The 272,362-nt window shown below is 45.6% G+C and overlaps 6 protein-coding genes across 8 annotated transcripts; 3 read left to right on the plus strand and 3 right to left on the minus strand.

Annotated features, from left to right (window-relative positions):
- Window positions 1–13,881: 13,881 nt before the first annotated feature.
- On the minus strand, window positions 13,882–15,462 carry LOC142591218 (uncharacterized). Its single transcript, XM_075703580.1, has 3 exons — window positions 15,357–15,462; window positions 14,926–15,090; window positions 13,882–14,133 (listed from the first exon to the last, which is right to left on the minus strand). The coding sequence occupies exons 1-3, from the start codon at window positions 15,421–15,423 to the stop codon at window positions 13,949–13,951; spliced, it is 417 nt and encodes a 138-aa protein (XP_075559695.1). The 5' UTR covers window positions 15,424–15,462; the 3' UTR covers window positions 13,882–13,948.
- A 24,297-nt stretch (window positions 15,463–39,759) lies between these two features.
- LOC142591521 (uncharacterized) lies at window positions 39,760–84,240 on the plus strand. Its single transcript, XM_075703845.1, has 2 exons — window positions 39,760–39,837; window positions 83,614–84,240. Exons 1-2 carry the CDS (start codon window positions 39,760–39,762, stop codon window positions 84,238–84,240), a joined length of 705 nt encoding a protein of 234 aa, XP_075559960.1.
- Window positions 84,241–91,257: 7,017 nt separating this feature from the next.
- Window positions 91,258–125,510, minus strand: Rac1 (ras-related protein Rac1). The gene is made up of 5 exons (XM_075702727.1): window positions 125,181–125,510; window positions 103,785–103,856; window positions 102,417–102,534; window positions 98,197–98,259; window positions 91,258–95,183 (listed from the first exon to the last, which is right to left on the minus strand). The coding sequence occupies exons 1-5, from the start codon at window positions 125,213–125,215 to the stop codon at window positions 94,893–94,895; spliced, it is 579 nt and encodes a 192-aa protein (XP_075558842.1). The 5' UTR covers window positions 125,216–125,510; the 3' UTR covers window positions 91,258–94,892.
- A 517-nt stretch (window positions 125,511–126,027) lies between these two features.
- LOC142590536 (WD repeat-containing protein 13-like) lies at window positions 126,028–173,349 on the plus strand. Of its 2 annotated transcripts, none has more exons than XM_075702729.1 (14): window positions 126,028–126,252; window positions 126,880–126,935; window positions 130,064–130,146; window positions 134,270–134,324; window positions 139,930–140,054; window positions 143,471–143,553; window positions 147,148–147,282; window positions 149,195–149,361; window positions 155,416–155,475; window positions 157,847–157,930; window positions 161,464–161,522; window positions 162,214–162,336; window positions 164,763–164,884; window positions 170,703–173,349. In XM_075702729.1, the coding sequence occupies exons 1-14, from the start codon at window positions 126,174–126,176 to the stop codon at window positions 170,882–170,884; spliced, it is 1,413 nt and encodes a 470-aa protein (XP_075558844.1). In that variant the 5' UTR covers window positions 126,028–126,173; the 3' UTR covers window positions 170,885–173,349. The 2 variants fall into 2 exon arrangements, with proteins under 2 accessions (XP_075558844.1, XP_075558845.1); XM_075702730.1 differs by lacking the exon at window positions 126,028–126,252 and adding an exon at window positions 126,311–126,429.
- An 8,887-nt stretch (window positions 173,350–182,236) lies between these two features.
- On the minus strand, window positions 182,237–216,247 carry Adsl (adenylosuccinate lyase). The gene is made up of 10 exons (XM_075702728.1): window positions 215,637–216,247; window positions 212,092–212,295; window positions 207,130–207,174; window positions 206,027–206,106; window positions 202,953–203,171; window positions 199,277–199,367; window positions 193,720–193,937; window positions 190,022–190,202; window positions 186,241–186,417; window positions 182,237–182,454 (listed from the first exon to the last, which is right to left on the minus strand). Exons 1-10 carry the CDS (start codon window positions 215,769–215,771, stop codon window positions 182,368–182,370), a joined length of 1,437 nt encoding a protein of 478 aa, XP_075558843.1. The 5' UTR covers window positions 215,772–216,247; the 3' UTR covers window positions 182,237–182,367.
- Window positions 216,248–216,569: 322 nt separating this feature from the next.
- Window positions 216,570–232,515, plus strand: LOC142590538 (uncharacterized). 2 transcript variants are annotated; one of them, XM_075702733.1, is made up of 4 exons: window positions 216,570–216,729; window positions 219,090–219,170; window positions 221,091–221,121; window positions 228,190–232,515. In XM_075702733.1, the coding sequence occupies exons 1-4, from the start codon at window positions 216,710–216,712 to the stop codon at window positions 228,382–228,384; spliced, it is 327 nt and encodes a 108-aa protein (XP_075558848.1). In that variant the 5' UTR covers window positions 216,570–216,709; the 3' UTR covers window positions 228,385–232,515. The 2 variants fall into 2 exon arrangements, with proteins under 2 accessions (XP_075558848.1, XP_075558849.1); XM_075702734.1 differs by lacking the exon at window positions 216,570–216,729 and adding an exon at window positions 216,823–217,119.
- Window positions 232,516–272,362: the final 39,847 nt, after the last annotated feature.

Consider the following 272,362-nt stretch of genomic DNA (forward strand, 5'->3'; position numbering starts at 1 on the left):
ACTTTTACCAAAAACGTGGAGTAATATGTAACGTGGTTCAGTTAGGCTTTTTTTTTTTCATTGAAGAAGCTGCAGGCAGAGTGACGGTCAGGCTCAGACAATGAAATTGGTGAAGTAGGGAATAATGCAAGTTACAAAACTTCCAGTACGAGGAGGGCTGTGCTTCATTTACTGAAAAATGCCTTCAGCGTCAAACAGAAAATGATACTCCACTGCACTATGTTATCCGTGTTAAAAATGTGTACCACCATAAGTTGTGGGCAGCGAAGCCGTCCTTTACTTAGACTGGAAGGGCGAATAAAGCGACAACACATCAAGGTTCTGTTTCAGATTCTGGCGTGCTTTCATCTGCACTTCTGGCGAGCGGCGGCATCCACTGATGAATAAGTACATGAACAGGAGTAAGAGACGAAGTTACCATGCAAGCTACGTGATTCTTTTGACATAATGTATCTCTAAAGTTTTTCGTTGTCATAGCTGATAGAATTTTCTTTGTGCAAGTTGGTTGATAACATTGGGGTAACAACACAAGGAGCGAGGACAGAATAGTAGGAGAAAACACAACAAGAAGGCAGACTGAGAAGACAAGGTAGACGAGAGAGAAATGCTTTAATGAAATTGAAGAGGCCATTTCTGCTATTCACAGGATTTGGTGCTTTTAATAAGACGAGTTAAAGAATTTGTCAAAGAAAACATAGCTGAAACACACAGGAACAAAGGCAAATACAAAATGAAAGGACATAAGTAACGATGAACACAAACATGTGCAGAAGCAGGCATATTGACACACATGCACACACACGCCATCGCTAAAAATGAGAAAATTTCAAATATAAGAAAACGGGGGAAATAAAAGATATACCGAAGCGTGCAATGAAACACGCACACTTATTTACACTTAGACGCTGGTAAAGGTATTCGGAGTCATTTCACAAGCTGCTGTGCCTATATTGTACATTTTTTTATCTTTTTGGCACCGTTGCCTTTACACTGTCGTAGAAACTTTTTGTAGCAACGTATCACGAGAATCAAAATGCAACGCAGAGCTGCGTAGTGGGAAAGCATTTTGTGCGCTGGCAGCACAGCTTTTACGTGGTTGTTCCAGAGCAGGCACTCAAGTGCTGGCGCGTGTAGTGAACAAAGCGACGCGACCTAATGCCAAGCTCCCTTGTAAGGGCACCAATTTAACAGCCATAATTTTATACAACTTTGTACTGTGGCTCATATTAAGGAAACAAATGCTGCGACGAAACATCTGGCCGTTATTATTTTAATGATATTGGCTTGAACAGCGCGTCCGAGTCACTGATTGCTAGTTTTGGCGGAGGGCAATCAATCGATGGTGCTAAACAACGCTCGAACGACGCCACCAGATGCTGGAATATCTTAAATCACTGGTGCCAACGTTCGTTTCATACTGAGCTTGCAGCAACGAATCTTTGCATTGCATGTTGCTTTCGCAAGTTTTTTTCTGTTGAGAAACTCGTAGGTTTGTCTTTGCTCCTTCATTTCACCACGCCCGACGAAAACCACAGCGACACAGTACGAACACCCCTCCCTCTCCTCTCGCAGTAGGTACCTTACGTTTGGACACTTTCTTTGTCGTAACTTCAATTTGGAGCAGAAGGAAGCACCATGGAACAAACACGCCGGACGTTTGATTGCAACGGTGTTTCTCCAGAGGATCCAGTTTTCAGATGAAGCGTAGCGCAGCGTCGCCGATGCTCGGTGCAATATTTCTTGGCCGGATCACGGCTCAGAACAAACGCACACGGCACTAGTGATGCGTCGTAAACTCGCTATAATGTTTCCGGCACGTTAGACCACCACAAACAGTTTGGGAATTCACTCTGACGAAGGGGCAGACGCAGGCGACTGACGCGGCTCGGCCCATTTCGAAGCGCGGACGGCCGTGTTCGCTGTGGGCGGGGCCACCGGCCGTCCGGCTCGTGACGCGAGTCTAGAGGGCTGGGCCCATTAGTGGAGGCTCGTGTGCGTCCGCCTTTGAGGGGCAGATGTTGTTGCCTTCTAAACTCGTACCCGACTATAGCTATATATTTGCTATGTGCACCGCCATGCCATATCACATGGGGTATTTGCAGGTTATATTGCCCCACCACTCTATCACTAAAGTTGCTCATACCAAGTGTTATATTCTTGAGAAAAGTTTTTCTCAGAATTTCGACAATGGCAGTGCCATAGCAATTGCCATGAAACAAAACATCGACAGCACCTGCCTTTTGCCTTAAATCGTGAAGGACCTAATATGACAAGTGCGGAACAATAACAGAGCTCAAACCTTATAATGATGCAATTTTATTGGCGCAACTGTACACTACTTCAGGGATCGCCCGAGGAAAGAAGTTTGAAACATACCTGATACGGAAAAGTGGTGGTAAAGTCGCTAAGAAAGACGTTGCATGGCTTTCAATAATAAACACTCATGCTAAAGAAGTCAGTGCACAATACTAAGCCTGTGGCATTCTCGTAACGCGCACGCAGATTTTTTTAAAGCTTGTCATCAGTTAGTTGAAACAGCCGGTTATTTACGTATACTGAAACGCTACTGACATAATTCATCGTTTTCATATCTCATACGCAGGGGATGTCTTGGCCATGTGCCGCTGTGCGAACCCTAGCATGGTGGAAGCCGAACGCGGTCGACACATCTTAAAAGACATTGGCTCTGACGCATTCAACGCCTTAATCGTGTAAAATCCGGCTTCCGTGCAAGACATCACTTCGTGTCAGCGCCTAGACGAGCTGCCGCCGCGAAACAACTTAAGAGTGTCGCGTGTGGTTGGGCGTCGCATGTACAAATGCCTATTCATTCCTAATAGGAATGACCAACAGTGCGGCCTGCAATTTGTGCGGGTGCGATGAGACTCTAAAGCACCTTCTGCGTCACTGCTCATCCATTGACGCTCAACTACGTACTCTACAAGCTAAACTCAGACTTCTAGATACTAGAATGCTCTCGAGGAAAAGATCCCGGGACCATGGCCTATGCATTCTTCCATGCGAAAGGGAACAAAAGCCCTTCTGTACTCCTTGATAGCTACTGGGCTGTACGAGCGCTTGCCACAGTGGACATTCCTCTGCGACTCACTCTGCCAATGACTGACTCTTTATTATTTTTCTTCGCCCTCCGTCTTATCTATTCTTCCCCTTTTCCCTGCCCAAGTGTAGGGAAGCCAACCGGGCATGTCCTTGGTTAAGCTCCCTACGTTTACCTTTCTATCTCTCTCTTTCATCGATGTTACGTGCCATAACCTGTCAAGTTGCAGACAGTGGGACTTATATAGGGGAATTTGCCCCTGTGACCTTGAGTTACAGGCTTGAAGTGCGGCTCTCTCAAGAGGATGGGTGCGCTGGCTTCTCTTTCAAATGTCTGCTGATTTTGCGACGTGCAGCCGTTTGAAAGTTTGAAGACGCGATAACCACCGGGTGATCCATGCACCACGCTTGCTTATTTCCAACACGGAAACCTAGTGAGACGCCCTTTAAGGGTATATATAAAGAAAGGAAAACACTAAATGATATTTTGATATATGTTACGTTTCTAATAGGCAGATTATGAGACAGAAGGTTCCTAGGATGACGCATGGAGAGGTCATTCGACAATGCAGAGTTAAAGAGACTTGCCGTAAGTGTGGCCATGAAGCAATATACCTAGCCCTTAAGTTTAGCACACAGAAATTCGAAATTATAGTATCTTTTGAAGAGACGAGTTATGACGTGATGTCACTTCAACATCAAGATCCATAACTACAGATAAACAATACAAATGCCTAGGTGTATGCATAAACGAAGGTGAGACCTGCTTAAACACACAATAAGATATTGTTACGAAGTCGGAGAACCTCAATGCAGGTTTATTGTGATAGCAATCATATGGACACTCCAGGCGCATTTCTGCCGCCGGCGTCGCCGTGAGCTTCCGTATAAATACCAAGGTTCATAAAATCATCGCCGCGCGCCGCATGCTCTATGTGCAAGTTAAATCGTACGAGGGTGGGTTGGCGATCACGACTCAATCTGGCTCGCCCGGAAGAAGAAAGCTGACACCAAACGCGTCTTGCGTCGCGCGAAAAGGCCGTGGGGTATATGAGGGAGGGAGGGGGGCGGTTTTGTGCTCCGGCAGCAACTGCGCATTTCGCGAGCGGGTGCAAGGGAAACTCTCGATCACGGCCTAACTTCGCGCGCCATATATTTATGAAAGGGGTGAGGCAGCGTGGGAGGGAGGGGGGCAGCCTCAACTCCGCCAACAAGTGCGTTATGTGCACGGCCACGCGCGGTCGCGCGCTCCTTTGTGATAATATATGATACGCGGAAGTGGGAAACAGAGATATGAAGGCAGTGCGCCGTGCGGTGGCGAAGAGGGCACCGACTCTTGGCAAATACCCGTCAGTGGGTATGTCCGAAAGGGCCCTCATCATCATCATCGACACCAATTTGTGGGCGTCGACAGTGGCGCCTCGAAAAGCGTGGTGCGAGGGCAAAGAGCTTCGTCGCTGGGCATCCGGCTCATAGGAGCTATCGCCGCCCGCCTCACTACGTCTGCACCCGAATCAACACTGTCACCAGCTGAGAGCCTACCTCGCACAGTTCTTCCGCTGCGCAACTGGTCCAGGAGGGCCGGCGGTCCTGAGCCTGGCTGAACGAGCGTACAGGTGAGTGGCCACATGGCTTCCCCGCCAGCTGTGGACGTGACCCGGTAGCTGTTGCTGTGTGCTCCCGAGCGAGAACCCCGCCGGCGGGAAACATGGCCCGCCGAGGTTCCGATACATTGACTGTGGCGCAGGGCCACCTGAGCTCCACGAGACGGTCTGACCCTGCAGTTCGACCCTGCTCTCCGACCCTGCTGTCCGACCCTGCTGCCCGACACTGCTGTCCAACACTGCTGTCTGACACCGGTTCCACGACGTCTCCGAAATGGCGACACCTGCTTCCGCATGAAGTTTAGGCAGATTACGTTTGACTAACCCATCTATATCGCTGCATGTCTTCTAGAATGTATTTTGGGGAACTGTCGCGTGTGTGGGCCGTTTGAATGTGTTATGTACGTCCAATACAAGTCTGATGTGTGTTTGTGCTTTTGCGTGCTGCTTCCGTTTCTTTCTGGAGTGATCCTGCGCCCAATAACATCGCAGCCGTATCTTGGAAGCGATCTGGAGGCGGATCACACCTGTGTGAGCGCTGCGTTCTCTCCGTTCTTGCGTTCAAGCCGATAGACAACTCGAAGGTCACTTCGCTCGCTGCTTCTGCCGCGCTTACTCACACCAGCGTTTCGGCAGCGAGTGTCCGCGCTCATCGAGTGTGATGCGTTCAGGTTTGCTTATGTGCGCTGACACCACGCTTGTTAATTCAGTTAGTAAGCGAATATTTCCAAGTTTATACGGCCGATAAAACCACTATGCTTACTTCGTATAGCTCGCTACGAATTCGGTATTGCAATCGATGGTTCGCCTTTCAGACGAAACTGCGACTTTTGAAACGTAGATCACTTTGGAGCTACAGTAAACCTGAGGTGCTGCAACGAATTCGTAAATGAACAATTTTGCAAGCGCTAACACTCGCAAGCATTATTCCATCTACGTAATGTCAGAGATCTTGACGAGGTTGAAAGATTGCGAAAGGTCAGTGGGTCGATTGCCATTAGGGGCCAGCGGTAAAACCGAAGAGTCCGGGCAGGCGGACATGGGTTGGGATTTTTAAAGAAGAACTGTTCTTGGGTTTTACGAGCTTAACCACAATATGACCATGAGGCATGCTGTAGTGGGAGGCTACGGATTAATTTTGACCACCTGAGGTTTGTTAGCATGCATGAAATACATGGCACACGCGAACGTTGAGGCATTTCGCCCCCACTGAAATGTGGCCGTCGTGACCAAGATTTGACACGCACCTTCGGGCACAACAGCCGGAACGTCAAAAGCATTACACAATCATGGCAGGTCCTAGGGCATCTTTCAAGTCAGAGAAGCGTGGAGCGAAATTAGTTTTTTGCAGAAAGAATCAAGAATATGGATGATATCAAAGGCGGCGGGGGGGAGAGGGAGGGGTTAAATGCTCGAATGCGAGGGTTGCTCTATAAAGGGTGAGACTGGCGCTCCGAAACTTTTATCTTTGCAAATTATTAATCGGCACTTTTATCCCTTTCTTTATGATCCACAGTGAGTGAAATGCACGTTTCCCGCCGTTTCTACACATCTTAGATGACGTGAGTCAAGCCATCTTTGAACACCTGCTTCAAGATCGCCTCCAATATTTCAACTATACCTCGTTTTAGGAGACAGCAATGTCCCTTTGTACCGTGAGGAACATAACGAAGTTCGAGAATACCACATCTGGACTGTAAAACGAGTAAGTGGGTTGGTGCGGTGCTTTGGTGAACGGTAAAAAAACAAGAAAAAATATTGCTTTGAAGTGGAACGTGACATGAATCAGGCGTAGAAATGCAGTCGATGCGATTTTTAAGAATGCGTCAAAAGATATCTTGACCTGTGTCATGTTGGCGTGGTAGAAACGGTGAGACGGGTGCATTTCATTTACTGGTGAGCATAAAAAATAGGATAGATGGGCCGAATAATCATTCTCAGAGACATAATTTCAAACCCTGCAGTCTCAGTCTTTATTGAACAACCCTCGTATCTGTACCTCAATAGAGTGGGCGCAGAATGGAAGACGTGGTCACGGAAGTTGGTAACCAACTATAAAGTAACTTATAGTGCGAATATATAAGGCGGAATTACTAAACGACAGTGGCAGAAATGTAGACGGTAAATTCGATGGAAAATATGGAAATAAAAATGTTCATCAAAGTTGGAAATACGACAAGAAGGAAAGCAATATAAAGCATCTATCTGTGTGATAATTCAAAATACAGTCAGTGCCTTGCCATTTGATGCCCGAACTCGCTGCCTTAGCCCAAGAAAGATGCCGTGACAAATATTCTCAACAGGATGGGCCATGTGTCTGCTGTAGCGAAATTCAGGAGACAAAGCACATCACAATGGAATATGAAGATATTCACGAAGCAAGAATCGTGGTGAGCGTCCATGTTACAGAAGCGCTGCAACTTCAAAGCTGACGAAAGAAATAACGTTTGTAAAATTGGCGCAAAAAACAGGGCAGAAATAAATAGAGCTGGGATCATTAGAGGCATATGTAACTGTACAATATAGATCATTATGTTTTAAGGAAGAGAAGAAATATCAAGGAGAGACACGGGGAGTGTTAGACTGCAACGGAAGTTTTAAATCTTTCTTTGTTCAAGAAGGCTAGGTGATAATTCGTCGCCGCCCTGTTTTGCAAACACAGATCAATAAAAATCGTCATAAAGAAATGTTCCTTTACGTTTTTTTTCCAAGACGTTAAAGGTCTTCACGGGAGGCGTAACGGAACAATCCGCGTCGCTTAATGTCGGGTTACGTCCCGCAGTGGCGTATTACGCCACTTAAGGCGCCAAATATTACTCCAGAAGTGTCGCTTGAACCATCAAGGTGGCTTCATTTCTTTAACTAGCTGAACGCATGTTATTAATTGCATATGTTAAAATATTTGCTTAGTAAGAGTAATAGGAAATAATCAGATACATATTCCATAATTAGACAGATCATGAAAAGCACCAAAGGCGTGTCAATTAATTTAGAAGAGAGACGAAAGTGTCAGCACTGACTGTTTCAGTTGCACGTGTCGATTTCCACCGCTTCTTGTATTACGCGTGAGCACAGATGCATCTACAGCGCTCGGCGGGAGAGCCAACAGTTCTTATGAAGATTTTATGTCATATTTGCTTGATCAATTTTTTTTTTCGCTTCCACGGCCATTGTAGGTCCACGCATGTTTAAAAAAAGCAAAACCTCAGACACACTGGAATTTCAGAGTAGTCATGGCGTCGTTTGAGAATTTCGCATAGACCACTGGAGCCAGATATTGATCTCGTTAGCATCAGAAGACTATGCGTAGCGCTGAATAGGCGCCAAAGATGCGTAAGTTTATCAAATACAATGTGCCCACTAGTGACAGCATGGGTTAGCCGAATAATATCAACACTAACAGCCGATGTGCTAAGTAAGAATTATTGGTTGTGTCATACTATGCCGGAAGTCAAAAACGAAAGTCTCACATTTGTAGTTGAATCCTTGAAAAGCCTAATTTTACCGCGAAGCTGTTAAAGGCTACTTCCCCACAATCGTGTCCGCGCGTAAAAAAAAAAAAAAATCCCGAAGATAGCGCAATACCGGGCCGACCCACGGCGTAAGTGAAGCAGGCGTTAAGCACTCCCCATACGTGGGTCGATCCCTAAGATCCGGGCTGACCGGACGGAGGTGCAGTTCACGATTAAGGGGCCCACATACACAGCTTCGCTGGTCATCCTTCTTCACACAGTGGAAGGGCACTGAGTTTTTTTCTGCATATTCTTTACCCTAACAAATTCTGCAGCTTTGATTGATAGATTCAGGTTACTCTGATTTGTGATTTAAAAGCTAAAGGAGATCATGTACCGCTTCTTGAAAATAGGCTGATAACTATTTATGGTAACCATTCATTTATGTTTCGCAGTCTAAAATCAGTTGCACCCTTTGGGGTGTATATTTGCCGCACAACGATAATCGTCCTCTGTCCCGACCACATTTCTTTTCTTTAACACTGCGTGCCCGGTACTTCCAAGTCACGAAAGACATGCTTGTTATCAGCATGACAGAACATTAAAATTAAATTATGGGGTTTTACGTGCCAAAACCACTTCTGATTATGAGACACGACGCAGTAGAGGACTCCGGAAATGTCGACCACCTGGGGTTCTTTAATGTGCACCTAAATCTAAGTATACGGGTGTTTTCGCATTTCTACCCCATGGAAATGCGGCCGCCTTGGCGGGGATTCGATCCCGTGACCTCGTGCTCAGCAGCCTAACACCATAGCCACTGCGCAACCTCGGCGGGTCATGACAGAACATTCTCGACAGGAAAGTAACGAGGGCAGCGTTTTAAAGAAAGGAAACGTTGTGAAATAGTTGTGAAACCCTGCCCTTCATCGTGAGTTAGGTATGCATGTCGGTAGTATACGTGCTCGAGGATCACCGATGTCATTGGCAAATTTTAAAGAAAGGCACCATGTGCCGATACTTGTCGACAAGTTAAGATGACTATGAAATGAAAGATTTGAAGATAGCCGCAGCTCTTTCAATCCCAACTTCTTCGTTCAGGCTCGCTTTGTCGAAGTGCCTATCGCCACCCTCACATCTCGACGAACGCAGTCCTTCATTCTTGCCCTCATAGACTTTGCGATGCTGATTGTCACGTCACGCTGACCTCATTCTTTGGGGGTGAAAGTTTATAGGTGAAGGACGACCTCGTCAGTGCAAACCCTCACTCAACTTCTTGCAGACCATGCTGAGCCTCAGATACGTGCCGCGTAGCTGTAGCTCCTATAGAAAATACTTTGATGAAAAAATGATACTTATTTTAAGCACAAGCACTTTTCCCTGATTATCATAAAGACACTCGTTGCATGATAGAGTTAACAGATTTCATAAAATTTTAGTTTATTGTTCATATGCCTTGCGTAAAATCCTATATTTTTGCCAATGTATATATATATATATATATATATATATATATATATATATATATATATATATATATATATATATATATATATATATATATATATATATATATATATACCGTATTTTCGCGCTTCTAAGCACCCCCCCCCCTCTATTTCTCGAAAAAATTTAGTAAAAGTTTTGTATGCGAATGTAAGCACCCCCCTATTCGTTAGGAAGAGCGCGTCTCCAAGGCAGCCAAGCGTGCTTGCGCACTCTGTCATCGAGCCGGAGCCGTCGCAGTCCCGAGGTGGCACGGCGTCCGCGGCGCGAGTACTCCGTACAGCGTCCGCACAGCTTTCTGCAGAAAGCGTCCCCATCAACCATCGCAAAGTGGATTTCGGACGCTTGGAAGCCGGTCCAAGTGGACGTTGTGGTCAAATCTTTTAAAAAGTGCTCGATCACAAGCCACTTCGACGGAACGGAAGACGACCTGCTGTGTGATACCGAGAGCGCCGGTTCCCGCAGTGCGACGAACTCGAGTGGCAGTGATAGTACCTGAGCATCCGACACAATCGGTGGGTTCACCGTCTGCACCGATTTTTTTTTAATGTTTGCAAAATAAAATGTTATTTTTCGCACCCGTCTCGTCGCGATGTCGTAGCGAAAAGAGGCCGGGGGGGGGGGGGGGTCATTCTAGATTTTTCGAATCTAAGCACCCCCCTCACTTTGGGCATCGCGATCGCGACAAAAATGGATGCTCATAATCGAGTAAATACGGTATATGTGGCGAACCCCACAAGGACGCTACGGTCAAATAGTGGTGAAAGAGCAAGACGAAGAATGAAGGCAGTGTTCGGGCGGCCATGTTTATTTACGCCCGCAACCTTCTGCTCACGTGCACGTCATACATGTCGACAGGATAAAGACCTGGCATCCAGCTCACCAGCCACACATCAACATGGAATTCCTCCAGGCCACGCTGTGAAGCCAAAGCAGAACGCTTCACCACCGACACAGGCCAGCAGTATCACCGCCTCACTGTAAACCGTGAGCGTCCCCAAGTACAGCAGATCTGCAGACGATGGGCCCGTGGTGAAATGGTTTCACTTTTTATACCTTTATGAAACTGCTGCATCATGGTCGGAGCGGGAGATCATCGCCAACTTCAATGAATCCGTGACCGATGAGGCATTTGGCTTCTACCTCACGCACATATTTGAAAACGACGAATAACGGAACGAAATCAATGACGAACTGACCAGCCAATTCAAAGTTTACGACCATTGCATTATGCACCAACTGGAGACATTTTAACTGGGTTTGCGCATTCACACGCAGTTTCCACGTAGTGATCATCATCAGTGCGAAACAAAGTCCCATATTAGTAGATCGTCGGTGACTTTTCATTGTCGTGAGTTCAGCACGAAAAACGACAAGCAGTCGCACGCTTAGCATGAACGTGACATTCCCAATAAAAGAAAAACCACTGCGTACTAACCGATCCGCACGCCTATACGCTCCTTCGAAACGCAACATTTAACCATGTTTGATCCCAGCATATCAGTCAACATTATGTATGTCTTCAACACGTTACAGCGCTGATGTCGTCGTTGCAGCTTCTCACGCATTCTATAGCTCGTCTCGAATGGGCGGTCCGCTACCCACTTTCAACTCACGCGATTCTTCTATGAACATTAGACCGCAGTGTGTACTTTACATGATTGAGTACGGCGCCATGACATCGCGGACAGGCGACCTTTCTTTGGAATAATGTGGTCGAGCCATATCCGCTGCGGCACCATCCAGCATTCAAACACCAGTAGTTCCAAACTGCATTAACACAAACATGGGTATCAGCAAAAACAATCGAGGAACTACCACAACAATCAGTTCTGATGAAATGAAACGAACTTGCCTTCTGCCTAGACAAAATCAGAATACAAGTACCAGCACCAACGCACGGAATTTTCAAGAAGACAATTTGGAGCTTATTACGTCAGAAGAGCAATCTGATTTGCGATTATCAAGCCTTCTTCTACGTATTAACCCTCAACAATCAATATTCACTACAGCGGCGTCACACGCACCAAGCAACATCACACACTGTCAAATTACAGAAGTACATGACCATTCTGAATGACGTCGCCGAAGCCTAAGAAGAGGTTTCTGAGAAAACTGGCATGCTTCCCTCGCCACCAGACAAGTCTCACAAAAAACGGCAGTCTACCAGCTACCAATTGATTCCAACTTTAATGTGCGAAAGAAATCAAAGGCACATTTCGCTAGAAATGCCACCACAACAAATGTCGCAACAACATCATCAACATAAGCAACTCCAAGAACAACGGCAGCAGCCACAACGACTTCGAAACAGATGGTGATGAAGACGGTCACCAAAATTTCTACATATGCGACAAGAAGAAAGACCTCAGCGCCCAAGACCACTTTATCTGAGACGAATTAACGAATAAGGTGTTTTCCCAGAAAAGAACGTTGCCGAGGACATCTTGTGCAATAATCAAGACTGAGCCTATGCCGAAGACTTCAACGGCGATGGAAATACAGTGGAAATAATACTGGCCATGTTCCAGTGAGATCATCCAGCAAACATTCAAGCAAGCGGCAGCACATGTCTATGAGCTGCGACAAGTGGACCGAAGTCAATAGAACATGAAAAACCACGTCATGGAACAAGTATAGGCCACACCATGTACCATTCGGTCCCTAAAGACGTCATCAATAAGCCCATTGGCCGAGGCTTTATAGTGCCCAAACTTTATTTATTTGCGACCAGGGCGAGAGCTGTGACACTAGCAGTATTAATGTGCTGGGCTCTCATATGCCGCCCTGGACGCTACAGCCAGCCTTGCCTACCAGAACTATGTTAGAGGTCATCGAACAGCTCGACTTTTCTATGAAGCCGATGAGGTTACAGAACTATCGTGGCACATTGGGCTAACACCCCATCTTTATTTTTCATTTATCAGCATCTCTTGGCTCCCTCGTATGTTGCATCTTGTTCGCACTCTCTCGGGTGGAGGGGGAAGCGTGATGAACCGCAGAAAGGAGCAATAGTGGTGCAAGAGGAAGACGAAGAATAAATGCAGTGTTCGGGCAGCCATGTTTATTCATGCCCGTAACCTTCTCCTTGCGTCACAGAGAGAGAGAGTGAGACGTATATAAAGTAGAGGGGAGCAGCCGGTCTTCGACACTCCTCTCGAGTTGTATGCACTGTTTCGCCATGAAATAGTGTAAATCCGGCGAGGTTTGGATTCCTATAAACTGAAAGATGGGCACACTGCTTTGGGGAACCGGTAAAGATATTCTTTTTCTAAGGACATGTGTGCATCGGGGGACAGAAACTGTCAGTATTTCTGCACTTATAAAAGTATGATTTCTGAAACCTAAGTAAGATACATTGTAACAAATGATGGCACAAGAACATGTGAGGCCACAAGCGTGAAGGTTAGATGAACTCACGTAGGACACATTCCTACCATGGTATCTGAACTATAGCATCGGCAGTTCTTTCTGGTAATTTTTGTACGAAACTCAATCGGAGCTTCCGCGGTGCCGTAGTTTCCGGCCTATTATGAACCCAGAAGTTTGCGCGATTTCTGGTCATAAACAGCTTCTGCAATAATATGCGGCATTTTCGTATTAAAAATGAAATCGATGAAATTTATTACTTAATATGACAATTACATCCCGACATCTGTAGCGATTGCAGCATAGAAAGGTTTCAGAATGATTTTAACTAAGCCGTCGTTGCCGCAAAGCATAGCGGTAATAATAAGCCTTAGCTGGCAGGGAGGTGAATATTGTGAGAAATGTTTCGTTTCCGCGTCCCCAAAGACGCTGTGCCCGCTACATGAGAAGGCAGGGAAAGGATAAATACAATTCACTAGTATAGCAGGGCTAAGAAGACGCCGCCCCCCGCTTTCCCCTGCAAATATCGTGCACCACTGACATCCTTCTCGGCAGTTCCTTGAACATTGCCTTCAACTGAAAACGCAGCGGGAAAGCAGGAAGTACTCCTGGTCGTTGTGGCACCGGCAGAGCATGGGCTCTGCACGAAGTTAAATGGGTCTATTGCTAGCTGTCAGTTCTCAAAGCAAGCCTTCTAAGTATGGGACTCCTGTTATTGGTCTTCTCTAAGTCTCCAAATAAGCAAACAGTTCTTTTACACAGTCCTGCAGTTTGCAGGAATGGATTTCTGGACAAAGACTGCGTGAAAGGGTCATGGGTGGGCTCAATAAATTTTGCCTTATTATGTGGTCGCAACTGTTATAGAACAAGCAAGAAAATCAGAGAAGCCACTATTTCAAAAAGAAAACGATGAGGCCGGCTTTATTCGAATTTATGGTGTCCATCTAATTTTCGATCTAATCAAACCCTGCCTCTAGGGTATGGAATGGGCCAGGGGTTGGGCTCGGGAATCGGGAATGGATGAGGCCAAGGCTGTGGCCAGGGCTGTGGCCAAGGCTGGGGCCAGGGTCGAGGCCAGGGAATAGTGGCTCGGCGCTGCCTCGTCTTGGCTTGCGCATCGGTGGAAATCTCCGCTTCCGGCAGGTCTGCATCAAAAGATGATCGATCTGTACGCTTTACTTGATGTTTCTCAGAGTAAGGTACACACAAATTGTTGCACTTTGAGCTTCATTGAATTCACGCAGCAGGTGGATCGAACATGAATCCGTAATTCTTGTATTAATTTACCAGCATATAAGTATATACCTGCAAGACTCGGAGAACATTAAACAGGCGTTTGATTGAAAATCTGTTTAAGAAAGGACAAACCCAAATGGAATGAAATATTTTGTAGCTACCTAAAGCGTAATGTATGAACCAACCAAGTGGACGACGACATTTTTTGGTACGAAAGTTCATCTACTTTCGAGGCTTCCTAAGAAGTGATTGGCAAAATTCGTCATTACTCCAGAAAGTAGTCCTCGATTGCTGAGCTAAAAAACTTTTTGCAATACACTGAAACCCTGGAGAAGATGAGGTGACTACACCCTTTGCTTGTCCTTGGCAGAAATGAATGTGCAGCCATCCCAAATGAAAGGCTGGGTTTGGTTTGGTTGTTCAACCAAAAATGACAAATACTAGGTTTGTATGATGAATTCATGTACAACTGCTTGGTTATGAACGATAACAGGCAAAAATCCAAAGAATACTGAAAGGTTTAAAATCAACTACACCAACTTACGCGCACAGCCATGTATGTAAGACAAAACTGACGGGTTGGTTCTCAAAGAATTCGTATCCAACCCCTTTCACGAAGTTGGATCTCACTAGCCTTTCATGGCCCGAGAATTCAGTGGGGATAACATGACCAAATTTACACTGCAGCGGCTTCGACTTACCTTTTAGCATGGACACCCTTGGTTCCGGCAAAAGCCAGGGCTGAGGCCAAGGCTGTGGCCATGGCCGAGGAAATGGATAAGGCCTGGGGTAGGGCCACGGTCGTGGAAGCCAAGGTTTCGGGTAGAGTGCACGAAGTTGGCTGACGTTTTCCACGGGCTCGACTTCTGCGTCAAGGCAACAAACGATTCGTACATTTAGAAGGTGCCTAAATGTGAATAAGGTGGGTCAGAATGCGCTTATTGAAAGTCGATTATCATTCATTGAGGCTGCGCAGTAGGTAATGAGGTAGCGTCATATAAATGTTTCTAAAAAGCAAACATTCTTTTATGCCAGCCACTGACATATTAGAGGCGCACGTTGATGCAATAACTCCTTTATTTGTTAGCTTCCGTTGTATAGTGAGACAGTCTGATATAAAGTACACACTCACCCTGTTCGGCAAAGCTGCACTGGACAGCCAGCGCCAGAGTGATGGCGATGACGAAGAAGGCCTTCATGGTCGCTCCGTTCGGTCCTGTGTCTGCTAAAACGAGCTGTTCACTCGATCTTTAAGTACTCAGTGCCTTCTTATCTAATCGCACTGACGAGATAACACTTGCACAGCGGGCGACAGATAGAGTAGGTGTGTTCAGTCTGGGAATACCTGATATGGCTCTGGCATGCGCTGAGATGGCTCGGATACTCGGGCTGCCGATAATAGGCATTGTCTCGTTCATTCAATTATGTCTAGCAATCTTGGTGGTATGGTGGTATGGGTGGTATGGGTGGTAAGCTGGTGGTATGGGGCTCCTGTCATCTTTCGGAAGAATCCTTCGAAATCTTTTTATTGCACTATGGGAACGTTCACGGAGTGTCGCTGCCTGCAACATGCGGTTGAAAAGGACTTTGTGCTTGCTATTTCCTCTTTGCTGCGGGATGTCTGTATTTTAATGACAGACAAAAGACTAAGGTGTGTGGAGGCCAGATAGTCGACAAACATTTTGATCACAGATATGTTTTCAATCAGCATTGAAGCTAATACTCACTGAATCATCAAAGATCATCAACGTGTGCTATCCCCACAAAACCTGCGTGAGTTGCACACCCACAAAGGCTTGGTCACCCAGAAACTTCCATGTGTTTGGAGACATGCCCTTGCGCATTTTACATGAAAAACAGCTTCCTCGAGAAAAATACATTCAAAATGAAGCAGAAAGCGATATTAGAATCGTGTTATTGTAGCGGCGCAACTGACGCCTCCAAAGCAGGCGTAGAAGATGGGCTCACGTGATGGTAGCGCGTATGACCTGAGTGGCCGTGGTGTCGGCCATTCTCAAGATCACCCTACATCATGGCTGGCTGGCCTAAATAAGCCGTGACTACGACGACTACCTCTTCGAGCCGCCTCCCGCGAATTGGTGACACCGCACGACCACGCCCAGCCATACCGGCGTCAGTGAGTCGACTCTATCAAGGCGGGAGAGTCGTGGTTTCACAAAGTCCGGCAGACGTCCCGTGGTTTTAAGGTGTCCGGGAATGACATGCCGGACATCCGATTCATTCATCTGGACAGCCACTTCCTTCTCAACAAGGCTTCAGGCTCCAGCTGCGTTCCAGGCTTTGAGAAGCTACAACATTGAGAAGTTGTACTATGCAAGTATTTTATAACTTCGATTTTCGATATCTGCGACTCTTCATGAAGACAACGGTCATCGCGTCCTGGGTCGTTTCTATGTTATGCAAGTCGACCAACCTTGTCGTTCTTTTCGCCTTTAAGCTTTGCTTTTTTCCGCCATTGATGCACTGCTTATATTGGCGTATGCGAGTAAGTGAACAAGAAGTAAACATCAGTTGACAAGTAGTTCAAGTGTCTCTCCGAAGACTTCGGGCCGGGGAAGTCCTTGAAGTTTCCTGTCACTTGACCTTCAGTCTCGGAAGACCACGTTCAATGGCTGAGTCCGGATATTGAGGGGTCTGCAGAGTATTAACATGATCTATTTTGAGGATGACCTGGGACGGGCACATTCGGTGAAAAATCCGCCAAGAGCTCTTGCGCAACTCTTTAGTTGCGAGGCCCAGTCAGGGGTCTATCGCTTCGTATTCCTTGGTAGAGAAATTTCTTGTTGTGTATTGCATATTGCTGTCTACAAATGTACTTCGGAACATTAAGAAATATACATCCTGCATAAATAAATGAAATCTGCGATGTGACGACTACCAGCATTGACTGCTGTATGCAAAAGAACACTTAGAAAGTCACTCCTGCACATTCTGCGTGAAAAGGCATTCAGTGCTTTTTACTAGTTTCATTTTCTCCTTACGCCAGCTAGAAATTTATTTTAAATTGAAGATAAGATAGGTTCATACTTAGATATAAAATGCTACGACCGACAGGAACGAAAAAAATGACCATTACAAGAACGAGCGCTGACTTTCTAGAAACGGTATACGTTTACGCGTAAAAAACAAGTGTGCGTATCGAGAACAGCATTAGAAACCAAGATTCCTTATAATATCATAATTTAGTTGTTTTGTTCAATGTATACCTGTGTGTTCCGACACACTATATTTAGATGAATGTCTGCTTTTGCTTTTTGGCTGTTCTGGGGCTGTTCTTCGAGGAATGAATGTTCACCAACTAGCCCAAGCACTTTTGTATTTGCTACGAAATGTGCCTCTATTGAATTGAATGTCGCGAGATAATTTCCATCCCTAAATATTTCTCAAATAAATATTGTATTCTGGGACCTTGCATGCAGAAACCGCATTGCTATTGCGAGGCGCACCGCAACGAGGACTCCCGAATCACGTCACCACCGGGTGTTCCCTGATATGCGCACAATGCACGGTACACGAGCATTTTCGTCTACCTCTCTCATCGGAAGGCCTCTATAGCGGTAGGGGTCAAATCCGTGAACTCGTGCTCAGCACAACATAATCATTTAGCTTCTGCGAGGTTTAAATTTCATAGTGTTGCTATTTTTAACACCTGTGTTCAGAAATCGGACCATGTATAAGATTATTTTGCCACTGGCACCTACTGCCTGCTCTGGCGACCTGACCTGTAGAGGACGTGCCATAGTGATATCCCAAATATTTAGTATGTCGCTATGATACGCGATGTATGTCCATACAATAGGGTTTTATGCGTATCATTTCTAGCTAGACAAAGCACATTGAATAGATTAGCGAGGGCGTTGTGCTGAGGGCATCTGCATAAGGGACGAATATCTCGACGCACATCAAAGCAGAGCAAACTCGCGCGGATAGAGTCGGGTGTGTTTTTTCCTAGCCACTCAAAGTATTCGCTTGAAGAGAAACTAAAGCGAAACACTAAACCTGTTTAGACTGCTAAAGTTGAGATTGAAACATTATTTTCATTATTTGCATAATTTTCGACAATATGTTAAATATTACTGCAATAAATAAAGGAAAGACTATCTTTTTTTCAAGGTAGTTTGCAGCGTCAAGAACTGCCGCGTAGCTGCACCATTTCTGCGTCAAAAGTTTCACGAAATTTTCTCCTGTCTGGGCAATTCCAGTACAGCAAAAGTTATAGAAACATGGCATATGAAGTAGTTGGTTCCTTGAGATTGCAGTGTCGTGTTTTCTGGAGAAACAAAGTTGACGTAAAGCCTTTGTAGCGATTTTGATAATCCGCTACGCCATGGCAAAGTGGCAAAATGTCAACGCATGAGGGCCACCTGTCTTTCGCTTCTACGTGGCTTCTGTCATCCCAAGCGTGTTCTCACACTAAGAGATGACCGTGTTAGCATGGAAGAAGCTTTATACGGTGCCTTTTGGAAACAGTATGTATTTTGTAAACAGATATTTTGAAGCAGACCACCTGTGTCCGTCTCATTATTGCTTTAAAAGGCGCCTTTCTTCGTACACAATGTGAAACATCATCGCATGAAGTATGTGGGGCTCTCGTACCGTGCGCTTGGGACAAGGTAACGACAACACAGTAGTCCACACAATCACAAGGGCATTTATTGCACCTTCCATAGACTAATGCCTGCCTAGCCGAGTTGCTATCCACCAAACATGCCGATGGGCGCCCGACAAATCGCGGAAGTGCGACGACCGGGTAGCGAGCGACTATGTTCGCCCATGCTGGACACCAACACCTGGTCGTTCGCGCATACGCGGTCACGCGAACGGTGGCGCGTTCTAACGAGGCCTCGCGAGACGGTCTCGCAGAAGCGTGGATCGCCGCACGCGCGGAACGTCCACGCCGCTTGTCGATTCCGAGTCAAAGAAGAAGAGCCTTCTCCTTTCTGCGCCCGAGTAACCCAGCTGTTAGGTGGCGTTAGCATAGCCACACTCGCGCCACCTCTCGCAATGCGCTTCAACCAGACCGACTGCCGCTGGCACCAAGCCCCGCGGAGAAGCCGGATTACAGGAGACGGGAGCTATGCAGGAAAACAACATATCAGGGGACGCGTGAGAGTCGCGCATCCCCACAAGTTTTGTTAGAAAACGCCAGAGGCAATTTGTGTTAGAAAGGGACTACAGGTAGTTAAAAAATTATGGATGCTTCCTCATGAAACCGCCATTTCTCATTGTGGCTGTTTTGAATAGTACGTCATGCACTTTATCCGAGGTTTACACGCGTCGACTTTTTGTGTCCTCCATACTCAACCTGGAACTTAGCGGAGAACACAGCAGCAAATGATATCCAGATACGTGTCACGGCACAACTCAGGTTTTTTTCCACTGAATGACTTCAAACCCATTCTTGTAGACACTGTGCACCAAGAAAAGCATTGACTATAAGGGAGATGGTATCCTGTAGAGACTTCGACATCACAGGCGTCGTTACCAGCCCTGGAACATTATTATGAAACCTCGTAGATCAGTACATTACACAGCACTAAGTGCGTGACAGTTACGCTCTTCAGCAATTCAGTTTCACTTTTCGGGGTAATTCTCTTGAATTCTTTAGAATGCAGAGCTTATCAGCGTGCGCTTTTTTACAGTGGCGAATATGTTATGAATTCCTGCAATGATGGGCTTGCTTTTTGAAACATTGGGATCAATAATCCTCTCTTTCGAATGAAGAACTTTTCAGGATTGTATTTATGTTTATTTGTCTAAATATTGCTTCGGGGTAACTTCAACAGGCATGCCTCGGTCGTAAAATCAATTCAGAGGAAGCCGCTTCATTGTTGAATCTTCACAATACTTTAAAGAAATTTCTAATGCACCTTCTGAATATAGTAGTAGTTTGTAGTAGTGATTATCAGCGTGCGAACAAAGAAATTGCACTTGAGCCAACGTTTCCACAAGGGGACTTGTGTTTGCCAGGGCAGCCTTTCTAGGCTACTCTTAATCCCATAATGTTGTTGCTGTTGCCTCAAAACATGGTTCGTACCCTAGAACGGGGATTGGCCACACTAGATAGATTGAAATGAACACCCAACAACATACCAAATGGGCGAACATTTAGAACGAATCATTTGGCAATTAATTGATAACACCGATTTTGTGAATACCTAGGCATCAACTAAATAAATAAAAATTAAATTAAATTGAGAAGTTCAATAAGCATAATAGGGAGATTTAGAATAGGGGCCCCAATAGCTTGGGGTCCCAAAGAGCTTTGCGGGTATTAGCGTTGGGGCACGCAAGAGTGAATAGTTTTAGAATAGGGCTTTGCGTTTGCTGATAGCGTCTTACGCTGACAGCACCACTACGGCGTCAAAGAAAAGCTATTAGAAATAATTAAATAAAATATACCATTTTATGAAAAGAATCGTAATTTTGACTTTAGTGTATTCGTGTTTCATTAAAATTTAGAGGTTATTCTGTAAGCAGCAAACAATTAGCTGCGCTTAGTTTTGAGTAACGAACTTTACGTGCCTTCACCAGCCAAGCTAAGTCGTGTTAAACCTAGGAGCCATAATATTGACATTTGCATTCGGAATCAACGCCGTCTAATGAATCAATCTTCATAACACACGCTAGTTGAGAGAAAGCGACAACCGTAGTCACTTCTCCTAGCTTGCGAACTTCACGCGTTACCATGAATCGAACTCAGTTTGGGGCTGGGTTAGAGCCGTCGCTTCGATGGGTGCCGCCATGTTTGTTTACGCAAATCTTTCGGGGCAACTTCTGGGGCTCTTGCTAGATCAGTGAAATAGCACGCCTGGCGCAAAACCTAAACGCAAGTTGCGTCTCGCGCATGTGCAGTGGCTTCGACGCTATTTCTTTAGGGCCCCAAAACGGTTGGGGCCCCTATTCTAAAACTTTCTAATAACAATAACAAGTTCGCTGCAGTAGCTTTACTGAAAGCAGGCTCCTATAAATACTTAGGTCTAACATTAACAAGCGACTTATCATGGAACTCGCACATACCCCTTTCCAGAAACTATGCCTTCTGCACCCCAAACTCAAGACTGCGCCGTCTAGTGTTAAACTACTCTCTTACTTTTCTTGCAAAACTTGAGTATGCAAAACTTGAGTATGCTCCCATAGTTGGGGACCCGCACACAAAAATTAACCTTAAGAACCTAGAACTAATTCACAGAATAACAGTACGATTTATTTACAGTAAATCTAAGGCTACTGATTCCCCCACTGCATTACTAACCGCAAACGGCACTGAACTATTGCAAACTCGAAGTAAGAAAAGTCGGCTAGAATTTCTTTCAACCTAATTAATCATATGCTAGCCTTAGAGACCGCAAGATACGCATCCTTTTTGATAAGTGGACCCACTTGGCACCAATACCCTCATCCTCTAACACCAATTTTCGCAAGGAGTGACACTTTTCGGTACTCTTTTTTTCCACAAACAATAGCTGACTGGAATAAACTAACTGAAACATATCCCCAGCGCCCGTGAGCTGTATACTATTTGTGTAAATAATGTTATTTCGTGTATTTAGTTGTATTGTAATCAAGTTTAAAATTTTCTTAATCGTCTAGCTTAATTATGCCAAGGAATTTGTGTGAAAAACGTGTTACTTGTTTCATCTTGTTCTGTGTATATGATCTTTTGTACCCTAGTAGCGTAACCTTCCAGATGCTTCAATGAACTTGTGCAGAGCACTAATCATCGAACCATGGTTTGTGCCAAATTGACAGACCCCAAAAGACAAAATTTTTGGTGTTGTAAGTGCTAAACCTAGTTTTATAGTTTGAAATTTGAGGAAGATTCTGCGAAAGGATGCCTACAATTTCCTGTGAACTTCGTTCTCGAGTTCGATCGTGGAGAGAAATTGCACGAGGCGTTCTAATGGATTGCTTTGGATTAGACAACATTAGCACAAGGCACAAGGTGGCTTTCTGTCAACTTCGGTTACCTTTACACTTTCACAACAGTACGAGAAACTAAAGGTCTTAGCAGGACGGGCAGCGCATAGTACTGCAAATTGATTGTACTTATCGTTCGTGCATACGACGCAGAATGCCATTCTAAGAAAAAGTGTCCGACGATTACGATACTCCCTAACGCGACATTTGAGCGCAGCTCGATTGGTGTTTTCATTTCGTAATATGTTGAGGCAAAGAATATAATATATCTGAGACTGAAAGCTCCAGGCCGATGAGCAGTGGGCCAGTGCCGTCACAGCCCTCGCAGAATGAGGGACAGTATGGGAACGCTGGCATGGCGAGTCAAATCGGAGCCAGCTGCGGAAGACGACGACGACGACGACGAAGGCGGAGAAGTGACACGAGCGCGTTCGCACGGTTACGCCAAGGGACGCCGACGCTCAACCCAGCAACGGGCACCTGAAAGTTGCGATATAAAAAGCATGCAGATCCAATGGACATCTTGTAATCTACGTGAAGCGAAGGTTTCATGAAGCGGCTAATCAAATGTTATAAATTTGCCCGTTTCATTGCTGCTTTTTCGACATAAACGAAAGTGGCCTCCACGCATCTACTGTATCGCATCCATACTACGCAATGTAACGCATGCGGCGATGATCTGGAAAGAAAACCCGCCTCCATTCCGCCTTGAGAAAATAGATGTACAGCACAGATGTACATTAGGCAAGTACCATAACCCTAACTGACGTTAGACGACGTTAGGCTAGCATCACCACCACACACGACGTACGGTACGCACGCACGCACGTGTGCGAAACTGCAGCATATATCCTCATTCCGCTAGGCCCTCCTCCAAGTGCAAGTGCTTTATTGAACTAATTGAATTCTTAAACTAAATAACATCACAAAATTCTTAATGTACGACTTGCGCACAAGGCGCGGACATAATAGCTTCGGACTGTAATTCGAATATACGGTACAACAAACTTATGTTACGTGGAAAATGAAAAACAAAGCCCTTTTCCAGCTGCCGTTTGAGGTCTGTCTGAGTGGCCGTGGCCACTAGGTGGCGGTACAGTTTTTTGGTGAGCACGAGCCCACGAAAAATTCTTACCAACTAGGGGCTAGCAGCTTCGCTGTAAAAGCAACTTGGTGTTGGCACATTAAAACTATATGTGTGACTGTGGATTAATCGTAAAAGCATCGTGCTGCTATGAGGAGCTTGTATCGCAACAGCAATTAAGAAATTGAAAATTTTCGAAGCTCGAGCTATTCGGCAAGACAGCAGCAGCGCCTGCCAAGAATCCGGGCAGCGCCAGCCACCACGGTCATAGAAATCCTGCAGGGTTCGCAAAGATAATTTCGACTGAAAGAAATTCGTTTTGAATGCTAGATTCGAAGGCCATCTGCGGGAACATTTGTTACGAAGGTTTCATTTCATGGATGCTGCATGTTTACCCGACAGCGCTAAGGGACCCCTGAGTCGCAGAAGATCCGGCGTCGGCGTCCCGCATCAACCGTCTTTTCGCGAAACATTATTCGGAAACGGGCATACCCAACCACTCTTCTATATACCACCAAAGTTGCTCATACATCGTCTTTCACTCTCCACAAATTCATTCCTCGGAATTTTGAGAATGGCAGCCCACAAACAAATTTCATGAAAAAAAAGAAACGACAGCACATACATTTTATGCTAGATCTTCTCAGCCTGAAATATTATAAGTGCGAAACAGTAACGGCAGATAGGCCCACGTATAAGGGGCTGCGTTTCTACCAGAAAGCTCGCCTTCGTGCATAGTGTTCGCCGCCAGCGTTTCCCTGTAAACATTACGGTTACATAAGCTGCAGTTGTCGGAAAGTGGGAAAAGCAGTGAGGAATATTTGAATGCTGTCGCGTTCCACTTTTAAAGACAAAGCTTAAGCGTCCTCCAAATTTTTTTTCTGTCACGGCCAATCTAAACTGCTATGTAGCCACAACGTCCTTTGAGAAGTTTAAGCTCCTGGCGCCATGTTTCTGTCTAGTTAGTATCAAAAGAAAAATATATGGCCTGCAGTGTTCTCCAATCGTGCATTGCCAACCAAATGCAAAAGAGTCGCTGGTATTATGCTACATACTACCGTTTACGGGAACCACAGGCTCAGACGTGACGTTCGGGGATGCGAATATTTTGACATTACAATTGATTATGTTCTGTGAGGCTGCTCATATAAACACGTACATTGGCCGCAATAGAATATCACTGAATAAATCCACGTATCGCAAAAGCTTTTGATTCATTGTTTGATTCACAATATGTCCAGGCCTGCGCTTACGATCACACCAGTATCATGCATGCGATGATGCATATATGGACGTGAAGACACTTAAATGGATGGATGGATGGATGAATGGATGGATGGATGGATGGATGGATGGATGGATGGATGGATGGATGGACGGATGGACGGATGGATGGATGGATGGATGGATGGATGGATGGATGGATGGATGGATGGATGGATGGATGGATGGATGGATGGATGGATGTCATGAGCGTCCCCTTTGGAAGGTGGCGGTGGGTGCGCCACCAGGCTCTCGCTATTGTACTGCCTAAAGTCCTACCTAGGTGAAAGAAGAAAAAAAACACGAACTCCCACAACCAAATTTTCTGACCCCCTATTGTGAAATTTGTTTTTGTACGTCTCCCTTTTTTTCGTTTCCCTACTTTCATCCACCAATCTTCCAATCGCTTCTTACTAATCTCTATTGCGGATATGTTTGCTATTCCCCTGCTCTCGCTGAACCCAAGGGCTTCAAGGAGGCCAATCGTGCCTAAATCGACCGCTGGGCAGATGTCTTCACATTCGAATAAAACATGCTCCATCATTTCCCTAGCATTACCACAGCAAGCAAATGCTTCTTATTCCTTCTTATGTCTCGCTTTATAGGTGCATGTTCTAAGGCATCCTGATCTCACTTCGAAAAGTAATGAGCTTCCCTTTGAGTTATCATAAATTATTCCTTTCCTGATTTCGTTTTTTCCTCTTACGTAGTTACTCATGGCAGGTTTCTTTTCCATTGGCGCCACCCATGAGCTAATGTCAGCCTTTGTGACTTTCCGCTTGACGTTCTTTGTTGCTGTGTTACTCACCCTACAGGCCGAATACTTGCTGTTAAGCTTCCTAGTTCTTTTTCTCCACTGTGAATCAATGTTTTTTCTGTACAGATACCACAACACTCTCCCAGCCCCTTCAGTTTCTTCCATATTCCTCAGTCGTGAGGCACCGTCAAAAGAGCGACATCTATTATGAAAAAAAGAAGCAGGAAGCTTAAGATATAGCCATACATAGATAGCCTATGATGAAGACGAGGGACATTTTATAGGTTTATAGGTTACAAAGGAAGAAACTGAGGCAAAAGGCAGTACACAACCTGACCAAGCCCTGCCTTTCATGTAGGAGAAAGCAATTTATTGCCACTAGGTGTCACAATGGGGAAAAAGTGGAGACCGAGGATGCAGGTTTTTAGAGCATTTACGCCATCTTGTCTATCTGTCTCTCTTGCCGACGCTCCGTACATCCTCAAATGTCATTTCGTGACAATATGGAAATATGTCAGATGAACACCTTTCAGCAAAAACTCGTGCTACAACTTCAAAATTACAGCTTAGTACAATGTCCTACACGAAACCAATACAAAGCAAATAGATCATCTATGTATTTCCATACGTAGAATGCCTGAAATTAAACACGAACATAGGAAGAAAGGAAAGAGAGATTGAAAGTCAAAATTAGAAAATATCACTTAAATACACTGTCATGAGCACACTTCCTAAAATGTTGTGGAATATGATCTAGACGTGAGAGTGCCAGAAGAGGTGAGTGACTGTTTAAGGATATTTACCATTCGATACATTTGTCAAACCAAACCAAATGTGACCGTGCCCTCAGAAATCTCTATCAAGCTGCTGGAAGGGGCATTACTATCAAGATAGTTGTACAAAACGCAAGCATGTCTGAATAACTGCAATGGCCAATGCAATAACATACAATAGCATACAATAGCACTACCTTATATATAGACTTATGCAGCAGCAAACAATAGCGTACACAAATAGTATAACAACAGCTCGATGATCTCAGTTCTCTGATATATGAAAAAAAAGTTAGTTTTCAGTTTCATTATGAATGATTCATAGCTTTTTACACTAATGTTTTGATAGAGCAAGTTCCAGTCGATACAGTACTATGCGATTGCAATATAATAGAAGTGGATGTACCATAGCGGGAGTGAAAAACACAAACACTCGACGGCGGTGTGACAAGGCAATAGGCGGTGAGATAAGTTTCGACTACAAACAATAGAAGAAACACTGAAACTAAAAAACAACTGTTCCCTTCGTTTTCTTTATCTAAGGAACGGGAATGCCAGGGACATAATGTTCAGGTTGTACTTGGCACAAAACGATCTTCGTGCTTAATTCGGACTCCAATAAGGGACGGATAGGTAAATGTAGGAGGTACCTAGTGAAAATTACGTTTGCCATTTCACGTGCATAATTTTCTCACAGATTAGGTAATCATTTTGAAGCGCTCGTGACTTCTCAAATGCTGTTTGCATAATCGCATGCTCCTAGTCTTTGCACTGCGATCTTGCTTTATGTAGCAACAGAACTGCTTGTTCGCCTAGTTGGTGCTTGCTAAAAGACATGTTTCTTGCCGCAAGCTAAAACACACGCAAAAGGAAGACACTTAGAGACACATTGTGTTCTGCCCTCAGGTAATCTTGTACACACACGATGCAGGCCTTGTTAGATAATCAGATCAAGCGACTTAAAGCAGCACGGTTCCCTGAGGGGTTGGTGACATCAGTCACCGTAACCCTTTTACGGAACGTTAAAGGTGCCAGCGCCACAAGGGAGGAAGAACGTGCCAGAGCCGTAAGACCTGCAGTCTCCCATAACCTCAAGAAGGTGGCAGGTGGGTATGGCGTACCAATTGCCTTTTCTGCTTCCGCCAAACTGGTTCGACTCTGCTCGAGAACCACTCGCGAGTAGACCGGTTGGCAAGGCTGTGGCAAGAAACATGGCGCTTCTTACGGGAAATGCGCCACGGGGGTGGTGTACGAAATTCCCCTTGGATGCGACAGGTCCTACATCGGACAGACTGGACGCTTCATAAATGAACGAGCCAGGTAACACGACCTAAATATAATGAAAGATCTCGTGGCACATTTGCCGGCGCTCTGCAAGGCCTGCATGGGCAAACCACATTTCCATGATATTAGAATTCTTGGTAGAAGCAGAAATCAGACAGCACGGGAGCTAACGGAAGCTTATTATATAAAAAGAAAGGTTCTAGATACATTAACGATACATTTGTCTTGTTCTGTAAACCGGAAACGGGATTGTTCGACCGCTGAATAACATAGGTTCGAGAACAGCCTGCGAATGCGCGTATGTGCATATATATTCCTGGGTTACCGCCAAAACTAAATCAGTTGGCAGTGCCGCCGGTGTTGTCTTCTATGTGTCTTCCTTTTGTGTGTGTTTTAACTTGCGGCAAAAAACATGTATTTTTACTTTATGTACTGTGACTTTATTTCACCAAATATGTAGGCGACAACATGTACCAATTCAATTCGTCGCGCTGTGTTTACTGATATATTTTGTAATATTTTTCGAGTACTTTCCATGCTGCTAATTTTACTTTTGCAATTCTGGCATTTGGTTTGAACTGAACAGTTGTTAACTGTTTGACGATATCTACACTCACTTTCATTCCAAGTAAGGAGAACCCGTGTGGCCGAATGTTCGTTGTCAAATCAAGGTGCATTTATGAAAAAGGGGCCGAGACCCCCTCAGGCATTGCCCACCTATCGTATCGACTTGCGGCTGGAATGCGTGAGTAAATAAATAAACAAGTGAATAAATAATTAAATGAGTAGATACATAAGTTGCAACATTTTTTACGTATTCATGATTACATACTCCAATATTACATTTTCATAAAAGTTAGTATAAAGAAAACAGCTGAATGCTAATAATGTACAGCTGACATTTTATTAGCCGAATCAGAACGTGAGGACAAGAGGAAGCGTTACATATCGTGGGAACTAAGACCCGTACTTATCTGTCTTGGAGTGTACTAGAGACCATTCTGATAAAATGAGAATGCATTCGCGTATTTGCTCACGATTTTCGCATAATTTTCTAATAAAATATGCATATTTGATGAGGACTCTTTTATATTTTCGCACGAACCTTACCACAACCATATGGAGATATATGGGTCTTTTATGCCAGGGAACTCCTCTAAATTATGTTGCGCTCTTAACGCTGAAATGACCTGCATAATGTTGTGACATTCCCTCAGCTTTGGCCATGTTTAGCTCAGTGCGTCTCTATACCATCTACCATGAGTATTCGTTAGCTATGCTTTGCAGAGGTCTCGAGTTTAGCTTCGTTTTGTAGAAAGTGTCAAAATAAGACAGAAAACAGCAGTGCAGTGGAGATATGGCTTTCTTTCGGCAATAGCTCCACTGGACACGGCATACGTGGTTGACTGATAAAGAAACAATAAGAATTTGGCATTTTGGTTACGTAACTAGTTTACGCGAGTTCCAGAATTGAAACTGGTCTGTTCGTGAGGCATGTCCACCTAAACTCGACAGTAAAACTACTTTGAAGACATTTATCAGCGATGGCCGACGGTGTCATTCTCTTATCGACAGTGACATTGCGCGCATGTTTGTCCAACTCTTTTTTGTCCTTCGTGTAAACAGTATACAGCGCAGCAAGAAGAACGATGTTGAAGAAGTTATTTGATGTGGTTAAATGTGAGAGTCTGTGGCGAAGTGATCGAGTGTGACCGTAGTCGTTCTGCCCGTGTAGTGTTTAGTGGACTTCGCCTACCACCAATGCTGATCGGTGTTGCCCAATAGTTTTGTCGAAGGGGAAGCGGTTTGTGTGGATGTCGTCGCCGCTTTTGCCAGTTCCTGGGTGACGCCTGTGCCAGTGATTGATAGCGTTGCTCAGTAGCTTTGTGGAAATCGATGTAACTTACGTGGATGTCGTCACCTCTTATGACAGTGCTTTAATTATGGGTGGTCACGCTGCCTTTAGAAGCGCGTACGAGCGCGAGAAACTTCACCGGTTTATGTGTAAGGAACGTGCAGGTGCCGAAATGTTCGCTAGAAAATCAACCAGCATCAAGTAAAGTCTGCGTTTTGCGGTTGTGCGAGCTTATACTCGTGCGAGCAGCAAAACTACAAAAAATCCGTTATAATGTCAGTTCCATAAAGTTAGCTTTCCCGTTATATACTACCGTTAAACGGTGAAGCACATGCAATCTATTGCAGTGAAGTGTATGATAGCGTGGATAGGGGCCACTGCGTTACTGTGGAGATTTTCTTGTTTTCGGGTCATAACCATGCGCTTTTAGAAGGCGTAATCAAACAGGAATTACGGTCGAAGCGCATGGCACGAACCCTGCCGATGCATCACTTGTCAAAAAAAACTAAACAAATTGGAGAGGGTTACGCCGAAAGCCTTGACTTTTGTGTGACCAAAGCAGTTCCAAGGATATTCTAGCATTGTCAGAGCTGCTGCCTTATTTATGATTATTTAAGCAAATGCATGTATTGTGCACCAACCTTAGCGCTAATTCTGATGTACTTTAATCATATAGCTGTAATGACACGTGGAAAATATATAATTTGTGTCATGCGGTGTTGTTTATAAGCTTTATGAAACATCGTTCCAGCGCACAATTGAACAAGGTCGAGAAGAGAAAGACAACACGAACGCCGGTGTTGTTTCTCTTCTCGTCCTTGTTCAATTGTGCGCTGGAACGATGTTTCATAATGCTAATCATAACCAACTAGCCCAGCTATCCATACTTAGTGTTCGTAAGCTGCCACTTTCACATAGTAATGTGTACACTGGCCGGAACAGTTGATGCATCCTCCTTATGGAACATGGTAACTCCTCGAAAGGTGAACCACCTGTCAAGCCATTCTCGTCCTTGAGGTTCTGCGCAAGATTTCACAAACATGGGGATGGTTATGATACACAAAGAGTATCTGAGCCGTAACATATCCAGATGCATGCACAGGAGGGCGGGAATCCGCCATCTACCTCTTTAACTCAGGTTGAATGTGTCTACTTGAATAATATGTAACACACGTTGGGTTTTCGGTTTTTTTTATTGTTAGTTTAGTTAGTTTGTTCCCCATTTTTAGGTTTTGGTGTGTGTTGCTGTGTATGTGTTGCGAGACAGCTGTTGAGCCTCAACGGTTTATTTCGCAGCTCACGCGCTGAAGATGACGCTCGCCATGATGATGAATACATACAGATGAAGAAGATGAAAGGGTAATATAATGCTCACACAATTTCCCCCGCGTGTGGAAGCGGCGAACCTGGCCGCTAGTTATGGCGGGAAACGCCGTATGAAAGGCTTTAAACGCGAAACATGCACAATCTTTGTGGCACGGCAGCGGCCCTCCAAAGGCGGAACAACTGGAGTGACACGATAGTTCACTGGCGAAGTCTGTTCCCGAACAATGTAGGACCCGATAAGACGGGACGGAAATTTCTCGCACATTCCAGGAGCGCCAACTGGGGTCCACAGTAACACTTCGTCTCCAGGGTGGAAGGAAACGACACGGTGAGATGCATCATAGCGAATTTTTCGGTCTTGTTGACTGGCGTTGTTGTTGAGGCGGGCACGTTCGCGACAGCGGGCAATGCGCGAAACGAACTGCTCACACACTGATGTGGACGAAGGCACGGGGACACCGAAGAAAGAAACGTCGAGGATATTGAGCGGTTGGCGACCATACACAAGGAAAAAGGGCGAGTACCCCGTAGTGCGTTGGATGGCCGTGTTGTATGCGAAAGTGACGAATGGTAGAATGACATCCCAATTGGTGTGGCCATGGTTGATGTACATAGATATCATGTCGGACAGCGTGCGATGAAAGCGCTCTGTGAGACCATTAGTTTGAGGGTGGTATCTAGAAGTCGTTTTATGGATGGTATTGCACGCACGGAGAACATCGTCGAGAAGTTTAGAGAGAAAGTCCTGCCGCGGTCACTGAAAAGGACACGTGGGGCTCCGTGCCGTAAAAAGATGGCTTCCAAGAAAAAGGCTGCAACCTCCGCTGCGGATCCCGAAGACAGTGCGGCTGTTTCAGCGTACCGTGTCAAGTGGTCTACAGCGGTGACGATCCATCGTTTACCGCCAGTGGTTAAGGGTAGCGGTCCATAGAGGTCGATACCAACGACTGCGAAAGAAGCTTCAGGACATGGAACAGGTTGGAGCAGTCCAGCCAGAGGTGAGGTCAGTCGTTTGCGGTGTTCGCAGAGCGAACAGGAAGCCACGTATTTCGCTGCGCTGGTTGCAAGTCCAGGCCAAGAGAAGAGGCTGCAAATTCGCTCATAGGTTTAATGGAAACCAAAGTGACCGGCAGTGGGATCGTCATGAAAGGTCTCCAATATCTGGGCCCGAAGTGATCGGGGAACGACAGGAACCCAACGGTGTCCTTTGGGATGTAACACGTACCGGTATAATATCGAATTTTCGATCATAAAGTTGTTCAACTGCCGACGGATCCGAGCGTTCGGTGTGCGAGATAATCCTCGAATACGTTCCATAACGGAGCGGCAGTAGGAGTCATTACGTTGGCTAGAGGCAAACGTATGAGAATGGCTGGATGGGAGCCGGTCGAGAGCAACGAGCCAAGGGAATGCAGGCGACACGCCCTGCGGTTTGCTCACGAAAGGCGGTAAGCAAGCAGCGTTTGAAGACGGTGGTAGGGGACAACGAGAAAGAGCATCGGCATCCTGGTGTTTCTTTGCAGACTTGCAGGTGACGTCGAAGTCGTATTCTTGTAAACGAAGTTTCCAACGGCCGAGACGCCCCGTTAAATTCTTTAGCGTCACCAACCAGCACAAGGCGTGGTGGTCAGTAACGGCCGTGCAGATAAGGCCGAAATTTTTGGACGGACAAACCAACGGCGAGACACTCTTGCTCGGTAATCGTAAAATTTTTCTCTGCAGCTGTTAGCATGCGACTTGCGTATGCAACCACACGTTCTTCAGAATTTTGCGGACGTTGCAGAAGAACAGCGCCGATACCGTGTCCGCTGGCGTCAGTACGTAGAAAAGGAGGTGCGGTGTTGTCGAAATGACAAAGCACAGGTTCGGACGTGAGGGCACGCTTGAGGGCGTCGAAAGCAGTTTGGCATTCGTCCGACCATACGTAGGGAGCTCCAGAAGGAAGGAGTTGATGGGGCGGCGCCACAATGGTGGCAAAGTTACGTATGAAGCGCCGGAAATACGAAGCCAGGCCAAGGAAGCTACGCAAGTCTTTGGCGCGTTGAGGCCTGGGGAAGCGGAGGACAGCGGTAATCTTGTCGGGGTCGGGTCGATGGCCCTCCTTGCTGACAAGGTGTCCGAGCGCTTTAATGGTTTTGCTGGCGAAGCGGCACTTCTTTGTATTCAGCTGAAGGCCAGCAGCTGAGAGGCATGTCAACACTTCGTCGAGGCGCTGCAAGTGCTGATGGAAGGTCGACAAAAATATGATGTCGTCAAGGTAGCATAAGCAAGTCTTCCAATTTAGGCCCCGCAGTACGGTGTCAATCATCCGCTAAAATGTGGCGGGAGCATTACACAGGCCGAACGGCATTACATTAAATTCATAAAGTCCATCGGGTGTGGCAAAGGCGGTTTTCTCCTTGTCTGCTTCGTGCATGGGTATCTGCCAGTATCCGGAGCGTAGATCAAGGCTGGAGAAATACTCCGCGCCTTGTAATGAATCTAACGCATCATAGATTCGGGGCAGTGTGTATACATCTTTGCGGGTTATTTTGTTCAAGGCGCGGTAGTCTACGCAAAAACGCACTGAGCCGTCTTTCTTACGCACCAAAACGACAGGTGACGATCAAGGGCTTGATGATGGGTGGATTATGCTACGTTTCAGCATGTCGGTACCGTGGGTATCGATGATCTGGCGTTCAGCGGAAGAAACGCGATATGGCCGCCGGCGCACGATGGAAGTTCCATCTGTGTGTATGCGATGAACCGTCGCAGAAGTCTGTTCCAGAAGAGGAGGGTGTACGTCGGAGTCTTTATGCTTGGATAACAACGCCAGTAACTCCCCCGTCTGCTGTGGCGTTAAATCGGAGCTGATGGTACTAGCGAGAACAGAAGCAGGGACCGGATCCATAGCTCTGGGCGGCTGTGAATTAGCAGTAGTCGAGGTAAGCACAGAGACAGGCTGTGTGTCCAAGACGCACATGAGAGCGACGCCTTTAGAAAGCAGAACTGGCTCATTGGTTGTGTTGAGTACAGCCAAAGTGGCCGTGCCGTTGGTAAAGCGAACAAGTCTGGGTGCCAAAGCAATCCCTCTGGATAAGCAACGGGCTGACGGTACAACTAAAACGTCACCATCGGCGATGTCAGAGTTAACTACAAGGAGCTCGTACAAAAAAAAGTATTGAGAGGTTATTGAAGTATCGTTGGTCAATGTTGAGTTTTTTATTGAGGAATTATTGAGTTTGTTGGAGGATCGTTGGGTTGAGTGTTGAGGGCTCTTGAATATTGGCCACTGAAATTTAATTGAAACACCATTGGGTATCTCAATGTTGAATAATAGTTAAGTTACCATTGAAAGTCCATTGTACTTAGACGGCCCGTTGTGTTTGTTTTGTTGAATGGTTGTTGGGTTACCATTGATTCTGTGTTGAACTGGCGTGGTAGTTCTGTTGACTTGTTGCTTAGTTATTATTGCCACAGCACTGAAAAGTACGTTGTGGTCCAGTTGAGATGGCATTGAGATTTCAGAAGTCGCCATTGAAATATGATTGACGTTTCGTTAGCCTAGTGGATTTTTATTCATAGATTGAAATTGATTTGCTGTTCACACTTGCATGCCCCGGTGCCTGCTCATAACTTTCCCAAACACAAAAAAAGCAAAGGAGACTGATCAATTTGGAGTACCTTTATTTACACTAAAGATGCGTGCACATGAAACATTGTTACAGTACATAAGACACCACTACATCGAACCTGGAGACATAGGCTAGTACCTACAGCACTCTAGCAGTGTAAATACATCTGAAAAAACCTATACATATGAATTCGATCAAAACGATCATTGTGGTCTTCACTTTCGACTTAAGTTTATGACTAGAAGGCAAAGCGACTCAAAAGGCAGGGCTTAAGCATACCGTTGTAACAACCAACTTTGAACACATGAACACTCGAAGCTGCTTGCGCGTGAATACACAAAATACATCTGAATATGTTACATTAAAATGTTTCGCACACTAACACATCACCGGAAGAGCTACGGCTGACTGCGAGAAGGCAAAATAACAGATTTCAAACAATGACTTCACGTAAATATATACAAGCTTTAGCACACGTCTTTCACCGCGATTAAAACTTAATGAAGTACTAAAGTAGACTTGCCCGAGCTTGTCGTCTTCGAGCTGTATATATTTTCATGTTTGCCAATTATATTATAAAATAACATCACTCAACTTAGCTATTAATTGACGAGACATCGTTTAGAAAGTTGTTGGGCATGGTGAACATCTGAATCATATATTTCTGACGAGCCAGGTTTGCTTTCTTCAGAAGTAAACTTGTAAAACTTTTGTGTAATGAAAGCAGCTTACCTCCCTGGTACAAGTTAAGAACAAACAGTACATCATTTGATTATGTTAATTTGGGGTACATGAGGGTTTGTTGGTGGCATTTCCTCAATTTAGTGAGCTCATTTTCAGGTAATTATTCTGGACTTGCAGAGCTAATTAGAGCACTTTTTGGGGCCTTTTTCCCTATACCCAGTAACTAAGTGGTACCTCAGTCAATAAAGAGATAAGGCAAGGCTAATACCTTGAACGATAAGAGAAAAAAATAATTATTTAGCACAGAAAATTGGTAGTAAGACACAGCTAACAAGACCAAACAGCCAAATAAATGGTCACTAGCACTTGCAGTATCAAGTACTCCAGAAATAGTCATAAAGGATGAGAAAAGGTTCCAATGTCTGGACAGCCAGATTGGAGAGACAGTGAAAAACGCAAATAAATGCGTATACGAAACACCAATGACCTCAATTGCGCAGGTAAAATGCTATTAAAATGCTACCAAAATTTTATTGCATAAAATACATAAAAGTTGCATAAAAATTGGGACAAAGCAGTAACAAAGACGGAGGGAGATACATCACCCGTGTTGAAAAAGAATTACAAGTGAAATACATGCATATTTAAGCTCACAACAATTTTTCTCTAACATATACAAGAACACATGCACTTACCGCATAAAAAAGGTTCCTGCGCCTGGAGAATGCAGCACAATACAAAGCAGCGTCATGAAAACTGAAAAGTAGAGCTTAGTATGTTTAAAAACTACGAATGCTTGCATACCTACAAACAGGCATGTGACATGTCATGCCTTGAATGGATGAAATTCATAAATCTTACACACAAAGAAAGTTACGATCACTCTTATTGGCTTCATCAGGGAACTCCTTGAAGTTGAACGAGAAAAATGTACATCAGTGTTAAAAACAAAGAGAAGATAATACCCTATAGCGTTCTTCCTGAAATAAACAGCGCAAATAACTTCATGTATCAATTCTATGGACACTTCGCCAATTCGGTGTACATTTATTTTTGACAACCATCCAAACAGAGACGAGAAGGATGAATTAAGATTGGAACACACATGAAAGCTGACTCAACTAGACGTTTATTCGTGAAGACGAAGATTTTAAGCACACTGGCCAACTTCACAAAGAAAAGGCCATGGATGTGCAGCAGAAACAGCCCGGCACAACAAAAAGGACCGAAAGACGTCCTGTAGAATAAACATGTGCGTCAAAAACTAACAAAAACACGAAAACTGAGAGGTTTGTCCTGTACGTGACATTAACGAGAAGTTAATCCCTCCACTTATCACTTCGCACTACAATCCAAGATCATGTTAACGAGAAGTACTGCAGGAACTCTTTCCCACTAAGGGTCACAGTAATCTTGCTTATGAATTTTTCTTCGTGATCAATAAATAATGTTTCCATAAGTCCTCTTGTGTTCTGGTCCTTGTGATGAAACAATCATTCTTTCTGCTCTATACCGCAACACTAGAGGAGTTCCAGAAGCAATATTTATTAATCACAAACTAAACAAGTGCATAACCAAGTTATCTGTTGCCCTTAGTGGGAAAAAGTTGCAGTTCTCAAAAGAGTATTTGTCGTTGGGTAGTACCACTTATCGGAAGAATCTTTCGGTTTTTCGAAACATTTGTCCGATAGTTCTCGTTTTTCACGCACGTTTATTCTACATGACACGGCTTCTTCATATTTATTTTGTCGCACGTGGCTGTTTCTGCCACGCATGCACGGCTTTTTACCTTTGTCAAGTTGACGAGTGTCTTTAATACCTCTGTCATCAAAAGTAAACGTTTAGTTGAGCTTGCGCTCGTGTGTGCTCCTACCTATTTCGTCGTCCGTCGTCCGACTCTGTTCGTGCTGCTGTTTACAGTACGCACGTATCACTTGGTTAGGCTGATAAACATTCTCACAAACAAAACTAAATGCCTCCCCTCAAAAGGTAGCCCATCCTTTACTACTAAAGGCCAGAGCAAATCGAAAGTAAGCCTTCACAGCGTCCATGCGGCAGCTAGTACACCACACAGCAGCACAAAAAATAGTTAACATTCCCACTTGATGGAGAGTGGCAACAGAGATGCGAGCTTGCGAGATAATCAGCCCTATATCAACGGGTGTCTCTTGCACGACGCCAAGCTGCTCTTGACGTAGAACACTTTAGCATCTGGGCATTTGCTGAATGTGTAACCTACGAGAAGGGAATGCGGACAGAAAATGAGATTACGTGGATTAAGAATCTGCCACACACTGCACGTAACTACGCACGAAATAGAAGTACACACTATACTGGCAAGTAAAAATTTGCAACTCCTTACGATTGCCGTCGAGAAAAGGAAGAAATGGGTTGCTACGGTAAATGTTGGCTAAAACACGCACAGGGATATTTCACTGCAGGGGAAAATATTCCCGGCTCTCTCGCAAACCAAAGACCACGCGACAGTGCATAGCCGATACCAAGCAGATATCGAACCTTTGGGTAGAAGTCCAGCAGAAGGAATGACCTAAAGATACGCCGAGAGCGATGCGAGCGTGAGCGTGCCTGTATGAGTAAAAACATGTACCGCTTCTTTGAAGCTAGCCGCTCCGGCGTGGCTCCGATCACCGCACGCGATTTGTGTGCAGAAAGTCGCGTACACGCCCTTCGGCGTTTTGCGCGGTAGCGTCTGCGCAGTGAGCTAGCTTCATGCAGCGTCATCGCCGCACAAACGGTGCTCGAGGGCGACGCTTAACTCCAGGCGACAATGCGCCGATTGGCGCTCCTTTCGCTTCTGCAAGCAACACACATTCCGATCGGTTCAACTCAAAGAGGCAGCAGAGAACGGTGGCATGTTTCGGTTATCGCCTATTGTAGAGTACGCCTTCAACGGCAACCCGCCGCGCTAGATGAAGATGCTTACTGCGGTAGCTTTGGCGGTGATAGGCGATAAGGTGAGCCCGTTGGCAGCTGTGTTATTTGCCGACGTCGTCACCACATCTCTGTTCATTTTCGCTGTGTATCCATGTGCCCGAACGCTACCTTGACGTCTGTAGCGCCATCTAGAAATAAAAATTACTACTAATTTGGCTATTTTTACAAAAGTAACGCTTCCAAAATACCTTGTAGCGCCTTTGCAGATGACGAGGTGACAAGTAAGGCATGATAACAGTCCGCTACCTGTATTTCTTTCATTTCCCTTTGGTGTGCTTCTCTTGGACTGAACATACGAGACCTGCAGGCTTGGGAGATGACAGGACGACAGTTCGGCGGGGCTCAGATAAATCTCGTGCTTCTTGCAAAGCGAGAGTCGGCAGCAGCCGCAGATACAGCGATTGGCTGTGGTAATGTTTCGGCTGTTGCTGATTCCGAAGCTATTTGAAGTCAATGGTTATAGTGGCTGCGCTCTGCGATCTCAAAGCGCGTTCGTTCTTTGATCTCTATAGTACCACGGACATTGGACAAAAAAACTATAGTTGCTTTACGGACAGAGGGTACGTGGCAGGAAATTCGAAGACCTCACACGTGTATGTTTGTAGCGTGTGCGTGCTCGCATCCTACGGTTCCCACAGCGCGTCCGATGCTCGAAGGTAGCGTAGTCGCGTGTCGGCGCCTGTCTTATCGCCGGCCGCGCTGCCGCCGTGTCCACTTTTGGGGAACTCCACATGCGCGTAGTCACCGTGTTTGCAAGTGAATTTCGCATTCTTCTGCTCCCCGAAACGCGCTCATTTTGGATCGTACCAATGGCTATGTCATCTAGTGTATGTTAAAACGACGATGGCATCTGTACACCGGCGAAGAAATAAATCGTTATGAACTTGGGCGGTCATGAATCTAGTCTAACGTTGCAGTTTTTACGTAGCGAAAGCGGCTACGAAAGTGGGGCGGTCCCGGAGATAGGCGCTTCAAAGCGCCAGCTGTAGCGACAGCACGAAGAAGTGCCACGCGGCGCACGCGCCAAGCATATCAGAGCTTACTGGCTTTCGTATGAGGAGTATGCGCGCTCGTGGCCTATTGGTTAGAGTACCGGGCTCGATGGCCGACGTTCGATTCCACCCCATCGGTCACACATTATTTTCTTTTAATGAAAGCGAGGCGAAAGGAGAACCTACCTGCCGCAAAGTGATCGGAATGAGGTTGGAACGCTTCGCAATAAATTTTTGGAATGTCTTCATATGCGAGTCCTAATTATTGTATACTGGACTCAACTGCTACACAACAAAAGAACAACTAGAAAAGTCAACACAAATTACCCAATAAATTGTTTATTGAGAACACTCAACGGTAATATTGTTGTGCAAGGGTTGAGTGAACTCAATCGCTCTTGAAAATTTGTTGAAGTCCGTTGTTTCAACAATTGCCCAACAATATATCAATGGTTAATCAACAGTCATTCTTGTACGGGAGTTCGCCACCAGGGGGTACCATACAATCGTCAGCAGATCGTAAGCGAAGGCGTAGTTCGTGCACGTCGTCGTAATGGTCGGTCTCTGTCAAGTTAACGACGCGTTGACGGCACGAGATGAAAGCAGACGCCGAAGAGAGAACGTCCCACCCTAGTATAAGCATGTGAGCACAGGAAGTCAACACTGCGAACTGGATATGGTGGCGTATCCCGTCGATCGAAACTCTAACGGTGCATTGCGCCGATGGCCGAATCACAACATTATTTGCACCACGAAGAGGAGCTCCACTGTAAGGTGTAGTAACTTTGTGTAGACGAGCACACAAGCCAGCGTGAATAATGGAAATAGCTGCTCTCGAATCAAGCAATGCTAGGACTGGTACACCTTCTACACAAACGAATAAAGTATTGGCCGGGCACGCTGGAAGAATTGTAGTCTGGGCGAGCCATGCAGCCTTCCCTCCAAAAACTGCACCATCTAGTTTTCCGAACGGTAGTCAGGAGTGCGGGTGGCCATTTGCAGGAGTGATGTCGAGCGTCGGAGAAGGGAGGGCGAGCGGCGGCGACCTGGATGGTAGTTGCGAGGCGCCTCGGGAGGTGGAGAAAGTGAGCGTGGGGAGAGCCGGCACTGGTAGGGACTCGGAGGAAGCAACGGATGTCTATCATAAATATCATAGCCACGGCGTTCGTCTTCTTGTCGTCTTCGGCAAAAACGCGATATGTGCCCCCAAATACCGCAATAATAACAAATGGGGCGAGGCGTAGGCCGGGTAGTGTGAAATCCTGTGGCAGGCGGATGGGGTGGTAGAGTCGCCAGATGTTTGGGGCCAGTAGCAGGAGCAGGAGGCGCTGTCCGAACGAACGCTGGTTGCATAGCCGCAACCTGAGCATACGAGGTGGATGGCGAAGGAGGGCCACAGCTCGCAGCGCAGGTCATGGAGGACAGCTCCTCTTTGATGATGTCGCGCAGGCCAGGAACCGAAGGCTGAGGCTGGAGAACGGGAGGACTCAGCAGGCCACACGCTTGGAGCTCTTCGCGTGTGAGAGTCCGAATCAGCAGACGCAGGACGGTATCCGACGAAGGCCGCTCGTCACCGGCGACAGGTTGTAAACGGATGGCCTGTAGTGCGTCCAGGTGTTGGCAAGTCGCGATCACATCATTAATGGTATTTGGATTCTTGATCGCCAGTGCGTTGAACGCGACCTGGGCAACGCCCTTTAGGATATGACGGACACGATCAGATTCCGTCATGGTGGCGTCAACACGGCGACAAAGGGCGAGGACGTCCTCGATATAAGAGGTGTATGTTTCCCCGGGAAGTTGCATGCGTCCATCAAGCTTTTTCTTGGCGACCTCAGAGCGAATGTTGGGAGCGCAAAAAATCTGCCGAAACTGGTGTTTGAATGCCGCCCAGTCAGGCAAGGTGCTCTCGTGGTTGAGAAACCAAGTCCTGGCAGCGTCAGCGAGGTAGAATACGTTGCGAAGCTTGTGCATGTTATCCCACCGGTTAGACTCACTCACGCTGTCATAGTTGTCCAGCCAGTCACCAACGTCGTCACTACGAAGGCCAGCAAACATGGTTGGATCGCGCTGCCGTGTGCTCACGGTCCATGAAGGAACGGCCGGTGGGGCACAGACGGTGACGCCGGAGGCTCCTGGATGATCGTCTTGGGGCATGCTGGCGGAAAGGCGGAGCAAGCGGCGGCCTAAACGAAGCTCCGGGGAATCTCGAAGGCATAGAGAACCAAGGGATCGAAAGCAGCCTCCACCACTTGCGCTAGACAGCTGCTGAGCCTCAACGGTTTATTTGGCAGCTCGCACGCTGAAGAAGGTAGCGCTGGCCATGATGATGAATATATACAGATGAAGAAGATGAAGGGGTAATATAATGCTCACAGTATATAATTGCGTCCAGAGTGGCTTTCTTTTCGCTAATAAATTTAGAGAAGGCAGCGTTCTTCATTTTGTGCATCTGACAGCGAGTGAGCGTGCTTCAACGGATGTTGGATTTTGTTGCCATAAGCAACAAAAAGGCATAAGTATATAGACTGCATGCTGGAGGTATTCTTTATAGCATGAAGGGCATTATCATGCTCATAGCTCTCTGCACAATAATTATGAAGATAAAATGATGTATGGCATGTCTTCTTGCCACCATGAAACGTCAGATGCATAACGTGGGACAGACACCATAGATCTTGGCCAGCCATCCTCAATTGTGGTCTTGACCTTCTACCACTCAGCAAACTGACCCAAGTGACAAAACATGCAACTTTTACCTCATTAAATTTAGTGTATGTTGCACAAAATGAAGAGTCCATGTCAGCTGTTATTGTTGACATAGATACATATCTGTGAGCCTCATAAACTAATGTCAAAAGAAAGAGAATATTCAATGAAATACAATGTTGATATGATGGCAAGACCAGTCTCTCTCAGCGTTAAATAACAACCATGAGGCAGCATCATGATATCAAGCTGAACAATAATTTACTCATGTTCAGTTTGCCTTCATACAATGGTAACACCCGAGAATCCAAGAATACTTTTCTTCGTACAATGTTGCTCTGATAGTCTTGACGTACAATACCCATTGCTAACAGAAGGCCTTCCAAATTAGCATGACATGATGGCATATTTTTGGCAAGAAAGAAAGCGGAGTTATGGAAGATGCGAATGCAGCTCTGCATACGTTAGTAAAACGAACCAAACGAAATGGTTTAAAAGCAAGTGGTTTAGAGACAAAAGTCGTTTTATTCCATGCCAAAAAAGCAAGCAGAGGTTGAAAATGTTTCAAACACACATACCTTCAAGGTATGTGTACGTGGTGACAAACAAGATTTTTAGATTGAATTGTTGGGAACCTGGATGGAGGCGAGGGACATGTACAGTTAAAAAGATGTACAAGATCAAAAATTAATACTTTCCTCTAGACAAATTGGTCAGTGGTGTCTGGCTTGTCTTGTTCCCTTGTTGGTGAATGCAAGCTATATATATATATATATATATATATATATATATATATATATATATATATATATATATATATATATATATATATATATTTGTAAAATACCTTACAAGGTCCCTATATGGGGATTGAGTAAGGGGGGCATAGAATCAAGTACATACGATCTAGTAACAATAATACTAATTTTAAAAAACACCAGTCAAGTGCACAGCATAGGAGTCAGAGAAACATATTAGCTGCGTAAAGCTGCATATGAGTACAATAAAAAGGAACTCTATAAGTTTGTAACACACGTATAACAGTGCAAGAAAAATGTAGAAAAAATAACACAGAACAGTGAGTGTGATAATAATGGTTAACAAGGGCTCAGCGAGTTGAGTGCTTAAATTTTTTCCGGTGAGTGAAACAAATATATATATATATATATATATATATATATATATATATATATATATATATATATATATATATATGTATATATATATATATATATATGTATATATATATATATAAAAGATGTTGTGTCGGCAGCGGCAGGCAAGCGGGGGCCCCGACCGGGCGAACGCGCGGCTAGCGCCGGCGCAGGAAGGAGACACGGAGCAAACTGCTCCCGATGAAAACCGGAACGAAGACTCAGCCGACCCGCGGCCGTTTATTACTAATAAAGGCTTCACACGCCAGATCACACCTCCAGATTGGCCCAAGCTCGTCACATGACAGAAGGGGGGTGCGCCATCTAGCTAAACAACTACAAAACATACATGTACGATGACACCGAGATCTGACAGGGGGCGACACTATACTACATCATCCCCTCCTGGAAACAAAGTAAACATACAGTGAAACGCGCACACAAGATGCGCACTTAAGTCCAAAGGCGATTTCAGTTCTTTCCCCCCCACGTTCACACACGCGCGCCAGTCGCACACAAAGCACGCACTTAAAGGCTGTTTCACATGCTGCGACTGCAACGACGAAAATCGGTGCTGTCGCACGCGTCGCAATGCGATTTTTAGAGGGCTCATTTCACATGATTGCGATTTCAACAATGCGACTGGTGCGACGCCCAGGGTTGCTTACTGCCAGGTTTCGTGGCACACGCTGCATAATTCTTTTATTGTAGTGAATAAAACGTTTACACTATAATATTATTGACTTCTCTTGATTAAAAGCAAATAATATGTACATTTACTAATTTATAAACGTTAGTTAAGATTTGTCTTGGGGTGCGCGACGGCGGTTTCTGTAGTTCAGTGCGACATCGCGCACGTAAACAGCTGTTCGCAGGTGGTTCAGCGCTGTGTGTTGTCTTATCTACCTTCTATGACCGTTTCGTTCTGCCTGCGCTACAACAATCTACAAGATGACCCATCGACAAGTTCATATAGCTACCCTCACCGTATATGCAGTATTCGGAATTCGGCTGCCACGAAGTTGTCGTGTCAGCCCAACAAGATCCTCGCGCTACCCGTGCTCGGCGTCAGCTTCTGGAGAAATGATGCGTGTATATTGCCCGTCATTGCGCATATGTGGTGCCTGCTCCTAGCCATATTCTTACGCCGAACGCAACAAGAAGCACCGACCCGAACACCCGCGTGTGTCCCTGAACGAAGCCTCAAACGATCTGTGTGATTACGACGTGGAATGAAAATTGTGTCGTGAAATTCAACCTTAGCGCTAGCCTGGTTCGTCCATCGCCGTGCTTGCGCTGCGAATATATATATGGGAGCCCCCTCTAAATACCTCTAAAGGCGCAAAAGCCGACGCATCAAATGTTTCGAGCAGTTACCGTCACTTTTGTAGAAGCCTGTACGTTGTAACATAGCATTCTAAAAGACACGCTTCTCGTCCACTTTGTTCTCCCGTGTCTCGCGCTGGTAGTATACTCGGAACTTCTAACGAGAAGACTATATCAATACGCGCTATTCATAGTGCAGGATCGTAGGCCCACGGCAGGCGCACTTGCCGCAGAATTTTTCAGCTTTCTGCTCAGCCTCGCACGCCTCTCACGGTTAGCCTGTTTTGTGGAAATAAATATTATTATGATATTATTAATGTTATTAGATATTATAGTTTCTTCACTGTAATTTATAGCAATCATCCAGATTTCTTAAGCTAGTCATGCATTTAACCTGTATTAGATCAACATTGTTACGACATGCTTATGAGAGTCATTTCAAGCTAGATTGCTCAGCCAGAGAAAGTACAAATGCAAGCCTCAATGTTTATTCCAATTTGGTATTCCTGAACAGATTATATTGGCAGAATTTTATGCCTGCTTGCATTTCCTGCAATTCAATGTTCAGAGCTGGAAAAACTGATTCCTTTTCTTGCTGTCGAAAGGCTGCTTCAATGTCGATAGCAAGCTATAATTGTTCGTTTCGAAAGTGTTAAGCAATGACTATATGTCTAAGCTTATCAATGCGTTTCTGTTCCACGAACAAAATGAATGAATGACGTGCTTATATACTAAATTTATATACCTCGCAGGCTACAAGGTTGGAGTATTATGCAAAGGGGAATAAAAAAGTTGTTACAAAAGGAAGAAGGGCACAACATTAATAAAAAAACCAGCAAAAAAAGCAGTACCAATACATTGCATCAACTAGCCCGTGTTTTACTGGCACAACATTATACAATACTTAACAAACAATAACAGAAAAAGGTACTGTCCATGCACCCTGTACAGACGGTAAACCAGCGAAGCTGAAATGTGCAGCCCCGGTGTTTATCACTGGGTTAATTCCAATGGTTTATTCAAGTCTTTCTATATTATTGGTTATGTCTGTGTTTCTTAATGAGGTTATGCACATGTTTGGCTTGGGTTTATCACATTGTTTATTTGGAATGCCACACATTGCACTTTGCAAGATCACCATCATGTAAAGTGAAATGAGTGGTTCATTGTGTTAATGCAGCGGGTCCATCAAAGTCTTTCTGAATTATGTTACGCACTTGTGTTTTGTAATGCGTTAATCATAATGTTTACGACTCAGTTATGCACTGTAGTTACGAAGTGACACACCGGGGCTGCACATTTCATTTAATTAAATACAGGGACACATTTTCAAACCTATTGGGAAGTCTGAGAGAGACTGCTGCACGCGCGCACTGCTGCTAGAGAGAAACGACGTCACTATCGGTCTAGCCACTGGCCCACCACACCTTTGCTGTGAGATAATAATGACATCGTGATCTTGTCTTAACCGCATCCCCTTTTGTGTCCCTTCCCTGCAATAATACGCAGATAAATGTATGTTTGAAATGCATAAGCATTTCTATGTCTACCCAACAAGAAATGTCTCCGCCCATCATGCAAGACGAATGCAATGGCTCACACCCCCTTAAACAATGGCTCATACCCCTACACTAGGGTTTTTGGGATCGGACCATGAGTGTTTCGCCTAGGCATATACAGCTTCACTGTAAAAAGAATGAACACCTTTCTGCTAGAGACCAAGACAATCATGAGGTGTATTAACAAATGAAAGTTTATTGAACATGCCGAGTAAATGCTGTTCGACAAGCAATAAATCGAATTTACACAAAAAGCAGAAGCAAGATATGATGTGTGTCCATACAGATCCCAACAGGAAACGCATCCATCTCTGAAAGTGTAACAGCGGCCATGCTGACACAAGATTCTCCCAGTGTATTTGCATCTACAGCATCCATAATTTCTCTAGGCAGCCGATCTCCACAGAATGCTAGCTTCTTCCTCTGCAATGCACTCTCCACATCTGAGCGTGCATTGTAGAGGAAGAAGCTAGCATTCTGTGCAGATCGGCTGCCTAGAGAAATTACGGAAGCTGTAGATCTAAAAATGCTGGGAGAATCTTGTCGGCACAGCCTCCGTTAGAAATGGATGCATTTCCTGTCAGGAAACGCACATGAATTTTTGCTTCTCCTTTTTGTGTATGTTCAGTTTATTGCTTGTCAGCGAGCATTTACTCAGTGTGTACATTAAACTTTTGATTGTTAGATCATCTCGGTTTTCTTGTTTGTCCTATGTGTTCTCTGGTGCCATTTGCAACCAGGCTATTCGTTTTTTTTTTAGACTGCAACAAGTCACTTTAATGGCCCTCATGATACCTTATAGAATCCTTTATTTGGCCAATGTAGCAAGAATGTATAGTGTGAAGCAGTAAGAACACGGTACGCTAACTCCTAGTTAAAAGGTTTATTGTGAAAATGCAGTGATCTATAAAGGTTACCAGAAAGTAGTACAGCAATAAAACCTGATAAAGACTAGCGCTTGATGAAACCAAACATAAAAGCGGGAAAGGCAGAAAATACATATATATATATACAAGTCCAGGGAAAAAAAAAACATTGCGATCACCAAGTGAGCATGTGGCTGCATTCCAGGAAACTCATTTTTTTCCAATGGCATGGAACTGGAAGAATGTGCTTGCATAAACAAGCTGTCAGTCTGTCTACTGCAATAACAACAGTGTTTCTTGAAAGGTGCTGGCATGCAGGATTGGCAATTGTAATGATTCTTTTCCTGCACTTGGTATTTTTCTGTATTTTCTCTCTGTAGCATTTTTATTTATGTTTGGCTGCATCAAGCACCAATTTTTATCTATCCTTCAAAGATGACTTTCTTTTTCTGGGGAAAACACAGCGAAGGCGGAAGATGGAAATTCAAGACGATGAGCAACACAAGAACAAGGTGAAAGTAGGAGCCAACGTTTCCACACGTGGACCTTGAAGAAGACAAGTCCACTTGTCGAAATGTTGGCTCCTGCTTTCACCTTGTTCTCGTTTTGCTCATTGTCCTTTTTTTTCTGGTAATTTATATAACTCGCCACATTTTTACAAATGAACCTCAGTTGAAAGTTCGTCCTCATCCATATCTAGTGTCATCCTGTTGATACTGCTTCATGCTATGCACTCTTGCAACATTTGTGTGTGTGTGTGTGTGTGTGTGTGTGCGTGTGCGTGTGTGTGTGTGTGTGTGTGTGTGTGTGTGTGTGTGTGTGTGTGTGTGTGTGTGTGTGTGTGTGTGTGTGTGTGTGTGTGTGTGTGTGTGTGTGTGTGTGTGTGCACGCGTGGATTTGGATGTGAGATTGGGCCCTTGGGCAGAGGTATCATTCTTCTTCTGTGCAGCCTTATGAATTCATTAACTATAGTGCAACAGAAATGCAATGGACAGGAGCGAAGTGAACACACAGAGCGCTTCGTTCTTGTCTGTTGTGTATCTGTTGCACTTTAGTTAATAATGAATACACACAAACTCATCTAGTTTTCAGTTATTATGTCGGGCTTATAAGCCTGCTTGTGTCCTGAAATATCTGCATGGCTATGTATCCTGTAATTTAATTTCCCGCCATGTGCTTACAAGCCGCGTGTCAGTCTCCTGATTTTCCTGACAATCTTGTGTGACGTGCAGGCCCAGACATTTTCTGGTGAATCCATGCAGGGTGTTGTGCAGGGTGTAATCTGCACTACAAGTGCTGCTTTGATTGCTTTCAGTTCAGCTTTTCTAGGTGTAGGATGACCTGGAATTGTACTCACTTATATGGGGTTTAGTTTTATGTAGTGTCATACTACTGTTACACTGCTATTGCCAGATCAGTGTACTATATGTGCCTTATGTTTGCTTGCATCTTCATGATTAGCAACCTCCTCTGTGTGTTTGGCAGTTGCATATAGTCTCCTGGCCTAATTGTTTGCCCCCATATTGCACAGTATGGGCCTGTTGTGTTTCAAGTTCAGGTACTCCCGAGGTTGTGTTTCTGAAGGGAGGGGTAGTAGTCTTTGCATCTCATATGCTAGCTGGCATAGTATCTTGGGACGAGGTTCTGAGCTCTTGAGACAAAGAATTTGTGCTGCAGGCTGCAACTCTACTCTGTCTAGGTACTTGTTCGTTAGCTCTTTCTCATAGAGGTCTTCAAGCATGGTACAGTGGAAAGACCTGTTATTACTACCCGATGCCTGTATTCGATGAGTTGTCTTTTTTGTGTGCTGCTGGTAATTCACACCATACCATACCTTGGACACAAGCACAGCATCTGCGATTTTCTATAGTATCCACTCGTCCACCCCCATTATTTCGAGATTATTCTTTTCACCAGGTGTGGAAGTTGCGTCCAGGCATTGCATAATTGTTTCACCCATGTGCTGGCTCTGCCGTAATGGGCTTACACTAGCTGAGGATTTGTGGATGTTGACTTGCGGGCATATTTGTCCAGCTATGTGGATCACAATGTGCAATCTGGGGTAGTTCTTGATTCTAGTCTTTCTTTTTTTTTCGACGTAGATATGAGCTGACTTATCAGAAAGCGAGAGGCCAGACTGGCCAAGAAAGTCTGCAGTGTTGTCGAAGGCTTGTTGCATCATTCTTGATTTCTGTATAACATAGCTTTCCCATAGACTGTAATACACCATAGGCTGTAGTGTTTCTTGTAGTATGCCCGTGTTGTTGGTGTGTGTGGGCCAAATGTACCTCCAACTCTCACCTGGAATTTTCTGTCTTTCAGAAAGTTACTGTTTAAGTGCTCTACCAGAAATGTTTTTGCTCATCGTTCCTCTTATTAGAGCAGCATGAGGTACTGCTGTTAAAAGCCTCTTCACTCTCTTCATTCTTTCATAAGTGGTATTACACAATGTCCTGCAATAAAGTTTCTGCTGCTTATGGCCCACTCATATCTGCCAGAAGGGACAACTCTTGAAAAAGGTTTTCTTTGTGCTATGTGTGCGACGTAGTATGAGCATTCATGCCTTTTATACATCTGTAGAGCCAGCTTCCTGACAGAGTACTTGTTATACCTGATCATGCTTATTTGTGCAGTGCTGTTGAACAATACATATTGATGCAATGAATATTTACACACTCGAATTATCACGAAAGAAAGTTGTTTTACAATTCTGCCCTTTGCCTTCTTTTTGCGTTAGATTTTGCATAAGCATGCCCCTCTATGCAATAGTATTTTGAAGTGTAAGAGTTCAATAAAAGGTGATGAACTAAATCTAAGTGCAAGAGCTTTTTTTCTCACCTATGACTCCCATCGAAATGCGACTTCCATGGCTGGCAAATCAACCCCTCGCCTTGTGTTAGCAGCAGAATGCTATAGCCACAGTGGCAGGTGAACAAACTGAAGAACAATATTTCTGTCTATATTTTTTTTCTTGCCTGTACGTAAGTAAAGTTTGGAATAAGTCTGTCATTGCAAAAAAGCCCAGTGTGTGGTCTTTTATTGAATAAACCACATATTGTGTATAGTTGAAATGCAGAAATTTGTTCTAAAATCCTCGGGTGATATATGTTCTTGCAAGTAGCATGGTATTTCATTACTTATAAAGATAATAATCGCAGCGGATATCGTTATATGAGTTTACACACTAATATATGTGATCACAAACTTATTAGAAACTTACTAGAAACATGTAAGGCATGAATGTTTCTGCACACTTGATCCGCTGTAAACGTGCAAGAACTGCTTGCACTGGCTGACTTCACTGCACAGTTTCGATTTACTTTTCTTCAGCGTGTCGTTTTATAGTTTTATCCCCACAAGAACAGGCCGTTTGCCTGCTTTTCGCATTGTTGCACGAGTTCTACATAATTGTGCACGAGGGTACGTTGTCACTTTGCCACTATAGCAAGCAATTTACTTAATCTACTAGCTCTTGAGTTAATTACCTTCCAAAGCAAGTGTTAATACAGATGCAGTAAGGATACAAAGTCCGCAACATAGGCAATGTTTATTGGTTTCTGTGCAAGAAAAAAAAATTCTCCAGAGAAGAGGTGCAACTTAACGTGCATGTAATATTTTATTCAAGCCACGGATTTAATGCTATCGTAGCAAATTCATTACGATAGCCTACACTTTTGCTGTCAAATTTAATAAGAGGCAAGATAAGCTTTCAAGATGCATCGGGAAATTCATGCTTGAAAACCGACAAGAAAATGCAACTGAACGGTACCGCGTTCAGCGCAACGTTGAAACTTCGGGTACTTTGCTGTCTTGTCATTTGCCCTTGCCGAGGTTGAAATAATTCAAGCTGCTCTGTAAGCGCGATTTTTGCATGCTACTCAACAAAAGAAAATTGTGACGACCTCGTCGTCTGCTGGGGATCGAACACCTCCTAGCACTGACAACTCGCAAAGGCGCACGAAGCAAACGTGAAAATGCACTTCATTTGCTGTGTAGCGTGTCAACAAACGCATAGCAATCGGAGAATGCAATCTGTACAAGTTTTTTATTCTCCCTTCGCCTACGTACCGAATTCGACGATCCACGTCTCCGCGATTGCACTTGTCGTGCGAGACGCCATTTTCCAAAACAAACCGGCGAAATAGCTCCGTTGACAGCTCTCCGCGCAATTTCGACGGAAAATCGCAGCGATCGGTGCGACGGTGCGACTGTGCGACCAACCGGTTGGTCGCAGCCGAAAATCGGGGGGACGGCACTGCGACTGCGATTTTCATCGCAAACGACGGAAATCGCACTTCCGGTGCGACGAAAATCGCATCATGTGAAACAGGCTTAAGTCCACAACAAATTCAATCCGTCCCCGCCCAAGTTCACATACACGCGCACCAGTCTTGGGCACCAAAAAACAGGCAGTCACTCAAACAAAGTCTGACAAGGAACACGGCACAAAACTCACTGCACCGCAACAAGGAGCACTTTATACCTGTGTTAATGAAACATGTGGACTGTCTCCTAAATGTCACAGCGAGGCCCCTAGCCGTGGCATTTCGAAGACGGCAATACGCTCTACACTACAGAAACAAAATCATCGAGCCACGGAGGCCGTTTTCTGTCACGATGAGGACGCGTGCGTACCTCAGAAGAACTTTGGGGGTTGCGACGCGTATCGGTCGACTTTAAAGAACCAGTCGTCCCACTATTTCCCTCCCCCTGGTTGGACAATTGAATGTGGTTGTCGCTCAAAGCTGGAGAGGGTTGCCCAGGAAGCTCCTCTCGACGTCCCAACAAGTCCTGGGAGGCTACCGATTCTCCTACGGAATCAGAGACGACTGCTGACTGTGTAAACTCGGAAGTGATACAGTCAGACGGACTACTCAACTGAAGCTTATGACTGAGAAGACGCTGTCGCTACAGACGAGTCATCGGAATGACTATCCAAGTTTGAATATGAGTACGAAAAGTTTCTATCACTTGTACACAATGTACTACCTGCTGGATCCTTCATCACTAGGGTTAACTTAGACACATGCCACGTCTTCCCATCACTGAGTAGAAAAGTAGATGGTCCAACCTGGGCCTTGACTTTACGAGGTTTACTGTACTTACTACTGTTACTTACTGTTTACTGTACTGTACTATATTGTTGTCTACAATCAAGTACTGCGTTCTACCTGTGCTAACATATGAGGCAGAAACTTGGAGGTTTCTTGGAGACAAAGAAGGAGATTTTGTCATGTAAGAAGGCACTTTTCTAGAGAAGGGTGTGTCGGCCATTGGCCGAGATGTTAAGTTTATGCCAATCCAGCTAACATAAAATCTTGAGCTGTCATGAAGTTTAATAAGTTTGGTTTGACAATGGTCTCAAATTCTGTTAAGGCAGAAAAAGGTGTTCTTTTACGCACTTTATTTAGTGTAAAAATACACAAGCTAAGGGATGCGTTTAAGAACCATTGTGCCGGAATATAAATCGTGGCTTCATGTTATTTCAGAATTGCAGACACACCTTCACAGGCTGAGAATCAAGGACCCATTCCTTGCTCCCAGCTCTCCGAGTGCTGTACACTTGGTGCAGCAGTATAGTCTGGGGAAACGCACAGGCTTTAGTATAGACGAAGATCTATACTATTTTTTACCGCAGATGTGTCTCCTGCAGTTTGTTAAGGACTGCATACACAGTCAAATGAATGAACTGGAATTTGCTAAAAGGTGCGAAATTCCTTTTGCAAGTTTTCTTGAGCTTCTTGATTTCTATTTAAAGTCAATTTTGGTCTGGTGGGAAAGTAAAATATTTGTCCAGAAAGCTGACACGTGCACAAGTTCCTGTGTTGCGCCTGTGCTCAGTAATATCGTTTCTAGTTATATTGACCAGCAAATTAATCAAAACCTGAATGGGCTTGCGCATGAGATTTTCAGATGCGTGTGTTATTATTTGATTTCCGTGGACAAACAGAACTTTCGCAGAGCTGCCATCGATGTACTGAAGCTATTTAGAGAACAAGAACAAGCTTTCAACTTCGCTTTAAGAGGCCCAGAAAAAGATATGCTGCAACTTCTTGATATCAGGCTTACTTTTACGAGGGATCGCCTGTGCTGGGGATATCAATCAAGAACTTCTAAGTGTCTTCTTGATTATAGGCCTAGTCATGAAAAACTTATCAAGTACAGTATTGCCCCTCACGCAATTAGAGATGCCCCAACCAAGAGCTGTCCTCACCTTATGCTTCAAAGTGTGAGGAATCTGGCGAGAATGTTTAATGAGGCAGGTTACCCAGTTTCAGGGTTTCCTTTATCTTGCGACGAGTAAAGCAGGTTAAAGCACAACCAGGGTGCAAGAAGCCTAAGGAGTAAGAGCGGAACAAAGTTGCCATCATCCCCTTCATTCATTCTCGCACAGGCTGAGAAAGGTGGATTCTAAGTTCCGTGTCATGGTTGGGTTTTCACGCAAAAATAAGCTGAAGCGAATATGTGAGGCAATAAACAAGCACATTCTTCACAACGGGTGTCTGACCAGGAGGGACTGCATATTAAAACATGGCATGAAGTTTGTTCCTTGCACACAAAATGCTGTTTATTCGATTACTTTTTCTTGTGGCCTACAAGATATTATACCGGTGAGACTGGAAGATGTTTGAACATTCGACTAAGGGAGTAGTGTAGTTCTTTGAAGGGTTCTTGTGCATTCGCACCTTTCTATGCATTGTCGCGACTGCGGGTGTCATCTAGTTTGTGAAACTATTATTGTGCTGTTAAGACATTGCGAAAAGCTCTCATATTAATTAATGGAGGCTTATCACATGAGAAAGAAATGCTCACTATGTGTTAGAAAGCCGCCCATCTCGCTGCACGATAGCGAGGTTGCCATGTTAGATCTTGGGTAAAGCCACTGAGTTGCTTTGTACCTTAGTAATTTGTTTTTTATGTTAATTAATCAGCCGTGACTTGTGTCATTATTGAAACATGCGCATTCTGTGATATGACAGTTTTGATAATCTATCTGCGTATAATGAGGGGGGTCATGTGATGCGTGTTATATATTGGTTATTTTCTTCTATTATATATATATATATATATATATATATATATATATATATATATATATATACAAATGCACAAGGTATTTAATAAGAACAGAGTGTTTAATTTTGTAGGCAAAAACAGACCGCGCGCCGGCTTGCGAGAGCGAGGATGACGTGGCGTCGTGGCGATGCATGCCCTCTCCCCTCACGCAACACCTGGCGTGCTAAGGCAACAGCCAGGCTGGTGTGCCCTTTCACTCGCTCTGCTCCGTCGAGATGCCCTCGTGATGGGGCGTCGCAGCCGATCGGATATTAGGGGCCATTTCGTTGGAACGACAGACGCTGATTGGCCATTTGATGCTTTCGCATCAGTACCCACTGCAGAATAACAACGACGACGATTTTATGGTGAGCTCACGTTCGCGCTTCGTCTGCACGGTCCATCCGACCCGTGCACTTTCGGTACCGGCTCCAATTCTGTACCGTGCAAGTAGGCAACCATTGAGCACCCGCATAGATCAGGCGATGAGAAAAAAAGCTGCGTTTTTAGCATGCACCCGTAGGGTGCCCCAATATCGCAACCAGCTGATCCGCGCACAGCGAAGCATCCGCACGGCCGCGCTTACCACGTGGCTTCCGAATGCATATAACCACCACAAACCCGCGGCACTTTTATGCACCGCTTTGAATGAACGCGCGCGGTACCGCGGTTCCCGAAGATTTTTTTTTCTTGCCCAATGCACGTGGCGCGTACTTGCGCAGCAGCGCTCGGCGTGTTTTTAATAAAGCAATGTCATTTCTATTTTGCTCGCCACACGCGGCGGCTGTAGCTGCTTTGGCTATGCAGTACTTTGGTCATAAAGTACAGTAAGTCTAGTTAGCAAATTTTATTCAGATCTGAGGTACGTTCTATAATTTTGTTAAACTGAGAGCTTCGTTAAATCGAAACCACCTGATTAGATCCCGTAACATACCATACAATTTATGCAAGAGCCAAATATATATGTCATTTTTGCCTTATTGTAGCAGTTAAGCATGTACTTTGCCTTCACGGGAGAAACGATTAAACATTCTTAAAAGTTATGCATCAATGATACTAAAATCACCAGAACTAAATTAGACCTACAAAACCCACATTTTGCTTTTTAATTATGGTAGATTAGGCAAGAAGTTAGTTGATTCTAGGTTTTTAGTGCTCATAGATGTGACACCTAGAGTATCGAATGGCATGTAGTGTGGCGCAGTGAAAACAAGGACACAACAAGAAAGGGAACACAGACATAATTAGGCGCTTCTATGTGTGTTTCGTTTCTTCGTGTGTCCTTGTTTTTGCTGTACGTGCCATTCCATGATGATCAACCAAGAAGCCCGCGCTGCCACTCTTGCAGACAACCGAAAATTATATTACATCGAGATTTGAATGTGGATACGTTGTTGTGCAGCTCCTTGAGTAGCAGTACCCACATCGTTCATGGGTGCAAATTCTTTTTCCCAATTTTGTCCACTATTGCGGCAAGAAAGAGAACCACAGAAACTGAGCTCGGGTCAATTGGTGCTACTTACACAATGTTACTCCAGTTCATGATGATGATGATGTTTGAGGTTTAATGGCGCAAGGGCCAGGTATGGCCAAAGAGCGCCATGCTAGTGGTAATGAATATGTCGTGGTTTGATGGGTTCTGTGAATTTAATGTGAGGTGGCTGTAAAGCAGCCTAAAAGAGTTGGTGTAAATTGCATAAAAACTACACGAAATAAAATTATGGCAATGATCAATGACGTGTACTGTGATCACTAAAATGCATTAAGAAAGAATGATGCATTATATAAGATATGCGAGATGCTAAAATTGTCTAAGAGCACTACTGCCTCGCCAGAGCCCTTGAAACGCAAGGGCCGAGAGGCATGCGCTATACTAAACAGCTATCACAGCGGCATCCTCTGAAGAGAGGAGACGCTACGAACGTATTGCACTAATTACATGTAACACAACATCTTTCAGGAAGTCTAGGACTGCATTAGTGTTAAAGAGCGGTTCTGGACCAAGAAACATTGCCGGATGAAGAGGAATGTGCTGCCAGTATGCTAAAGGAAAAAATGCCTCTTTCTCTCAGATTCGGTTTCCCGACACTCCAGGAGGACGTGGAGTAAGGTCAACCTCTTTCCGCATCTACCACAAGTTGGTGGCTCTCATCCAGTAAGTTGAAAATTATGTGTGCCAAATGTGTGTCCTATTCTGAGACGACAGAATAGGACATCTGTTCGGCGCGATTTTGTTGTAGAGGACCAGAGTCCTAACTGTGGCTTTATTAGGTGGAGCTTATTATCCGTTTCCGCGTCCCACATGCGTTGCCAGTGGGCCCGCAGCCTCCTTCGCAAGAAAGGCCTCAGATCTGTGACAGGCACCTCAGCGGTAGGGTTAACGGCTTGCGATGCTATAGACGTGGCCATCTCGTCCGCCAGAACGTTGCCCTCGATGCTCCTATGGCCAGGCACCCAGCATATACTGATATGCTGGTTAGTTATGTACGCTTTGCACAAGACGGTGTACAGTTCATTAAGTACTGGATTTTTGTGTCTATAGAGTGACATCAAGGCCTTCACGACGCTTAGGGAGTCTGTATATGTCGCTGATTTTTGAAGTTTTGATTTTCTTATATGATTTGCAGAAGACAATACTGCGTAGGCCTCGGCCGTGAAGGTACTTGTTTCCGGATGTAGTACACCAGATTCTGAGAAGGATGGGCCGAAGGCAGCATAAGACACACCGGCATTTGACTTCGAAGCGTCTGTGTAGACCTCTGCGCAGGAGTGCTTGTGCTGGAGTTCTAGAAAATGCATTCGGATTTCTATCTCTGGTGCGTGTTTTGTTACTTCTAAAAAGGACATGTCACATTCTATCAGCTGCCACTCCCAAGGTGGTAACAGCTTGGCTGGATGCATTAGGCGAAGCTCGAGGAGTGGGACATGCATTTCATCACTAAGCTCCCTCACACGCAGCGAGAGAGGCTGTCTTACGGAGGGACGATTACGAAACAGTGTAGCATATGTCATATCGTTAACGGTGTTAAAACACGGATGTTCAGGATTAGAGTGCACTTTTCGAAAATATGTTTGGCTGATGTATGTTCTCTGCAGATGAAGTGACCACTCATTTGATTCTGCATATAAACTTTGTATGGGACTTGTTCTGAAAGCGCCAGTGGCCAGTCGGATTCCTAGACGGTGGACTGGGTCTAGCATCTTTAGTGCGCTCGGGGCGGCAGAGTGATAAATCACGGCACCATAGTCTAATCGTGATCGAATGAGGCTTTTATAGAGTTTCAATAAACACTTCCTGTCACTACCCCACGTAGTTTGGGATAGAAGTTTCATTATGTTCATTTTTTAGACATTTTTCTTTAAGATGTTTAATGTGGGGTACGAAAGTGAGTCTGCAGTCCAGTATAACACCTAAAAATTGGTGCTCTTTGTTTACAGGTATTTGTTGTCCACCCAGTTCTAAGCAAGGATCTGGGATCATTCCTCTCTTTCTTGTAAAAAGAACGCAAGAGCTTTTGTTAGGATTGATCTTAAATCCATTCTTGTCTGCCCACATCGACACTTTGTTCAGGCCATGCTGTACCTGTCTCTTGCACACTGCGAGGTTACAGGATTTGAAAGCTATTTGTATGTCGTCCACGTAGACAGAATAAAAGATTGCCGGTGGTAATGAAGCGCGAAGCGTGTTCATCGTCACGATGAAAAGTGTGCAGCTGAGCACGCCTCCTTGGGGTACTCCCGTTTCTTGCGTAAAATGACGCGAAAGTGCATTACCGACTTTTACCCGGAAGGTACGACTGGACAGATAGCTTTCTATTAGGTTTAGCATATTACCATGGATGCCCATTTCTAACAAGTCTCTTAGGATCCCGTAACGCCACGTTGTATAATACGCCTTTTCCATATCGAGAAATATCGATAGGAAGAACTGTTTATGTACAACTGCGTCCCGGATATTTCCTTCAAGACGTACGAGATGATCGGTTGTGGAGCGCCCTTCTCGGAAGCCGCACTGATAAGGATCAAGCATATTGCTCATTTCAAGGAAATGGATCAGTCGCCGATTAATCATTTTTTCAAATACCTTACAAAGGTAACTTGTGAGAGCGATCGGGCGGTAACTTGCCACTGAGGAAGGATCTTTGCCTTGTTTCAAAACAGGAACCACAATGGCTTCTTTCCATGCAGTTGGAAGGTATCCTACAGCCCAAATGGTGTTGAAAATTGTGAGTAGTGTAACTTGGGTGTCATTGTGTAGGTTTTTGATCATTTCATACATGATTCTGTCAGATCCCGGTGCAGACCTCTTGCATGAGCTCAAGGCAGCTCTCAACTCGGCAATACTGAAAGGGCAGTTGTACGATTCATTCTGTAGACATTTTCTTTTGAGTGCCTTACATTCTTCTATTTGTTTAAATTTCAGAAAGGATTTCGAATAATGTTTTGAACTTGGCACGCTCTCAAAGTGCTCCCCAAGTGAGTCTGCCTGATCTTGCAGCGTATCACCCTGTGTGTTTACCAGAGGGAGTGAATATGTTTGTCGCCCTCTAATTCTATGTACGCGGTTCCAGACTTTCGCCTCATCTGTAGACGAGTTAATACTCGATAAAAACTTCTGCCAACTTTCCCTTCTGGCTTGTCGGCGGGTTCTCCTGCCTTGCGACTTTACTTTTTTGAAGTTGACAAGATTCTCTGCAGTGGGCGAAGCGCGTAGCAACCCCCACGCTTTGTTCTGATTCCTACGTGCGATTCTACATTCGTCGTTCCGCCACGGGACATGCCGTTTGTATGCCTAGCCACTTACTTCACGTATGCATCTAGATGCGGCATCTATTATTAAGGCTGTAAAATACTCCACAGCCGCATCAATACATAGCGAGGACATGTCATCCCATGATATACTAGTTATGGTTCGGAATTTTTCCCAATCGGCTGTGTCAATCTGCCACCTAGGAGCCTGTGGTAGATATTCGTTTTCTTTAAGTGTTCTTAATAGTATGGGGAAGTAGTCGCTTCCGTAAGGGTTGTTCGCAACTTCCCACTCGAGTTCAGGCAGTATAGACGGGGAAACTATGCTGAGATCAATTGAAGAAAAAGTTTTGTTTGCAAGACAGTAATATGTGGGTTTCTTCTTATTCAGAAGGCACGCACCAGAAGAAAAAAGGAACTGTTCAACAAGACGTCCTCGCGCATCTATACGAGGGTCGCCCCACAGGTAGTTATGTGCATTGAAATCGCCAAGAACAACATAGGGTTCTGGCAATTCATCTATAAAGCACTGAAATTCATGTTTGCTTAGTTTGCAATGGGGGGGGGGGGTATATAAATCGAGCAAATAGTTATAAGTTTGTTTAGCAGAACAACTCGAACCGCCACTGCCTCAAGGGCCGTTCGTAGCTGTAAACGTTGACACGCTATGCTTTTTTGAATTACAATTGCAATACAACACCGCCCGATGATGCGACAGTATCATCGCGATCTTTGCGAAAGGTAACATACTGTCGAAGAAAGTTTGTGTATTTTGATTTTAAGTGTGTTTCCTGTAAACACAGCACTTTTGGATTGCGTTTATGGATGAGTTCTTGCACATCATCAAGATTCCTGAGAAGACCTCTGACATTCTATTGAATGATTTGTGTATCCATATTTAAAGAAAATTGGTGCTGTGTTTACGGAAACGAGCCCTGCAACGGGGGTTCTGCCCTTTCTGGAGCGTTCGAGGGAGCCTCGCCGCTCCTTAGGCGCTTGGCGCGCCCTGTGGATAGGTGTAGTGTCCATTGCCTCTTGTGAGGCGCCGGACACGTGCTTTTGCGAGCGAAATGTTGTCAGGGAGGGTCCCGCCTTGGAGCGCAAGACCCCTGCGCCCACCAGCCCGAAGTTCGATGGGGCTCCCTGGGAGATTTGGCTGCGCCGGCCATTTCCAGCGCTGGAAGGGACCTGGGAAGTTGAGGCAGCCTCGGCTGCGCCCACCTTCGGGGTCGATGGTCCCCTCTCCTCGGTTGACGGAGCAGGGCTAGCTGCAACCGCCGCGGGGGCAGGTGGCGTGACTGCCGACTCATGGCTTGTGGGTCGGACAGCCGCCGGAGGCCGCTGTGACGCTGCCCCCTGACGCGCCACTTCGGCAAAGCTTTTCTTTGGCAGGTATGCTACCCGCCTGCGTACCTCCTTGAAACTTATGTTTTCCTTGACTTTGATGTAACAATTTCCTTTTCCTTTTTCCAGGATGGGCACGACCGCGAGTACGTGGCGTGCTCCCCATCACAGTTTGCACAGTGGAGAGCGTTTGCACAAGCTTCAGTGGTGTGTTCGTGGGCACTGCATTTCGCACATGTTTGGCGGCCCCGGCAGCTCTGCGAACTGTGGCCGAAGCGCTGGCATTTGAAACATCAGAGTGGATTGGGCACGTAAGGCCTAACACGGAGCTTTATGTACCTGGCCTCGATTGACTCGGGTAGGACACATGAATTGAAGGTGAGTATTATGTGTTTGGGTGAGGTGAGTATGGATTGGGTGAGGGAACAAACGCGAGTTAATGACATCTTAGTTGAAATCAAGAAAAAGAAATGGGCATGGGCAGGACATGTAATGAGGAGGGAAGATAACCGATGGTCATTAAGGGTTACGGACTGGATCCCAAGGGAAGGGAAGCGTAGCAGGGGGCGGCAGAAAGTTAGGTGGGCGGATGAGATTAAGAAGTTTGCAGGGACGGCATGGCCACAATTAGTACATGACCGGGGTTGTTGGAGAAGTATGGGAGAGGCCTTTGCCCTGCAGTGGGCGTAACCAGGCTGATGATGATGATGATGATGATGATTATGTGTTTGGTCGCAATCTCTTTACCATCCCGCCTCATCTTTATTCTTTTCACATTGACAACATTTTGCTCACTAAAGCCCTCCAAGAGCTCTGCGTCTGTCAGCTGAAGCAAATCATCGTCTGAGACAACGCCGCGGGTAGTGTTCATAGTGCGGTGCGGAGTCACTGTCACTTGAACGTCCCCAAATGAAACGAGACTGGGTAACTTTTCAAATTGTTTCAGATTCTGGAGCTCCAAGAGGAGATCTCCACTTGCCATCCTTGTTGCCTTGTAACCTTGACCAAGAGCCTCAGTTAAAGACTTTGAAACTGGAAATGAGAAGATTGTGCGTACTTGTGTGTCTGACTTTTCCGAGTGAATCACATGAAATCGTGGGAAGTTGGGTCTTTCACGACCAAAGAACTTGAATACATCTTCGGTGCGCCCTCTTTTCTGAGGGCGATCAAGGAGGGGTGGGAAGGACTTTGCCATAGGAGAACTTAATTTTCGGCAATAACGCCAGCCACCCACCGTGGAGCCCTACAGGGGGACGCTACAGGTACTGTAAAAAACAGGTCCTGTAAACGCCAGCTGCACGTTATCACTATAACCAAATATGAGATAACCTAGGTTGGCTATTCACACAAGGTTAACCCTCGCTGCCTGGAAAAATTGGAAGTAAGCGAAAGCTAGGAGTGGACAGGAAAGATGAAAAGTGAGAGAAAGACGAAGGCTGGAGGGAGAGAGAGACAGGAAAAGGCAACTACCGATTTCCCCCGGGTGGGTCAGTCCTGGGGTGCCGTCTACGTGAAGCAGAGGCCAAATAGGTGTGTTGCCTCCGCCGGGGGGCCTTAAAGGTCCGAAGACCTGGCATCGGCTCAACCCCCAGGATCCCCCTTTCCCCGGACACGGCTAAGCCGCGCACGGTTAAACGCGGGAGGGTCCAACCCTCGTGTGCTCGGGTACGTGGTGCCGCAACACACCAAACGCCTACTTGCGCAGACGCCCCTGCGGGGCACTCCAGTTCATTCAATGAAACTGCAGAGTACTGCTACACATGACAGCTTTACTAAAGGGACCATGCAAAAGCAATTTTCGGCACATGTTCAATGCTGTGTTCCGTCAGCAATAGTGAAGTAGTTGTTTCTTTTAATCATCGTTACGCCTCCAGCTAGTAATTCAGGTCGTATGGTTTCGGCCGGTGATTTAAACCTTTTTATTTAAAAAAACGTGGCATTATACTTGCTGTACATCAAGTCAGAACTTAATTACTCTGTATTAACAAGGACTAACTAAACAATGTCCAAAGGATATTTCTGCCATCTCTGCATCCTTTCACGAGGGTCTCCAGCTCCTTGGAGTAAAATTATCTGACTTCAACACATTTATTGCCAGTGCTCCGTAATTCACATGCAAAGGTACCGTGTACATACTGAGTGAGATTTCAACATTTCAGTCACATAATACTGCCAGCATTTTGCCACAATAGTAAATGTAAATAAAGTCGTTGTCGACAAGTCCGACAACAAATCATTCATATTGCTACGGAACAATATGTGCGATCACGAAAAGGCGAGCAGTGTGAAGACGACGACGACGATTAGAAGCTAGCGCGGGCTGTTGCTTCTTGGCCAAGCGCAGCGTATTTTCTTGTAAATATACTTGTACATAGTTTTTTCGTCTGCGTCTTCCTACGTAACATATCTGGCGGATGTGGACTTTCCCTGTACCTCGTCACGGAGCTTCGCAGTGGACGGTACGTCGACCCTTCCTTCATGGCTCCCGGCTCCGACACCTGCTGCCACTTCGATGACCTACAACACTCTCCCCGCTCCCCATGATCCTGGCGTATTCTCGGGCAAAGATGGGGAAGATGTCGATGACTGGATCAGCCTGTATGAACACGTCAGCCGCAGTAACCGGTGGGACCCTACTATTATGCTCGCTAACGTAGTCTTTTACATCGGTGGCGCACCTCGAGTTTGGTATCGCACGCACGAAGATGACCTCACCAGTTGGGATTCACTTAAGACACAGCTTCGAGACTTGTTCGGCAACCCCTACGGTCACCAACTTGCCGCGCAGAATGCGCTTTCCGGCCTTGTGCAGACGTCAACAGAGCCCTATGTCACGTACATTCAGGACGTCTTTGCTCTGTGCCGCAAAGTTGACACCCACATGACTGAGTCAGACAAGGTTGCCCACATCCTCAAAGGCATTGCCGATGACGCCTTCAATTTGCTCGTTTGCAACAACGTCGCGACGGTCGATGCTGTTATATAAGCGTGCCGCCGCCTGGAACTCGCTAAAAGCCGACGTATTGACCAGCAGTTTGCCCGTCTGCCCAACACTCCAGCGACATCTTCCTGTGCCGGCACTCCTCGTCCCAACAAAACTGCCGATGTTACCAGGATCGTCCAGCGTGAGATCGAGGCCGCCTATCCGGCTGCCTTCGACTTCAGTCCCACCAACACATTTGCAGTCACGGTCTCACTGATCCAGGCAATTGCCAGCCAAGAGTTCGAAAACATGGGTCTTCACATCATCTGCTCGGCCCATCGTCCTGATACCCGCCCGGCTTCGATTCCACCCCGTCCCGCATCTTCTTACCCACCACGTTTCCGCAACCCATCTGAATGGTGCACTGGTGACGACAAGCCCATTTGTTTCCACTTCCATCGAATCGGGTACATTTCTCGGCACTGTCGCAGTCGCTGGAGTTCCCCGACCCGGTCTACTTATACTGTCTACTCTCGCCTCCCAGGTGGCCCTTCTCGTCCCTATGCCGCACGCTCCGATAACGCCGCCGCTGATTCTCCTGCACCGAACCGCTCCTATTCTCGTTCGCCTTCGCCCCAACGACGACAATCCCGCTCTCCCCAGCCCTGTCGCTCCTATTCGCCGACTCCCTTCGGACGCCGCTCTCAGCCGGAAAACTAGACGATGCAGCGCCTCGAGGTGACGCTCCATTGCTCCCTACGCCGCCAAATCCTCTACTGACGTTGCCCACTCATCTGAACCTTCTTGACGTGCAAGTCGACAGTGTTTCTGTGTCTGCACTCATAGACACTGGGGCGCATTTGTCCGTAATGAGCGCTGACCTTCGTAACCGGCTCAAGAAAATTATCACGCCCGCCACGACGCCTGTTTTCCGTGTCGCCGATGGCGGAACAGCCCCCGCAATCGGTATGTGCGCCACCCGCGTCTCCTTCGCCGATCGCTCCACTATCGCGCTATTCACAGTCATTGTCCACTGTCACAACGACATCATCCTCGGCTTAGACTTCCTCTCCGCACATTCTGCCCTCATCGATTGTTCCGCCAGTACTCTCTGCCTTGACCTTCCTGTTCTGGATCCCGTTGAACCACACCCCAGTCGCCTCAGTTCCGTCGACTTCGTTCGCTTGAAACCTTCGGCACTGACCTACGTTGACCTAGCATCATCCCCACCAGTCCCCGACGGTCACTACATCGCGGCTCCTATGCAAGACGTCCTCCTTACACACGGGATCACAGTACCTCCTACACTTTTATCTATTACGGCGAATTGAGTCTGCCTGCCAGTGGTCAACTTTGGCTTGACGACACAAGTGCTGCCACGCGGGATGTCTCTGGCCCAGCTTTGCTCATTCGAGGATCACTCAGTAGCATCCATTGCAGTCGACGACACTTCATCCGACACTCCTCTACCATCGCAGTCGGCAAATTGTACCATCGCTGACTTACAGAAAATGATTGCGCCCGACTTGCCGTCCGAGCACGCTCGTGAACTCTACCGCGTTCTGTTTTCCTACCACGATATTTTTTTACTTTAGCGATCGTCCTTTGGCCCAAACTACAGTTGTCAAACATCGCATTAATACCGGCGATGCCCCTCCTATTCATCGCCGCCCGTGTCACCAGCTGAGCGTCAAGTTATTCACGCAGAAGTTCGCAAAATGCTCGCCAAGAACATTATTGAACCATCATATAGTCCATGGGCGTCACCTGTTGTACTGGTCAAAAAGAAAGATGGCTCATGGCGCTTTTGCGTGGACTATCGGCACCTTAACAGGGTTACCAAAAAGGACGTGTATCCCCTACCTCGGATTGATGACGCCCTTGACTGCCTCCACGGTGCTCGCTATTTCTCCTCTATTGGCCTTCGCTCCGGCTACTGGCAGATTGCCGTGGACGATCTCGACCGCGAGAAGACTGCCTTTGTAATACCCGACGGTCTTTATCAATTCAAAATGGTGCCGTTCGGCCTATGTAACGCCCCTGCCACTTTTGAACGCATGATGGACTCCCATCTTCACGGTTTCAAATGGTCCACGTGCCTGTGCTACTTGGACGACGTTATCGTATTCTCCCCAACGTTCGCTACGCACCTCGAGCACCTCCCAGCAGTCCTGGACGTTTTTCGTCGAGCCGGTCTGCAACTCAACGCATCGAAGTGTCAATTCGGCCGTCGCCAGATTACCGTCCTTGGACATCTCGTTGACGCGAACGGAGTGCAACCGGACCCAGGCAAGATCCATGCTGTTGCGTACTTCCCTGTTCCGAAGTATGTCGAGGATGTGCGCAGCTTCATCGGCCTTTGCTCGTACTTCCGCCGTTTCGTGGAAAATTTCGCCGCCATAGCACGACCACTAACCGAGCTTTTGAAAAAAGACGCCCCTTTCCAGTGGGGCGATAACGAGGCCTCTGCATTCTCGCTTCTAATCGACCTTCTCACAACGCCTACCATTCTGGCCCATTTCGATCCTTCTGCGCCTACCGAAGTCCGTACTGATGCAAGCGGTCACGGAATTGGCGCAGTACTGGCACAACGCCAGCGTGGCCACGACCGTGTTATCGCTTACGCCAGCAGGCTCCTCTCACCCGCGGAGCGCAACTATTCCATCACTGAGTGTGAGTGTCTGGCCCTAGTTGGGGCGGTTGCGAAATTCCGCCCATACTTATATGGCCGACCCTTTTCCGTTGTCACAGACCATCACGCGCTTTGCTGGTTATGCTCACTGAAAGATCCTACAGGAAGACTTGGTCGCTGGGCCTTACGCCTCCAAGAATATTCGTATACTGTCACCTATAAATCTGGCCGACTACACAAGGACGCTGACTGCCTGTCTCGCTACCCGGTCGACGAGCCTGACGACGTCGACAGTAGTAGCGCCAACGGCCTTTTCTCTGTGTCTGCCTTCGCTAACATCGCCGATGAGCAGTACCGAGACCTATCGCTGCGAGCACTTATCGAGCGTCTGCGTTCTACACCTACCGACGCATCCGTTCGCCGATATGTCCTCCAGGGCGGCATTCTGTATCGAAGGAACTTCCTCCCTGACGGCTCTGATCTTCTTGTCGTGCCAAAACAGCTACGACAGACTGTGCTCTTTGAGATGCATGACGCACCCACTGCAGGACATCTTGGGGTAACCCGCACGTACGACCGCGTCCGCCGCCGCTTCTATTGGCCTGGTCTCGCTCGCTCCGTTCGACGCCATGTTGCTGCCTGTGATCCCTGCCAGCGTCGGAAAACACCTCAGGTGCTACCTGCCGGTCATCTCCAGCCGATCACCGTCCCTGTGGAACCGTTCTTTCGTGTTGGATTAGACCTGCTCGGTCCCTTTCCCACGTCATCCTCTGGGAACAAATGGGTAGCCTTCGCGACTGATTACGCCACCCGATACGCTATCACTCGGGCTCTCCCTACCAGTTGCGCCACTGACGTCGCGGACTTTCTCTTGCGTGACATTATCTTGCTTCATGGCGCCCCGCGACAGCTGCTTACTGACCGTGGTCGAAACTCCCTCTCGAAAGTTATCGCTGACATTGTGCGTTCCTGATCCATTCAACACAATCTGACTACCTCATACCATCCTCAAACCAATGGCCTGACAGAGCGGTTAAACCGTACTCTTACCGATATGCTGTCCAAGTACGTTTCCAAAGACCACCATGACTGGGACATTGCCCTTCCTTACGTGACATTTGCGTACAATTCTTCCCGACACAACACCGCCGGATTTTCTCCATTTTATCTACTGTACGGTCGCGAACCTACCTTGCCCCTAGACACGGCACTTCCTCCTGCTGCGATCTCAACAAGCGAGTATGCGCGCGACGCCATCGCCCTCGCCGACCCTGCACGCCAGCTTGCCCGTGCTCGACTGACGGCCTCAGAAACCACTCAGCAGTGTCAGTACAACGCCCGCCATCGTGACGTACAGTTTTCGCCTGGTGCGCTCGTGCTCCTGTGGTCGCCCTCCCGTCACGTCGGACTTTCAGAGAAGCTCCTTTCGAGATACACAGGGCCCTACCGCGTGCTGCGCTAGGTGACTCCTGTGACTTACGAAATTGCTCCTGTCGGTTCAACCTCGTCGTCTCCTCTGGCATCTAGTGATGTCGTGCATGTCAGTAGGCTCAAGGCCTACTACACTGCTTCCGAGTCCGATCTTTAGTCGCTCCGGGACGGCGCTTTTGCAGCCGAGGGTAGTGCTACGGAACAATATGTGCGATCACGAAAAGGCGAGCAGTGTGAAGACGACGACGATGATTAGAAGCTAGCGCGGGCTGTTGCCTCTTGGCCAAGCGCAGCGTATTTTCTTGTAAATACACTTGTACATAGCTTTTCGTCTGCGTCTTCCTATGTAAGAATATAAACAATTGCAGTACGTAGGTTTGAGTGAAGCATTTAAGTGACCTATTTAATTAAGAACAATTAAGTTACTGCGTAATGCTATTTTGGAAATATCAACGCATTAATTTGTGTCCAAAAAAGACTTTGTTACTATTATAAGCAGCAAATAGCTATACTACCATATTTTGATTGTTGACTTAGTTGTGCAGATTTACCTTCTATCTGCCAGTTGGCAACTGCTATATTAAAGCAACATTGGCTTAAGTTTAAAAGCAAACACAGTATGAAAACGATACAGTACTTTATGCCTATCACCGAAATTATACACACCATTTTGTTTATGATCGGACTGGCTCGAAGACTCGGCAAGATTGATGGCATCCAGCATGCAATATATGCTGACGACATCACGGTCTGGGTCAATCGAAGTCAATCGAGGACAGAAGCAAGAAAAGCTCCAGGAAGCGGCCAAGTGCGTGGAAGAATATGTCAGAGAAAGGGGCATGACCGTGCTCCACCGAAAAATCAGAAATCCCGAGAGTGGGAAGAAACCCCACCAATGAAGAACTAATAGTAAAACTACAAGGACAAAACATACCTGGAAGGAGCATGATACGCATCCTAGGCATGTGGATTCAAGGAAGCAAGGAATGCAGCCACACAATCAGCTTACTCAAAAAATCGACAGAACAAGTAAGCCGAATGATAACGAGGGTATCTAAGAGAAGAAGCGGAATGAGAGAAGGAGACACAATCAAGCTGGTCAGAAGCCTGGTGGTCAGCAGAGTCACGTACTCAATCCCGTACCACAACATGACCAAGCACGAAAAAGAACAGACGGAAACGCTACTAAGGAAAGCGTATAAGACGGCGCTACATCTGCCAAGAAACACGCCCAACGATAAACTGTTACAGATGGGCCTAAGCAACATCTTCGAAGAACTCGCGGAAGCGCAGCTCAATCGCCAGACTCCAGCAGAGTGGCACCGGCCGCAAGCTCCTAAAAAGAATATGGCATAACACAGACGGAATAGAGGATCGGGCAGCTAGCATCCCAGACAGCGTTCGCCAGACAGTGGAGATTAGCCCCCTACCGAGAAACATGGACCCGAATCTCCACGCCGCCAGAAGGCAGGCACGAGCATATTACGTGGAACGAAACCTAGCCACACTAGAAAACACAGTATACACAGACGCGGCCGTACACTCATGGGACCGCAACACTAGAATGTTTAGAGTCGCGGCAGCAGTGGTAAACCACACGGGAGAACCAATTAGCTGCGCGACCCTGAGAAACTGCACGGTAACGGAGGGGGAAGAAGTCGCCGTAGCTCTAGCGGTGGCTGAAGGTTACCGCAGGAACAAATCTCTGATAATTCTAACAGACTCCAAAGCAACATGCAGGAACTACATAGAAGGCGGAGTTAGTAAGGAAGCGCTGAGAATTCTTCTCGAAACAGAGCCTCCTAAGAAAAAAAAATTACCGACGATTACGTTACTTCCTAATGCGAAATTTGAGCGCAGCAAATAAGCTGTTTCACCTTTTCGATAGATTGAGGCAAAGAAATCGAGCAACACATGTATGCGCTATCACAGAATTTTTTTTTATTTTTCACACGTATTCCTTTAACAAAGACTCCACTAGGTAAGCTTCTGCTTCGGCGGCACGCAACTCTGGATTCTGACGGCGACGGCGCTGGGCCTCTGCTCTGGCAGCTCGTTTAGCAGCAGCAGCAGCAGCAGCAGACGGAGGACTTCCATCGGTCGTCTCGCTCATGGCTCAGAAAGAACTGGCAGATAATTTCGCAGTGGCGAACGGCAGCGGCAATTTCGGCTCGGGCGGTGCACATATACAGATCCGCCGCCACCGATCTGGCTCTCTGATTGCCACCGCACAGGGCGAACGGCAGCGGCAATTTCGGCTCGGGCGGTGCACATATACAGATCCGCCGCCACCGATCTGGCTCTCTGATTGCCACCGCACAGGGGTTGCATTGGAGGAGGAGCGAAGAAAGGAATTAAGTTCGAGCCGGCGCTTTGACAACCGGAGACTCGCAGGAAGAGGGGGGAGGGGGGCGGCGTGTACACCCAGCGGCAAACGATGGGGGCAGAAGCGCGCGCAGCAAGCGGACAACACGATAAAGGGAGGAGGGAAGAGATAGCAGCGACTGACTGATGCCGCTGACGCCGATAGTGAGTCAACCCCAGCTGCGGAGTTGGTTTCAGGGACAACGCCGCCGATGCCGACACAAACAATATGATACCCTCGCTTCCGCAGCGCTAAGAACCAGGTCTAGCCGTGGGAAGGTGGTCACGTATTCGTCGACGTGCCGGGGCCTACGTGAAATAACCGGCGCGTCGGCAACTGAAGAGCACCCTATCCGCCACACAAGAACAGGGGGGGGGGGGACCCTTTCCTCCTCTTTCTGCATGGCGGCGACGGTGTTCTATGCAGTCACGTTATCTTGACTCTCTAGCGGCGTCAGCGGCATCCAGCGGTATCAGTCGGTCGCTGCTAGCGCTGGGGGGATGAAAGGGGGGCGGAGCTGGTTACGAGGCCGACGACAACGCCGACGACGACGTGAAACCCAGGAACGGACGCCAAAGAGCTGCGCTCTAAAACATAAAACATAGGATCTTCTGGATACCGGCACACACCGGGATAGAGGGCAACTCAACTCAAGGGTGGACAGCCTAGTTCGCGAACTCACGCACCGAGCAGGGCAGTCGTAAACCCCAGAGGCCCCCTTAACGGTGCAGCCGACGTATGCAGAAATACTTAAACACTACAGAGGAAGGAGACTTAAATACCCCCAACTCCACACATCGCTCACACAACACGAGGCAGTCAGCTGGCGAAGACTGCAAGCAGGTACAGTCACGTGCAATATGACCTGCAACACCGTTGCTGCCCGTGGTCGAAGGGGCTCCAAGACTACGGCTGCACAGACACAGGGTAAGTTCAAGACCTAAACAAAGCTTTAATTAGTTGTATTCATTAAACCGCTATTTCGCAAGTCAAAGCCACCGCGCAGACTTGGAGCCCCTTAGACCACGACCAAGGGTGTTGAAAGTCATATTGCATGCGACTGTACGTTCAACCTGCACACACTACTCAAAATGTTCCCTACCCAGTACAGGGATACATGTCCGTGGTGCGGGGCAACCCCCACGTTATACCACATCACGTGGGAATGCAAGCGTAATTTCGCATTCCATAAAGTAAATAACCCAAGTGAGGAACAATGGGAGGGTCTGCTCACCTGCAGCGAGCTCGCAGCCCAACGGGCAATTGTGCAGCACGCCTGCGAGGCAGCAAGACTCAGCGGTGCCCTGGAATATAGGGGTGCCGACCTTGTGAAGCGGCCAGGACTCAATACATGAAGACACCGGCCCATCGCCAATCTCTTGAGATACAGAGCAATAAAGTTTTCCCATTCCATTCCATTACACCATTGGCAGATTCATGTGGAGGGCCCTGGAATTTTGTCTCTTCCCCAGAGACATCTTGGCATAATTCTGACTCATATGACTCTGTATCTGTTGTGTAGAAAATATGCCCCCTCCATACCTCACATACAAAGGGACCGTGTACATACTGAGTGAGATTTCAACATTTCAGTCACGTAATACTATAATAGTAAATGTAAATAAAGTCGTTGTCGACAAATTCGAAAACAAATCATTCACATAAACAATTGCAGTATGGTAGATTCGAGTGAAGCATTTAAGTGACCTATTTAATTAAGCACAATTAAGTTACTGCGTAATGCTCTTTTGCAAATATCAATGCATTAATTTGTGTCCAAAAAAGACCATGTTACTAATTATAAGCAGCAAATAGCTATATTACCATACTTTGGTAGTAGACTTAGTTGTGCAGATTTACCTTCTATCTGCCAGTAGGCAACTGCTATATTAAAACAACATTGGCTTAAGTTTAAAAGCAAACACAGTATGAAAATGATACAGTACTTTATGCCTTTCACACCGAAATTATACACACCATTTTGTTTACACCATTGGCAGATTCAGATAGAGGGCCCTGGAATTTTATCTCTTCCCCAGAGACATCTTGGCCTAATACTGACTCATATGACTCTGTATCTGTTGTGTAGAAAATCTCTCTCGCCCTGCCCCCTCCCTTCCACCTTTTGGAGGAGGCCCCCTCTTGATGATGTCCTTGATCTACTCTTAGCCCACATTTCAAAATCGAGGCATCTAAGGCCACAGTTCTTTATGCGATGCAGTTCTGACATCATGCATATCATATCTAATATACATGATGCGTGAGCCTGAGCCCACGCATCATGCATATCATATCTAATATGCATGATGCGTGAGCCTGAGCCCACGCTTAACCATTCTTCCGATCAACTGTTAATTCTTAGGCTAATGTGCTTTCCACTTGCATGACAGTTATCTCTGCTGTATTGCTGCTGCTCTTACATGTACCTATACCAATAAATTATCTTAGTCAATTTCTTCTTGAACATTCAGTCCAATCTTTGCCACCTTAAGTGTATCGGATGTCATTCTTTAAGATCTATCTTCACAGTCTGCCTCCACCTTATCATCCTCAATTCAGTCACTTCTCTTGCCTGACTTCTAGATTATTTTATTAAAATTGTTTAGGTTCCATACGGTATTACTGGTCACGTATTGTTTTATAAGTTTATTACATAGTGAAAAGCTTTCAACTTGACCTGTGTAACAAATACCATGATGCATCTTTTCAGTTATGCCAATCTATGTAAATTCCGCTGATTCTGTGGGCTGTCCAATTTTTTTCATGTTGGCGTTTTCAGTTATCATTGAACCAAGGTATCCGTCTTCTCTATGGCTTGCCTTCCATGGCTTCCCTTTCATCTACTCTGAGAATTTGGCAAGTCTATACCAGACGTGAACAGCTTGCCTCACAACACAAGCACCTGCTTTTGTGCTAGGTGTAAATCAGCATGGGCAAAGCAGCGAGAGCAGGGAATTATGAAATTAAGGCAGAGGTTCAAGCAATTAAGGGACAGCAAATTTATTTCATCCCATGTTTGAAATTTTCAGTTGCAATATGTTCTTCTGAAGTGCTGCCACATTCAATACCAGAAGTTTGAGAACCTATATTTCTTATTCACTTGGGGCCATGCGCACGCGATAAACGAATTCCTGATCACTTAGGAGCTCAGAGTTAATACCTACAAGCAGCATGCTTCTTATTTTACGTCATCTATTGAATGCAATGCCCAGAGATGTTCTCAGTCTGCTTCAGTGGGAGTTAGTTACTAACACAGTGAATGGTCATGAATCGTGTGTATTTTTAGAGGGTGTCCATGTTATGCAGCTGTAAGTTAAAGTCTGGACGGACTGACCACATGTACAATATAAGAGAATATCAGGCCAGGACGAACCTGTATGCAAATTCTTTTTTGTAAGAACTTTCACTCAATGGAATCGTCTGACGTCTGATCAAGTGTGCAGTATGAATGAAGATATATTTTTTTCAAGCTAGTACCCCCCCTGCTGTAGTGCCTTCTGGCAAAGCGGGCACATATATGAGTAAAGAATACAGGAAAGGTTAAGGGATGCTTTGGAAAGCATGTTACATGGGTTACGGGAGATTCATTTTATGCTAGTAAGCACACAAATATTTGTGTTTATTTATGGAGATGCTGGCTTGTTCTTTCTTTGCATTAGGAAATTACATTAATCACATAATAGCACACTTTACATAATTGAGCACACTAAAAGTCACTTGGCGAGCAAAACTTGTATTTGTCGTTTTGAATATCTCAGTTTGTTTTGGGTGTGTGCAGTTCGGACACGATTCTTGAGAAGACTTACATGACTGTTACAAGTATGTGACGTATAATTGCTCAGCACAGCAAGCAGGTCCAAGCTGTTGCAGACTGGTACTTACCACACAGTGCAAATTTAATCATGCCTCAGTATTTTTGTTTTTTTACGCTTGGTTTGCCACGCGGTATAACTTCAGTGTGACTCAGGATTGTAGAGATGGCTGCCGAGTATAGATAGGGGGGGGAAGGGGGGGGCTTTGGCATGAACGTTGGTAAAGGAGGTATTACTTGTAGGGGTGGATGAATATTCGAAGTTTTGAATATGAATCGAATGTTACGCACTAACTGTTCATATTCTAAAATAATTAAGTATATTGCATCTTTGATTACGTAAAACTAGCCAAATATATTGCAATATTTGAGTGTTAAAGTTGTTTCTGTTGTCTGTCTGCTAACAAAGTATCACAAATTATCAGAAGTGAAACAACATAAGTTGTTGAACCAATGCAGAAACAAAGGGTAATGCAAGCTTTGTTTTGGGTTTCATAGAGGAAGGTTACATAACAGCCCCTGATTTTTGCTCCTCTATCATTTAATGTTATTTGCAGTCTAGTCATGTAACTTTTTTACAACTAGTAATTTTTTCGTGTATTATGTCCTTTTACGACAGCTTTTGTTTTCCGTTTTCTCCACTTCTGATATATTTTTTGGCAACCTCATATCTATTTAGGAGTTTTTTTACAAACAGTCATACAGCAGCTATTAATTCTTAAAAATCTTGTTTGCCACCAGGCTCTAAAGATTTTGTGAGGCTGTTTGTGCAGTTTTTGAATGACAAATAGTAAATTTGTGTTTAAAAATAATCCTAATCTTCCCTGATAGTTCGCAGACTTTTTTTACTAATCAATACAAGCATGGTGCTTAATCCCAAGGTAAACAGGCCTGCTGTAAATGTATGCATCTGTGTTCGACTATTCGATGCTTGCTATTCATATTAGAAGAATGTGATATTTGCCAACCTCTAATTGTTTGCATTGAAATAGTGAAGAGTTTGATGGCAGCCCGTCTGGTCTGGTCGAAAAAGGCATGACAAGTAGTCTACAACTTGATGCCAACAACAAAAATGAAAACTAAGAGGTGATTCAACTGGAGCTTCCTTCACAATCGTTGTGAACAAGACTCTCATGCGGGAGCCGAAACATATATATTCTTTTTATTTTTGTAGTTTCCGTCCAATTTTTAACAGCTTAATATTATTATTTGCACTTATCTAGTCCTAAAGAGGTGCAATATATGTGAAGTGCAACTCTTTGCATTTTCTTTCCATTGCCAAGTCTTTTATTTAATGTAACTTCATGCACCGCACAAGTTCAACTCATACAATTTTATTCTTTCAAGGACGTCACCACTAGCATAGGGTATTCCTCTGCACTAACATAATTATGAGCTTTCCAGTAAACATGCAGTCCTCAAAAACAGTACTTAAAGAATTTTAGCCTATGCGGTTATTCATCAACCATGTACACTTCATCAGCTTCTGACAAGACTCAGTCTTGGAAAACTTGTGAGCTGACAAGTTTGAGCATGCAGTCCTTTTCCATATTTGTTTCGATGAAGGCTTGCCCTTTGGTGCTACTCTGGATCCACCCCCGTTTGCTGCGATTACCACTACGGGCTTCAAGGCACACACCCTCAGGAAAACTTTTCATGCAGAAACCTGCTTATTTCACACTTTTTCACTGTCAAGAAATTTGGTATCGTAAGGTTAGCTTCGCCACAGTACAAATATGTTATGCGGTTAGACATACAGAAGGTTTTGCGGTGCAGCATAGCAAAGTTGCCTGGCCCTTGATGCACAGCAGCTTCTCAAGAGACACCATGATCTCACGGCTAGTTATGCAGTTCTACGTTTGCGAGCACCCCGCATTTGGTGGTCTCCCAGTGACATACAATATGAAATTGATTGACTGTGTTATAAATGGGTGACGGTACTACTGGTGCAAAAGCGTCGCTTTACTTTTGATGACTGCGCCCGGCTAAAAAGAACACCTTGACTTCCATATGACCAAAGCAGTTGGACAGAAAACTACGAAATTACGTAGCTATTACTGAAGGAAGAGACCAACGATGCAGAAAAATATGACCGTGTAAACATTGGCTTACGAGGTCGACAAAACAACGGTTCAAAGCGTCACAGCCACTTCCGAAATAGCTCTGAAGGCCGGCCAGTGCACTTATTAGGCGCCTCGGCGCGTGTAACGTAACTGGAGGCGGTGGTTGCCCGCGTACATCATTAAGGAACACATATTATATATGTCCTGTGACAGTTGCCTCTGCATTTTTGACATGCTTCCCTGCAATACTGTTGGGTATGCTTCATCGCGTAGCACAAGTTTACTGCGGCGAAGCTGACTTCAGGACGCCGACTTATTCGATCTATCTTACGAGGTAGGTCCGCTTATCACGCTTGGCAACGTTTCACCACACTTACTGCATTAATTTTTTTATTATTTTCTTATCATAGCGCCCTTGCATCACGCAGTAGCAGGGCTGATGGCGCGTCTTAATCGTTTTAACTGCGTCAGGAAAGCGTATAGGTAAGCTTGTATGCAGCAGGCAGGGCGGCTCTGGCTGTTGGGAAACTTAAGAGACGCTCTTCCGCGCAGTGATGCCATTTGTCTGATTAAAAAGAATGCAAGGTGATGATTAAATTAGCGGCAGCAAGGCTGTAAAAAAAGCAGCAGCAAAGCTGTTCTAAGATCATCTCGCTCGAGCAAGATGGTCTTGGAAAAAAAGCGCGATATAACACGACCTGACGGAACAGCTCGCCATGCCAATGTTTTCTTACATCCTCATTCTTTCGCGCATCCTTCCCTGCACCAGACAACTCAATAGTTCTGTGCACGCACTGACGATCCTCACGAAATGCCACTCACATTAGCAGCTCTATATGGGGTGCCACGGCCCATTTCACAGGCCGGCTGTATTTGACGCGGCCAGCAGGGCGAAATGTGCGCGCAAGATACCTAACGGTAACGCATCAAACTTCACTACAATACACAGCGTGTTTTGCAGTGAATGGTCACGTAGGGCTGTCACCTGTATCAAACAGCTGACAGCCCGAACATTTTATTACACGCATATAGAGTGGAAATATGAAATACTCACGCTGTAAGTGGGCACAGAATAGGGACCGCTTCGTAGCACAACCGGTCCCGAAAGACAGATGCAAATGGCCGTATGTTGCATCATGGGTTATAGCGGACGTGGCGTCATAGGTGAGCGTAGCACCTTTTGTAAAGAGACGTTCATTTGAAGGATCGCCATCCGTTTGTGCGCAGGCGCGAGTAAGAGCGGGCGTGAGAGAGTAAATCTGGGGGCTTTTGCTCCTTGAATATATGGCTCTGCCTAGGCACTACGGAGGTTTTTTAGCGCGTGTTGTATGCGTTTGTCCCCTAGACATGCCAGCATTGCGGAGTAGGGCCGAGTTAACGCACCGCCGCTGGCTGCCCGGGCGTTGAGACAGCGGGCACGGACGCCCCATATGGTGATCGCTGTGTCTGAAGGGGCAATGTTCTGACTGGTGCATAAATCGTGGGTCGTTTTTTTCGTCGCGACGATAGACTGGATTTTTTACAAGCACTGCTCCAGGAGGGCACATGTAACCGGCAAACGGAGGCATCTGAGCACCTGAGGTTATATTGAAGCAGGCGGCGCAGGATCTCCGGGGCACCCAAGGGGTCGCGGAGGGATCAAACTTGAAAGCAGGGCTGCCCGTGGGTTAGGGCAGTGGAGGCCGAAGCGTGCCAGGGGGTGTTCGCTTAAGAATTGGCTGTCCGTGATAACAGACAACCGATCTTATACACCCCTGGCACGCGCAGGCCTCGGCGAGCCCCAAGGTGTCCCCGTTCCGCTTTGGTATCCTGGAGGCGCCGCTAATAATGCGAAATAATGACACGTTGTTACAGTTAGTAAAAAAACACGATTGAATAAATATAGTTACGTCCAGGTGCCAACTTGTGACGCTAAGTTCAGCACTACTGCGCCTCGCGGCTTCTGCAACACCATGCAGTCGAACTTTGCCTCTGAAGGCACGTCGGATAGACTTTGCACGAGCGCCGCAGGTACGAGACAGTCTGTCCGACACACCGGTCGCCAAATCGGGCGTCAATGCTCGCTGCTTCACCTATCTTACCGCGCCGGCAGCCAGCATCAGAGCGTTAACAAGCTCGACCCCCCTTCGCAATGCCGGCACGCCTAGGGACAAACGCCTATGGGCTCCCTGCAATGGTCAGGCAGAGCAGCGATCGGCTTGAGGGATTTTAGATCGCCTCAGCCGTCAGCGCCACCGTATCAGCTGCGCGAAACGCCGTGGCGGCCACCACTACGGAGGCATACTTTTGCAGCGCTCATTTGAAACCTGTCGGACGTCCTAAATTCCGGTTTTAAGGCAATCGAAAACATCGAGGCCCATTTTGGACAACCGAGGCTTGAGAAAGGACGTCAAATTTACGACTACAGCCATGTATATCGTGCCACAGAAGTAAACAGCACGGACATCACAGCGAGGTGCTTAAGTTAAATTATGATGTTTTAGGTGCCAAAACCACTATCTGATTGGGAGGCACGCTGTGGTGGGGGAATAATTTGGACCACCTGGGGTTCTTTAACGTGGACTTAAACATAATTACACGGGTGTTTTCGTATTTCGACCCAATCGAAATTCGGCCGCTGTGGCCGGAATTTGATCCCGCGACCTCGTGCTTAGCAGCCACACACCATAGCCACTAAGCAACCACCGCAGGTTGCGAAGTATTTGTCACAAAAAAGCAAGCATGCTTACGACGTCGAACTCAAAGTGAGTTTAAAAATCATTAATTTATGAAGTGAGCAAATACGGCCGTGGACGTCCTTGAACTGTCATTTGTCGCTTCATTACTTGTAGCGTGCCTTGCACCTCACAATTGTAGAGGTTTTGGCGAATTGGAAGGTAAATGTTTTTTTCTCCGTTGACAAAGTGCCTAGAGCATATTCTGGTATTGCCGTTCGGGCTCGAATGTGAAAGGGCATTACCGCTGAAGCATCATAGAGAGCAATCAGCTGAGACTAAACAACGTGAAGACAACAAATATGCGCTAGCGTGCGCGAGAGAAGTGCTAATTTTTGAATATATAATCGACGTGTGCTGCAGTGTACTCCAACCTTAGTTCTGCTGTTCTAAGCGCAATAAAACATCGGCACGAATGAGCTCGGTTCAAGCATTCGCGTCTTGATTTTGGCGCAGGAAGAAACACAGTGCGTACAAAGCTCCAGTACGGAGCGTTTACGAAGATAGATTTGACACGTAACAACCATCACTGCGCGTTTGTTTTGGAGCAAGACGAGCTGAACAACCATATAAACTGATTTACAACAGCGGGAATCAGTTCACGCATTTTTATGCAGTTGACGCTTTATTGTGTTTTTACGGATGCCACTGCTGGTTCTTTTTTATTTCTTTTTTCTTATTTTTGCATTTACGTCTTAGTTCGTTTAACAGAAATTCGCAAGACCGACACGAACTACGACGATCCACTTCAGCCGCCGGGTTCCTTCCCCCGGTTTCGAACTGAGGGAAGCGGTACAATTTGATGCCGACATCCCCTTCGCGGTTGTGACAATCTTTAACACAGCAGTATCTGCACTTGTTTTTGTTCGCACTTCTCACGAAGGAGCTGCCAAGAGGCCGCGGTAAACCCATTGGAAAATTGGAAAAGCAGGCTTTCAGGCAGTCCTGAGCGCACCACGGACAATGGTGAAACGACGGTGAGGGCCAGTGAGTTGCTCACCGCCGCTGCTAGGTGGCGCGACATGTACAGGAAAACTAGAGTTACTGTATATGCTACCGTAGGTAGCAGAGTTGCGCGTAGGTCCGCCATCTTGCCTGAGAAGCAACCAAGTCTATGCGGCGAAGCCGCACTCCGTTTTTGCAGGCGACATGCCTAGCGTATCGTCGATCGACCGTGGGCGCTTTTGCATCGCTGTGCACCGCTTTTCCGCCTAATCGCAAACAAAGCGCATCGAAACAGCTGACTGGATTAGATTGTGAAGAAAAAGGCGCTGCCCTTTTTTAGCGCGCGGCGTAAGATGCAGCGCGTATATTAGTTGTTTTTTGGACTTGCATTCCCATGTGCACTTTCTCCGCCCTAATAACGCATGGGCACTCGCGTATCTAGAATAGATTCTGTATTCTATATACGCCGATCAGATGCAGCATTCGTGAACCGCGACGGTAACGATTAGATCGCACCGAATATACTTAGGGAATATGGTGATGTTATTTTATAGATTCCGGAAATGCTACAAAAAGTTTTGTGCGAAAAAGCTACTTCACAAAGTAGTATAAGGTTCGAAATAACATAGCGTATTAAAAACTGGACAAACGTTAGTAATTGAGGTGAACAATCAGATACGTTAATAACTTTCATTCGCTTGAATACTGCTTGGCACTCAGGTTTTGTTTCAACAGAGATAAATACGCTACTAAGAGCAGTTCAGTGCTCTTTTAGCATGCAAACAGTAACAAAAAGCACCGAGCCGCAACTGCCTCTTTTTTTGGCAATAAAATCACAATGCGAATTTCAGAGAAAAAAACAAAAACACTAGTGTATGTGCGTGCAAATATTTTTATGTAGTGAGCTTTATCAAGTGGTGCTCTTTCACAAAGGGAACTGTACTAAATATAATGAGGCCCATACTTGCTTATGTGCCATAGCTCTCGACATGTAGCCAGTCTAAAGTATTACAGGTCAATCAATGACCAACCATTGATATTTCAACTCTGGTACCCCATTAGATCTTGTGTAGGAACATATCCATCTACCAGCAAGCAATGCATATCAGCTACACCTGCAAGTGTGATTTCATTATGTGCCTTTCCACTGCAGGGATTCCAAAAGTAGCCTTCTGTGGGAGTGTAGCGAAAGTTTTTCTCACAGGATTGACATAGCTACATTATAAGGAATAATTCAAAACACAGTTAGGCCCTTACCGTATGTTAAATGACGACATTCATTCCTCTTGCATCCTGCTTCACATAAGCTGTAGTAGATTAAATATATTTACTTAGTAGTAACCTCTTTCATATTCAGAAACAACCCAAGCAGTGCATAATCATGAAAATGTGAGCTGGCTTTTTTACGACACTTCGGTGAAAGCAGTGTGGTGCATCACATGCAGAAAACTGGTAATTCCAGCTAAATCTCCTGTATGACAGTTTAAACAATTACTGCTCAGCGATATCTTCCGCCAAAGATAAATATTACTCTCAAGACCTACCATCGCTGCTAACTTCCAATCCTAAAAAATTTTGGCAAACCATATCTCCGACAAGAGATACTAACACTATAACTTTGCACGGAACAGAAAACATACCTATTTCTAGCGCCGATTGCCCCACCGTATTCAACACGTTTTTTTCATCTGTTTTCACTCAGGAGGACCTTTCCAATGTTCCAACTTTTCCTGAACTTGATGCCGCATACATGGAACCAATCGACGTCACTGTTGAAGGCGTTAAATTACTCATTAGTAACCTCAAAATATCTACTTCCGCCGGTATTGACAACATTAATTCTAGGATTTTAAAGAACACCATCGCTGCCTCAAGCAAGATCTTATGTCATATTTTTCAACAATCTCTAGCATCTGGAAAGTTACCCACCGATTGGTTAATAGGAAAAATAATACCAATTCACAAATCTGGAGATGTTCATACACCTGACAACTATCGGCCCATATCTTTAACCTGCATATGTTGCAAAATGCTCGAGCACATAATCACTTCCCACGCCTACAGCCACCTAGAAGCTCACAATTTCTTTTTTTCTAATCAGCATGGTTTTAGGAAGGGATTTTCTTGTGACATGCAATTGTTCGAACTAACGACTGACTTGCACTTTAACATGGACTGCAACCTTCAAAGTGACTGTATCTTTCTTGACTTTTCTAAAGCTTTTGACCGAGTGCCCCACTGTCGCCTAATTTCTAAATTATCTGCCCTACGACTTGACTCTTTAACATTATCCTGGATTCGTAATTTTCTTTCTTTTCGAGAACAGTTTACTGTTGTTAACAATTTCTCTTCCCCGCCTTCTTCTGCTAGCTCTGGTGTGCCACAAGGCAGCGTCCTCGGCTTCTTACTCTTCTTAATCTACATTAACGACTTGCCCACCCAGATTACTTCCTGCATGCGCCTTTTTGCCGATGACTGCATAATCTACCGTCCTATTCACACGACTGACGATCACTTGAAACTTCAAGCAGATCTTAACCTTATCGCTAACTGGTGTAACAAATGGCTCATGACACTAAACTTTACAAAGTGCGAGGTGATGTGCTTCAGCCGAAAATGCGTGAATTCTAAATTTTCGTATCATCTTAATAACGCTATGCTTTCCCACACTTCATCATATAAGTACCTTGGAGTTGTTCTTACAGAGAATCTTTCATGGGCCCCACACATCACTTCTACATGCGCCAAAGCATCACGTTCTCTTGACTATCTACGACGGAATTTGCGAAATGCCCCGCCAAACATTCGAAAACTCGCTTTCCAAACATTCATTTTGCCACAGTTAGAATTCGCCTCCCCAATTTGGTCCCCTCATCAAAATTACCTAATAAATATGACGGAAATGATACAAAACAGAGCAGCCCGTTTCATATCCCGTAACTACAGTATAAACTCGAGCATTACACAAATTAAACTAGACCTACTGTTGCCGCCATTAGATATCCGCCGCAACATCGCTCTTCTGTGCTTATTCCACAAATATATTTACACTAATAAACGAGCCCGGTTGCAACTACAAATACCCCACTCTTTTTCACGCAGATTACATAATCAGTTCAGTTTCATGCGCATATACGGTAAAACAAATGCATTTAATTCATCGGCACTACCACGTGCCATCCGTCTCTGGAACGACCTCCCTGATAACATAGCCTCCATATCTAATCCCGACACGTTCCGCTCTCAGTTACTCATGCTTTTCCCATTTAATACCGTTCACGAGTGACCAATCTAGTGTATGTTATCGTGCATTCTTGCCATGTTGTATATCATTTTCATAAACGGTATTCCTTGCTCTGTTAACAGTAACAAGTGTTCGTGTGCCTTCATATATTGCTTTGTATTCCTAGTGCCTTCAATATTGAGTAAGACGGTAATTTTCTTATAGCACTGTTCCTGTTGGCAATTTGTACTTTTTATACATTTTACTGTTTAATATGCCCCCCTTACTTTATGCCCTGCCATAGGGCCTGTAAGGTGCTTTTGAATAAATAAATAAATAAATAAATAAATATTCAGAAACAACCCAAGCAGTGCATAATCATGAAAATGTGAGCTGGCTTTTTTACGACACTTCGGTGAAAGCAGTGTGGTGCATCACATGCAGAAAACTGGTAATTCCAGCTAAATCTCCTGTATAACTCTACGTGCTTCCATTACTTTAAAAAAAATCCGGACTTGCAGTAGCTTTTAATATTCCAGCTGTGAATTTTTTAGCAGAGCCCAAGAAAGCACGTAGCTGTTAGTCAAGCAATTTCATCTCATACACACTTGACGCAATAGGCAGTTGACTGAAAATTTGTTTGTTCAGGTGTCTTTACCTGAACACCCTTCACAATAGTTTTACAAAGGAAGAAAAACAATTACTGCAGTAAGGTGTAACGAGGCAGGCCGACGAAACAAACGTGAGATGCGCTGCGCACGTTGCGTTGTTGCTACGCAGCTAGCACGCACGTGAACAGCGAACGGCAAGATCGGCCGGATTGGATTTGAATTTGACTGGCGATAACTTGTGTGAATCCAGTTCGCTGCAGCGGCGGCATCGGGAAATACAAAAATTGGCCCGAACATCTGCTTCTCCGCAATGCACGGTTGCTTGGCTACCACGTGATGACGTTCTGCCAATAGAGGCGCTAGCGGCGTGACAAAACAGACGCGCAACTCTGCTACCTGCGGTAGCACATACAGTAACTCTAAGGAAAACTTGTGCTGCGGTGCTCGTTACGGCGGCTCACGGACGCTCCTGTGGTCGAGGCTTCAGCGACTTCGTTCGTAGCTAAGTATTCTTTTATCTTTATTAGCTAGTGTTTCGAAGCGTTTTCTTTTGCATGGAGTAGGGGCCCAAATTTTGAATTCTTGGTAAGAGTAGCAAACGTACCGGCTTTGTCTAGGTCTGGCGGCTCCCTCATTAGGCCTAGTTGGTAGGAGGGACCTATTAATAGGCTTAGTTAATTCTTTCAGCTAGCTCCTTGGATTCTTACATGGGGTAGGGAGTGATAATTCTTTATTTTAGTTTGGGATAGCGGTCGAGGTCGGCTTTGCTTGAGTGATTTGGCGAACTTCCTCGTTGGGCCCAGGGACGTAGGCCTAGCGATGAAATCGAATAACGTGAAGGCCGCGGGGGACGGGGAGCAAGTGCAGTGCGACGAGTGCCTGCGATGGTGCTTCTTCGACGAAAGTAAGTTCCAGAATTTAGCAGACGCGGAGGGGTCTAGCTTCACGTGCAGGTCGCGCGAGAGCGTCAGGGAAGCCGTCCAAAAACTGGAAGGGAATTGGGCGGCTAAGTTCGACGAGCTTAAGGCAGAGCTGAGGGAGGAACATGAGAAGCGGGTAGCACTGCAGGCGAAAGTTGACGATTTCGTCAAGGTGGAGGCGGCCCAGGCCGCGCAGTTAGTAAGGACCGTGGCCGAGCTTGAGGCAGAAAAAGAAAGGAGCGCCGAACTGGAAAGGCGGCTCGACGCGCTGGAGACGCGGGCAGCGGAGAAGGTCGGGTCAGGACATCAAAGTGTTGGCAAAAACTCAGAAAGTAGGGTAGACCCTACAGGCGAAGTGGGAGGCAGGGAGCCAGAGCAAGCCATCGTTAGCTCGCCGCCGGTGAAAAGGCGTAGTTATAGTGAAGCTGCACAACGCGCCCCGAGTGAGGCGACGCTGCAGCCACAGGGGCGCCAGCGGGCGCAAAGGGAGGGGCAGCGGACACAGGCTGCAGGCGAACGGTTTGCACGCAGAAGGGTCTTGGTGATTGGGGACTCCAATGTGGGGAGGGCCGAACAGGGCGTGATGGCGAGAGTGAAGGCGGACGGGCGAGTACAGGTGGAGGCGCTAGCGGGCAAGGGCATGGCGGAAGCAATGACTAAGGCGCGGGAAGTAGTTGGGGTCAGCACGGAGAGCGACGGCTTGGTCATTATGCATTCTGGGCTCAATGACGTGCTTAAGGGGAGAAGCCAGGACCTTGAGAGGCACATTGAGACTGGGCTGAGTAAGCTTAGAGAGGCCTCCGGGAGGGTGCATGTGGCCATATGCACTATCCCAGAGGTCCAGGGCCAGGCTCACCAGGTAGAAAGGAGGGTGGTTGAGGCCAATCGGGTCATTAGGAGTCTGAGCGGACGACTCGGGTACAGCGTGATGGAGGTCAACAGGGACGTGTACGGAACCGGCTTCCGGCCTTTTGTGCAGGATGGCATTCACTACAGTGGTGCCACTGGCAAAAGGATAGGGGGCAGGATGGGTCGCCAGGCAACAGCTTTTTTAGGGGGACCCAGAGCGCTGAAAGAAGCAGTGTAGGTGCGGACGATTCGAGGCAGGAGCCACAAACACGCAAACATCGGTAAGGAGAGGTGACAGGAATAAGCGCAAGAGCCAAATTAAGTCAGACATAGGGTTCATTAACATGCAAGGTGGCTGAAATAGTCTAAAATGGGAGGAAATCGAAGAACAACTAAGGCAGGAGAACTTAATGGTTTATGGGTTTGTAGAGACACATCTTAGGGACATGGAACAACCGCCCTGTAACCCTGATTATGCATGGGAATACTGCAACAGAGTGCAGGGTAGCAGAAAGGGTGGGGTAATTGGAGCACTCATTCATAAAAATACAAATTGGTAAAGGGTCAAACAGGAATGCAAGGAGCATTTATGGCTAAAAGGAAAAGTAGCAGGGGCGAAAACACTTCTAGGCTTTGTATACCTTTGGACAGGATCAAATGCTAAAGAGGAAAACAAAAAAATGTTGGAGTGTATAGCAGCGGACATCAATGAGCTAGGAAAAGGATGTGAAGTAATTGTATTAGGAGACATGAATGCGCATGTTGAAGATATGGATGGGTACACAGACTCCACAGGTAACATGCTGCTGGATATGTGTGAGAGGCTTAACTTAGTTGTCGGTAACTCTACTGAAAAGTGTGACGGGATTATAACATGGGGTGTAGGGGGTCGACACTCGACAATAGATTATGCGTTAATGTCACATAGGATGTACGATAGATTAGGAGCCATGATTATAGATGAACAGGGCTCCAGAAGTATAGGTAGCAACCACAAACGTATCAAGTTGAGTTTTAAGAGGGAAACTAAAGCACGAACGACGCGCGAGGAAATGCCAGATGTGATTTTTTTACTCAGAAGACCAAGTGGAAATAGCGGCCAAACAAATTGAAGAGGAAATATCAGAGGGTACTGATTGGACTTACCCAAAGTTAATGAGACTATTTGAGCGTGAGCTAGGTAAGGCGCGAGTCAGGAAAACAAGGCAAGGGATACGAAACCTCAAGAGCTGGTGGGATGAAGAGGTTAAGAAGGCCATAAAGAAACGTCAGGAAGCCTCCAGGGAACACAGGTATTCCAAAAGTAAGGGAGAACCTGAAGCAGAAGTAGAGAGGAAATGGGTAGACTACATAAAATGCAAAAGGGAAGCATCCTATTTGATCAACGAGAAAATCAAGACAAAAGGGTCCCAATGGCTGTCAAACATAAGCAATAAAAAAGATAAACAGGCAGCTAGAAAATTCTGGCAACATCTGAACTCCTTGGGTAATAGGACAAGCCTAGAGCAGAGGTATATAGTAACAGCTCAAGGTACTCGGTTAGAAGGAGAGGAGGCAATGGAGCATATAGGAACCATGATGAGGGAAAAATTTACAAAACAGAGAAATAGTACACGCAGTACGTCGGAGAGGGATAACCCGGTCAACCCACTGCTTTAGCTTGGAAAAGAGAGTGGGAAAAGGCCGAGAAGAGGGTACCAAGTAGCACATCGGCAGGCCCCGATGGTATTCCAATTACGTTAATAAAGAAATTGGGCCCGAAATCTAAGAAAGCATTGAGGGAGGTGGTGAGCAAAATGCTAGTGGATGGTAAAGTACCTGACGAATGGAGGCTAAGTAGGATGAGAATGATATATAAGGGAAAGGGGGACAAAGCTGACATAAATAACTACCGGCCTATAACAGTGACGTCAGTGGTTTACAGGGTGGTTATGCAGATTATAAAGGACAGACTGCAGGCATGAGTAGAGAACGAGGGGGTACTTGGAGGGCTACAAAATGGGTTCCGGAAGCATAGGAGGCTAGAAGACAATCTGTTCTCGCTAACACAGTGCATTGAAATAGCTGAAAAGGAACACAGACCCCTATGGCTGGCTTTTTTGGACATCAAGGGAGCCTATGACAGTGTACTTCAAGAGGGCTTGTTGGGCATTCTGGAAACTTTAGGAGTGCAAGATGGAGTAACCAATTTCTTAAAAGATATCTATAAAGGTAACCGGGTGATTATACAATGGGAAAAGCAGGTTTCGGAGCCTGTAATGATTCGGCGGGGGCTTAGGCAGGGGTGCCCATTGTCACCTCTGATGTTTATGCTCTACCTACAAGGTTTAGAGGCCAAAATACAGCAAAGCGGACTCGGCTTCAACCTATCATTTTTCAAATAAGGAAAATTGATTGAACAGTCATTACCAGGACGCGGATGATATTGTATTAATGGCTGACAATGCAGAAGATCTGCAGGAATTAATGGACATATGTGGTACAGAAGGAGACAGATTAGGCTTGAAGTTTAGCAAAGAAAAATCAGCAGTCATGATTTTTAATGATAACACTTGCGGCGAGCATAAGATACAGGAGGCCACGCTGGAGATAGTCGATAAATACAAGTACCTTGGGGTGTGGATAAATAATGGCATTGAGTATCTGACAGAGTACGAAAAATATCTAACGACTAAAGGTAACAGAAATGCAGCGATTATGAAGAGTAGGGCACTGTGGAACAATAGGAACGAGGTAGTACGAGGGATATGGAAGGGGGTAATGGTACCAGGCCTGACTTTTGCCAATGCAGTTCTATGTATTAGAACAGAGACCCGGCAACAGTTGGAAATTAGGCAGCGTGGTGTGGGTAGGCTCGCTCTGGGAGCACATGGCAAGACACCAAATCTTGGAGTGCAGGGGGATCTGGGATGATCTTCTTTCGAGGGCAGAGAGGCTAGTAGTAAGGTAGCATTTGAGGAGCGATTGAGAAAATGGGGGAAATTGGGTGGGCTAGGAAGGTATTCAGTTACTTATACACGAGGAATGTTGACACGAGGTGGAGGAAGCGAACTAGAAAATTGGCAAGCAAATACTTGGGCAGTAGCGGGGGGACAAGTAAGGGTTCATCTGTCAAGAAAAAGATTAAGGAGACAGAGAGTGGTATGTGGAGTACAGAGATGCAAACCAAATCGGCATTGGAGACATACAGGACGTTTAAGCAAGAAATAGCCAAAGAAAATATTTACGATAACTCTAAGGGAAGCGCATTGTTGTTTGAAGCCAGGACAGGTGTACTGCGGACTAAAACGTACCGAGCCAGATACCAGGAGATAGATTTGGTGTGCGAGGCGTGTGGAGAGGAGGAGGAAACGGCTGAACACCTGATACTTGCTTGTAAACAACTTCACCCTGCAGTTGAATCTAACGGGGAACTATTCAAAGCTTTGGGTTTAAAGACAGTGAAAGTAGAATAGACTTTGAACAGGTAGAAATAACTAAACGGAGACTATCTGATTGGAGGACAATATTAACGCAAAAGTAAAGGAGTAACCACATAGGTATGCATGCATATAGAACCATTAATGGCTAGGTGGCGCGCGCCGCCGCCGCCCGATTCAAAGGGTTGAGCCTCAATCATCCATCCATCCATCCAACTTTATTGCAGGGTGGCCATAACAAGCGCTAAGAAACCTCCTCCGTAGTGCCTAGGGTCAGTCATATATTCAAGGAGCAAAAGCCCCCAGATTTTCTCTCGCGCCCGCGCACAAACTGCTGGCGATCCCTCAAATTAACGTCTCGTCCTTTTGTCTGCTGCCCCGGTCGCACCAGTCACGGCCCACATCAGACTCGATGATCGCGGATGCTCGCTGTCAAAACGCTGGTGTGAGCAAGCGCGCAGAAGCAGTTAGTACCGCTAGTGCGACCTATCGCTTCAACGCAAGAGAGGCGAGAACACAGCGCGCACAAAGGTATGAGTTTAAGTATGAGCCGTCTGCAAGTCCCCTTCAAGATGCGGCGCATACTACCGCGCGGGGCCCTGCTGTTGGCGGAGTCGAAGCAGCCCCCAATCCCTCCCGCACTGCCTCCCCGCTTTCCTCCACATATGGCGCGCGAGATTTAGCCGCGATTCCCCTTGAGGCCGGTCGCGAAATGCGCAGTTGCTGCCGGAGCACAACGCCGCCCATCTCCTCAAGGCCTTTCGCTCGAAGGAAGATGGCGCGTTTGCGCTCCGCTTTCTCCTTCGAGCGCGCCAGCTTGAGCCGCAATCGTCGGCGTCTCTCGCCTGTTTTCACTCGCACGACGCGCGGCTACGGTGTTATTGCCCTTGGACTTTATATGGAACATCACGGCAAGAATGCGACTGAAGGAAGGAAGGAAATAAGCTGCTTCAAAAAGTAGGCGAGATGGTGGGGCCCTTAGTCCAGGGCTGCGCCCATGAAATTGCTATCGCAATAAAACGTGACGTCATGGCATCTCTTATTTTGTTTCTTTCCCCCATGGTAAAAGAGATAGGTGAAGATGCTTATCCCGATCAGGTAGGGATAGCACGCGACGACCCGGTAGGAGATTCGTAGAATCGGAATACGAAACTGTCGATTGTGCGCCGGCGTTTTTACCGAGACGAGCGGCCGAGTATTGTGGGGAAGCTGATGCGGCGGCCGGCTACTGTTCTCAATCGCCCGCGCCTCACGCCTTTTCTTGTTTACACGAGATCAAGCGGCCAGAAAACGTTTCACACGATAGCAGACTGCAGCAGGGAAAAGGCGGCGCGTTTGGGCGATCGCCTATTAAAACCGTGCAGTGCACTTCCAACGGCACCACGCACTGTAAAACAGATTGTAAAGATGCTTATCGCAATAGGGCTGGCGGCGAAGGCTGTGAATGACGCGTGCAATGACCCTGGAGGCCGATTGCTGCTACCGGAATGACAAACTGAAGGCGCGCCGGCATTCTCGTGCGAAACGGGCGGGCGAGTATTGCGGTGAAGCTGCCGCAGCGGGCAGTTACGATTCTCGATACCTAGAGCAGTTTTAGACGAGACCTAGCGGCCGGAAAAAGGGAAAAAGTATCATACGATCGCAGTTTGGCGATGCACTGAACGTTGGTGCCGAAATGTATTTTCAGGGCACGTACGAAACGGTAAACAATAAGCGCAAGTCTACTGCGTCACATTCTTTGTGTTTCCGATTGCGAACGTTGGCACCGGGAAATCATACGTAACGGGATCGCGTCAACGAGGTTATACTGTATTTGAAATCGCTTTTATCGCGTGAAAACTACTTTAGACGTAACTTTCAACTACAACGATCATGTCACTTGTGCCTGGCAAACTTCCTTAGATCGGCGATGGGACGGCTTTGACGGGGCAGGCGCCATTTTACACATGGGCTTCGGATTTGACATGCCCCCCCCCCCAATAGTATGCTTTTTACATTCCACAATTCATGAAGGCAGATTAAACCTGTATGCGCACAGTAGTTACATTAGAACTGATCACTGAAGATGCCGTCTGACAACATGTTGAACATTAAATTTGGATGTGTGGCAGCCCCAATGAAAAAATATGGCATTTCAGAACTTGAGGTACTATCAAGTGAATATAATTTTTGCGCCCGTGTAGTACAGCTACAACCCATTTGCATATTATTCAGATTTCCTTGCTTTCATGGCCCACTGAAGTACTACAAAGAAAATGAATGAAAGAACACAGCACTCATGTTATAGGAAGACCTTAATGCCTACCTTTTAGTCCTTGACCTCCAGCAACTTTTATCAGTAAAACATACTTTACCAGTAACAACACACCATGTGAACATATCAGTGTCAACACGTGCGATGCATTTTGTGATGTGTGAATAAAGATTTTCTTTTATGTAAAATTCTTCCTTCAGTAAAAGTCACCTATGAGGAAGCTTTATTTGAAAGCTATCCTATCTAAATACATGGAAATAGAGAAATTCTTCTTGGCAAACACAGTACAGCTTCCAATGTGGTTTGTTCAGTAAAAAATAAAGTTAAAATATATTGACTAAAGAACCAAACTTTCTCATTTAGCTCAACTTCTTGCGATTTTAGAAAACTTCTATACTTTTGGAAATGCAACTATATAGCTTGCAATTCTAACCTGTAATGAAAAACGATATTGCAATTCTGTAACTGACTAATAAAGCATCTAAAGCGAACAAAACGATGTGTTATACACCACTCTGAAATACCATACCACTAATTGTGAGTATAACCTTTGCAAAACCTTCATAAACATTGCAACAATCTTATGTGGTGGTGGTGGCGGTGGTGGTGGCAACTTTATTGAAAATCCGGCAAATTCGTGGCCTCCGCCTAGGCCGCCCCCGAGGAGGTCCAGAGATCCTGTCTCCTCGCCCCCTCACGGGCTTGCTGGATGGCCGATAGTGGATCTTGGAGGTTTGAGCTGCACATCGCGGCCTTCCACCGTGCCACAGCTTCATCTGGGGAAGCTGCATTTTCTCTGCATATAACCTCACACTCCCAGAGAATGTATCTAAGAGATGCATGAGCCCTGCTGCATAGTTTGCAGTTATCGTCTGAATAGATGTCTGGATATGTCCTTCCGAGATGGATGGGGTTGGGGAAGGTCTTGGTTTGTAACTGCCTCCAGTCTACTGCTTGGGCCCTGTAGAGTTTGGGGTTAGGGGGTGTACAAACACGCCTGGAGTGTTGATAAAACTTTGTTCCTGCTCATTGAGGTTGGGTACAGGGGTGTCGGGGGACATGCGAGCCGGGAACCATATGATGTGTTGTTCCTCCGTCCCCTCGGAGGCGACATAGTTCGCGTTGGCTTTGAGTATAGCCTCAGCCTTCGGCGAAAATCTGCCTTGTGCATAGTTTCTGACCGCCGTCTTACATAAGCCATAAATTTATATATCATATTTATCCATTTCAGATTGTCTAACATATGCAGTCTACGAAACTGTCACACCTGTTTTTGGTGCAAAGTTACAACTTTGTAAACTGTGTGCTTCGCATTTTTTTAGCTTGCCAATTTTTTGTAATGTATCGTAAATAAACTTCGAGGTTCTAAATCAAAATTCTGTGCCCAAGGTTGCTAGGATTTACCTTTCTCTCTCAACTGCAACAAATTTCATTCAGAAAGGTTCATCAGTTGCCTTATAAAAGCATTTCTGCATTTTACATGTATCCAAATGAGGAAATCGGAGTTTGTCCCAATAAAAAGCTTTCTCTTGTGTACCACATGATCATGACAGTAGCCCCAAATGAATACACAACACATGACGATGTTTGATAAACAACCATATAATTCGTTACAGTAACTGAACAATAGCGCAACATTTTGACAGGCCTTTCTTCACATGGTTTGTACAGCATTTCATCTAGTCTTTTCTTGACAATGCTGTTGGACGCCAAGAACGAACATGGCGACACCTTGCATGCACTGCAAACTTCGAGCAATTCTTACATTATGCGCATTAAAAAAAAAAGTGAACTCTGGTGCAGAGCAGAAATGATCAGCTACAAAAAAAGTCACCAGCACAAAGCCATAGCCAAACATGTTATTTTGTGCTTCTGCAAAGAGGTGGGACAAAGAGAAGAGCTTAGGAGATCTAAAAAAAAGCATTTATAAAATCTCTAAACTCCCACCACAAAAGATGGCCTTGCAGCACACAGCACACTGTGGCTACTTTATGCAAGTTGTGCCACACGCACACACAACGGAAAAAAATTTAATAATGTGCCCTGAAATGCCGCACAATGTTCTATATACACTCAGAAAAAAACTGCCAACTTAATTTATATCATTAAAGACAAACAAAAGGCTAATTACATCAGTTTTGAACTAACCCTAAAAATTCCTAAATGACCGATGACACCTCCATGGAACAGAGGCACACAACCCTCGGTACATCCTGAAAATTAAGAATGCATACGTGGCCAGAAAGCACAGCAATCGTGTACTCAAAAAGCCGGAAACGATTGACCACAACATTGCTGGTTAAATAAAAGCAAGAAAAAAAATTATTTCAGCACTCAATATAGGGTGAAACATCTTTGAGTGAGATGCTGATCCTAGATTAAGCCTCAAAATTTCATCAGGCAGTAGCAAAGATGCAAAGTATATAACACTTCTCACTGTCCTAAGCCTATTTATGCGAAGTGTTTCTTCTCTTTGTACAAAGAAACCACGCTATACATGTAAGATGAGGCAGGAGCATGTTCCTTGGAGAAATGGTGGAGGAGGAATAAAATGGGACCAAGGGAGAAAGCTAGAGTAAGAGTCATTTGTGACAGGATGAAAGTGTAAAAAATGCACGGTGCTATTACAGTGATGCAACCAACACTCGTTAGAAAAGTTCATTCCGATAGTCACAAACAGCCTTGGCATCACGTTGCAAAAAACAATTCGGCACTGCAGGAAGGCAGGCCAGCAACCTGTCTGAAACTACAGCATCACCATTTGCTGCATGCCAGCCTACATTACAAACCAGCTTCGTTTGCAAGCCAAACCACTATATTGCCACGCACTTACGGCATCTGTGTCACATTTGGCAACTTGTCGGTCAGAACACGTGGTGCCCTTCCTTGTCCAGTTAGGCCTAACAGTGCGCTAACCCTAAACCATGGCAGGCAGCCAAAATTACACCAAACTGCAGACACCTTGCGCGTGCTGCACTTCTCGTCAGGCGATATGTTTCACCAACTCCTGCATTATAGAGAGTGCAAATGTGGCAATGCCATTTAACATCTGTCGCAACGGGCACAAAAGTGTCAGGGCCTCGAGATGTGCAGCAATGCTTTTTCACCCGTCTAAACTGTCGTCTGCAGGCAGTACCACTCACTCATTCCCACATTTTCATACACAAACGGTGATTGACAAGTGGGCACAACCCATAGCGTTTCGTACCTCTGATAAAATGAGGAAATATGGCTCTACTGTCTGCACATGCCGCCAGCATGGCATCTACTAAGCCAGCACAGAATGATAGGCAGTACCTGGATTTGTCTAAACTTCATCCTTCTGTCTTTGAACGACTTTTCAAAACCAATATGTTATCGCAGATTTGCTGCATGGCAAACATAAGGCTTATTTAGGCAGTAATTTATATCATTCGTTTTCTTTTTCTCAACGTTAAGAACCGGATAGTTTGAATGTCAAAATCACGTATGGTTGTCCGAACCAAAGAGTTGTTCACAGGAACACTGAGACAGTAATCAACAGAGGGCAAACAAGAGAAACCTCGACTAGAGCCAACATTTCGACAAGGGGACATTTGTCAGGGCAAAAACAAGTCTCTTTGTCAAAACGCTGGCTCCTTGTTTGCCCACTTACGATGACCAATGATTAGTGTGATTAACTAAATGGAATTTAGGCTTAGCTGCTAATGTGCTCGACAGTCAATTACATTTATCTGAATGAAATGAGACCTAACAATTCATGCACTTGCGAACATACGACACTTAACTACGAATAGACGTAAGGCTAACACTTGAAGTGAATTATGATGAACCTTAAAAGAAGCCTCAATACACTTTCTCAGCAAAGCCATGCAAATGAAGAAAATTCAAGCAATGTGCATTATTTGCATGCCGGCTGAATGATTGCAGAGTGTCGTACTCTGGCAAACTTTGTATGAAACTGTACATACAACCTGCCGAGAAAAATAATTTAGAAGAAAAGACTAAGCATGCCTTCTACCTGAGGCAAGGAACTTAGACATGTTCAGTGGTGTTCACTGATGAACAAGCACCTTCAGACCGACATATAACAAAGATTATAGGTCTTCTGGCAGTGGCACCACCAGCTATGTCACCGCATGTCACATTATGTCAAAGTAACAAGTTACGGAAAAATGTAACTTGAGGTGAACTGACTTTAGAGCAAAAACAACGTAAAACCTGCCAGACAGCAGTTTTATGAGCAATCTGAAAATGATAAACTCCTATGAACCATTTCCACCAAGAAACACTGAACAAATCTGAGGAGATCGAACAGGCTAGCTGGCCCACCTATCAGTCACTTCAAGCTAACGTACCTTGCAGACAATAGTTTACAACATTAAGGGGGGGCTTTCCGCGTCCTAGCTGGGCTAGTACGCACAGAAATAGCAACTACACTTACTACAGCAACTAAAATAAACTGGCAGTAATGACCCAAGATGCACTGTCAAAGGGCCAGGCCAGCTGCTTATGGCATTTGTCGAGGTGCAAAATTGACCTTCAACCAAAACTGTCATGGAGCTCATGTACATACGAAGGTAGAAACAAACCACATTTCTCTCAAAGGCTGCCGAGAAGGATGAGTACAAATGACCTACACAGTGAAGAAGCTCAGCTGGTGGCTAGAAACCAAATGAGTACGTTGCCTGCTATACCAGTAATTTGTGGCAGTCGGCACTGTAGATTATGGCCACAGCCTATAACACTAATTGTTCATCTGTGGAAACAAGAAGGTCGACATGGCCACTGGCACTCACTGCTAGACTAAACCCAACACTGCAAAATGCCAGCTGTCTGCACTGCCTACAGACGACAAGTCTATGGCTCAGCTCCAGCACCAAGTGTTCTTGCCCATAAACTAAGCAAATGTTATCCGTTAAAAACCAAGTATAATCGTTAACTTCAGCTAAAAGAGCAGCATGACATCAGCAGGCTACATCAGCTGCACACAACAGACGTGCATCGGCACTTCGTTCAAATGACCAGCACACGGCTCTCACGAGCCAGCGCCCAGGGAAGAAAAAGAAAAAATAAATGTGAAGGGCGCGATGCAGGCAAACTGGGGAGAACAAAAAAGAAAGCCAGCTCATGTCTAGCTCGAGAGAACGCTTGCAGACGGCGATGCCCTACCTGCACAAGCGACAGCTAGATGAGCGGATCTGAGGAGGAGGAGCGGGAGAAAGAGGGGGAGGAGACTCAGAGCAGTGAGCAAGGGCGCCGCTTCTTGGGCTTGGGCTGCGGGCAGAGCACTGCACGGATGGCCTCGTCAAAGACGTTCTTCAGGCCCTTCTGGGTGAGAGCAGAGCACTCGAGGTACTTGACAGCGCCGATCTCCTTGGCCATGGCCAGTCCCTGCGGGTAGGTGATGGGGGCAAGCTTGCGGTCGCGCAGTTTCTCCACAGTATCCTTGTCCTCCCGCAGGTCCAGCTTGGTGCCCACCAGGATGATGGGCGTATTGGGGCAGTGGTGGCTCACCTCGGGGTACCACTGCACACAGTTTCAGAGCAGTTCTATTTTCACCGTGAAAGGCCTTCCAAGGGTCTTCACGGACTAGCAATAACTTTGTTGCCAGATCAAACTAAAAGTGGCAGCACACCATCAGTGCATAAGACAGTGTGGATCTGTGGCTGGCTATGTGCATAGCACTATACACAATGTCTCCTAACTGTTACTGGTGATGGCCAATTCTCTATTAATTAAACATGATGAAATGATGATATAGTGTCCTCCAGCATCAAGTTTTTAGGCAGGAAATGATGTTTAGGCACTACTGTGGGTCTGTTACGAGTGCATTGCTTAGAATATCAATCCACTTATTCACTCAGCCATAGCGCTCTCCTCCTAGCACTTGAATAAAGTACATTGGCACTGGTATTAAATGCCGCTTTTTTTTGTGTCTTCGAGTATGTTTCAAAATGGTCCTTGAAAATATGCAAAGTCCCTGTTTGGTCCTGTCATTATTCCTTCTGTGCCCAGCATCACATTGTAAAAGCTATGTGCTTATTCGTAGACCCCAGTGACACGAGAATGTCTGAAAATATGAATGCTTTTTATTGCCCCCAAAAGCTCAAATTGCCACAGGCACGTCTGAAATAGCTCTGAAGGCCTGCCAGTACAATTATCAGGAATACAGGTGCTCGTACTGTGATAGGAGACGGCAGGCACACGCAGGTATAATTAAGGAATGCATACTGTGTCTCGTGACAACTGCCCTTCCCACTCTTGGTGTGCTTCACCGCTGTACCTCGCATTTGCTTCACTGCATAACACCGCAGAACTGACTTTTGGGAACCGTTAATTACACAACATGCCATGCTTACCAAGCTTCGAAGTCATTGGCGAAGATTACGAAGGCGGAGTCAGCATTATTGCTAATAGTAGCGAATTGTTTCAATGAAAAACACGGCACCGAACAGCAAGCTTAGTAGCGAACGTCGAAGTAGCTAGACCTAGCATTGCTGCTGTGGTGGCTACGACTGCCAGCGGATCTGCATGTGAGAGTGCCGGTGTGAGGCGGCGAAATAATCAAAACGGTAACAATGGTAGCATCAGGAACCGAGTAGTCGCAGCAGAGCGCCAGGACAAGAAGACCAGCGTAGCAGACTTCTACAATGTCAATGCACGTGCCCTGCTAGTACATAGAGCACAGACCGCCCAACTTTATTTCCATCATATTTCACAGCCAGCACCAAGGCACTGGCCGAGAGCGCCGACCTTAGCGGGACACCACGTGGCAGCGTCGGTAGGGGGCTACAGTCTCTTTGACAAAGGCCACTTCGTACCTGCGGTCATGGCAAAAGGTCTGGAAAATCAGATGGCAAAGGTTTTTTGCATCCGAAATTTCAGATGTTCTCATAGATTGACTCTATGGGGTACGTGGTGGTGTGGTGAAGGGGTCTGAATTATCAGGCGTGTTCGAATAACCGGACATATCGGTCATTGACTGTATTAGTATGGGAAGGCAGCCAGCCAACGCAAATGTCGATGGAATCATGATTGCGTGACGACAATGGGATGACAAAGCTGGAATGACCAAGATGGTATTACGACAATGGTATAAATACTAATGTATGGCAAGGATAATAACAACCATGGCATACTAACAAAGGAACGAAGTCATCCTATTGTTGTCTTTCCACCATCATCACGTCATTGTCACCACAGAGTCGTCGTGCCATGCGGCCATTCCATAGTCATCATTCTGTCATAGTCATCCCATTGTCATGTCATTCCTTTATGATAATGCGTGGGGCCCCAGTTTTGTTCAAGCGTCAAGAGTCTATGTTGAGTGAAGCATTTCTATGTGAAAATGTGTCAAACTTGTTTGTGCACTCTACTCTTGCAAATGGTTGTTAAACAAGAACAAAACGCAAATGAAAGTGTCACTTGAACCGATTTCCCCCCAATGAATGGGATCGGCATGTATTTTTGCTGTGCTCATTATTTGAGCACAGAAAATATACACGATCAGTGAAATCATAGCAGAGTCAATCTGCTATGATGATGGATTTGCAAGCTAGAGCAAACGACTGTTTCACTCAGTTCTGTGTGCTCAATTTTGTGTGTCAAACTAAAATTGCACTTCACCTTCAACATGATTACACCAATGGCAAGAAGCTAAAAAAATTAATTGTGGGGTTAACGTTCCAAAACGGCACAGTGGGCTTAGGGACACTGTAATAAAGGGCACTGGTTTCATTTCGGCCCCATAGGGTTCTTTAATGTGCACCCGAAGAATGATACACTAGTGCTTTTGCATTTAGACCCCATTGAAATGTGGCGACTGTGGCTTGGAATCAAACTCACGACCTCGGCAGTAGAACGCCCTAGCTGGTAAGGGTAACCGGTGGTGTGGTTCACACCAGAGTGTCTTCGACTTTCCTGAAGCATTGTGAACACGAATATTAACACAGCATATGCACTGGTTACATACAGCAACACCTGGTGTCGGAAGTGAAATGCAAAACTGTGTGGTGCACAACCACTGAGCCAATCGCAAACAAAAAAAAAAGCACACAACCACTGAACCAAGAGACATAGTCAACATCACACTCATCAAGGCAAGAAAGACCTTTCTAAGCAGACGGGAAAAGTTTTGACAAAGAACCTACATAGAGAGAATGATGCTCTCATAACTGTTAGTTTCACATTACCACTAAATGAAGATTTAAAAACCAATGAATTAGCACAATCTTCAAGGACAATTTTGGGCAATCCTACGAGCGCTGATCAAACTCCAAATGCTTTGAACATGTGCCGCAGTACAGAATAAGTAGTTCTTCGTAAAACATTACCACAAAGGCAGATGATGTGAACTGTACAAATGCTGTTCCACATGTCGTACACACTGCTGCAAACAATTCTGCACACATTAAATAAAATGTCACTGCATAAAAGAAAAGCTATACTCTACCACACCAAAAGCAACCTCTACCACAGTTTGAACTCAACGAAGGAGGTCTTCAGCACATTTCCTTTTTTTTAGAGAATATGCACCCACCTTCGCCCTGACGTTTTCAAAGGATGCTGGGTTCACCAAGGAGAAGCAGATGAGAAAGACATCCTGCAGAGGAAAACAAGAACAGTGGTGGCTGACTCAAACATCACAGTTCACTTTCATTACTGTCGCAGCAGAATCCCTCGAAAGAAACCACAGACAAAGGTGCGTCGACCCCAACAGGGGACCCCCAATCGAAATCTGCTCTCCAACAAAAGAGTCAAGTTTTCATGACCCAAACAAGTTTTCAATTTGCATTCTTTCTTTACATATGGTTCAAATGACACAATGAAATTACTGACTGATTGGGCCTTAGTAGCAGAGCAGTGTTGTAACAGAGAGCTCTGGGTTAATTTTGACCACTTGAGTTTCTTTAACATGCACCCACGAATGCATGTTAAGTAAGTTTTTATATTCTAACCCCACTGGAATGCGGACAACATGGCCAGCGATTGAACCCGCAACCTAGTGCTGGGCACTAGAACGTCAGGCCACTGAGGCTTCGCAATGAATAAGAAAATAATGTCAGTCTTCATTGTTATAAATGCCTTCAAGCAAATTCTTCCACTTAAAAGGACTAATAACAGATTTTTGAAGACCCAGTTTTTTTATGGTGCAATGCAAAGCTCACCCTCGGCAGTGTTTGCATCTGCAGCAGTTACTCCCAAAAGTGCGTGGATATTTAAAAAGCAGAATTTTTTTATCTGAGCAGCCTCTAACAAAGTAAGAGTCCCTTTTCCAGCAACGCTGGGAAGTGAGAGCGATGTCGATAGCCCGCCTGGCAAATTGTGGAAGCCACCCATCGTTCTGCTTTCATGAGAGTGTAACTGTGGTTAATCACCTACATTTCGGCCTTTTCAACCACTTTTGAATATAAAAAGCTGGTGCAATAACTTCACATTGCTGTACAGACATTTCTTACATTTGTTCTGCATTTTTCCCCCAAGTACACGCCTTTGTCATGGCTGGCTGGCCCCTGTCGTCATCGTTCTGTCGATAGACGTGCCAAGCCAACTCATCGAAAACGAAGGCAGCGCCACTTCTCAGCTCACTACAAACGAAGGCTTATCTGCACATTGCAAGTCAGGAAATATTATAATAAAAAGTTTACTGCATTTTAATACTAATAAAAAGACCAGGAACCGCATACACTAAGGTGAAGTGGTGGACCTCTTATGCAGCTTCATGTTCTTGCTGCATGGGGCACCAAAGGTCATCTTTCGTGACTTTAGTGATGAATTAAAAATATAAATCCACATTTAATAAGAAAAACATGGCTCATTTTAGCCACTACAATAGGGAATCATTCCATCAGTGGGGTTATCTCAATTCATGTTCTGAGCAGTTGTCTGTCCCTTTAGAAACCAAACAATTCATCTACTTCTACACTAAGATATTTGTCACATTTGCAATCACACACCAACATAGATGGAAAAGACATTTATGTTCATTTTGAGCCAAATGTGTGGCCCCAATGGCAGAGCCTGATTGGAATATGTGTCCTTGGAAATATGTGCAGTGAGTGGGCGTTTAACAGAAGAATGTAGTCCTGACATCAAGCTGCTGCAGCTCATGTTGGCGCATTCACTTGGACTTCAGCGTGAATACTGATAATTATCAGCTTACTCCAACAGTTCTGCAAAAGCGACCAGCAACGCCAAGCAGCAAGAGCAACAGCTAGCTTTGCCACTGCTGAACGTGCTGAACAATGCCATGCTTTACAGTGTGCTTTGAGCTAACTGGGTGACTTACTGCTAACGGCACAGAGCATCTGGGAGCACAGCCTCACTCCTCATTGGCTCAGCCGCATGAGAACTTTTGCAGTAGCCAAAGGCAACAAACTCAAGTGCCTGACCACAACACGCTGCGCATTGTCCAGTACATGTGGCCTATCAGAATTCTTGCTTCTCTCTCTCTCTCTCTCCTCTACACATAAAGGTTAGTCAACAAAATCCAATGAAATACCTTGCTCCATTGAAGGGGTATTGACATGAAATTTTCAACATTTTTTTCATTATTTTTTTTTTTCATTCAAGGATAACTGACACAGAAATATTGTGTTCATTTCTTGCATCTTTAGGTAGCCGTTGACATCATAACTATGGTACAAAGCCTCAATTTCTCGAGAGCAACACAAAAATTTTAAAGCACGGCACCTGTTCAACGGTCTGTTTGGAATGTGCATCAAGCACAGCACGGCTTTAGTGATGAGAAACGAGACTCATCACATCACCAAAAGCGAGTTGCTGTTCACGTGGTATCACAAACAACCTACGAGCTGGCCAGTCAGCCCGGTGTGGCGGTTGCAGGCCACCACAAGCTGTCAAATCGGCCCTTCAAATTGAGCACTTTTCATGAAAATGCTGGGAGACAACTCTTCTCTCTTGTACCGTTGAGTGCTGAATGAACACAGCTTTCCGCATCTGGTGCTGGTGTCTAGTACCCTAAGACTACCACAACAAATTTCGATAATGTGTCGAGTCGCACTTTTCCCATCCAAAGTCACGCTGCTCCTGGAGCTCGGCTTAAAGTGATCGCACTAAAAGGTAACAATTATTTGATGCACATTTGCAGAAATAAGTCCTGATACCATAATTACTGTGTCGATGCCTATCTAATAAAGGATGAAAAAATGTGCTGTCAGTATTTCTTTAAATAAAGGTCCTGAAACCATAGGAAATATATTGGAATGAGCACCCTAAATACTAGTTTACTACAACAGCTTTTCTATGAAACCGTTTTGATGCAGTTTTCAGGGATGCATGCGTCGTACTGTCATGACGGAGATGGTCATGCGGCAGCAGAACATCGTGCCATTTTTGCATTCATTCCATCTCACCTGATCATTTGCTATGCTGCTACTCACTGTTGCAGCCTGATGAACTGGCATAACAGACCACTGTTACTAAGTTATCACCAATATTAACCACTTGCAGTGGCAAGTAAGAAGAAATCAACAGAAGTGAAGAAAGAAAGGATGACAGAAATCTAATTATATAATCGCATGCTATTTTTGCACTGGATAGCACCAATAACTTGAATTTCTGCATGAGTGGGCCATCATCAATCACAAGGTCAGCATTCCCTCATTCAACATTATTGCATACCGCCTCTCCCTTTTCCCACAAACTTACAATCACTGCAATTGCATGCCCGACAAAATAGTTTCATTACTAATGCTGGTCTATTCTGTGAAGCACCTACAAGTATATTTTGGTACATCTTTCCACATATGTGCCACTGTTTCCTTGCTTTAGTTTTGAGTTAGCTGTCTACTGCACACGTATGTATTTTTCAGTTTCTGTAGTGTTCAGCGGAACGGTTGCCATTTATCTGCATATGTTTTTTCACACATTTATATTTGTATTCATGCTTTTTATGAGCGCTGAAGATATAATAAATAAATAAAAGAATCTTTGTATAGCATAGCCCCTGCATTCAAATGGCATTCAAGTGAGGGACGCAGGGCAACATCATGTTTAGAACATGTGACTATGACCTTGTGTTCTATCTGCACATTCTGTTACCTACTACAACCACTTTATATACTGCTGTGAAGGTGTGGTTTACCAGGGCTCTCCATCTTGTGGCATATCATAGGTAGGCCAAGCTGGACGTTGTGTTAATGGGTGCCTGAGGGAACATTTTAACTCGCTTGAAGGCACACTCAGCTGTCATCTATCAAGTCATCGTCAGTCATGCGGCTGCTCACCAGATTTCACCAACATCACCATATTCACGGGGTACATGGGCCAGCGCACCCACAAAATCGGCGAATATTTCCAGATTGGCACGGACAAACAGTTGCGTGTTAGCGAGCCATCTAACACTTTAGATAATCAGAAACTTGTTTTCGAGATAATAAATCGCTTGTAACAGCTGAATACGTCACCCCGCTTTTCTCTAATTTATTTTCTATCTTTTATATTTATTCATCTTCAGTTTCCGACAAACTTTCAGTTGCAAGACAGCGTGCATGCCCTCCCTTCTGCTTGTCTCCATCTCTTTGCACCGCAAACCCCAAACCTGTTCCAACTCACCCAGTTTTCCATCCTTATATGTAACAGTCTTGACCCTGTCTTCTCTTGTACAAAACAATATGGCCACGATTTAAGTTCTACAAGTGTTCTAAAGCGAGCTTTTGTCAACCTTGGAGAGCTGTTAGAAGGACACCAAAGCAGCAAGCATAAACAAAAGAGATGACGTCAACAGGCGCCACTTACCGTCTGTGGGTAGGAGAGTGGCCGAAGCCGGTCGTAGTCCTCCTGACCAGCAGTATCCCACAGACCAAGGTTGATGGGCTTGCCATCGACCATGACATTGGCCGAGTAGTTGTCGAACCTGTCAAGGAGAAATTCATATGACTACACTGGGGACGTGCTCTCAGGCAGATGGCTCTTGTCAATTTTTCCAGTGTAGTCATTCCTGCATTTACGTCGCTCAACTTTGGCCACTGAGATTGAGCCTCCTCCAATATCTGGGAGGTGACATACAGCTCAGACTGGTAATGTTTTGCATGAGCCATTTCTGCATGGTACAGCAAAAGGCATGGACATAACACACCCCATGTCACCTACGATACCCCTCACTTTCAGCTTAAAAACAATCTAAAAGCCTTGCTTTAAATTTTTTTACACAGGGAAGGCTATGCAAAAAAAGAAAGGATAGGTTGGTGGGAAGCATTAGTGCAACCCAATATAGGTCACCTTCTGCAGTGCTGGTAATTGTCTACCATTCTTATAAACAGCCTTTAAATAGCACCTTAACAGGTGATCTGGGCACTTGGCAGTTAGCAGATATAATGCCAATCCGAGAACACAAACTGCAGCCCGACATGGACGCTGCCCAGTTTTGAAGGTCATCCCTAGGAGCCATGGTATTCCTCTACATTTTGGGTTCCCCCGCATTTCGAAGCTAGCTGGGAATGTGGCACAGTACGTGATGTATACCAGCCCATACAGGGTCAGGCATGGAAGATGAATTCCACAAAACAACACCCTCCCCTGTGACAAAAACAATCCACACCTGACAGTGTAATACATACTGCAATACCGATTCAAAGATAATCCCCCAGCCAATCTTTAATGCTGATAGATAAGCAACCCAAGAGACTGATTTCACTACCACTTTCACGATGCCATTGCTGCCGTGAAGTGTGCCGGTGGTAGCAGTCTTTAGCAGGCTGTAAACCAACAATGGCAAAAAAGCGTGAATGTGCTTGTACCATGACAAACCGACTTAGCCCTCAGGATCACCAGGTGGGGAGATGAGAATAAATAGTGCAATAAGAGTCACGTTGAATGGCACACATCTCCCAGCTTCCCCCTAAGAATCACTTGGAAAAATCCACAATGGCATTCTTATTGGCATTTCCTTCAAACATTACCTCGAACACAAGTGGAAAAGTAGCAAGGACTACGGTCATCAAAGTGCCAACAGGGCCTCTGTGCATTCATTCTGCATGCGATGAAATCGGTTTATGGGAACACAGTGCAGCAATTCAACTAATCCAACATGTTCGCGCAAGCAGCTTCTGCATCGCATGGTGATCATATCCGAGAAGGCTTTATCGAAAACGAATCAATACTCACACTGTGGGTATGTACTCGCCAGGGAAGGCATTGGTGGTATAGCTGATGAGAAGACAGGTTTTACCAACGGCTCTGCACAGATGGAGAAAATGAAAAAGCACATTTTCAGACATTGCTCCTCGTTCATACCTCCTCTGATGTGAATTCTCGGCACAGACATAGAAAATAAACAAGAAAAAGAATCGGCAGCATGTTACACTAATGCGTGAAGGCGAAAGAATGCTGCACACGTAATGCATTAAGTTAGCCAATCGGAGGGGTCAGCCTTCTTGCAAGACATAAGCTGCAGTGTGAAGTAAACATATTGCGCTGCAGGTAGATTTCCTCAAAGACACATGCAAGCAACTAATGCACTATCTATAGGTTTTTTTGTTCTTTCTTTCATTCTTTATTTCGTTTCTTCTTTCATATTCAGCCATTGCATGTTTGCATGCTTACGGGGCCATTCTTGATGTTGATGTTTCCTTCCTTTCTTTCCTTCATTCATATTCAGCCATTGCACTTTTAACTCACTAAATAAAGTTTTCCTTCATTCATTCATTGCTTGCCTATGGGGGTATGAGTCATTCCAGATTTTTTTTTTTTTTTCAGGCATGAGCCATTGCTGACGATATTTTTCGTACCACTCGTTAACTTTTCTTAAACCACTCGACTTGATAATGATATTTTTTTTAACCACTCGATTACACGCCGCTTTTTTTGGGTATGAGCCATTACAACAAGCCACTTAAGGCTTTTGCCTTAAAAGGAAAGAGGCGGGAGGAAGGAAGCTGAAAGAGAACAGCTTCTGGTTAGCTGCCCACAATGGAAAAGGGAAATGAGGGTATGCAAAAGAGAGCGAAAGGGAAGACTCAGTTGGCATGTACGAGCACACAGAACTGTGCCTGACAGTAAAAGTCAACTACGAAGAAATGGTATTTAAAAGCCTCGTGGGTAGGTAAGCGGCAATATTAATGCTCACATGCTGTTTTCTTGGCCAATGGTTCATTGCTAGGATGCAATAAGGCAAAAATCAGCAACCATCTCCACAGCTAACCGAGGGTAGTGGTATACAAGATCGTCAATTGTCTCCTTGCAAGCAGGTATTGGAAGGTACGTGTGGGTCAACCAATAGCAACAAATGCAACAGCAGCCTTTTGCAAATTGACAGAAAAGCAATTTGGTAGGAATGCTCAACTGCACAACTTGGGCAAACAAATGGAAGGCAAGAAAAAGGTGTACTCCTTGTTTTCCATCTGTCAAAACTGGTAGATCATAAAATTGTAACACACCACCTCAGCAAATTGAATAACAAATGTCACTACACCACACGGTTGTCAGCTGGTCACCAGAACCAGACATTCACCTGAGTGCTCTCTGCCATTGCTCCAATACCAAAGAGCACACTTGCAAGACAAATTTGAAACATGAGTGCTATGAACACTGGCAGCACAAAAGATGTCACAGGTCAGTGACGAATTGGTCACATGGTCAAAGGTACACCAAGGATGGGCACTTTCGATGACACCCATGACAGAGAAAAGCTTATTTGCAAGGTTTGCAGATAAATTCCAATATACTGATAAAAAAACAATGCAGAGGCAATGCAGAGCTGGAATCTAAACGACACGTAGCTTGTTTGAGTTAGCAAGGTAGCAGCGACAGAGGAATACACACACATGGCCTTGTCATCTGTAGTTTATTAGAGCTTTATAATAGGGGCCCCAATAGGTTAGGGCCCCAAAGAGCTTTGCGGGTGTTAGCGTTGGAGCATGCAGGAGTGAAGAGTTTAGGATAGCGCTTTGCGTTTTCGGAAAGCGTCTTGCACTTGTAGCGCCACTACAGCATCAAAAAAAAAAAAACTATAATAAATAATTAAAATATGCAATTTTATTATGAGAAGAGTAATTTTGTCTTTTGTGTTTTCACATTTAATTACAATTTAGAGGTTATTCCAATAGCAGCAAGCAATCTGTTGTGCTTAGTTTTGAATAACCAACTTTACGTGCCTTACCAGCCAAGATAAGCCATGTTAGGTCTATGAGCCATGCAATCGAATTCAGAATCAACGGTGTCTAATGAATCAATCTTCATCACATGTTAATTGAGAGAAAGCGATGCGCTCAGTCACTTCTCCTAGCTTACGAACTTCACATGTTACCACAAGTCGAGTCCAGTTTCGTGCTAGGTTAGAGCCGCCATTTCGATGGCTGCCGCCGTGTTTGTTGACGCAAAGCTCTTTGAGGCAGCTTTTGGGGCTCCCGCTAAATCAGTGAAATAGCGCGCACGATGCAAACGTTTGGGGGCCCGTATTCTATAACTCTCTACTAGCTCCCGGTTTCATGAGGACAAAGGCCAAGTATGATGCTTGTCACGGGTAGAATGTTGATAAAAAGAAAGTGCATGCACAGAGAAGTACGACAAATATCTATACACGTTTAACGCTTCTAAGGTCTATTGTTTCACAGTGGCACACATCCGTTCTGGAGGATTATCCAAGAATGGGCAGTTGTCTATTCTGGCATATAACCAGCAGCACATTCCAAGAGGCACGTACCAAGCAGAAGAAGTTGTCGACTAGGCAAGGAAACGGCGCATGCCAAAGCAGCTATCATACTTAATTCCCAGTCTTCTCAACAGACATACACAGGCCATAGAAATTATTCAGAAATGTGCATCCTTGAATTCTTTAAGAGAAGGAATGCTAAAGCTTACCTCCTATCCTGTCGTAATGCTTAACAGGGTGTGTATACAGAAATCTTTGTGTTCTTGAGGTGTCGTTATTTGTATGAATTTTCCTCTATGATTGGAAAACTGTGCAGCTCATTCCAATTGTTCACTTTGCATAAAAATGTGTTCTGTATGTAGCAATAGTGTATGATGTTCTTGTTTCCGTTGCTGCATGCTCCGAGTACGTATGTACGGGTGCTAGGGCCCCGGCAGGGAGAGCACATATGCCTTTCGCCCTTGTATCCAAGACTTTGTTGTATCAAACAACTGAAATGAAAATGAAATGAAGCCCCAGGGAGGAGGCAAAAAAAGCTTTGCCTTAAGCTACATAACTAGGTATGGAGGTCCAAGGATGCAGAACAATTGACGTGGTAGGTATTTTCACTACTATCTGTTCTAATGTCTACCACCCAGAGTCAGGTAACGAAATAGCGTGTAAATATCCCTTGTAGCTTACAGCAACATGTAACTCAGCCACAAAGATAATTATAGCTGTATTTTCAATTATTCTGTTGGAGATATTTCATGGAGAAACCTTCACACAGGGCATTAAAATAAAGAGCAACCTTGCACTGAGCCAAAACATGAACTGGCAGACTACGAGAAGTATAATATTGTATCAAGAACAGCAGTCACAGCTGTGTATCCTTAAGTTCTATAACATATGCAAAGAAAGATGACTGGTGTAATTTTTAAATTATATAAACCCAGTGATTTCCACAAAAGCCAACAGAAGACACAAATTGCTTTCTGGCCCAACTCTCTTAGTTCAGAGTGAGAAAAATAGCACCAAATTATCTAGCCAAAGACCGAACACTTCAACAATGCTTGCATTAACTGAATAAATCTGCTATGAAAGCAATAGCTGGAGCACATCTGTGTGTGAATCTACATTAAAAATTTTTGCTGGAACTACAAAGGATAAAACAACAATTCTGTATGGGAGTCTACATCAAGTGTTTTCTTTGATACTGCAAAAGCTAGAATCACAATTCTAATGGCATTTTCTATTGTAGAGAGAATGCGAACAGTGGATAAATAGTATAAACATAAATAACTAAAGAACGAGAGCAATAAGAGCCAACTTTTAAAGAACAGAAAAGCGCAATCGGGACCTCACAAAACTGTATGCAGACAAAACGAAATGAACGTGCCGAGTTCAGATACCATGAAAGCAAAACTTCACAAAGTGGAACCGATGAGTGAAATTCCTACACTATACGCCTAACGTGTGGCAAGCCTACCCATACATCATGCATGCGCAGCTGCAATATTGCCACGACATCACTCTGTTTCAACCGGAAGCCAGACATGCCTCCACCCGGCAATCATGCAAGACATGCAAACTCCACCCTGGAAACCCAAATGATGCGTCATGTAGGACTGGCTGAAGCCCACCTCAGAGAGCACAACGTGCTGCTGTGGCATAGTAAATTTGGAATATAAAACCTTGTAAAAGGGCCCCTCACCAAGAATGGGCACTGCAAACAGACAGGGGCAGTGCGTAGATCATGTGCTGATGACCATGTCTGCTAATTACCAAACTGCTCCATTGCATGAAAGCAGTTCAAACGAAAGCCTGTACACCCTTCAAAGAAGAAGAAAAAAAGCCTGTGCACCCTTCGTCTCAAGGGAGCCCTGCTTTCAACCAATCAAGGTCACACGCATTAATGCCAGACACACTGCCTGTAATGTTGCCTATTATGGCACGTGACTTGAGTAAATCATTCAATGCAGAATGCACAAGACAGTCAGGGGAACTGCAAAAATCAAAATAATGAAAAAGGTGGGGGGGTCTCATGCATGAACGTGATGCAGTCCCTGGACTCCAGTATGGAAGAAAGCAGGGAAGGAACGTAACTTGTGAATGCTAGTTGAGGCAGACATCACGACTGTCCATATTAACAGTGAAGCTAGCCTCCTGACAGCATGGCCAAGTCACATTTTGATTTCTCCCATCTCCTATAACATATTAAGCTAACTTGAAGAATTCTTGCAGTAAATGCTGAAGAGGACACCTTGCATGTTCCACTGTATTGGGCACTCATGGGTAGACTACAAGTGAAGCTGTGCAGGGTGATATGGGCTGCACAAGCTTTGAAGTGAGGGAAGCTCACAATAAAATTGATTATCAAGAGTGACTGAGGAATATGGAAGAAAGTAAATGGGCTGGAAGAGTTTTCAAATATTTGTACAGGAAGAACATTGATTCACAGTGGAGGAAAAGAACTAGGAAGCTTACCAGCAGGTATGCGGACCTGTATGGTGAGCAACACGGCAACAAAGAACAAGCGGAAAGTCAGAGAGGCTGAGATACTCTCACGGGTGGCAGCAATTGAAAAGGAACTTGCCATGAACAATTACTTAAGAGGAAAAACAAAATCAGGAAAGAAACAATCTATAACTCAAAGGGAAGCTCATTACTTTTCAAAGCGAGATCAGGATGCCTTAGAACACGCATCTATCAAACGAGATATATGAAGGAAGAAGAAGCATGTGCTTGCTGCAGTAAAACTAGGGAAATGATGGAGCACATTTTGTTAGAATGTTAAGATATCTGCCCAGCAGTCGATTTAAGCATCTCTGGCCTCCTTGAAGCTCTTGGGTTCAGCGAGAGCAGGGGGAGAGTAAACATGACTGCAAAAGAGATTAGTAAGACACGATTGGAAGATTGGTGGAAGTAGGGAAACGACAAAAAACGGAGGCGTACAAAAACAAACTTCACAATACGGGTTAAGAAACTTTGGTTATGGGAATTCATCGTGCTTCTTTTTCTTTTTTTTGGCATAGGTAGCACATTAGGCAATATAATAGCAAGAGCTTGGTGGTGCGACCCACCACCCCCTTCCAAAGGGGACGCTCATATAACATCCATCCATCCATGTATAACTGGAATTTTCGATGGGGCCTGATGAGCCCTTTCACCAAAGCCCATAAGATGCATTACTGTATCCAGCAAGTGTTTTTAATCCACTTCACTAGATGACAAATGACTACACGACAGATGACAAGAAAGAAACTACACTCATGAAAGGACACTATGCACCAGGGTAAATATAATGTAGTCAATCTTTTCAGCCCATTCTATTCCTTTGTTGACCATCCATAACTCACGACTGGCCAACCAGTGCCGCTCAGAGCACTGAGAAAGTGCAGGAGGGAAATGAATTGGTATAAGAATGCTACGTTATTCAGGCCTTGCTCGAAATTCAAAATAGCTTATATGGCTGATACCTTCAATGTTAAGAAATCGACAAGCCAACATCTTCTACATCATAGCCAGCAGTCTCACTGCCCGGGATTGCACACTGTTTACAGGTAACTTGAAACCATGCAGCTCTAAGTGTGTGTGCACAGTATTTCTTTTCCACGAAGAATGGAGAAACGTTCAGCAGCATTTCAGTGCTCGCATGACTGAGCTGCTGACACCAACTTGGCAGGAAGAGCTTCGACGCAACCCAAGCGTCTCGCACGGAAGCCTCCGTTCTTCCATGGGGCAAATGGAAAGGCAAAGGTTTCTATGTTGCACTGCCGAGTGGCAAGAGCTAGCTGCTCCCCTGTTTGCCCTGCGGCCATCACTATCTGTGGCAGATGAGTGGGGCGTGCGTGCAGTTTCCGAAGCCCCCTTTGAGGATGCTGTCACAGGCCTGACAAGTGCTCTTCAAACTGTGTAAAGAGGGCGGGAGGCAAGTGCTCGCTACTATTGATTCAAGCAGAGGCACCCCCCAAGCTTTGAGGCATGCTAAAGAAAAGCAATAAATCAGTTAAGACTGCTCGTGTGCTTCTTCAATGTTTTGTTTGCACTTGCTTGGCAGGAAAAGGACAAATATTCATAAAGAAGATCAAGGCCACACCTCTTTTAGAGAATTCTGCATCAAATGCTTGAGATGAGCTCGACACCACGGATTTTACTATAGTTTAGCTTACTTTGACTAGTTCTTATACTAAAGAAAGAATAAACGAACACTTGCCAAAATCATGGAAAACAGTTTTTATGTAATAAAAGAAAAAGAAAGGTGACTGAAAGCTTATAGGTGGAGCCTTCACTTACTTTAGAACCTAACATAGTCATTCATCTTTAAAAAATAACCAGCCTCAAGAAGACTTAAAACCCAAGACAATGCAAAGCGTTGGTGCGGGAATATTAAGGCATCGCCACTGTGTTTTACCAAGCTTCATCGCACGGTAGAACTAACCTATGAGGTATTCCACACATGCCATCTAACCATCTAGCCCAACTCAAATCTTCTTCAAGAATTCCTATAAGCTGGCAAAAAGAAAATGTAGCAATACATAGCCAACAGAACCAGCTGTACACTCCCTCAAACATGTAAACAAAGCTTCGCAATTCTCGCACCCAAGCACGACAATAATTGCTTGCAATATACTTTCACGCTTTGAATATGCAGCTTTGCGCTGTCTTATACTGCTCATCCCTCTGACTGTAAAGAGCTGCCAGTGAATGTATGTGTTCGTCTTTATTGCATGTTCTTGTGTGTCTGATCTATTTTTTTTTTCCTCCCCATACAGATTATTTGCATAGTGCCATTTCCAGTCTTTTCCGGCCCACCACACCGGCCACCCACCCACCCAACCACTTACATGCGCACACACGCATGCACACACAGCAAGAGGTTCGCATGACCGCGTGACAAAATAAAACATGTGAATGAGCAAAGAAACATCCTCCACTCCTCGGTGAAGCAAACATGCACAACTGCGGTGCTAGCCAGAACTGACAACCAAAAGCGTGCTTGACCGCAGTGGAGAGGGGAAGTGGCGGAGAAACGTCAGCAATGCCTCCTTCCGTACAGGGTTGGGACAAAAATAACACGTGAGAGGCCGTAGCTACGAACGCTCATAGCACACCCTTGTTGAAACAGCGGGGCACGCCTGCGAGCCCACTCTAAACAACGCATCCTGCCCCCACGCAAGGTTCTTATAGCAGCTACGAGCCCTGTCCTGGCCGTTCTGAAAGCATGAATAAGGTGTGCTTGTTTTGGCAGTCCTCTCAGCTCACCGATGTCTTTCAAACCGACATTCCTAGGTGGCACCCATGAGTTGCAGCCATTACCAGGTGCCTCAGCAATGGCGGGAAACTACTATTCACCGACTTGTCTGAGCATTTACACCAACCTGCACTTTTATTCCAACGATTTCCAAGAGGCATGCATACTCTACCATTGAGGTACTGCAGGCACCCATCTTCCCACACACTTTCTTAAGAGTATCTGCGTAGGTGTGCTGGATTTAGCCCTGGGAGTAATAGCCAGAGCAGCCACTCTAGCGATGCGAAACTATCAAAATACTGTAAAAAGAAACAATTGATAGTATTACTATCCATATTACAATATTTTGGTGGGACACTATCAATAGTAGCATTATCAGTAGTCTTACGATAGTTCATATGCAATTTTTGGCTAGTCATATTACCAGAAATTTTTTTGACTGATAATCAGTAATTAACTGAGTTTATGCAATTGGGAATGGGAAAATGTTGCGAAGTTTATGTTGCATGTTTATGTGTGGCACATTGCAGAATTCAACATTATTGATAAGGAACTACTGATGCTATACCACCGATAGTTTTTGTGCTACTTCGGTAACTACTTCGGTAATGGTTTTTGCTACTTCGCTAACTAAACTGTCAATAGTACTATCAACAGCTTCACATCACTACACCACTCATGGCCATGGTGGCGGATTTAGAACATCATGTCAACAGTAGACATCACACAGAATGTGAACAGAGGGGGAGGAAGCTGGTCAATAGACCCTGTATGCTACCTTGTGGCATCAAGGCAAGGCAGTCAAACCCAAGAACCTCAATAGGCAATGTGCTATAAGAAAAGGCGAAGCCAGAGGGCTACATTTTTTTTTTCAGTCACAACCACATGGAGTCAACGGACAGTGAGGCCAGGGAAAGCATTCGGGGCAATTTTCATGTTTAATGGAAGTATTAAGGAAAGGGGAGATGAAAGCGGACAAAAGGACAACTTGCGACAGGTTTCCTGAGGCAAGTTGTCTTTTTGTTTACTTCTTTGCTTACCTAGTTTGTGTAGAAAAAGAAAACACTCAGTCAAACCCAGTTATAATGAAGTGGTCCGTCCGCTAAATCCAGTTCGACACGTTAGGCAATTCAATATATCCAAACCCATCTATAACAAACATTTATGAACAATAGCAAGCGACAATGCTAAAATAACCCATGGCAAACTGATTCTTGCAGCGGTGCGTGTCAGCAACGCAAACATAATTTATACTTTTGTATCGGGTTGTGTGTTGTACCACACCTTACCTGGTTACGTGCTAGAACATGCTCAGAACAGAAAGCACGCAAGAAAAACCTTCCCACGTGTGTGAAAATCTGAGCATGGTGCATCAAAGATAGCTAAGCTCTACAAGCGAGTGCCAACACCCTTTGTTGAAAGTACTAGGGGGCTGTGCTTAGTGATGATTCATCACCAATGCTGCCTGCACGTTCTCACCATTGCCCTGGCCATATGGCTGCTTCAGGGCTCCCATATGGCCAGGGCATTCGTCATACGGAAGTGCTGAAGCCATCAGATTTCACAACCATGGCGATACAAACTTCTAGCTAAGCTCCAAGATGAAGCCAGTAGAACTCAACATGAGAAACAAAAACTATGGGTCACCTACTAAGAAAACTGTACAAAGAAGTTGTCTGTTCAAGTAAGGCATACATAAGGTAAGCTTTGCTTTATATAGCCATTCGCAATTACATTTAAAAGCAAAATCTCGGGGTTCTGACACAGGTCGTGTTCACATTTGATAGCAAGTATACTGCTGCATGAAAACAGATATGGAAGTCCCCTTAACAACTTCACTGTAAAATAAAGCCACTGTAGGTGGCTTAACGGTGCAGGTTGTAGGTGCTCGGCGTTTGATATATGCAATGTCAAGGTTGTTTTATGAAATTTATTTTGCAAGGATATCGCTAAGTAAGCTTTGCCTGTTCAATATGCACAGCATAAGTGCTGTAGCCGGGCTCATCACAATCGGGTTTAATTGTAGTCATATGTACAACTCCATTACATGCTAGCATCAGACGTCCTACAGGTAGTTGATCTTGCTCGGAGGAACAGACACTCGATTACCTTCCAACGGGTACTTGGTCACTGTGGGTTGGCCTACAATAAGCTAGCTGGTGCAGAGGCAAGAATTGCTATCTCCGAAGCTGTCGACGTAAATATCCCATACTCGCAAAGCGATGTAAACTCTTTGTTGACTGCACTCATGCAAGATTGCACAGCACATTACTGGGCTCAACCAGAACATCGGTACAGGCACCTGAGTGAAATAGACACTAACAGGGCTTTTCCCCTCCCGGCTAAAGTCAAGCAATGCCAAGCAAGCATGCTTCATTGGATTCAGCTGGGAGCCATCTTCACTCCACGCCATGCACATTTTATCGGCCGTGCGGACAGCCCGAGCTGAATGCTGCTAAGCGCCCGAGACTCTCCTACATCTGTTTCGCAACTGCCCTCTCTATGCATCACAGCAGAAGACGCTGGCTTCTACGCTAGCAGGCATTGTAGGCAAACATTGTATAAAAATACTATTTCGTCTGCAATGCGTGACCGTACAGTAGCATCAATAGCTACTAGGGCTGCTCTGGATTACTTGAAGATGACTGGACTAGACAAGACTTTATAGAAAATACCGTTAGTGTATATATGCATCCCTTCTTCCTGTCATCATCATCCTTCAGACCTCTTCTTTTGTCCCCTTTCCTTTTTGCCCCGTGCAGAGTAGCAGGTCATAGCATGCTAACTCAGGCCGACCTCGCTTCCTGTCTAATAAATTATATCTCTCCACCACCTCCCTTGCCACCGGAGGACTCAGCTGCTACAGAGATACCGAATGGTCTTGCCAAATGTTAGAAACTAAAAGTCCAGACGAACAAAGTAAAACAATGATGCCGAGTATTTTACTGAATGATGTAGGTCAAGAAATGCAATCCTGTTGCAAAACTTCAGCAAGAACAGAACAGTGCAATATCTTTCAAAGGCTGTTGGAATAAAAACAAAGCAACATGCATTTTTTTTTATACTACTTGAGAACGTACTAAGGACCCCACAAGTAATAGTGGGGATAAGGACAGGCAGAATGATCAGGGAGAGAGATACCAGAATGGATTAGGAAATACAAGTATCCAATTTTAAGTTAAAAGGAACAAGTGGAGCTGGGCTGCTCATGTAACTTATAGAGCAGATAACTGATGATGGGCAATGCAGTCCAGGACAGTACCCATACGAGCATGTGACAAACACATGCTTAAACAAACATCCCAATATAATGAAGCTATTTTCATGTTGGATAAGACATAACTTGTGTGCCACAGCTACAGGTGCCAAGATTCTCCATTCAATATGCTCTCTTCAGTTATTATTATTATTATTATTATTATTATTATTATTATTATTATTATTATTACTGAGGTATTGCACTTTTTTCTTAACTAGTGACATGTTCTAGTTATGTATTTGCTGGCATCTTTTGTAATGGTGGCTGCTCATATGTATACATTTGCCCTCTCCTGTTTGGACCCACGGTGGTCAGCTTAGAATGAAATAAGTTGGAATCAATTAACTCAATGAATCAGTGAAAGAAGGTTTCAGTGTATTATCAGTCACCAGATTTTGATTCCATTGAAATACAAAATAGTTTGCTCGAACCGGTTTAGTAGTTCCTAAACGGGAACGTTTCAACGTTCCACAATGCATTTGAATGGAAAAATTGATCAGAGCCAGGCCTAAAATGGATATGTCTCTTTAAGACAAGTGCTTAGTACAATGGTCCACAAACAAGGGTACAGAGACCTGCTGGAGCCTGCAAGGATAGTTCTACGGTCATCCGTGGGGCCATCGCAACCAACCATCTTATATGTGAGCGACAGGCGAGGCCAGGCTGCATCCTCTAAATACATAATACAAACCATAATTTTGATTGAAATATGTGATACCAAGCACTGCAGTGGGGAGGGGGGAAGGGAGGCACAGCATAGCATCAACAATTGATTTTTTTGTCAGCCTATTTTTACAACCACTGCAAGATGAAAGCACCTTCCCAGTGACCCTCAATTACCCTTGCATCAGCCAGCTGCATCCTATCCCCAAAAATTTCCTAATCTCATCCCAGTAACCAATCCTCTGGCATCCTTCCGTTACCTTGACACCCGGTATACTACCCTAACAGACAACCAGTTGTTTGCTCCATGCTTTACATGGCATACTCGGCTTTACCTCCTGTTAATGCGAAGTACAATATCAGCTCCCCAATGCATAGTATCATCTTAACACAACAGCCATCGTTTTGCATAGTTCATATTTTCTGAAGTTTTCCCTTCTCATCCTCAAAGTTTCGGCCGCACAGGTTAATGCTGCCAGTCTTGACTTCGAGCACCTTCCGCATGGACTCCATTTTCATTTGCTTGGCGATTTCCTTGTCAACCTTCCAGGTCCCACATGACTACTTTGCTTAGGTGAACCTAGCCTCATTTGTGGGGTTTAACACCCAAAAGCAACACTGGGGCTACGACAGACACTGTAGTCGAGGGCTATGGCATAATTACGATCGCATGGAGTTTTTTTACAGTGCACCTAAAGCTAGATAAGTGTACTCGCATCACACATACACAAAGGCAAAGGGTCTTGAAACAGGTAAAAATATTACATCACATCATACTGGCACATCTCCCGAGGGTCGGAAAGAAAAACGGGCAGCAGGGGGGGGGGGGCACCCTGCAGTTGCTCCCTTTCCCTTTATTGACCTGCCCTCGCAACACACAAGCCATTGGCAGCTGCACTCAACACACACGAAAGCTGTCCCTGGCAGTGAAGAGGGGGATGGCAGAAGCTTATCCGCCAGCACTGCCCTTGGGTTAAATTTGGGAGACCCACTTCCGAAACTGAAGGAAGACCGGGTAGCGTAGCCAGCAGCTGCAACACGACCCGGAAAAGGAGAGCCAGATGGCAGGGGCGGAAGCGGGGGCAACCAATTTAGAACTTTCGCACTCAGCTTGCCACCGGTTGTTGCACGAAGCCCTCGCTCTACTGCAGCCAAAGCACTTTTGTGTTGCTGCCGCACGTGGGAGAAGGTAGATTCCAGCACGACATGTAACAAGCGCTGCAATTACCACTCGTTACTGGGGAGGCCCAACACGCTTCTCTTCACTCTTTATTCACTGCTCGCTAGCAAGAGAGTAAAGGGGGAACACCAGAGCTCACAAATCACTTCAATGCATTTTCACTTGTAGGAGATTTGTGTGCTGAGAAGCAACAATGCAGGACTTGCATTGCAACTTGCAAGAGACCTACAAAACACTGCAAACAGTGTTGACACTTTTTATCACAGGTACTTTCTATAGACATTCCAGCTTAAGCTTGTGTAGTTTAATTTGCAAAATATCACAATGTTATTTCACCTAATGCCATTTTTCCAGACAACAGCATTTGGAAACTGGACTCGCATACTGCAATCAAAGCATGATGAACATACTGCCATTCACATAGTTCACTGCATGGAGTTAGTTAAAGCTGAAGTTACTGAAGTGTCCAATTGTGAGAGACAATATTTGTGGTATGAAAGAGCCTACATTATTTGTATTGCACACTGCATACCACTTTTAAAATAAATGGCTACTGTGATGGGCCATCTTTAATTTGAAGTATCTGCCCAGGGTCAACAATGGTTATAATGATCACTCTCCAGATTTTGTGAATAAGGCAAGTATAACACCATGAATAGCTGCCAAGTAAGAAACAGAAGTTATGCAAGCTTGTGCACCGCAGTTGATTAATGACAGGAGCTACTAGAGACACCATAGTAGTGGCTCCACATTAACTGTTGACAACCCAGAAGTTTTCAACGTGCACCCAAAGCATGGTACATGAGTGCTTTTGCATTCCGCACCCACCGTAAGGTGGCCATGCTGGCCAGGAGTCAAACCCTCAACCTCAGAAGGGCATATTAGCTGTGAGCCAATTTAGAATGAGGAGAAATCGGAACAAGTTGGTAGGGTTTCAAGGTATGAAAAGGCAAGCGCATAAAATGCAGGCACAAAAGGTAGTCCATTCCTTTTGTCCTGTGTCTGTGTTATGCAAGCCTGCCTGTCGCACCCACGAGAGGGTGTCAGACTACACTTCCTCCATTGCTCTACAAACCCTTCAGGCACTGTGCACCCTATTCTGCATGCCCAGACAGTGCATAAAAAGCAAATTCACCAGTAAGAATATTGATATTTAAAACATGTTGCACACATCTTGAAACACTTGTGATAGGACATATGCTGCATGTTTGAATATGTGTAAAGTGTTTCAGTAAAACGAGTTGGTACATAGATGGTTGGATGCATACCCTTGGTGCCAGCCCGTTGTCATGCAGCAGGTTCACTCCTTTCATTGTTTTTCACTGTTTTGAATTGGGCATATTTTTCTAGTGGTTGGTCAAGGTGCTTTACAAGTAGTAGCCTATGTATGAAATAGTTGACATTCTCTTATTTATTTATTTATTTATTTTCAATACCCTAAAGGCCCCGAGAGGCATTACATAGGGGGGGATACAATTCACACATGATATTGTAATAAAAATGACTGAAGGCAAGAAGCACAGATTTCAGTAGAAGAAACACTTTGTAAAAGAAAGATAAAAAAAGGGAAAAAAACGAAAAGTAATTTGGGCGAGAGTACATGGTACAATTCATATTTGCTGTACATGGCACTTTTCAACAAGGCACAAGTGGCAGGTGGGTGCGGGTAAATGGAAATTTAGAAATTATACATATATGTAACACAGGCCAATCAAGAAGTGGCAGCTGAACATTTTATACATTTAAAAATGTGCGCAGGGCTGATTGGAAGGCAGACGGGTCAGTGATTGTTACAATATCTTCAGGTAGGGCGTTCCATTCGTTCACTGATAACACGAAAGGGGAATTTTGGAATTTTTTGGTCCTAGCAAATATGGGAGCCACTTTGCATACATGGTCATTGCGGGTGGACAGATAATGGGCGGGTAAGATGGGAGCAGATGAAAAAGATGAACCACTATAGTAAAGGGAGTGAAAAAAAAGACAGACGGAAATATTTCCGTCGTGTGTCAAGATCCGGAAGATTAAGGGTCTGTTTTAATGCTGACACACTTTGATATGGAGAGTAGGAGCGCAAAATAAAGCGGGCGGCCTTATTTTGAATTGATTCGATGCAATCAGAAAGGTTAGCTGTGTGAGGGTTCCAAATAATTGAGGCGTAATCGAGGGTTGTTCTGACAAGGGAGATGTATGCACGAAGTCTTGTGTCACTGTTTGCAAGGTACAGACGGCGTTTTAAAAAGCCAAGTTTTTTTATTGCCTTGTTAGTAATATGCTCAACATGCATGGCCCAGCTTAAGTCAGATGTAAGAATAACGCACTGATATAACGCATCTGATATTTATGTAGAGAGATCTTGTATGAAAACTCACCGACAAATTCAAAATAATTAATCCGTTCTACAGCTGTGCACTTTTCCCGATTCTGAAGATGCGAGAAATGTGATGATACTAAATTTTAAGTGGACCGAATTAATTGGCACCTGTAGGGAATAAAGGAGCTGTCACTGTGCTCACAAGCCTCTAAAATGGCGCAGTCAATAACAGAGCTACCATGTTTTACTAAAGATCAGCTCTAAACATTGTCATGGCCAGCTGTTATGGCAATAATGCATGGCTTGGGGGCAAACAGTCACCTTACCACTAATAAAGCCGCGCGAGAATGCCTGGCCATTTAATTACTTTTGCCTCTACGTTCAGTTCCAGCGCCTGTGTGCAGTGACACAATATTTGTAGCAGCTACTGCCACGAAGAGTGCTGTGATATGTGATCTCCTGTACGGACAGATAAAATGGGTGTAGTGGTTTTCCAGTGCACAAGGTACAAAGAATTATCTCCTTTTTTTATCAGTCATCACACAAGAGCAGAAGAGATGTGATAAACTTTAAATGCAGGTGTAATGTCACGATAACACTGTCACTATGAACAATGGCCTTTCTCCAACCAGTCAGAGCCCCAATTAATCAACAGCTAGCACATGCTGGGCGAGAAGACATGTCTTATATGACTGCCTGCTCAACTTGTGTGTTTAAAGTGGCCTACTTTACATGCTACCTTTTACCTTATTGACAAAAACAATCCACGCAGTGGAGTTCAGCTTACAGTTTTTTGTGCGGGCATCTAGATGTAAAGGTCACACGGGGTGGTCAAAAGAGATGCGTGGTTCGACACCATACAGCAGGGGAGAGTTATAGCCATCGGGGGTGGGGGAGCCGTGGTTTATGGAGAGTGCATAAGCCTGAGTCGGGGCTTCCGCCAGTCACGTCCCAGAAGCAGTGCTGTGGCTTTGAAGTCAATCTCTCACTGGTGAACCGCACCATGCCGAGACATTCCGCGAATGGACCAGATGCCCCAACAGCCGTGGAAGTGGTTTCTTTGGGGAAGTGCGTCTTGTGAGGTTGTGAGACAAGAGACCCATTGCACTGCAAAGGATGTGTGGCGACGGCCTTGATGTATTCGAACCCCCTATATAGCGTCACCTTGGAGCACCGTTGTGTGCCCACTGTGCACACCGCAGTGTGATTGGACGAACAATGGGGCAAAGGGGACGTTAGAGATGCTTTTAGGTATATGCAGGGCCATTTGGAGATTCAGTTGAGATTGGGCGAAGAGAAAGAAGACCAAATTTGTAAAATCAATGTAATTTTTTACTCTTATTCTGATGTCTGTTTAAATAGTTTCCATTCTATCGCTTGTCTATTCTATCTTAGTAAACAGTTAACCCCTTGCAATCAGCGTCACAGCCTTGCCTACTGTAATGCGACTTCGCAACATCCACTACACCTTCAAGTTTCCCTCACAGACATCGAGGCAGACATCAAGCATTCCCGTTAAACAACAAAAGCTGCTCTGAATTCACGGGAAGAATTTGTGAAAATGTCCAACACAGTCAATCAGCTTATATTGTGCTCTTTAAGAAGGTATAGCATTCAATGGAAGTACTGAGGCCATAGTACAATTAATGTACCATAGTCCTTGAGCAAGGTGTCACGGCAGTTCTGGCATTGAAAAGCCCCACACCATGTAAAGACCTCTCTCTCCAAGTGCACTGGAACAAGGTCTGGCAAAGGTACAATGCTCAACTGGACAACTGTGCACACATGTGCCCCACACCTGGCATATATACGAAAACGTTCAAGCCAGTCATACGAGTGGCGACGGCTGCTATGTCTCGGGCAAAGACGCAATGTCGGAAAGCCACTTTATGGTTCTGGAACACCACAAGAGATAGAAAAACAGCAGTATATATTAGAGTTCAAAACTAAGTAGGCTACAAGGTAGAAGCCGAGTTGGGAAGATCATGTAATGCATAGGATAGACAGTCCAATTCATAAGTAATGCAACGGATACCTCTCTCAAAGAGAAATTCATTCGAAAGCAACACAGAATTATAGGAAATTGATAGACAGACATAAGACAGGTATTGCAGACAAAGAATGCGAGCAATTGGAAATCATTGAGAACGAAGGAGTCTGACCTGTAATTTTACGAGGATGGCACTATTTGCCTTTATTTTGTTTCACCATAGCATTCAAACAAGCAAACGATCACAATGGGTCCAAAATGCACACACACAATCCAATGGGGAAGCTTGGCATGTTACGTTTCCACACAGTCTTCACAACTTTGCATAGAGCTACCCAGACACTCATGCCTATCCAAATTAAGAAGGATGCCTGCATACTGAAAGGCCATCTATGACTGTCTTGCAATGACCATTGATGAATGCAGCAATCTAAGTTAAGCCCATCAAAATACAGTCAAACGTTGTTATAATGAAGGCCTTTGTTGAGAAATGACCTGAATAGTGAAGTGGACAACATGGCCTGGCCAGCTTTCTACCCTACACCTGTACTGTGAGCACCGCTATAAATAACAGAGCATTACAACAAACATGCCTGTCTAAAGAAGTAATTCATGCGTGTCTGGTCACATTTTGGCTTTATAGAGTGAAGTTATGCCAAAGCACCCACACAGGGCCTTTGTTGCTATTTTGCAATGGCAATGTGCAAGTCTGTCAGCAATCCTAAGAACAGAGAGAAGAATTAGACAGCAGAGAATAGAGTGATGGCAACTCAAGAAATGTTAGCAGCATTAGACTCCCTTCCACCATTCTTTGTCAGGACCTCCAAGTGAGCACGCTCAACGATATCAGTTGTCAATTACATTGTGAAGCAGCACATGCAGAAAGAAAAAAATCACAGATATCTAGATGTAAATGTCACAATGATGTTGGAATATATATGTCAACTACAAAAACCTAACGTGAGAACGCATATGGTTTCTTTTGTAACTTAATGCTACGGGCTGGTACATCCTGCGGAAACTCTGCTTCAATTACCACGTCCAACACGGTCAGAAACATGCCAGCACAGAATACCCAGAAACAGCGGTAGAGGTGGTGAGTGCGCTTACCGACCCCATCTGCGAGGTAGCTCTTAGCGACTCACAAACCGCAGTTCGTAACTACATGTGGGGGTGCATTTCCTCCAAATGCTCTCCAGATCTTAAGGAAAGCTGGTCGACAGCACTTCTATAGCACTGCAATCATGTGGTTCCCAGCGCTAGTCGCCACCCCCACCTACGAGGGCCCCCCGAACGAGGTGGCACACTGCTCTGCACGAGAACTGACCCACCGCGCAGAATCGGAGACCCCCTTTTTGAGTTCGGAACTTCTGGTTCGAAACACGCAAGAACGCTTAGTCAGATAAGACACCAAGCACTACCAGCTAGGCAGGCGGATATGGCCCCCACCTCATCCCAAACTGATATGTCGCCAGGTGACAACTGCAGACGCAAAGCTTCCCCAGTCCAGTGCGATTGCAGCACATTTTCCCAGTGCAATACCCGAGTGCTCTTTGCAAGTTATGTCAGGCAACTATAGCGACGCTCTCGCACGAGTTGTGGGAGTGTTCTGTTATATCAGCTAGAATGGCAGTAGCTCCAGAGGCTCTTGCGTCGAAGTGGGCCGCTGCTCTGCGCAGCTCCAACCTCAAGACAAGAGTAGGCAGTTCAGCAGGCCCAAGAGGCAGCAACGAGGTAAAGCCTCAAAGTCCCCTCACGGGAGACCTGAGCCCGGATCGTTAAACTTCGCCAGATTTGAAATAAAGTTGTTTCCAGCCATCCATTCAACCTACTTATATTGCCTTAGTCAATGTTTTGAAGGATGCAACGTTTATAGCCAAGTGACCTGTATAACGAATGATATTCGCTTCTTTATAAAGGCGTTTGTACCGTATAGATTTGTTTTTTATTCTGGAACGTTTTGATCTCCCTCCCTATCAATCCTCGCGACGACGCAAAAACGTGCACGTGAGCTGAGCAGACGATCGACTCATTCCGGGCGAATTTCGTCTGCTACGCAGCCGGCCGGGCGTTTTCGCATTCACCACACGTCTTTCCCGAATGCCGCGTGGGCGGCGAGCTTCGGATTACCACAGCGCCGGCCGTAGAGTAGTGCGTATCGCATTTTCTTCTCGGTAGGTGACAAACACCAACCCGAGAACGACAGGTTTCCCAGTGAGGGCGGGTGTTCCGCTGTCACGGGCGGCAAAAACGGCTCATGAGGTGTCGACACCCGATACCACATGCGCGCGCTGAGATGAGAGCAAATAAGCTGTGTGGAGGTTGCAAAAAAAAAACTAATAAAATAAAGAACTACGCCACACCACGTATGCCACAGGAATGTGATCGGGAGAGCAGAAATCCAGCTTTACCGGCAGTTGGAAAGCTGGCGCGGTTTACCTTTTTTTTTCTTTACACATATTTTTTTTTATCTGTTTCCTGTACGCGTTATCTTTCAAGCGCACAGGTGCAGCAGCAGACCGACCGTTGGGCGAGTGATAGAATGACCGCGCGCTCACAAATCGGCTCGCCCGCGGTATGCCTGACCGATAACATTACGCCACGGCGCAATGTTTGTTCCTGGCTCCAATTACGCCCGTGTTTGCTCACACCGACCTATACGTACCGAACGATTTGATAGCGCAAATTGCGGGCCAGTCACCGACCCGCCCGCGAAACCGCCTGGAGGGGAGTTGTACGCGAATGAATAAGCGGTCCCCAGGCGTGCGTCGCAAGAACACTGCATGGTGGCTGCGTTTTTATTATTATTACAATGCCGTCCTGTGCTGTGGTCTCGCGTAGCACGCCCGCGCACACGACCTCAAAAAAGTGGGACAACACGGCCGTCAGGGCGTATTTTTGCTGCTTCGCCTGCACCGACACTGTCTTGCCATTTCTTTTTTTCCGCACTTCTTTTTTTCAGCCGCGTAGGCGCCGGCACGCGCGGGAGGCAGAGGACGGGCGTGCGAAAAAAAAAAATAAATAAAAAGATTCCAACGTCGTACGCCAGCGACACGGAGGAAAGAAAGGCTGACGTGAGACAGCGGCCGCTACCTACGTAACGACCTCGACTCCACGCCAAAGCGAACGGCCTCCCCGACACCCAAATCCAGACGTGATTCCCTTCCATTCAAAATGTGTATGGAAATGTGCCAGCTGAAACTTGAGAAAGGCAATGCCTGATCGGTTTTCGGGGCGTACAAATTTATACCTTCGAAAACCCCTGCCCCCCCCCTTTTTTTTTTCTTTATTTTAGTTTATTTCTGGAGTTGAGGGAAAGTGGACAGAATTGGCGGTCGTCCCTGGCCGGGGAGGAAACAGATGAAAAACCGACTGGCCGCGATGAGCCATGCTTGCCGACTAATCACGGACTTCCTGAGGAGCTGGTCCCTGGCACGCGTGGTTTCCCCGCGCTGACTGGGTGTCGGCGGCGGTACTGCGAAAGCGGTAGCGCGTTCTGACTCCAGTTCCTCCCCGGCCTAGATTTTATCTCTCCAGCAGGAGACGCGACCAACCGACGACGCTAGTGCCAGCCCACACGAGGAACCGACTGTCGCACAGTCCCTCGCTTTTTTAAAGCCGCGGCGACGATTCAATCAAAGCCAATCAGGGACGAGGCGCCGAGTCCGTCGCTTTGTAGCGGAACGTACTACATACTAGCAGTGGTACGTATACACGTGACCGCCCTTCAACGACGAATTTCCCGGCACATATATATACATATATATAAAAGAAACACCCTAAACGCAAAGGAGCATCAAGGGGGCTTCCCAGCACAACGTGCCTTTCGCGGTCATCCGGGGAAGCCTTTTTCCGCCGGCGTTCATTTTTTCCGGACTCGAGAGAAAAACCGACCGGCTTTTGGCTGAGCAGGCGCTCAGATGTAGGGGGAAGGAAGACTAGACGAGATGAAAAAAGAAACGGGTTTGCCGGCGCGCGTGCCAAAGTGTTTAAAGCAGAGCGAACACTTCGCAGGTCCGCGAACAACTAGCAAAAACAAGAAAATCGCTTTCTGGCTCACAAGGGGACATCGATGAGGGCCCGAGTTCTGGCGACACCAAGGAGATAAAGATTTTCCCTTAGAAGAGTCTCGCGAAACATCAACCGACGACACCTACGTTTGGCACGAGGACGCCGAACCATTGCTACGGAGCGCGCGGAGAGCACACACGAAGCAAAGAAGGCGTGGTGCGGGACCTCGAGAGAGAGGTTGCGGTTAGTAGCAGTACTCACCCGTCGCCGACGACCACGCACTTTATCGCTTGCATTTCGTGTGTAGCGTGTTTACGTCCCCACTCGGCGGGTTAACTGTTCCGGGCCACTTTGCAACGGAGTTCCCTGCCGACGACAGGAGGACACAAAAAGCACAATGTTGTTTTTTTTTCGCTTCACCGAAACGCCACCACCACCTCCAACACGCCGCCGGAGCACCACAACTCTCCTCGAGAAGATAAAGAAAACAAAACACACCACCACTACTAACACCACCTCCAACCGCACGGAGCAGGCAGCGCACTCCCACAAGTCGGCTCTACGCTCGCTGGGCGGTGGACAAAATGGCGGCCATATATAGAGAGTAAAATGGCGGATGCCAAAAAACTTTGTCCCCAGTTTGTGACGCCCTATAGTACCTAGAAAAATTGTATCTGCTTTGCGAGCAGCTTTTTTGTGGTTAAATTAAGCTCAAACATCTATTTTCACCATCATAAGATTTAATTTGGCACAAAAAGCATAATCACAAGTCTGGGGAAAGTCCTCGTTTCTTAAATTGCAGACGACATAGGGAAAGAAGCTGCGAGTTTAGCGCCCCCATAGTTTGTTCCATAAAGATAACGATTCGTTCAGCGTCAAAATTCAAACAAATTCGGCAACGTTATTTGCACCAAATTATGCCATTACCAAATGTTTGCGCCATCTATGTATAACCAACAAAGGTATGTTTACGTATTGCAAGCAGGTTTTAATAAAAACATAAATAATTAATTTTTTTGTAGATGTCGCGCAAATATTAATACTGTTCGTTTTTGAAACAAATTGTGCGAGGGGAGTATCGCAGCTGACGACATGCTAGTGCACTTGCTTTTACAGACTACTTGCTCAGACATCTATGGCGTCCGCCGTAGCCAGTGCGGTTTGTTTAGCCTTCGTACGTGAAATGTAAATAAGCATACACGTTCCTCGGCGCTCCACAGCCACACGACGTGTTCGGTGGTGGTGGCGCAAGCGATGGCAACCGTTTGGCAACAAGTCCTCGCCATCGACGCCCGCTACAACGCCTACAGGTCGCCGAACGACCCCAACTTTCGTAAGTTTCGGTTCACGTTTCGCGCCCGCCTGGGACACCTGCTGTTCTTCGGGACTGTTTAGCGGACACGGGTGTGCCGTGGAAACATGTAGTAGCTTGACGCTGCTCCTCACAAAATGAGCAGCAGTTTCTTGTCCACGTTGACGGCGAGTGGTCACGCTGTGTTTGAGCAGTCATGTGAGCACATGTTTCCTCAGCGTTGCCGCAACAGCTCGGTGCATGAACTGCACTCTATACCGATGCGCTCAGCCTGTTAAAATATTTGTACCCTACTTGATCGCAGCCTCGTCTTGATTGGTCGCAACTGTGATTATCGAAGTGTACTGCTTCTGTATGATAAAGACGACCTAGCCGGTAGAGCGCGCACACATACAAGCTTGAAGAATTCAGTTTAGGATACTAACGCTTCACAACACCGATCGAAAGTGACTGTACGCGCCAAGATTCAATGGAATATGTTCATACCACTGGTGACGCTTTAGAGTAATCTTTTTCAGCATTCACTGAAAGCCAGCCGGAACCTAAGTGTGGTTGCACACTTCAATTTTTTTGCAAATCCAATTGGAACGCTAAGACGCACGTTGGAAATGTGTTATCTGCATATAACAGTCCAGCTCTGTTTTGCAGGCACACTGTACATACGAAGACGGAGCCAGCTGCTCAGGGAGTCACAAAAGAATGAGGTGACATATTATGTTTATCATATATGTATGCGTAAAATAGAGGTATATTTATGTGTCCCCAATGTTGCTAACTGGACTTGTGGTAGCCCCACTGTCACCAGCTCAGGGATCACGCGAAGCACACAGGAGAATGAAGCCGGCTGCTGTACGGTGCAGCAACAAGCACTGCAAGCAAGCGGCCGCAACTCAAGCAACAACAACAGGCACCATCCTCCTCATTCCTCCTCTGATGCTGTGCCCTGCCTCGGAAGCCCTTAATAAACTGGAGATGGTCTAACTGACATTGCCCTCTCCACATTGGTGACTATGTACTTTGGCAGCATGCCTGAATAAGGCACACTGTTGTGCAGCATCCTCTAGCCACTGCCGTTCCCGGAGCTCAGGCTGGGAAGCCCGGCCATCTGGTTACTCAAGCTGAACGTCGGATTCAGTCTCTGTGGCATTACATCACAGCAGGACCGGCACCTCATCACGGTAGCTATGCTTCTTCCTGCTCTGCTTCGTGATGTCGCACCTCGTGGGCCACAGGCTTAAAATTACGGGCTGCGGACTTTTGTGCTAGCTCTACTGGAACCCAGCAGTGCCATTCCTCCAACCCCACAAATACTACAATCATCGTACAAAATGGCTCTACCTCAGCCAGCTGCGTAAGATGCTCCTGATGCTGAAATTGCAGCTCGCGGTCTGCCACCTTAGCCGTATTTGTCTCCCACTGGAGGACCTCCTCCTGGCTTTCCGATAGCTTCCATTCACTCCCCAATCACAGCCTTTCTCGTGACAGATCTTAAGTGCCACTATTCATGCAGCACCACCTTGAATTCGTCCAGCGTACTGCATCTCCATCACTGCCAAGAACCTCCGACACACTTGCACAGAAGTTGTGCGCTCCATCACCCAACATCTCCAAGCATTCACCACCCAATATCACCCTTTCAGGAAGCACATTTGGTGAGGGCACTCCAAAGTTTTTGGACAGTGCAGAGTCCCAACTGGCCTCATGCAGCCAGCATGCCGTCATGATGGCACTGGCACAGCATCCTGCTAGTGCTGCTTTCCTAGTGCCTATCTGCAGGTCTCAGTCAACTGCAGTTCTTATCAAAATACGAATATGCCTCCGCATGCAGTCTCATTTGCTTCCCCTTCGCCCTGAGCTTCTCAGTCACGGTGTATCGAGGGTTGCGCCACCTTAACTTGTCATGGCGCACCAATCCTGCCAAGTAGGCGCAGTTGTAGAGGTCCCGGCGGGCAACACTGCTACCATCCAGCACTCTCCAGAAAGATCACCTGAGGAACGACCATAAAAGCCTGCGACAGCTTTGCAGAGCCAAGATTTTCTGTCACCACCTGTATCGGACACTTCAATGTTGTCATCCTGCCATAAACGCCGGAAGCAAAAACGATGCCAATGTTACCATCGTACTAAAGCTCAGCGGACACCCACACGCTGAAATCTATGCAGGTGCATTCCACCAAGGGTGCAGCGTTTTGCCTCCCATAATCACAATGCATCACGCAAGGGTGCCTACTGTTCACTTGCTCCACATCAACATTCGGAGCAGTTACCAATCCGAGCTCAACAATGATGACGCTGCAAGAGTGTGGAATGCTTGCATCACTTCACCAGGCATTCTGCCTGTTGTGGTAATACGGGACACGCCGCTTCCTTCGCAACCTTTTCACACCCCATCACCCAATCTCCAGCATCGTCAAAGGTGCCCTGATTGGCACTCTCAGAGACGACCTCTTCAAATGTGACATTGCGCTAGTCATGTCCATTTTGTTTCCGACGTAGAATTCTCTTGGTCCACAGCTGCACTAGTCTTTGTGAATAGCTTTTACATAAACCATAAATAGTCATGGTGCTTGCACTGTGCGCATGTCAGAAACACTGTATATGGGAACTCTCATCCGGACAGTAAATTTAGCGCCATCTACTTTTGAGGCATTTACTTGTCTGCGCTCGTTGCCCTCTTTTCTTTTCCTTTAGCTAATGTATTTTTCCTTTTCCTCACGCTCCCTAAACGTTTGTGTTGGGCAGGGGCATCATGTGACACTGCCACCAGCACGCAAGGCACACAGGAGGACAATGAAGCCAGCTCCGGCACGGTGCGACTGCAACGCAAGCACCATCTTCATTCCCCTTGAACGCCATGCCCTGCCTCATAAGCCCTCAATAAACTGGAGATGGTCTAATTGACCTCGCCCTCTCCACAGACTTGTCAGTAATCCATGTAGAAACAGTAAACGCAATATGTTGCGGACAAGGAAAAATGGAACTGGACACACTTAAGGCGTGTGCTTTCTCACAATACCATTGTGAGTAAAGTTACGTGTTAGTTCCAAGTGTTTTTCTATCAGTTGACCTTATTCTTTGTAAATTTCATGCGCTAGGATAATGCCTAAGATTGATAACTACTTATGAAAAGAATGATGTTTATTAAAGCACATTTTATAGTTCTTAAGACATTCCTGCTTGAACCAAAATTGCAAAATTCTACAAAATTGTTCAGTATATTGCTTAAAGAGTGTTACAGAAAAAAATTTCCAGCCATAGTGTTTGTTCGGGACGGTAGTATGTAGTCATTTAGTGAGTACTCATCTTTCAGTATTGTTTATTAATGGTAATGACTTGCATCAGAAAAATTTCTCAACGTGGCTGGGTGTTTTCAATATATGGTGCATATAACTTTGCCTACTGCATTTATGTACATGAAGTGTAGAGTTAGAAGTGTATGAAATGCACAATTGTGGATGGGACGAAAACTCGCCAAAAAAATTCGAAGTTGCACACTACTCTGCTTTGTTGCTGAGAGTTTTAATTTGCATTTAGACACAATTAAGAAAATGTGTTAAAACTGAACGTTAAGTCGATAAAATTAATTGGTGCTTTAAGGAGACATACTGCTGTCTTGACTGGTAGCCGTGCTCATGCCGAAATATCATTTCTTCACAAGTTGTAATCTAGAAGCCGCCGTTTATGGCTTGGCAGAAATGTTATGACTTACATTTGTATTTCTTTTTTTTTTCATATTTCTCAGTTTGTTTGGGTGCATGCCTCAAGTGATGGATGAGCGTCATTTCATTCTTTTGTTTGCTTTCCATGTGGCGGCTCCCATCCATGACTTCAGCAATGCGTCGCATTCCGCAAACAATACCTGCGCCTCCGAAGCCAGCTGCTCTCTCAACGGTATGGCGTGTCCGTCGACCAATCGTGAGTGCTTCGGTTTTCACTTGTTGCTTACACTTCAGTTGCTTTGCTCATAAAAAAAAATTATAGCAAAAAAGTATGTGTAATTGCACAGACTTTCCCTTCCTTCGGGCAAGAAGCCTGTATACCACTGCGTAGCTCTGACTGAAGCAGCGACATGCTTCATGGCGGCTTCCAGCTAATTAATAGCCTACGCCACCTGCATTGCGCAGTAGTGCTGACATTTGAGCGCTTGCAGACGTGGGTACAGCTGGAGGGTAGCTCACTCAGTGTTTCGTACTGGCTTGGACACCCTTGTTCCTCGGATTTCTCTCTGCCGTATAACTAGACCCCCTCACGAATGTCACGTTGCCTGAAGCACTTATGTGAAGTGATGATCGCCTTTAACACCACACTTACTTATTTTGAAAATCTGCACTTCTGCTGCCATTTGCTCCGCCCACCACACTGCTCTCTGCAGTTTGTTCAACTATTGTCATTGAAGGCACTAGTTCGCTGCGGAGCCAATGTTGTGTTGGCCATTTTTTCCAACTGTGTCTCATTTACAAGAGTGTTCCTTGAAACATAACTAAGCAATGATGTGCTTAGTAGAGGTAGAGGTTGCGTTTGGGTTGCTCCTGCTGAGGGCATCTGAATACTTCACGATGCAAAAGGGTTTGCATACTATCGGCAGTAAACAATTGCAGTGTGGGACAAATAACAAACCTGAATATTTTTGCAGTTTAGGCACGTAACCTGGAATCCTGATTTTGAGCCAGCATTAGTATACCAGCAGCGCAGGAATTCAGCACTTTAGTGGAGCCTGCATTGTGTCAACTTGCAATACCAATTGTACTAGAAGGTGATCAAAGTGGCATCCTTGGACTAAAACATTGAAACTCCAGCGAGCTCACTGAAATCCCAACATCTGGCTGTGCCAAGGCAACAATCCAGAACCATCATTTGCTAGTCATTCCTACACTGGCACAAAATACTGTAGTGATAGTTTTACAGAGTTGTATGGCAGGACAGAATTATCGGCACTTTAACACTGGTGTGGTAGCGTTGCTAGCTTCAAAAGCGAAATTTTTTAATCGAGTTGAAAACAAGAATTTGAAAAAATTTCATTTCCTTCAAATATTGAATTGACTGCAAAATATATTTTTCCCTGCTTAAAAGGACGCAAAATTGCAGCATTGAGTTAGTTTCCATTGGCAGCATTCTCTTTGAGTACTACATTTTCATTAATTTGGCAGCAGAGGTTCATAATTCCTGAAGAAAATTAAGCATTGGCTTTTCTTGGATTTCGCCTCGATACCTCAGCAATGCTGTGTCAGTGTCGACGCCAGATTTCAAAGCATTTTTTTCGCCTTTGCCCCATTTTTCTACACAGACCATTCTCAAAATTTGCAAGGTCTCGTTTTGGTTCTCTTTAAAGGCGATGTAACTGTTGTTTATGAATTAACTTTCAACTAGTCTGGAGCTGCAGGCCGCAAGCCATCAAATTGATTGATTGATTGATTGATTGATTGATTGATTGATTGATTGATTGATTGATTGATTGATTGATTGATTGATTGATTGGGTTGAACATCAACACTGAGGCTATGGTAGGCACTGTAGTGAAATGCTCTTAATTAACTTTGACCGCCTGGGGTTCTTTAATATGTATGTGCACCCAAATCTAAGTATGCAAGCATTCTTGCATTTTACCTCCTTTTGAATGTGTCTGCAATGATCGATAATTGAACTCGTGCTCAGCAGCATAGCCACTGAGCCGCTGTCACGAAGGGTCTGTGAAATTGCACATGGAACCGGCTCCCGACATATTGATGCGTTACTGGTTACTCATCAGTGGAATGGTTAGCCCATCACACTGCCATGCAAAAGTAACAGAGTTCGAAACCAACCACCAGACCAACTTGGGTCACTGCGTGTCTGGCAATGTATGCACATGTACAGCTCCTCAACCAACCTCATTAATGGCGACATCGATCACCGTAGACGCTGGAATGGGTAGGTACCACTGTTTGAAGAAAGTCTTTGACGCCGACTTGGAGTACCGGGTCTGTGCCACTCGGTCTGTGCTGGTCTTTGATGAATCTCTTTGATGCAGCTTCGGTCACTGGGTATGTATGTGCCAGTAGCTGTGTTCCGCTATTCAGTGAATGTCTTTGACGCCAACTCTAGTGATTAGGCATGTGCCAATGGGAATGTGCCACTCTCCAATGACGAGGAAAATCCCTTAAAAATATCCCAAGCTGAGCAGAATCAAACCTGCATCGCAAGGGTCCCTCAGGGACAGCATATTAGCATGCTGTGCCACAAACGCACCGGGTATGTGCCGCTTTTCAGTGAATGCCTTTCACGCCAACACTTTGGCAAGCTACGCCATCAGAGCACCGGTCATGTGCCCCTCTTTAATGAACCTCTCACCAACTTCGGTTACCGAGTATGTGCCACTGAGTGTGCGGCCAAGGAGGGAGGGGACAATTCTCAGCATTCGCAGGCACCAGTGCGCCACACTTCTCGTCTGGGAAGCCACGCACAAGCTTCTTGACAGTGCCGCTAGGGGATGCAGCACGGCCAAAAACAAGTGCAAGAGAGGAGCGTTGTTTGCACGTGGTGCGTTTCTCTGCATTCGCTTGCACCAGCACACCATGCATTCCAGAGGTCACGCACAGGCTTCCTGGTGGCAGCACTAGATGGCGCCGAGTGTTGTTGCGTTTCGCCTGCGACACGTGGTTTTGCCGGCGCGACTGCGGCGGGGCGGCAGACATTTTGGCCCGATCGTCGTCGCCGCAACACTCATCGCCAGGTGTTTCCAGGCGCGACTGCGGCGATGCGACCGCCTAGGGATCATCCTCGCATTCCAGTCATTGTGCCCGAAACAGGCGATGCCAAAGCAGGGATCTCATTCCAGTCATTGTGCCCGAAACAGGCGATGCCAAAGCAGGGATCTCGTTCCAGTCATTGTGCCCGAAACAGGCGATGCCAAAGCAGGGACCATCCTCTCATTACAGTCATTGTGTCCGACCGGCAGCGCCACGACAGGGTGCTACGAGATCGTGCTCGACATGGTGCTACGGCATCGCTACGACAGTGTGCGTCACCATTAGCCCATTGTACATTCACGTGCTCGTCTTTTGAGGGGTTCCTTCTTGCCCTCAACTGCGAGAGTATAAAAACAGCTGCCCCCGGACGCCAAAAGGAGGGCTCCGATTTCTTCTGTTGAGTGAAGTGCTCTCCCGTCTCTCTACTTCGGTCAACCTGACCGCCAACTCTTTGCGATGTTAAAATAAACAAGTTGTTTCGTTGTTACGAGTCGACTCATGCTTTGCCGGGACCTTCGGATGCTTCCAGTTGTACCCCAGGCCGCCAGGCCAACGCTACCCTTGGGGCTTGCGACCCAGGTACAACCACGGGCGTCAGCGCCGAGTTCCCAACAGATCGTACCAGCAGTCGGATCAAAACAGTGTTCTTAGAGAAGCACGAAACAGGAGTCCCGCTGAAGCACACACCTCATACATACGTTCTTCTGAAGCTGGCGATAAATTGTGTTGCTGTATTGATTCAGTGCTAATGCATTGCCGTCGACTGGCATTGTGAGATGGGTTCCGCCGCAATTTTCTTTTTTTTTTTCATTTTGGAATGGCGTGGAGTCAACACATTCATTTACTGTTAATGTGATTTTACTGTGAAGTGGTACAGTAATACTTGCCGAAACCTGTTCGACGGTGTCACCAACTAAAACATGAGTGCTAGCTTTCAACAAATGGTTTATTTGAAACCGTGGCACACATAGAATACATTGACGACGTCCATGAGCCATGACAAATGCCACGTGCTAATATATATGTGTGCCTCGCTTACAGATAAACCATTTGTTGAAAGTTGGTGCTCCTGTTCTGTCCTCAATCTTCATCCCAATCTATTCAAGTACTTTACACATGTTGCTCTGCAATACATGTTCCAGTGTATGATAACAGCGTCGTCATCTTCAGGTGTAAATCGATGCACCAGTACTGCATGATGCTGTTGAAAAGAAATACAATCTGTGTGGTTTTTATCTTAGAGGGCTGTACCTTGCCTGTAACCACTTCAGAATCACATGCAGTTGGCTTACTCCAGTGTTGCATTGCCGTAGGAGCAATCGAAGTCGGAGCATGGGCGGCCGGAGCAACAGTCGGGCAACACTTGAGGTAAGCTGCTCTCACTCCCGGTTTGATTTGTGGATTCCTTTGTTGTTATTATTATTATTATTATTATTATTATTATTATTAGTAGTAGTAGTAGTAGTAGTAGTAGTAGTAGTAGTAGTAGTAGTAGTAGTAGTAGTAGTAGTAGTAGTACATAGTAGTATTAGTACATAGTTGGTGTAGTATAACAGGCATGTACACCCCCATCGACACACCTTCTTAATTCATGAAATTGTAGGAGCTGCAATAGTAAGTTCATTTGGGGAGATTGGGGGAGATCCAGAAATTCTGTGCAGAGTATTTGGGAAGAAATTATAACACCATTTATAAGGGGATCAAAAAGCACAAAAGACGGGTCTAAGCTTAGTTTAGACGGCAAACACTGTCACTTTTTGTGTGATCTTTCTGTCTGATGTTTTCAAGAAAAAGAGATAAGGAAAGACAGGAAGAATAAGCAGAATATATCTCCTGCTGTTGTCCCTGCACTGGAGAAAAGGAAAATAGGGTACTGAAGATTAGAGTTGAGAAAGAAAGAAGGAAGTATCTGACATTGTGTTTGTCTAAGTTAGTCTGGCAAAGGGTCACAGAGTCGCACAAGGCGACACAATCATCAGCAGTGGTTGAAAAATGAAAGCCCCAGCCTGGAGCCAACATTTCAACAAGGAGGCTTGCCTTCTTTAGCGATGAGATAACAAACTAATTAAATCAAATTACATTCTGAAAATTTGCATGCCAAAACCATAATGGAATTATGAGGCACTTATGAGGGAGACTCCAGATTAATTTTCACCACCCTGAGATGTTTATTGTACACCTAAATCTAATTACATGAGAGTTCTTGCATTTCGCCCCCATTGAAATGTGGCCACCTTGACCGGGATTGAACCCGGGGTCTCGAGCCCAGCAGAGTATTGCCATAGCCACTAGACTACCATGATCACGTGTGTCACTGTCTTCTCATTGACCTGGGTCAATGAGATGACTGTGTCACATAGTGTCACACATTCCTAGTGTGTAGCACAGTCCGGTCTCTTTTAACTAACACAGCATGTTCACAAAGCCATGGTGATTATTAAACAATATGGAGCATGTCATGCAGTACACATTTGTGGTGATAGTTGACTGGTCTGCCACATTGCTGTCCATCAGTATTCATTGTTGCTTATGAGCTTGCATATGTTTTTTCCTGCTAGAAAGCAATGCACTTCGCCACACTGCACCTTTTTTTTTCTTTTTAAGACTACATTCTTGCATGTGCGTTTATAACATTACAGGCATGCAGTGGCAAAGTGGCATTATTACTACTGTGCAAAGTGGGAAAATTGAGTTGTTTCCACCAATTAATAATGTTGTTTTCATTGCGGCAAGCATGAAAATAAAGTAAAGTAATTATTCAAACAGTTCCCTGACGCAGTCATTCTAACGGAGCTGTAGTGTACCCCCTCGAGCAATGTAAAAATGGAGCACCCAAACTGCTTTCAGGAAGTCATGGCGGCTAAATTCACACATGCAGCCTAAAAACGTTGAATGAGACTAAATGGTCAACGAGTAACATAGTTGTTACACATTAAGATGGCAGGTTCAAATACGCACATCACAAGTAATCAGTGCTTGAAAATGAGTTCACTCATCCATCTCATACTGCTTATGACTGTGCCTCTCAAAATGCTCAATCTGGCTGAAAAGTGAGCAGGCTTTCGAATTGCAGGTGATGCTGCCTACCAGCCAGGTAGCTGACCGGTCGGCACAGCCTTTAGCAACACCAACTGAATGCTTTATTTCCTTTCCTGTGATGTACGTCTAGGGGCTTGAAGCGTTGGAATAGAACCAGATTTGAGCAAACAATCAGTCAGATTCCCTTGGAAAGGGCTCAAGAAAGATAGCAAATGCCATGGGGTGTTGCATGTCATGATAGCGTCAGTGCTTCTGGTTGTAACCAACCGCCATGTGCCAAGAAGCCAACCGTCTATTAGAGCAATAGAACTTGTGTCAGGCCTAGGAGAAACACAGTTGAGAGCAGCAGGAAAGTTAGATATAACAATGAGAATAGAAAATTTGGAGGCTCGGGATTCAGTTTGCCCACACAGGCAGGGTGTAAGTTACCACTGGCAAATGCCTTCACACGACATCCTTTGGTGGACTCAAAAGCCAGGCTGATAATTAGAATGATGACATGTAATCGTTGCCATCCACATTACTGTTGCAAAACTACCGTCACAGTATGTATAACATATATAAAAAAGACCCACAAAAGAAATAAATCACCTTTACATTCTCAATTTCGTCTGAGCTTCAGCAGTTGCAGTGTGATAGCATTTCTGCATTTTTTTATTCATTTGGATGAAAAAAATTCAGGGTTGGACCTGGGGTTCATCCTATTCCTAACGTGCACATGGCTACAGTGTATAATATTGACCAATAACTTGCTTGGATAACTTTCTCTTTACATAACATGTAAAGAATACCTTGACTGTGCTCATGGCTAGAGGTCATGAGATGGTGCTAGGCCTTGAGGTGCTTGCAGCATGCATGCATTGTTTTTTAACAATTTTCACGTAGTATACGCTTAAGGCAAGTAAATGATCTCAGTCTGAAGTTAGCACCTGTGTTGTATTCCTAGGTTCATTTTCATTTTTTCCCTTTTCTGCACTAAACATCTTTTTCGTGTAAATAAAGAGACGCATCTGGTGTTGTGCTCTCAGTTGTCATTTTCTGTTTATCATGGCACTATATTTCAAGGAACTGCTTCTGATGCTTTCCCTGATGAAAGATCCCCCGTACGAGATAAGCACTGCACTCTGTAGATTGCCGAGTCATCATTGTGTATTTCTGCATGCTGTGATGCATGTTGCATGTTTGATGTGCACTTTTCATGATGTGCATGTGTTTGTGTCTGCTGTCTTCGTGCAGGAACTGAGTGTGTCCAAAATTTCTCTCAAGGCAAGTACTGCCACCTAGTGGCTCTTGTTGCTTCCTTTTTTCTCAATAACTAAGAAAAAGCTTGCAGTCTTCTTTTTTTTTCTTAAGTTTGCTGTCTCAAAACTTGCATGGTCCCTTTAGAAGCGGGTTCGCATTCTCAGACATTTATACACTTGTTCATGCTAAGCTATGGACAACTTTCGCTGGGTATGACATGCTATGAAAGAAACTCGACATGACCCTAACTGTGCCCCAAGTGTTATCAACAACTTGGAAAGTGGCACCCCCTTGTTTTAGCGTCGATGGACAGGCATTGAAAAAAAAAAAAGATAGGATACTATGGTTGAGTGGATGCTGTCAAAATCCTTCATGTCGCAGTGGGCTGTTACGAGAAATAACCAGGTGACATTGTTCCTTGCCTTTCACTTTTGAATCTTTCTTGACTTACCATGTCTCCTGCCAGTAGGAGGGACTGATCTGCAAAACAGTATGATAACTTGCTAACACAGATTAGCTTAAAATTCTCATTTTTTTACCTTTTCACGTTCACCTCAATGCTAACACCCTTTGGCTGTGATTACACCAGTGCCTCAATTAAATTTTTTGTTATTCTCATCACTATGGTAAAAGTTTTTTTTTTTTTTTAGTTGTACACACACCTTTATAATGGAAAATGTGATGCCATGTTGCGAAGATGTATCACTGCTGTTATCTCTAGTGTGTTAAGCTAGGTCACGGTTCTCGTCACGACAAGAGTGGTGGCGTTCCAACTTAAATTCTTTTGTCACGGCAGAAAGATGCAATTAAAGGGGCCCTGAAGCAATTTTGTAACATAGTAAGAATGTGCTGCTGATCTGTTAATAAGGCTCCTGTGAATACGCGAACCAAATATCATCGCACTGCATGCAGGATCGAATTTACAATCTCGTGTCAAAAGCAGTGAAAAATCACTTGCTCTCACTTTTGCAATGTTGTCATGCAGCACCATCACAAGCCGCTTTACCCACAACAGCTATCGACTGCTTTTGCAATCGGGAGAACATTCTCAGTAATAAATGCTGTAAAGCAGTTGCAAGTTAGCGCCTGTGTGTGTCACGTCTCACTTTTGTCCTTGTCTTTTTCACGCTCTATAAGCCTCACTCAGTAATAAAATTATTGCTCATTTGAGTTAAATGAATGAAAAATGTATGTGCCTGCAATCTCAAAAAGACAGAAAAGCCATTTTGTTCTTGCACTGCCAGTCTGAACGTGACAGTTGCGCGTTGCTGTGTCTGCTGCACACGACCACCACGAGGTGCTGCCGTGAGTCGTCTCGCATTCAACCTTTTTGTCCCTTATGCCCCTTTGCCATCTCTGTCATGTAATTTCCAGCACGCTAGTAGAAATAAAAAGAGACGGAAAACTGCTGATCAGTCTGATAACTGCAACTAACTTCGCTTGTGCTTGAAGGATTTTTAAAAATTTTGCAGTCTGAGATTCATGAGGCGACATAATTTCATAGTGATGTCATATAAAAGTGTTTGAGGACCCCTTTAAAGCGAATGAAGGAGTTACTAAACTACTAGGGAATTCTTTCAACATGACTGCATATCTACTTGACTGTCTGAACAGTGACGTAGGTGACATTAGCTGGAAGAATCAGCTGAATAAATGCAAGAAAGTTTGCCAATTCATTCAGGAAGTAGCAGTGAATTGAAACAAAAGCATGGTTGTTTTAAAAGTACAAGACCAACACTGTTATGTAGTAGGGGTGTGAGAATATTTGAAATTTCAAATGCAAATCGAATAGTCCTTGTTGTTCTATATGTATTCGATTCAAGAATTTACTAGTCGAACTTGTCGAATGTTAATTTCTGTTCAAGTTTTAGGTAAGAAACAGTAGTTGTTGAAGCCTACAAAAAAAAAAAAGATGTACGTTACATGCAAGTGGAGACTCTTCCAAATGATTCTGCTGAGGGAGAAAGATCGATTTTTGAGCAGACACACCATTTCCTGAGTGAGCACGTCGAGGTCACTTCTGCACAATATTATCTGGTCGTCAAATAAGCATGCCACAGCTTAGGCAGCTTGTGAGCTTGCCTTCATTTAGGCAACGCAATTTATTATTTCACCAATCTTTATGTGTTTGGATTCATCCAAAATGAGATGCACTGTTTTTGTATTGCTCCTGGGTCCTTAAACAGGCATGACGCTCTGCTGTGTGCATCTGGTGACATGCCGTTCCTTTGTTTCATTATTGTCATGATCACTGGTGCATCGGATGAGATCACCTTTCCGCTGTTTCTCATTTACATGCTTTCCAGTTGATAATGTGGTGCTTGGGTGAGACAAGGATTGAAAGAAGAACGCAACGCAGGCGCCTGTGTTGTGTTCTTCCTTCAGTCCTCGTCTTTTGCAGTATGCACACATGTCGACTTCGCAATTGACCTGAGACCCAGTTGTTGATGGCATTAATGCATCACGAAGCATAAATAAGTGTTTTTATTTTCAACTGGACTCAATGGTACCTTTATATTTCACTTTCTTTAGAAAGCAAGAATATTCTATATTTGTTTGAATTCGACGATTTCATAATTTGCACACCCTTATTATTTAGTATACTTTTTTACTCGCAATGGATCACTTTTTTTTTGGGAGGAATGTCAGAAGGGTTCAGACGAGTGAAAAGGTCCGTGTTGTTCTCACGCAGACATCAGACTCGTCAGAGAGTCGCCTGCAGGCAAGCGGAGAACTCTCTCGCCGCGGCTCCTTTGGCAACCAGCGCTCCTTGACCAATGAAGGGCTGGTACCCACGTACGCTGCTGAAGCCAGTCGGTAAGAACAGTCTGCACAAAATGAAAGTGTTGGCCAAAGGTATTGGGAAGGAACTTGGAAGCTTGGGCTGCCTGCTTTGCAACAGCTCGACGGTGTCAAAATGTTGCAGTAGCATTATGCTCCACATATCGAGCTTTGCAGAGTCCGCCAAACTTGAACCTCAAGTTGTTGCAGATTTCGAGCCAGCACATATGGATTGCTGGGAAAGCATGGAGCAGATTTTTATTGCATTAGCATTATTAAGTTACTTGGCACACTTTTGGAGGGCTTTCAATGTGTGTTTGTATCTTACCGTTTTCCCACCTACCTAGGCCACTGGGTAGTTCGTGGTCAAATGGATAGTGCATCAGGCTGCTGTGGTGAGGTAACAGGGTTTGTAGCCAACCATCGGAACAACTTGGGTCACTGAGTATGTGGGATTGTGCACGTGCCTCTCTTAAACGCACCTCTTTCACGCCGACATGGGTCGCTGTAGATGCGGGTCTGGGTAGGCACCGCTGTTCAAAGAAATTCTGTGACGCTGACTTTGAGCAACTGGGTGTGTTCCACTCAGTCTATGCTGGTCTTCTACGAGCCTCTTTGATGCCACCTTGGGTTATGGGTAGGTGCCAGTAAGTGTGTGCCGCTATCCAACGAACATCTTTGACACCAACCTGGGTATCTAGGTATGTGCCACCGTTGCGCTACAGTGATGGAAAAAGTCCCTTGAATTTCCCCAATGCTGAGCAGAATCAAAACCACGTCACACAGGTTCCTCGAGGACAGCTAATCAATGTATTAGCAGGCGGCACTGGGTATGTGACACTTTAGAACGAACGCCTTTCACGCCCAACGCTTTAGCGAGCTGAGCCATAAATGCACTCGGGTATGTACCGCTCTTCAATGAATCTCACGCCAAATTGGGCAACTGAGTGTGCGCACTGAGTGTGCGGCAAGCGAGGGAACAATTTTCAGAGTTCACAGGCACTGGCACGCCACGCTTGCTGTCTCGGACGCCACCCGTGGACTTCTCGGCAGTGCCACTGGATGGTGCAGTGTGTCCAGAAAAAGAAGTGCAAGAGAGAAGCACGGTTGCCACAAGACAAGTTTCTCAGTGTTCGCATGCATTGTCACACCGTGCCTTTCGGAGTCCATGCACAGACCTAACGGCGGTGGCACTAGATGGTGCTGAGTGTGCTTCAGGAAGCATGAAAGAGAGAGAGTCCCATTGCTGTACATGCTTCAAACATACCTCGTCATGATGATGGCAATACATTGTGTCGCTGCATCGATTCAACGCTAGTGCGTTGCCGTTGACAGTCATCGTGAGATGGGCTGTGCTGGAATTCTTTTTTATCTTCTGCCTCACTCGCTCTTTGTTTGCCGCCACTGACAAAGAAAAGTCGACATGCCTGCAGTGGCACAAAAATGCTCATGGCCACGTGGTAGGCACTGTGCTTCCAAGTACCCAGTGATCAGTGTGTATCCTCTGATGTTTAGAAGCAAGCGGAAATGTTTAATAGTGCAAATAGAATTCTTGGCGTTGTCAGACCATTTTTCCTTCTGGCTACGTAACCTAACCAAAAATATGGGTTGAGCCCGAAGATAGCACAGTCTAAGAATATGTGCCGTTTCCGAAGGCAGCGCAGTCTAACACGTGGGTCGTTCTCGTGGGTATATGCTACCGGGTATGCGCAGACTCATAGTTGCGCTACCCGCCGTGGTTGCTCAGTGGCTATGGTGTTGGGCTGCTGAGCACGAGGTCGTGGGATCGAATCCCGGCCACGGCGGCCGCATTTCGATGGGGGCGAAATGCGAAAACACCCGTGTGCTTAGATTTAGGTGCACGTTAAAGAACCCCAGGTGGTCAAAATTTCCGAAGTCCTCCACTACGGCGTGCCTCATAATCAGAAAGTGGTTTTGGCACGTAAAACCCCAAATATTATTATAGTTGTGCTGCTAGAGTGTACAGCATGGCAAGAGGCAAGCATGAAAGAGGCGACCAGCTGCGGTACATGGCCGTGCCTCATACGTGACACGCTTCAGATATTCACGTACTTGAATAGTCATTGTAGATGAGTTCTGCCAAAATTCTTTGTATTTGTCCTAATACAAGCAGTGTTGAGCACTCTTCCCAGCTTGGTTGTGCATCATTTCTTGTCTAATCTCCAGTGGGACCAACAGGGAGAACCACAAATAAGCTGACTGCATACCACCAGTAAACGCTGTCGTGTCATGAAAACCATGACCCAAGCATCTGTGCATCACATTGATGTCCACGTCTGAGACGAGGACGCTAAGTCTAAATATCAAAGACATTTCTTAATACTTGTTTGTGCATCTGCCTGCAGTAGTAAGCCTTGTGAATCCAACGGACAGTGAAACCCAAGGAAAATAACTGGAGAAAATCAGCTGAGGTATAGTTTTCTATAACTTCCATAGGGCACTCCTGCCCCTGCAGGCTCATCAGAGAGGATGCCTTGACGAAAAACTACAGCATGTTTATTCTATCATCTCTTCCTGCACAGTTACTGAGCAGTCAATAAGTACAGCCGCCCTGATTTTTAATAATATAGCGCGAGCGTCGACTGAACTGCTGGTGAGCGCCTTATAACGGCGATAAGCGTGCAACAAGAGCGTGCAACAAGGCGAGTGCAACAAGGCAACAAGGCTCGTGCGCGAACTCTCGCCTTGTTGCACGCTTATCGCCGTTATAAGGCGCTCACCAGCAGTTCAGTCGACGCTCGCGCTATATTATTAAAAATCAGGGCGGCTGTACACTGTGCACAAATGAAAACATTTATGTCCTGTCTATATGAATGTGGCAAAACCCTGCGCTTGAATCTTATTTGTTGGTGCTGTTGCTGTTTGTGAGACCCCTGTCCCATTTTTCGTGGTGGTATTGCCAGCAGCTTTGTCTGAGTGATGGCCTCTTGCAAACAACAGTCTGACATGTGGCACCAGAAATAGTGCTCGACCATTGACCTTATGGGCTCACTGTGACCTCGGCACAGTAGCACGAAAAGTCTCGTCTTCCTATGAATCAGATGCACAGTACATGTTGAAGTGAGTCGACTGAACCGAAGAACTGAACCAGATTGGCACTGCCTTTGGGGTTCCATAGTCAGTAAAATTTGGTGCCTCCATTTGTTCATGTTCCCAAAAGAAAAATGAAGCACCAGCTTGCCTTTGCAGAAGGGTTAAAATCCGGGCCAGTGGTGCATAGTTGAAGAAAAAAAATCTGTCTTTTGTGACTGGTTTTTTTTCCTTCAGCTTGCCTTTATCGGTCACGGTAACTTTATTGAATTGGAACTGGATCTTCGTGGGTTGTATTGTCCTTTGAAGCACTAACCAGTCAAGAGCATTTTTTACTGAATTGTGTCATTGTGTGGTCACCTCCTGGAAGTGTCACCGTAATATTGTGCACCACCACGCAGTGCCATTGTTGGCGGTACAAGCATCTCGGAGAACTATGCGTTCGCGGGCGTTCACCACATCTTTGACCAGCACCGCGATGCCGGTGAGTACAAGAGGAATCCCAGGTTGGTGCCATTGCGTTTAGCAAGAGAACCCGTTTTTTTTTTTACTTGTCCTTTCTTCGAATTCTAATTTATTGTTCCCAGAAATCTCTTGCATATAGATACTTATTTGTCTTTTCGGACTCAACAAAATCGTCTAAGAGATTTCTTTCATTGCCCATTGAATGCATCAAACAAGCTGTTATATGCCAGCGAACGATGCCGAAAATACACGCCAGTGAATGACAGAATAAAGGTAACATGCAAACAAATTTTGTATTCTCAGCAAAGACAGGTCTTTTTGTTAAAGTGGTTGTGCTGAGCCAAGGACGCCAATAAACAGCTGCAGTGACTTGCCTATCTTGCAATGCATCTGGCAAAGCCAACTGTGTAATGTCCAGGCAATCCAATACGCCCAGCTGGCTGCAGTGCTCTCTTCTAAAACTCAGCCGCTCTGTTGTTTGTGCTTTCAAAATGTGTTCTCTCTCCTTTCTTTCTCCACTAGCTGTTGGTGCTAAGTGTGGTGTAAGTGTGTCCTAACATAAAAATTGTTACAGCTCAAACAGATGCAACCACAAGTATCAAGGACGGGACACAAGCGCTGGAAGTGTCACAGTACACAGCGCCGGAGTACTGGGACACAGCGCTTGTGTCCCGTCCTTGATACTTGTGGTTGCATCTGTTTGCGCTGTAACAATTTTTATGTCAAGTATGCACCAGCTCGCCCAGAAATAAGTTTTAATGAAGTGTGTCCTAAGTTGGTGCTAAGTGAGCAATCGAGAAAATGCGTCTCATCGAAGTGCCTCAGCTCGTTATCCACAGCTGGAAAAATATGCGATAGACCCATTGCTGCACCAGCAGCTTGCAGTATTGTCGGCATTGCAAAAGGGCATGGGTGACACCCAGCACGGCTGTTGCTAGGGTTAGTATAAGCTTGAACACCACCTACGTGTTGCTCCACAAATCCTGAATAGGTGGGACATGAATCGGACTACCTTATCAGGTGAGTCGGCACTGCTGTACTTTGTGTACCTGGCAAGCTGGTTCTTCAGTCTTTACAAGCCTTCGTACAACAGTTTTCAATACTTTATAACAGTACAGTAACTTGCGAGACTTTATGATAAGGTGGCCCTGCTTTTAGAATGGCGTTACTCTACTTTTGTTCCCAGAGGTACACTGCAATGTTATTCATCAAATTTAGAGAGCACTTTGAGTCTTCTTTCTTTGCGACAGTCGCCGATAATTCAAGTGCTTGTTTCAGGTATTTTTCAATGAAAGACTTTATTTAAGCCACATTGTTGAAAGCCCACCATTCACAACATTAACCCATGAGGGGAGAACGGGATTGAGGAATTTTGGCAGCGGGCTAGTTAAGTCAACATAACTTGACATTGTGCTCTAAAGTTATAAAAAGCTTTGAATGACGAGAAAGAACATGGATACACGACACAGACTGTGACATCGTAAACCTAAGGTAGGTAGCACTCGGGTAAAAATCAATAAATCGACCCGCCATGTTGGTGTAGTGGCTACGGCGTGCTGCGAAGCCCAAGGGCACAGGATCACCCCGCCGCCACTGCGGCATATCAATGGGGCAAAATGCAAAAACAGCCATATACCGTGCAATTGGTGCATGTTAAAGAACTCCAGGTAATGAAAATTAATCCAGAGTTCCCCAGTACAGCATGCCTCATAATCAAATTGTTTTTTTGGCACATAAAGCCCCAAAATTTTGTTTTTCTTTCTTTACTTTTCCTTTTCTTTTTTTGAAAATTGTTAGTCAAAAGAGCAATATCTCAGGCTGGGGCCAACGTTTCAAAAAGGAAATGTGTCTCCATCAGGGCCCCAACAAAGACAAGACATCGCAGTTTTATTGCAATAGCAGTTGTACGGACTCTCGAGGTGTGTTGACGTTGCCGTCGTGCTGTCACGGTATCTACACACAGTGCACTTGGCTGCAAAAGTGATTAAGCCAAGTAAATGCCCACTGTCCTGCTGTGCGGAATTAGCTCTGCCAGAACCAGGGCAGCATTTCCACTGCTGGCGTGAGTGCTGTGCTAACGCACACATTAGCATCTATGCTGGCCATCTGTGGGCAAAATACTAGTATCAGTGGAATGGACGGTAAACAGTCAAGGTAAATCTAGTACCTAGCTCTTTCTTTGGGGGATGACGAATGTTGATGGTTATGCTTCGGCCTCATCTTGTGCACCACCGACATGCGTGCCCTCAAAAGCTGTTGGTGGCGCTCATCATTGCACCAGCTTTCCTAGACACCTTGAGTGAAATGCTAAACCTTGTATCGCTTTCAATGATTTACCTTCAGGGGAAGCTGTCAATCTTTGGTTATGCATATCATGTGTTCATTTTAAGCTGCATTGCACGAAAAAACGTATACATGAGGTGGAGGTTGTCAAGGCAGTCATAGTAGGAGGTTAAAGGGTGCCAAGCGAGAAGATGCTCTAAAAAAGGCCGTTTGCGATAATCCTCTCTGTTCACGAGGTGTCGCACCACTTGAAAAAAAAAATCATCTGGCCGCCTGACACAATGTAGGTGTGGTTTTTTTAAGCACAGAATAAGATTAGTGCTATCTGTCCAGCCTTGCAAAAACACCTAAGCAGTAAGGAGCAGCCCAGGCACAATCAGTGTATCACTAAATATGGAATGCAATTTGTTCCCTGCAGATGTCGGATGGCCTATGACATTCCTTTTGCCTGTGGAAGGCTGTGCATCAGGCAAATGGGCTGGTGCATTAACGTTTGGTTTGGCTAGGAGAGCACCACTGCTCACTCTAGGGTGCTGCCTGTTCCCACCTTGCATTACACTGCCGTGAATGTAGGTGTGAAGCAATTTTATTAGACGAATTTTATTGGTCGTTTTTAATCACAGTGATCAACTAACGTGAGAGATAGTGGAAGCTCTCCTAGTCAAGAGAGAATGGCGACACACGCACTAGCCAACCGTTGCCGACTCTGTTCAAGAGTTAGTTGAATGCACTTAAAAAGTCTGGTGTGTTGACCCCCTGAACCCTTTGTCCATGCATATGTTTTGTTGCTCTTGTTTTTAATTGTCCACTCTTGTGTGCGGTGAACTTCAGTTTGATGTCGGCACACATCTTGTCCTTTTTTCACCTTGTGTCCTCATCTTCTTGCTCTATACGGCTATAACATGAAGTCATACAATCTCGCCCAAGATTTCACTCTGCTAAGTTAAATACTATGTCTTTTGTGAAATCAGTAAAGATATAAATTAATCGAGCGTCCTCGTCATAACATGGGCTCCAGCAACGCCCCTTGTTCGACCACTTTTGGCCATTTTCGAATCTTCCTATAAACGTCGTATCTTTGCATGCATAACTGTGCATTTTTCTGTACTGAAAGTGACAGTTGTAAATGAATTACATGATTGCAATGTCATACAGCCTCAAAGCAGTATGCAGGAAAAAAATTAAAGATGTGTTTACAACGTATCCAACGAATCACACATGGCTAACCTGCCACTTTTGCAATCGGGACAGGCAGCCTACATTAGTAATTCTGCACATGTTGGGCTGCTGCACGCCAAGTAAACACAGTTTGCATACCTCGTCTTCCCAGTGACCTCAGTGCGGTTTGCAAACAACGAGAAGTACTTGCTGGGCTGCTCGTCTGCGGATGGGAACCTGTCCATTTGCCAGTTGGACCCGCCCTGCGTGCTTTACATGCTCGAGGGGCACCATGGCAAAGTCACTGGTGAGCCTGCTACTGTGGCTCTGGGATACACTGTGATACCTTAAAACTTTGCATCTCTTTCATTTGTGAATTGGTGACTTTTGCCATATTTGCAGCTGCTAAAGCTTCACAGTTTCGGGCTTGTGCCATACAGCTTACTTGGGCCCTCCAAAGGTCTTTGCATTTTTTATGCCGTTCTTAGGGCACTTCTACTTCATGCACTTTCCAGGGCTATGTATGTATGTATGTATGTATGTATGTATGTATGTATATGTGTGTGTGTGTGTGTGTGTGTGTGTGTGTGTGTGTGTGTGTGTGTGTGTGTGTGTGTGTGTGTGTGTGTGTGTGTGTGTGTGTGTGTGTGTGTGTGTGTGTGCGTGTGTGCGTGTGTGTACATATGCAATTACGTACGTGCATATGTGCATATATACGTATGCACATGTGTACATATGTTTCTTTGTAAACATTCTCCTGCCTACCGGTATTACTGGGTAGTCCATGGTCAAATGGGTAGAGCATTGGGCTGCTGCGCTGAGGGAACTGGGTTTGAAACCTACTGTCGGACCAACTTGGAGCACTGAGTATGTGGCAGTGTGTAAACCGTAAAGATTTGTGTAAAGGCCGCACCCCCAACTTGGCAGCCCAAAATTTAAAAAAAGAATAGGAAATTCTGACGGAGAAGAAGCAATTGCGTTCTCTGCCCTGATGCTGCGCATGCACATTGGTGAATTCTCACGCACTGCATACTTCCGTGTGCCACTACTAGATGGCGAGAGCCGGGGGGTGCACAAGCCACCGGCTGCGCCGGCACATTTTTAACCAAGAGGTTTGGTCCCATGTAAGGGCCACACCTAGTCAAAGTTGTGGGAAAAAAAGTGCGGCCCCTATGTGAGTCTATATGGAATATATGCTGCTCTTCAACGAACCTCTTTAATGCCGACATAGGTCACTGTAGATGCAGCACAAGCAATGCTTACCTATGATTACTTTTGCTCTTACAGTAGCATATGTAACATATAGGAGCACACAGCACTGAACATGTGTCTGGCTCCTGGCCTGGCAGCTCTCTCTCTCTCTCTCTCTCTCTCTCTCTCTCTCTCTCTCTCTCTCTCTCTCTCTCTCTCTCTCTCTCTCTCTCTCTCTCTCTCTCTCTCTCTCTCTCTCTCTCTCTCTTCTGTGGGGCCCTTTCCCTCTATATCATTGCGCTCTCAGTTAGAAGCCCACTCTTGTTGCTCTGGGGCTATGGTGTTTTGGTACTGGAGGTAATGTTCTGGGGTCGCATCCCTGCCACAGCGGCTGCATTTTGACATGGGCGTAATACAGAAACACTCATGTGTGAAGCTTTGGCTGCACATTTGAGATATCTGCAGGTGGTCAGAATTAATCCAGAGCCCTCCGCCACACTGTCCTTCATGGCCCTTGTGTTGCTTTGGTATGTCAAACACAATCAGTCAATGAGTCAAACAATCGATCAGTCGAACAGAATAGAGGAGCAACCTTTTTAGTGTCCCGGAAGCACTGCGGGTGGTCGTGGAACGTGCTATGTATTTGCTACCTTATTTCTCATCTGCATGTCTTAGTATTGGTTTGAAGGGGTACAGGCTTGTGGGTTTGTGACGTGTTTGTGAAGGCAGTGCATGTTGACATTCTCTTGTTTTCTGTTCTTTCTTTACACTTGCCTGAGTACTGTATTTGTTAATAGCTGGCTCTGAATGGGCTTGCAGTTTTTCTACATTTAGAACTTTAAAAATATAACAGCATGGTTATATTGACAGAACGGCCAACCCATACACTACTGTCATGGCCAGTTTGTTGTGTATGTATGCATAAAACTGGGCTTTCTTTTTAAGTGTACCTTCACGAAAGTGCATCTTTCCTTGTGAAATGAGCGAATACAACTACAGTCTGCTCCTTGGGGTGTGCCGTCGCGCAGGCTTCGAGTGGTCTCTCTCCAATGACCTCTTGGTGTCTGGGTCCCTGGACAGTACAGTGCGGCTCTGGGACGCCAAGAAGGGAAGCTGCGTGCGCACGGTGCCCGATCCAGCCGGGGCGGCCATCCTGTCGTGCGTGTTCCAGCCAGCTAACAACAACATGGTGGTTGTATCCTTGGACGAGCCAGTGGCAGCTTGTGCCTACGGCTGAACTGCATGCAATTTAACTGTGCCTCAGGACAAAGTTACTGGTGTGTTATGTGCCTTGCCACCCTGCAAGACACACGGCATTTGAATCCACTGGAAATCGCTTTCGTATAGCAGTGCACCACAGTCGAGAGGGAGCACATTCTTCGTTGGGTGAACTTGTGCCAGCTAGATGAAACCGAGCAACTCGGCAGCACTGAATGTGTCCAGCGAAGTCGGCGGTCGTTGAATAGAAAGGTGCAGCTCACAGTCAGCCCCTACTCAGAGCTTGCAGTCAAACATTTTGGATCAACCTGTGGCCACTACCGTACTTCTGGAATTCGCTACAATCGAACCAACTTATTATGATGCCAGTTTTGACATTACAGTTAAACCTCAACATGACGAATGTCCATGTAATGAAATTATCGATATAATGAAGTATTTAACTTTTTATGACTTCTTGTCCACAGACACCATGTAGTTAGACCCTCAATATAACGAAGTGTGTTTGTGTGCAATTTAAATGTAACAAAATTTCACTTCTGCCTCAAAGGAATGCCCAAGCAATAAATGGAAACTTCCGCAGACGCAGATGGTCAAATTATTGAATTACAAGTGGCTGCTTGCAAACGCACCTTTCAAATCATTCTCGGCGCAACAAAAGCGACCACCAAAGTGGAGCCGCATCATGCGCCACGTAAAGTCCATGTGCAATAACATTCTATCGCACCCCGCACACTTTGTGCTTTAGGTGCGAATGAAAGTGTGCGATTGCGATGGTGAGACAAAAAAGGTAGTGGCTTCATGACTGCCGCCTTCCCACGCATGCAAAGGGAAAGAGGGGGAAGGGAGCAAACTCGTGGTAATGCGACCAAGCGCGCGTGAGGGGCGGAGAGTTGCCGTGCATCTCAGCCATGGCTGTGCATGGCTGTAAGGGCGGCTCAGCGCATATGCAGTCGCGCACCCTGCTTTAGAGGTAATCTGGCGCGTGACCCGTTGGAGCAAGAGGCAGACTAAGCATGCACTCCCCACTGCCGGCGCTTTTAAAGATAGCGTCGTCCCAGTGCGGGGTCATGCTATCAGCCGCAGAGGTGGAGTGCATGCAAAAGCGTGGCTGACTTTGCCTAATTTGTACCACGGATGTGAAGATATTGTCGATGTGGCATGAAACCATATCATTCATCGCCAACTCCCAAGTTCTTCAAAGGATTGTTTTCTCATTCAATTTTGCTTTCTTCAGTTGTGCAATAATTTGAAAAATTCTGCGGCCCCTGTCCGTGTAAGAAAAAAGATCGGCGAGTGTACTTATTTGCATAAGAGGTCGAATTTCAATTCAACAAAATTTCTATATAATGAAGAAAATTGCCTATTTTCCTCGAGGTTTAACTGTATATCAGTTATAACACTGAGAAAGCTGCTGCTCTGTCAACGTTTGTATGTTTTCTATGGTGAAATAACCCACTCACTACAATGTCCCCATGCCGCATTATCGGTTATAATGATGAAGTCTGGCTTCTGGGTGTCCATGCCAAAAGGTAAAGGAATGTCAAATGCTTCAAAAGAAAAAAGAAAAAGATAAATTTGAGCCGCTGCATCCTCCCCGCAGCCCCAGCGGCCGCTGCATGCTCATACGATAGAACCTGTCTTATAGCCTTCACCGCTCGCCAGCCTCACGTGCCTCTCTCCCGTTGCCCTCCCACCCCTCCAAACACGAATGGGCTGTGCTCGTAGCTCTATGCCACACCACCTTCCAAAACACAAATAGACCACACGAACTGCGCTGACAGCACTGCTTCCAGAGTATTGGCTTGCTTGCTAGCCCCTCATTCTGTGTAGTTCTGCCAATGGAGCAAGTCACTCATGCTCATCTTTGTTGGTTGCGTCGAGGTCGTTCCTGGCCTTATGGTTGCACCGCTTCGTTTGACTTGCCATCGACATGGAAGATGGCTGATCCACCCGCTGATCGTCGGCAATGCACAACGTTGCTGGTGAAAAGACAGCGCATTGCTATAGATTCGGAAACAGAGTGCAGTATCATGAAGAACTGCAGAGATGGTAAAGAAGTGTGTGGCTTGGTGAAGTACGGACTGTCGCAACTGACACTGTTGACAATCATCTGCGTGGTAGACATGTTTGACAAAGAAAGCTTCTCTGTAGACAACGAGTGCAAACGCCCATTGTCTACGCTCGACAAGGTGCCTATAAGGAGGTGGAAGAGGCCCTCTAGTAGTGGTTTCTCAGTTCCCATGCCATGAACTTGCCCATCAGCGGGCCAATTCTGGCCACAAAGGCAAAGCAGTTTGCCCTGCTCATTAGCATCATCAACAATGTGGACTTACACCCAGGTGGCAGCTGGGTGCAGCACTTCAAAGAGAGGCACGGCATTGTTTACGAAGCCATCACCGGCGAGGGTGCTTTGCTTGACGTGGAGGCGAAGCAGAAGTGGGTGGAGGGAAACGCTGCCCCGCATCCTTGACAAGTACATTGGCACCAACATGTATAATAGCAACGAAATAGCACTGTTCCTATTCAAGACGCTTGCACTCAAAGGAGGCACGTGTAAGAGTGGCAAAAACAGCAAGCTGTGCCTCACTGTGTTCTTGTGCGCCATCATGGACAGGAGAGACAAGTGCGCCACATTTGTCATTGGGAAATAAAAAAATCCCTACTGCTTCCGCGGTGCTGCCAGGATGCCGGTATGCTACAGTCACAACCGTAAGCAATGGCATAGTAACAAGGGGGGGGGCCGGGGGGCTGCGGGCCCCGGGTGCCAGGTGCCAATTGGGGGGGCGTCATATATGTCTGAAGACACCCCTCTTTCCGCCGGCTTGACTGGGCACAACTGGTTAATTAAGGTGCTCCAGTAACCAGCAGCCCAAGCTCATGTACCCAATATACATACTAGAAGTAGTGCCGCAGAATGTGGTGGCTAAAAAATTTAATTTGCTAAGTGGTCGCTAAACCACTCGCCGTGCGCTCATGATCGGAGCGGACGTCGCCAAACATACAGTTAGGCCATGTGCCCCTTCGGGGCCTCTTCCATTTAGTCTGCGCAATCTTAATGTATGATATCTTAAGTAACAGCTTAAATAACAATCATAGAGGAAACATTGCAATTCTGGAATTGAGGGCCCCAAAGTCATATTAACAACTTGACAAAAATTTATTCTCTAAACAAGATCGTCTTGGGTGCTAGAGCCTGCAGTACTTTGATGCTGTGGGTGGCCCAGTATGGCAGTACCGAAATAAATATGAAATGCTGCACCAGTGACGTCGATATTTCTATCCTCTCCATTGCGAGTGCAGAGCAATAGTAGCGCAAGCTATCGCTGGCACGAGCTTCATTGCAGCCATCTCTCTCTCTCTCTCTCTCTCTTTTTCATGGTAACACCAGGAATCAACGCGAATCGAGCTCTGTTTCCGTTCCCAACCTTGCGGCGGTACTGAAGCTCAGATAATGACGTTTGCCAATAGCAGCAAATAAAGAAAAGCTTTATGGATCAGAATGAAGAGAACTCCTAATTGTCATAGCGTTGTCAACCGCGCAGAGGAAAGCAGATGGAGTTTCCTAATAGGATGAGGAAATCATCGTCACTGATGCGCTATTTGATTTTCATTTGGGTTCAGGGCTGCCCACAGCCAAAATACTGTACACTGTAGTACCTACGATGAATTCTGTGACATTGTTGGGAACATATGACTGTCGGGCTTGAATTTTGGAAATGCAATATCGTCTCTAAAATAGCTAATTAAAACTGCATTAGAATTGTTTTGTTACTTGTGAGCCATATTTTCCACAATGCCGCATCTGTATTTGCTGCCAAGCATTACAGTCTGACAGCGGATGTGCAAATGCGCTTATGACACGCTATCAGTGCAGTGTCCCCTGTGGTATTTAGTGCAGAAAATAAAACTGCATGTATACCTGCTACATTCGCAATCTCTGGGAACGAAAGTGAAGGGAGGGAGAGGGGGAACATGTGTGGTATCCAAGGTGGCTGCACTGACGCTGAAACAATACTCCCCCTCCCCAAAAATTTTCGATATCCTCGCCTTCCTCACTACACCCGGGGGGGGGGCGTGACAGAAGACCTATGAGCCCCAGGTGCCGAACGACCTAGCTACGCCACTGACCGTAAGGCATGGATGACGCCAGAACTTTTTCGTGAGTGGCTCTTGATTCCTCTATCAACATATTGAGCGATCCAAGAGGAAAGGAGCGCTCATCCTAGATAATTGCAGAGCCCACCACTTCATGCCTGAGCTCTCAAGCGTGGAAGTTTTTTTCCTGCCACCACACGTGATGGCAGGCTTGCAGACCATGCACACCGGAGTCCTCGCCAATATTAAAGTCATGTATCGTCACCGCAACCTGAACAAGTTAGTCTTGTAGGCGTACATGGCCACGCGAACAAGCAGGGAGCAACAGACTCAAAGCTCAATCTATTGATGGCCGTGCAGTTTATCTTTTGTGCCCGGTTGGACGTTAATGTTTCTACGGTATGGAACTGCTTTAGGAAACTGTGCTTTGTCCAAGGCAGCAGCGACTTGTACGAAGCCTGCGAAGGTCCCACTGACAAATTGATGCCTGAACTTTGGTCCGCAGTGGTGAGGGATGCTTCAGGACTCAGAAGAGTTTCTACATGCAGACAACACACTAGCAACATCAGGACTTCCAAACGATGAGGTGATCGTCACAAACGTGCTTGCATTGGATAGCGATGATGACATTGACGGCTACGACGGCAACGATGACGCGGTAGGGCAGGCTGCCTCAACGTTGTCCTCGCAGGGGGCCCTGCAGATGATGTTCAGTCCCTTTAAGGCTTCGTTTTCGCGAGGAGACTTCCGCTTCACTACATAGAGCACCTGGATGCCTTGGAGAAGGTTGTTGGCAAGCTTTGCATAAAGCAAGCAATGCCAGCAGACATGGAGTTTTCTTGTGCAAGCCGGTGAGAAGTACGTGGTGAGATGCTTGTGGTGATCTCACCCCAGCATTTTTTCTGGACTTCTCAAGACGCTGCCGCTGCAACGTTCTCGCATTTTTTAAAAGGCCCCTTTTGGGGCCACCAAAGCAATGCCTCGGCGGAGCTCGCAGATGACTTGACATCCATGACTCCTCTTTGTTATAACAGTGCGATTCTTCAATGCCAACAGCCGCAGGTTGTTACACATGATAATAGCATGCAGGAAGCAGAGTTGCAATGTTAAACGAGTGAACACAATCAGCAGCCAGATGGTGAAGGTGGTGGGGAGGGGCACTGGCCTCCCTGCCGTTATAGTTTTCTCATAATAGCTCTGCCACCCCCAACTTTCTTTTTTCGGGCAACTTGGTTATAACAATTATCGGTTATAACAATGGAATTTTTTTGGTATTTTGGTATTGTTATAAGTGGTTTCGGCTGTGTATTTACATTGAGTGCATTCCTTTCCTTGTGCACGTTGTTCCAACAACCATGGCATTAGAGTGATCTCACACCATGAGCATGCAAAAATAGAAAGATGCTAATGGTAATAACACTCCATGAAACGAAAATGCAAGGAAGAGAAAAACACATGTGACAATATCACAAGAGTCATAAAATGGTGTACATGACGTAAAAGACCACAGAGTAAGAAGCAAAACCTCTTGCCTTGTCTCGTGTCCAGCAGTTAGCGTTTTTGTACAGGCTTGTGGACTGTTGACAGTCAATTGGTAATTGTGTGGCAGTTACTAATAAACATTCTTACTGCTTGGAAGGCCAGGCTTATGGCGAACACTTGTGTTAACTAGGAAGCCAATGATTAGCGAAGCAATCCATTGAACATTATACACTTTAGTTGAAAGGACACAAGTACTCTGTCTCTGTCTGACTACCATTTCTTTCACACAGTCCTCAACCATGAGTAACTAGTACCTCATAGTAACTGTACCTCTCACAAACCTTCTTAATGGCGTTATATTTTCTGTAGGCTTGCGCCAACATGAAACATTGCACTATCACACTTGTGACGAACAGGCTTTTGCTATCCTTGACTTTCTGTGGCATCGCAGACAGGAAATGACAAGGGTCTTGTCCAGGTGCTCAACATTTCCACGGGCATCTACCTCAAGGTCAGTCTCTTGTAACTTAGGTATGTAGCATTGTACAACAGTTTATGGAACTCCACTGTTTATTGGAACACTGGACAGTCTACTTTTACCTGTTCAAAGTTTGAACAAACTTATTGCTGTCCCCGTTGCAGCTTTAGTAATTTGCCGTGCTTCTGAGACCAGAAGTTGTTTTTCTTTTTTTGGCTGTGAGAAGGAAAGTTGGCACTGAATTCAATTGCTAAATCAAGCTGGTATGCGCAGCATCAATTTTGCCTAAAAGAACGGTTCTGTAAGTGAGAAAAAGACATAAATTTAGCACAGGGTTGGTACTGCCGCTATGAATGTGGTGCCAGCACCTACGCTGTAGCACGTCCTGTGTTCAATGAGCAAATTGTGGTCAATCGCTAAAGAAACAAACACATGTTGCATTTCTATGTGGAACAAAATACAGCCTGGTTTGTTGTGTTAAGCGGTATTCAAAACACAGTGGTTTTGACACTCTTCCAGTGCTTGAAGTAGGCAAAATATGGTGGCCTTCCAGATCAGTTTTTGTTACCCTGAGAAAACCGTCACTGGGGCAGTCATGTTAAACAGCTAATTTCTTATTTTAATAAGTTCAATTGAGTGAATAAAGTAATATATCATATATATACTGCTTAAAAAGTTTCAAACTCATTTCACTAACTCAGTTTTGCCAACTTCTTTACGACACAGTAGTGCCTGTGCATCCTCACCTAACGCAATTTATGATAATACACCTGATAAGATGCAGATAATGCGGCTTGGTGATGCTGCAACGCCTTGAAATATGTATTCATTTGATCATGAATTATGTATACTTGAAGCACAGTGAACAAGTCCCTGAAATTGTTACAAAGTGATCATTAATGAATGCTTGAGGTTTTGTTTGAATGGCTCTGTGCCGAGTGTCGCCAAAATAGGAGGGCCAGGTTTTCGCTATACTCTTCCAGTTAAAATTCCGAACTGTTCGCATTCAAATTTGACAGAAAATTATGATTTTATGTTATAGTATCATGTTTGTGTTCAATACTTTCGAGTGTCATCTGCAAGAAATCGGAAGTGCACATGTCCTCTGCAGGATTGCCACTCGAAAAATGTTAATTTCACTGCAATGGAACAGTGGCACCATCTGTCACTGCTGTGTCAAAACTCCATGTTCACCATATCCATGACAGCTTAGAAGGGTTTGGATGCGAGCTAGTTGGTATGAGTCATTCATTTTAAAGAGTGCCAAAAAAAAAAAAACATGGACAGGGAAAAGCACAGGACCAGCGTTGACTGCCAATAACATCTTTGTTGAAGCCCGCACAAATATATACTATTCGCAACAGGCTGAAAGAGGGAAAGGAAGAAAGGGAAGGGGAGTCATCATCAGTCAACTCCTGCTGTGCATGCATCACAAACGTAAAACTATACAAATTTAAAATACACAACAGGGACACAATCGAAACTGATTAACTTCTAGGGAATTTAAGTTCCTTATCGCAATATTCCTTATGGTATATTATTATCCTTTATTATTCCTTATCGTGTATTATTGTTTATTCCTTACTGTATGTTCCTTATACATAAGGCAAACAGGACACTGCCTTAATGAATGTTTATGTGAGCATGTGCACAATGCCAAGATTGAAACTGGCAGTAATCTAGCTGTTCATTGTGCAAAGTGTGGCTGCTCATCCCGCTTAAAAGACATACGCATGCTGAGAAGGTACAGTGATCAGATGGCCAGGGAAATTTTTGAGGCCTTTTCAATTTGTGAGTTAGGAGCCACTTGCCTAAGCGCCCCTTCTATAGCTCTTTGCAATAAGGAACTAAAGTTTCTTAGAAGTTAATCAGTTTCGATTGTGTCCCTATTGTGTATTTTACATTTGTATAGTTTTATGTTTGTGACGCATGCGCAGCAGGAGTTTATTGATAACTCGCTTTCCCTTTCTTCCATTCCCTCTTTCAGCCCATTGCAAATAGTATATATTCGTGCGGGCTTCAATAAAGATGTTGTTGGCAGTCAGCGCTGGTCCTGTGCTCTTCCTTGTCCGTTTTTTTTTTTTTTTTTTGGCGCTGTTTAAAATGAATGATCCATGACATGTGATGCCACTGTTTCATGGGATAACAACCTGAGTCCGGCACAGAATGCTACTTACGTGCAAACTTTCAGTGGGCAAAGGAATCGGTGGCTTAGCTTGGAGTCGTGTGTACCTGGCACTACTCTCTTTGCAACACTTAATGCACACCTTGGGTTTTGATAAACCGCAATCGTGCACACGATTGAAATCAGTGAAGCTTCAGTTAAGCTGGCCCTTTCTTTTTTCTGTTACCATCGAGTTTCTTAAAGTTTTGCTTACCTTTCTTGCATGCACACATTGCGCAGGGCGGCAGTAGCCAGACCACTGGCTGCGTCCTCTGCCTGACCTTTGAGCCGACGGGCAAGATGCTGTGGGCCGGCGACGACCGGGTGAGGTCAACAGAATGTAGTGGTGCAGTGCCTTATGTGTCCCATTAGCCATTTGTGTAGCCAGTTTTATCAGCTACAATCAACTCACATTGGTTTTCTGCTGCTAAGTATCATGTATACATACCTGTATTTGTTTTATCAGGAGGTTAAAGGCGTGTTCAACAAAAGTTCGGAGCGTGTAAAAGGCCTAGTTTCAAATAGCTGTATGTATAGCCCAGCCTCAATGAAAAATTTTAGGTTTGAAATGCAAGTTGATGTGTTGCTGAAAGCTGGCAAAAATAGATGTTTTTGATAGCAAGACTAAAGAATAAGCTGCTGTCACTGCTGCTAGCTGGAAATTGCTCGGAACCTGGAATGATGAAACCCAGTAGAGCACATGCACATGACCTGCGAAATCAAGCCTCCGTGGTATGTTAAAGATCTCTGAGGCCATGTTCAGGGATTTGCATCATACGCGCTGATTGTGCACCAGGCACATGCATTGTCAGAGTAGGTGCTACTTAAGGGCTGGAATAAAAACTTTTGATAACTACAGCTTTACAGGTTTACAGCTCTTAAGTAGCACCTGTAATTAAGTAGCACCTGAACATGAACACATAAACATGTGTTCATGTTCAAATTCTATGAAAGATTGCTTTCATAGTATATACAACTTATTTATAGCAAATATAGCCAAAGAAAGGTGTCGTTACAGTTAGCCTCTTAAGTTATGTGAAAAATGTCAAATGTTGATCTGATAAAAAGTTTAGTTTAATGGAACCCCGAATAACGAATTCGTAAAGCTTTATTACAAGAGAGAACTGGTCTGTGGGCTAGGTGGTGGTATTTGTAAGGACAGGTAGAGGGATTATTGAGGCATCTTTTATACAACATTCTCTTGGCCATGCTGTATTCACTGGCAAACTCCCACAGGGAGTACACAAACGTAACTAAAATAGGGTGTTGACTTATGCTCACAAGGCCAGTGAAAACATTATGAAGCAAGCTTGTTGTTCGGCAATTGTCTTGTTTCTAAGACAGTTTTTGGTTGACTGCTTTGTCAACAAGTGAAACTTGATAATGTACACAGTTTTAGCTACACCACTAATCATTCAATGCTGCATGGACATGTGCACCATGTTAATGAAACTTCTGACTTGTACGAGTGCATACATCTTATTGTTAGTCATATGGTTATTAGCGAAATATTGTGCTGTCTAGCTTTACATGTTTATGGAAGCAGGGCCTTTGCATGGAGTCTGTGTAAGATTTCTTTGGGCTGATAGAATCAAGCCTTGATATGCGGAACAGCAAATTGTCAGATAAAACAAATCTAAAACATTTCTTGATTGCACCAGCATGTAATGAATATACAGTTGAACTTTGTAGTAACGAAATCAGTGGGGAATGCAAAAAAATTCGCTTTTGCGAGAATTTCGTTGTTGCAAAATGAGACAGCGCAGATAGGTAACACATCGCAGAACGAAACTTTACAGTCAAAATTCTGTTAGCCTACATTGGCAAGCTTTGCTTGAGGATATAGATCCGCATACTGCTGACAGTAGAATGTGCGCCGCATGCATCGATCAGCAGAGGTCGTGGAGCAGTATTCGGAGATACAATCACTTTTGGGAGATTTTGCATAACTCAGCACCGGACGCAGAGCTACAGCTCTCCACGCATGCAGCAGCATTTCTACAGTGTACGCTGTCGCCCGTAGGTGCCGACGCGTCCGGTGCCAAGCGCGAAAGTGATCCTGTCTCGTATACCAGAAGGCGATCGATCGCGATTACAACCCCTTCACGCACATTGACGTCTGGCACCGTATCCATACACAATGCCTGTCGAGTGGCACCAAAGCCAGCGTTCTTGAAGCAAGAGATGCGTATTCCCGGACAATTGCTCAACCATGGCCCGATGCGTGGCACTCCATATATATTGCGACTGCCATCTCAAGCACCATAAACAATTCCACGTTTGTGGGACGTGGATTTCCTTGTTTTTGCTGCATTTTTCTCACCAGGGCACACATTACGCACTGCACTCAGTGTGCAAAAACCATTGTCACATGTTGGTCACAACATTATATGTGACGCTTCAAACGGGCCATCAACAAACAATATGGCAACCATGGTGTATTTCCAACACACGCAATTGCTTCCGCCGCTTGGTTGTTTTATTGCGACAGCAGTTATGTGGGCCCTCCAGGCGCATTTCTACCATTGGTGTCATCGCCATCGCCGTCGGTGTTGTCTTGAGGTTTCATATGAGTGAAAGCGTGTGAGGGTGAGCCAGGAAACACAGTTCAATCTGATGTGCGTGAATGAGGAATGCGGCCTGGATGCGTGCCCTCTCCTGCCATGTGCAAGGGAGGAGGGTGAGGTGAGGGTGGAAGGCTGTACTTCTCCAGCGGCTGCTACGGTGCCTCGATGTCCTCCTCACCCACTGCTCCGTGCAGAGTGGAGACAAGCACGGCGTCTACTACGGCGTTGGTCACGCGAATTGCGGACGCCATAGGGACACATTGCTGGCGCTTGTGTGTTTTGAAAGCGACCTGCGACGTGGCCAAAGTGCACGCCCATGCGGGCTTCATCTTCAAATCGATCTGAAATCGTCGCAAAGTACGCGCAGTGCCGGTAGCTTTGTATGCACTGTGCTTTCGGCATTTGCTTGTGTTGAAGCGAGAGATGCCTGAAGGTCAATTCGCTTGGTGCTGTAGTGATTCCTCATTCCAGAATTTTGACAGCGAGTTTCCGCCCTCATCGAGCAAGATGTGTTCATGTTTACCTGCGCATGCATGACACCGTACTGGTTAATTTAGTTAAAACACATTAGCAGCTAGTTGGTTTGAATCCATGATAGAGTGTGTAAGTGTGACTGAACAAGGACGTAGAAAGAAGCAGACACACGAAGGCAGTGCTGTCTGTATGTGTCTGTTTCTTTCTACATCCTCCTTGAGTCGTGCTTACACATTCTATCATTGTTAATTCAGTTAGTAAGCGAATGTTTACAAGCTTATACAGCTTATAAAACTACTATCCTAACTTCATACAGCTATCTACTAATTTGCTATCGCAATTGGTGGTTTGCCTTTCGGGCGGAACTGCGAATTTTTGGTGTAAACAAAAATGGCGCGCCTATGCAAGTTTAATGTGCTTGTATTTGACGCAATTTTAGAGCAAAGCAACCGCATTTGAGCATATTTTGGGGCCTGCTAGCCTTGCGGAAGTAGTTAGCATGCGGGGTTGATTTCTGGCAAATTTCGTTGATGCGGGATTGTAGTACAGCGACATTTCGTTGTTGAGAGGTGTGAAATGCATTGAATCCGGCGGGCATTTGACGGGATACAAAAATATTTCATCGTAGCGAGAATTTCATTGTTGCGAGATTTCATTATTGCTTGTTTCGACTGTACGCCTATGACAATTATTTGATGCAACATAACTATTTTCTTGTCTGATGGAATTTAGTTTTTTGAGGTTTCACTGTACTCTGTTGTGCAAGAACAAACAAAAACAAAAAATTGCCTGCTGTGCATTTTCTGCGTGGTGCAGGGCTACATTGTGTCCTACCTGTTCGACCTGCCCACCGGAAAGCTGACCAAGGGAAAGCGGTGAGTTGCGTGCCTACTGTTGCATCCTGCAAGCAATGCTTGAAGTTAATTTCAAAAATATATTTATTTGTGACTGGAATTGAGGATTCTTTTTGTAGAAACACTGCATGCCAAACAGCGTAGGATCCTGTGCTAAGACATTAAATTTTTAGCACTTTCTCTTGTGCAGATACTGTAGCCAAGATGACATTGCATGTTTTGCATATTGTGGTCCTTTCGCAAATTGAGGCGTCTTCCTTTCTCTTCTATTTCTTTTTTTTTTTCACATCATCCTTGGTTCTTACACATACTGCCGGGAAGTGCTGTTTGCTGCTACCACAATAGCTGGTGGTGAGCTCAGTATCTGCAGGGTCACACTGTGTCTCAAAGGGTACAGATGTGACAAGCTAGCCTTGTCAACTTGCTTCCTAGTGCAGATATTATGCAAATATATGCACAAGCTCTCACTAGTTTTGCTTTCTTCTTTCTTTTCTTCCTTTCCCCCATGTGGGGTTGCCAACCGAACATCTGTCTGGTTAACTTCCGCCCTTCCGTGTTCTCTCTCTCTCTGCACAAAATGGCAGAGTTCAGCATTTGCTGAATTTCAGTGAGGGCACCGACATTCCCTTGCACTTTGCTGGCTCTACAGCAGTTGAACCACTCAAGTTGCAGAGCACTTTTGACACCATTGTTACCGTTGTAACGCACGCAGGATGGTGGTGGCCGAAAACTGCCCAATCACGTGCCTCTCGGCGCGCCAGTGGGCGAGCCGTGAAGCCAGGGACCCGTCGGTGCTGGCCAACTGTGGCCTCATCAATGCCCTCCTCCTCTACAGGTAGGCATGGCAGCCAACTTGGGGAGATATTGTGGTTATCTAGTGCCCCTGCTGTTCACTGTAGCTGACCGTAGACTTCTGTGGTTGACTGTGGGCATCTGCAGTACCCCTGTAGAGGGCAGTGAGAAAATAACTTGGCAGGTCGACAGAATTATCAATCATCACCACCTGTTTATGTCCACTGGAGGATGGAGGCCTCTCCCAGTGATCTCCTTTTATACGTGCCCCTCTTATGCTTGCTAATTTCCGAATTTCATCACAACACCTGATTCCCTGCCTTCACAGGCGGCACTTCTCTTTACACCCATTCTGTAGCTCTAATAGGCCACCAGTTATCTACCCAGCACATTACATGGCCTTACATGGCCTGCCCAGCTTCATTTCTTCCACTTTGTGTCAACTAGCATATCAGCTACCCAGCCCCATTTGCTCTCTGATTGACGCTGCCTATCATTTTTCATTTCATCTATGATTGGGCAGTCCCTAACCTATTCTCGAGATGCATTGTTAACCTCAGCTGGGCAGCGTGAAGCCACACATCCTATCCCCCATTGGCACAACTAAACTCGAAGCACACTCTATGATCCACAGAGTGAGCTGTTGACTGGAGGAGGCACTGGGATTTAGTAATGCTCCTCAGTGGCTCCTGAAGTGAGAACTTCCTTGCGAAATGCACCCCTGCTTCAGAAGATGCTGAAAGCAACTGTTTATAATATTTTAGCTGGGGAAGCATTACCTTCAGTTCACTGACCACAGCAATTGAGACATGGCGCTACTGTACGCAAAAGTACGCAAAAGTGCAACCCGGAATGTAAAGAGTATGACGGGGCGATGCAGGGAAGGCTGAGACTGAAATGATCGAGAAATGTCTTTTGCCTTTCACTGTTGTTCTCCATCCACAATATTCTTCATCATAAAGTCAGAAAAATTACTTTGGATGTCAAAAGTAAACAGGCCGCTGTGCGCCTTCATATCATGTTGTTCAGCTGTGTGCTACGTAGGGTTCCCGTGGCACTCCTGACACTCCAGAACTCTCGTGTGGAGAGTGCGGGAGTTATCTTCATCCTCCAAGGCAGTGAAAGTCTTAGCACACCACAGGAACTCCTTTAAACAGTCGCTAGTCAGCACAGCGGTTGCAGGCAACACAGCTTATATGCTTTTCGGCAAAAAGTTTGCATTAGGGCATATTAATCTGCCTACACTTTATCTGTCTCCAGTGAATGTCGGCCAGTTGTGCAGTCAACTAAACATTTGCATTGCTAGCCAGGGCCAGAATGATGTAAAACTGTTCCACTCTGGTTTTATTCCAAATCCGTCATTATCCCTTCATGGTAGGTCAAAGTGGCTCTGGCCATGCCCACACGGGCATGTGCATGGCACAAGCCATTTTGACCTACCACAGAGGGCTAAATGGTGGATTTAGAATAAGAACAGATGGAAATAATTTTACATTATCCCAGACCAAACAACACGACAGTGGTGTGTGGCAGACGTGCTTTTAGTATGCGCCACAGAGGAACCTGTACTTCTTTGGACAAGTGCAACCTGTACAATCTGATAATGGTGGACCCAGCTCGCTGTCCAAATGATGACAACATTCGTAAAGTTTCCGATGGAGTAGGTGCATTTTGCTTGAGAGCAATATTGCGATAGCTGGGATGATTTGCTGAAGGTGGTCTTCGGCAAATAAGCAGCCTTATAACTGTCAGATACAGACTTGGTGCTCCTGAGTCAGTGACTGCGCTAAGCAGCTCCACTGCAGTATACCCTTCATGTGACCTGGCAGTGATATACTACCTCATGTTTACAAACGCAGTCCTGAAGATTGGTGTTCAAGTAAGGCAACTAAATCATTGCTACGAATACTTGCGAGAGTTCCTGATGTGAGATTGACACTCGTTTTTATTTGCTGGACATGTCATAACTACAGGCTGGTTTGTCAAGGGTTCAACCCTTTAAGTAGAATAAATTTTTTTTTTAACTACGAAAGGCCTTCTCCTCAAGGAGCTCATTATATGTTTTAAGATCAAAATTAAATTGTGAGGTTTTATGTACCAGAACCACAATAAGATTATGAAGTACGCCATACTGGAGGGCTCCAGATTAACGTTGACCACCGGGGATTCCTTAACTTGCACCTAATGCATGGTACACAGGCACCTTTACATTTCGCCCTCATCGAAATGCGACCACCACGGCCGGAATTCGATCCTGTGCCTTCGGGCTTGGCAGCACAACGCCAAAGCCACTACGCCACCGCGGTGGGTCGTTGTATGTTTTCTTTGGCACGTTTGTGTGGACAAAAGCATTCTAATGTATAGGTCTACTGCAGATTGCCCTGGCACTTGTTTAATTAGCAAGAAGACTCGAATGCTTGGCTGGAGAACAGAAACTCGAGTTTTGATGTTTTGCAAACTCGCCCGCAGTGTGCAGGGCTCGGATGGCAGCCTGGCTCTCAAGCGCAAGTTCCACGTCAAGCATCGGTGCCGCACCCCAGTGCGGAGTTCCTTCTGTCCCATCATGTCATTCCGTCAGGGTGCTTGCATCGGTGAGTTTGCACGTTGTCCGCTCAACTGCTGCCGTCATAATGCATTGTATGTTAATTTACGTGCACCTCATAAAGTTGCAACACACAGCGAAAGCCTTCAAGACTTTAATTATGCTATTCAGCTGCCATTACAGTCCTCCATGTCTTCTTTCTCCTCTTTTTCACTTTATTTGTTGTGTTCATTATCTGTTCACCCAGGATCACTACATGTGTCTAACTCCACAAACTAACACTGGCTATGAGAGATTCCATAGTAGGGAAGGCGCTCCAGATCTTCAACAATATGGGTACCTTAGCCTTTTCAGGGCAGGTTCTTTTTGGAGGTGATGCAACCCCAGTGTAGGGTTTTCTTTCTCTGGAATTCTAAAATGAACACAATGGCTTATTTTTGGAAACAGTGACATGGATGATGGCAAATTCACTCTTGGTATAGTCTTCACACTTCTATTGGACAAAAGCCACAAAATGTGCACTATATATGCAAATCACCATTGATGTGCATGCTCCCGTGATGGCACCGCCATGCCAGAATCAGATTCCATCGTGGTCAAAGTTGCCTCTTCCTCAATGGCCAGCCATTATCTTCCGAGTCCAATCTTCATTCGTATTCGAAGATGGTAGGGCTGCTGCTTCAATCAGCAGTTGAAGGTGCTGCTTTCGCAGCCATCTCAGAGCTATCACAGGGCCATGCTCATGGAAGAAGTGCTTTCGTTTATTCAAACTCGACCAGACAAAGCAGTGAGATCAACAGATGAAGCAGAGGGAAACAGGTGAGATACGACACAGGGCAGAGCCATCCTGGAGAAAGCACACCGACAAAAGCAGCACCCTCGTCACTGGAAGTGAGGCGTGCTGTAGCGAAGACTGTGGGAGACAAAAAAAGTCGCAGTTTTGCCTGAAAGGCAAAGCATCGATTGCGATAGCAAATTAGTAGACGCCTATGCGAAGTAAGGATAGCCGTCTCATCGGTTGTACGAACTTGGAAATATTTGCTTACTAACTGAATTAACAAGCATGGTGTCAGTGCACACAGGCAAACATGAACACATCACACTCGATGACCATGCACACTCGCCGTCAAAACGCTGGCATGAGCAAGTGTGGCAACAGCAGAAAGTGAAGTGACCTTCGTGCGGTCTATCACTTCAACGCAAACTGAGCAGTGGGTACCAGCACGCACAGTGGTATGAGCCGTCTGCAGATCGCTTTCAAGATACGACGCGCACGGCCACGCAAGGTATGCAGTTGCTGACAGAGTGGAAGCCTCCCTCCCCCTCCCACGCTGCCTCCCCACTTTCCTCCCTTTCATGCATGAGATTGAGCAACGATCGTCAGTTCTTCTTGCTCCCGGCCACGAAATACGCAGTTGCTGCCAGAACACAATGCCGCCCTTTCGAGGGGGAGTGGCCTTGCGCTACGGAACAAATATTTGAGTAGAGAATCACCGCTGCAGCAGTGTACAAAATCCAGGAGCCCCACTCCTCCAACCTGCGAAGGTGCGCGCTTCGCATGATGCAATTATCCCCACGTAGGGGTGCGTTTCGTAGCTGCTAACAAAAACCTATACTGAGCAACCCCAAAGAAAGGAGAAAGTATGCTCCCAGAAATATAAGACAGATGGCAGAACCACCTCGGAGCTCGCCAACTTCGTGTTACTGTGCGCATCCGAGTGGAGAACGTATGGGCACGTCAGTGGTGTGGTTGAACAGAAGCACGGAAATGTACGAGCATGTCAGTCACACTGAAAGGGTTAATGTTCGTCAAAATCTAATTGCACGAGCATTTTGGCATTCTGCCCCCATCGAAATGCTGCCAACGTGGCTGGTAATCAAACCCGCGACCTTTTGCTCAGCAGCAGAATGGTGCAGCCAACCTGGCTAGTTTGCTGAGAGTGCACGTAAGTTAGGCACGTTGCAAGTTGCACAGTCTGTTTCGGTATGAAAGATAACTGATTCAGTATCTCCCTTCCCCCATTTTTCTTTCACATATTTTGTTTATTTTTGTATTATTATAATATTACTATTATCTTATTTGTATTATTTTGTAAGGTTTTAGAGAAACAAGCAGGGTTGTAACATCAGGTGAAATTATGCTTGCATTGCAACCGAAATGTTCGTTTCGAGAGCCTTGGGCATAAAGTGCAGTTGGTGCTCACTTCTGCATCATTGCATGGATATTTCAGCATGAAAAGCTTGCAAAGAGGGTGAGAACATTGGCTGAAGTGAACTGTTTGCGTTAAAGCTGTACAGTAGACTTCTGTTAATTAATATGTCACAACGTGACATATAGTTGTGAGGGTTGATTGTCCATAGCCCCTGAGCGGCTTTCATTTTTCACTAAGAAAGGTAGAAAAATAGCTGGCGAGTTTGCGCCTCCCGAGTTGCTGCTTTGTGCTTCCAAAATACAGCAAATCTGACAAGGAATGCTGTGGCATCGCAAAACCATGCAAATTTCAGGAAGAAAAAGAAGTGCAAATGACAAAGTTGGTCTGATCGTGAGCCACAAAGAGGCTCATGGTAAGATGAGATCATCGTAAGCCATTAAAATAATAACTCAAAGGCATTTGGCAAACTTTGTTGAAGGGACCATAACACATTCATCCGACTATTCTCAGTTTATCAGAGTGTAGAGGGCCCGACATGGTTATGCACACGCACACACGCACGTACATTGGGCCTTCAGTGCACATTTCAACTTGAAATTTTACTTTGAAACCACTGCCTCTAAGCCCCTCCCTTCGACAGTGACCGCAGTTCTAGAATGAATTGTATGATGTCATGAAATGTGAAATGAAACAGTTCAAGGCCACATCGGACATATTGCTCCACACACTCTGGCACCCAACAGTGCAGCAAGGGCATCACTGTTGAACTGTGCCCGCAGTTCCTTTACTTGCGCGATAAAAAGCAAACCAAAAGAAGTATGATAGCCATGACGTATTTGCAGCTCCTGCAATCACTTCCAGGGATTGCAGTACACAAAGGCATGGCTTTTGAGGTCAGCTTTTGTTACCCGAGGGCGCCGGTTCCAGGGGTGCCAGTTAATTTTATCCCCACCCAGTGTTGCCAGACTCCTGTACGGTTCAAGTGCATCATACAAAAAAATTTATATACATCTAAACCTCTATATAACAAACTCTATAAAATTGGCAATTTGCTTCAGTATATTGAAATTTTGTTATATTGAAATTGGAGCTTTTATGCAAATAACTAGTCACCAATGAATTTTTTTTACACAGAAGGGGCAGCAAAATTTGCCGACTTATCGGGCAATTGAAGGAAGCAAATTCAAATGAGAAAAATATTCATTTTGTTTAATTTGGGAGTCGGTGACAAAAGATACAGTTTCATGTTGGGTTGACAATATCTTCACATCCGCGGTACGAAGCGAAGCCAGTCACACTCGCACGTCTGCTCTGCCCCCGCATCTGATAGTGTAGATCACAGTGGGACGACGCTATCGTGAAAAGCACTGGCAGTGGGTAGCAAAGGCTTCTAATGCCTTTTGCTGTAATCCATCTCCTAAGTTAGAGATAACACAGCCTCCAGTACTAAACGCGCAAGAAGAGAGCACACATGATGCGACACCATGTCGGCACGCCCGCTCTTTGTACACGCTGTAGATTACCTCTATAAAATAGCGTGAGGCTGTATATCCGCTCAACTGCGCTGACAGCCATGCACAGCCATGGCTACACTAGAAAAGGAGATGCACGCCAATTGCCCCCCCCCCCTCCCCCCTTGTGCACGCTTGATCACATTGTCGCGAGCTCGCTCTGCTCCTGCTTTTCCCTTTGCTCGTGCAACAAGATGGCTTTCATCAAGCCACCATCCTTGGCTAACTCTTGCACGCTTTCACTCGCACCCAACGCATACAGCGCGCATGGTGCGATGGGATCTTGCTGCACTCATACTTCATATGGAGCATGACGCTTCTCAGCCTGTGGTTCTGGACATGTGGCGGTGCATTCGCAAGCAGCTGCTTGTAATTCAACCATTTGACGATCTGCGAAAGTTTCATTTATTGTCTCGGTATCCCTTCGTGGACGGCAATTAAATTTTGTTACGTTGAAATCGTGTATAGACACACCTTGTTATACAGTATTGAGGTTCTTAATTGCGGGGACACTCGACTCTCACGCATCCTCCTGATGTTGTTTTCCCCACATGGCTCTCGCGTCTCCTGTAATCCGGCTTCTCCGCGTAGCTAAGCGCTGGCGGCGGTCGGTGTGATTGCAGCATATTATGAGAGATTGCACGAGTGTTGCGCTCCTATTGACACCTAACAGAGGGGTTACGAAGACACGAAAGGGACTAGGCTCTCCCTCTTTGGCTCAGAGTCGGCGAGCTGCGTGGATGTTTCGCATGCTTGCCCACTGCTTGCGGGGCCATCCTGTGAAAGATGTATGAACAGGATCGTTCGAATGTGCCACCGTTTGCGTGACTGTACACGTGAATGATTAGGCATTGGTGTCCAGCTTGGGAGCAAACATATTCGCCTCATTATATTGTTCGTTATATTGAGGTTAAGTGTACAGCTGAGTGCAAAAGTTTAGGGACCAGAGTTGCTGATTAATTTCTGTTTTTCTTGTCGGCCTATGCATGAAGGAATCAAGTGTACTGCCCATGTGCATCTACTTGACCAGCCCCATGCTTTTATACAATTTCACGTTGCACAGCTGTGCTAGAAGAAATTATTTTTTTTTTGCACACGCTGTTGTCTCTAGCCTTTCACGGTCGATTGTACGTATTTTCTACCATACCAGATGAAGTTGAAATCGCTGAAGTTTTGCTAGCTTGCAGTGGGGCACGTGCAGGTTAACATGCAATGCATACTTGAAGCTTGAAAATTTTGTGTCATGGTTCCCTTAATAGCAAGTTTTCCTGTGCAGTCTTTCCATTGCTATTGCTAACATATTTTGGTAAAGGTTGCTGTTACTACTTTACATTGTTGTAAAGCAATTAACAGTATTATACTGAGTGATAGAACTTATGGAATATTAATGCAAAAGTTTCTTCATGCCAGATTTTTCTTTTTCTTTTTTTGCATTAAATATCTGTTGACTCTTATATTTCGGCACAAAGCCTCAATTCCTCGAGAGTGCCAGAAATAATTAACTGCCTCATCTTCTGTGTAACCTGTTCAAAACTTGTGCCTAGTGTAGCGAGGCTTTGGATGTGAAAAAGGAGACTATTCTCATCACTGAAAGCAGAGGTGGCGGTCACATGGTATCGTAAATGACTCAAGAGTGCACCACTCAGCCCAGTGTGGTGGTTGAAAGGCCCACAGTGGCTGTCGCCGAAAGCTTCTAAATTGACCTTTCCAGTTGTGTACTTCTCTTGAAAATGCAGGGGGACACGCTGTCGCTTCTTAGGCCATCCAGTGCCGAATGTACTCGACTTTTGGCAGCACAGTCATAGTATGCGTGCATGCGTCAGTTGTGTCTCGTACCACAAGACCACCACACAAGGTTTTGGTTAGGCAAACATTTTCCCTTTCCTGTCCCAAGCTGCAAAGCACTTGTCGTGCATTTTGATCTGTTCACATTAAGGGCTAATGTAATTATTTATCTGCTACACACTCAAGTTCCATGGTAGAATCACCAGGTAGACAACTGTCCAGTAAACAAAAAATTTACTTAGAAAAATTTTCTGGCAAAGCTCATGGCAGTAGACGTCTAGCGTCTTGCATGTGGCAAATCACCTGTTGCTCAGATCATTTGTCTGGAAGTAAAAATATCACACAGTGAACAGTATTCGAAGCACTTGACGCCCAAACTTAGTAGGCCATGTGATGCACCACTGTGATGCTGTTGCAGTGACTGGCAGTGAAGACCAGTGCGTCAACTTCTTCGACGTGGAGCGTGCAAAGCCGCTGCTCAACAAACTCCAGGGCCACTCGGCGGCAGTCCTCGACGTGTGCTTCAACTACGACGAATCTCTACTGGCCTCAAGTGATGCACAGGGGATGGTCATCCTTTGGAAGAGGTCTTCGGCCTGATGCCAACCCCTCCTGTCTTGCCAACGAGTTGCCTCAGTTGAAGAGGTTACAGCAGTATTTGGTTGGGCTTAGTTTAGCGTCGCACAACCCAGTGGATAGCTGGGTTGAATGGCACAAGACGGTGATGTGCATTGGGAACACTACAGACTGAATACAACTGTAAGAATCTTGTGCAATAATTATGCAGTGCAAGTAGCATAGTGCAGTCGTATGTGAATTGGGTCTCATTACTGGCATGGAGCCAGTGACTTCACCCAAAGTGTAAACTTCGACAGAGTAGCCCAATTTAGCATTTGAATGCTAACTGTGGTAGATGCAGGACCACTGCGTGCATTAGAGTGCGACTCCTTCCACAACACCAACAACTTCATGGTCGTTGGTAGACCTCGGCCTGGGTCTGTGCTACTGGCTCTTAAGAAGAAGCTTTAGCTCGGCCCCAACTTCGACATCGCCTATGCAGATACATGTATAACGCAGAAATGCTTTTCAGAAACAACCCCTTGGCCGATTTTAATGATATTTGGTACATTTGAGAGAAAAAGTTTGAATTCTAGGGACTGTTGGAAGCAAAATTTTGATTGATAGCTTTCATTGTTCTGCAAAAATTGCGGTAAATTTGTAAGTTTAAAAAAATCAAAGCACAAAGTTTACAAATCCGTAACTCTGCACCAATAATAGATACTGTTCAGTTTTGTAAACTGCATCCGTCAGAACATCTAAAGCAGACAGATTTGGTATATTAATTTATATCTTACATGAATTTGTAACAATGTTTACGAAAGTCTTACAAAAGTCCTACACATATAGTGGTGCATTTGAGAGCCATGTATAATAACATCAAATTTGTCTGCTTTAAATGTACTATTAGATGCAATTTACAGAATTTCATTTACAGTTTTTCATTGTTGAGACACAGTTTCGTAAGCTTGATAGTTTCGTTTTCTGAAAGTTTGCAATATTCATTCATTCACAAAACTTTATTAGTGTCCTGAAGCCCGGTCTTTTCAGACCGAGGCGGGCCGCGTCCACGTCGGCACCGCCAGGCCGAGCCTTATGGCGTCATCGTGGACCCTCTGGACAGCCCGTAGCTGATCTTTATATGAAGAGCTTGTTATCAACTTGTGCCAGTAAAGCAATCTCTATTCGGGGTCGGCGAGAGTCGCGGGACAGCCCGCCAGCATGTGTCTGATGTCAATGATGCCATCGCACACGTTACATTCTTTCCTAATTTCTCTTTCGGGGTGAATTTTATTTATGAAATACGGAGTGGGGTACGTCCCGGTTTGCAGTAAACGTAGCGTGACTGCCTGAGCCCTGTTCAATTTCAACAATTATTTATTTAGGAATTGATGGCCTAAATAATGAGTCTGCTTCCACCAGTCACTAGATTTAACTTTTTCTTTTAAATGCAACAAACTTCATCAAATTTGGTGCAGTGGCTGTTGAAAAAAAAACAATTTCTCCTTTCCCATGTATTTAGATAGGAGCCGCTGAGCTAAAGCTTCCTCATAATGCCATCACTTGTTGACCATGAATTCATTGTAGTTACTGTTAAGCCTTCTTTCTTGCCTTATTACTTGTGGTGTTTGCTTATGTCCTGCGCTGTATACCGTGCCATCGCCTGCAGTTGCAGATTTTGCCTTTATAATGAAGCAAGTGCTTTGTGTCATTACTTGTCTGCGACTGTTCAGAGAATTCTGCGCGTGGTCACAGGATCCATCTCTTGAGCTGGCAGGGGCCACATTCTGAATCCCATCCCTGCAGAGGCGATCCCCATACAGCGAGCCTCCATGGGTGCTACCGTGCAGAGTCAGTCTCCATGGAAATAATAATTTATTTAAATGATGGCTCCAGGCCTCTTTGGGCAAGTGGGTAGGGGAGCCAAGTATCTATGGAAGCACTCCCCCACAAAGGCAATTTTAACGCGACAGCGTTAAGACTCTCGTGTCGCAGAAAAGCCGGTGTCGTCGGCGTCGGCAGCGTAAATAAAAACAACTTGCAATATGGGCTGGGTGGGAAACGAACCAGGGTCTCCGGAGTGTGAGACGGAGACGCTACCACTCAGCCATGAGTTTGATGGTTCAAAGCGCGAGAAAAGCGTCTCTAGTGAATGCGGTGTTGCCTTAGAAACGTGCCGTAGAAAGTTATACTGCGGTGTATATAGGTAATTATTAGAATTTAAATTACAGAAGTTGCAGTTAAACGAGTAGCAAAGTACGTTTCCGCTACATTTCTTCTACGCTTGGTGCACACACAGAGCCATCTTGCGGCAAACACAGAAGGCCCCTTCCTCACATTGCACGGCGCTGCCCCGACAGGTGGAGCGCCACTCGCCCGCTTCTCCCCTTCGTCTCGTCAAGAGCATGCCGAGCGAATGAGTGGGCGGTGCAAACGGAGTGCAATAACGCTATCGCATTCCACTCTTGAATGCGAAGCTTAAGCGTCCTCCAATTTTTGTTGTTGTTGTTATGAAAAAAAGGAGAGCTTGGAACCCTTATCGGTACTGGCTGCTCCTTTTTGCAGGTTAAACTATAACTAAAAGCACAAAAACACACTGAAGACTTGGCAGGGATTGCCCATGGATTGCCCATGGAGGCAATCCCTGCAAAGACAGTCTCCGTGGATGCAACCGTGCAAAGACAATCTCTGTAGATGCAATCACCGTAGAGACAATTCGCACGGTGGACATCCTTACAGGGTCACCCCAGTGGAGACAGTTTTCATTATCGCATTCACACGGAGGCGATCTCCATAGATGCAGCAATGCGGAGATTATCCCAGCAGAGGCCATTTTCCCACATTCAATCTCCATGGGGTCGATCCCCATGGAAGCACTCGATTCAGAGGCAGTCCCCAGAGCATGGTTTGATTGGCTGACACAGTGAAAGCACGAGAGGAGGCTTTACTGTCCTCTACTGTGAAAGCAGCAGGACCCATTCGTGTCTTTCATTATGCACGTGCACACCAACCGTGCAGCCTTGCCTTGATTAAAATCGCACTCTCTGCACTAACTTTTCTTCTGACAGGCTTGTTATTAATGGCAATGTTGCACCGTGACTGTGCAATGCATCATGACCAAATATAAAATGCCTGAATAAAACGAGTTTTACAGGTGGCAACTGCTTACAAGCTAGCAAAGCAATTGAACAATAAATTTTATGGCCCTATCTTCCATACAACTGTGCTTGAGTCCACCTTCTGATGCTGCATTCCATAACAGAAGTTTGTACAGACGCTGCAAGTAGTACATCATCTGAGAGCTTAGTAGAGTTGCTTGCTTGGCATATTGGTAGGCTAACGTTAAAAAACGGAAAAAAAAAAGGAAGGGCAGCAAAGAGTGAGTGCACACCTTGAATTGTAAGCCCAGTGCTTGTCCATCATTTCCTTGTGTTTTCGTTCTGTGTTCCTTCACCCGTTCTCATGTTCGACAGGGACCGAAGTGCCTCGAGAGACCTTAGAGGTCGTATCATGTGTGTCTATGTCCCTGCCATTAATGGTCTGTGCATCAGAACTTCTAAGCTGAATTGGAATCAGCCAGTCTGTTTCAACTAGTTGGACCACACTGCTTGGGGATCATCTCTGTAAGAAATGGAATTGGAATGTGACCTCGGTATAATCAGCCACATCCGACTTCTTGTAGCAGCAGACTCAAACAGTATTATACTGTGGTTTGTTGTTCTAGTGTGTGTTTATGCATTCCAGTGTACTAAATGTGGAAGTGTTGATGGACGCCTGTTTTATTGTTACCATTAAGCATAAGCATTAAATTACATTGTTTTATCTAGCATTGTATTATATATAGCAGCCGTGGAGATTATAATTGTGTACATATGACCTACCAGGATGTTTTACTATTTGCCAAATCTTGTCAAGTTGATTTTGTGTAGAGGCCTAGGTAGAGGCTCACTATGTTCAGACCCTCACCTCGTAAAAGGGGGAAGCCATTTTGCAAGTTCCTTAAATGTATCAAGAGGAACCAGCATTTATGTTGAACTTCATATGCCTGTATATATCAGTGTTTCACATAGACTACCTGTGATGGCACATGCTGGTTGCATTCAGAGAAGTTTAAGGGACACTATAGAGGTACACTATTTCAGCTCTACTATTAGTAAATTACCCAGTAAAGCTTGTCACTGGGCTAGTTGGCTCTTAATGCTTAGGGAATAGATACGGCATAAAGCAGATAGGGACGATGAGGTAGACACACAGTCTAGCACAAACGTGGATTACCAAAGTCGTGGATTTTGATGGCCTCTGCTCTGACCTAGTTAACAACCTTTTATTGGCAAAGGCTGACGGCATTGTATTCTAAAAGAGCAAAGGACCGAACTTTGAAAATTTCGAAAACATGACTGCATCAAGAACAGCCCCAAAACGAGAAACTACCTTGAAATCCGTGATGTCACGCTGACATACTGGTGCTGTGGTTCTGGCAGGAAATATTTTAAAAAATTTTTGCTCTAACCTTCGTTTTCTCTTGTAATAATCAACCTCTTACTGTGAAATTAACGGAAGTAGTGCTTTGAAAGTGTACCTTATCAGGCTAAGCCGATTTTGTGTGCTCCTCTGCTTTTGAGTCCAGTTCCACCGTCACACTTGTGCTGTGTGCGATCGACAATGTTACCTGCGACACCTTGTTGCTGTGCAGCTTGTAAAGCCCAAGTCGTCTATGTGCTGAACATTGGTCACGACAGTGCAACTCATAGGAAAAGCACTTCACCCTTCAACTTGCATCTGCTTGTGATTGTAGGTGTAAACAGTACTGTTGAAGACGCTGGCTTTCCAGGATGTTCATTCAATCAAGATGAATTCAATTGAGAGCTTTCTCATACATTTTCACGGTCCATACATGGACAACTGCTTTACTGTGATGAATGATCCAACTTCGGAGACCTCGTTAAGGGTTTACTGGAACACTTGAAGTCAGGTCAAATGGACGGGTCATTGTTTTTTTTTTTTCACTACTTCGTTAACTTTGTTTCTTTTATTCTGAATGACTCATAGTCTCGGATCCTTAATGCTGAAATGTATTTTTATTCATAATTGAATTGCTCCCCAACTTGATAGTTGAGGTGAAATGAGTTCACAAGAGCTCGCAGTTGTGTTCAAGCACTGTTTAAACCCTAAAAAAAAGAAAGGTGGGAAAAGTTATGAGTAAAACTGCAGCACAAGATGCTAATTCACTGTGAAATTTAAGTGCAGATGAGCCAGCAGTATAGCTGGAAAAGCCCTTTCTACCTTTGTCCTTTATTTGTGCAACAGTCAGTGTACGATAAAGCCGGCCATCACCCTGGATATTTTTCTTAGAGTAATGCGTCTGTTGCCATTATGGTGCAGCACATTTGCGAAGGTTTGAGAAACAAGAACGCGCCGACTAAAATCTAGGCTCTTGAAGTGAGGCCATTAATTTTTTTTTACTCACTGAAGCACTGGAATGCTGTGATTTGGGTGTGATCCACACTTGATCTGTTGCAACTTGGCAGTTGTGCCTATGGGCATGCAAATGATACCACTGAATTGCTGTCAGTAATGCACAAACTTGAGAGGTTAAGTGCCACTCTTTTAGATGCCAATAAGTGCTCTCCTCGATGGCCACATTCTGGTTGCTGTGATGTGTACACATACGGTAGTTGAAAGCAGATTGTATATACCTTTGTAGCAGTAGTTAGCAACATTCCGTCCGGATTTAGTCAATAAAATTACATGCTTAGCCATTAATCTGTTTCTGTGGAGATTTTGGTCTTTCAGCATTGCTTAAAAGGTGCCTGTGATGGTTTTTGTCGTACGCCTTGACACAGAGGTATATCTCAGGAAATGCTTTCTCAGAATAATTTTGTGTCAGCGCGCTATAATAACACAGGTACGAGTGGTTAGACAAGTCACGGCGTTCCCCTTCAACATTTACACCATGTGGTGTAAGCAGTGATGCGAGTGTTGTGTACTTCCAGTTGATTTGAACAGTGCGTGTTCCTGCGCCTTTACTAAGCAGTTTTTCTTGTGAAGCTTGGGCTATGTCGGGAAAATTTTAAAGACTAACTGCATGGAAAATGGAGATGCAGCGACACTATGCACATTGTTCACTGGCTTGCACTACATGAATCAATAAGAGACAGATGCTGCCGCATTGTTGCAAGTGTATATGCAATGTACAAACTACAAAGTAGCTGTTTCTGGTATTTATGTTTGATATTCGCTTGATAAAATGTAGGTATCTAATAATGTGTCCGTTTACAATTGTATCTCTATATTACGCTCATAAGATTTCTTTGTAGCCATTAGCAGAAAAACAAATTGCTGCCGTTAACTTGTGAATCTGGTAAAATGAGCTATTCATAATGTACCTTCTACTCCAGAATCTCGAGAACAAAAAGAAACGGCAGAACCTCTCTCATGATGACTGTTGACGGTAATGTGTTAGCATTGAATCGGTATAGCCACATAACGTATTGTCTCCGTCGAACCGAATTATGTGCGAGGCGTGTACTACAGCGGAACTTCTATTTCGCGCTTCTCTAAGAACACTCAGCGCCATCTAGTGTGAACGTCACGAAGCCTAGGATGGCATCCGAAATGCATAGCACACCAGTGTGTGCAAACGCTTCGAAACCTGTTGTGCTGCAACTGAGCTCTTCTCTCACGCTTCTTTCTGTACACGCTGTGCCATCTAGTGGTGCTGCCGAAAAGTTTGCACGTGGCCTTCGAGACGAGGAGAGTGGTGCGGCGGTGCCTGCTAACATTGGGTGACTGGTTCTCTCGCTGACCGCACGCTCATTGGCACATACTCACAGATCCAAGTTGGCGAGAGGCTCATTGAAAGCGGCACATACCAAGTGCATTCATGGTGCGGCTCGCTAAAGCGCTTGCGTGAAAGGCATTCATTGAAAAGGGGCACATGCTCAGTGAATTTGTGGCTCAGCCTGCAAGTGCATAGGGTTGCTGTCCCTGAGGAACTGTGGTGACGTGGGTTCAATTCCGCTCAGCATCGGAGAAATTTAAGGTGCCTTTTTGTCCTTTTAGAGCAACACATTCCCAGTGGCACGTGCCTAGTTACCCATGTTGGCAACAAATACAGTCGTTGAGTAGCGGTATGCACCTACTGGCACACACTCAGCGACCAAAGTTGGTCTCAAAAAGGGTTCATTGAATACCGGCACAGACCAAGTGGCAGATAACCAGCACTCGAGTCAGCATCAAAGAGTTTCTTCGAACAGTGGTGCCTACCCAGTCCCGCATCTACAGCGACCCATGTCGACGTGAAAGAGGTTTGTTGAAAAGCGGCACGTGTGTACACGTTGCCACATGCTCAGCCAAACTAAGTTGGTCTGATGGCTAGTTTCAAACCCTTTTACCTCAGCACGGCAGCCCGATGTGCTACTCATTACCCAGTGATCCAGGTAGGTGGGAAAATGGTTAAATACAAACATAGACAGACAGATAGATAGAAACATGACCCTCCAGAAAGTGTGTGAAGTGCCCTATGAATGCAAATGCACTAAAAAAAAAACATTGCCGGGGGAAAAAAATGTGCAATCGAGAATTGAACCCACACTTCTTACATGGAAGGTGGAGATGGTACCGCTACTCCAATCTTTTTCTTTTTACATGGCATTTATTACAATGAATGAAATGACATATGAAATGATGTATGTAGAGGAACTATTTACAACATTATAAGCACCAGATGGTCGTAACCAATCACAGGTCAGTGAGCAGTTGCTTCTAAGTTAGTATAAGTGTAAGAGCTGCAGTTTCTCTGTAATGCTTTTGCAGTGGTAACGGATAATTACGGATGTCAAGAGGCTAATGTGACAACCCTCTGGGAGCTCCAGAGGGCATTGTGCACAAGCAATGCGATGGAAAGATCCAAATGAGTTTCTCGCATCGACTTTTCTCTCTGCCACGCTCCTGCCATGTTACATGCAAGCTCTAAACCGTGCCCCCCCCCCCCACTCCCGGATGCAGCATGCAAGACAGCAGCAGCAGTGCAAAAGTTGAAAAGACAAAGTAAGCTTCGGTTTAATAAGTTTAATGCATCGGCTTGTTTCAAGCGTTCCCAATGACGTAACATGGGTAGCCAATTGGATCGCTTCTTGAGTGACAACGCTCACCTACACTACGTAGCATGGGATGGTGTGGTTGAAAAAGCAGGGCAGCAGTACCGCTGCGATCGGTAGCCGTGCACATTTTTAAAGCCATGTAATAAATTGCACGATTTATGCAGAGCATATAATCTGTCTCTTAGTACATAATCGGAAGTACCTACCCCACCGACTCTGCACATTTGTGCACAGTCGTCAAAATTGTTTTAGGCTCCCTTGAAAGGCCAACTACAACTAAATTTCACTTTGGTGAAACGGGTCATAATTGAGTAGTATAAGCTATGGAAGCTCGGTAAAACCACAGGGCTGGTACTTGTCTAATCATACGATGCAGGTGGTTAGCAGGCATGATGCAAATCCCAGGCCATGGCCTCCGTTTAGTGTTCCGAAGGCTCCACCTATTCTCTGAGGTTATGTCCAGAAGCCATGCTGATTCTCAATGTTCCAAGTTTGGCACAATTCCTGGCGAGTGATAAAAGCTTGCTTTTTTAATTGCGATGTCAGAAATGTCAATTTTTGTGAGCTTTTCACAGCACATCCACTTGAATTTAAAATAGAAAATTTTCATGGGGGCTGTTTGTATGTGCAGTATCTAACAATAAGCTTTTGATTCAGAGTCAAATCTTGTTGCCATCAGCCTCTAAGCGCAGAAGCCTTAGCTTCCTATTGTGTAATATTCTTTTCATGCCTAAAGAAAATGTGTTGTATTTAGAAACTTGTGCTACTTGTATGTGAGGCGAAAAAATCTGAAATTAGTGTCTCAAAATTTTAACACCATAGCATTTATGAGCTTGTTTAAAAAAACAGGGATGACCATCTGGTGCGAAAGAATGCCTTCATATTAGCGCATGTTCAATGCACACCTTTGGACCAGGAAGGTGGACAGTCTTGCATTTTATCACACCCCTGTAAAACTGTTGATAATGCAGAGTTGAGGGCAGCTACTTGTGAGCCCGAACAGGTGTAGCCACGAGGGTCCCTTGGAGTGTTCAGCATCACTGAAAACTCCATGTGCAGAACATTGTTTTTGAAGTAAAGAGATGTCATATGTTTTTGTAAGGCAACTACGCTTGACATCTATATCTGGCTTTCTCTTGCTTTGGAAAAGAATCGTGTGCGCCTCTCTGGGTTTTTTCAGTCTCCTCCTCATAAACCGCGAGGCCATTGGGTCTGTGCATGGCATCACGACAATAAAAGCTATCGACTGGTCTGTCGGTGTCAATCCATCTACTAGTTCACTGTACTGTGCTGTGCAATTGCACAGCCGCTCTTCCTTGTCATCTCGCTTGCCTGTTATGCACAATGAACTGACGTAACCTCCTGTAGCGTGTTTCACACTGCGTGGCCAGCAGTAATAGCATGTAGCCAAAAGCGCATTGTCTGCATAAGTAGGTGTTGATGGTGTTTTCAAAAACAAGGAAAGAGTGTCAATATGAAATTTCTAATGTCCACTTGTCCTCTAGATAGATATGTGGTGAGGAGGACGAAAGCACCTGTGGAGAGGGTAGCAAAGGTGAGAAGCTACTAGCTCGCCTTCAACCTCAGAGCGGTTTAGCACTGCTTTAAGAGGAAGCTTTAGCTAGAGGCCAGCTTCAATTTTCCTAGTCAAATATTACATGTGAAATGCGTAAATTCTCCTATTTGACTACTGGCTCGACCCATTTAAAAGAAATTTGTTGCGTTTGTGAGACAAAGCTTAATTCTGCTGATTTTAGGATGCAGAAGTTTGATTCAGAGCCTCAAATTTTTCAAAAGAGTTGTCAATAAATGTAAGTCTAACGAAAAAAATTCAAGCACATAGTTTACAAACCCGCAACTTTGCACTAAGAGTTTGCAAACTGCTTCTGTTAGAGCACCTGAAGCATACAAATGTCATGTATATCAGTTTACAACTAATGTTAAAATGTTAAGAGTTTGCGAGAGTTCTGCAAAACTCCCACGACAAACGTAAAAAAGATGATCACTCTTTCTTTAGAGAAAGGGAGAAAGGGGGATGCACAGCAACATTAGAAACAGCTATGAATGGCTGCCAGTTATTAGACATCTCGGTGCTTGTATTGTGATTGGGGGCAGTGGGGCATGTGTATAATTGAGGAACATGTACTGGTGTCATGTCAGTGGCCCTCTTTCCACTCTTAATGTTTCACTGCAATACTTTGTGTATGCTTCATTGCGTAACACTGATGTATTGCAGCAAAGCTGGCTTAACAAAACCTGCCATTATGCATTTTGTATTCGACCTTTGCCTCACGCACAGTCCTCAATGCATGTCTCTGTCTGATGTGAACTGAGTTAGCTCTACACTGGCTGCACACAAATAGTTCGAATTTAAATCTGACTTCGGCTAGATGCCTAGTGCACAATGGCAATTATGATGTGGCTGTACTACATGACCTTTGCTTCTCTTCCGGTGGGATTGGGGAAGGTTTTTGCAGGATTTATGGCCATGCGTGTACAATCGGGAAAATTGGTCATAATTCAAGAGTCTACTGAACAAATCGGGAGAGCTGGCAGGTATGCCCTATGCTTTCCTTGGCTTCTTTATCTGTTGCTTCATAAGGTTCTTGCTAACAAAAATCGGGCCCCTCAGTTTGTCTTCTCGTCTATAACATTCTTGAATGGGCAACCATATGGCATCTGCATTCATCTGCTATGTGAAGCATCTGTGCATAGCATCAAAAATGTACCTTCGTTACACTTCATTTCATACATAGCAGGCAACGATGTGAAGGCTAAAGCGAGTGCTCACATTTGGAACGGAAAAGTCATGCATCAGATACAACAGAAAGACAGAGGTATGCATCATGTAATTCAGACCAGCATTGTCTCGTGATAATTCTACAAAAGTGACAAAGTATTTCTAGGCACACATCAGTCATTACTGTAGTCCTCGTGACATTGCTGCAGTCGACATCTTGCACTGTACACCTGCTTGAACTGCTGTTTGCATTTCAGCATAGCTTGCGAACAGTGCAGTGCATAAACAAACATTGCATTAGATTTCACGTTGAACAGCATGAAAATAAATATTGTGTATCACGTTTAGTAATTTTGTAGCATTTAACTAAACTGCATCATCACTTGGATCACAAAATTTGCGTTGCATCTACGTGGTTTTTCAACACTGTTCATGAATTGGACCGTGATGAATGACCACAGCAAGCACATTTGCTGCAGGTGCAGCCACGTATTCAAACTAGCAGTTTTGTTCACACAAATGATACTGGAAGAAAACAACTCACTCGGAGGATTAACAAATGCAGCACATATTTATTTTAGGACATGGAAAATAACTGTTTCATTTTTTCGCTCTTAGATTGAACAGCTAATTGCTGCCTTGCAGCTAATGTAACCTCAGTGGCAACGTCAACAACCATGTATTCACAGCTGGACGGTGGCGTCGACGTTCATGTGCGCTTTGTACGGCTCCAGGGCGGGCATCACCTCCTTCTCCACAAACTCCTTCACCTGCACATATTGTGAAGCGTAATTCACATGTCACTGCATAACTTAAACTGTCCTTCAAAAAAAAAAAAATTTGTAATTGCATAAAACGCCTAGTTTCGTGTAGTGTACATATTGACCAGCCTCCCAGCAAAATTTTGTGTGAAATATGAGTCCATGTGTCCCAAACATCTTGTAAGTAAATGATTTTGACACTAAAACACACAAAGAACAAAGGAACTGGTCACGACACAAAAGTGAAACGTATTCTAAGAAGCAGTGGCAGCTTTGTTGCATATTCACAAGTAAACAGTCATTTATTAATTACAGTTTTGCTAGAAAGGCAAAGCAATGACAGTGATAACAAGCATGCGAGACGTGTGCTGCTGTGCAGCGTAGGGAGCAATCCGGAGGCTACCAAACATGATAGTTTTACCCAACGCAACGGCGACTGCATGTGTGGTGACATTGCATTATTAAAGCTACGGCAATGTTGCACACGCGTGCCCATACACATGATTAAAGGTTAGCAGATACATGATTGGCGAGCGCGCTTATCAAGTGGCATCTCTGAGCGGGTTAACCTCCCTGCCTTCTCTTTTTCCCTTCTCTCTCTCTCTTTCTCTGGGCTGAAAGGAAGAATGACGGGGGCGAGCAACTTTGGGGAGGTGGGCACATCCTCTCCTTACCAACCGTTCCTCTCAACCTTTTCGTGAGTGACCGCTCCATCTCCCCCCTCTGTGTCGTCGTACCCTTCTCACACTGTTCCCCTTTCAGCTTCGACTGCCTTGCAAAACTAGAGTTACTAAATGCAGCTCTATACAAAATGGCCAAAGTAGTGGTGCCAAAAAATGTGCACTCGCCAAGAATGAAATAAAAAATAAAGAACCGACGTTTCGGGCCCCGTACGGGTCCCTTGATCACAATGAAGATGTAAGCATGGGCGCGCGGCTATTTATGGGTGAGGTGGCGCAGTGTTCGGGTGTATATCTCGGGAAGATTACCCCGCGTCCTGTTTATCGTGTGTCTAGTTGATTGGATGTGAAATGATTCTAAAAGCAAACGGGCAGATATGTTTTTCTTTTGCGATGATGGCTGCCGAGTCCCAGTCAATGATGTGTCCGGTTGTTTCGTGATGCTCCGCCAGGGCGTTCGCGGCTGTGTGACCCTTGGCGACATCATTCATGTGTTGTCTCAAGTGCCGTTTAAAATTTCCGCTCTCGCCGATGTACGACACGTCACACTCCTTGCAGGGTATTTTGTATATCACTCCCGGGTAGTCCGCGTGTTGCAAAGGGTCTTTTGCGCGTACCAGCTGTTGGCCAAGTTTTCGGGAAGGCACGTGGGCGATCTGAACACCGTAGCCCTTAAAAATTCGTGCCAGGGCTTCGCTTGTTCCCACTGTGTAGGGTACCGCCGCGCGGTTCACTGTTTCTTTCGCCGTTTCACGGCGGGGCTTCACTGCTTTGCGCTTCTGCGTTCTGAGCAGTTGTCGAGGGTAGCCATTGTTCAACAGGTCCCTTTTTACAACCTGTAGCTCTTGCCTACGTTTCGTGGGGCTAGAGCAGACGCGGAATGCCCGGGAGAAGAGTGCTGCTGCGACGGATCGTTTTTGCCCAATTGGGTGCGCCGAGTCGGAGCTCAGGTACTTTCCGGTGTGCGTTGGCTTTCTGTAGACACTAGTCCTCAAGCCGCTTGAAGTCCTCTCTACGAGGACATCCAGGAAGGGAATTCACCCATTGTTTTCCTCTTCAGCCGTGAACTGTATACTCGGCTTAAAGGAATTTAGGTGCTCGAGGAAATGTGCTGCGTGCCGGCGAGGGATAATTATCTCTCTTTCTCTCTTTCCCTGAGGAAGGCAAGCATCACAGAGTGACAGAGTACCCGGAATTGTGACGAGATTAGGAAAGTTGGTGGCATGAGGTGGAATCAGCTGATGCAGGGTTACACGCAATCCTCTCGGAGATGCTTTCATCCTTCAGTATGTTTGATGATGATGACGACAATGATAGAGAAGGGCACACTGCAGAGAAACACCAATAGACAACAAACAGTGGCAAGAAGTGCCAGTGTGCAGTTGCCAAGGCACAAGAAGTTGCCTCTTCAGCTACCAGCTGGCATCAGCATGTGACAAGCTTTGAGAAGCTAAAGGTAACCAAAAAAAGAATTTGAGCAAGAGGTTGAACATTCATTGCAAGAAACAAAAGGTGCATTATGACAAGGACTAAAGGAAACGAGTAACAGGAAAGGTGCTCTGAATTCGTCACTACTCGGAGTCAGTTTTTAAAATTTTATTATTTCTCTGAGCAGCGAGAGACTAAAAGATATCCAGCCCTTATGTAGTCAGTACCACTTGAATTCTGTGGTTTCATGTGCCACAACCACAATTTGATTATGAGGCAAGTCGTAGTGGGGGACTCCAGATTAATTTTGACCACTAGGGGAATCTTTAACATGCCTCCAATGCATGGGACACAGGATCAAATCACCCCAGCTGGGATTTGATCCCGTGACCTCGTGCTTAGCAGCACAACACCATAGCCAATAAAGTCAGTACAGTTCCGTTAATTCAATCCCAACCAAAGGCCGGCTGGCACCAATGCATTTATATAGGCTGAAACTTTATTTCTATCCTAAAATTGGCCTTCGCCAGATAATTTGAACGTGACCAATCGAAATGCACGAGCCTGACTGATCCCTATGGCAACCCCTTTACTGGCAGCATCTGTCCCGGCAGAGCTTAGAGGGCAGTCAATGTGTTGAACGCGTTATATCTCGTAGAAAATGCTAACTTCAAGCAACGGTGATCGTAATGACTTATCACAGTATTTAACTGATTCTAATGCACTTCTTTCTTTTTTCCAAGAAAACTGAACCAAAAACCGCATTGACGGCGGTCGTATGCTTTGCCGCATAACGCGACTGTATTGCGGCAATGCTGACTTCAAGAAACTAGCCACTACTGTGCAACACGCATCTGTGCCCATTTTTCTCAAAAAAATATTGGGTACACATTAGATGTCCGCTTTGTCTAGGGGCTTAATGTTATCTCTACATTATTTTTCTACTTTGGACATATTGAAAGCGGGTCCACGTCTGATAGGGGCCGTGTTAAAATCAGGCAAGTACTGCCAAACAAATCAGCGGGGTGCTTTGAAGTTTTTTCTGCATCTCGTTTAATTCGACCCACCAGATAATTCAATCAATTTCATTGATCCCATCAGGGTGGAGTAAACGGAAGTCGACTGTACTTGCTTAGTGGCTGAGAAGGAGAAGTGAGGAACTATATTTTTCTGTAGGACTCAACTACGTCAAGCCAAACGACAATGAAGCCAAGGATAGCGTAGGAGAAATTACCTGAAATGTACAAATGTTAAAGTAAAGAGAAATGAAAGCGGATGAACAGATAACTTGTCATAGGGGGGAATTGAACCCTCATCTTCTGCATTAAGTATGCAGTTTGCTAACAGTTGAACTGTGGCAATGGATGTTCTCATGTTCACTTTCTTGAGTGGTTTGCGTATGCGTACAAGATCTGACCGTGGGAGTTTTAGCCAGCAGCACTCATGGCCTTATCATTTCTACACTTCAGTTAAAAAGCATAAGTAATTTCCCTGATGCTTTCGTTGGCTTCACTGTCTGTTGGGTTCATGTGGTTGTGGCCAACTACTTCATGGGGCCTGCAAGGAAATAAAGTGAAGCAAAGTGGCATGTATCATCACTTTTTCTTTTCCTTTTGTCCTGTCTCCGCTCGCACAACGTTTCACACGATGGCTGAGCAAGGCATTGAGTGTGCACAGGATGACGCACCTGTTCAGAGGCCCGCCCAGTGAATGACGAAGGGTGCAGCAGCGAGTCGAGCTGCTGGTGAATCGGGGCAAAGTAGGAGTCAGCCCGGATGCGCTCCACCAGGTCATTGGACAGGCCTTTCTCCTTGACCTGGGCGGCCGCCTCGTGCGACAGGACGCGAATGCGCTCGTGGCAGTCCTGGAAGAAAACGGGATTATTGTACTCACTGCCGTACCCTGCAGGTGCCATGATCAGCAGCAGCCATTCGCGCGAACGTTAGCACGAAGTCTGCAGCATTATAACGTTTTGACATGTTGTTACCAGCATCGCATTTCTGCTACTGCCACATGGCAGTTGCATATTGCCTTATGTCATCATTTTACTGCATTATGGCATTACGGAATCAGGGTGTAGACGAGCCGTATGTAAATATACTGAAAGATATCTATAGCAGCTCCACAGCCACCGTAGTCCTCCATAAAGAAAGCAACAAAATCCCATTAAAGAAAGGCGTCAGGCAGGGAGATACGATCTCTCCAATGCTTTCACAGCATGTTTACAGGAGGCATTCAGAGATCTAGAACGGGAAGAATTGGGGATAAGAGTTAATGGAGAATACCTTAGTAACTTGCGATTCGCTGATGATATTGCCTTGCTTAGTAACTCAGGGAACCTAGTGCAATGCATGCTCACTGACCTGGAGAGGCAAAGCAGAAGAGTGGGTCTAAAAATTAATCTGAACAAAACTAAAGTAATGTTTAACAGTCTCGGAAGAGAACAGCAGTTTACGATAGGTAGCGAGGCACTGGAAGTGGTAAGGGAATACATCTACTTAGGACAAGCATGAGACCATGAGACTGAAATAATCAGAAGAATAAGAATGGGCTGGAGTGCATTTGGCAGGCATTCTCAGATCATGAACAACATGTTGCCATTATCCCTCAAGAGAAAAGTGTATAACCCAGCTGCGTCTTACCAGTACTCGCATACGGGGCAGAAACCTGGAGGCTTACGGAAAGGGTTCTACTTAAATTGAGGACGACACAACGAGCTATGGAAAGAAGAATGATAGGTGTAACGCTAAGGGAAAAGAAAAAAGCAGATTGGGTGAAGGAAAAAATCCGAGTTAATGACATCTCAGTTGAAATCAAGAAAAAGAAATGGGCATGGGCAAGGCATGTAATGAGGAGGAAAGATAACCGATAGTTATTAAGTGTTATGGACTGGATTCCAAGGGAAGGGAAGCGTAGCAGGGGACGGCAGAAAGTTAGGTGGGCGGATGAGATTAAGAAGTTTGCAGGGACAACATGGCCACAATTAGTATGACCGGGGTAGTTGGAGAAGTATGGGAGAGGCCTTTGCCCTGCAGCGGGCGTAACCAGGCTAATGATGATGATGATCATCATCATCTTACTGGTGTCACTTTTGAACGGATTGTCACTGTTATCGCTTTGTGCCACACACATCTACTGTAGCTTAAATTTTACAAACACCGTCACCAGTTCTGTAGCAAAATAGACGTGTATAATTAGGTTGAGTATACATGGGGACCAACGATTACGCTGTTGAGACATGTAAAGTGGTATGATATAAAAAGTTGGCACTTTACTTCATTCTATCGAAATTTTGTTATGCTGAAATTTGAACTTTTATGCAATAAGTACAGTCATGGATGGATTTTTCTTACACAATAGGAGCCATACAATTTTTCAAGTGATCCGGGCAATCGTAAAGAAATGAATTTCAATTAAAAAAGGAATCTCATTTGTTAAATTTGGGAGTCGCCAACGAAAGTTAGGGTTTCATGTTGTGCTGATGATATCTTCACATCTGCAGTAGAAGGTGAAGCCAGCAAAGCTTTTGCATCCACTTTGCTGCTGCAGGTGACGGTGCTGCCCTCAGTGGAATTTGGCTATTAAGAAGAGTGCAGGCAAAGGGGAACGAAAGCTTTGTCTACCTCTCACTTCAACGAGTCTCCGAAACTTGAGATTACGTACCCTCTGGCACTAAATGCACGGGAAACCAGTGCACCTGAAGCCGCATGTGGCCATGTTAACTTCACTTGCTGCAGATTATATAAAAGATAGGACAATTGGGGCACACACGTGTGTGCTCAACCATGCTGACAGCCCTGTGTTGCGAAGGACGGGATAATAAACACGTTCCCTTCTTATTACACGGTTGATCACATTACTACCATGTGCTTGCCCCCCACCCCTTATCCTTGCTCATATGGGAAGACGGCACACATCAAGTCACACTTCCTTCTCGGCTCACCGCTGCACGCTTTACCTCACACCTACAGCATATGTCGCTAGAGGCACAATATTCTTATCACACTTGGACTTGTGCAGAACATGACAGTGAGAGAGCCTTGCTGCTAAGCTTCGGCAGTCACTCTTAGTTGTGCAGCGTGTGGTTTTAGAAGTGCATTCACAAGCAGTTGCGCGTAATTCCATCTGCGTGTGTAGCAGCTGTTAAATTTCGTTATGGAGAGAAACCTCGTTACCTTGAGCACCACATTAGCGAACTTTTCATAAATCCCTTCGTCACGTCTTATAGTTTCAATGTAGAAATATTTAAGTACTACGAACTTCAGAATACCAAACCTTACAGAACAACAATCATTATTCAGTTTCTGTGTCATGCTAACAGTGCCTCAATACTACAAATTAATATTTAAAAATCTGAGCTTTCTTAAATTGTCGTGTTTCCTTCACGGCAGCCGGAGCAGTAGAGCAGCAGACAAAGGCACAGAATGCGGATGCCACAGTGCATTGGTTTGGAAAACCTAAGACGGTGCCGGAGGAGACTTTTTTTTTTTCTATAGTGGAGGTGACGACACATCAGGTTTTCCAAATGCATGCTCCGCCCGGAGAAGTGTCGCCTATCAGCGGAGGCACTCCTCTTCCTTCTTTTGCCTTTCTTTCTGTGCACTTCTTTCTGTGAACGTACTAGCACGCACGGAGAAAGGTAACCTCCATGCTCACGGGGATGCTACAGGGTCCACTGTTGCACTTTCCAAGTGGTGTTGTTTGCGCATGCTTGCACTTTGAAATAGTTCAGGTGCCTGCCTCGAGCGAGACAGTTGTGGTGTCCAAGAAACATTGCACTTTGGAGACGACATAGAGCTTCCTCTTTGTCAGCGATTTTATCGGTGTCAGAGGCTCTTGTGCACACACCACTCTTGCTATACGGTGCTTCGGTAGCGCGTAGCGGTGGAATAGATGGAAAATAGCAGCAGCGTAGGCTGAGACCCAACAGCGGCATTCTTGCGGATAGCTCATACAGCGACAACTGATGGGTTGGAGGACGAAATGGTTGATCTTGAAGCTTTCACTATGATGACCTTTCAGAATAATGAGCAGGTGGCCACGATCCCCTCAAGTTTGTCATATTGAGATTTCACTGTATTGAGGCTCAATATACATGGTGCTTCATGGACCTGACATAAAAACTGACATACCTTGTTGTACCCAGAATTCCGTTATATTGAAGTTCATTACGAGGTTTAACTGCGTGCATTATATGTATATAACAGATGGAACTAAGCCACTATATCAAGTTCAACGGCCAAACATTGCTCTCCACTATTGTAATTCAAGGGTTGCCTCTTTTTCTGGGCGCCAATTCACCAGATAAAAAGTTACACTCGCACCTTCGGAACGGTTCGGCTCTGCACCTACACTACAATACTATAAGATGTAAGGAAAGGAACAGTCTCAGGTCTTCATCTGCCATCACAATAAAACGTCACGGAACTCTCTCACGTATATCTGGCTAGAGTCTCTCTCTTCGGTACCTGTCGGTTGCCGCCGGCCTTGACCATGGCCATGATGACATTCTCGGTGGCCATGAAGGGCAACTCCTGGCGTACGTGGGCCTTGATCACCTCGGGGTAGACGACCAGGCCCTCGGAGATGTTCTGCAGGGTGTTCAGCACCACGTCCGCCGTGAGGAATGCCTCCCCGAGGCAGATGCGCCTACGTGACGTGGAAGAGATTGCGAAGAAGTAGGTAAGTTTACAGGAATGCAACCTAACAAACGTTATGCTTCAACTACCATAGGTTTTCGTTAATTCGACTCCAACTAAGCTAGTGGCAACCACAGTTGTGTCAAGTATTTTCGGCGTTCCTGAAAATTCCTCGCATTGCAGGACGAACTGGCAAACTACATTTGGCTTAGGTGTGGGTTACCACGTGGTTTTGCAATTGTTGCAGGGCTGTGTTATGAATGTGGAATACAAATTGTGCTACGGACCATACGAAAGACGACACATTATGGTCCATGGGCAGTGATAAAGTTCTGTACGAGAGTGATGACGATAACCATAAAGTTCGGTTCCTACTATGATAAAGTAAACTTCACTCATTCAATCTTTTTCTGATTGCCAGGTACGCAACATTTTTCTGACAAAATAGAGTGGACATGGATTTCTACATCATTTAGGTGCTCTAATGTCATTTCTACATTAGTTTTGTACAATTGGCTTCCACTGATTCGATCCCGACGAGAGGGACACAATTGATTGGATTACCTGGCAGCTTGAATTAAACTAGAGGCAGTATGTGGTAGTATGTGCCCGATACTAAAATGAAAAAAAAAATTAAATTATAGGGTTTTAGGTGCCAAAACCACAATCTGATTGTAAGGCATGCCATAGTGGAGGACTCCGCAAATTTGGACCTCCTGGTGTTCTTTAACATGCACCTAAATCTTAATACATGGGTGTTGTTGCATTTTGCCCCCATCGAAATGTAGCTGCTGTGGCTAGGATAAATACTAACATGCTCTTGAATCAAACGTGCACCCACTTTCTACGTATTCAAAGTAGAAAGATAACATAGAAATGCCATTAATGCTCCTAAACAAAGTAGAAATTGAAAGTGCACCCAATTATTTAGCAAGAAAGATGCCACATGCCTTTGATTATGGCAATAAGAAAAAGACAAAACCAGCGAACTTTACGTTCACAGAATGGTAATTAATTTACTTAATGAGCATTGTCATCACTCTCAAACAGCATTTACCACTGCCTATGTTGTCTCTATGCTCTAAAGTGCATTTGAGAGTACTGGATTTATTAAACGACTCCGCAACAATCACAAACAAGATGGCTGTCCATGCCTAGACTAACCACTTCGCTAGTTTGCCCTGTGATGCATACAATTCTTCAGAATGCCAGAAACATGTGATGCAACTTGTTGCTAGGTTAGCATGTAAAATATAAAGTCTTTTGAATTAGTTTTTCATAACTGAAGACTGAAAGCGGCGCATCATTGCCGTCACACTATACTAAAACTGCTACTGTTACCATCTTGTGATGGCACTGACGCTGGCTAGACTGGCTCTTGGTCTTTGGAATGGTCTTTGGTTTTATATCTGATTGTGCTACACAGGCTATTTCTGGTCCAACTTTGTTTGGGAAAAAAAATGCACATCATAACCATGTCAATAGCATAATCATTTATCGTGAGTTATTGTTTTCACTAGAAAATCTTCCAAGGGAAGACTGGAAATGGGCGTTTTCGTCAGGAGACCTAAATGTGCATCACATATATGTATTATTAAACAATTTCAATGAAGGAGTCACTAAATGGGTCATCATAAGGGCCAGGCATATGCATGCTGACCGGTCATGTTCGAATTATCCAGCAAAGCCCAATATTAGAAATGAGATAATGAAACTTAATTTAGGGCAACAGAAATGCATGGGCACCAGCAATGTATCAGACCTAAAGTTGGGATAAAATTGACCAGAAAATCAAATTACCTGGAGTCAAATTAATGAAAGTTATCATACTTCGAAATCACAAAAGCTAGGTGCATTTTAGATTCAGGTACAGGCTAGAATTGGGCAAATACTGCCAATTGATGTAGCCACATGTTTTTGCATTTTTCCAGCCTCTTCTGAACTTTTATCGAGCACATTACTGTGCATTTGGCAAGGTGGCAAGAACAAGCTTGTCAAGCACATAGCTGCACAAAAAAAAAAAAAAAATCTGCAAGCAGCACAGAATCTCTGTTTTTGTACCTAATCAACAAAAGAATATAAAGAAACAGTCGAACCCAACAATATTGAACTCGCAAAAAAACGCTTATCAGTTCGATATAGAGCATAATTCGATATAAGCCTGCTAAAGAATTGGATGCCATAAAAGCACATACCATTCATAAAATTACTTAATCGATGAAACTAGCTTAGTTTCGCATGAAATAGTCCTGTATTTTCTTCTGCTTGGGCAATTTTGCCGCCAGCAACACACGCACTTCTCCATGTTGTCTAAGGAGTCTGAGCAACTGAGGCTGCAACATTCCGCATTCACACAGAAGCGTCGGACTAGTGCGGCACACCAATCACTTCGGAGGATGTGGGCAAAGGACCGTCGTTGCTTTCCTCATTGTGCCCACTTTCACTTGTGCTCGGTACAATGTCGGCAATGTAGTCTCCGTTTTCGGGCTCTCCAGTGGTCGCGACACCATCATTCGCACTCACGAACTCGTCCACCATTGATTCATCAACAGCTTCTGGAAATTCAGATAGCTCGCTCCAAATTTCGGCAACGGCTTCGTCACACTCATCAGAATTTACAGTCATCGCCGAGCATGCGGAAGTCGCCACGGCTGAAGCAATTTCGGGTGAACCACTCGTACATGGCTTGCAAACTTGTCGGGCGCCATGGGCACCAGGTTGCGGCCGCTTTAGCCCTATCTCCCCCTTATTCTTCAAGATCGCGCTGAGAGTGCTCCTCGGAATCTTACTGCGGGCATATCCGACTTATCACCGCATTTGACCCGTTTTATTATTTCGAGCTTCACGCCAAAAGGCGAATTCTGCCGCTTCATCACAGCAACACTGCAGGAGAATGCCCACAAGGCACAAACACAATGAACCAGAAAAGCAGTGAGACAACTCCCACTTTCACCATCTTGCACGACCAGAGCACAGGAGCCTCCGATTGGCTGTCTGAGCAAGCGTTGCTGGTGGGCCCGGATCATTTTTTGCAGGGCGCGCCAACGGCTCGTCCGAGGCAGTGCGGTCACAGTAGGGAGAGCGGTTGGATGGAGCCACGCCGCCGGGTTTCCTCGCCACCGTGAGGGAAAGCCAACTTCTGGGGGCACTTTTCCGCTGCTTGACGTTCGATATATAGGGAGTCGCTGCTATTTTTGTTCGATGTAAGCATAATTTTTGCTATATATACTCATTGTAACTATAGCGTGTCCAGAAATTGTTCGATATATAGAATAATTCGATGTAAACGGGTTCGATATAGTCGGGTTCGATTGTATTGAAAGACTGTAGTAAGAAGTGGGGACACAAATTATATGTAAATTTCGCCTTCAGGTGCAGCTTCACAGGCCACAAAGCCACACATGCGGGGAAAAGGTCGCATACAAATACATCATTAACAGCTGCAAAGCTCCACAACTCGTGAATAAATCAGTCTGCACGCGACATGGGCGCGCAGCTGTGTGTCGCCATAGAACATGCAGACGTACCGGTTGGCGCTGTCGTCAAGGGTGCGCTCCATCCACTGGGTAGCCTGCGTGGTGAGTGGGTCGGCCACTAGCGCCATCAGGTGGCGCGACAGGGAACAACACCGCTCGCTTCGCATTGGGTTGCGCTTGTACGGCATCGCGGACGACCCGATCTGAGTCTTCTCAAAGGGCTCCTCCACTTCCTTCATGTGCGCCAGCAGCCGGAGGTCGGTGCAGATCTGTGCGCACGAAAACGACGTGGTGAGAGATGGGCAGGTCCCTAACCTCTCATTGCCCAAGCACTTTCAATGCAGTTAGCATTGTTCGAAAACTTTACCCCCTTCGCAGTGTGTAACTAACCTCTTTCAGCCAGTGAGCCAAGTTGTCTACTAGCTTGTGACACTAGTATGCTGGTTGCCGTCTTCCTGGGCAGACAATGTGGGCCACTGGGCATGTACCCGAATAGACAACTTGAGTCACTGTGTACGTGGTATTGGCATGCGCCCATTCTTGGTCAATTCCCTGTAATTTACCAAGGCGACCAAAGGAGTATATAGCCCCAAACATATATTAAAACAGCACCCAATCCATAGCGGACACCTTCTCGTTGAGCACAGCCACTTGATAGGGAGCCATAGCAACAAAGCTGGAGCCAGAATACTAGGGATACTTCAACTAGGGTGCAATGATTCAAACAAGATATACTGTGTCATGGTATCCTTTGGCATTGCGATTGACGGCGAGATTGCCAGTTCGTGTGCCTGCTCAGGTACCCATAAACTTTTGTAATTCATGGATGGTATGGGGATATGGCATGAAAATAAGATAATTATCATAATAATCATCATAATGCACAAAACATATAATCACTAATTACACATCCATCGTAAGAAAGGTTGCTAACAGCATGAACGTCGCCAATCATCTCCAAAGGATGGATGCACCACAAATTTCTTTTGCATGAATAAAACCTGTTGATTCACAGTTGAAAGTAGTATCTAGAGCCATCCAATTCTTTCATAATGTCACACGAGTGCTTTATCCTCACGCATTAATGATATGCGCAAGGATATGTGCATGCTTTCTCAAAGTGCAAGCAGGTTGCAGCATCTGCCATTCATTGCAACACATCTACCCCACTGCAAGGCACTGATGCGTGTTGTGGTTGGCACTCGTGTGATATTAACATGCGTGCGTGTTGGTTTTTATCCGGTGACTGCATTTCACTGGTTAACAAATGTTATCGCTCAGTGCAACACACACCTTTCTGTATTGGAAGTTTCTCTAATGTTATTGCTGTTTCTGTCTGCTGTCTATGTTTTCACTGAATCCTGTGTAATTAGAGCACATGCATGACACGAACAATGTTGTACATTCTGGAAGGCATGCTCGCGAGCATGCTGGAACCTGCAATGAGTCACATACAAATAGCTAACACACTTGACCCAGAGTATCAGATTCTCGACGATCGCCAACTTCACTTATCACTGCCGTTGTGCTCGAGTGTTACTTGTTTTGTTGGGCGCAAATTCACCCGATAAAGAGTTAATATTGTAACTGGCAGCTAGGACACTGTGTTGTTTTTACTGTCACTACAACATGACATCTGGTGGAGGTGCTTCTTCGTTCTGTACCGGACGTGCCCGGCAAGCCCAAGCCATGAACACAACTTCCGCATTGCCAAAGACCAGCAAACTAGCCACAGACTGCTAAAACTGCTACTGCTCTTCCTGATAAGACCATGGAAATCAAGACCAAATCAACAGCCACAATGGAAGCCCCAGCATCCCCAATCATGCTGCAACAACCCAGGCAGCCACCAACCTTCCACGAATGATGGTTTGAAGACCCGCAAAGCTGGCTGGAAACATACCAAAGGGTCGCTACATTCAACAACCAGAACTCCAGTGACAAGGCATGGCATGTACACTTCTCCTTGGAAGATGCCTCCAGGATATGGTTCGAGAATCGCGAGTCCAACCTGAAAACATGAGACCTCTTCCGCAACACCTTCTTGAACACTTTCATGAGCATTGTGTACAAAGAAAGGGCTGAAGCAACCTTGAAATCCCCTGTGCAGCTTCAAAACGAGAACATTGCCACCTTCACAGAAGAAATGACTCGCCTCTTTCAAAACGCCGATTCTGACATGTTTAAAGAAAAGAAAGTCAGTTTCCTGGTGCGAGGTTTGACACAACTTTTTCGCTAGATTAATCCGCAACCCACTCAACATCGTCGCGGAATACACGACCGAAGCCACAGCCATTGAGAAGGCCCTAGAAATGTGCACAACGCAATATAACCACCGAGTGCTCATGCCAAAGTGCAAAATCCAAGCACTGGGCTCCGACGACATCCGAGAAACCATCAGGACCAATGTGCATGAACAAATCCGTAAAATGCTTCCCACGTCCCAGCCTCAGGTCGCCTCGATCGTTGACATAGTGAAAGAACTTTAGCGGTCACTGGGAGTTCCCAATGTACAGCATGGAACAGCCAGAAGCAATGACCTGTGCTGCCGTCTCCCGCAGCCAGAATCTGCATTCGCGCCAGCACCCAGTAACACCAGAATTCCATCGCCTGTCACTGCCAAACCATCCTCCAGTCAGCCCATGCAGTACTTCAAAGAAGATGGACATATGGCGTGACCGCGACCACCACCCGCTGTGCTATCACTGCGAGGAAACAGGCCATGTCTACTGCCGATACCCATACCGTGATATGGGACTACGAGGCTTCACCATCAATGCATGGCGTACACAGGTAGGTGAACAACCATGATACATTACCGGCTACCTGGTCACAATGCAGTGGAGAGCCCGACAACCTTCCCGTTTGCAGTCTCCAGGGCCACAGTGTCCACCATGTTGTAGTGACAGTAAAAACAGCACAGTGTCACAGCTGCCAGTTACAATATTAACTCTTTATTGGGTGAATTTGCGCCCAACAAAACTTCTGTGGCCACAGTGCCAACCATACACAGGTCCAAATCGTGCCTGGTCAGTTAGCCCTTATTTGGAAAACTAAAAGCAGCAACCGATGGCGGTGCGGTTGCTGTTCACAGAATGCAGAAAAGCCTCTGCTTCCAAGCACGACACATTAAGATCCAATTCGACGATGTAGCAATGAAGCACCACCATCTCAACGAAGCTTTAAAAGAAAGAACATGCCACCTAAAGAAAATGCGCAATGTGACAGAACAATAGTGGGACAATATGAAGCAGGTATGACTCACTGCCACGACCTAACTGCAATGCAAGAGGAAGAACCACCGATCTCAATGTGCTTTTCAATGGCCCGGAAGTCACAGGTGACTTTAGTATACAAGACAGAGGAGCCGACTATTTCGTCACCAGTGGATCATTCGCTGCCAAGTTGAAGAAAGTCAAGAATGCGTGGGAAAACCCTAAAATCTACACAGCTGGAAGACACCTGATAAGACCGACTGCAATCTACATGGCAAGAGTTACAATTCATAACCAGACCTACCCTGTGATGTTTGTTATCCTGCAACAATGCTTACAGGTCATAATACACGGCATAAACTTCCTCAACCAACATGGCACAGTCAACTCAAGATCTAAGTCGATAATGTTGTCCAACGGACCAAGCGATACCGCCATTGAGGGCCCTCAGTTACCGTGCCTTGAATGTGCTCGAAGACTAAGTCAGCATCTCAATTCACGCCAGCGTCATCATTTCTGTTGGCACCGAAACATTTGCAGACATTGAAAGCGTCATCAAGAGCAACACACATCTAGTGCTCGACTGTGAAATTTGCAATGCAAGAAGAATTGCGCAACAGCATGAAGGGAAAACTAAGGTGCTGCTGACAAACTTCAGCAACAAGTACAAACATCTGAACACAGGGTTCGTACACAATATTTGGCTGAAAATTCAAGGACATTTCAAGGATTTTAAGGATGCAAAAAGGCAGAATTCAAGGAGTGTTAGCGTAATTTTATTTCCTCACATGACTTAGGAAAGGAGCCCTATTTCCGCATTAATTTCTCTTTCAAGAGCTGTTATCTCCGCTTCTTTTTCTTTGGCTGTTCGACGGAAACTGTTGGCCTTGACAAGACAAGTCAGGTCATTTTTTGCTTGCAATTATCTGCAATTATCTGTATTTTTACTAATAAATAAATAAATAAATAAATAAATAAATAAAAATAAATAAATAAATAAATGACCATAGTTCCCAAACCAGCCTGGGACATCAATCAAAGCCTTCCCATGAGTAATCAGCAACAGCTCAAAAGTGCAATCAATCAACAAGCTGATAAAATGCTGCATGACGAAACCATGCAGCGATCCAAGAGCCCGTGGGCATCCCCTGTTGTTTTATTGAAAGAGAAGGATGGTACTCTGTGTTGTTGCATCAATTATCATCGCCTGAGAGAGATCACAAAGAAGGATGTGTGCCCCTCCCACGGATATACAATGCATTGGGCCAGCTCTGCAACGCTAAGTATTTCTCATGGATAGATCTCAAAAATGGCTACTGGCAAATAGGAGTCGACGAGAGGGATCATGAGAAGACTGCCTTCACCACCCCAAATGGCTTCTATGAGTTCAAGGTCGTGCCGTTCAGGCTGTACTGGGCACCTGCAACATTCCAGCACGTGATGGACACGGTGTTAGCAGGACTGAAGTGGCAGGCGTGTCTTGTTTACTTGGATGATGTCGTCGTCTTCGCAGAAAATCACCTTAGGCGGCTTGCGACAGCAGTAGAAGCCATCAAGTCATCAGGGCTCACTCTGAAGCCAAAAAAGTGCCTCTTTGCTTACTATGAGCTTCTGTTCCTGGGCCACATCATCGGCAAGTCTGGAATCTGTCCTGATCGGCAGAAGACATCTGCCATAGCTCAATTTTAACAGCCTGCCGACAAGCAAGTGCACATGCTGCTTGGCCTGTGTGCCGATTACAGGTGCTTCGTCAAGAACTTTTCATGCACCGCCGAGCCATTGACCCATCTCATAAAATCTGACGTCGAGTTCAAGTGGGAGACGCCGCAGGTCGAAGCATTTCAAGAACTGAAGCGATGCCTGCAGTAGCCACCCGTGCTTGCACACTTCGACGATGACCCTGATATCGACATCGTTAGCAGGTGCTCCATTGAAGCTCCAAGATGTGCCAAAGGTGCCCATAAGTACACTAGATGCCTTTAAAATGGCCGGAATACTTCGCAGAATTGTCTTTACCATCCAATAAAGCTCATCATGATTCTGTTGTCACTCATTTTTAATCGCTCAATGACAGTGTGTGCTTATGTCGTATTCTATCATCTGCATTTTCTTAGCAACAGGATTCGCAAGAGTAGCTCTCGAGAATTTTCTTTTTTTCTCTCTTTTCAGGTAGCGGTGTCCAGGATTGTTCTATGAAAACTTTGTTGAAGAAAAAATGTGCCCGCGATGGACTTTGTTGCAGTGGTAATTTCAGTGCTTAAAGTTTTAAGGAACACCAAATGGGAATAACAAACTTCATGTGCTGGAAATTTCAATGAACTGGCATTTCTTATGCAAGGATTCGATGATATCAATTTTTGTGCATAACAGCGTATAAATAAGTTAACACTCACCTTGTGAACCGAGGCACCCAGGCTGGCCAGTGCCGCGAGGCAGTCGATGTCGACCTTGCGAGTGTAGGTCTGGCCGCAGATTACGTAGGCCCTGCAAAGTGTCGACATGCGTTGGCAGCAATCTAGGAGCGTCCCTCATTTTATCAGAACTTGTTACACACAGCATCCCATGTGGTCACAAGAGCCGGTTGCAGAAATGGCACCCAGCACGCAACTGGAGCACAGAGCATGTAAAAGAGACACATTATTTGCTAGGAAGCCACGCTGATCATAGCATGATTTGAGTAATTACTACGATAAGCTTTAACATGCCGAAGTAACGGAGGGGTTATGAGGCGCCACCACTAGTATCGCTGTGTGAAATACAGAAAAAATTTGTACTTGTGACATTAAAGGGGCATCGCAAAATTTTCATCAAAACATGGCAACAGTCACCTCAGCTACTACAGAACACTGCCACGACCACTTGCGCTAAATCTTATGCTAGTACATGCACTGCATAGAGCCTGCAATTTTGCTTGAAAGACCACACGCACCGAACGCAACCAATTTTGAATGTGGCTTCGCTAAATATAAAATTTACAATTTATGACCAGGGGGTCGAGCCGAGCAGAACCCAGGTGGACATTTATGACTTCACGAACAGTCGCCAGCAAGAGCTGCACTGCACTCTCTGGAAAACAACACCGTCGTCCCAAGTATTTTTTTTAGAGCGCAGCTCTTAGGTGGTCAATTCCTGCATTGAGCGTCGGCATCTCTTGTAATAAATGTGACCAGTATTACATAGCCGAAATTAAAAGGCCCATGAACCACCCCTTGGGCTTGGTGAAATAACATAGTCTGTGGGTAGAATACGCTGCTGTGAACATCTGAGCCAAGTTTTGCTGTTGTATGCAGCGAGTGGAGCTCGCAAGCAGAGCGCCAGAGCCACGTTTCTCTCAAACACTCTCTTTTCAACGGACGCCTGCTCCGTATTCTCTTCTGGGCACTTTATTTCGTAATCAAGTGGATTTCCATATGCGGCTGCTATCAGCAGCTGCCGTCTGCTGCGTAGCATAGATACAGCGGCCACCGCAGGCTGCCGCCACAAGTCCAGTGGCTAAGCGCACTGAGCCTCGCTGAGGACAACTGCGTTTGGCTTAAATTTGGCACATCGTAGGCGCCTACGTTAAAATCAAAAATTAAATTTGAACTGCGCGCCACGGTGACATTTAGAAGGCGGAGCTTTGTGGGCATGCCCTACTCCGCTGTAGCCTTGACAGTGCAAGGGAGGCCATATTTGATTACGAATAACTCTGCTTCTGCTGAATGCCCTGAAGTACTTTTAGTGGCAAAGTATTTCTGGAATAGTCCATTTTCACTTCAAATGCATTTCTACACATCGATTAAAAAGTGGGTCAGGGCCCCTTTAAGAGGAAGTAGTGGAGTTGGGCAGGCCATGTGATGTACAGAGCAGATAACTGAATGTCGATTAAAAATTGAGCCCCGATATAACAAACACAGATATAAAAATTAATGCGGATCCCATGCACTGTGGGAATCAGTGTAAACAAAGCTTTCCGTACTGTTTGCGTTGATTGACAATAACAGGTGGTGATGTTGACGGCACATGTTCAAGTTTATCAGCACTCGGTACAACACGAGAGCAGTGAGGTGATGTTAGAACATCACCTTGCTCACACTTGTGTTTGTCTACTTAGCACACAGAACACACAGTGAAGCGTGTTTGCTCGAGGCGTCAGTGTGTGCCATTGTTTGTAGCCCGCGAGATCAGCACTGTCATTGCCTCACAAGTCATTACCTCATTTGCTGGGCAGCCACTCGAGCAGTGTTGTCTCCATGCTGTTGTGCTTTATTGCAGCTTTGCGTCTGCGCGCACAAACTTGCAACAGTGTATATTCTTCAGAAATGGCACAATCACATGGTGCCGTATTATGAATGTATATTTCTCCAGTGTGTCCGTATCTGTTGCCACGTCTAGTAGTAGCATTTCCTGTATTGAAGCAACCCCAAACGAGGCATGCTTTCCGACATTTCCTTTCTCATGCTCTTGCCATGCAGACGGTACATGCACTCAACCAACCCCTGTGCTACACGCAAGACAGCAACAGCAGCAGCAGAAAAGTTGGAGGAATAGGCAAAGAAAGCTTTGTTTTAAGATTACCTGGTACAACAAAGAATAATGTAAAATATGCAGTTTTTTTTGCCTATATCAGCACATACGCCTATAACAACAAAAAAAGATTTAAATTATGGGGTTTTAGTACATGCAAAACCCACGATCCGCTTATGAGGCATGCCATAGCAGAGAACTCCGGAATAATTTGGAGTACCTGGGGTTCATTAACGTACGCCTAAATCTAAGTACACGGCTGTTTTCGCATTTCGCCCCCATCAAAATGCGGCCACTATGATGTCTATAACGAATATTGGATATAACAAAGGTATTTTTGTGTTGAATGCAAATTCATTGTAAGAAGGATCAACTGTAGATTAACAGAACAGTTGCCAAGGGAAGGAAAACACAGTAGAGGACCAGGTGGAGTGATGAAATTGGGAAATTTGCAGGCATAAGGTTGTTTCACATGGTGCAATTGAGTCGAAAAAAATCGTTTTGATGCGCGCGTCGCAGGGCGATTTTCACTGGCAGATTTCATATGCGTTTGCGGCAGCACGACTTCCGTCGCAGCGATGCGAAAGGCTGGCCCCTGCTCACAAAGTATCCATGCCTGCATCGTTAAATAAAAACAACATGGAAACTAGCCAAATATTGCAATTTTCCTATTAGTATTCAATAACAGAATAAGTACACCATTTTTTAATGTTTAAGAGCATTGAGACTTTACGACAGCTTGCGGGTGCGGTGAGTGAGACGCTGCACAACACCATGAGCGAGCGTGCAGCTTGTGCGGCGTCGGTGAGGTGGTTCCATTTAGTACACTCTAGTTTCGTTGTTACTATGGAAGCCACAAGTTTTTTCCTGGAGGAGTATTTGCGTTTGCAGAAGAACAAGCTACTACTGGGTGTGCATGTATAACCAGCTGTATGACCAGCTGGCACAATTTGTAGCGATGAAGAGGTTGACGACGGTGGAGATCAAGTGGGTAGGTGCCTTATGTTGAGGGGGCGGCTGCACCCGACCTGGATAGCACGCAGCTTCTTCCTTTTATACGAATTGTGTAAGCGCAAGAAAAAAAATGTTTATGAAGCTCCTAAGCTGCAGGCGCTGGTGGGTACACCCTATGAAAACATAACTAAAACTGGCGTGCGTCAGTGCTCCACAGAGCTACCAATGCGTGGTAAAACAGGAAAGCGCCTTATTTTAACAGCGCTTTGTTTTGTCACACATTGCCCCTCCGACATCACACCGATTGTTGCGACTCAGCAATCAGTTGGCAGAGCCAACTTATTGGAATCCAGTCGCAGAGAGCCCACGATGTCGCGGCGGTCGCTGAACGACAGAACTCGCTTTGTCGCCGAGTGAAAATCACGCCATGTGAAACAGCCTATAGGATGCAGCCAGTGGATGCAAGACAAAGGTAATGACAGATCACTGGTCTTCATGCTGAAACACACTTAGATTGATGATGATGACCACATGGCAATGCAAGAAGGGAGAAGCAGAGAGAAAAGAAACAGTTGCAGGAGAGTAAGAACCGAGGAAGTCCAAGCATACTTTTCGAATCCGGCCATCTTGGTGACAAGCCGATCGAGTTCCTGCACCTTGGCGTGGTCGCCCTCGAAAAGCTGCAGGAAGCTGGCCTGGGTGCCCGTGGTGCCCTTGACGCCACGGAAACGCAGGTCCGCCTGCGCCCGCTGCAGGTTGCGGAGGTCCATCAGCAGGTCCTGCACCCACAGGCACGCCCGCTTGCCCACCGTCGTCAGCTGCGCCGGCCTGTGCGCATGTCACAGCAGAGCTGTGAAACACGACCTGAACAGCTGAGCATCTTAACTCTTTCGTTACTGCGCCTGTAGAAATTGATCAATTTGATCTAAAGCTTTTCCAGATGCTGTTAAACATTTTCGTTGGAATTCCACTAGGAGCATCATGCACCGTCTGAAATGATGACAGGGCTTTAGCTATTTGTCTGATCTGACCATTTTTGGCAGATCCGGGAGTCTGGAAAAATAAAACTTCGGCTGGAGGTATCGTCGAAGCTAGCCTCCAGTGCTCCTAGCGCTTCCACAATAAGATGACGCAGAATTTGCACTTTGGTCGACTCGGCAACGTGATTTTTAAATGACAGCAGTGTGAAGACAGAGAAGCTTCTCTCGGGTTGTCTAATTTTCCAATCTGATGTCTAGGCTCTTTAACAATGTCTCAAACAACAGTGAAAGCTTATGAGTGCGTGTTGTTTTGATAATTGTGCTCAACTAATATCAAGTGCCACTTTATTTTTCCCATCGTGGGTCACATTTACCCATCAGCATGTTGACAGCACATGTACAAATTATTACAAGCAATCCTTCCTGTTGTGTGGGGTTTTCACTCACACAAGAGTATGCAGTCAATTTCAGACTGATCTTCAAATGAAGCTTGACTAGCTGCCTAACCTCTTACAATCTGAACACCACCTGTGCAAGTACCTTTACTCATCACTGTACAATACTGTGCAATGCTCCACATTACTGTACAGCACACTGTACAGGAACTGAAAGAAGCACATGGAACCTCTAGCACCAGTTTAATGCACACTGAACCACCTTGCTTGCACAGAAATGCTGATCAAATGCTATAATCAAGTATGAGCAGGCTTCTGCATGCTTCCCAACCTGACAACCATTGCTTCGTGAACCTAAAGAATCCAGAAAAAAAAAAGGAAGCAGGTGCCCGCTGCAATGAGTCAAAACAAATGCTCTCTGTAAAATAGGAACTTACCATTTTCACATTTGAAACGGTACTATGCATAACATGAGCAATCACTATGGTTAGTAGTGATGCCAACAAATCTTGATAATAATTTTCTTGCGTGACCCAACCTACAAAAGTTTGGAACTAGGAACAAGGTGCATACTTTGTACAGTTCGGGTTTCTTTTACTCTCAGTACTTATACTAAAAGCAGCAAATCATATTATTTGCATTTGTGTTCCTTCAGAGATGCTTCTTTGGAGCTTTGCATAAGAATTTTCAATAACTGTCTGAGCAATTATTACTGTAAAGCTTTGACTTGGGCGAGTTGGTTCATGGCTGTTCAAAAGGCGCAGAGCTTGTGTTGTGGTTTGTGTTTGTCTCCGTCCCAGTCACGCTGCGCCTTTTGAATAGGAAATATTAATGTTTATATATATTCAAAACACCAGTGATTATCAGGCTATAATTTTATGTACTGCGGTGCATATCGTGACTACTATCTTTTGAAATAAAACATTAAAAAATAAAGCACCAAAAATGAGTACATTTCTAGCGGTAACGAAATAGATAAAGGCAACTGCAACGAAATTCCACTTTCGTTGAAACTTCTACTTATAAATGAGTAGTACAGTCAACTTCCACTAATTCAACCTTAACGAGACCAACAGAACTGACATAATTATCTGGTGGGTCTAACTAAACAAGAGGCAGAAAGAATGCCAAAACACAATGCTGATTCATTTAGCAGTATTTGCCCAATTCTAACGTGCCCCCAACTCAAAAGCTTATTCACTTTTTGCGTGTTCAAAGTAGAAAACTAACACAGAAGTTGCATTAGAGCTCTTAAACAAAGTAGAAATATAATACGCACCCGACATTTTAGCAAGAAAAATGTAGCAGGCCTGCAATTCTAGCAGTTAAGAAAAGATGAAATCAGCTAACTTTCTTTCACACATTAGAAATTTAGTTACGATTAATGTCCACCGACGTCACCATTACTGTCCATGGACCTCCATTATAGCACATTGCACATTTGATATTCCACATTTGTTGAACTCTGCAACAATCACAAACGGGAATGTGACCCACACCTGGACGGACCACTTCGCTACTTCGTCCTGTGACCCACACATTTCTCCGGAACACCATAGACAGAAGCCGCAACTTTGTCGCCCATCGCTCAACACGTGAAATAATGTTTTGTAATCATAGTCTTAAAGTGGTGGGTCACTGCCGCCATCTGACAATGGTGATGAGGACAGATCGGTAGGCTGTTAGGAGCACCACGATTGCTGTTTTGTGCGGTTACCGCCCCGTGCAGGCAGTGTTCAGACCAATTTTCTTTCTTTACAAAATGCGTGCCTTAGAAACAGGTAAATACGGTTATCATTAATTGTGTGCTGCCATTTTCAAATAAAAATTTTGTTAGGATAAGTCGAAAATTTGCTTTTTTGGTGGAAGATAAGGTGTACTTGACACATTCGCTGTCCCCTAACGCTGCCATGACAGATTCTGCAACCACTGTCGTCATGACTGGGGTCACCATTGGGGCCCGGTGCGCTTGCGTCAACCAGTCAATTATGTCAACCAGTCAGCATTGAAATAAAGAAATGTTCGACACACGGTAACGTATGGGCCCCAGCCAGAATCTCTGATTAAATTAATCGAAAAATCCAATTAGTTGAACTCATATTGAAGTCTACCGTATAAACTAGCAAAACAATCTTAGCAAAGATGTAGGAGTGATAACCGTCCAATTTTGTAGCTAACAACCCTTACATAGTGCTAAGCAGACAGCACAATTGTGGCCCACCTACAAGACAACTCGTAGGTGGACCGTTCAAGAAGTTTCTATAGCGAGGGAGTTAAACAACTCTATCAAAATCTTTGTTTCACTTACTGGAAGTGCGTGTACCCAAGTGTTGGAATCATGGCGTACTCAGTCGCAAACTTTGCAAGCCGCTGGATGCAACGGGCAAGCTGCAGAGAAGAGCAATGGTTATTGAATTGTCCCAACAGGTTTTGCAGAAACCCACAAGGTGTAGGTAGGTTCGTGAAAGAGAACTGTTTTTCTTTACAAGGGCACAGTATGGGTTTACTTCTGGTATGCCTCACTGATTGATTGAGTGTTTGATTGATTGGCTTTAACGTGCCAAGGTCCCAAAGATTTATACGGCTGTAATAAGTATACATGAGTGCTCTCAGTACACGCATCAGCAGATCTTCCAGGAATAAAATATAAAAAATACTACACTCAAAGACAAGCAATACAAAAAGTTGGTTAAACAAATACTAAAAACAACATTTATTTATGAAGTATTTATGCAACGAAGGCTGAAATTTGGTTGCTATTACCCTGTTTCTATGGAGTAGGTGGCCTTGATGTGGCTGAGTCTTAAACAAGCAGGTTACAAAAAAAATGAATAAATATTGTATGGTGAATGCATTCCTATGCAACCACTTTTGCCCTAAACTCGATGCAAATCAAAGGTAGTAAAATTATTGGCACCATTATCGCAACTGTAAACAAACTCTAAAAATAAGGCAATTCACAACAAATAAGTAAAAGACAGAAGGTATGACATCGTAATTGGCACACTGCAGCAGTTCTGACACAGGCAAGCATATACCCTGACTGTCAAGCAGTCAGCCATGCACTTTCCTATGTTTAGATGTAGAAACTTCTACTAATCATTTACAATCACAGATGTGTTTACAAGCACAGTACTAAAAGCATTTTGCGTTGGTACATGCAGCTTCGTGTTTTCTCATAATATAACAGTGGCTTATTCTGGTTGGTTTGCACACTATAAGATCGAGCAGCAGCTTGCAACCTAGCTACAAATTTTGAGCTCTCATAATTTGTGGTACTGATTGCGAACACACTGCATATTTTCATATTTCAAGCACTTTTGCTGAGCTTGAAAACGTTTCAAGCATACACCTTCAGGAACAGGAGTAACACATGAGCATGCAAGAGCAACACGTGTAGCACGCACTTACCTTGGGCAGAAGGATTCCAAAGGCCTCCTTGAGTTGGATCAAATCCTGCGCCAGAGACAAGCACCAGTTACGAATCCGTCATGTCACTAAAGATTGTGCCAACAGCACCACAAGATGGCACAGCAGTTTTATTAGGGTACACTCTCTTTTTATCATTGCAACAAGCCTAAAATTACGCGGTACATCAGCGAATAGCCACAACAGTGAAAATCCCCAGTGGAAACCAAATAAACACAGTGAAAACGTCACACATTATCGACTGCATTTGGCCAGCACAAGGATGTAGCAGTATTCTCGAGCAATCGCTGTTGGGTATACAATCACTTTCGCAAGATCCTGGGTGACTTGGCACTGGATGCGTCGCCATATCCTTCACTGCCCCTTTGTACCCGATTGGGCACCTTGCCTTTAGTCCTCTTCGAAATGAACTCGTAAGAGACTACATAAAATAATGAATCCATATATAAAGTCAGATGCTTGTGGAACTATACAGGAGTGGTTTTGTGACATTTTGTCAAAACTGGCACCAATTTGATCCAATCCCTTGCGTTGCCACACATGAGAAGAGCACCCACAAAGGGCGTTTCAAATATGGCGAGTTGACACAAAAACCCAGTATGCAGCATCAACATGTGCCAGCCTACCACGCAATATTATATGTTCACCTCTGCGCTTAGGCCAAGAAAAATTTTTTTTTACAACAACAAATGTAAGCAGACAGTTAATTTTCCCGCTTACATGGTGATGCTGTCTTCAGCACTTAGTCAGCGTATATATATATATATATATATATATTGCCGCCAGGTGTCACGAGCCAGGGGTGAAAAAAAAAGAAGTTGGGACTGGAACACGCGCTCAGCAAGAGACGGGCGCTGAAGTAGAAGAGGTAGAAGCTGAGGACGCCGGCTTAGATTATTACACGCCATCTTGTACCACCGCCTCCCTCGCCGACGCCGGGTACATCGTCTAGTGTCTTTTCGTGACAATATATATATATATATATATATATATATATATATATATATATATATATATATATATATATATATATATATATATAATGTATATATATATATATATTTTTTTTTTTTAATGTTCTAATGTACCACTCGGCAATAAGAACTGACCTGAAAAACTATCTCACTCAGCTGCTTTCAGGTCAGGGGAGAGTGCACGACCGACAGCAGTTGCCGGCACTGTCCCAAGATGGTCATCTTTGCACGATGCCAGGAATGCTGTCCACCCGCATACTTCAGTGCGTCTGATGCCAAGTGGCACAGTATCTCTTAAAAGTGACTGCTCAAGAATAGTACTGCCGCTGGCTGTGGCACTTGCTCAGCTGCCATGGCCGTGGGAGAGTAGAACTGAGAGCTAGGCCAGTTGGTAATGATTCATTAGAACAATGGTAGTCCAATACCAACAAGGGCACAAAAGGAAAAAAGAGGCGCCAACTCTCCACTGTACTGTGTTACACAAGATGTCTCCATAAAATCGATCACATGCACACAAGAAGCAACAAAAGAAGCGATGAATAACACATGTTGATGACAACTCGTGGCTTGCATCGCCATGAAATATGGAGAGTTGAAACTTGGCAGAGCTTTTTCAGCTAGAGATATCGTGCTTTCAGTGCATCCAGTGCATCCACTGTCCCCTAAATTTGCCAAGATCGATGCCATTTGGGTCATCGTTGACATCAGGCACCTGCGGGCTGACCAGTCTCGTGTTCTAATTATCCAGCTCGGGCCAATTTCATGATGCAAATAACCAAAGTCTTGGCCCATGAAGATATATGGGCCCCAGACATGATCTTTGGTCATGATTTCATTAAAGGAAAGGTTGAATTAACCGACTTCTGCTGTAGCACTGTCTAACTGTCGCAAGTAATGGCATGTGCTGCAGTACATTTAGGAAGTGCAATCGCACTTTTGTATTACAACATTCTTAGCAACAGCCTATTTTATGTCCACTACAGGATGAAGGCCTCTCCCAGTGATCCCCAATTACTCCAGTCAAGTGCCAGCCAATTCCATACCATGCCTACAAGATTCCCAGTCTCACCACGCCACCTAATCCTCTGCCGTCTTTGACTATACTGAATCAATGGAAAAAAGATGGGCAAGAACACGTATATAAGACATATTTAAGGAACAGAAAATAGGAAATGTGGCCGTTAATTTCCTAAAGTGTTTCCAAACATAGTTATCACTGAATATTGACTGAGCTGGTCAGTGAACGGTGGACATATTCACAGTGTTAAAAGGACAGGCAAGCCCCAGTCATACCATGTATGGTACTCTTTCTTGGGAAAATACACTATTACCGTCATTCTTCATCTATTCAGCACTTGCCAAAACCAAGCAATACACACTATTACTAGCCATGGTTATTAATATTTTTAAGGTGCAAAACAAGAGACACGGCACAAAAGGAAGGTCATACACAGGACAGACGCTACTTTCAGCGGTTTATTCAACACTGTCGACATGAAATATCTATGCAAAAGGCACATGCACAGATACGGTTATGGAAAAAATGCAAGATATGAATATGTGTATAAGAAATGCCCAATTCATATGTGCATCGAGGTCGTCGAGACTTAACAGCTTTCACCCCTCTTTTTTATGCAATATGCTTCCAGTATCAAGCGGGCTTGTTCAATGTGGCTTTTACCAAGAATCTTGCATTGATTCCTGTGTGGTGCCAATTTTATGTGATATTTTTTGGCCCAGGTCGACCACACACTGGACCATCCGTTTAAAGAAGGCGGGAAGGTTTTACATGTTTTTAGATTTGTAGATGATTTTTTATTATTTCTAAAACCACAGGCAGGGGGCCTTTACGAGCACAATATAGAAGTTATTTTAGACCTTTTTAACTGACATGGGAAGGGATTCACCTTCACACATGAACTTCCCATTCAAAAATCCCTTCAGTTTCTAGACATTCATGTTAGTTTTTCTAGGGGACATGTGTGCTGGTCTTAGAGGCCTCGGGCTAGGAAGGGGATCGTAACTTTGGCTCTTTTCACTCTAAGATAGTGAAAAGGGCTATAACATCTCCTTGCGTTGAGCCTTCGCTAAAGAAATCACGCCACCACACGATGCAAGAAAGCTTTCAAGCACAGGTGACAGAACCACTGGTAGCCAGTTAGCGCCCAACAGTCATTGCTGCAGTTGCTGGGGGTCTGTTGCAGAAGCAAGGAAAAATGAAGGACAGAAATGATTTCAAGGGGAAAAAATGTGCGTTTGAAGTACTTCCTCACATTCATAAAGTTTCGCATGCCCTCAAGAAGGTTGCAAATAGGCACTACGTTGGAGTGGTTTTCTCTGCCCCCAACAAAGCCTACTGTCTTTGCCCTCACAAAGCCACAGCAGGCGAAAAAAGGCCAGGTTGCCAAAAGAAGCACCACTGGCCCTATCTGAACTGCACCAGCCGAGTTGTCTGCGACATTCCTTTAATCTGTGGCAAACGCTATATCGGTCACACAGGAAGGTGTGTGAATGACCGGTTTAGAGAGCACGCCTTGAATATTAAAAAAGATGGAAAGAATGCATTTGGTGGATCACGCGAACTCTTGCAGAGAATGTGAGGCATTATTTCGTGACGCAAAGGTTCTTAGTAAAAGTCACAGTGAACAGGCCCACTTGATACTGGAAGCATATCACATCAAAAGGAGGGGCGAAGGTTGCATCACTAAGCCTTCATTAAGCCTGTACACACAAAAGTTTGCATACCTCGATGCGCATATGATTAATCAGGCATTTCTTATACATATATTCATATCTTGTATTTTTTCCATAAACACATCTGCAATTGTGCTTTTCGCAGGCATATTTCATGACAATGTTGTTGAGTAAACCGTTGCAAGCAGCGCCTGTCCTGTGTATGACCTTCCTTTTGTGCCGTGTACCTTGTTTGCGCACGCCTTAAAAATATTTTTCAAATATGCACGAACTAGGCCCACAGAAAGTTCTTCTAAGCCATATTACTTGAAACTTCATGAAAACAACATCTTTCCTGCCACGAACTTGTTCAGCTGTCGTCCCAAAATGTTGTTCTATAAATTACATGCTAACATCACTCACACTAATTAAATGGTTCGAAGTTTCCTGCTGTAATTCCAATTTTGAGTTGCCAAAAGTTCTCCCTAATCATGGAGAACACATTAAAGAATGGCAACTTCATTCATGGCAGTAAAAATGTGGAATGGTTTGCCATATTCACTATCCTTTTATGCACCCAAACTCAAGCAAAAGCATTATTACCTGTATAACTAAATTTACATATCTTGTTGTTTTACTTTCTCATATTTGTATGTGTAATGCTACTCTTCTTTTTCGTATGTAATTATAGCAATGTATTCTGACTTCACACCTGTTGTACTTTCGTTACAATGTACTATGTTGCATGATACAGTTTGTTCTTTTATCATTTTTTGCTTATAATATTCCTTGTAGTTTGCTGCATTTCTCATGTTCTGCCATTTTTATTATTAACAGAGGGTCCCCCTGAAGTTTTAACCTTCATCTGCTTATTATCTGCAATTCACTCACTGTCCTTCGAAAGGCTAATAAACTGAGTCGCAACAAATGACAGACAGTAAAACAAAGTACTACACAACAGAGAATCTGCCCAGACTGTGTAGCATAAACTGCCAGGGCATAGCGTACAAACATATTGACATTTCACTCCCAACAAAATGCGCAGTCAAACCTCCATATCACGAACATGGATATAACTAAGTTAATGTAAAATGCTTCTTGCCAATATCAGCGTGTTGGAAATACGTGCTTGTAACAATTGTGGGATATAACACACATAGTTTTGTGACAAATCAGACTTCGTTATAGCGAGGTTCAGCCGTAGTTCGCGATAAAACCCGCAACGTCACACCCAGCAGCAGTTTGGCACAGCCACTGAGCAATGATTGGCGAGTTGTTGGGCAAGATGGGCACGCACCGTGTTGTCGCCAACGTAGCAGGAGGTGGCCCCCAGGTGGATGATTGGTGCTGCCTTGGGGCACTGCTTGGCAAAGACGTGCACATGGGCCATCACGTCGTGGCGCGTCAGGCGCTCTTCTTCAGATGCCGCCGCAAAGTCAATCTCGTCCACGTGGTCCTGCATCTCCTTGATCTGCTCGTCAGTGATGGGGAGCCCCAGGGACTGTGCGCGAGCAAGAGAGTGCAATGTGACTGAACAGCTGATTGATTGATTTATTGATTGATCGATCAACCAAATCATCAGCTTTAGCATCCTAAAGGAACACAGACATAACAAATGGCAACTTCTGACTAATTGCCTGCACAGGTGTTCTTTAGCATGCACACCCGCACTCAAGCAAGAGAGCGCAATGTGGCTGAACCAGGCACAGGCCATTGGTTGACTAATGCAACACAGCCACTATATGGAATGGCTCCAGATTATTTTGGAATGTGTTGAGTACAACTAACAGCCACGAAAGGACACGCCAGACAAGGGCAATGGAGCGCAAACTACCAACTGCTTATTGTCACTGAAACGTTGCCCGTATATGAGCTGCAATCATGAAAGCGTGTGCAGGTGCTGAAGTTAGAAAGTCCAAAACCAAAAAAAAAAAAAAAGAGAGAGAGAAGCTGGGAAGATGGAATGAACGCAGTGACAAAACAGCCAGTATCCCGCACGATTAGCTCTCACCAGGTCTTTTTCTTCGCCAAACAAGCATCTAATACCAAGTATGCGAGCTTTTTTTTTCCATTCCACCTTTATTGGAACGTGGCCACTACGAGGTCTGGAATCGAACTTGAGACTTCATGCTCAGCAGTAGGATGCCATGTCGGCTGTGCCACCACAGCGGGCCATCGTGTTAATTCACCTTCTGGAAATTCCACATAAGGATGAGACACTCTATGACGAAGTTACATTTGACACGAAATACTTTCAACACATCCAACATTCCTTATAAGCATGCATATCTGTTACACACTGATATTGATGAGGAACACTTCAGGGTACCTGATAACTCGTAATATTGAGGTTCAACTCTACATACGACCTCCAGCGAGACCCATGAAATATAAGACCTTTCATCTTGCTAGGATGTTTTCCCACTGCATGAAGAATTCTGCCCATTCACATTGTTCCTAGTATTTTTTTTTTGTTTCTTTTGCCTTCAGCTTCAGTCAGGTTAGCAAGATGAAATAGATTGTGGTCACACAAGGGAACATGCTGTCAAACAAGCCTATGAATGCTAGCATGCTGTGCACGACAACAGCTGTGCCTGCATTTTGCAATGATGGCACCACATTTATTGTTGTTCGGTATTAAGCAAGGCATGCACCGTGAGCAGGATCTAAATTGACAGCTGTTTCTTCATGTAACTGTAATCGCCTAGTAGATTGAACTTGTGATTTGATGGCTGGCGGGTACTGTGATATGCATGCATGTTAACATTAACAGAGTTTGCAGGTTTAGCATGGCACTCCTGGAGGAAAAATGGCGAGGGCACATAGCTAACATGCACATTCTCAGTGGTGTCCTGGAGTCTTTGGATTAATTCTGACAGCACAGAGTCCTTTAGCGTGCACCCAATGCACAGTACATGGGCATTTTTGCATTTCGGGCCCATTTAAATGTGGCTAGGATTTTGTTCTCAGGCTTAGCAGCACAACCACAGCAGGTCATATGCAGAATTATATAACATTGTTAATAGACATTGATAATAATACTGTAGATGAAGTAACATCAGTTACATTTCTCACTATAATTTCTATGCCTCTGTCCCATGCTCTTGCACATGCCAAAGTCAGCAATGTTACCACATCGTAAGGTGCACTTCAACACGTTTACTTTAGAAAAGAAACAACTACCAAAATTTCAATGTACAAGCGAGTTTTATAAGAAAATCTTTTTATTTACATTCAATTTGGCAAAGACGTTTGATGAAGCCTCTAGGATTAGTACTCGTATACCCCTACGACCTAACTTGTGCATAACACGCATCAATGTTGGTGCTATTTTGCACGAAATGGACCTATCCTCTTAAGTCACAAATTATGATGGACTGTTGTGAGACAACTCAAAGTTACACAATCTTATGCCATGGCAGTACGGACTCGGTCAGAAGAAATTTAACATTGGAGAATGATCATTTATAGATTTTCTAATGAGCCTTTGTCATTACAGAACAGCTCAATGTCGATTAAGCATTAAGCCAGACATGTTGCATTTTCATAAAGGGAACTGTGCCACTAGCTCAGAGCACATGCACAAGTTAATTATCATTTGCAGGCATTATCAGAAAGAATACACTTTTCCCACCATTGCTGAAGGAGCATGAAGAGTCAAATTTCATTCCATTCATTACCACTGAAGGGCTTAGAGGCACTACATAACTTCTCGCCAAGCATGCTACTGCCCTCAGTAAAGTCGTCCTGTGCAGCAATAGATGTTCGCTCTTGACTGAAACAGCCACATGATTTTAGTGAAGCAGGGAATTTGGAAAACATGCTCATGCAAACATGAATTACAAGGACATACAGAGGTACTGAGTATGCCCAGTGCCTGTGCATGTCCTCATCATCACCAGTGTTTGCGTGAAAGTGTTTTTTGCACGTGAGCTGCTCCACCAATGTGATCGTGTATCACCAATCCTCCCATCAGTACCTATTAAGCCACATTAGGCGAGCAGAGGGTTCGATTTACCCACAACTAAATTTCTGTGGTTTCTTTTTTTTTTTTCCTTGGCCTCACTGCTGTACGTAGCTGACAAAATAAGTCAAGCAGCTTAGTTGTGACAAGAAAAATGGAGTACAGAGGCATGTTTCAGTTAAGCTTTATGAAGAGTGCATTTAATTCAATGTGACATAGCAGTTTGGTTGCGAATAATAGTGATCTATGTTGAACATTCTGAGTATGTACGGTCAAAGTGCAAATTATGTGGAAATAGACATAGCTTGGTGAAAGTAGTTGAAAGTACCCATGGCACAAGGCGGGTATTAAAAGACATATAAGGGTACTAAAAGAGCATAATTCATGCTCTATAGGTGTTTACGCATCGCAAATGTAAAACAACAAGTGCACTGACTTATATTTGTGTTTTAGGAATGCGATGATGTCAAGACAGGTTGGAGTTTCCCCATATTATTTAACTTTCTGCTGAAACTGCTAAGCTTTCACGTTTGCAACCATTTCAAACATCCGTACACCTCGACGTAAGTGCTTTATACGTTCGCTAACTGCACATTACGACGAATTAATATGTTGTGCTAGAAAAAGAATGCTCCTCGACTGGCATACAGCAAACCCGATTAGTATCACACGTGCAGCTTAGCTCTTCTCGCGGTGAAAAAATACTGCTCTGCGCACAATCTTATCGGTCTGTCTAGACAAGCAGCAGAAAACTGTCTGCTCCCGACGAGTTCGTCTGCTACGGGAGTACGCCGGTCACTGCACATTAATTAGCGCTGGTTACCACACAGCTACAGCACCTTGTTCTGTGCTTGTACTAAAATGTTCTGCAGTTATACCTTTTCGGCTGTAGCCAGGTAGATCCATAACTTCCTCCAGGTCGAGAACTTCTTTTGGTCGCTCCACAGGAAAGACATCTCGGCGCTTGCATAGCGCGATGACAGCGGAGTCTGGTACTTCGTGTGTGTGCTCATGACGGCCGCTATACGTTCCAAATACGTGAATCGAACTTTTGGGAAGACAAGATGAAGCTTAGCGGTAAGAGGCGGCAAAAAAATACAGCGACCGCTCTTCTTCGCCTCAGCCTCACGAAGTGACCTTGCACGGCGGCGAACGCCTTCGTCTTCCTCCTCTCCGCTCGGGCGTATCTTATCGCCACAACGACATCGCGAGTGTTCCGACGGGTCTGACGACTCTCTGGGTTAGATATATAGGCGGCGACGTCCGCTTCGTGCGACTATTGCGGCCCCGGCTATCTGGAGCTGTAAATATAATTTCAAAGAACCACGGGAGCCCGCTATGCGGGGTTTACGAACGGTACACGAGTATGCCGGTAGCGTGAGAAGGCAAGAGAGCGTCGTGCGTAAATTTAAATGAGAAACAGCTGGCTGGACGTATCACAGGAGGATGCACATGAGCCGCAGGAGTAAGTGGTGGCAACGCTTCCACACCTGAGAACAAGAGCTGCCGTAGCCACAAAGCAAACGTACAGTTAAATAAATTGGTATTTTTATCAGTTAATAAGCGCAATCAAAAGGCACACCGGTATCTCGCATCCCGCTACGTGCTTCTTTTTTTTCAGTATTTTATTTTATTGTACATTCTGTGATTGCACTTTACAGTGCGCACTTAAAAAGCAAACAATGTCACCAACTAAATAACTAATTACGAAACCTGTTCGAGTAATAACGCATCAAACGAAATAAAAAAATTGACTTTATGATGAGGTGTGACGGCGATTTGCTTCGCAATATCTGCCGCCAGAGCGACGCGTGTGTTCTCCTCGGGAGTCTTTCAACATGGCGGAGTTAGCGGAGCTCTATTAGTTTCGAAGTGGGAGGTGTAGCTCCCGTTGGAATTCGCCGTGGGCATTTATCTCGTGGCGTCCGGTTAACCGTCGCTGCAGGCCGACATGACGCTGACAGAAGGCTCGTGAGTCATGTCTTCGCATCATAACTGACTCCTCACAAATGCGGCATTCTACGCTTGACCGTGGCTGAACACGGGAGTGCCCGTTCATGGATTGTTGCATCACGGCTCTCGCGCGAACGAGCCGGCGTTCCTTTTCCTATACGGTCTCGACTTTGACGCATCGCGCAGAAGAGGCCGCGGATAAAATAAATAAGAATAAATCGGACTTCGATCAAACGTGCGCGTGATACGACTGTCCCTGCGTGAACGCGACATCTACGTCATCGCCGTCTCGCAAGGCTTGTACTACATGTCACCGTAGAGCAGGCGTCCGAGCTAACGCCGCTGTTTTCGCTGCCGACAGCGTGTCTGGGAGTGTCGTCGCAGCGTCCTTGTTGCGCCAGAAATGTCGTGAGTGAAAACTGACACCTCTCGGAACAGACGGTCTGTCCGGTCGGTGCTGGCACCCCCGTGGGCACTGTGACGAGTTTTTTTTAAGGCTACCCTAGTTTTTCACGCTCGTGCAACGCGACGGCTGCGCACGGTATTTTTGCTTGTTTACTGCGCTAACTTCAGGGTGAGCCGTTCGGAGGACGTCGGCGTGCCGCGAGCTGCAGCGTTTCGCTGCTCTGTCGTCTTGGCTGTTCAGAACGATGTTAAATGGCGGCATCCCATTGTAATATACCTTGTCATCATAGACACGCAGAAAACAAGGGATCGCAGTTCTTTCGCCTGTGTTAACGCACGTCGCGGAGCTAGCCGCAGACGTTGATCGAAGACGGCCTACGCTTTTGCCGTTTACAGCTAGTAAAATTATTTGGTTCTGCGGCGGATGCGATGTGATCTACTAGACTGCGTTTTACGGAAATATATGCATCGATTTGTTCACCGTGGTTGTAAATATCGCCGCAGCCTTGAATTTTCGCTTATATGGCTTCCATTGTTGCATTTCAGGTAGCTCGCGAGACAGAAGAAACCTTGAACTGCACTGATAAAGTGGTCATGACTTTCTTCCGTTTTTTTTTTTTTTCCATTCACTAGTGTTTGGACGCTGTCTTGTGAGGGCTGGGAGCTAAAGCTTGAAACAAACCACTGATGTGACTGACACCAGCAGCTTGTCTGCATATGAGTTAGTGGGGGTTTTGTGCACGTCTTTGTGAAAGTTCGCGGATTTGTGTGCGAGATCTGTATGAATAGAGAGCTTTAGATAAGGGTACACACGTGGCTTACTACAGTTCCCGTGTGTATGCAAGCTACTTGTGTCCCAGTAGGACCTAAGCATAGTGTGGGCTATTGTGTATGTAAGCTTAGCTGCTTGTCCTGTAACCTAAAACTCTCTGGTGTCTACTGCTGACGCAACTTGCAGATAGGGGTTGAAAAGCTTCTGTTAAATAAGCCTCGACGATTCTATCAGCGGAATTCACAATGACAGCATCAAACTAGAATGTGCTACAATCGAAAACATTGGACACCTTGGGCCACACAGTTCTTGCGCAGTATGCAAATGGAAGACAAATAGACAGCATATGAGACAAACTGCCAAACTCCTGACATGGCTGTATTTCAGTTTAGTGCATTGGCAGAGGTTTTCCTCTGCCAGTTTTGCCATATCAGTAGCTGAAGGAAGAGGGTGCTTTGTGGGGCTCTGTTATTGCACTATAAGTTTTAGGTATGAAGTTTTGCAAGTTGGCTAAGTGGAAGGTCACTGGTTTGATTTCCACGTGCAGTGATGCCATTTCATTGGGGACAGAGTTCAGTAACGTTCAGTACGCTTACGTTTTCATGCACCTTAAGTAGGGTTTCCCTGGTTGCCAAAAAAAAAAAACTGCACCACCAACAGGGGAGGGGGGGGGAGTACTTTGGGAAAAGTACTGGATGCTAAACATGCCAAAATAAAAGTAACATGAAAAAGAATGTATTGATATGCCGAGTATAAACTTGACCTGTCCGAACTTTACTGAAAAGTGTTATACAAAAAATATTGGCACACTTGTAAACTGTTTGTGCTGCTGCTAGTGCAAATTTATTTGGTAACCACATTAGTATCCTACGAAGAACCAAGGAATACGTAGAAATGTAATGACAACAATATGTTTAAGGGAAACTTGAAGAATTGTTGTGACACTTGAACCATAATACTGGCAAATTTAGTGGTACAGATGTGCAGCAATGCATATTTTACACTGTTGGCTTAGCATGTACACGGAGCGCAAGAGGGAGCTTTAAATGAGGAGAAACCAACAGATTGCGTGCACAGTAATTTCCCAAACCGCACTCGGGTCTTACTGCCGCCCGAGTTACTCATACAGGGAAGGCACCGGCGATGACTGATCCAAAGATGCAGTCGCTAACCTTTTCCTTCATGATTTCTCGTCTTCCAGCCGCAAGCGCCCCCGCCCATGCGACGACGAGAGCTGCGAGTTCATGCCAATTTCAAAGAAGATTAACAACCTCAGGATACGGTAAGCATCTGCTGTCCGTGCTTTTTCATATCGTGCGTTGCAGCACATGTTTTGATGTCATTAAAAGATGCCTGAGTGGTCTGCATTTAAATCTGAAAACATGGTTTACTTGAAATGCTATGTTCATCATTACTGTTGTTGCTAGCTTCTGTTGTGTGTTTAACAGCGACTGAAAGAATTAATGAAATGCAAGCGTTGAAAAAAAATAATAACCTATGACTTTTGTATCTCCCAATGCATTTATGTTGATGCTTTGCCGTGCAAAATTTTGGCTGCGGGTCTACAGTAGGGGTGTGCGAATAGTCATTTTTGATGCTGAATTGAATATGAATAGTGCCAGAAAAGAATCAAATATTGAATAATTTTCTGATAAACATTCGTTATCAGAGTTAATATAAAACAATGTTCAAATCCTCATATTGCTAAAGTGAGCAAGTTTCTGTCATTATGTAGTGCATTATGAAGCATTGTTTATTAAAAGCACAAATAGAGCATAAGGAGCAAACAAGTAGTTTCTATGCATAGAGAGTGCGAGTGATCCATATATAGCCTGTAAGGTATGGCTACCTAAGCGACGTAGCCTGCTCCACTACGCAAGTTCAGATCCTAGCACACATGCTCAAGCTAACTTGGAGAATGCATGGGAGAACAGCTGCCAGAGTAACTCGGTAATGGAGTACTGCACGTGTGATGCCCAAGATGTGGGATCAGCTCCCGCCATTGGCAGGTTGCTCTTTCAAGGCAAAAGCCTGAAGTGGCTCACACGCCCGATGGTCTGGAAAACATGGCTTGCGGTACAAAAAGTCATGTGAGCTCGCCTCACGCCGACATACACTCTTGCCACTGCTCATGTGTTTGTGTCGTCCCCTTCCCCAGCTGGCTACGATGCCGCTCATCATGAAAAAAAGAAGGCATAGTTAAGATAGAGTTAATTCAGGCACTCGGATCCACGACCTTTAGTGTTAAGTAGGGCGAAGTTAATTAAGGTAACATCAATTAAGGCACTCGAACCCACAACCATTGGTGGGAGAAAACAAGTACCGTAATAAGAAGTAACAGCTCATTCAAATGAGGATGTTAAGTTATTTAATTAATGTTTCTTGAGCGTGCAGGCTTTTGCCGTCAACCTCTTTGGTGTATGCTGCAGTGACTGTAAATTCCTTCTTTTTTTTTTTTTACTTGTTGCAGTTTTAGTTCGTCTGTAAACTGAACATTTGTGAATTACCAGGTTACCAGAGCCGTTGGATGGCAGTGGCAAAGCTGGAAGTGACACCTGGTGCTGTTTTTGTTTTGTCCAATTGCAATCTTTTTTATTAATTTTTTTGTTTTGTCTAAAGAATATAATAAAAGTACTGCACTTTAACAGTTATGTCACTACCAGCACTTTACAGCAGCATTGAAGTAGAATATTGAAGTCACTGCAGTGTTCTGCGTGCTCTTTGGTTAGACACCATCATCACCAGATGTCGCTACCAGTGTTGTTGCTGCGGTAGGCCTCTGCGGGAACTTCCTTCGTAATCCCAAAACGTTCAGAAATTTACAGACAAATTAAAACTCTCCTATTTCTCCATTTCAGTTATAGTCACAACGGAACAGCTAATTTCCCCTGTGCTTTCCTGGGATTCATAATCTGTCAGCTTTGTGTGCTTTTAACTCGCACCCCTGGACTGGTTCCCTTTAGTCTTCTCATTCAGAAGTCCGCTGTAGGATTTGGGGCATCTGTGGTGTGGTACGTATATTCGTAAATGGATACATTAAAGGGACATTGAAGCGGGAAAACAAAGTTACCTTAGCCCGGTTTACTATCCTCTCAAAACTTTGTCAGCTTCTCATTTTAAAAATTTATCGACGGAGTTTTGTAAAACCATGTCAACAGCGTCAAGAAAAGTTCACATCATCTATTGTGGCTTGTTTTTCTAGGGTCAACTCCCACGACACTGTAGACGAAGACGTAAGTGATATATATTTTTAATCTTACTACATGTACTTTCATATTTCTTTTAATAAATGAATTTGGTCCTTTTCTAGACCTTTTGCCTGTAAAGACCTGTTTTTTTATTCAGTGTTTCAGCCTGCGAGGGCTTTGAGGGCTCTTTGTGTCACTTGCACTCTGCAATCACTGAGAGAAGCTTTTGTTGCATGTTGGAAGCAGCTTTGCCGAGACCTCATTCTGCGCAATGGGGTTGAAGTGCAACTTTTGCTTTAGCATCAACTTGTGCTCTTTGTTTTCGATTTGACTTGAATTGATGCAAAGGCTCACATGTGTTTCCTCAAGTGGGTCTGATTGTTGTAATCTACACAACGCCTGTAACTGGAGTGTGTCCAGAGATTTGGGGCTTTTTGCTGTGTTGTCACATTGTGAGGATATTGACAAATCGCACTGGCAAACGCCTCGCTTAACAGTTCAACTCTCTGTTGAGCAAACTTGTACCCCGAAGACAAGCAACACTCAAAGCACTACCGTAATGGTGGGCACAGTGGTTGGTCGTTGAAAATTCTATCCACGCGTCGGATGCATCCATTGATTATTTATGAATCACTGTGCATTTGAGAATATTCACTCGATCTTGCTTACATTCTAGAATGTTGGAATGCAGTAAGTGTGTCTCGCACCGAGGGACACATCAATTGCAGTGAAAGTCGGAGGGAAAATGTCTGCAGTCAAAAGCAAAGAAGTGTATTTGTGGTAATATTGTTGTATGTAACTTCATTGATAAAGCATGATCCCTCTCGCTAAGGCATGCAGTTTTGGCAAATGGGAGCAGTATTACCGATGTGTTGCTTAACTTTAAATGGAAGCATGAAAACGTCTGCGCTCAGTGTACCATGGTTTCAGTCATACTGATGCGCTTTCTTTTTTTACTTGTTATACTCCGCAAGAGTGACTAAAAGTGCTTGCATGCAGGAGATTTCATTTCAAGAAAACTTTACTTGCACAGCTGCAGCCATGTTTAGGCCAAGCCACGTTCAAAAAAATGGCCAGGCTTAGCTTGGTTAAGCCAAGAATGCGTTGCATATTGCGCGAGTTGGGGCCCAGCTTTTCCTCCGGCTGTCGTGACGTCACGTCACGTGGTTGCGCTAAAGGTCAATGGTGGCTGCCCGGCCGTGCCCAAGGGCTGAACTGAGTGATTGCAATATGCAACTTAATAACAAACATAGCAAACTTAAAAGAGAATAGACCCACATATGAGACGCGCAGCAATGAACAATGGCTCATACCCTCAATGGTGGCTGCCTGGCCACGCCCAAGGGCTGAACTGAGTGATTGCAATATGCAACGCATAAAAAGCCAAACCTTTCATATTATGGCATTCCTAGGGAGTCCATGTTTTTTTTTTTAAAGAAACTTGCATGGATTGTGGTGCCAGGCATTGCTCTATCTGGTAAATTGTGAGAAACTCTCTGGCTAAATAGGCCTGGACCTCGAAACAGATATGTCACAAAGGTGATACCAGCAGAAGTAGAGTTGATGGGAGAAGTTTTTTGGCTAAGGCAAGTGAATAGTACCGTATTTGCATGAATGTGACGTGCACCTTTTTTCCACAGAAATGGGTCTGAAAGTAGCCTGCGCATTACAATCAAATACAAAACCAAAACCGCGTTTGCGGTATTGGCAACAGTCTACCTCAGCGCCCTGATGACGCTCTGTAAAGCATGCTCTATGATGGCAGCAGAGCATGTTTTCCTGAAAGTTGCTGTGGGTTCGTTTCGTGTTGGCAACAGTAATTGCCGGAGATGCTATCACTGCTGCGAGATTTTTCTTGGCTTGGCACCGGAGGCGTCGGTGTATTCGGTGACCGGCGTTTCTGGTGCTGTGCCAAGCTTGCTGTCTGCACAGAGTGCTTGCAATGCTCTCGGCCACACATTACGAAGTCCGGTGCTGAGTTTGGTAAAATCTCGTGAAAACGATGGTAGTATCTCTACAAGTGATCACTAGATAATTGGTATCTGTAGCTAATGAATGCAAATGGCAATGGCAACACACCACTTTCAGTGTGAAAGATTATTTTAAAAATGTTTGCCTTTGAATGTGGGGACATACTATATTTTTCTCTTGTGGATTGGGTGCAGATTACATTCTGGTGCATGTTGCATTCAGGTGCACTTTTATTTTCTTACTTGAAGCACGCACAAATTTGGTGCGTGTTATATTCTGGGTTGTGTTAGAATTGTGCAAATACGGTAGCTTAATAGTATTTCTGCAGCCTGGTGTTCAGATTTCTATCCTGTACTACACTTACAAACAACTTCCCAAGTCAACTACGGGAAAGCTGTGGAGGCAACGCACGCACAAGTAAATGTACCCCTCAAAAAAAGTCCCATATTCGCGTCGACATTAGTTTTGGAGAAGAGATGCTATAAACATCTTATTTACAGCAGCAAAATGTGGCGAAATGCACCAATAGGTTTTAAATTTGACTTATTTTTCAGCTTTTTTTCTTCTGCATTTGGATGATTGGAAAACTCTCACATGTGGAAGCTATGCTGATTCAGTATCTTTTGCCAGAAAGGAAAGGAGCTGTTGAACGCTGCCGAAGTACTTCGCACAGTAGCTCAAGGGCAGAAGCTCTGCCCCACTAGCTTTCCCTCCACTGCCACAGTAAGTTGTCCGCAAGTATAGCCGATGCGAATATTGTATGGTTTTACTGGCTACGGTAACACATCGCTGCAAAAGTTGCTGTTTCCTCAGATCCTGCAGTCTGTAAACTTTTGGTGTTAACTGTATCTTTACATTTTTGTAGCCAAGCAGTCTTCAGGAGTATTGAATGCTTGGAATTGGAAAAGGGAGCAAAGCCTAAGCAGCTACTCTTGGGATACTGACAGCTTGCAGTGAAGCCAGTTGTCGCCTAAATCCTGGCCACCTGTTCGAGCATGTGCAGCTGTGAGAGGCATCCAGTGCTTGTAGCGCACTGGTGTCTACTCAGTGGAGTCACGTTTGTTGAGCGTGCTTCGGGCACAGCTGCCCTAGAGGGATACAGTCTCGTTTATCTGCTCTATCATGAAAGGTCATTCAGACATTTTACTTTTCATTGTGTGGGATATCTCCATCCACATTGCTGTTCTTTCAGCTTTTAGACGTCGTCATCTCAAAGCCCTGCAGCTATGGCTATGGCCTATGGAAGTTGAATACAGTAAATGCAAAAGTTGGAAAGTAAGCAGATTCTTTTTCTTAGTGCTAGCGAGCATACTTGGCAAAAACTGCAAATGTTTTAACGTGGTGCTCGTGTATGTAGCACCATACCAACCCGTGAAGTTGGCATCGTTGTGCATCACTTGTTACAAAGAAATGGACATTGACTGAACACATGGTGGTGTTGAAGGAGTACAATGTAGAAAACATTCAGATTGTCTGTGTGATGATACACAAGAGTTATGTTGCGGAGCCGCTTAAGCTACAGATTTACAAGAGCAATGTTGAATGTCAGAGTTGTCTGCCTCTTGATGCGTACTTGAGTAGACTGTCTGAGTGGACTGCCTATCTGAATAATCGAGCATCAAGGACTGCTTTCCAGGGGGCTAGTAATCTTCATCTACCTAGCCATGATAGTCCATGGCACCTAAGGAACTAGGCGAAAGCCAAAAGGGTTAGAAGCTTTCCACATCGCTCAACAACAGGGCTTGAGTGTGGAGAATCTCGGCAACGTAGAGCTTCAGTATCTAATTGTGTTGTATATATGCCAGCACAGTACTATACGAGGCAGCATCAGAGAGTTTCGAGACTGGCTCTGTTTTGAAGAAAGTAATTTGTGTACTCAAACATTGTCACCTTCGAAATAGTGCTCTTGCACAGCAATGTAGCACTCCCAGCGTTCCTCCCAATTTGTGAATATGTCCTGGAAGCCTCTTTTCTGGAACAAGTCCAACACGCTTCTGTGATTGAGCTTGGCAGTTGCATCGAAGTGGCAACCTTTGAGCTGGTTGTTTAATTTTGCTAAGAGAGCGGAATAAGCGAAAGTGAATCCTTACGAATGACCTTACCTTCACGTCGTGGATCATCACTAGGGACGAAACTGGGGTGTATGTGTACGACCCTGAGATGAAGCAAGAGTTGTCACGGCGGAGAAGCCCAGCGTCTCGACAACTGAGGCCGCCAGGCACAGGCCATTGCCAAAAACGTTGTAGGAGCCCCAGATTAGGTGCTGCTTTTCCCCTTCCCTGTCAATGACATGTCTTCGTCAACATGCATGACGCAAGAAAAGGCTAGGCTATGCTTACTTAAATCAAGCTCAAATTACAGAAGGGTGCTCGACTCGTTTTGGAAAAGAGACTGCCAGGACATATTCGCCAAGTGGCAGGAATGCTGGGAGCATTATATTGCTGCGAAAGGGGACTACATTGATGGTGACGGCATTTGAATGCACATAAGTAAACTGCTTGCTTCAAAACAGTATCAGGAAAGTTTTTGTACCCACCATGTATTTACAGAAGGTCAGTAAAGTTTGCCACTCACATGTTGTGTGCTTGTGATGACATGCAACGGCCTTTCACACTTGCAGCAGGATATTATCATGCGGGAATCTAATCATAGCAGTGCCCCTCTCCCCTTTTTTTCCTTTCTCTGGCTCTTTAAGAAAGTGCATCTACAGGTGTCTGGTTGGTATGCTTTGCATTCACATATCAGCATCTTTGTTTGTGTATCTCAGCAGGACAGCCTGTGCCGTAAAAACATCCCTGGCCCAGCGAAGAAGCTGTTCACAGTTATTGTAATTTAAATCAGCTGCTCAGGTGCATTGGTTCTTTGGTATTCATGCAGAATAATCACAAATTCATCTTGGTCCTCAGTCTTAATACAAAGTCTCTTTAGGAAGGAAAAAGTGGAGAAGGAAAGGCAGGGAGGTTAACCAGTTTGCTACTCTACACATGGGAGCGGGATGTGGTGTGGATGAAAGATGAGGAAGGGAGGGAGAGAGAGGGCACATAGCACGGCACACACATCGTCGGTTACAATCCATCGCTCTTGCGCGGTACGTGACGTTACTGTCACAGCCGCTTGACCAAGCCTGTCTGTTTTAAAAACTGAAGTAGTCCCTTCGTCACCTTCAATTGCGATGTCTTCTGTCGGGGATATGGGAAAATAGTTGCAACTTACAATGGTCTATTGTCAAGGTGCGCTAGAACGGACGCCAGGGACTTTCTCTGAACATTATATTCAGGACAGTTGCACAGAATGTGTTCTAGCGTCTCCTTGCAAAAACAGGCATTGCAGAAAGCGTTGTCGGCCATTCCAATGCGAAATGAGGAAGGTTTCGCGATGGCCACCCCTAGCCATAAGCGATAAGTGTCTCGAGGACACTCAGTGTTCCAATAAGGTGCTGAGCTATCACTGTGACTGCCACAAATTTACGTTAGAGTCGTTATGGATGCTTCTTTGAAATTGTACTGGGAAGTCTGCCCCCTTCCTGTTTGTTTCCACTCAACATCACCTTTCTTTATGTGTGTTCCATTGGTTCTCTTTCTTGCAACCAGCTGACAGTAGAGGGCTCTAGATTAGGGGTGTGCCAGAGATGGGGCTGCAGCACTGCTCTTTTGCAGAACCTAGTGTGTGCTTGGGTTTTTGGGATGGCCAGCTCGAAATAAACAGAGCTGCCTGCCTCAAAGGGATCTTGTTACTCTCGGCCATGAAGCAGAAGTTCTGAGGAGTGAACTGAGATGAGGCTAGCCAAGACAATGTTTTCCGAAGACTACAGTGGGTGTTGAACGTTGAACACAGCAGTGCCTTCACATTGTTCAATCTCGCAGCATTATTTTACTATACACGCCGGCATCATCCTCCGAAAAGTGAAGGCGAAGAACCGCCGATCACAGTGAAGGATATCAAAATGCATGTTTACAGGGAAGATTCACTACCAGATGCCAAACTTTCTAGCCTTTTGGATTGCTTTGGCTTAACCTACGCATGTATCACAACCTATGCATGTTGTTTGCATCACGTTGACAGAGAACTTGGGAGTGCAAGTTTAATATCGCTAATGAAAATAATTTTTCTTTAGAGTGCTTTCTTTGCCTCTTCTTTCGGCTTTCCCACTGCTGCTGATGATGATGTCTTGCCAAATAGCTCGGGCACAGGGTAGCACTTCCATTTTTACTACTGCCACAGCTGTGCTGGCTCATCATTATTCTGGCATTCCTTTGTCATGCCATCGTCATACAGTTGTCACGCTGTAGTGATCTTTCCATCCTTTTCATTCTATTGTAGTCATTCAGTGTTGTCATCAAGCAGCCATCATCATACAGTTGCGGTCATGCCATTGTGCTTGTTCCGTTGTCGCCATTCTGTGATAGACACCAGTGTTGTCATGCCATTATACTCACATTGTCATCGTCCTTCCAGCGTCGTGTTGTCGCCATACAGTCGTCATCCTTCCAGCATCATTGCCCACTTCCGTCATGCCGTCGTCACTACAGTGTCCTCATGCCATAGTTATCATGTTGTCATCATCATTCCAAAGTCATAATTCATTCTTCATTATTACAGCGTTGCGATACATTCATCATCATGCTGCTGTTGCCGTTCCATTGTTGTCATTCTGTCATATTCATTTGGGTGTCATGCATTGTCGTCGTGCTGTCACCGTCATTTTGTCATTGTAATACAGTTGTCATTGCATTGTTGTCATACCGTCGTCCTGTGTGGGATCCGCATGTTCGAGCTTCATAATTTGAGTTCACATTGTGCGAGGCATTTCATGGTGAAAATGTGTCCAACTTGGTTGTGTGCTCTATGTTTGAAAATGGCCACTAGAAAAGAGCAGTGTTCTTCGCATACACCAGCCAGAACTTTGCTTAAACCGATTCCCACAGTGTGTAGGATTCCCAGATTTTTTAGTCGTTATTTTATGGTTTTATATTTTAAGAAATGCAAACACAACCATGACTACCCGTTAATGGCACTGTGAGCACATGAAGCATGCGTTTCAATATGCAAACCTATTACGCTTTTCTGCTTAGGTATCATAATCAGAGACTGTCTGCCCTGCCATCTTGTAACTCTCGGCACCCGCTCGCCTCTCTTTGACAGACAAGCTCTTCTGGCGGGTCTTGCCCCGACCATGCCCCACTGGCGCACGTGGTTTCCAACGGCGGTGACAACAACCCACACTACGGCGCCATCAACCGGCTTCTCTTTGAAGCTCACATGCAGAGGCAGCAACGAATGCTCGGTGCCTCCCATCAGCGCCTTCCGGAACACTGTCCCGGTCCGAGTCAGCTGTGACCGCTCCAGCACCCTTACTGAATGGCCTTGCATGCTTGGTGTTTGGCTGCGATAGTGGCTGTTGTTTTACCGTGACAAAACTGAGCTCTTCAGAAGGATGCAAGCAGAGATGTGTGAGACGCAGGCACTCTTTCATGTCTGTATGCCAGCCGTCTCTGCACGTCCCTGCAGTGTGAGAACCGCACCATTTTGTGTGGTTTTTGCCATGGAAGCAGTCGGGCCGTCTGCCTCATTCCAAGGGCGTTGCAACCTCAGGACGTAGCCCTTCTGCGACTGCCTTGCGACTCTCAGGTGTCATTTGTTTTTCTCTGGTCACTGCTGCAAGGAAATTCAAGCTGCGTGGTACGCCCACCTCGTCACATTGCTTATGTTTATTAAAGAAACATTGAGGAACAGTGCTAATAAGGCTGCTTACACATTATGGTGTTATGTCTGCCTGCACAGTGACTTCATTTGCATTAAACTGGTAGTAGAGAAAGTTTGGCAGGACTGCAGCGTGATGCTGACGCTAGCGCCCGTTGACCAGGGTTGTGACAAGTTGACCTGTTCTTGCCGCAAAGCCACCCACCATCATTTGACTTCAGCGAGTGAACTGCATTACGGCAATTTGTAGGACTTTCTACGTGACTTGGTTTTGCTCTCTGTCAGACGACTCGTCGCGTCGTCGAGAGTAGGATCGCCTGCAAGGAAATGTCAGCTCATCGTCTTCAAACAGTGTGTACAGCTGAGCATTTGAGCAACATTGTGAAATGCGCTGTGGCTACAAAACTTGCCAGGAGGACTTGTGTGTGGAGAATTTGTGCCAGAGTCTGTAATGTAGTGGCGCTGTGTTTGGTGGGGCCATTGGACAGTTGTGTCGGGATTGCAAATACTTTTTTTTTTTACAGAATGAGTGTGCAGCCAGTGTCATTATTAGCCAGTGACAGGGTACTACCGCGAAGCACAAATAAAAATTTGTTTTGGCCATTCAAGCCTGAGTGTAATGTAAGACTTTGATGTGGCACTCTAACGCTATACCTGCCTCTTACAAGGCAACCTCTTCATCGGAAGGCAGCGTTCCTGCTAAGCCCTCTACTTTTGGTGGCATCATGTACTGGTGGCCTGCACTAAAATTGTCAGATTTGCATTTGATCCGAAGGCCCAGATGAAGCTTTACGTCACCGTCTGCCTAGAACAATTAGGAGCGCTTCATTTTAGCATTTTGAGGGCCTTTTATTCTTAGTGAACCTGTTTTCAATTGTGTGGCACGTGGCCTGTGCTTGCAACAATCTTGTTTTTATGAATCTTCGTTCTTGTGTGGCGTCCTACATGCAATTAAATTATCTTCTGCAGTGGTGGGTCCATGTTGCAAACGTGTGTATATTTCTGTGATAGAAGCGCTTAGTAGCATTTGTTGTGGTGATGCTGTCTTTAATGAAATCCTTCGTGACATAGGTATAGAGGCACATTGTTCCATTTAACCAAATGAGTTTGTCAAGAAATGCAAATTTGTTTCGTTCCAAATTATCCGTGAGTGCAGTAAAAGAAACCAGAACTTTGGAGAGCCAGTTGATTAGCTGAAGTTACGGTTAGACATTTAAAAGCTGTGTCTTGGTATGAACGCTTTATTGGGCAGCTACACATTCGATGTTAACTGTCATCTCAGGGTGACCTTTTTCTTTAACCTTTTTCTTTCAGGGTAACCTTCTTAATTAACCTTTTTCTGCGAAAAAGGTTAATTTCACTTGGAGCTTCGTCATGCAGCAATTAAAGATGGAAATGCCACATTCATTGCATGTGATTTTGCAAAATGCATCTCTGAACTCAACAAGTTGCACTTTGAGGCTCTGCAGAAGTTGGGCTTTTTGTGAGAGAGGCTCCTTGTGAGCATTTTGGAGTGAATGGGACATAAGAATATAAGGCACCACTGACTTAACTTCAAGTGTTGTCAAACAGTCTGTGGTTTAGACGGGGCTTGCGCATTTCCACTGAGCAGATTTTGTTACCGTTCACATTATCAGGTACTGAAGGTTTGCGGCACATGGCAAGGACTCTCCATCGCCATTATCAGTTCATTCTATCAAAACAGGCCGAAGTCCCCGAGACCAAGTTCCGTGTTTCATATTTGTACTACTTGAAGCTTGGGATCTAAGAGGTGTAGCACACATTACTTCTCATAGAAGTATGTGTGTATGTACAAACAATGTTCTAGGCACATGAGGGGTCATTTTGTCGAGTTCTTGTCATGCCTGCATCGCTTGCCCTGTTTCAGCAGGATGCCGCATGATATTGAAGTGATTGTGCATGCATGTGACCGTACAATTTTGATGCCTTGTAAGGTAGTAGTTAAGAATACGGGGATGTTCAAACTTAAGTAGCCCGTTCTACAGTAGGTATATTGCAGTCAGGAAAAAAAAAAAAGCTTCACTTTTGGAAAAGCTGACCAGATATTACGTTCTCCCCCATTGCAATATGCTGTGTAAATGAGATCACTTGGTGTTTTCTTTTCTGTCTCCTCAATTAGCTGGCTGTTCTAGCCCCTGAACTTTTGTTTTGTACATGTTTTGACACTTTGGGTGCACACAAGTCTGGTTAACCCACTTGTATTAATTGTAGTAGCATAATTGCGGTGCTTTTGGCAGGCTGATCTTCAACGACTATTTCTCAAATTCTTTGTCACTTTGTATACTAGCTGCTCTGATAGTTTCACACTCCTTTCATGAATACACATTGTGTGAGTAGCACTTGGGAAGGCGTTGAGCAATTTGGCATTCAGTGGCCAGTGCTCTGTAGTCATCAGACTTGGCCCAAACATGAAACTTTGTAGCTGGCGTAAGCAGCCAGCGCCTAGGAATATTGGCCACGAGGTCTGAGGCAGCGCCCAGGGTTGGTGTGCAACATTTGTCGACAGTGGGCCTAGCAGCTGTGGCTGAAGTGTGGCAGCTGCCGAGACGAGTGCCTGCAGTTGCTGTTAAGCGCTTCGTGCCAGTCTGAAGCAACTACTCGGGATTCAGAAGGCAATGCTCCACAGTGCTTGTGCATTTGATGGTGGCATCTGTCCTTCTTGTTCGGCATGACTGATATTCTAGACAGGTACACCATGCAGTGCAGATGTAAATAGCACTCCTTATCATTGAGGTGTCCACAGATGTCTGGCCTATGTTCATAAAACCACCACGTCCCATGTGCTGCTGTTCTATGCACACAGACACAATGCTAAGTATCCATTCATAAGCGGAAGAAGAAAGGTACTGGATGTGCAAACTTGCTGTTTGTAGTGCACATCGTTGGGATTTGCATCTTTTCATTGCATGGAATTGTGCAGCAACGTGCTGCCGACAGCTGTAGCCGCAAGTCTGACGTCTGCATTCGTTGACACACCTGTGTGCATTAGCACAGCTGTAGCACGTGCTCACACAAACACACACCAGCTGCACTTCCTGCGTGGCTTACGTGTGCAGTAGAAGTTCAATTGATGGCTCATATTTGGTACTCGGCACTCAACTGTAGCCCGAAACAAAATTGAGCTGTCTGGAGCTGCAGTAGTTCGGCACCGCGAGACCATTTTCCTGTGATATTCTGCTCATGGACCACAGCTGTTTTGCGAGCTGTACCAGAAAGAACATTGTGCCCATGCTAGGTTCTTGAAATGTGCTATAATGGCTAAAGGTAGTGCTGCCTGGCAGAGTTGCCCTGATGTGAACTAAAAGCACATGTACCCTCGTGTTACCTTACTGTTCATGAAATGTAAACTGCATGCTGTGTATGCTTATTGCCTTGTTGGCAGATGACCGCGGCCTTGTCCGAGTGAGTCTTTTGCGCACTCACATCTATTGACTGCCTCTTTTGTGGACATGCTTCAGCACACTCATTCTGTTATTGGATGTGTCCAGGTTATGCGATGCTGATTGCAGATGCCTTTCCTTGCCACATTCCAAAGTTGTACTGTAATGCTGCCTTAGTGGACATCCCTTGAAGCAAGGCATGTGTACATAGGAAAAACACTGGAAACTTTAATAGGTAAAGACACTGTCGCGTAGTTTTTCTTTTTAGAACACTATTTATCGTGACATGTACAGTGGCACTTGTATCATATATGTGACTGCACAAACAATTCTTCTGTAGTGGTAAAATAAAGTGCATGCACAACTATGTTCTTGCATGTTGTGGCTTGTTTGCAGGTGATTGCATAGTAGTAAAGCCAGGTGGTGAGTGTACCATGTTGGAATCTGCACTTGCCCAGTTTGTATGTATAGTCCTAGTTTTAGGCACATTGTTGTAAGTTTGCTGCATTATCATTGCAATTGTTTTAGTGTGGCCTGTGCATAGAGTGTTTGGTGATGCCAGTCTGGTACACAGGATCACTTAATGTGTTCCCGAAAATGGTGGTGATTATTGGTTGTTTAACTAAGGTATTACAGTTGGTGCCACCACGCAAGTGAACCTGAGCTGGTTACCATATATCGTAAGGTGTTCAGGAGCACCTGCGGGAATACAGAGAGAAGAACGTCATGGTGCTAACTCGACCAGCTGTACTTATACTGTCCATCTAACTAGTCGTAAACATGTGCACTAGCCTATGAACATACGCAAGAAAAAATATTGCAATGGTTATCAAGGCTAATAAGAGAGAAACCCCGAAAGAATACAGGACGACAAGAAACGTAGACAAGTGCTTGCCCTTCTTTATTGCGCTCCATTATGCGCTTTCACTCTTAATAGACTATTATTAGTTGCAAGCTAGCCCAAACTACCACCCTTCTAGGTTTTCAAGAGTTGAGCTTAGTGCCTGCACAGAACTTGTATGAAATTTCTGCAGATGCAGAAATTTAAACCACTGAGCATGACCCTTGATGACTGGTGTTCATAATAGGCTTGTGCACATGCTTGTGACATGTTTTGTTCTGATGGAATTGGTAGTAACTGAAGGCTACGAGCTGTTAATGACCTGTAAATACAGGGTGCAGCGGAGATGCATGCATGATGGACAATTATCAGTCGAGGACGAGATAAGTCCCAAAAGGTGCAAGCTTTCCTTGAGAGAGAGTTTACACCCATTAGCCCGTTGGGACATATTTTGGTACCACAACAATATCTTGCGTGTATTTCCTTTTTTTAACTCTGTGTGCTCGGTACTTCCACACCAATAATGGCCTGCGCCTGACATAACGTTCGCCACAGAAAAATATCCGGCCAAGAACGTTATGCCACGCTGATAACTTGCATGCGATTCGTGACCTGGAAATACCGAGTATGCAGCGTTAATGTGAAGGCACGCAAGATGATCATTATCAAAGGTACGCTCCAAAGAGTTTAAACTGTTTAGCGATAGTAATTAAGTGGACATTCCAGACGAATTCCGTCAACGTCGCCATGAGGCTCCATGTAAAGTTTGATAAGATCTGTATGCTGTAGCTGCGAGTGAGCTGAGAAGGATGGAGGCTTCAGACGCGGATGGAGGCTTACGCATGCAAGGGACGCGATGGCACAGGGCCTGTACACACTGCTTTACCAGGTCATGCCACTAGGACGGACTCCAGTAGAATTTAATCTAAATGCCACCGAGTAACCACTTTCGTCACGCCGGGCGTAGCAGCAGGAATTTCGGCCCTCGCTTGATGACGTCATAAAGCACTGTGCAGAAGCCTTATGATATCTACTTGGCATTGGGAGGTCAGGTGCGCGTCTCTTCTAACCCGGTTGCGCATAGCATGCGCCCTATCACGGAGGTAATCTGCAGTGGGTTCAAGGTAGAGGCGAGTCGTGATGGCTTTGTGTGCGCTGTTTGAGCACTGAAGTGACGGGCAGTGTGAAGGGGAATTTGCTCGCTGCTTTTGCCACACTGTCATGCCAGCGTTCTGACAGCGAGGTTCGCGATTATTGAGAGATCTGTTGATTTTTGCCTGTGCGCACGTGACACGATACTTGCGAACAAGGCCAACTGTAACGAAATTTTGGACCGCTTAATCCCACATTAACAAAAATGCAAAAATATAGAGATAGAGCATCCCGCGTGCAAAACTTGACGTTAGAAATGGGAGCGTCACAAGCAATTTCTGCAAATAGCAGTTTTGATAAGCTCAGCAGCGAATGCAATAGTAAATTAAACAGCTATGCGAAATAAGGATACTAGTTTTATCAGCCGCATAAACTTGTAAACATTCGCTTACTAACTATACATTAACAAGCATGCACGCGTGCGCAAGCAAACAACGTATCTCACTAGATGACCGCGGAAACTCGCTGTCAGAACGCTGGAGTGGGGAAGCGCGGCAGCAACAGCGAGCGAACTAAGCAGCCAGAACCTAGCGCCCGCGAAGTAATGAGCCCGCAGCGCACCTAGGCCCTGTACTCGTCGCAGATCGCCTTCACGAAAGGGCCCGCGCAGCTGCGCCATACACAGCAGTCGCCGGAGTAGAACGTCCCTCCTCCCCCACCCCGGTGCCTTGCGCGTGCCGGAAAACGGCGCGCTTTCTCCCCGCTTTCCTCCCTTTTGCGAGCGCGATTGAGCTGGCATCGTCGGCTCACCCTCGTTCGCTACAGCATACGGCGCGCGGCAACGATGTAAGGCGACGCGATGTAGCCGTACCAGGCTGCAGTGAAACCGTAGTGCGATGCCTAGAAGGAATGTTGCCAGTAGGTAAAGTGTGGGGGGTCTGCAGCGAGGGAAATGACCTACGTATCTTGTATTCCCTGCTTGACAAGTTTGACAAGAGCTTTCAGACAGCGCCTGCCTAGAGTACGGCTTAAAGAGATGACGCACCCTTAGGCTATTCAGAATGAACAACGACAGTGAAGGTTTTGTGAAAACCACTGTTTGTTTATTTTTTAGAGCTCGGTAAAACGTCTCCCGTTCTCCGAGACTAGTAATCGTTTTAAAAAGCAAGTTTTAAGCTTTGTTTAACACGCCGTGGTTGCTCAGTGGCTATGGTGTTGGGCTGCTGAGCACCCCAAGGTCGCGGGATCGAATCCCGGCCACGGCGGCCGCAATTCGATGGGGGCGAAAACATCCGAGTATACTTAAATTGAGGTCCACGTTAAAGAGCCCCAGGTGGTCGAAATTTCCGGAGTCCTCCACTATACGACGTGCCTCATAATCAGGAAGTAGGGTGCCTCGATGTCCTCCTCGCCCGCCGCTCCGTTCAGGGTGGACAAGTGCGTCGTCTGCTACGGCGTCCGCCATGTTCTTGCCCGCTGCGAGCAGCGCGTTGTTGGCGCGCGTGTGGTTGAGCGGTTTGACGGAAGCAATGCGCTTTTTTTATTACTTCGAGTATGAATTTCTCTACTATTAGGAAATATTTTTGCACCGAAAAATATGTGCGCCTTCCCTAGGGCCCCTCTCTTATGCCAGCTCAACTCCCTGTTTCTATTTAGTGTTTTAATGTTGTCGTCTGGAAGTACCCTCGTAAAGCGCGTTGCCACCATTGATCAGCGGCCTGGCATGTTTTGTTTACGAACTGTAAATACAGAAATTAAGTTGCGCGGCAATCCCTTTGTTTTACAGTGGGAAATGATGCGTTAAACACAAGCGTTCATAGAGGAATGCAAAAATTGCTACACTGCCTGCATTTCTGTTCTTCGCGAAGAGTTACGCCGTGAACCTGTGTTGCTTGTGAGCATGTTGGTATGCAGCCCTGGAAATTCCTATTGCATGAGAAGATGCCGGTGGTAAATAAACGAGGTCAATAAGTGACGAGTAGATACGTGATTTCGGTCACGACGTTTGGGTCGCCATGCAGGTTTTTATTATGTCAGCTGTCAGGAGGTGTCAATTGCCACAGGTCTTTCGTAGATCTCAGACCAACGACCAGAAACTACAATGAAGCCTTGAATTAACTTGAACAAAATAAATTAGAATGTCAGCTTGCAGCTCAGTTCGATCAGTTGGAAAAAAAGCGGATACCTTGTACAGACACAAGGTGAAAAATCAGCACGCACAGCAAAGTAAGAATAAACACATGAATGAAAACTATATTAAAAGAGTAACACAAATGAAACGAAAGTTTTTGAATTCTGGCGATATGCATTAAAATTTAATTTCAGTGTTCACTGTAGGCTCACTCCTGCACACGTCTTGCTTGCATGCCCGTCAAGTCCCGTTGCCGCGGCTTGACGCAGCTGCACACGCAGCCTCAGTCTCGCGTAGTTTGACACAAGGAGCTTTTCCACTGTTTCTTTGTGTTCCTGACAGGCGCCCGTTACGCCCCGCCGCAACATCTTTGTCAAGTATGCGGTTACAGCCTTCAAAGGAGATTTCATGGTGAAAACGCTTTCCGTCCAGGTGGTGATACCATTAAAATGTTCCTCGCAAGATTTGAGAACCAGCATGACTGCATCGCTTGGGTAACGAAGGTTGCTGCCCTCGGAGACGTATTCCTTGAGGGACGTCAAGTACGCATGCTCACTGCTGCTTGAGCCTAACAATGCGGGCTTGCACTGCTCGCAGTGGCCAATAGATTTGAGGATCCCTTTTATAAGAAACCCACCGATATGAAACAAAATCTCGCACTCAGCTGATGTTACCTCTTCGACAAAGGGGATCTCCGAGTCGTCGATAGCTTCAATCTCGGCTGCCGTTTGTTCTTGCATACCTGCCGACAGCAGGTCGATCAGGTACTGTGCGTCATCGACATCGTAGCTAGTCGTTGACGGTGTGTAGAAGAATTGGCTGACACAAACAAGCTTCAACGCACACTTCACATCGTAGGCGCTTGGAACAGGCTTCCTGAGACGTATAACCGAAAATAGATTTTCCAAGCAGTCCTGGAGCAATCGGCTCGTGAGGAAGAACTTTTAGCCTTCACTTCTTAGAAGGACATCCTGCAGGCGAATGATCACAGCTGTGGCTATCAAGAAACCCGCCTGTGAGGGCTTCCATTGGGATGTGCTCCCCATGTTTGTTCCCCGAATGGTCTCAGACGCCAAGCACAACACGTCTATGGCTGCGTGATATTTGTCCATGTGTTCAAGACTCAAGGCAGTTGATGGGTGTCGTGATGACATAAGAGCATACCACTTAAAGACAAGCTCTAAAAACCACGCTGTAGTTTCCGCCTCCGGATCCAAGATCTTCTGCTTTATCAAGTACCGAATCCCGGCAGGAGCTTCTCGAAAAAACTGAACGGCCACTCCCATCTTCATCTTCGTAAAATGCCCGTTCGACACGTGGATGTCCGAGAGCTTTGGCGCGACTTTCAGCTCCCGTTTTTTGTCAAAGTCTACCACTGCGCGCACGTGCTCAAGTTTTACTTCTCTTGAGGGTAGGTCATGTTGACACTTGGTTGCATCACTAATGGTGAAAACGACAGAACTCAGAAGTTGGCCCCTGATATTCTTAAGTACGTGTGCAGCATTTACAGTGAAGATGAGTTCTTTGTCTTCTAAGCAAGGATGTGGTATCGAGCATATGGTGTTGGAGTTCCTGTGGCTAGAGAAGCAAAATTCACGCCACATTGACCTGTTGGAAGAACCCATATCCGAAGTGACGACGCGGATCCTCAGGGAGATATCTGCGCAAACTTTCACGATATTCAATATGTAGTCTTTGAGAATAAGGCCGTCTATGCTCCTTTCAGTAAAGTGATAGGCAATCACTTGTTTCCACCGCCGGTTAAGACCCCCTATCATGAACACCAAGGCATGGTGGGCAGGTTCATCCGGCTTTGCAGGTAAAGTTGTTCCCCCAAGAACAACATCTTCAGCGCGATCAAGCTCATAGCCCCTGGCAATCTCCATCTCGTCTAGTAGCAGAACACAGTCCGCTTGTCCGCTCCGCCTTCGGTGTGAACGTGCCTTAGACAGGATACCAGTAAGCTATCGCAGGAGACGAAAGATCTGATCAAAAAACGCCAATGCATGAAAGCCTCTAACCCTACAGCTAGAATAGAACTGGCAGAACTTTCTAAGTTAATCAACAAGTGTAAGGCAGCTGACATAAGGAACTATAATATGGATAGAATTGAACATGCTCTCAGGAACGGAGGAAGCCCAAAAGCAGTGAAGATGAAACTAGGAATAGGCAAGAATCAGATATATGCGTTAAGAGACAAAGACGGCAATATCATTACTAATATGGATGAGATAGTTCAAGTGGTTGATGAGTTCTATAAAGATTGATACCGTACCAGTGGCACCCACGAAGATAATGTGACAGAATAGTCTAGAGGAATTTGAAATCCCACAAGTAACACCGGAAGAAGTAAAGAACGCCTTGGGAGCTATGCAAAGGGGGAAGGCAGCTGGGGAGGATCAGGTAACAGCAGATTTGTTGAAGGATGGTGGGCAGATTGTTCTAGAGAAACTGGTCACCCTGTATACGCAATGCCTCATGACCTCGAGCGTACCGGAATCTTGGAAGAACGCTAACATAATCTTAATCCATAAGAAAGGGGACGCCAGAGACTCAAAAAACTATAGACCGATCAGCTTACTGTCCGTTGCCTACAAAGTATTTACTAAGGTAATCGCAAATAGAATAAGTAACACCTTAGACTTGTCTCAACCAAAGGACCAGGCAGGGTTCCGTAAAGGCTACTCAACAATAGACCATATTCACACTATCAATCAGGTGATAGAGAAATGTGCGGAATATAACCAACCATTATATGTAGCTTTCATTGATTACGAAAAAGCGTTTGATTCGGTCGAAACCTGAGCAGTAATGGAGGCACTACGGTATCAGGGTGTAGACAAGCCATATGTAAAAGTACTGAAAGATATCTATAGCAGCTCCACAGCCACCGTAGTCCTCCATAAAGAAAGCAACAAAAGCCCAATAAAGAAAGGCGTCAGGCAGGGAGATACGATCTCTCCAATGCTATTCACAGCGTGTTTACAGGAGGTATTCAGAGACCTGGAGTGGGAAGAATTGGGGATAAGAGTTAATGGAGAATACCTTAGTAACTTGCGATTTGCTGATGATATTGCCTTGCTTAGTAACTCAGGGGAGCAATTGCAATGCATGCTCACTGACCTGGAGAGGCAAAGCAGAAGGGTTTGTCTAAAGATTAATCTGCATAAAACTAAAGTAATGTTTAACAGTCTCGGAAGAGAACAGCAGTTTACAATTAGTGAGGCACTGGAAGTGGTAAGGGAATACATCTACTTAGGACAGGTAGTGACCGCAGATCTGGATCATGAGACTGAAATAATCAGAAGAATAAGAATGGGCTGGGTGCGTTTGGCAGGCATTCTCAAATCGTGAACAGCAGGTTGCCACTGTCCCTCAAGAGAAAATATATAACAGTTGTGTCTTACCAGTACTCACGTACGGGGCGGAAACCTGGAGGCTTACGAAAAGGGTTCTGCTTAAATTGAGGACGACGCAACGAGCTATGGAAAGAAGAATGATAGGTGTGACGTTAAGGGATAAGTAAAGAGCAGATTAGGTGAGGGAGAAAACGCGAGTTAATGACATCTTAGTTGAAATCAAGAAAAAGAAATGGGCAGGACATGTAATGAGGAGGGAAGTTAACCGATGGTCATTAAGGGTTACGGACTGAATTCTAAAGTAAAGCGTGGCAGGGGGCGGCAGAAAGTTAGGTGGGCGGATGAGATTCAGAAGTTTGCAGGGACGACATGGCCACAATCAGTACATGACCGGGGTGGTTGGAGAAGTATGGGAGAAGCCTTTGCCCTGCAGTGGGCGAAACCAGGCTGATGACGATGATGATGATGATTATGATGATGCTGATGATGACAGTATGAGTTCACTTTTCGAAAAGCTCGTGCGATTTTTCTTTGAAAGTAAAAAAAACGCGTTATTTAAACGAGTCGCGTTGCTAACCGCTCTATTTTGGCAGGTGTGTCTACCGTTCCTAGAACGCTTGTGTGGCTCGGACACAAAGAAGCAAAGCATTGGTGCGTGTCTCGCACGGGTATTCAGACGAATTCAACCCTATTCAATGCTATTCCCATAGATATTAGGAAATTTATGCTCTATATTATTTTGGTATAATCCACCCATTTCTTGGCCAATCACCCATCGTGGGTAGGAGCCACACGTGTCACAGGCTACACCAACAACAACAACAGCGTGCAGCGCTTAGAGCGTGCGCGGAAGTATTTAGAACGAAGTTCCAATCTTCGTGTAGATCTTCGTGTAGATTCAAGCGCGTAATTTGTGTGCAAATTTTTTTCCCTTATTTTTTTATTTTTTTATTGCGGGTCATTTGTGGAGAAGAGAGAGAAAATGTGAGTGCGCGAGTCCTGCAAAAGTGGAAGATTTGCGGAGCGTTATTTGGAATATGCGGATTGTCCTGAGACGAAAGCTTTGTCTTCACGGCCTGTGCTCGTCTCGTTAAATTTTTCGCGGGGAACACATCACCCTTAAAAAAAATTGGAGGACACTTAAGCTTTGCCTTCCAGAGTGGAACGCGACAGCGTTCCCGTCGACCCGCCAAGGGGTGTAAGACAATGGGCTACGGCGCAGCGACTACGCGCCCCGCATCGAACGCGGTGAGCGTCGAGCAACGCAGCGTTCGGCGCGACAACGAAATGTGCGCCTGAGCAAGCGACGCACGCCTGAGCCTTAGAAACAGCTCGTTTCTAAGACAACACCGCGTTCACTAGAGGCGCTTTTGTACCGCTTTGAAGCATCGAACTCGTGGCTCAGAGGTAACGTCTCCGTCTCACACTCCGGAGACCCTGGTTCGATTCCCACCCAGCCCATCTTGGAAGTTGCTTTTTATTTATGAAGTGCCTGCCGTGATTTATCGCTCACGGCCAACGCCGCGGACGCCGACGCCGACGACACCGGCTTTTCTGCGACACGAGCTCCTTAACGCTATCGCGTTAAAAGGTTTACACCCTTCTGGGGGATCGTATCTTGTCCCACAACGGTAGTCGTCTGTCTTGTCCGCATTTCCTTTCTTTAACGCTGCGAGCCCGGTACTTTCGAGTCGCGAACGGCTCGCGCCATGGTCTCGCGCGTTATCAGCGTTACACAACGCGTTCTCGACAGTAAAGTAGCGAGCGCCGAGTTTTCAAGAAAAGAAAGACAAGCAAGGCATGCAGGTGACGATTATCGTTGTGGAACAAGATAAGCCGCAAAGGGTGCAAACTCTTTTAAGAGTACCACTTCAGCACCATTCCGGTTTCAAAAAAGAAAAAAAGAAACTACACATCAAACATTATGCCTCAGGGCAAGTTTCCATCGCAATAAAAGAAAGTGTGACGAAGAAATCCGTAGAATGAGACCATCACTCGCGCGTGGTATGGTATCGCTGTATGCTCATCCACGCAGCAGCCAACCATCCCTTACGCACCATTGAAACTCGGCGTCACAGAAGAAATTGCGCTAGTGTGGCACACGTAACGCTGGTGAGCGCGGATGCATAAATAGTGCACGCGTTCGCCGTTTTGCGTTCGCCCCGCAGGATAACACACGCCAGTGACTCGCCACATTCCGGCAGATTGTGCCGCCCGGGCAGCATTGTTGCGTGAAAGCTGGCGTAATAACTCTGCCTGACTTGCAGAGTTTTTTAGCAGTGGGTGCTATCTTTTCGGCCGATAACGGGCACGGTTATAGACACTAGACAGTTTTAGTTTAGCGTCCGCAACTATAGCGTACGCTATACGCTATAATCTAGCGTACGCTAAGCAGCGCACGTTTTCTACAATTTTAGTTGGCCGGCGATATCTTCAGATCTCAGAGGCCATATGCCGTCGTTGCGGCTATTTCGTGCCTTTAGCGACAGGTGGCGCTGACATCTCGAACGTTTCTTTCGTTAGGCTTCGACTCGTTCGAAACGAGAAGCGATCTCGAAAACACCACGAGGTTATCCATAATACTCTGTCGTCGAAGCGGCCTGAGACTAAGCGAAAGCCATTTACAGAGTCAGTTGCTACGAACGAAGTGCATTTTACAAAAGCAACGCCAAATTCAATTCGAAGTGGGCAGCCGGGACCGCCGCCATGTTTCCCGCAAGCTCCGCAAACCCCGCAAAAACGCTAACGCTAACTCGTTTGCGTTGCGTACGCCCGCTATACCCGCTATTTCGTTTAGCGTTCAGCGCATGCGCAGTGACGACCCGCTATTTTTTAGCCTACGCAATGGAATAGCGTACGCTATACTAAAACTGTCTACTTATAGACACGCGGTCTATACGGATTCGGCTGCCGCTGGGGTGTGCAGGTGCCAGGGAGGCCGCGCCGTCGGAAAGGAGAAACGGGGGGAGAGAACAATGCACGCTGCCGCTGCCCGTCGCTAGTTTTAGAGCTGCCAGAGCTGGCAGACCGTCAAACTGACCTGACAGATAACGGCTGTAATAATTCTCAAACAGAGCCCCTCTTGTGTCCCTCAATGCGCCATGTGCATATCAGGAAACTAGATTGCAAAGTCATGCAAAGAACAAAGGTCGCGAGTGACAAATTATTGTACAAGCAAGGTGTTGATCAGCGGATTGCAAAGTTATACGGGATAATAATATCGTATTTATGTTGAGGTAATGGAATAAAAAAAAGTGGGAAACGCCATTGCGTGTACGTAAACAATTTTTTTTTTTTTTTAGCTCTGCAAGAAAAATTTCACGTTCCGTAGATAAATGCTTCCGTGAGCGTCCATGCTAAATATTATTCTACAGCGGAAGACAATGGAATGCTGTCGTGGCACATTCCCAGCTTTATGTAATGCTGCCTGACCTCTTCCCCGTACAAACAGAATAATTGCGCTGATAAAGGGTATTAATGTACCGACAGATCATCTCTTAGTGTGTCCGTCCGTCGGTGCACCGCGCGATACCACGAATCTAGCAAAGTCACGCACAGACATCGAGCGTGGCAGATGATTATAGAATACGGGGTAATCAGAGGATGACGAAGTTAGGTACAAGGTATTGACGGCCTCGTACCGAGGAATTAACTCACAAGGAATACAACTAGGAAGCAATCTCAGTAAAAAAAAAAAAAAGTTTTAGCCCGGGACCGGTAACTATAAGATGCGCCTGGGCGTCAGCACCAGCCGATCCGCGTGTGCATGGTATACGCCGCGTCGGAGAGAACAGTTGGACTATACTGTTGTAGTACTTAATTAGAAATTTTATTTATTTGTGTATTTATTTTGTTTCGTTTTATTTTTGTCGGTTCCATTCTGTACTGGTGCGCGATATGAAGGAGTTGAGGTAAGCACTTGAGTGGCAAATCGGCACTCGAGCCTTGGACTGATGGTCGACGTATGACGAAATTTAAGACGGACGAAGTAGAAGTTAGTCCTTAGTGTAATTAGTATAATAAATTTTATTAAAAAGACGCAGACGAGAATTGTTGCTCCGCAAGGTGAGGTCAGGTAAACTAAGTGTTGATTGCATGGAGGAGACGCTGGCATGACGATAATAATCGGACAAAACGAAACGTGTGGCGTAGGCCTGAATGGATTCAAGAATGTTCACGAGGGAAGCACGCCCATGGTCCCACATATGAAACGTATACTTCCGAGCCTAGTTCGTATTAGTGCTTTGTTTAAGGATAACTTTACCGGAACAGTTGCAGATAAGAAATTGCGTCGTAAGAACCCCAGCGTGCGATTAGCGTTGTTAGAGTAGTTGTAATACTCGAATAGTTGTGGCCTGTTGGAAACTAGTTTGATGCGGTGGTGACTACAGTCTTATGATGGATAGGGTGGCTTTTTACGAAGAGTTGTTTCCTTTGTTGCGCCATTCTGTAAACGGTATTAGGCACGTACGAGCTTCCTAAAACCAAAGTTTCTTCACGTGCTTCATTCTCAAAAGAAAGAAAGAAAAGCGTAAGATCGAGAGAAAATTGGTACTGTCATACATATCAGTTACGTAAAGTAGGTGACCGTCCTTCTTTCCTCCTCTGTATCCGCCCGTGGCGCTTAGATCACGCATCGCTTACCTCAGCGGCATGCTTCCTGTTTCCGAGATAGACATTCGCGACGTGATCTTGAAGGAAATCCTTTCTTTCTTTCTTTCTTTCTTTCTTTCTTTCTTTCTTTCTTTCTTTCTTTCTTTTCTTTTCTTTTGTAATCAACCGGAAACTTATACCGGAAACTGATACCGGAAAACATTCCTCTCAATTCCAATGGTGCGCGTATGCGTTACGAGTCCGCTGGGCATATAACCTTGGCGAACAATTAAATAGACCAGCACGTGCAGTCAGAAAACAAGACGGGGAGTCGTATAGAGAGAGCTCATACTTTGCGTTGCAAGAGAAATAGCCCTTCGCTGTACCTGATCGGCGCATATATAGGGTCGAAGGATCTGTGACTACGGGTAGGGGTGGCAAGCACGTTCCAGCATCAGACCGGTCTGTCCGCGAGTAAAAAAGACAATTGTAAGAAGAAATGACCGTAGAAGAGGGGGGGGGGGGGGCGAACTGGCCATGCCGCATTTCCGGCCAGCCATAGCCCGTGCAGTGCTCTGCCACACATCACTAACATGTTGCTGCCTATAGACATAAAAAACATGCAGTTTCTCATAAACGAATTGTCACATTGTATACATAATGTTGAACGCATACAAGTATACTACACTGAGCAAAAATATAAACGGGCTCGAGATTCCCGGATAAACCGGATTTTGTTCTCCGTCTATCAATCTAAATTGAAATTGAAAACTGCTCTCCAATTTTGGCATTACATACTTTCTAATGCACTCGTCAGATTCGCTTTGTGGGTCTTAATTACGAAAAAAAAAACATAAGTTTTTTCGGCGAGCCTTAATTTGGTCTGTATAATGGCCGGGTGATCACATTTAAGCTTCACAGAATTTTTAAAAATCACCTGTGGCGGATAGTACTATTCCATTCCTTGAACTGAAGTAGTGAAAGAGGTGGAGATTACTTCCACGAGAAATCGAAACACATATTCAACTGATAACGGAAACTCACCAATAAACTTCTTCTTTCGTTACTTTACGGCACATACTGCAATTTACGGATTCTAACCAGTGAGTTTGCAAGGCGTATCCACTTAGATTGCATTTTCATGAAGACACCAGTTTCGAGATATCCATTGCCAGAGTGTGCCATGGGACGCACGGGCGCTTCACTATAATTGTGTGCTTCACTGCATAAAAGGACGCTTCGTTAAAAAAGCGAGTGGAACAACAGTGCATTTTACGCTAGCTTGATGGCGCATATCTTGAAATTCGTGTTATCCTCAAAACATCTTCCTAATTGATGTGCTCTGCATGGTCGCCTGCTACAGTTCGTAGATTACAATTCGTGACTCCAGCTAAATGCTCGCCCCCTAGTGGCTGCGCCGAGAACCAGTCGATCTAGGTTCAGCCTGCAGGTTCTCACACTACAGCGTGCGCTGCAACGTTGCCTCGTACTTCTCAAATTGTCGTGATGCGGCCGCGCACAAGCCCGAAAAATAAAAAAAAAGCCGATATCGAGATAATTTTTCTCTTTACCATTATGCGTGTCATCGCTGTGCAAAGAGAGCAATTCATCGTTTTCCGAAAGTAGCAGACGACGCGCAACGGAGAGCGACATGGATAAGAAATTTGCGCAGCTAGTCTGAAAAAGGGGATTGACACTTGGCTTGTTCGAACCATTTGACTGGTTGAGACTCCTTTATTCCCGGCGAATAGATCATTGCTTTCATTTTATATATTTTAAATATGTTGCTGTCGTTTTAAATCCTAGAATGCACTTTGCTTATGCAGGTACTAAAGTAAATTAGTTATGTACGCTTAAAGGGACACTAAAGCGAAACAATAAATCAGTTTAGACTAATGAAGCATTGTTTGACAACCCTGCAGGCAGTCATTAAAAATAGTTTGATTATTAGATGAGAAAATGAAGGTCCAAGTATCAGTATTTGAATTTCGCGCCGAAACCCCAGCGCCGGTACGTCAGCGTGACGTCAGGGATTCCAAAGCATGTTTTCGCATTTGGACCGCGTTGGCTGAGTAAAGGTTCCCGAAACTTGCCATTTTTAATATTTGGTTCCTTTAGAACACAATGTAGTCAATCTGTACCGCTATATATAATTAGTAGCCCCTAGAATATGTCACATGGCGTCACAGCCAAACGTTGCAAGAGTGGTGTTTTTGGTGTTGAAGAACGGTAATTTACAGATGCAGAAGAAGTCATTTTTCACTTTAGTGTCCCTTTAAGCTTCACTTGGTTTCGTTAGATTATGGTTTTCTGCCCAGCATTAGTGTTGCTAATGCTAGTGCGCCATCCTAGAGAGCAAGGGGACAGTTATCATTTTTGCCAATGCCCCCTTGTCAGCCTAAACACCGCGCGCAACAGCCACGCCACATCATGGAGGAGCTTTTCGCCGATCCTCGCTCTCTTGCATGCGTAGTCATGGGAACGACAATAAAAATTTGGAGTCGGATATCTCGCAGTACAGACACGCTAGAAGAATTCTTCCAACTGATAGTGTAGAAAGACGGCGGCCTCTAGCTTTTCAATACAAACATACCCGCTTACTGCAGTCAACAAAAAGTCAATTATTCAATTTTAGTTAATCGGGCTGCTGACAGCGATAATTATCATCTCACTTTGTGTCCCGTTGGCCACATATTTGCACAGGTGGTCTTCGCGTGCCTCCCAGTGCCTAATTTTAAGAAAACCATAAAGCTTAATTTTGAACACCCTGTTATTGTACATATCAGAAAACAATTCTCTCACAAGAAAACAAAGACCAAGCCTCTGAGAGGACATGCAGCGATTCACGTGTGGGCGTATAAAAGGGTACGTATACATATCCACGCAATATCTTTGAGACGTTCTTGGTAGGATATCCTAAATTGTACGGCTCTGCGGACGTCTCTAAAGCGGTGCGCGTGTGTTGGGACGTATACGACGTGGGATATTTTCCACGGACAAAGCGTTTTTCACTATAGGATATAAAGGCCGGCGACGTAGATGAACGTGCAACCTGCGCTACACCTCGCGCGAATTAACTTTGCTTCCCGCCGTCGTCGCATCTACCGTTTCCTTTCTTCCTTCACGTTGTTTTAAACACAACGCTCGTGCTTCGACAGGGCTCCGAGTCTTGCCCATGGAGTGGCGTAGCTAGGTCGTCTGGCACCCGGGACCCTTAGCTCTTCTGTCAACCCCCCCCCCCCCCGGGTGTAGTCGAGGAAGGCGAGGATATCGACAATTTTCGGGTGTCTTCAGACGTATATGACATTCCCCCCCCCCCCTTCTGGCCCCGTGCGCCCGGGGCCCACGCCCCCCCGTTGCTACGCCACTGGTCCTGCTGCCTCCACGGCAAAGACACCAAGTGGGTGCATTCCAGACGCCGACGGCTAGGACGGCACGGGTGAGAGAAAGTGTGTCTTTAAAAAGAGACGAGGGCAATAGACGCAATAAATATGTGACTCACGCCGAGGGGTCGTTTGCCTCACACGCCTGTCTGTCCTGAGTTTGCCATGTATACACCCTAACAGATGGCCCGATGAGCCATATAGCTTCCACGAGCTATACTTGGCGCGTAGTTTCCGAATTTCAGTTTTTAATTATTTTGTCTTTCGGGTGCTAAAGTGAGCAGCTTTCTTTGCACAAAGGCGGCGGAGCGGGAAAGACGAGAGGAGACGCAAGACAGACGCCACGAGCGCTTCTTGGTTCATCGCCTTCCCCGCGCTGCTGCCTTAGCACGTCGGGCCATGCGACTGGTGATCAGCTTTCCTCGTCTCCTTCGCCTGCTCTTCGTGGTGGCCTGCGGCCGGTCTTTCTCCGCCGATGCTACAAGGGATCGTGCTCGCGTGCAACCGAGTTACCGGGCGCGTCACAGCTGGACTAGAATAGTGCAGGGACGCTATAGGCTGTAGTGTGAGGCTATGGAGGGGAGACGCCCGCGGCCCCTGCCAGCCCGGCCGCTGGGACATTTGTCGGTTAGGGTGATGTTTTCGGTAGTGGCGTTCCTCCGCCGCTACACGTGATATACGTGCCACTGGGTGTGCCCATGCAAACACTGTTGGCATGAGCTTTGAGCGCCTCATCCAGAACAGACGCCGAGCCAATGGTCGAGCGGAACCGTCTCAACGCTAGTTTGACGTGCTGCGACTGGAACGACGAAAATCGGTGTTGTCGCACGCGTCACAAAGCGACTTAGCCATTGCAACGAGGTCACAGCCAGGATACTGGGGATAGGGGGAGGAGGGGTTGCTAGCTACGGGATTTCCACTGAGCTGTTGTGATCATAACAAGGTGCTGCAGACCGTGTTGTGGTATCATTGGGCATTGCGGTTGGCAGCGACATTGTCACTTGGCGTGTCTGTGGGAGCTAGCTGCGAAAATTTCAGTCCATTACGTCGTCTTTGAACTTGGATGCATTATTAAATAAAAAAGCTATGAAAGACGACTGTCGGGTTTTTTGTATAGGCTGTCATATGGTCTTCAAGGTGACGAGTTGCTTTTGGTAAAGCATCCCATGCGCCACGTAGAGGTGGTGGTTCGGCTCCAAGTGGCGCAAACTTGTTTTTTGTAGTAGTAGTTGTGGATTTTCTTTTCTTTTAATATAGGGTGTTTATCGTAAATTTGATGAACATAATAATAATAATATTTGGGGTTTTACGTGCCAAAACCACTTTCTGATTATGAGGCACGCCGTAGTGGAGGACTCCGGAAATTTTGACCACCTGGGGTTCTTTAACGTGCACCTAAATCTAAGCACACGGGTGTTTTCGCATTGCGCCCCCATCGAAATGCGGCCCCCGTGGCCGGGATCCGATCCCGCGACCTCGTGCTCAGCAGCCCAAATTTGATGAACATCCATAACTATTTCTACAGTTAAAAAAAAGGTAATCTTCCGCATGCTTTTGAAAGCTTTCTTGTTGGATGGCTTCACGCGGTACGTGATTTTTAATGCGGCAACTATTCGCTGTATGTACTCCTGTTATCTGTTGTCTTCCCTTGGGCTATATCGACATCGCCGAACCGTTAAAAAAAAAAAGGCTGTTGGAAATCCATTTATTTTCCCTCGATATTTCATTGTACCAACAACAGAAAAATTGCGGAAATTCCATTGGTATTTCATGGAGGATTTGTTGAACAGTAATGAAAAAGTGGCCACCGCGAATCCATTGTATTTTTATTCGAGTATTATTGTGTTGTTTTTCCATGGGGTCTTCATTCTATTTTCGTTGCGCTATTCTTTCATGGGATCTTCAGTGGATTTTCATTGTACTGTTTTTTTTCATTGGGTTGTCATTGTATGGTGCTGTATGTTCATAAAGTTTTCATTGCATTTAGTGCTCAATGCAGTGACTTCATGTAAGATAATGCTTACTGAGGCTGAAGTGCAGTCAACAGTAACAAACAAGAATGCATATGTGAAGGCATGGTATTACCTATTTAATATTTATCGCGAAAGAAGCAAGGACAGACTGCTCTTGATGTACGGAACACTGGCTCCCGGAATCTGAGCACGTGTCTCCTGAAAAACATGAGTAAAATAAACAATGTCCAACTTTAGCAAATTAACAGGAAACAATTCCTATTTAAGCTACAAAACTAAGCAATAAATATCTAGTAAAAGCTTTTGTGTTGAATCCAAGTACTACTGATGTATTGAGGTACTATTGATTGAAGGGAGCTATAACAGTATGATGAGTCACGGTAAATGTGCCAAGAGCTTTGTACCAGCTGCTAGACAGAAAGTTTTTATGCAGATTAAACTAGCTTCATGCTCGAATTATATCCACCTGAAAAATCCTGTAATATTCTTGTGTTCTCCTATATTAAATGATTATTGCAAGTAGCATTAACGGCACGGGATAAACAAAGGCGCCAACAATGCGCTGAAAGTGTATCAGTAACACGTCTGTTGTTCTTGCGCACAATACGTTGTCAAACCGGGAACAGGAAGCGACAGAAATGAGGCGCGCAATCGCTCCCACCGTCGTCGCTTATCGGGAGGCTGGAAACAAACGAACGCGCGGTTTCTAGGAATCCTGTGATTTGGTCGACGCGCTTCGTCGCTTATTGAGCCTCGTGACAACGGAGCCGACGCTAAGGCAAAGGCACAAAATTCTTGAGCGCTCACGAAAACCATTTCGCCAAATTTGTTTTAATGCGTCAGCATTACGAGTGTCAAAGTGTGGAAAAGTGTGCGAGGCCGGTTACGTACGTGGTATATACACAGGGCGTTTCAGCGAACTTTCAATTTTTTTAAGGTTGCCTGTGGCAGGGACATCACAATGCTCGTTTATCAGCCGGCCTACTCGAAGCGGCGGACACTACGTGCACACACAAAAAAAAAATGAAATCCAATATCAACTAATTAACAAGAGTTCACTAATTAACTTTTCAGCAAATTATCTTATAACCAATATTGCAATTTGCAAATTGTAGCAGTGGACTTCGCAAGAAATGGTGGAACATCCTTTCTGCCGCAGGCGTCACGAGTACGTGATATTTTTGGGTGAAGACAACTGGTCAATAAACCCACTTGGAAGGAATTCTCAGGTCGACATCAGTTTCGATGTGTGAATTCCCGAACATTGCAGAGGAATGCATTGGCGTTCCAGTTACTTGTGTGCTTCAGTGCATGAAACGGTGTTTTGTTAACAAATTAACTGGAACGCCAATGCATTTCTCCGCAAAGTTCGGCAATTTATATCTCGAAACTGGTATCATGTTGAAAATTCGTTTCAAGTGGATCCGCCTTGCGAACTCCATGGCTAGAATTTTTAAATTTCAATATGGGACATAGTGTAATTAGTCAAAAAACTTAATTACTACATGGTTATTGATTAGTCGATTTCGCATCTCAGTTTTTTGCTAGTATTGTCCGCCGCTTCGAGTAGACCAGCTAACGAACTAGAATTGTGATATCTGCCACAGACAACTCAAAGATTTTTCAATGTGTTCGCTGAAACACCCTATATATATATATATATATATATATATATATATATATATATATATATATATATATATATATATATATATATATATATATGACACGAAGGACAACATAGGGCAAATTACATGTAGGTACGAAGTGAATTGAAGAAATGATAAATTAATGGAAATGAAAGTGGATGAAAAAACAAAGATCCATTTAGTAAGTACAGGTAATTTCCCCTGTGTTGTCCTTGGTGTCTTTGTTTGTTGGCTTCTTATGTTGTAGATACTAAGTGAATCAAAGAAATGGTAAATAGATGGAAATGAAAATGAATGAAAAGACAACTTGCCGCAGGAGAAGCACGATCACATGTCTTCGCATTACGCGTGCGATGCTTTTACCAAATGAGCTATCGCGGCGCCGTTTTCCCATTTCACTTTCTTGGGTATTTATGTTTGGCAACTGGAACTAAACCTGGGAGTGTTAGCCAGCGCCGCCTGTCACAAACTTTGGCGGCGGATGTGGAACATCCTTTCTGCCGCAGGCGTCACGAGTACGTGATCTTTTTGGGTGAAAACAACTGGTCAATAAACCCACATATGCTACCTGAGGGCATCAATGTTCCCGAATTATGAGTGGTGGTATATATATATATATATATATATATAGTAGAAGTGAAGTAAAGAAATTATAAATTTTTGTTCCCATCCCAAGTGACTCAATGTTTTTCCTGTACAAACACCTGAACACTCTCGCAGCCCATTTACTTTCTTCTATATTCCTCAGTCGTTCTTCATAATCAATTTTACTGTGAGCTTCCCTCACTTCAATACATGTACAGCCCATATCACCATGCAGAGCTTCATTTGTAGTCTTCCCGCGAGCGCCCAATGCGAGACGTCCCACAGACCTTTGGTTGCCGTCGAGTTTGATTGTACCCCTGATTTCAAGCAAACAACTGCATTTCAAAATGTAAGTCATTCTCGGACTCCACATACAACAGGACGGCGGAGGCGCATACACCATCCAACGTCTCAAGCAGACCACCTTCCAGATCATGCGAATAGTCAGCCGTATCACCACCAAACAATACGGACTGAAAGAAGACGACATAATACAGCTCGTCCAGGCCCTGACAATCAGCCGATTTGCATACGCTGCCCCGTACTTGCCCCTCACTCCCAAGGAGATAGATCAATTAGACGTACTTCTTCGGAAAGACTACAAGCAAGCGCTCGGCCTACCCCCGGGAACAGCGACACTCAAGCTTGAAGCCCTATAGGAGTCCATAATATTATAAGAGAAATTATAGACGCCCACCTCACAAGCCAACGAGAACGACTAGCCCTCACACCAGCAGGAAGAACAGTCCTAGCGCGCCTAGGCTACGCCACACACGGCAAAGGCCACGAACAAGCAATCCATCTGGCCCCCAACTTCCGACAACACATCAAGGTAGCCCCTATCCCCAGAAGCATGCACCCGGAACATCATGCCGATCGTCGCCAAGCTCGCGCAAAAGCTCTACAGACAAAATATGGCAGTCTCCCCACCACACTATACACAGATGCCGCGCAGTACCCCCAAAAAGCAGCCATGACGGCCAGCGTTGTGGACTATAACCTACAAGAGGTGGTCTCGATGACTGTCCGCACTGCCAGCGCCCTCGTAGCGGTGGAGACAGCCATCGCCTTGGCCATCACCTCTAGTCTGACCAAAGAGTACATCGCAATTATTACCGACTCCCAGGCAGCTTGCCGTAGCTACGCGAGAGGTCGAATATCTTCAATCGCCCACAGACTCCTCAAACAAGCCTCCCAATTCTCGGACGTTGAAATAGTGTGGACTCCAGGACACGAGTCCCTCCGTGGAAATCAGCATGCGCACGCTGTAGCCCGAGCTCATGCCACCCGGGCGCCACAAGAGAGGGATACGGACGCATTCATGGAGCCCGTACCTTTACAATACAACGCCATACTACAACACCACAGATTGAACAGACGGCAATACCCACCTCCACACAAGACCCTCTCACGTGAAGACGCCGTAACATGGAGACAACTACAAACCAATACCCACATTTAAGCAGACTACACGCAATCCACCCTACACTATATTCATACAAATGTCCCCTTTGTAATGATTACGCCTCCCTATATCACACCACATGGGCGTGCCCCAACGTGAAGGCGGCCCCGCAAATACCCAACCCCACACCCGAGCAGTGGGAGGCCGTGCTGACTAGTTCGGACCCTCGTAACCAGCAGCAACTGGTGCGGCGGGCCCGGGAGACAGCAAGAGCCGCAGGAGCCCTGGACTAGTGCGCCTCCCGCACAAGCTGAAAGACACCTGCTTGTCCTTTCTTTTTTTTTTAAATAAATGTTTCTCTTCCTCCTCCTCCTCCTCCTCCTCCTCGAGCCATTACGCCTTTCCACATACCCCGGAGCACTTATTTGTATCGCCATAGCGCTCTCTGCTTCATTATGGCCGCTTGTGGATTGCGGATTAATTGCGGAGGCATGGCAGCGTCATCTACCCTTCGCGGGGTGAACTTCTCGGTGGAAAGAAATCAACGTTTGCCGTTCGAGACATGTTGCGCCAAGTGGACTACTGCGCCAGCTCGCATCACACCGCATACACAGAGCACACACCAGTACAAATGAAGGGTAAATGAGAACGTTCGCCACAACATCGCGTCACAATGGAATACGAATACACCTTGATTATATAACGGCCAGTATTACACCGGTGAGCCTTGAGAGTTTTGTATGAATTCAGAGCAATGACTTCGCCCAGATTTCGAACTAAGTACCACGTCCATGGGTCCTTAGTACCAACTCACATCTGTTATCTTGGTGCTAAGATATATATATATATATATATATATATATATATATTGCCGTTACTTTTTATTTATACGCATAAGATAGTTTTGATTACATTAGCGTGTTAAATACGGTCATACAATCTCGGCACGCGTCCGCACGCATCGCCACGAAATACTGTACAGTTTCGTACTCAATTATTCGTGGATGGAAGCAGGCAACCTGTCACTTCACATTTTCCCCCGTTAATGACATTGTACTTTTTCAAATTTTTTCATTGCTGACGCACTGGGTGCATAATTTTCAGCATCTACTGTTTTGCCTCGCGGGATGTATAGCCGCGCTTCAATCGCACCACCTTAATTGATGTCGCGGCTCATTGGTTTTGGAAGCGCATTCCAGCCTCGCCTTCGCGACCATGTGAATTGGCCTTGGTGTAAAGTCAGTTCACATTTTGCTTGGTGTGTCGGGCACTTTAAATATGGCCATACGAGCAGTGAAGAAGACCGTTGACGCGCTCATGGAAGAAGGCAGGCGAGTAACGGTATAGGCGTAATAGCGGGATGCGCTTGAAACAGGGTGGATTGCAGTTCAGGAGAGGATTGAAAGCTTACGTCACCGGAAAAATAAACGCCGCAGTGCTCGGTACGTCGGTACGTCGAAACACAATAAGCCACCCGCAAAAAAAAAAAAAAAATGCAGCACATGTGCGGTCTCGCAATTCTCGCTTGAAGGGGCTCTAAAGAGAAACAATGAAACAGTTTAAACAGATAAACGTATACTCTCAAAACAATATTTTACCTTATTTTGCAGTAATATAGGTCGAATCTTGGGAACCCGCCATGGTGGTGCAGTGGCTTTGGCGTTGTATGTCCGAGGGCGCGGGATCAAATCCCGCGGACACGATGGTCGCATTTCGACGGGGGGCGAAATGGAGAAACGCCGGTGGGCCATGCATTGGGTGCACGTTGAAGAACTGCAGGTGGTCAAAATAAAACCGGAGTCGTCCACTCTACGGCGTGCCTCGATCATAATCATATGTGGGTTTTGGCACGCAACACTTCAGAATTTAATTTTGGAATATTAAAAGAGAAAATGAAGGTCCGAGCTCTCTATTCTTCCGCTTTTGATTTGTTCTCGGAAGAAATACTTTCTCAATGACTGCGGATGAACTTCAGCGGAGACGCCGGTCGGGAGCAAGATGGCTGGTGACTCGTGAGATAGCTTTGTTGCTTGTGGCCACAGTTTAACGAACCGACATTGAGCAATAACGCCCTCCCCCACCCACTCCCACCCTCACGCACACACACACGTACTTGAATCACCGCTGCATACGCATCACACCCAAAACAACGTCTCGCGGTGTCAGCGAACGAACAAAAGAGCGCCTAATTATTTAGCTCCCCCTTGGCTGTCTATACATTGTCACGTGCATAGCGCCTACGTCACTCATCGGGGGCTCTGACGCAGGCACACACGTCACGCCGAGATCGAGCAACGCCGACACGAAAGGCACGAGACCCAAAACTAACGCGCGGCCTATGAATACACAATGGTTTGGCACCTTTTGCGCGAGAAACATGCCTGTCACTCGGGTGTTTTCGTATCCTTATGCCCGCCTATAGGGCGCAACAACGGTTATTGTCATCGTGAGTGCACTTATTTTCTTTAATGCAGTGTCGCGCTGTTCTTTCCTGTCAGGAACGCTATTGGACGCTGTGGCACGCAAGGCGTTCCTGACAGGTGAGTGGCGAGCGCGCATGGGTTGAAGGAACGCGCGCGCGGCAGCAGGCAAAAAAGTACTCAATGGCTGCGCGCCCAGTATGCTTGGGTAACTCGCCTGTCACGGAACGTTGCTGACAGAACGCGTTTCCGTCAGGTGCGTAAGCGAGAGTTGTGGGACGAAATGACGGCACTAGAGACAGTGTTGCCAACACTTTTTTTTTCGAGCATATGTCGCAATACTGAGACGAAGAAGTCGCTAAATCGTCGCTAAATTTTGCTGCCATGTCGCTAAAATCTTTGCTAATACTATTGAGTGCATGTTAAGTAATGTTGGTAGTTTAGATCACTATCATATTTCAATATTTTAATACTTTGTAGCACTAGAATAGCACGCTCCTCTAGGGTCCGCACAACGACGTATTATCACAGCTGAAGTTCTGCGTTTACACCTTAAGATTGGTTACAAATCCTGCTGGGTTCAAAAGAATGCGGTCAGCTTGACTTTCTTAGCACTAAAGCGCGCTTCCTGCTGATTGTGTCTTGGCGCTCATGAATGGACAACTAAATTCCTCGATGCGCGCTTGGTCAGGTTAACACGGTGAAGACAACCGCGTGGCCTGCATACAGTTGAGCGCCTCTGCAACGAAATGCCCTGTATAACGAAGTAATAATTCTGTCCCGGTTCTTTTGTGAGCTTTGCGGTGCGCCACGTTTACAACGAAGTGACCTGCATAACGAATGATTTAGGACGTCCCAAGCACTTGGTTATGAACGCTTTCGATTGCATAGGTATAATACTGCGTTGCCGCACCTTCACCTGTAGTTCTAAAGCTGCCTGCGCATGGTTTGTCCCAAAGCCATTCGAAACAGAAGCGGTGCGTTCAGCTTCGCGCTGAACGCCGTCTGCTCTTGCTCATTCTTAGTCTTCAGTTAAAGCCAGTTGATTACATCAAGGGGAAATAAAGGCAACGTACAATTGAAATAGCTCCAAAAGTATCGGAAATTGGGCTTGTTGACGATTGACGACTAAAGGTACTGTCGACCAAATGAGTTTAGGGACCATGGGATCCGAGAAAGAGCTGAATATATCCGCCGCCTCACAACCCAGCCCGGTATTCGCATTTCCAGTCTCTATACTAGTACATGCGAAAAACATCCTGACAAACAGTTTTACTAACTATACTGAGACAAGCTGCTCAGAAATCCGACGTTTCCCGAGATCCCATTGTCCGCAAACATTTTTGGTCGACGGCACGTCGCGAAGCAGGCAAAACGAACTGGAGTATACACATCACAGAGCTAACCTTTAACAAATCTTATTCGACAAACACGGTGCAGCGTATATATATATATATATATATATATATATATATATATATATATATATATATATATATATATATATATATATATATATATATATATATATATATATGTATGTACTCATAATCGCGCCAGGGTACCACAATCGTGGCGCTGGACCACGCAAAGATGCATCAGGCAGCGGACATATATACATCAAGAGCTAAATTTCCTACGTATAGCAATTATCGGCAAATACGTTGTCGGCTGTGTTTTATATCGGCGCGCTTAATACAAAATACGCGCTGTCTGATGTATATCTGCGGGCACCGTATATATGGCGACCCCACCTGAGTGGAGGTCGCCGTTACGTCATCGAGCTCACAGAGGCCAGCACGCCTACCCGGCAGAGGCTATTGCGCGTAGCGAAACAGTGCGTCCTTTCGACATGGCTTGGATTAGTGTTTTTTTTTTTCCCAGCCAAATGCACTTCTCCTCTCTGGAGGCCATCGTAGTTCTATCCCTTTGTACGTCGGGCGTCCGCATGCTTTCCCTATCGCAATGAGTGCATGGACGTGAAGAGCGCAGTGTTTACCTTTTTTTATCCCCCTCTTCAACACAGCGTTGCCTCAGTTGCGGCGGCGCCGATAGCATTCCCCTGGTATGGCGCCTTCCGTACGTTTACAGGGGAAACAGCTGCAGTGCAACTGTACATCCTTTCGATCTATGTATAGCTAGTTCTCACGGAAGCAATCTTGCGAGAATTAGATCGTGTACAGAGTTTCTGTTTACAGAAAGGCACCTTTGGGGTCTTGTGCAGGCGAATTATTGTAGTGTGTAGGTTTCAGTTATTGGCTATAGACCTTCTTTTCTTCGCCTTGTTAGAGGCGTTCTATATGTAAACGCTTACGGGGATGTAGCTCTCTCCGCTCCAGTGGTAGAGTTGTAAGTGGTAGCTAATTTTATATTAAAGAGAATGACCCGTGGCCACGTTACGTGCGGCGTTCTCCGGATGGTTCGAATTGTGTACGTTACATTGTGCATTGAAAATGATTATTCCCAGTGCTCGGTTTCTCCGTATTTCCACGCTTTATATATACACGAGGCGCGTGGTTGGGTTTTTCACGTCTTCTCGGCGAGCTAACCTGCGAGCCACAGTGTTTACACTTCGTTAAAGTATAGGGAAAATGTTGTGAGTAATGCAATAGCTTAAACTGCGTATATAGGTTGCAATATGCGACTTTTGTAGCAAACTATTTATGCGAGTGTCCCGGACACGCGTATTTTACCAACCTCGTCTATACAGCTAGGAAGCTCCTGAAAGAAATCAACGTGCCGCAAAGATCGTATTTCGATGGAATAACGGGAACGTTATGAGTGATGTGGCGAGCAACGTTTCAACGTATCAAAGAGCGTCAGTTAATTACGGGCTCTGGGAAAAATTTCCTCACGCAAATGCTCGGAATCGTTATATGGCCGTTATTCGCAATGTTCCATATTGTGCTAGAAAAAAAAAGCTACACACGACAACGTGTTCGAGCTCGGCGGAAATGCGGGTCACGTTGACACGATGAGAAAGGTTAACGTTTCTGCTGATGCGCATGCGAGCGTCGGTGAAGTACGCAGTTGGCTTTAAAAAAAAAAGAAAGAATCTTTGAGCTCGAATGTGTCGGAGAACGTGTCAAAGTGCGTTGCTCAATTAGCGGCAACTTAAAGACTTAATTCGCACCGCTGAAAAGAACCAGCTTCGCTGGAATTTAGTAAGTGATTCTTGCAAGGCCGCACAAGCCTGCTACCATTTTTATTTCTTCCCGTGCCAAGGCGCACTTATCGTAACCATTAAAGGTTTCGCGTCTGACAAAGCTGTTGGGAACCCGCTGGGTTATAGCCTGCAGGGCTGTGGCGTTGCGTTGCCGAGGCTCAGCTCGAGGCACGCGCGGGATCGAATCCCGGCCGTGGCGGGCGCATTTCGGTGGGGACGAGATGCAACAACACCCGTGCACTTAGATTTAGCTGCACGTTGAAGAACCCCAGATGGTCAGAATCAACCCGCCTCATAACCATATATCGAGGACTTGGCACGCAAAACGTCAGAATTTTATTCTCTCTAACGGCACGGGACAGTGACAAGGTAGCGACCGCAGAACGGGTGGAGCGCTCTATAACTGCTCCAAATTTGCTGCAACACTGGAAGGGTTCTCATGCATGTGTGCGCGATGCTGTCGCTTGTGAACGTCTTCATGATCGTGAACCACCGCCGGACGGCTGGCGCACGTCTGCGGACTGTCGCGCGGGTCTGTGACGTCATAGGCGGGACACTTACGATGTGACCTCGAAAGCACCGCAGTAGACGGCGTGCGATCTTTTGTGAAAGGCTGCAGCTGGAGGACCCTGCTGGATGCAGCGAAATAACATTGCGGTATACAGGCAGTCGCCGAAGACACCATTGGTAAGTGTTTTGCCACCACTACGTCTGCACCAGACATCCTCGACTTCTTCGGCCGCTGTGTCCAGGCACGAAGGCCAAAAGAGAGGAGGTGCTTAGAGGTGCCGGGAGGCGTTTTTTCTATTTACGCCCAAGCGCAGCGCTCGACCGCTGCGCCACCACGCGCCGTTCGCGTGTACCACGTTTCTAGGTACTTTTCCCCCAAGGCTTCACGGCGAGCGCCCTAGATCCTTGTAGGTACGTGGTGGGACTAGGAAGATATTATGCCTGGGCGCACAATCTGCTCACCCAGCTGTCGCTAAGAGAAAATAGGTTTTTCAAAACAAGCCGCCTAGGCTGCTTCGAAATATAAGAGTTGCGGGCGGAAGCTGACTTAACACTGGACGAAATTTTTCAGTTTGGATAAAGGGATGTGATAAGAAGTTGGTCGTGGTGTGCAAGGCGCTTCGATCTACAAAAGCTGGGATAATCGTGGGGCATGGAGGGTTTCTCGCACCACCAGCCACATCATCGCTGCGTTCAAGCTTCCTTTCCTTATTGACATCTCTCTCTTCCAGCAAAAACAATAGCAATGCGCTGGCGCCATACACGAGGCATATTAAACGTCCAGGTACAAAAAAAAAATATCACAGAAACTCCTCTGGGAGTTAGACTATGCGTCAGCAGCGTAAGCATTGTGCCACTAGCTCATCTCCGCGCAGCCCGGTGTCATCACCAATGTTATGCAACTTGATTAGGCCATCACTAACGACAGCTCAGTGGCGACACGAACTGGTGCCGACGGCGGCGCAAGGAGCATTGATGACGCAAGCAAAGTACTGCAGGTGGAGGCCCGAGGTGCGCTGATGACCGCTCCGGTCATTTTATAAGCCGTTATCGTTCTTCAGCGCCTTATTCATCCGCGTGAAACCATTAGAGAATTTTAGTGTGTCCGGTATTCCGCTAAACGGGGGTGGTTTGGGCGGATTGCCGGATGGGCGGGAGCAACATGAGCGGCCAGAGCGGCGCAGCCGCCTTGGTGGCGTAGAGCTCAACCAGACAGACACAGAGGTAAAATTGCAGTAAGCTACTATATTCTGCTTCGCTGCTGGTGCAAATTTTTGGCAGTGGCACAATTGTCCACACGATTACGCCGCTGTTCAAAATTTACTCCAGCAGCCAAGCAGAACATAGCAATTGGCTCCGTGTTCGTATGGTTGAGCTTTGCGCCAACAGCTGGTGCCACCAATCTGGCCGCTCACGTTTACGCCCCCGTTCACCCGGCAAACCGCCCGCGCTTGCCGGAATACTGGACGCCCTAAAATCCTCTATTATATTGAGCCATGAACGTACTCAGACGGCGGCTTCTTATGGCAATACCGGTAATGTTAATTGCAGTGTAAGCGGGTGCAGCCCGCCACACCGTTATACTGTCACCACCTGCACATTTTCGCTTTGTGGCACTAGCTGTGCACCTTTTCTGAATCGAACAAACCCAAAGTGTGACAGGCGCATGCACTCACTAGCGCGTCGGGCTCCCATCTGCACATTGGCGCCGGATCACGGTTCTCGGTGGCGAGGTGAAGTTTCGTTTTATTGCAGCTGTGTACACAGACGCTCGAGGCACATTTCAGCCGTCGCAGTCGTCCCTGCCGTGCTGTCATTGTGTCGACGGCGCATGCGCGGCCCGCGGGCGGAGTTTTATAATACGAATTTTTTTTAGAGATGCGAGTGATGCGAAGTGCGTTCGTCTGCGAAAAACGACGAAGCTAAATGGACGCATCGTCGCGTTCCCTTCAGTCGGCTCAGCAGCGTATAGCCAGGGCAACGTGCTGTATGCCTCCCTCGGCTGGCGTGAGCTGGCTCCTTATGGTTGTGCGCACAACAAACGCTTGCTTTCGTTTGCTTTCCTGCTTTGCAGCTATGCGCCTACTGGAGGCGAGGACTTACGGAGTCGCCATCTGTCGGAAGCGCCTCGCTTGCGTAGTATGAGGGATCACGCGGCGCGCTCCTCTAGCTTTGGCTGTCGGCGCTCAATAAAAACACCATGCGGCAGCCTACCTGTACATTTATGTAAGTACTTCCAAAACGAGGGATGTTCTGTACTGTCAAAATAGTGACCTTGGGCAAACAGAAAGCACAGAATGGTTTACGGACACTATCCCTTTACCGAATACGTACAGTGAACGCCCACCATCTGCGCGCGGTCGCCGCGATGGAGTCACCCGAACCGGCTTCTTGCGTGAAAGGTCGGCGGTCGCTGATAGCAAACTATGTGAAATGTGTTCTTATAGTAGGCTGTCTGTATGACCAAATGGAGCATAACAGAATGAAACCTCAATGCAGCGATCGCTCGGGTTCGCGATGACCGACTGCACGTCTGCATGCATGTTCGCTCACAATGTTTCGCTTTCGCCGCGAGCGCGTTTTCGCACCGTGTCGTGAGCTTTAGGCCGCAGCATATATGAGCACATGGCAGCACACTAGCAACCATATTGTTGCGTGGACGCTATCAGAGCTGTTCAAAAATAACCTCGTTATAACTAGGGACTTCGACACGTATACGACTGCGACTTGTGCATGGCCCTGTCGCTACGATTCAATATTTTTTTCGTTTACTCTACAAAGTCTTGGAAGTTTCAACACCATTATCTCTCAAGTTTAGTCGCACTGTATATTTATCGGTCCTCTCAGCGGGCAATTACCCGCTGCTTTTTTTCTTAATTAGTACAATCCAGGGAGACGACGACCAAGTTTTTCGTATACATACTCGGTCGGTTTTTTCTTCTGGTGATGAAGTTTTTCTCCATTTATGTGCTCTCCATGCATCAGCAACAGACAACGACGTTTGTACTGAACCCTGAAGACTCTTACTGTGCTGGGACATCCTTCCCGCAGAGCTTGCCATGGAAGGGATGGTCTTGGACTCGTCTGGCCGCCAGCAGAGACCGCCCGCGGCTCGGAAACGGCTTGGTTCTTCAGCATGATCAGACGCCGCTGATTCTGAGCTTTTTTACTCAAGGTCGGAAGATTCCGATGTCTTCCTACCTGACAAACAATACCGTCCAAGACGGATATCTCCAGCATCGTCCTCAATCGAAGCGACTATCATGTACAGCAGCATCAAGACTATACTACAGTATATAGCCTTCATGCCCGTCGACGTGATAATAAGCCTGAATGCTATCTCCCGACAGAAATTTAATGATTTCGTCTCCAAACGTGCCCCTGGACTAATCCAAGAGGTACGCGTTAAAACCTGGATAAATGTCACCGCCGTCAATTGACACGACGGATGATAAGATGGTGCAAACTCTGCTTGGTTTGTCTGTAATACGAGTATATAGGGTCCAAACGCGGCTATGCATACCACAAGGTGGGGATATAGCAGCTGGTGTCGTACATGATGTCGACTTGGATCTCAAAGACGTTTCTAAGAGCATGATAGTTTGCACGCCACCATGCAAAATAATTAGCGTTTGAAGGCTGGGCTCGTCAAAGTGTACGAAGATGTTGTTTGCCTGTGGAACGGTGCCTATATTCATATAAAAGCTGTACTTGTGCGCTATCCTGTTAGGCATTTCGTACCACGGCCTTTACAATTCCATAAGTGTTTTAAGATTGGTCATGTTCAGGGCTTTTACAAATGCCAAATGCGCCAAATGCCTGTGCCAAATGCGGTGCGAATCACCATGTAGATTCCTGTGAAAGTCAGGCATATCGGTGCCCTAACTGTAATGGTGAACATTTGGCAACGGATAAAGGATGCCCCTCATTGAAGAATGAACTAAAGGCACTAAAAGAGAAAGCGAAAAAGAAGGCAGCAGGAGATGAAAGCTCCCGTCGCCGTAGTGCTACCCCAGCGACTGGAAAAGCAGCGCGTTCAAAGAATGACAAAGACACAACGCATCAGAAAGTAGGGGGGCGGACCTTCTGCCTCTAAGACACATCGTGGCCAGCGCTGCCATCGAAATCGTCGGAAGAAGTATCTACAAAGACTTCGACCACAGTGGAAAGCACTGCAAACACAGTACCTAAACCGGTATCAGCCAACGACGATGTGCAACTTTTCAACCTTCAGGAGATGCTTGTCAACGTCATCAGATCTCTAATCGCCGGTCGCCAGACACCAGCAGCGTCAGCAGCACAGCAACTTTTGGAGGCCCTTGTTCCAGTCCTCGACCAGTCCTCGTCGGCCTTCATTAGACGTTTAAGGGAAACAATTTGAACAGTTGTCAGCAGCCTCGCCCCTTTGTGCTGCAATGGAATGTCAGGTCGATGCGACCGCGGCACGCTGATCTAGTTCTTCGACTAATCGCTATAAGGACTCCACCAGATGTTATAGCGCTTCGGGAAACTAACGTAAAGAAAGACGAATACCGACTGCCAGGCTTCGTGGATGTTGTTCACAGTAATACTCGATGCGCGGAGCTAACTTGTGGCTATTTCCAGTGTGTGGACGCGCCGCATATGCGCAATGCTTCAAAAGCTTCGGTGTACATACGTGCTGACTTGGATTTCGCCCTTGACACAAACCACATCTGCAATGATGAGTATGAGTGTACAGCTGTTACTGCGAACCTCAATGGTGTGACGACGACGGTGGGAATCATATACAACGGACCTACACGTTCTTCAGATACTTCACTATACTTGAGTGCTTAGTGTCTCGGTGTAGCATGTGGATCTTTTCTTTTATGCGGATATTTTAATGTCCACCATGCGCGATGGTGTAGCCGTCCCCAAGACAATCGTGGGGCAGAGATTAACTAGCTTATTGTCAAGAATTATCTGCAAATACTAAATGACTGTTCGCCTACATTTGTAGGTAGAGGAAAGGAGCATTCCAATATAGACCTTGCGATATCAACGACAGATGTCTGCTTAGCCTGGTCATGCGAAGCTGACCCGGGCCGTGGGGTCACCTACCCTTTGGTTAACAACAACACATTGCGGGATTCCAGACTGCCGTCTATACAGTGACAAACTGGAACCAGTTCCGTCAGCGGATCTCAGAGGCAGCATCTCAAGACAGTCTGTTCAAACTGATGAATGAGTGTTTACGAGCAGCTATACAGTACAACGACGGCGGAGTATCGGCAAACCGAACCCCGTGTACTTAACATTTTGCGGCTCTGCGCATGTCGATGCCGCGCTTATAGGCGGGCACAGCACTCGCACCGACTGGGCTCCGTACAACCGCATTGACGCAGACATACGGCGGCATACGAAACAGCTTCGCCGCAAGAGCTGGGAAACCTTACGTAGTTTGCTGCATACTGGAAGTGGTTTTGGAAGTCTATGGCGCATACTGAAGACTCTCCGTACTCCAGAAATCTGCAAGAATCCTACGGCTGCATCGTGCATAGTGACTGGCCAGTCACCAAAAGTTCTAGCGGAAGCATTTGCAGACCCTTTCGTCTCTCCTGCATCCAGTGACACCACAACTGGCGACCTTCCTTCTTTGACAGGTCACAGCACCATAACCGTTTCCTACGTTCCAGCCTGCCAGATGGACGAGGCAGATTTCACTCTTGAGAAGCTGCGACGCGCGCTCAGCCTCTCCAAACGCCGCATGGCCCCAGGTGAAGACGGTGTAACATATCAAGCATTGCGGAACATCGATAAGGGTTTTCATGGCCGCATATTGGACGAGTATAGTGAAGTATGGAGAACCGGTGTAATCTCTGCTGAATTGAAATCTTCCGTGGTAATACCAGTCTTGAAGCCAGGGTGCCCTGCCAGACACCTCAAGTACTACCGGCCAATATCCCTAACTTCAAATGTCACCAAGCTATTGGAACGAATGGTCCTGTTTCCCCTAGGTGTCAGGCTAAAGAAGCAGAACTTTTTACCTGATGTCATGAGTGGCTTTCATCGTCGTCGTTCAGTTCCGGAAAGCATCTCAAACCTTGTCTGAACGCTCGAATTTGCTAAAGAGGAAACAAACATTCCGCCTAGTATGTACATGCTCTTCCTACGCATACAGAAAGCTTTCGACTCGATTTCGCATAATAAGGCGATTGTTTTCGCTCTTGCAAGCGCGGGAATTTCGGGTCGTCCGCTCCGCTTTGTGCGCAATTTTCCATCGGAGCGCCGGATGAAAGTGCGTGTCGGAGGAATAACAAGTGAACCCCGCGCTGTGGAGTGCGCTGTCCCACAGGGCAGCGTTTTATCGCCGCTTAACACCGTGCTCGCCGCGCTTCCATGTCGTTTGCACTCGGGACAGGGACTTCTCTGTAGGCCTATAGCTATCTATGCAGATGATATTGCTCTGTGGATAAGCGGCCCTTCTTACCTTGTGCCGCGGCTTCGTGCAAGCATGCGAAGAGCTCTGAACGCGACTTCGGAGTACTTGGGTGAAGTAGGTCTGCAGATATCACCTGCTAAGTCGGCCGCAATAGCATGTCGCCCTAAACAACGCACTCGTCGAACAATGAGTCGACTTTACCTTGACGAAACGCCAACAGGCTGGGTGCGACAACACCGTTATTTTGGGCTTAATTGTGGATGATATCGCATCTCTTGGCATCCTGCCGTTAAATTTGTACGACGCAGATCGCAAGCCCTCCTTAAGTATGTGGCTGCCTTGAGTGCCAGAGGTGCATGCTGGCTGCGGCCAAACAACGGCTCTCCAGGTGTACCATTTATCTGCACTCTCAGGCATGATGTATGCGTTACCAGTCCTGAACGTACCACCTATATAGTTTGACGGCTCAACTGGAACGAGATCATCGCGTTGCCCTTCGACTAATGCTTGGACTACCTCGTGAGGCGCAATCGGTTACATTACTCACTGAAGCGCATCAGTTACCCCTGAGGCTGCAAGCAGACCAGAGAGCTTTATATATTATACTGAGCGTCTGCACCGCGAATGATCAATCACTCCTTGATCGTCTGTTTTGCCGCCCGGTTTCTCTCATGGGAAAAATGGCGGCATTATGTATGAACAATGCAGACATTTCTGAACGCGCTGCTTCAGTTATACGCCTCCGTCTCCGAAGGATATCACCAAACACGTATTCCCCATTTACCTCACAATCCCGGACATACGCAAGAAGTCCGATATTCCTGTTTCGGCAACATTCCTGTTGGCTTAGTCGCACATGTTCGAAGGCTTTCCAGATTATTGTCACTTGGATGTTCACGTTACAGAAAACTTCTTCAGGTATTCACAGATGAATCTGTACACAGCGACGGTCAAGGCGCCTCTGCAGCCTTTTTCTGCCCTTCGACTCAGGTACGACGTATATTTCATATACCGCATCCAGTCTCGCGAACAACTGCGGAGCTAGCGCATATGTCGCTATAGTGAGGAACTGTCATCTCCTTGGCCTGCCGTGTACGACACTCGAGGAATGTTTGTACCCCAGTGGTTGCGCGTCTCCACGCGATCAGGCTCATCGCGTTCTATACTTGCTTTTCTGGAATTGACTGACTTTGGTCCACGTTTGTAGCGCAGACGTGATTTCCTCTATTTAACATTCTGTATATAGATAGCGTGACCAGCAGTTACCGGCCCTACTAGGTGTGAACTGTACTGTGTGTTCTGCTTTGTTATTTGACATTTGTCATCTTGGTCTTTCTTTCCGCTTTCCTCCCCTCCTTCCTATTTTCCATTTCTATGTTTCGGTCACCTCCCTTCAGAAGAGAAGGCAGGCGTTGTGCCCCTTCCGGTGGCAGTTGCCAGCCTGCTCCTCGCTTTCCCTTTCCTGTCAAATGTATATATGTTTTCAAATTAAGTAATAATAATAATAATAATAATAATAATAATAATAATAATAATAATAATAATAATAATAATAATAATACATTTCATTGCTTGGTGCTACACGTGCCATGCGTTTTTAAATGCGCTTTTTATCGTTCCATTTCCATTCCAGTGAATTTGTCAGTATCTAGCACCAACAGGTTCATAGACCAAAGCTTCATGACATTAGCCGGGCAGCGGGCTCAAGCGAGCGTCTCAGTGCGCGTTTTCAGCTACTCACCAAACATCGTTATAGTTCCGGCGCCGTATATACTATAGCAGAACACTTACTCGCGTCTGTGCTTGTTGCATACACGAATTGTAGCCGATGGCTGTTTGCCGGTTCAAAGTTTCGAGATCCAAGCTTCATGCAGCTTCTCGTCCCCCGGCTACGTGTATGTGAAGGCTGACACCGGGCTCCGTTGTGCACGTCCGGCACTGCGGCACCGAGCAGTAGCCTATACCGTGTCGGACGCCTTCAAAGGCAGCCGCTATACCTATTATTGGGGGCGAGCTCCACGACTGGAAAAGCTGGCGCCACCGTCGGCGTGACGTGGCATGAGGGATCACGTGGACACAGCGGCCGCTTCGACCGCTTCGGAAGCGCCGAAGCGAACTGAAATCGAAAGTTTAAAGTCCCACCTGCGCTGTGGTTCTCATTAAGTGGCGAGGTTTTCCCGCCTTGGGTATCTGCTTGACAACATTTGTAAGCACTATAATAGGTGCTTTTGGAGGCGTGCAGCATGGCAGGCTCGGTGCCGCAGTGCCGGACGTACGCAACGAAGCTTGATGTCAGCCTTATTCACACGTACCCGCTGGACAAAGAGCTGCTTGAAGTTTGGCTAGCGAAACTTAGAACCGGCAAACAGCCATCGGCTACAACTCTGGTATGCAGCAAGCACAGACGCGAGGAATATTTCTGAGTAGCAGAAAACGCGCACTGAGACGCTCGCCTGCGCCTGCTGCCCGGCTAGGTACATGACGCTTTATTTGGTCTATGAACTTGTGGATGTAAGACGCTGGCAAGATCACTGGAATGAAAAGGGAGCGGTAAGAAACACAAAAAAAAAAGGCATGGCACATGGTCATGCTTGTGTGTGAATTAATGCATTGAATTACAAAAAAGAAGCAGCGGGAAATCGCATGATGAGAAGGCCGATAAACATACAGTGCGACGCAACTTGAGAAATAATATTGAAACGTCCAAGAATTTAGAAGAAAAAAAAAGAGATCGAATCGTCGCGATGGCACATCACAGTCGCCGTAGGCGTCGAAGTCTCTATAACGAAATTATTTTTGAACAGCTCTGATAATGGTTGCTAGTGTGCTGTCAAATACACATATGCTATACGGCCTAAAGCTCACGGCACGGTGCGAATACGCGCTCGCAGCGAAAGCGAAACATTGTGCGCGGACATGCATGCAGACGCGCACTCGGTCACCGCGAACCCGCGCGATCGCTGCGTTGAGGTTTCATTCCGTTATGCTCCATTTGGTTATACAGACAGCCCACTATAAGAACATATTTCACATAGTTTGCTCTCAGCGACCGCCGACCTTTCACGCAAGAAGCCGGTTCGGGAGACTCCATCGCGGCGACCGCGCGCAGTGGGCGTTCACTGTACGTATACTCGGTAAAGGGATAGTGTCCGTAAACCATTCTGTGTTTCTGTTTGTCCAAGACCGCTATTTTGACAGTAAAAAGCTTCCATCGTTTCGAGAGTACCAACATAGAAACGTCCAGGAGGGCTGCGGCGTGGTGTTTTTATGGGGTGCCGTAAGCCAAACCTATGAGGAGCGCGCCGCGTGATCCCTCATACTACGCAAGGGAGGCGCTTCCGACAGATGGCGACTCCGTAAGTCCTCGCCCCCAACAGGGCTTTCAAGTGTTGGGAAGCGCACACCTGAAGCGGGAAAACCTTCCCACTTATAAGCAGTCGGCCGTAGTCGGTCACTCCGGATTTATTTTGACTGCCTCTGATTCTTCGACGTCCTCCCGTTGTCGGTGACCTTAAATTGACCTTGCGCCAAAAGCCAGAACCGTTATCCGGGCATCGTTGCGAGAGCAAAACGAAATCATCCGGACAACCCATCAGAGCTTAACAAAATGCGGTCTCCAGCTGGCCCCCAACCCTTTGTACAGGACCGCATTACATACGCTATCTGCCCAAACAAGCTACAAAAAAAAATTGCTTCAGACTTCTCCCTAATGTTTGTTCACGACATCACTCAAGCTGTAACTTCTAGTACGCTGGAGTCTTAGCTGTCGTTTCCAATAGCGACGTTCAAATGGCAGACACAGTGCACCATACACTTGGTAGTCATGTTTCGGCGCTGAGACAGGGTTGCCTGTGCTCCTTTCAACGCCAGCGGTCCGTGAGTTCCGCGGCGCGGGTTTCGCGCCGCCTCCTTCGATAGATGGCGCCACGCTGCGTGACCAGGCCGGCAGTGTCCGGCGCGCCGCGGATGGTTGTGAGTGATCGTCGTCATTGCTCCATTATAGTATATTCTAGGCACTATAGCTCCATCAATCTGCTTTGCTGGTAGCCATTTCATGCTTAAATCTACCCTCGATTACAGGAGAGCCAACGTTATTGCATTTTGCCCCCATCAATATGCGGCCGTCGCGGCTGCAATTTGATCCCCCTACTCGTGCTTGGCAAAGTGTAATGACGAAGCCTCTGTACGCCACCACGACGTCTCATCATATTTATGTCCACTGTATAGGTCGAGCGATCTCCGTATTACCCCTGCCTTATTTCGCAAGCTTACCCCAGCTTATGGCTGCAAACTTGCTAATCTTATCACATCACCTAATTCTATGCCCTCCTCGACTGCGCTTTCCTCCTCTTGGCACCAAATAGACGATCGGTTATTTGCCTTACGCATTACATGGCCGGCCCAACTCTATTTTTCCTTGTTAATGTGTACTAGAACATTGGCTACTCCTGTTGGCACTCTGATCAACACCGCGGACTTCCTACATATATACGAAGGGGTACTCAAAAGTAACCGGAATTATTTTTAAAAAGCTATGTAATTTTTTTTTTTACAAACAACCTTACAACCTTGAAGGTGACCTTCATTAGACTTATACATTTGTCCAATCTGCGATTACATTCATCGAAACATTTTTCAAACTAGTCTGTTTTGATGTCCTGATAGCCCCTTTCTCGTCCCCCCCCCCCTTACCTCTTCTACTTCGTGTGAAATCGCCGTCATTTAATGTCATTCTTCTTCCGAGGAAAAAAAAATATTGCACGGAACGCGCTCAGGAGTGCAAGGGGTGCGTGGTACTTAACTTCTGAATATTTTTTTTTATTATTAACATCCATCTTTCTGCCCGATATGTTAATGCCGGTTATAGCGAACTACACTAATATATAGCATATATGTATATAGTATATGTTATATATAGCGAACTAGTATTTGTACAGCACCGGCAAAATAAAATAAAGAATCGCAGGTGGTCGAAGTAAAATCCGCACTCCCCCACTGCGTCACCTGGCCTGGCCTCCTCTGGCCTCATAATCCGACCGTATCGTTCTGGCACTTGCGTAACACCAAAGAATTTATTTTAATTTTGGACGCTCCGTTTGCTACATACGGACGGAGTCGGGGGCGAGCGAGTGGGAGACCGGAAGTTTTTCTCTTTCTTTCTTTATTTCCCCCGCTAGCGCACGGCACAGAAACGGTGCACGCATGTTGTACGTGACGGTGAGCACGCGAGCAAAGCGACGCTTGTGCTGCTACCCGGTACACACACACACACGCACGCGCGGTCTTCTCCTACCAGATGGGCGAGTTGTGCTCGCTGGCACATCGCCCGTTCTGAATTTCCAGTTATTGTTATTTATTTTTTCTCAATACTGGCCCCGTCGTGTAGAGCGGCTCGCGGAGCCACCCTCAAAGCGACGAGTATTTAGGCGGCTATACACGGACTTTCCGCGTTCTTCTATCGTCTATTCATCGTTTGTTATAGTGGAGACCGTGCATTAATATCACGAGAGAGAAAGATATATGGAGGAGACATTTGTCGACTCGCACAACTGCATGAATGGTATCGCAATACTTACGGGTCCCGTATATGCAGTGGCGTAGCTAGGTCGTCTGGCACCCAGGGCCGATAGCTCTTCTGCACCCCACCCCCCACTTGTGTAGTCGAGGAAGGCGAGGATATCGACAATTTTCGGGTGTCTTCAGATGTATATGACACCCCCCCCCCCCATACTGGCCCCATGCACCCGGGGCCCATGGCCCCCCGGCCCCCCCCCCCCGTTGCTACGCCACTGCGTATATGCTTTCGGAAAACGAACGAACGAACGAACGAACGAACGAACGAACGAACGAACGAACGAACGAATCTTAGGGTTTTACGTGCCAAAACCGCGATTTGATTACTAAGCCCGCCGTGGTGGGAAAATTCGGATTAATTTTGACCACCAGGAGATCTTTAACGCACCCCCGATGTACGGGACACGGGCGTTTTTTTCTGCATTTTGCTCGCGTCTAAATGCGCCGCCGCCGTCGAGATTCGATCCCGCGACCTCGTGCCTAACAGCGCCACACCATGTCCGCTAAGCCACCGGGGAAGGTAACGTCCGGGAAACAAGCACATTCTCAGCTTGTTTACTTTGGAGTGCGATATAGGCGTTCTTATAATTGACGGCAGTTCATGGGTAAGTTCGATAAGTGCGTATCAGCGTTTTATGGGAATTAAGACCCGCTTTCAATCGATAAGTCGACCGATGAATTAGCCGCCAGTAAACTAATGAACTGTGATGTGGTTCGCCAACTAACTATACATGAGCTTCGAGGGTGCAATATGCCTGCATCAAGGTATATGTTAGTAATAGTGTACGAGTATTTGATCGGCAGACTGAATACCGCGCTACTTTCTTCAAGAAAATCAATCAATCAATCAATCAATCAATCAATCAATCAATCAATCAATCAATAATCGGCCTCTGCTGATTGGATGCAGCTGCACGTGCGAGGAGGAGATGAGCAGCCCCAGCCAATCAGCAGCGGTCGAAATGTACAGTCGACTACGTGGACTCCCACAGAATACCTCCCCTGGTTTCCTGAACAAAATATTCAGTTGGCAGCATCGCCGCTTTCTTTTAGCTTCCGTGTGCTGTCGCTTGTTTTGCACTGTAGGCAAAAATGAATTTATGCGCCGGTTCTCTTCTAGGAAAGAGGGG

This window comes from Dermacentor variabilis, chromosome 8 (assembly GCF_050947875.1).
Source record: "Dermacentor variabilis isolate Ectoservices chromosome 8, ASM5094787v1, whole genome shotgun sequence".
NCBI lineage: Eukaryota > Metazoa > Arthropoda > Arachnida > Ixodida > Ixodidae > Dermacentor > Dermacentor variabilis.

What these genes read in the sequence shown, in the direction of transcription:
- LOC142591218 (XM_075703580.1), bottom strand. Translation starts at nt 15,423, where the DNA reads ATGAAGGCCTTCTTCGTCATCGCCATCACTCTGGCGCTGGCTGTCCAG. An exon ending in GTGCAGCTTTGCCGAACAGG is followed by an intron (nt 15,091 to 15,356) that starts GTGAGTGTGTAC and finishes GCCTTGACGCAG; the next exon opens with AAGTCGAGCCCGTGGAAAAC. An exon ending in AAGGGTGTCCATGCTAAAAG is followed by an intron (nt 14,134 to 14,925) that starts GTAAGTCGAAGC and finishes CTTTTGATGCAG; the next exon opens with ACCTGCCGGAAGCGGAGATT.
- LOC142591521 (XM_075703845.1), top strand. Translation starts at nt 39,760, where the DNA reads ATGTCGAGCGTCGGAGAAGGGAGGGCGAGCGGCGGCGACCTGGATGGT. An exon ending in CGCCTCGGGAGGTGGAGAAA is followed by an intron (nt 39,838 to 83,613) that starts GTGAGCGTGGGG and finishes GCGACGCTGCAG; the next exon opens with CCACAGGGGCGCCAGCGGGC.
- Rac1 (XM_075702727.1), bottom strand. Translation starts at nt 125,215, where the DNA reads ATGCAAGCGATAAAGTGCGTGGTCGTCGGCGACGG. An exon ending in GGCGAGTACATACCCACAGT is followed by an intron (nt 102,535 to 103,784) that starts GTGAGTATTGAT and finishes TCTCCTTGACAG; the next exon opens with GTTCGACAACTACTCGGCCA. An exon ending in CACTCTCCTACCCACAGACG is followed by an intron (nt 98,260 to 102,416) that starts GTAAGTGGCGCC and finishes TTTCCTCTGCAG; the next exon opens with GATGTCTTTCTCATCTGCTT.
- LOC142590536 (XM_075702729.1), top strand. Translation starts at nt 126,174, where the DNA reads ATGGCAACCGTTTGGCAACAAGTCCTCGCCATCGACGCCCGCTACAAC. An exon ending in ACAGTCGGGCAACACTTGAG is followed by an intron (nt 134,325 to 139,929) that starts GTAAGCTGCTCT and finishes GTTCTCACGCAG; the next exon opens with ACATCAGACTCGTCAGAGAG. An exon ending in TACGCTGCTGAAGCCAGTCG is followed by an intron (nt 140,055 to 143,470) that starts GTAAGAACAGTC and finishes ACCACCACGCAG; the next exon opens with TGCCATTGTTGGCGGTACAA.
- Adsl (XM_075702728.1), bottom strand. Translation starts at nt 215,771, where the DNA reads ATGAGCACACACACGAAGTACCAGACTCCGCTGTCATCGCGCTATGCA. An exon ending in CTTGGGTACACGCACTTCCA is followed by an intron (nt 203,172 to 206,026) that starts GTAAGTGAAACA and finishes ACATGCGCACAG; the next exon opens with GCCGGCGCAGCTGACGACGG. An exon ending in AGGCCGGCGGCAACCGACAG is followed by an intron (nt 186,418 to 190,021) that starts GTACCGAAGAGA and finishes GTTTTCTTCCAG; the next exon opens with GACTGCCACGAGCGCATTCG.
- LOC142590538 (XM_075702733.1), top strand. Translation starts at nt 216,710, where the DNA reads ATGACGCTGACAGAAGGCTC. An exon ending in ATGACGCTGACAGAAGGCTC is followed by an intron (nt 216,730 to 219,089) that starts GTGAGTCATGTC and finishes CTCGTCTTCCAG; the next exon opens with CCGCAAGCGCCCCCGCCCAT. An exon ending in ATTAACAACCTCAGGATACG is followed by an intron (nt 219,171 to 221,090) that starts GTAAGCATCTGC and finishes TTGTTTTTCTAG; the next exon opens with GGTCAACTCCCACGACACTG.